At 48.6% G+C, this 251,572-nt stretch overlaps 11 protein-coding genes across 12 annotated transcripts; 6 read left to right on the top strand and 5 right to left on the bottom strand.

Annotated features, from left to right (window-relative positions):
- The first annotated feature begins 2,515 nt into the window (after positions 1 to 2,515).
- On the top strand, positions 2,516 to 44,713 carry MAPKAPK2 (MAPK activated protein kinase 2). The gene is made up of 10 exons (XM_058039747.1): positions 2,516 to 2,767; positions 34,357 to 34,496; positions 37,605 to 37,669; positions 39,300 to 39,379; positions 40,647 to 40,773; positions 41,614 to 41,689; positions 41,807 to 41,931; positions 42,192 to 42,277; positions 42,907 to 42,987; positions 43,674 to 44,713. Exons 1-10 carry the CDS (start codon positions 2,516 to 2,518, stop codon positions 43,815 to 43,817), a joined length of 1,176 nt encoding a protein of 391 aa, XP_057895730.1. The 3' UTR covers positions 43,818 to 44,713.
- Positions 44,714 to 56,680: 11,967 nt separating this feature from the next.
- On the bottom strand, positions 56,681 to 66,431 carry IL10 (interleukin 10). The gene is made up of 7 exons (XM_058040022.1): positions 66,374 to 66,431; positions 64,315 to 64,382; positions 61,568 to 61,651; positions 59,621 to 59,683; positions 58,412 to 58,564; positions 57,464 to 57,529; positions 56,681 to 56,773 (listed from the first exon to the last, which is right to left on the bottom strand). Exons 1-7 carry the CDS (start codon positions 66,429 to 66,431, stop codon positions 56,681 to 56,683), a joined length of 585 nt encoding a protein of 194 aa, XP_057896005.1.
- Positions 66,432 to 77,599: 11,168 nt separating this feature from the next.
- On the top strand, positions 77,600 to 79,444 carry LOC131092979 (interleukin-20-like). The gene is made up of 5 exons (XM_058039983.1): positions 77,600 to 77,794; positions 77,896 to 77,961; positions 78,381 to 78,533; positions 78,909 to 78,983; positions 79,367 to 79,444. The coding sequence occupies exons 1-5, from the start codon at positions 77,636 to 77,638 to the stop codon at positions 79,442 to 79,444; spliced, it is 531 nt and encodes a 176-aa protein (XP_057895966.1). The 5' UTR covers positions 77,600 to 77,635.
- A 3,378-nt stretch (positions 79,445 to 82,822) lies between these two features.
- PIGR (polymeric immunoglobulin receptor) lies at positions 82,823 to 96,593 on the bottom strand. Its single transcript, XM_058039789.1, has 11 exons — positions 96,514 to 96,593; positions 92,784 to 92,879; positions 91,201 to 91,530; positions 90,457 to 90,780; positions 89,540 to 89,866; positions 88,106 to 88,423; positions 85,751 to 85,871; positions 85,143 to 85,261; positions 84,398 to 84,517; positions 84,211 to 84,272; positions 82,823 to 83,413 (listed from the first exon to the last, which is right to left on the bottom strand). Exons 2-11 carry the CDS (start codon positions 92,863 to 92,865, stop codon positions 83,288 to 83,290), a joined length of 1,929 nt encoding a protein of 642 aa, XP_057895772.1. The 5' UTR covers positions 92,866 to 92,879; positions 96,514 to 96,593; the 3' UTR covers positions 82,823 to 83,287.
- A 23,000-nt stretch (positions 96,594 to 119,593) lies between these two features.
- C23H1orf116 (chromosome 23 C1orf116 homolog) lies at positions 119,594 to 124,472 on the bottom strand. Its single transcript, XM_058039908.1, has 3 exons — positions 124,386 to 124,472; positions 121,730 to 121,892; positions 119,594 to 120,681 (listed from the first exon to the last, which is right to left on the bottom strand). Exons 1-3 carry the CDS (start codon positions 124,470 to 124,472, stop codon positions 119,594 to 119,596), a joined length of 1,338 nt encoding a protein of 445 aa, XP_057895891.1.
- A 9,589-nt stretch (positions 124,473 to 134,061) lies between these two features.
- Positions 134,062 to 137,696, bottom strand: YOD1 (YOD1 deubiquitinase). Its single transcript, XM_058039585.1, has 2 exons — positions 137,489 to 137,696; positions 134,062 to 136,915 (listed from the first exon to the last, which is right to left on the bottom strand). The coding sequence occupies exons 1-2, from the start codon at positions 137,694 to 137,696 to the stop codon at positions 136,209 to 136,211; spliced, it is 915 nt and encodes a 304-aa protein (XP_057895568.1). The 3' UTR covers positions 134,062 to 136,208.
- Positions 137,697 to 138,495: 799 nt separating this feature from the next.
- On the top strand, positions 138,496 to 159,490 carry PFKFB2 (6-phosphofructo-2-kinase/fructose-2,6-biphosphatase 2). Of its 2 annotated transcripts, XM_058039583.1 has the most exons (16): positions 138,496 to 138,577; positions 139,154 to 139,279; positions 139,373 to 139,469; positions 139,776 to 139,842; positions 139,967 to 140,041; positions 140,140 to 140,196; positions 140,615 to 140,739; positions 143,281 to 143,488; positions 145,892 to 146,038; positions 147,200 to 147,304; positions 147,956 to 148,085; positions 150,759 to 150,821; positions 151,356 to 151,429; positions 152,734 to 152,952; positions 154,605 to 154,668; positions 156,041 to 159,490. In XM_058039583.1, the coding sequence occupies exons 1-15, from the start codon at positions 138,514 to 138,516 to the stop codon at positions 154,629 to 154,631; spliced, it is 1,584 nt and encodes a 527-aa protein (XP_057895566.1). In that variant the 5' UTR covers positions 138,496 to 138,513; the 3' UTR covers positions 154,632 to 154,668; positions 156,041 to 159,490. The 2 variants fall into 2 exon arrangements, with proteins under 2 accessions (XP_057895566.1, XP_057895567.1); XM_058039584.1 differs by lacking the exons at positions 152,734 to 152,952; positions 154,605 to 154,668.
- Positions 159,491 to 161,859: 2,369 nt separating this feature from the next.
- On the top strand, positions 161,860 to 172,711 carry LOC131093021 (complement component receptor 1-like protein). Its single transcript, XM_058040021.1, has 13 exons — positions 161,860 to 161,947; positions 163,231 to 163,422; positions 165,024 to 165,123; positions 165,624 to 165,709; positions 166,131 to 166,343; positions 167,592 to 167,774; positions 168,057 to 168,245; positions 168,626 to 168,823; positions 169,446 to 169,628; positions 170,071 to 170,259; positions 171,966 to 172,145; positions 172,260 to 172,423; positions 172,556 to 172,711. The coding sequence occupies exons 1-13, from the start codon at positions 161,860 to 161,862 to the stop codon at positions 172,709 to 172,711; spliced, it is 2,121 nt and encodes a 706-aa protein (XP_057896004.1).
- A 1,129-nt stretch (positions 172,712 to 173,840) lies between these two features.
- Positions 173,841 to 182,836, top strand: LOC131093020 (complement receptor type 2-like). Its single transcript, XM_058040019.1, has 8 exons — positions 173,841 to 173,853; positions 176,172 to 176,345; positions 177,726 to 177,905; positions 179,825 to 180,007; positions 180,927 to 181,115; positions 181,348 to 181,527; positions 182,172 to 182,365; positions 182,684 to 182,836. The coding sequence occupies exons 1-8, from the start codon at positions 173,841 to 173,843 to the stop codon at positions 182,834 to 182,836; spliced, it is 1,266 nt and encodes a 421-aa protein (XP_057896002.1).
- A 1,995-nt stretch (positions 182,837 to 184,831) lies between these two features.
- OLFML3 (olfactomedin like 3) lies at positions 184,832 to 188,738 on the top strand. The gene is made up of 3 exons (XM_058039884.1): positions 184,832 to 184,942; positions 186,547 to 186,832; positions 187,768 to 188,738. The coding sequence occupies exons 1-3, from the start codon at positions 184,832 to 184,834 to the stop codon at positions 188,553 to 188,555; spliced, it is 1,185 nt and encodes a 394-aa protein (XP_057895867.1). The 3' UTR covers positions 188,556 to 188,738.
- Positions 188,739 to 205,736: 16,998 nt separating this feature from the next.
- On the bottom strand, positions 205,737 to 242,208 carry SYT6 (synaptotagmin 6). The gene is made up of 7 exons (XM_058039920.1): positions 241,865 to 242,208; positions 223,038 to 223,371; positions 219,416 to 219,974; positions 215,016 to 215,136; positions 213,983 to 214,154; positions 212,490 to 212,640; positions 205,737 to 206,585 (listed from the first exon to the last, which is right to left on the bottom strand). Exons 1-7 carry the CDS (start codon positions 242,016 to 242,018, stop codon positions 206,514 to 206,516), a joined length of 1,563 nt encoding a protein of 520 aa, XP_057895903.1. The 5' UTR covers positions 242,019 to 242,208; the 3' UTR covers positions 205,737 to 206,513.
- Positions 242,209 to 251,572: the final 9,364 nt, after the last annotated feature.

Below are 251,572 nucleotides of genomic sequence, written 5' to 3'. Positions count from 1 at the left end.
AAGGAAAGGAAAGGAAATTTCAAGGAAAGGAAAGGAAAGGAAATTTCAAGGAAAGGAAAGGAAAGGAAATTTCAAGGAAAGGAAAGGAAATTTCAAGGAAATTTCAAGGAAATTTCAAGGAAATTTCAAGGAAATTTCAAGGAAAGGAAAGGAAAGGAAAGGAAAGGAAAGGAAAGGAAAGGAAAGGAAAGGAAAGGAAAGGAAAGGAAAGGAAAGGAAAGGAAAGGAAAGGAAAGGAAAGGAAAGGATAATAAAATCTTGTGACTCCTCACAGCCTTGCCACCGGTGGCTGTCATTGGTCACCAAGTAAAAACAATTTCACATGCTGGGTAAACAATTCTCTAAATCACATTCCAAAGCAGCAAAACATGGAGAAGCTGAAGAAGCTTCTCAGGAGAAAAGATCCTAATGAAAGGATTTTTCATCAAACATATCCGTGACAGGGAAATCTCTCAGCCAACGCTCAGCCAGGAGCGGGGGAAGGCTCTGCCGCTCTCCAGGTTTCTCAGGGAAACTCAGGACTCAGTGAGAGAGGCACAGGGAGCTCGACAAGAGTTTTATTTATAAAGCTGCCAGCGCCTGGTGTAGGTTTACTCACTCTCCCATCTGGTGACTGTCACTGCCACCTCCTGACAGACGCTCAGTCTCTTGCTGCTAATGACGTGCTTTGATTAGCTGGATGTGCTGCTTCACCCAGCTATCGATCAGCCACTGCCTGTGTCACACTGGGAGCAGTTCTGCTGGCTTGATTAAAAAACCTGAGAGGATTTTATTGATCTCAGAAGGTGCTGAGGTGGCAGAGGTGGAGCAGATGGCTCCTGCTGCGGGGTGGCCTTGCCTGTGTGTGGGGACACTCAGAGGCCACTGTGTGCCCTTCCCTGTCCTGCCCTTCACTGTCCTGTCCCTTTTTAGGACCTGGATTCTTCTTTCCTGTGGTGGCAGCTGCTTGTGGAGGACACAGTGTGTCACATGTATGCCGTGATGTTCCTTCATCCCTTCCCCAGGGCACACTCCCTGCCTTTTGTGGGACAGCTGGGCGACAGGGATGGATGTCAAAAAACATGTACGTCAAAAAAACACATTCTTTACTTAGAAAACAGGGATTATCAGTGTGCCTTTTATATCCATAAATGAAATCCCTTGATTTCCTGTGGCACTCTAGCAGAAAGAATGCTCACTGGATTTTAGTGGCTGTCAGGCAGTTCAAGGGCAGGTTGCACCTCGGTGTGGATCTCTTGTCTTTTAGCCTCATCTTTGTTGGATTCTGGGATGAACACGGACATAGCAGTTAATTTGTTATCATCAGGACACGGCTGATGACATCAGACTTTTCTCTTTTTGGACTTGCTCCCCATCCCCTGATGCTCTCTGTGCTGTGGTGTTGGTTACACCTCTTGCCTTCCTGGGCAGAAGCAGTGGCTGTAGATGGAGCGATGGTGGATGAGGGCACCAGCAGTCACCCACCCTCAGAGCAGCCCTTTGTCACCTCAGGATGCTCTTGGGGCAGCGAGGAGAGGCCAGGCACGGGTGGGAAGCTGTTACTGCTCGAATCTTTCAGTCATAGAATGGTTTGGCTTGGAGGGGACATTGAAGATCATCTCATTCCACCCGTGCCATGGGCAGGGACACCTTCCACTGTCCCAGGCTGCTCCAACCTGGCCTGGGACACTTCCAGGGATGGGGCATCCACAGCTTCTCTGGGCACCCTGTGCCAGGGCCTCCCCACGCACACAGGGAAGATTTTTTTCTTTAATATCCAGCGTAAACCTTCCAACCTGACCCCATTCCCCCTTGTCCTGTTCCTCCACGCTTTTCCCAACATCCTTTCCTATTGTCACCGCAGGGTCACCAGGAACACCGCGACCTGTTGCCACCGCACCGCCGGCTCCAGGGCACCGGGGACACCGGGGGTGGCGGGGCCGGGGGTCTCCGGTACCCCTGGGTGACCAACATCCCTCCGGCTCCCCTCGGGGAGCGGCGGGACCGGGGCTCTCCGGTACCCCTGGGTGACCCACCGGGGCTCTCCGGTACCCCTGTGGGACCAGGCCCTTCGGCTCCCCTCAGGCAGCGGCGGGACCGGGGCTCTCCGGTACCCCTGGGTGACCAATCCCCTCCGGTACCCTTGGGGGACCCACCGAGGGTCTCCGGTACCCCTGCGGCACCAAGCCCCCCGGCTCCCCTCAGGCAGCGGCTGGGCCGGTCCGGCGGGCGCAGGCTCAGCCCCGGGGCCGCCCCGCCCCGTCCCTCCCCCGGCGGCGGCCGGGGCGCTGACATCAGAGCCGGCCCGGCGGGAGGAGGAGGACGAGGAGGAGGAGCCGCCGCCGCACCGGAGCCATCGCTCTTGTCGGGGCCGGGGCGCACCGGCGGGGGGCGGCGGCGGCGGCGCTGCTGCTTCACCCCCCGCACCCCCGGCCCATCCCGCACGGCCCGCGGGGCTCCTCCGCCTTCCCTCCCGCTCGGTGGAGCCTTCCCGGAGCCCTCGCCGAGCCCGCCCGGAGCCCGCTCGGTGCTCGCCATGCTCTCCGGGGCGCCGCCGCCGCCCGCCGGCTTCCCCAGCCCGGCCCCGCCGCCTCAGCCGCCGCCGCCGCCGCCGCCCGCCGCTCCCCCTCACGGGCCGCCGCCGTTCCCGGGCAAGGGCGGCCTGCAGATCCGGAAGAATGCCATCACGGACGACTACAAGGTCACCACGCAAGTGCTGGGGCTCGGCATCAACGGGAAAGTTTTGGAGATCTTCAGTAAGAAGAGCGGCGAGAAGTTCGCGCTCAAGGTGCGCGGGGAGCGGGCACCGGGAGCGGCGCCGGGGGGGACGCGGGGCCGGCGCGGGCGCTCGGCCGGGAGGGGCCGGGCAGGGCAGCGGCGCTGTGACAGTGATGGAAGGTGGCTGCTGCCGGGCCAAGGGGGTCCCGCCGGGGCCATGGGCGGCAGCGGGGCCGCCCGGACAATGAGCTGCCGCCCGCCCCTCCGGCCGCGCTTTAATCTCGGGTTTTTTGCCCCCTCTTTACGAGCAGCGAGACGCGGCTTTGCTGCTTTGTAGCTGGAAATGACATCTTGGTAGCCCGAAGGGGGGTAGGAATGGAGAGGAGACGTAGCCTGGCTGGGATCCCCCCAAGGGGATGCGCATCTTGGGGTGCATCCCCGAGGTAGGGGACACCGAGGAACGTGGGGTTCCCTCCGTGCTGTGTGCTGTGAGCACCCCACACTCGCTGTCCCCGTTCCGTGTCCCCTCCCGGCTCTAACACCGAGCTGCTGCCGTGCCCCGCTTCCCACCGGCGATATTTCAGCGTTACGATGTTACCCCTTGTCCCTAACTTGCTTCTCTTTGGCAGGCGTGGATAAACAGCGGCTACAAGGTGTGTTAGAGCCCGCTCGAGGTGATGGGGACCTTCTCCTTGTTTTAAAACGAGGTTTTTGGGCAAGGAGGGGAGCGTGTCCCCCTGCCAGGCAGGCTTGGGGAAGTTTGGATGGCTCCTGGCACGCCGGGTGAGGCAGGAGCAAGGCTGGCTGCTGGTGGGAGCGCCGTGTTCTCCAGCATCCGTGCAATTTGCGCCCACACATGAGCTGTTCCAATCCTTGGCGTTACCCCGAGAGCTGGGAAGGCTGAAAACACCCCACCTAAACCCATAACCCTCTCTTAAATCTCTAACTCCCACCTAAATCCATAACCCCACTTCTTTTGTGTTTAGAGTTGCCCATTTGTTGGTGTTTGGGGATTCTAACATGAGTGGGGGAACAAAGGTGGAGCTTTGGGGGTACAAGTTGTGCTGCAGAGGTTGTGGGGTGGGCAAGGTACAGTGCTGAATATCTGTGGTTAAGGAATTAGGGTCAGTTAGGTGATAGAAGTTTGGATTTTCCTTCAGAAATGCCAGAGACATTGCTCACGAGCTGCCCCTGTGTTGTACTCCGGGGTGACATTGTGTTGTCATCTCACTGGGTTGAAAATTAGCGAAATCCTCTCCTGTTTTGACAGACGGGCTCCTCCTTGCCTCTGAAGTTGAGTCACATACTTAAAGCACAGATCCCAGCACTTCCCTCTCACAGCCCTGAAAGAGGAAGGATGGAGGAGGAGGCCGAGGCCGGAGCTTCCTCTGCCCTCCCTGCCTGGGGCACGGGACTGGTGCTGTCACCCTGCCCGTGCCACAGCGAGGGTTCAGGGTTGGTGGCACGTGTCACATGGGTCCCTTGGCTTGTTGAGAACCTCCTGGAGTGCAGGGCTGGGCTGTAGGAGGGTGACACAGTGTGGCTCATGCAGGGTGAGGAACATTCGACACTCAATCTCCTGTAGGAAAAGGGATTGTCTTGCCTGTCCCCTGTCCTGGCCTCTCCTGGCGTCCCTGACGGGGAGGGACAAGTTCAGCTGAGTGGTTGGACGTGTCCCTGGCTTCTCAAAGAGCACAGCTGCTACTGTAAGTGATTCCCTCCAGCACCTTCCAGACTGCTGCGCTGGAGTTTGGGCTCTGGGATGGACCCAGGGGTGCTCATCCTGCCCTCATGATGTGAGCTACCCTGGTTTGCTCCATTTGGGCATTTGGGCTGAGCTGCAGAGCCCAAACCTGGCTTGTTCCATTGGGATATTTGGGCTGAGCTGCAGAGCCCAAACCTGGCTTGTTCTGTTTGGATATTTGGGCTGAGCTGCAGAGCCCAAACCTGGCTTGCTCTCTTTGGATATTTGGGCTGAGCTGCAGAGCCCAGACCTGGCTTAGTCCATTGGGGTATTTGGGCTGAGCTGCAGAGCCCAAACCTGGCTTGCTCTCTTTGGATATTTGGGCTGAGCTGCAGAGCCCAAACCTGGCTTGTTCCATTTGGATATTTGGGCTGAGCTGCAGAGCCCAAACCTGGCTTGTTCCATTGGGATATTTGGGCTGAGCTGCAGAGCCCAAACCTGGCTTGTTCCATTGGGACATTTGGGCTGTGCTGCAGAGCCCAAACCTGGCTTGTTCCATTTGGATGTTTGGGCTGAGCTGCAGAGCCCAAACCTGGCTTGCTCTCTTTGGATGTTTGGGCTGAGCTGCAGAGCCCAAACTTGGTGTGGGTGACTGCCCCAGACATGATGTGTGCTGACTTCATCCCCTCCTCAGTACACAGCCGGGCTGACGTCTCTGCTAGAGACCTGTGGGGAGGTATTTGGGTCCAAATTACTCATGGGCTGCAGCAGAGTGGAAAGATGACCTAAAGCAGGATCCACAGAAGTGATTGCATCGAGTTGTCATGTTTCAGATGATGCTTAAAAGAATCCTGATGGCCCATGGCCAGGAGCCACAGCTGAAATCTGTCTGCTGCCTGCTTTGGTTGTGCAGTGAACCTTTCCATTTGGAGTGTCATTCTTTAGGTTTCCTGTTCCAAAATCTTGTATAACAATGCAATCCTTCACTGGAGGATGAGACAGTTGTGTCCCTCCTTGGTGTTTTCTGGTCATGTTGTGCTTCCTCTTGGGTCACCAGCCACTGTTGAGTTGTTGAAGCTCTTCCTCCCAAACCAAGAGCTGGTTTTGGTAAGGGTTTTGCTGAGAATCACTTTGCTGAAGAGAACTTTTCAGTGCTCCAGGAGAGTTTGAGCTTGGGGAAAGTGTTCTAGCAGCAGTGAAAACATAAGGGCCAATTTTCTTCTCCTTGCAGAGCAACAGTCCATGGCAGAGACACATCATTAAATAAAACGCTGCTGTGTGAGAGTTAATGCATGGTAGTTCTGCTTGCTGTGTATCACCTGGGTGAAAACAAGAGATTCCTCTGCTTTTCTTACAGATTTTTGTTCATGTTTTTGTTTTCCACCCCCAATTTTGTTGTATTTTTTGGTACCTGAAGCGTGGCATCCCTGAATTACCTGGTGTGGAGCAGCCAGGGATGGTCCCAGTGCCCTGCCCCTGTTTGAAGCAGGATGATCTGCTGCAGGCTGGGAACAGAGAGATGATGAATGGAGTGAAAACAAGAGATTTCTCTACTTTTCTTACAGATTCTTGTTCCTCTTTCTGTTTCCCACCTCCAATTTTATTGTGTTTTTTGGTACCTGAAGCGTGGCATCCCTGAATATCCAGTGTGAAGCAGCCAGGGATGGTCCCAGTGCCCTGCCCCTGTTTGAAGCAGGATGATCTGCTGCAGGCTGGGAACAAAAAGCCTGGGCAGAGGTGATGAATGGAGTGAAAACAAGACATTCCTCTACTTTTCCTATAGATTCTTGTCCATCTTTCTGTTTCCCACCCCCAATTTTATTGTGTTTTTTTTTTGGTACATCCCTGAATTACCTGGTGTGGAGCAGCCAGGGATGGTCCCAGTGCCCTGCCCCTGTTTGAAGCAGGATGATCTGCTGCAGGCTGGGAGCAGAAAGCCTGGGGAGAGGTGATGAATGGAGCTGAAATGCTTGGTTCCTTACCCCTTTCTTCCTTGTGCCTTGCTGTGATTTATTAGCAGGCAAAATTAGGCTTGTAATTTCTGTGGAGGCTGCTGTATGTAGGTCACTGCTGGCCTGGCTTGGCAGGGTTGGCTGTGGTCAGGCTGCAGTGGTGGGGCTGGGAGTGAGGGCTCTTTGCCTGCTGCAAATTCCACTTTTAAGACTAATCTTTGGGCTGGCTGCCTTAATTCCAGGAGGAAATGGCAGCTGAGCCAGGCTGGAGAGTGGGGACTGGTGTTTCAGGTGATGAGTTTTTGGAGTTTTTCTCTGTTTGTGGAGCAGCTTTCTTTTAAAATAAATGAACAAACCTCACTGCTGGCTTCACCTTCAAAGCCGGAGATTCTCACCTGGACTCTGGTGAGCTTTGGAAGGGCTGGAGGAGCTCAGGGCTGGTGGATTTTTTTTCTGCAGCATCCTCGGTGCTTTGGGGCGTGTTTGCGAAACTCTGCCTCGCTCTTGGCCTCATCTGATAACCCATGAGTGATGGTTCCCCTGATGGAGAAGGAGGAAGGAGGATGGTGCTTGTGGTTTGCTGTTCTGGGAAGTGCCTGGTGTGGAATTAGGGCAGGCAGCTCGGAGCTGGTGGCTGAGTGAGTGGCTGAGTGAGTTTGTGCAGCCAGAGCACCCCGTGTCCCCCCCAAAAATCCATCAGGGAAAACACCCCTGAAGTGAGGGAGTAATGAGACCCTGGGCTTGTGCTCATGGCAAACAGCTTGCTGTGAGTGCTGTTCTTCTGTCCCTCTCTCAGTGATGTTTTTTTAATTAGCTGTGCCATGTATTTTATATAATCAGAAATGTCTTCGCTGCGGCCTTGTGTGCGAGACGTGGTTGAAAAGCTGTGGAAACTGCAGTGACATCACCGGGACTTTTCCAAAGCTGTGGTTTATTATCTCATTGACCAAAGGAGTCTACTGACTTGGGGTTGGAGTTTGTTTAAACCATTTAGGATTTGCCATAATCTCTGTTAAACACTTCACATGCTCTGGGCAGTCAGAGCTGGGGCTGTGATGGGCTGATAAGGAGCAGGGGTTTTCTCTTTGGTACGTGCTCAGGAAGTGGTGGGGCTCTTCCTCTCATTAATGATCTAATGCCATCAGCCATGGCTCTTGCAAAAGACGTTTCCCATGTTTTCAGGGGCGGGGAACTGAGGTGCAGTGATTTACTGAAGGTCAGAGGCAGCACCAGGCTGAGGAGCTGAGCTGGATGAGAGCACAGCCCCTGCATGTGTGATTTAATAGCCAAACACCACCAGGTAAAACCATGATTTTGCCATTCACACTGAGCCCTGCTGGCCCCTGGCAAGATTAGTGCTGGCTGTGCCATCAGTTCCACACACAGAGCAGGAAAACCTCAGTTACAGGACAGTGCTGGTTTTGGGGCTGTGGAGGTGATGGCTGTGCCTTGAGCAGTGAGTGATGCAGGGCAGAGGCTCTGGAGCAACCAAAACAATGTGTGAATAATAACTGAAATAATACTGAAGTAATACTACATTAATAACAGAAATAACTGAATTAATACTGAAATAATAGTGAAATAATACTGAAATAATTCCGAATTAATACATGAAATAATACAGGAATAATAAATGGAATAATACGTGGAATAATACGTGGAATAATACATGGAATAATACAGGAATAATACATGGAATAATACAGGAATAATACATGGAATAATAAATGGAATAACACGTGGAATAACACGTGGAATAACACGTGGAATAATACATGGAATAATACATGGAATAATACAGGAATAATACAGGAATAATACACGGAATAATACAGGAATAATAAATGGAATAACACGTGGAATTACACGTGGAATAATACATGGAATAATACAGGAATAATACATGGAATAATACAGGAATAATACATGGAATAATACAGGAATAATAAATGGAATAATACAGGAATAACACGTGGAATAATAAATGGAATAATAAATGGAATAATAAATGGAATAATAAATGGAATAATACATGGAATAATACAGGAATAATACAGGAATAATACAGGAATAATACAGGAATAATAAATGGAATAATAAATGGAATAATACAGGAATAGCACGTGGAATAATACATGGAATAATACATGGAATAATACAGGAATAATGCATGGAATGATACAGGAATAATACATGGAATAATACAGGAATAATAAATGGAATAATACAGGAATAATGCAGGAATAATAAATGGAATAATACAGGAATAGCACGTGGAATAATAAATGGAATAATAAATGGAATAATAAATGGAATAATACAGGAATAATAAATGGAATAATACATGGAATAATACAGGAATAATACATGGAATAATACAGGAATAATAACTGGAATAATACAGGAATAATAAATGGAATAATAACTGGAATAATAAATGGAATAATAAGTGAAGTTTGCAGCCTGAGAGCCAGGTCTCCTGGCACATTTGGTGGGCACAGGAGATGAAAACTCCCAGAAGGTTCCAGCTGAGGAAGCCTGAAGGATGCAGTTGGTGACTCCTCTCCTCACAGACAGCTCTGGGGTGTGCTGTGCTGTCTGAGGGGATGGAGGAGCTCTTGCAGGGCTGCAGGGTGCTGCAGGTACGTGGGAGGCACCCAGATGAGTGGCCGTAGGAGCAGCATCTCTCCAGCTTTATGATCTGCCATCTCCTCAGCCTTCCAGCTGGCCTCCTGTGCCCCACACCAGCGTGCTTGGCTCTTTTCAGACCATCCTTTCACTGAAGCTTTGCTGTCTCTGAGGAGCTGAGAGGGAAGAGCCCTGTTCCTTCAGGAAGCTTTGCTGCCTCTCCAGCCTCCCGACCTGCACGGGGCCCTGGCTGCACACCCAGGCTCCTCTCCAAGCACAACTGGCCCCGCTCGTCTGGCCTCAAGTTGCAGCATTCAGGCAGCATGACCTCACCTCCTGGTTTCCAAGAATAACGTGCTGCCTCCCCTGTGCCTCCCCTGTGCCTCCCCTGGCTGTGCTGGGGCTGCCTGCGGGGCCAGGGTGCCTGCCACAGCCTGGCATGGGCCAGCGCCAGGGCTCTGCCTTGTGCCAGCTCTCCCTGTGCCCACCCTGTGCCCACCCCAGGCTGCTCCATGGCTCTGCCTTGTGCGTGGTGTTTCAGGTAGCCCTGTGCCCACTCCATGGCTCTGGTTTGTCCCAGGTAGCCCCGTGCCCACCCCAGGGCTCTGATTTGTGTCAGGTGTCCCAGGTTGCCCCGTGCCCACCCCAGACCAGCTCCATGGCTCTGGCTTGTGCCAGGTGTCCCAGGTAGCCATGTGCCCACTCTGTGCCTGCTCCAGGCTCTGCCTTGTGCCAGGTGTCCCAGGTAATCCCATGCTCACCCCAGACCTGCTCCATGGATCTGAGTGGTGCCAGGTCTCCCAGGTAGCCCTGTTCCCACCCTGTGCCCATTCCATGGCTCTGGCCTGTGCCAGATGTCCCAGATAGCTCTGTGCCCACCCCAGGTCTGCTCCATGGATCTGAGTGGTACCAGGTGTCTCAGATATCCCTGTGCCCACCCCATGGCTCTGGTTTGTGCCAGGTGTCCCAGGGACTCCCCTGCCCACCCTAGGTCATGTCCATGGATCTGCCTTGTGCCAGGTGTAACAGGTGGCTCTGGTTTGTGCCAGGTGTCCCAGGTATCCCTGTGCCCATCCCAGGGCTCTGGCCTGTGCCAGGTGTCCCAGGTAATCCCATGCTCACCCCAGGCCAGCTCCAGGGCTCTGGCTTGTGCCAGGTATCCCAGGTGTCCCTGTGCCCATCCCAGGGCTCTGGCTTGTGCCAGGTGTCCCTGTGCCCATCCCAGGGCTCTGGCTTGTGCCAGGTGTCCCAGGTTGCCCACCCCAGGCTGCCCAGATCCTCTGTGGGCTCCACAGGTGAGGAGCAGCTGGGGAGGCTCTTCAGCACTTGGCTGATCTTTCAGGGCAGTTTTGGAGGAGGCAGAGTTTGAAGCAGGACCACGGTGATCCCTCCACCAGCTGCAGAGGCTGGCATGGCAATGCAGCTTGGCCTCACCACTCCCCAAAAACCAGTTTGGAGCCTGGGCAGCCACACTGAGTCAGCAGCGTGGTCATCTCTGGGGTGACAGTGTGGGATTTAACATCACCCTGGGGTCTGTGTCCTGTGATGGGGTTCACAGGGGTCCCAGGATGAGGGAAGGGAGGAGGAGCTGACTCCATGTTTCAGAAGGCTGATATATTATTTTATAATATATATTACTTTAAAACTATACTAAAAGAATAGAAGAAAGGATTTCATCAGAAGGCTGGCTGAGAATAGAATAGAAAGGAATGATAACAAAGGTTTGTGGCTCGGGCTCTGTGTCCGAGCCAGCTGACTGTGATTGGCCATTAATTAGAAACAACCCCGTGATCCAATCCCAGATGCAGCTGTTGCATCCCACAGCAGCAGATAACCATTGTTTGCATTTTGTTCCTGAGGCGCCTCAGCTTCTCAGGAGGAAAACTCCCAAGAAAAGGATTTTCCATAAAAGATGTCTGTGACAGTGTCCCACTGAAGGTGGGTCCCATCCTCACTGCTGCAAGGTGAAAAGAACCCGCCAGGTTTGGTGGGAGGTGTCCCTGCCCACCTGAGGGGGTTGGAAGGAGATGACCCTCAAGGTCCCTTCCTACCAAACCATTTTGTGGCTCTCTTGCTCTCTGAAAATATGATATATAAAATAACTTTTTCTTTCAGCTCTGGCTAGAACAAGGGCTGTGTGTGTTTCTGGTGCCTTGGGGCTCATTTTGGGGAGAGCTCTTAGCTCTGTGCCCATTCCCCAAAGGAAATGGATGGGGAGCAGAATGCAGGGGCTGGAGCAAGAGCAGGTCTGAATGCAGAGAGCTTTAACAGCCTTTTAAACTGTTCTGCCTTTGTACCCCGTGGCTGAGTCATTTCAAAGATTTCAGCCTTTTAAGATCCTACCAATTTGAGGTGGGGATTATGGAGGCTGGCAGGTTTAATGGCTGCATTAACTCACTGCTCCTCTGTGGCCTGGGGAGGGGACTGAGGCACCCAGTCCCTGAGTGCTGCTCGACCTGAGATGACCTGAAATGAAAAGTTTTGCTGGAGGTGCTGTGAGGCACAAAAATGTCACGCGGAGAGCATCACTGGGAGGGGGACACAGGATCTGCTCTGAGAGCTCCCCTGTGGCTGCATCTTCACTCTGGTGCTGCTGAGGAGGATTAACAGAATTCACAGAATCGCTGGGTTGGAAGAGAACTTCAGGGTCATTGATTCCAACCCAGGTCCAACACCTCAACTCAACCCTGGCACCCAGTGCCACATCCAGGCTTTGTTAAACACCCCCAGGGATGGTGACTCCACCACCTCCCTGGGCAGAACATTCCAGAACTTTATCGCCCTTTCTGTAAAAAGCATTTCCCTGCTCTCCAACCTGAATATCCCTTGAGGCTGTGTGCCCTGGCTGTGTCAGTCCCTGCAGACAGAGCCCAGCCCCAGCTGAGCACGGGCACCTTTCAGGAGCTGCACAGTGATGGGGGCACCCCTGAGCCTCCTTTTCTCCAGGCTGAGCACCCCCAGCTCCCTCAGGGCTTCCTCACAGGGTTTGTGTTCCAAACCCCTCATGATGGGGAGCAGAATCCTGGAGTTTGTTACTCTTGTGGTGTATTCCAATTATTGTTAATATTAATTGCCTCTACCTTACTATATGATTTATCATACAATATATTATATTATATTATATTATATTATATTATATTATATTATATTATATTATATTATATTATATTATATTATATTATATTATATTATATTATATTATATTATATTATATTATATCATATTATATTATATTATATCATATTATATCATATTATATTATATCATATTATATTATATACAGTATACAATATACAATATATAATATATATTATACATAACATACTATATATATCATATAATATATCATATAATATATAATATCATATATTACATTATAGTATATTATATTAATTATATTATATTAATTATATTATATTAATTATGTTATATTCATTATATATATTATATTATATTATATTATATTATATTATATTATATTATATTATATTATATTATATTATATTATATTATATTATATTATATTATATTATATTATATTATATTATATATATTATATTCTATGATATAATATATAATATATATTATGTATTATATAATATTCTATATAATAATCTATATTATATTGTATTATATAATATATTATATTCTATAATATATTATATATTATATAATATTATATTATATTATATTTTATATTATATTACACACACTATTAAACATTACCTATTAATATTATTATATAATATTAATAATGATAATCATGATAATAATGATAATGATAATGATAATGATAATAATAATAATAATAATAGTAATAATAGTAGTAGTAGTAGTAGTAATAATAAATGTCTCCACCTGTAGTGACAGGACGGGATGGTGGCATCTCCTTGTGGCTAAGGGCCTTCCCTCAGTGCAGTGCCAAGGTGCCCTGTGCCATGGGGAGGGCAGGTGAGCTCTGTGGCCCAGGGCTGTGCAGCTGGCACAGCCTGGGCTGTCATGTGTAATGAGATTATTCAGGCGTCAGGGCCGCACGTGGTTCCTGCCCTGCGAGCTGCAGCCTAAACCAGAGATAAAGTCCAAAATCCAAACCCAGATCTGAATGTTCCTGGGGCTCCCAGCCAGGCTGGGGCTTTGCTGCTCTGCTCTTGGTGTCCTTATCCGGTTTGGCCTGGCCTGGGGATCAGGGGAGCCATGGATTCATTTCCTTTGTCACATAATTAAATTTGTTGCTTTGTGCCCTTGGCTGCAGGTGGATGCCTGCTTTGAAGTCAAAAAACTCCAGATCTGCTGGCCCCAGAATTTGGGGGTCAGGCAGGTTTGGGGTCTTTGTGTGCCTCACACTAAACCTGTGTCACAGCAGGCAGAGTAGATCCTGTGTCCCCTTCCCAGTGATGCTTTGGGATTTCTGTGGTTGGGATGACCCCCAGGTATTAGAAAATCTTTTTTTCCCAGCCCTGCGACTGAAGAAGAAGCCGAGATTTGTTGGTTCTGCTTTTCAAGGTTGTTTATTTTTTCTTATCTATGAAATTCTTTCTCTGACCTGCTGAGATCTGTCTGGCAGGTCGTGTTGTGGCACAGTGACCGCCCTTGGAGTGATGTTAACCTTTTATACTAAGATCTATGTGTACTTTATTTACAATAATTTTCCAATACCTATCACTTATGTTAGACAGTCTGTCTCTACTCTAAACCAATCCAAAAGTGTCACCATCACAGCAGAAGATAGAGGACAAGAAGGAGAAGGAGAAAGACAGAACACACCCCGATTCCTCCATTTTGCCTCTTGAACCCCCATTCTAAAAACCCCAAAATTCTGCTTTTTCACCCTGTGATAAATTCACTATCATTCTACTCAAACTCTTGTGACTTGTAACTCCTTACACAGAGTTGGTAATTGTTTCCATGGGTTAAAATCAAAGGCACAGATGTTTTTGACTCTGTGCCAAGGTCTCTGAGCCCCCTGCCAGTGTCTTGAGTCCTCCAGGGCAGCCAGAGGAATGTCCTGGGTTCCAACAGAATCCTGGCTATCTCCATGGGGCTGGGGCTAAAGCAGATGCAATCAGCTCCAAACAAACCCTAAAGTATGTGTGTTATGCTCAGCTTAGTCTAACAAGAGCAGTAAATAAAACCAGGAGCAGGGGAGGTGTGTGGTAGCAGGGATGGTTTTGAATTCCAGCAGCAATGAGCCTGATGGCATCTCCCAGCTCAGTGTTAGGAACACTGGGAATAGAAATTTTCTATTCTATTCTATTCTATTCTATTCTATTCTATTCTATTCTATTCTATTCTATTCTATTCTATTCTATTCTATTCTATTCTATTCTATTCTCCCCCAGGAATGGTGACTCCACCACCTCCCTGGGCAGAACATTCCAGAAGTTTTATCACCCTTTCTGTGAAAAAGTTTTCCCTGCTATCCAGCCTGTATTTCCCTTGGTGCAGCTGGAGGCTGTGTGCTCTGGCTGTGTCAGTTCCTGCAGACAGAGCCCAGCCCCAGCTGAGCACGGGCACCTTTCAGGAGCTGCACAGTGATGGGGGCACCCCTGAGTCTCCTTTTCTCCAGGCTGAGCACCCCCAGCTCCCTCAGGGGTTCCCCACAGGGTTTGTGTTCCAAACCCCTCATGATGTGGAGCAGAAGCCGGGAGTTTGTTACTCTTGTGGTGTATTCCAATTATTCTATTCTATTCTATTCTATTCTATTCTATTCTATTCTATTCTATTCTATTCTATTCTATTCTATTCTATTCTATTCTATCCCATTCCATTCCATTCCATTCCATTCCATTCCATTCCCATCCAGGGACTCCACCACCTCCCTGGGCAGAACATTCCAGAAGTTTTATCACCCTTTCTGTAAAAAACTTTTCCCTGATATCCAACCTAAATATGGATCTCCAGCCTAAACCAATCTCAGACCCTCATGATGGGGAGCAGAAGCCTGGAGTTTGTTACTCCTGTGGTGTATTCCAACTATTCTATTTCTATTTCTATTTCTATTTCTATTTCTATTCTATTCTATCCTATCCTATTCATTCCTATCCTATCCATACCTATCCTATCCATTCCTATTCCTATTCCTATTCCTATTCCTATTCCTATTCCTATTCCTATTCCTATTCCTATTCCTATTCCTATTCCTATTCCTATTCCTATTCCTACTCCTTATTCCTATTCCTATTCCTATTCCTATTCCTATTCCTATTCCTATTCCTATTCCTACTCCTATTCCTATTCCTTATTCCTACTCCTACTCCTACTCCTATTCCTATTCCTATTCCTATTCCTATTCCTATTCCTATTCCTATTCCTATTCCTATTCCTACTCCTATTCCTATTCCTATTCCTATTCCTACTCCTTATTCCTATTCCTATTCCTATTCCTATTCCTATTCCTATTCCTATTCCTATTCCTATTCCTATTCCTATTCCTATTCCTATTCCTATTCCTATTCCTATTCCTATTCCATTTAGTGACCAGACCACTGTGGGTGTCACTGAGGTGTCACCACAGCTCTGTCACTCACTGTGGCTCCCGGAGCCGGGCTGAAGGAGCCTCTGTCACCTGTGGCAGCTCCTGCTGTCCCCTGGGGCTCTGTGTGACTCTCTCTTCCTCCTGGGCCTTTCCCAGCCTCTCTGTGCTGATTCTGGGCAGATTTGCTGCAGGAGCCCCGGGCAGGGCAGGCGGTTCTTGCGCAAGAGGCTCTGGGGAGGGAGGGTTTGCCAGGAAGTTTAAGCTGGGGTTATCTCCTGGAAGGCATCAGAGCTGGGAATTTGGCATTTTGGGCTGGTTCCCTCCCGTGCCTGGGGCAGAGCAGTGCTGGCACGGGGACAGGGCTGTTTGGGGAGCCTGGAGGTGTTCAGCCCTTGCTGGGCATCTTCCCAGGCTCCTGGAGACAACATCTGCCCCTTGCTGGCCCTGGAGCTTGGAGGAGCCTTGGGAAGCCTTTTGTTTTTGTCCTCAGTGTTTGCCCTGCTGCTGGTGTGAGGGGCTGTGCAGCCCCACGCTGACATCTCCTTTCCATCCCATCCCACCCTGCTTGTTCCACCTCAGAGCTCAGACTCAGTCTCTTGTCACAGACATCTTTTATGGAAAATCCTTTCCTTAATATTTTTCCTCGTGAGAAGCTGAGAGGCCTCAGGAACAAAATGTAAACAATGGTTATCTGCTGCTGTGGAATGCAACAGGTGCATCTGGGATTGGCCCATGTTGGTTGTTTCTAATTAATGGCCAATCACAGTCAGCTGGCTCAGACTCTCTGTCCGAGCCACAAGCTTTTGTTATCATTCCTTTCTATTCTATTCTTAGCCAGCCTTCTGATGAAATCCTTTCTTCTATTCTTTTAGTATAGTTTTAAAGTAATATATATCATAAAATAATAAATCAGCCTTCTGAAACGTGGAGTCAGATCCTCGTCCCTTCCCTCATCCTGGGACCCCTGCAAACACCATCACAATCTCTTGTGGTGAGGAGGAGTTGTAAAGAACAGCTCTGCCAGGACCTGAGATGTCCCCTGGGTGCTGGGATTCACTCCCTGGGAGCTTTTGGAAGTGTCCTGGTGGTCCCAGCTGCTTGTTGCTGGAGGAGACAGCCAGTGATGCTGGGCTGATGAAAGCTGGATGAGGAAGATGATGAGGAGGTTCCGAATGGGTTAAAATAGGTTGGGTGCCACTGAGCAGCAGTTTGGGCTGGGTGAGAGCCAGAGCTGCTTTTTCCTGGAAGCTGTGGAGCAGCCCTGAGGTTCTGGCACAGCCAGATTCTGGGAGATGATGTTGGAGTGCCTCAGGGCAGTGCTTTGGGGTGATATTCCCACTTCTGGAGGAGCTGCAGGTCAGGCATGGCCCCAGAGGATTTCGGAAGCTCAGGGATCCCTTTAGCTCAGTTTTGCCAGGCTCTGGCAGCAAGGGCAGCGTGTTCTTAGCAGGTCAGGCACCTCTGGCTTTAACCAAAACGTTCCTTTCAGGTTTCCTTCTCCTCAAAATCTGCCCTGAAACAACCAAATGTCACTGCAGCAGGGCTGGCTGGGCCATGGTGCTGATGCTTGGAGGGTTTTAGTGACTGAACTGCTGACAGCTGGATCTTGTACCCTCATTGAGTGCAGCCATGGAGAAAGAATTCACAGAATCACTGGGATGGAAGAGACCTTCAAGATCATTAAATCCAACCCAGGTCCAGCACCTCAACTCACCCCTGGCACCCAGTGCCACATCCAGGCTGTTTGAAACACATCCAAGCTCAGATAATGCTGGCTGGGGAACACAGAACCACAGAACCACCAGGTTGGAAGAGACCTTTAAGATCAGATCCAACCCAGCCCCAACTCCTCAACTAAACCCTGGCTTGTTTTAAACACACCCAGAGTTGGTGACCCCACCACCTCCCCAGTCCCTGGGAATTCCCAAAATTCCCCCAAATTCACAGAATCACAGAATCACTGGGTTGGAAGAGACCTTCAAGATCATTGAGTCCAACCCAGCCCCAACCCCTCAGCTCACCCCTGGCACCCAGTGCCACATCCAGGCTTTGTTAAACACCCCCAGGGATGGGGACTCCACCACCTCCCCAGGCAGAACATTCCAGAACTTTATTGTCAGATTATGCTCTTTTCTGACCCAGAGATGGGGCAACTGAGAGCCATTTTAAAAACTTTTATTCTATTTTCAGTCTCATGTGAAGGGCGAGACAACGCAGATGTTATAATTCACACCATCACAATCAGAAATTAACTATTTCTTAATTACAATTCATTATAAGTGTTTCTTGGCCTATCAGCTTTTGCCACACCACGCTGTAAATGCCTCATTCTCTACAAATTCATTTCCCACACTGTGTCACTCTTTCAGGAAAAAGCTTTTCCCTGCTATCCAGCCTGTATTTCCCTCGAGGCTGTGTGCTCTGGCTGTGTCGGTGCCTGCAGACAGAGCCCAGCCCCAGCTGAGCACGGGCACCTTGCCCTGTGTGAGAGATGGGGCAGTGCACTGTGGGTGCCCTTCACAGGGGCTCTTCAAGGCTTCATTTCCCTCTGAAATGAGTCTCTGCTGCCTCAGGGTGCTGCTGCAGGCTCTGTGGGGCAGTGCCAGCCCTGTGCCAGCCCTGTGCCAGCCCTGTGCCCCAGGCTCTGCTGCAGGGGCTGCCCAGCCTGGGGTGGGTGGCACAGCCACACAAAGGCTGCCCTGTCTGCTCTTTGGCTTCCCCCAGCCCTGAGCTCTTGTGGTGAATAAGTGGGATTGAAAAAGCTTAAATTCACACAAAGCAGGGCCCAGGAGCCCTGGGCTGACCCCAAGGGAGCAGCTGCCCCCTGCTCACCCTGCCCTGGGGTCCTGGATAACGCTGCCCTGGGATTGAGGCTGGCTGAGGGGAGAGATTTCCTTTTAAAAGCTGGCTATGGGAATGCCCAAGGAGTCCAGGCTGTCTGCCAAGGGAGCAGCAGTAGCTGCAGGAGGAGATTTTTCTGTTGGTTTGTTTAAATATCCGTGCCTTTATCCTTTCATCCCGTCTTCCCTTTTAATCGAGCAGGCAAAACGAGTCCAAACCACTTTGCTGCCTGTGGGATTTGGGAGGAAATCAAGGAGCCTGCTGGTTAAACACTGTCAGGCAGTGGGGTGCTGAGCATCGTGGGAGGATCAGTGACTCTGTCCTGTGAGCTCCCCACACGTGGTTTTGCTGTACATTGAAAAAATAAGAGTACAGAACTGGCTCAGGTTTGATGGGGCTCTGAGCAGCCTGGTCTGGTGGAAGGTGTTTCTGTCCATGGCAGGAGCTGGAATGAGATGGTCTTTGGGGTTCCTTTTAACCCTAACCATGATTCAGTGACTTCTTTTAGGGTTCCTTTTAGGGTTCCTTTTAACCCAAACCACTCCATGCTTCAGTAACTTCTTTTAGGGTTCCTTTTAGCCCAAACCATTCCTTGATTCAGTGACTCCTTTTAGGGTTCCTTTTAGGGTTCCTTTTAGGGTTCCTTTTAACCTGAACCACTCCATAGTTCAGTGACTCCTTTTAGGGTTCCTTTTAACCCAAACCAAGATTCAGTGACTTCTTTCAGGGTTCCTTTTAGGGTTCCTGTTAACCCGAACAACTCCATAGTTCAATGACTCCTTTTAGGGTTCCTTTTAACCCAAACCATGATTCAGTGACTCCTTTTAGAGTTCCTTTTAACCCAAACCATGATTTAGTGATTTCTTTTAGGGTTCCTTTTAACCCAAACCATGATTTAGTGATTTCTTTTAGGGTTCCTTTTAACCCATACCAAGATTCAGTGACTCCTTTTAGAGTTCCTTTTAACCCTAACCACTCCATGATTCAGTGACTCCTTTTAGGGTTCCTTTTAACCCAAACCACTCCATGATTCAGTGACTTCTTTTAGGGTTCCTTTTAACCCAAACCATGATTCAGTGACTCCTTTTAGGGTTCCTTTTAGCCCAAACCATTCCTTGATTCAGTGACTCCTTTTAGGGTTCCTTTTAACCCAAATCAAGATTCAGTGACTCCTTTTAGGGTTCCTTTTAACCCGAACCACTCCATAGTTCAATGACTCCTTTTAGGGTTCCTTTTAACCCAAACCATGATTCAGTGACTCCTTTTAGAGTTCCTTTTAACCCAAACCATGATTTAGTGATTTCTTTTAGGGTTCCTTTTAACCCAAACCATGATTCAGTGACTCCTTTTAGAGTTCCTTTTAACCCAAACCATGATTCAGTGACTTCTTTTAGGGTTCCTTTTAACCCAAACCACTCCATGGTTCACTGACTCCTTTTAGGGTTCCTTTTAGGGTTCCTTTTAACCCAAACCATGATTTACTGACTTCTTTTAGGGTTCCTTTTAACCCAAACCACTCCATGCTTCAGTAACTTCTTTTAGGGTTCCTTTTAGCTCAAGCCATTCCTTGATTCAGTGACTCCTTTTAGGATTTCTTTTAACCCAAACCAATCCAAGATTCAGTGACTTCTTTTAGAGTTCCTTTTAACCCAAACCATGATTTAGTGATTTCTTTTAGAGTTCCTTTTAACCCAAACCATGATTCAGTGACTTCTTTTAGGGTTCCTTTTAGCCCAAACCACTCCATGCTTCAGTGACTCCTTGCTCTGCCTCGCGCCCACTCTTGGTACCACCAACAGGGGGGAAATTCCCCCTCTGGTATTTTTGGAAGTTTGTGCACTCTGTGCAGTGAGTTTTGCACCCTTGTTGGAGGTGTTTGGAGGTGATGGTGCTTTGAGGTGACCCTGCTGCTCCAGGCTCTGCCCCAGCCCCACCAAAGCTCCCCAGCCCTGGGGCCACACGGCTGCTGCTGCTGCCAACAGGTGCTGGGGAGGCTCCTGGGGCTGGAAAAGCCTCAGCAGGGAGCTGAGAATAGCCACTGTGTCCTGAGGGCTTTCATGTGGTGCCAGCAGGATGCACAGAAGGGCTTTTTTTTTAAAAATAGAAACACAACTGTGTGTGTGTTCCTGCTGGCTGGAGGAGTCTCGGGGTGGCTGCTGGGTTGACAGGAGGCTCTCAGGATTTTTGCATTGCTTCAGAGCTCAGGATTTCCCCTAAAATCCTGCCTGCTGCAGAAGTGCACAGCCTTAGGTAGTGCTGGGTCTCGAGTCTGGGGTGTTGCTTGGCCCTTCACCCACGTGGGTTGGTGACAAACGGGGGTTTCCACCAGCTCCTGCTGGCTGCTGAGGCTGCATAAACTCAGTGTGATGGGAGGAGGATGAGGAGGGAGCCCTGTGGGGCAGGGACAGCCTGGACACTGCACCGAGAGCTTTGGGGAGGTGGCAAAGGAGAGCCTGGTGAGGGATCTGTGTCTGGATCGTCCCCTCTTGTCCCTCTGTCCCCTCACTGCCATCCCCTCTCCTGACACACATGGCTGCCCCTCTCCCTGCCTTGGGCATTGGGGCTGGCGGTGACAGAGGTTTGTGAGGGGAGGATGAGGAGGGAGGCTCATCAAAGCTCACTGAGGGCTCTGGGGAGATGCAAAGCAGAGGCTGGTGGGGGCTGTGTGTCCCTGACCAGCTCTGAATTGTCCCATCTTGTCCCTCTGTCCCCTCACTGCCATCCCCTCTCTCCTGCTCCTCTCCCTGCCCTGGGCATCAAGGCTGGTGGTGACAGAGGTTTGTGAGGGGAGGAGGAGGAGGAGGATGAGGAGGGAGGCCTGGAAGACAGCACTGAGAGCTTTGGGGAGGTGGCAAAGGAGAGGCTGGTGGTGGCTGTGTGTCCCTTACCAACTCTGGATTGTCCCTCTGAGTTTTCACTGCCATCCCCTCTCCTGACACACGTGGCTGCTCCTCTCCCTGCTTTGGGCATCAAGGCTGGTGTGACAGAGGTTTGTGAGGGGAGGAGGAGGATGAGGAGGGAGGCCTGGAGATTGCATGAGAGCTTTGGGGAGATGCAAAGGAGAGGCTGCTGGGGGCTGTGTGTCCCTGACCAGCTCTGGATTGTCCCCTGTTGTCCCTCTGCCTTTTCACTGCCATCCCCTCTCCTGACACACTGCCCCTCTCCCTGCCCTGGGCATTGGGTGGTGACAGAGGTTTGTGAGGGGAGGAGGAGGATGAGGAGGAGGAAGAGGAGGAGGAGGAGGGCTGTTGGAGGCCCCTGCCTCTCGGAGCACCTGCACACACGAAGCCCTGTTATGAAACCCCTGGGCTGCTCCTGGCCCTGCCTTTTGCTGCTCCCAGCAGCCTGGCAGCCTCCAGCTGGCACGGGCACGGTGCCTGCTGTGGGCTCAGCGTGGCTCCAGCCCCCCTGGCACTGCTGGGTGCTGCCAGGGCGGGATGCTCTGCTCTGCATCCCTGCTCTGACTGCCCTTATCTCAGCAAGGTGTTTGCCGTGCCCTGGTGCTGACAGAGCCGTGGCGGGGGTGAAGCTGTGTTAAACAAACAGCTGGGGCAGATGGGCTGATGCACAACGGGGCTGTCGTCACCCAGCCTGGCTGGTGCGTCAGTGAAACCCTGCTCAGGCTGGAGGAAACACATCCCAAGGCCATCCTGCTCCCAGTGCCACTTCAGGAGGGGCTGGCCTTGGTGCAGCTTTGTGTTTCAGCTTGGTTTTTTGCCTTTCTTTAAACACACATGTATTTGTTTATGCTGCATGAAGATCTCTCGGGTTGCTGTTGATAATTGCTGCCCCGAGATGTGCAGGATGTCTCTGTTTAACTGAAGAACGAGTCTGGACTCTTCACTTTTCGGTCTTGAGGTTGTTTATTAATTCTTATCTATAAAATTTTCTTTCTGCCCAGGCAAGATCTGCTCAGCAGGGCAGCCAAAGGCACTCTGTGTTGTCCTTTTATACTACAAACGACGTATAACATATTTACACTTAATTCCCAATACCTATCACCTGTGTTAGACAGTGCACTTCTATTGTAAATGTAACATATTTATAATTACTTTCCAATACACATCAGCTGTGTTAGACAGTGAGCTTCTATTCTAAATATACCATATTTACACTTAATTCCCAATACCCATCACCTATGTTAGACAGTGAGCTTCTATTGTAAATGTAACATATTTATAATTACTTTCCAATACCCATCACCCATGTTAGACAGTGCACTTCTACTCTAAACCAGTCCCAAAGTGCCAACATCACTGCAGGAAATGGAGAACAAGAAGAAGAATAAGGAGAAAGGCTGGACACACCCAAGTTCCTCCATCTTGTCCCCATAAACCCCATACCAAAAATACTAAAATCGACATTTTCACCCTGTGATTATTTTATTATTACACCATTCAAACCTCTGTGACTTTCAGGTCCTCATACAAAGCTGGCAACTTGCTCCAGGGGTCACAATCAAACCCCCAAGTGCTCTGGGCTGTGTGCCAGGGTCTCTGAGCCCCCTGGCGGGGTCCTGGGCAGCTCTGGAGACCCAGAGGGATGCACTGAGCTCTGACAAAGATCTCTGTGGAAAGGCCTCAGGCAGGATCCCTGTTCTGGAGGGGTGGGTGGCAGCCTCATTTCTGTCCTGCCCATGGACTGACCCCTGAGAAATTTCATTTTTGGGCAGAGTTCAAGCCCAGGAGCTGCTGGGAAGCTGTGAGAGCTGTGGGGCTGCTGCTGGCAGGGCCTCATGGCTGCTGTGCTTGCAGGCGTGGTGGGTCTGGGCCTCTCCCCAAAATCACTGAAACCTTCAGGGAATGGGTGGACACATCCAAAAATAAAAGCAGTTCTGGGATGTAGGTGTGGAGCATCCAGAGCTGGCCCTGGGTGTTGCAGACATCTTTTACGGAAAATCCTCTCATTAGGATTTTTCCTCCTGAGAAGCTGAGAGGCCTCAGGAACAAAATGTAAACAATGGTTATCTGCTGCTGTGGAATGCAACAGGTGCATCTGGGATTGGTCTCATGTTGAATGTTTGTAATTTATAGCAAATCACAGCCCAGTTGGCACGGACAGAGAGCCGAGCCACAAACCTTTGTTGTCATTCTTTCCTATTCTATTCTTAGCCAGCCTTCTGATGAAATCCTTTCTTCTATTGTTTTAGTACAGTTTCAATGTAATATATATCATAAAATAATAAATCAGCCTTCTGAAACATGGAGTCAGATCCTCATCTCTTCCCTCATCCTAAAACCCCTGTGAACACGGTCACAGCTGGGATCAGAGGCAGCAGGAAGGTCAGGCAGGGTTGTCCCCAGGGTTGGTGGAACCAGAACCCAGAGAGATGCTCTGGGGTCCCTCTGACATGAGGGGAAGCCCTGGCTGTGGGTGCAGGGAGGCAGCACCGTGCAGTGCTGGTGATAAGGGTTTTTTTAGAAGCACAAAGGCCATAGGTCAGCCCTGAGTTAATGGTTTACATCAGTGTTTACTTCAGTGTTAATCACACCTGCAAATATCAACCACTTCCTATCATAAAAGCACATGTGTGCTTTTCCCTTCGTGCTGCTGGCAGCTGTGATAGCAAATCTGGCCAGGAGAGGAGGGGCTGACCCCAGCCCTCAGCCCTGCAGAGGGGGAAGGTGAAGGTGTTGAGTGTGGCTGGGAACATCTCTGCCCTTCCCATGGCTCCTTATTTCCCTTTCACTTTGTGCTGTGTGGATGGAAGGCCCTGGCAGAGGCAGAAGAGCTGTGTGGGATCAGGGGTTTGGTTTGCAGATCCCTGCCCAGAATGGCTCCATCCATTCAGAGCTGGGATCAGGGATTTAATTTGCAGATCTGAGCATCCCTGCCCAGATTGGCTCCATCCATGGCTGGGATCAGGGGTTTAATTTGCAGATCTGAGCCTCCCTGCCCAGAATGGCTCCGTCCATGGTTGGTCTGTGGCTTCTTCTGGCCCCAAGGCAATGGGTCCCTTCCCTGCTCAAGCCCAGTGGTGGCTCCTGGTGGGCAGTGACATCTGGGATGTCTTTAGACAGGGATGGGAAGGTGAAGGTGTTGAGTGTGGCTGGGAACATCTCTGCCCTTCCCATGGCTCCTTATTTCCCTTTCACTTTCTGCTGTGTGGATGGAAGGCTCTGCAGAGCTGAGTGGGATCAGGGGTTTGGTTTGCAGATCTGAGCATCCCTGTCCAGATTGTCTCCATTCAGAGCTGGGATCAGGGGTTTGGTTTGCAGATCCCTGCCCAGATTGGCTCCATCCATGGCTTATCTGTGGCTCCTTCTGGCCCCAAGGCAATGGGTCCCTTCCCTGCTCAAGCCCAGGTGGGCAGTGACATCTGGGATGTCTTTAGACAGGGCTGGAGCATTTTGGCTGTCATGACCCCGTTTGTCCCCGTGGGGCTCCCGGGAGGTCCTGGCAGGGTGGTGGCTCTGTCACTCCAGCCAGATGTGGCACAGCAGGACGTGGCACCTCGTGGCCGTGGCTCGTGCCTGGGCTGCTGCTGCTCCTCACCCAGAGCCTCCTGGGGAGATGAGCCTGGGGTGAGTCAGCCAAACCCAGCCCTGGCTGCTGCTGGGGGCTGGAAGGAAGAGGAGGCTCCCAAAACAAAAACATAGGAACTGAATAGGCCCCTAATTTTGTTTTTCTCAGAGAAATGAAGCCAACACTCTTTATTTGTCTCCTTTAAACACCAGCCCCAGCCTGTTGCTGGCTGTGAGTCAGCGGGGATGCTTCGTGCTGCTGCCTGGCTGCCATTTACCTGCTCTGACTTTTCCCTGGGAGTTTTACAGCCCCTTCCCACCCACCTCCATCTCCTCCAGCCTCATCCCCTCATCCCCATTCAGTGACTCCTTGCTCTGCCTTGAGCCCAGCCTTGGTAACACCAACAGGGGGGAAATTTCCCCTCTGGTGTTTTTGGAAGTTTGTGCACTGCCCCAAAGCCTCCGCCACACTGAGACCCTTCCCTCAGCATCCAGGGTGCTGCTCCTGGATCCCCACTTGGACATTTCATCTCCAGGAACATTTCTGCTGCTGGGAAGTGGGTTCTGCAGCACACGGGGGGCACGGGCCCCTGGCAGGTGGCTCTCATTTAAACCCAGGCCTCTCTTCTGCTGCCCTCCTTTGTGTGCCTCGAGAGGCTTTTGTTGCTGCCTGAAAAGGCTGAATGGCTGCTGCATCTGTCACCGAGGGACAGAAATGCTCAGCAGATGCCCCGGGCAGGGGGGGCTGTGGGGTGGGGGGTCCTGAGCGTCGCCCAGCGGGCAGGAACCCCACAAACAGGGGAGCACAGGGGCTTGTGCAATGCTGGGGGGTGAGAGAGGCTCCTTGTGAAAGCAGCGTGTGTGTAAGAGCTGCTTCTGTGTGTGTGTGTGTGTGTGTGTGTAAGAGCTGCTTCTGTGTGTGTGTAAGCACTGCCTCTGTGTGTGTAAGAGCTGCCTGTGTGTGTGTGTGTGTAAGATCTTCCTCTGTGTGTGTGTAAGCACTGCCTCTGTGTGTGTAAGAGCTGCCTGTGTGTAAGAGCTGCCTCTGTGTGTGTAAGAGCTGTGTGTGTGTGTGTGTATGTAAGAGCTGCCTCTGTGTGTGTGTGTGTAAGAGCTGCCTCTGTGTAAGAGCTGCCTCTGAGTGTGTAAGAGCTGCCTGTGTGTGTGTGTAAGAGCTACCCCTGTGTGTGTAAGAGCTGCCTGTGTGTGTAAGCACTGCCTGTGTGTGTGTGTAAGCACTGCCTGTGTGTGTGTAAGAGCTGTCTCTGTGCGTGTGTGTCTGTGTGTGTGTCTCTGTGTGTGTGTGTGTGTGTGTCTGTGTCTGTGTGTGTGTCTCTGTGTGTGTGTCTCTGTGTCTGTGTGTGTGTGTGTGTGTGTCTGTGTGTGTGTCTGTGTGTGTGTCTGTGTGTCTGTGTGTCTGTGTCTGTGTGTGTCTGTGTGTTTTTGTCAGCTCACCTCTGCTCAGCCTCGCTTGCCTCTCCTGTCTCGCTCTCTTCAATCTAAGCAATTCTCTCTCACTGGGATCCTTTCTCCAGCCTTTCCATTCTCCCCGAGGCGGGAGAACCTGGAGGATGGAGCCGATGGTGAGAGGAGAACCTGGAGGATGGAGCCAGTCGTGCTCCTCTGGGTCGTTTCCTCAGTATCCACCCAGCTCTGGTGGCACTGCCCCATCCCTCTGTGTTGGGGAAGATGAAACAGGAAAGCTTTATAAATATGATTGTCTGGCAAAAGATTTTGAGAATATGGAAAGTATAAGCGAGATTGAAATGAAAGCAAGCTCTGAGATCCCTCAGTTACTGAACAACTGGAAAACAATGGTGTGGCCAGCTGAAGGTGATCCCCTTTTGATGGAACAACACCCTCTGCTTGCAGACAGCTCCAAGGGTCAGAGCAGAGCCTACAGCTTGGCAGAAGGGGCCCAAAGAGGAGTTTTTAGGGTTTAAAATGTAACACAGTGTGGTAATGTAATGATTCTTACAGGCTATATGGAAATGCTGTAGGATTTGTATCTTGGACTAGATTGGTTAGTGAGAATCAGAATATTCAGCACAGAAGAAGATTTATGGTATTGTAAGGGGAACCTCACTCTCTTACCCTCTTATCCTCTCTTTTACTCTCTCATCCTCTTTACCACACTCTTGCCTTCTCTCTCTTTACTTCTCTCAGTCCTGCTCCAGCTGTGGGGGCAGCTCCCAGCAGGGCCCTGAACCCAGGCCCTTTGCAATAATCCCCAAGTTCCAAGCCCAGAAGAAGATTTATTATATTGTAATGGGAACTTTGCTCTCTTACCCTTTTTACCTGGGCTGGCAGGACGGGGCACGCTGTGGGCAGGATGCTGCTGGACCCGTGTGCTCCTCCTCTAGCCACATCACCTCTGCTCTCTGGCTTTCCCCAGGCAAAACAAACGTGAGGATGAGGCTTTCACCTCTTCTCTTGGGGTTCAGACTCTTTCTGTGGCTCTTGGGGCGTGGGCAGAGCAGAAATGAAGCCCAGCTTGGGAAAGTCCCATCACCAGGGCAGCAGGGCAGGTTGTGGTGGGTGGAAGCAGCGGGGATGGGGTTAATGTAAAGATTTATGTAAGAGCCACAGTGATGTGGGGGAGGCTTCCTGAGCTGCACCTTTAATTGTTACTGCCTTGTGGTTTCAACCATGAATTTCCCTCTGTTTGGTAACACAATTCCTCCCGGGGGCTCTGGGGCTCGTGATTTTATTTCTCTTTTGTAGCTCATAAACAGCAAAAGCGGAACCGAGCGTTGCTGCTTCCGTGTCCTTCTGCTGCCCTCTCCCTCCCAGCCCAGTCTGGCAGGGATTGGGGTGGCTTTGGGCTCATTACCTGTGAGTTCCCAAAATATTCTGGCATTACAAGCTCAGCTCAATGCAGGGAGAGGTGGGAACAGCCTGTGCAGAGCTTCCAGCCCTACAAATGTGTGAAGCAGCTGACGCCAGTTGGCAGCGAGTTTGCAGGGGAAGATTAGAAGAGGAAAATCCTTTGAAGAGAAACCCTTTTGCTTTATTAGGAAAAAATGCTCCTTGCCCTGTGCTAGCAGGGTCAGGGGAATCCAAAGGCTGTGTGTGTGTGTGATCCAGGCCGGGGCAAGCTCTGCTTTGCTTCCCTGCTGATAATTTGGGGGATGACAGCCTGCCTGTCTTCGCTGTAGGTTTATTCTTACTGCAACTCAAAAAGAGTTTATTTTAACCCCTGTGCTGCAGACAGGTCCTAAGGGGGGCTCATGGGGGTGGTTTGGGGCTACCCCTGTTGGAGGGGTGGGTGATGTTCTGCTGGGGGCTGAGGAAATCAGGTGGGATCAAAATACACACGGGAATAAAACCACCCTGCCTGCAAGAGCAGCTGGAGAGCCCGGGGTGAGCATGGGGCAGTGCTGGAAAATGGACAGCTCAGCACACACCCCAGTGGGAGCCTGATCCTCACTTTCCATGGAAATCACCCGTGGGAGGTGAGTTTTCCCTCTTGCCCATCTGAGTGTGCTTGGCTCACCGAGGGGCAGCAGCGTTTGGGGCTGGGGTGGCACCGTCAGCGAGGAGGGACCGTGGGACAGTGGGACAGTGGGACAGTGTCCTCAGCGACCTCCTGCCGTGCCTGGGGAGGAGGGAGCTTCCTTTTCCAACCTGTCTGTCGTGACTCATGGAGCATCATCCCAGGAGGGGGCGGCCTGACTGAATCAGTGGTGCCTGAGGACACGCTGGGAGAGGGAACGTGAGCGTGGGCAGCTGCAGCCCCTGCTCTGCTCCAGAGCCTTCCTTCCTTCCTTCCTTCCTTCCTTCCTTCCTTCCTTCCTTCCTTCCTTCCTTCCTTCCTTCCTTCCTTCCTTCCTTCCTTCCTTCCTTCCTTCCTTCCTTCCTTCCTTCCTTCCTTCCTTCCTTCCTTCCTTCCTTCCTTCCTTCCTTCCTTCCTTCCTTCCTTCCTTCCTTCCTTCCTTCCTTCCTTCCTTCCTTCCTTCCTCCCTCCCTCCCTCCCTCCCTCCCTCCCTCCCTCCCTCCCTCCTTCCCTCCCTCCCTCCTTCCCTTCCTTCCCTTCCTTCCCTTCCTTTCCTTTCCTTCCACCTGTGCTGTGCTTGTCCTCAGGTGATGGGGGGGAAATTCTGTTCTGTGTGGTGCTGAGCTCTTCCTTGGAGCTGAAGCTGATTTTTGATGTCTGCAGGACCAGGCTGGAGCCTGGATTTGGGTTTGAGTTTGGGTCTGGGTTTGCTCAGGGAATGCCGTTCCCCTGCAGAAGCCCTGATGAGCTGTTGTGTTTTCAGGAGCTGCTTCCAGGGTTTGTCTTTCCAAGGTGGGAAGAGCCCACAGGTGCTGCTGGAGCTGGTGAGGAGCCTTTGGTCCTGAGCACATCAGGCTGGGCTGTGCCATCCTCTGATGGCAGCACTGTGGGAGCTCTAATGAAGCTAATGAGGTGTTTAGAGGAGCACAGAACTAATTTCTCTGGCAGCATGGAAAGGCTCCTGGGGGAGCAGGGCTGAGCCAAGGCTCAGGATGGCAGCAAACGCTGCCTGCCCAAATCTCAGAGGTGTCAGGCTGCTGGGAGGGGAGCTGGAATGAGGCTGAAAGCTGAATTTCCTCCCGAATTGCCAGCAGCAGGGTGGAGTGGCTCTGTCCCTGCTCTCCCTCCTTTCCTGCAGGGAGGTGCCCCAGTGGGGAGCAGGGATGGGATGGGACAGAGCTCTCCTGGCTGTCCCCTGTCCCCTGCCATGCTGAGGGGACACTGGGATGCTCTGGGATGATGAGCTGGTGTCTGGACATGTGCAGTGTGTTGGGAAGGATGAAAGTTTGACAAGGAAGTCTCACAGATATGTGTGTGCTTGGCAGAAAGGTTTTTAAATGTAGAGTCTGATGAAGGAATAGAGATGGAAGCAAGTTTTGATAGAGAAGAAAAGAATTGCTGAGCCAGTCTTACTGGATAACCAAGGAGGCAAAAGGTGTGATAGTTAGAAGGGGTTTTTATGACTTAGAGCAAAGGATAAACCCACCCAGACAAGAAGATATTTTTACCAAGCACAATGATAGCACAGGCAAACAAGTCAGCAAATGTGGCAAGTAGAAAAAAGGTCTCAGAATTTTCTACTGCAAGAAAACTGAAAACCAACTTCTAGCTTAAACAACTTTTAGTAATGTACTAACTTAGAGTGATTGGAGAATAGCAACATGAATATGGTAATTATAGTAGTTATGATAGGCTAGAGATAAAAGTTAAGGTGTAGATTGTGTGAAAAACGCCAGTCACTTGTTTTTAAAATTTTAAAAGTTTAATTGTAACAAAATGGTTATAAAAATAGCAATATATTTAGAGTAATAATGATTTGGACAATTTGAATTAGGACAATATGAGACAATAGAGACAAAGAGTTACAGACAGTCCGGGTACCAGGACCCATGTTAACAAAGGATTAACCCTTAAAAGCAACAGCCCGTTGCATATTCATACACCTCATCCATGATGCATAAATTCCATTCAAACACAGGATTCTGTTACCAACTTCTTCCTCCAAATCCTGGCAGCACCTTCGAGGAGGGAAGAAGTTCATTTCTCCTGATAATGGGGCAATAAATTCTCTTTCTCTGAAAGATTCAGATGTCCTGTGGCTGCTATCTCAGTGGGAGTCCATTCTTTAGGAAAAAAAGTATCCTCCATAGCACAGTTTCTATTTTGACAATTTTTATAACCTAAAACTATATTTACCACACTACTTAAGAGAATTAACACAGCATCACTTTCTAACACAACACATACAATATTCATTTGAATATTTGCGAAAAGCCAATCATAAAACACATGCATTTTTCACAGGTTGGTTCTACTGTATTGAGATGCTCATCAAAGAAAAGTATAAAATGCATTGTAACCAAAAGAAAAGTATAGAATGCATTGTAACCAAAAAGAAAAGTATAGAATGCATTGTAACCAAAACCAAGAGGTCTCCAGGCCTGCCTGTAGCTGTAGGTGATAGTGGAACCCTGGAAAAAGTTAAAGATAGAACCTAAAATGTTAGGCTTTGTGCTTTCCCGGATCAACTGCACCTGCATAAGCAGTATGATAAATTATATAATTGTTAGATGTGATGATTGTTTAGTAATTAAATGTAATTATTATATAACCATAAGGAGAATAGTGAGAAACTATGTTGGAAATTCAGAGAGGGGCTAAATTTATGCATACAATAGAACAATATAAGTTTAATAATTAACATGAAAGTTATGTAACGATAGAGTATAAAACATGATCATTTCGGATGTATGGTCGGAGTCAGATTTGGGTTGAATATACCCCGATTCCCAGAGCTCTTAATAAAAAGCACCGCATATAATCCCCCGTGATTCTGTGTTTCTGAACGCTAACATAGGCACAGCTCTGTCACCCATGACTCTGGACTGCTGTGACACCTTGGATGGAATAAACTGCATTTTGGAGAGCTGCCTGGAGTCCCACATCCCTTATTCAGGCTCCTGCAGCAGTGGCCGCACATCTGAACACCTGGAGCAGCCAACAAGGGGATGCAGCTCCGATTCCTGCCCGGTTTGCTCAGAGTTGGTGGCAGAGCTTCCCCTGCAGCCAGCGCTGCCCTTGTGCCCTGCCCGGGGACGCTTGTGTAACACAGGGATCCGGTTACTGCCCCGGGCTGCCGAGCCCTCCTCTCCAGCAGGAGCAGGCAGGAAATGCAGCGTTTTCTGTCTGAAATAATGCAGAGTTGGATCTCCGAGGAGCCCTCCTTTGGAAGTGTGAAAAACGCCAATCACTTGTTTGTAAAATTTTACAAGTTTAACAGTAAAAAAAAAAAAAAAAGCAATATATAAATATAAGATAGTAATATATAAATATAACAGTAATACATAAATATAAATATAAACATAAATATAAACATAAATATAAATATAAATATAAATATAAATATAAATATAATATATAATATATAATATATAATATATAAATATATATAAATATAATCTATATAAATATATATAATATATATTTTTATAAATATAATATATTATATTTATATAAATATATAAATATATATTATATATTTATACAATATAAATATAAATATAAATATATATATTATATATCATAAAATATACTGAGAGTTCATTAAAATTATAGAGGAAATATTCCTAATATCATAAAACATACTGAAAGTTCATTGAAATCATAGGCGAAATATTCTTAATATCATAAAATATACTGAGAGTTCATTAAAATTATAGAGGAAATATTCCTAATATCATAAAATATACTGAGAGTTCATTAAAATCACAGAGGAAATATTCTTACAACTTGATAGTTAGGTCCTAAGAGTCAAATATACTTTTCAATCCTTCCTGCAGCAGCAGTGGGGAGTGCATGTGGCCTTCAGCTCTCCCTCACCCTGCTGCCGCCAGGAACATTTCCTAAATTAACCAAACCATTGCCTTAATGAGGCCTAATCTGCTCCTCTGGAGGCCTCTCCATCCTCTGTTCATGCAGAGCCAGCAGGGGATGGAGGGAGCAGCTGGATCACAGCTGGGTGTGCTGAGAGCACCAGGGCAGCTCTTTGCTCCCAGAGCTTGTCTGGGTACAAAAACAAACGTCAGGGCTGTGCTGGGGCAGGTAATGGAGGCTGCTGCTGCCTCCTGCTTCATTAGAAATCCAATTAACCTCCTATAAAAGCACTCAGAGTGACCTCTAAAAATGGGATGTATTTTGCTGTACCTCTGCTGTTTGTCTTGTGCAGAATGATGTTAACTAGCAGCTTCCTGCTGCTCCATTTTCCTGCAGCGTAATTACAAATTGTTTTGTTTTTCTCTTTTCTCTTCGGCTTCCTGGCTCCCCATGCCAAGGCTCTTCAGAGTGGGGCTGCAAAAAATAGCCAGGCTTTTCTCAGTGCCCTCTGCATGGCTCCTCGGGGGCTGGTGTTACTCTTGCTTATGGTTTTGCCTTCTGCAGGATGCAGGTTTTAGGGTAATTAAGCAATAGAGGAGCAAGGAGAGGGTGTCCAACCTCCTGCCCTGTCTTCCTGTGCCCCAAGGCTGTTGGTGTGAGCAACTTCAAGTTGTGCAAAGGTTGGCTTTGCACAGAGCTGGTGGTTTGGTGCCAACGGTTTCCCACAGGTTCCCACAGGTTTCCTCTGCCTGGGGAAGAAGGAGAGGAGGTGGCAGAGGTGTGAGCAGAGGCTGGGATGGTGTTTTGGGTGGGTGGATGAAGGGCACATCCTCTCTGTGCCTTTCCCTGTGGCAAAGGACAACTGCTGCTCTGGGCAGGAATGCAGATCACCAGGGGCAGCACCATCAGTGAGTGTTCCATGCCCACCAAAGCCTGGGATGGTGCTTTGGGTGGCTGGATGAAGGGAGAGGTGTGACCAGAGCCTGGGATGGTGTTTTGGGTGAGTTGCTGAAGGCAGAGGTGTGACCAGAGCCTGGGGTGGTGTTTTGGGTGGCTGGATGAAAGGAGAGGTGTGACCAGAGCCTGGGATGGTGTTTTGGGTGGGTGACTGAAGGGAGAGGTGTGACCAGAGGCTGTGATGGTGTTTTGGGTGGGTGAGTGAAGGGAGAGGTGTGACCAGGGCCAGGGATGGTGCTTTGAGTGGGTGTATGAAGGGCACATCCTCTCTGTGCCTTTCCCCATGGCAGAGGATGCCTGCTGTTCTGAGCAGGGTTACTCTGCCAGGGCAGCACCATCAGTGAGTGTTCCATGTGGAAATGGGCCCTGTGTGGGTTTTGGGAGTTAATCTTTGTTCCTGTGAGATCCCCCTGCCCTGAGAACCACCTGGGTCCTGCAGAGCATCCCAGGGATGATGCTCCTCTGCTCCTGGGGAGAGCTCAGAGGGGTCAGAAGGACTTTTCTGTCTGAATCTTGGTAAAATGGCCAAACCTGCTGTTTCCTGCAGGGTGGGGTGTGTGTGCACATCCCCCTGCCCGCTCTGCTCCAAGGGGCAGAGCTGCTCCAGAGGCTGAGCCCGGCCCCAAAGGCTGCTGGAGACAGGAAGGAAAACGAGCTGGGCTCAAGATAGACACGTTTGTTGTTCTATATTTAGGAACACAATAATTAAGGCTGGCTGTTTGTCCTGACAAACATCATAACTAATAGTCTGTGGCAGACAAACAAATCCTTCCTGCACCTGGGAGCTCTGAGTTGTCTCTGGGAAGGGCAGGGGGTTCATTAAAGAGCTGTAATTTAGGGAACATCTGGATGTTTGCTTTGGCCCTTCCCCAGGCAGGGGTGCTGGTGGGCTCTGAATTTGTGGTGAGGGAGCTTTTGTGGATGGTTGGGAAATGATGGGGGACAGCACAGCAAGGGTGAGGGTGAGGATGCTCGGTGGCACCCAGGGGTGCAGCAATGGAGGTCTCAGGATGCAGAATGGCTCATAAAGGCAGTAGATCTCGCTGGTGGGACACTGGGAGGTGGCAGGCAGCCCGAATAAGCTTTTATGACCCTTGGCAGGAAGGGCAAGCCGAGGGCAAACGGCTTCTCAGAGTTCCCACTAGATGGGGATGGAGGCATTGTCAGAGCGCTCCGTGCGCCCTCAGGGAGCGCCCGGTGCTCGTCCCCGTGTCACACAGCCACCCGGGGGTGATGGCCCTGCTGTCCGGGGGTGTCTCAGGGCTCACAGCGTGTCCCTTCTCCCGCAGATGCTGCAGGACTGCCCCAAGGCCCGCAGGGAGGTGGAGCTGCACTGGCGAGCGTCGCAGTGCGCGCACATCGTGCGCATCATGGACGTCTATGAGAACCTCTACCAGGGGAGGAAGTGTCTGCTCATCGTCATGGAGTGGTGAGAGCCCGGCCCGTGGGCACTGCAGGCTGCTGGGGGGCTGCCAGAGGGGGGTGGGCACCTTCCAGCCCTGGGGATGCCAGGGGCATGGCAGGGTGGTGTTGGAGGGATGGGGACAGCCAGGGCTGCTGGCTCTGAGTCATCCTGAAAAAGCTCAGCTCAAGGCCTGTGCTTCTCACAGGTGGGTCATAACCAAACTGCCTTTGGCCACCAAAACCTGGGGGAGGTTCCTGGCAGGTTCCTGGCAGGCTGTGGTGGGGCAGTGCCCGAGCTGGCAGCGCTGGTGCCGCCCTGGCACCGCCTGCAGCAGCAGCAGCAGCTCTGCTTTGGGTAGGAGCTTGGTATGAACCTGGGGACGAGGAGGAGGGATGAAGGGGAAAGTATCGAAACCACATCCCAACCGCAGCTGTGATTTGATGCAGTTTCCTTGCCAAAACCTCTCCCCTGGCAAGCTGGCAGATCGCCCGGGGGGGGCAGCGGGTGCAGGAGCGGTGCCAGGGCACGTGGCACAGCACCCCCAGAGCAGCTCCTGCGGCGAAACAGGCACTGAGAACCACCCTGGCACTCTGGGCAGCCAGGGATGGGCAAGGGAAGGCAGTGGGGAGAGAAAGAAAGAAAGAATGGCTGAGGGGTAGGAGAGTGCCCGGGACTGTCAGTGTGACTGAGGGGTGCTCTGGGGTAACGTCCATGGCAAGGCAGGATTTGATTTCCAGCAGGAGAAGGGTCTGGATTCCTCCTGACAGGCACTGGATCCCTCCTGACAGGCTCTGGATCCATCTGGATTCATCCTGACTTCTCTCCATCCCTCCTGACTGCTCTGGATCCCTCCTGACAGGCTCTGGATCCCTCCTGACTGACTCTAGATCCATCCTCACAGGCTCTGGGTCAGTCCTAACAGGCTCTGGATCCCTCCTGACAGGCTCTAGATCCATCCTCCCAGGCTCAGGATCCCTCCTGACTGCCCTGAATCCCTCCTGACTGTCTCTGGATCCATCTGGATTCATCCTGACTTCTCTCTGTCCCTCCTGACTGCTCTCCATCCATCCTGACAGGCTCTGGATCCCTCCTGACTGCTCTGGATCCCTCCTGACTGCTCTAGATCCATGTTCTGAGACTCTGGATCCTTCCTGAAAGGTTCTGGATCCATCCTCTCAGGCTCTGGATCCCTCCTGACTGCTCTGGATCCTTTCTGACTACTCTGGATCCCTCCTGACTGACTGGATGCCTCCTACAGGCTCTGGCTCCCTCCTGACTGCTCTGGGTCCCTCCTGACTGCTCTCCATCCCTCCTGACAGGCTCTAGATCCCTCCTCACTGACTCTGGACCCCTCCTGACAGGCTCTGGGTCCCTCCTGACTGATCTGGATCCTCCTTTCAGGCTCTGGATCCCTCCTGACAGGCTCTAGATCTCTCCTCACTGACTCTGGATCCCTCCTGACAGGCTCTGGACTCCTCCTGACTGCTCTGGATCCATCCTGATACGCTCTGGTTCCATCCTAACTGGCTCTGGATCCATCCTCTCAGGCTCTGAATCCTTTCTGACTGGCTCTGGATCCCTCCTGACTGCTCTGGGTTCACCCTGGCAGGCTCTGGATCCCTCCTTCCAGGCTCAGGATCCCTCCTGACTGCTCTGCATCCCTGTGACAGGCTGTGGATCCCTCCTGACTGCTCTGGTTCCCTCCTGACAGGCTCTGAATCCTTTCTGACAGGCTCTGGATCCCTCCTGACTGCTCTGGTTCCCTCCTGACAGGCTCTGGATCCCTCCTGACTGCTCTGGTGCCCTCCTGACAGGCTCTGAATCCTTTCTGACAGGCTCTGGATCCCTCCTGCCAGGCTCTGTGCAGCACAGGGTCCCAGGGGCTGCAGGCTATTGCTGCTGCAGATGTCACTGAATGTCAGGGAGATGCTATCAGCGCTGAGAAAGCCAAACTGTTCCTGCTTCAGGCAGATAAGGCAGGGCCAGGAAGTGCCATTATCCCTGCTCTCAGGGAGAATTCTCCCACACCTCAGTCCTGAGCTCTGTGGGAGCTGCATTTCCCCTGAGGGTACCTGGGGAGGGAACCCACCAGTGGTTCTCCAGCATCTCCCACGGGACCTGGCTGTGCTGCAGGGGTGTCCAGCCTCTGAGCCCCAGCTTGGGGAGCCCTTTGTGACACTGCTGCTGCCTCACCCTGAGCTTCGCTCAGCACTTCTGTGCTGGGTCATGGTGCTGCTGAGGCAGTTGGCTCGTGAGCAAAAGGAGGCCACGTGTGCTGGGAGTGCTCTCACCGATTTCAAGCCACATTTGCTGCCTTTACTGTAAATGTGTTTTTGTGGCTGCTGGGGCGGCCACGCCCGCCCAGCACTGAGCCTCTGCCCTGCTCCTTTCGGGAAGGAGGAGGCTCTGAAACGCCCCAAAACACCACCCAAGGTCTTGGATGGAGAAGGGGAATGATTCCTGCTCAGCAGCAGAGGGTTTGTTGGGATGGAGCCACTGTCATGGATATATTTTGTGAAAAATCCTTTTGCTAGGATTTTTCTCTTGAGAAGCTGAGAGGCCTCAGAAATTAAACGTAAACAATAATTATCTGCTGCTGTGGAATGCAACAGGTGCATCTGTGATTGGTCTCGTGTGGTTGTTTTTAATTAATGGCCAATCACAGTCAGCTGTCTCAGACTCTCTGGTCAGTCACAAGATTTTATCATCATTCTTTTCTATTCTTAGCTGGCCTTCTGATGAAATCCTTTCTTCTATTCTTTTAGTATAGTTTTAATGTAATGTTATATAATATATTATTTTAATATTATATACAATTTTATATAATATATATTTTATATAATAATATATTTATAATTTTAGATAATATATATTTTAATATAATAGATAATTTATATGATATTAAAATATATATTTAAATATATATTAGATAACGATATAATTATATATTATTTTATATATTTTAATATAATATATAATTTTATATAATATGCATTTTTAAATATAATAGATATCATAAAATAATAAATCAGCCTTCTGAAACATGGAGTCAAGATCCTCATCTCTTCCCATGTGGAAGTTGCCTACAAATTCAACAAGCCACGGTGTGTAACAGCATCTCCTCTCTTGCAGCTTGGATGGTGGGGAGCTCTTCAGCCGCATCCAGGACAGGGGAGACCAGGCCTTCACTGAACGGGGTATGAGCCCACACCCTGCTGGCCTTTGAGTCCAGTCCATCCCCTCAGTGTGACACCCTGGCCTTTCATGCCCTCCATCCCCTCAGTGTAGCACCCTGGCCTTTCATCCCCTCCATCCCCTCAGTGTAACACCCTGGCCTTTCATCCCTTCAGTCCCCTCCATCCCCTCAGTGTAACACCCTGGCCTTTGATCCCCTCCATCCCCTCAGTGTAACACCCTGGCCTTTCATCCCCTCTATGTCCTCAGTCCCCTCGATCCCCTCAGTGTAACATCCTGGCCTTTCATCCCCTCCATCCCCTCAGTGTAACGCCCTGGCTTTTCATCCCCTCCATCCCCTCAGTCCCCTCCATCCCCTCAGTGTAATGCCCTGGCCTTTCATCCCCTCCATCCCCTCAGTCCCCTCCATCCCCTCAGTGTAACACCCTGGCCTTTCATCCCCTCCATCCCCTCAGTCCCCTCCATCCCCTCAGTGTAACACCCTGGCCTTTCATCCCCTCCATCCCCTCAGTCCCCTCCATCCCCTCAGTGTAACACCCTGGCCTTTCATCCCCTCCATCCCCTCAGTCCCCTCCATCCCCTCAGTGTAACACCCTGGCCTTTCATCCCCTCCATCCCCTCAGTCCCCTCCATCCCCTCAGTGTAACACCCTGGCCTTTCATCCCCTCCATCCCCTCAGTCCCCTCCATCCCCTCAGTGTAACACCCTGGCCTTTCATCCCCTCCATCCCCTCAGTGTAACTCCCTGCTGGCCTTTCATCCCCTCCATCCCCTCAGTGTAACTCCCTGCTGGCCTTTCATCCCCTCCATCATCCCCTCAGTGTAACTCCCTGCTGGCCCTTCAGTCACCTCCATCTCCTCAGTCCCCTCCATCCCCTCAGTGAACACCATGGTTTTTCAGTCCCCTCCATCCCCTCAGTGTAACACCCTGGTCTTTCATCCCCTCCATCCCCTCAGTCCCCTCCATCCCCTCAGTGTGACACCCTGCTGGCCTTTCAGTCCCCTCCATGCCCTCAGGGACTCTTCTGGATCCCCAGCAGAGTTCTGCACGCAGGGAATGAGGGATGTGGGTGCAAGGGGCCCTGCTTTTCATGTTTGCTTGACAATAGGGTTAGGGGGTATTTTCTCAGCTGCTCCCACACTCCTGTCCATCCCACTCATGTCAGAAACACCCTCCTCCCTCAAAAAGTTAAGTCCATGGGAACTGAGTTAAGACCATGTGGTTCTCATAGATCTCATTGATCTCATTCCCTCTCCTCCTCTGGCCAGGAGAAGCAACCACACACCCCAAACTCTGAGCCCGTTGCCCCCTTGGCTTCCCATCCTAAGGAGAAACCTTTCCCAGCTGCATTCCTTGCTCCTTGGGTGTCCTAAACAGTGCAAGCCCCTCCTTGGTGTTAGGGCCAGGGGCTGGGCTCTGCCCCATCCCTTCCCCTGGAGTTTCTGGGAGCTGCAGGCTCCTTTCCCAGGGATGGGGAGTGGCACAGACTCCATGGACAGGGGGACTGCAAGCACAGCAAACCCCTTTGACCTCAGCCAGATTCTTTGGCTGCTGGTTTGTAGAGCTCCCCAGGGAACAGTGCCCTTTTTAACTTGCTTCTGAAGGCTTCTGATGGTTTCTTTGCTGCTTCAGAGGCTTCGGAGATCATGAAGAGCATTGGGGAAGCCATCCAGTACCTGCACTCGATCAACATCGCGCACCGGGACGTGAAGGTACCACCCTGAGCCCCCCTGGCAGTGCCAGGGCCCAGCCCTGCTGCTCCATGAGGCATTCATGTTCTCTGAACAGAGATAATAATTCTCTCTCCCCGGATTTTTCCTGGGAAAGGCAGTGAGAAGCTCAGAGGAAAACAATTCTTATCTCTGCTTGCTGCTCCTGTTGTTTAGGATGTGTGGAATGTGTTATGGGGATTGTTTAGTGAAGAACATGGTTGTTTAGACTGATTGATTAGAAAAAAGCTGTTTTGTGGCAGTCTGGAGACAGCCACAGGGTTTTTCTGTAGTATTTCTTTAGTGTAGTATCTTTTTCATGTAGTGACTTTTTAGTATAGTGTGAAAAACACCAATCACTTGTTTTTAGAATTTTAAAAGTTTGATAGTAATAAAATGGTTATAAAAATAGTAATATAATTAGAGTAATAAAAAATTGGACAATTAGGATTTAGCTCAATATGAGACAATAAGAACAAAGACTTATGGACAGTCTGGGTACCTCTTTCTTTTACCTTTTCTGTCTAAATCTTGGTAAAATGGCCAAACCTGCTGTTTCCTGCAGGGTGGGGGTGTGTTTCCACATCCCCCTGCTCACTCTGCTCCAAGGGGCAGAGCTGCTCCAGAGGTTTTATCTACCAGCAGCCCCACAGCTTGTTTGTAAAGACAAATCCACTGTTCCTCTCAATCCCATATCCCCGATTTCCTGCTTGTGGCCCAAGGTGGGTCCGAGAGGACCGGTGTCACAGACATCTTTTATCAAAAATCCTTTCCTTAGGACTTTTTCTCCTGAGAAGCTGAGAGGCCTCAGGAACAATATGTAAACAATGGTTATCTGCTGCTGTGGAATGCAACAAGTGGATCTTTGATTAGCCTGTGTTGGTTGTTTCTAATTAATGGCCAATCACAGTGAGCTGAGAAAGTCCGAGACAGAAGCTTTTGTTATCATTCCTTCTTTTGCCATTCTTAGCCAGCCTTCTGATGAAATCCTTTCTTCTATTCTCTTAGTATAGTTTTAATATCATAAAATAATAAATCAAGACTTCTGAAACACAGAGTCATATCCTCATATCTTCCCTCATCCTAAGACCACTGTGAACACGGTCACAGACCGCGTTCAACAGCGGAGCTCAGCACTAAGCTAAGGCACAGCCTAACCCTGTGGAGCAGCATCCTGGATGCCTCAGGAGGAATATTCCCCAGGAAATCTGTGTTGGGTGTTGGGGTCACCCTCCCTGATGGCTCACTCCTTGTCCCTGTGTGTTCCCAGCCAGAGAACCTCCTGTACACCTCCAAGCGGCCCAACGCTGTGCTGAAACTCACCGACTTCGGCTTCGCCAAGGAAACCACCACGCACAACTCGCTGGCCACGCCCTGCTACACACCCTACTACGTGGGTGAGTGGAGGAACATCAGGGGTGGGATGGTTGGGGATGGATGGAGATGAGAGATCTCTGCAGCCAGGGCCTGGAATTTGGGGTTTATTGCAAAGGGTGCCGGGCCCTGCTGGGAGCTGCCAGCCACAGCTGGAGCAGGACTGAGAGAAGTAAAGAGAGAGAAGGCAAGAGTGTGGTAAAGAGGATGAGAGAGTAAAAGAGAGGATAAGAAAGTAAGAGAGCGAGGTTCCCATTACAATACAATAAATCTTCTTCTGTGCTGAATATTCTAATTCTCACTAACCAATCTAGTCCAAGATACAAGTCCTGCAGCATTTCCATACAGCCTATAAGAATCATTACATTACCACACTGCTACATTTTAAACCCTAAAAACTCCTCTTTGGGCCCCTTCTGCCAAGCTGTAGGGTCTGCTCTGACCTTTGGAGCTATCTGCAAGCAGAGAGTGTTGTTCCATCAAAAGGGGATCACCTTCAGCTGGCCACACCATTGTTTTCCAGTTGTTCAGTACCTGAGGTATCTCAAAGCTTGCTTTCATTTAAATCTCGCTTATAGTTTCCATATTCTCAAAATCTTTTGCCAAGCAATCATATTTGTAAGGCTTTCCTGTTTCATTTTCCAGGTAAATGCCTGGGGGCTGGCCCTGGGGTTGGTGTAGGAGTGTGCCCCTGTTAAAAGTGACAAAACCATCTTTTGTCTCCTGCAGCCTGCAGCAGGGAGCTGGGGGCTGCTCCAGGCAGAGCTCTTCCCACAGTGGCTCTTGATGTCTCCATGGGGTGTCAGAGCCCTCTCACCCAGTGCTGACACTCAGATTTAGGATTTTCTTTCTGTTTTTACCAGCTCCAGAAGTGCTGGGCCCAGAGAAGTACGACAAGTCCTGTGACATGTGGTCCCTGGGTGTCATCATGTATATTCTGTAAGTCTGAGGGTTCCTGTCCCTCCTGCAGGGCTCAGCTCCTGCTCCTGCACTGCCTTGTGCCCCTGGGGAGGTTTTTGGGGTGCCACATTGACTCTGTTCCCCCTCCTGGCGCAGGCTGTGTGGGTACCCCCCCTTCTACTCCAACCACGGCCTGGCCATCTCTCCTGGCATGAAGAAGAGGATCCGGATGGGCCAGTACGAGTTCCCCAACCCCGAGTGGTCCGAGGTGTCAGAGGAAGGTAAACGTGGTCCTGTGGGGCCTGTGCCCAGGCTGAGGTCTCCTTTGGAGGGCTGGGAGCAGCTCAGACCCCTGGCTGTGGCACGAGTCACCTCTCAGCATCTTCACCTCTGCTGGAGAGGCTTTTGCTGAAGGGTTTGTGCAGGGTCAGGCGTGTGGCACAGGGGAGGGCACACGGGAGGGCACTCAGGGGTTTTGGGGCTGGGGCTGGAGCCCCCCAGGAGCTGCTGCAGGCCCCTGAGCCTGCCCCAACCCCTGCAGTGAAGCAGCTGATCCGAAACCTGCTGAAGACAGACCCGACCCAGCGCATGACGATAACGGAGTTCATGAACCACCCCTGGATCATGGTGAGATGGGATCATGGGATCATGGAATGGGATGGGATCCATGGGATGGGATGGGATGGGATGGGATGGGATGGGATGGGATGGGATGGGATTGATGGGATGGGATAATGAGATGGGATCCATGGGATGGGATGGGATCCATGGGATGGGATCCATGGGATGGGATGAGATAGTGGGATGGGATCCATGGGATAATGGTGTGGGATCCATGGGATAATGGGATGAGATCCAGAGGATAATGGGATGGGATAACGGGATGGTATGGGGTTGATGGGATGGGATCCATGGGATGGGATGGGATGGGATGGGATGGGATGGGATGGGATGGGATGGGATGGGATGGGATGGGATGGGATGGGATGGGATGGGATGGGATGGGATCGATGGGATGGGATCGATGGGATGGGATGGGATGGGATCGATGGGATGGGATGGGATGGGATGGGATGGGATGGGATGGGATGGGATGGGATGGGATGGGATGGGATGGGATCCATGGGATGGGATGGGATGGGATGGGATCCATGGGATGGGATGGGATGGGATGGGATGGGATGGGATGGGATGGGATGGGTTAATGGGATGCTATGGGATCCATCCCAGCTCACGCTCCTCCCCTCTCCTGGCAGCAATCCATGCAGGTGCCCCAGACCCCGCTGCACACCAGCCGTGTGCTGAAGGAGGAGAAGGACCTGTGGGAGGATGTGAAGGTAAAACCTCTCCTCTGACCCTGCCTGCAAAGCTCTGCACCCCTCTGTCATCTGGGGAATGTCCTCTCCTGGGCACTGCAGACCAGGCACATTCACTGTCCCTGGAAGTGTTCAAAGCTGCATAGATGTGGCACTTGGGACATGATGTAGTGGTGGAGTGGCTGTGTTGGGTTAGCATCTTTTATGAAAAATCCTTTCCTTAGGATTTTTCCTCCTGAGAAGCTGAGAGGCCTCAGGAACAAAATGCAAACATTGATTATCTGCTGCTGTGGAATGCAACAGGTGCATCTGTGATTGGTCTCATGGGGTTGTTTCTAATTAATGGCCAATCACAGTCAGCTGGCTGGGACAGAGAGTCCGAGACAGAGCCTTTGTTACCATTCCTTCTTTTTCCATTCTTAGCTAGCCTTGTGATGAAATCCTTTCTCTATTCCTTTAGTATAGTTTTAATATAATATATATCATAAAATAATAAGTCAGCCTTCTGAAACATGGAGTCAGATCCTCATCTCTTCCCTCATCCAACAACCCCAGTGAGCTCTGTCACACCATCCTGCTCCTTTTATTCCCTCTGAGGTAGCTGAGCTATTTGGGTGTGAAACAGATCCCCAAGAACTTAGAGACCTGGCTTGAGGAGACCATATTTCACCCTGGAGGGCTTTGCTGATGTCTCTGTGTGCCCACAGGAGGAGATGACCAGTGCCCTGGCCACCATGAGAGTGGACTACGAACAAATCAAGATCAAGAAAATCGAGGATTCCTCGAACCCTCTGCTGATGAAGAGGAGGAAGAAAGCCAACCCCCCCGAGCCCACCACGCTGCCCCACTGAGGGCCCTGCCCACCAGCCCTCCAGAAAGCAATAACTATAAATATATATATATATATATTTTTTAAGGAAAAAAAAAGACAAAAAGAAACAGACTGTTCTATCGAGCGCATGGAATTCAGACATTTATACCAGACTAGTTATTTTTAGCTACTCACCTGTGTTTCTGACCTTTCTGGAGCAGGTGGTGAGATCCTCCCCCCTCTCAGATCCACACCTGCAGCCAGGGATTTTTTCGTCCTGTAGGTGAACGCCGCCAATAATTGGATTTTTATTTTTCTTTTGTGAAACAGTTTTGATTTATATATATATATATTTTTTTTTTCTTTTCCTCCTCCTTCCTTCCAAAGACATGGAAACTCCTGTGGTGACCTTTTTAGGGTATAGAACATATAAATATTTTTTAAAAACTACTGTAGAGCTGAAACCCAGACAGAGTGTTCCCTGTGTGGATGCTGGCTAGAAGCAGGCTCCAGGGACAGAGAGCTGTCCTGGGGAGGGAGGGTCCCAAATCAAGCACAGGAGCCAAAAAGCAGCACCCCAGCCCTCCCTGTCTGTCTGTCCGTGTGGGGTGTGTGTCTGTCTGTGGGCCTGCAGCTGCTCTGAAGTCTTTAGTCCATGGATGATGATGATGATGATGATGATTATTATTATTATTATTTTGTCACTTCGTTAAATGTGTTTGAATGGGGAAAAACAATTTTTTAAGGTTTAGTTTTTAGGTGATCTTTTTAGACACTGTACGGAATTTTAATTTGTTTTGAAAAACTGGTTTTTATCCCCCCCCACCCTTTTTTTTTTTTTTTTTTAATTTTTTAAAATTGTTTTTGTCTGTTGGCTTATACTAATCTTCCCAGTCTGCTCTTCAGTCCTTTGGATTAAAGACACTTAAAGAGTCACCCAGTCTCTCCTGTTGCTTGTGTGGCTGTGAAGAACCCACAGTGCTCCAGTTGCTCTCTCTCTCTCTGTGCCCTAAAATTGCTCTTTTTGCCACCAGAAAGGCTGAGCCCCCCCTTGGGTGTTCTCTGGGGACACAACAGCCCTTTGCTTGGGGACAGAGGGACATCCCTGCCCAGCACGTGTCACCCCTGGGCTGGGGCTCTGGGGTGCTGTGGGATGGGGTGGGGGGCTATGGGATTGTGTGGGATGGTGCTGTGGGGTGCTATGGGGTGATGTGGGATGTTTTGGAGGGAATGGGATGATGTGGGGTGCTGTGGGACTGTGTGGGATGATGCTGTGGGATGGTGTGGGGGGCTATGGGATTGTGTGGGATGATGCTGTGGGGTGCTATGGGGTGCTGTGGGATTGTGTGGGATGATGCTGTGGGGTGCTATGGGGTGATGTGGGATGTTTTGGAGGGGATGGGATGATGTGGGGTGCTGTGGGATAGTGTGGAGTGCTCTGGGATTGTATGGCATGATGCTGTGGGATGATGGTGTGGGGTGCTGTGGATGCTGTGGGGTGATGTGGGAGGGCATGGGGTGCTGAGGATGATGGTGTGGGATGCTATGGGGTGATGTGGGATGTTCTGGGAGGGTATGGGGTGCTGTGGATGCTGTGGGGTGATGTGGGATGGGGTGGGCTGCTATGGGGTGATGTGAGACGCTTTGGTAGGATGTGGGGTGATGCAGGGTGATGAGGGGTGCTGTGGGTGCTGTGGGATGCCATGGGGTGCTATGGGATGGTGTGGGGTGCTATGGGATTGTATGGAATGATTCTGTGGGATGATGGTGTGGGGCACTGTGGATGATGCTGTGGATGATGATGTGGGGTGCTGTGGGGTGCTGTGGGTTGATGTAGGATGATGGGGGGTGCTGTGAATGATGTGGATGGTGGTGTGGGGTGCTGTGGGATGCTGTGGGATGCTGTGGGGTGCTGTGGGGTGCTGTGGGGTGCTGTGGGGTGCTGTGGGGTGCTGTGGATCTTGATGCTGTAGATGCTGTGGGGTGCTGTGGATGCTGCGGGTGATGCTGTGGCACACGGGGCCGCGGGTGCCAAGCCCGGGTGCCGGCAGGGCACAGACAGACAGACAGACAGACAGACAGACACTGTGCCTGCCCGGTGTCGGGGCCGCCGGGGCTGTGCTCGGTTCCCGTCACCACCACCGGTGCCGGGGCTGCGGGAGGTGAGGAAGGGGCTCATTGTAAAACATCTGGAAAGAAATGATGCATCCGACCCCGTGATATCAGAAGGCTAATTAATGGATTAATGACTTTATTGTACTGTATTATTCTATACTATATTACACTACATCCACACTGAAACTGCACCAGCACTCTGGGCAAAATAAGCCCGAAAAAGGCCCCACGTTGACAGAGGATTAATCCTTAACAGCAACAGCCTGTGGCACATTCATACACCTCATACATGATGCATGAATTCCATTCAAACACAGGATTCTGCCTGGGCAGTGTCAGCTTCTTCCTCTGAATCCTGACAGAGTCATCCTGCATGAGTGAGGCAGGAAGAGGTTAATTTCTCCTGATAATGGAGCAATAAATTCTCTTTCTCTGAAAGATTCGGGCGTCCTGTGGCTGCTATCTCAGTGTGAGTCCTTTCTTTAGAAAAAGTATCCTACATAGCACAGTTTCTATTTTAACATTTTGTTATAACCTAAACTATATTTAACACACTACTTAAGAGAATTAACACAGCATCACTTTCTAACACAACACATACAATATTCATTTGAATATTTGCAAAAAGCCAATCATAAAATAGGCATTTTTCACATTGGTAAATATTCCAATACTTGTAAATACTCCAATACTACATTTTTCACATTGGTAAATATTCCAATACTGCATTTTTCACATTGGTAAATATTCCAATACCGGTAAATATTTCAATACTGGGAAATATTCCAATATTGCATTTTTCACATTGGTAAATATTCTAATACTGCATTTTTCCCATTGGAAAAATATTTTAATATCTCATTTTCCCATTGGTAAATATTCCAATACCGGTAAATATTCCAATACAGGATTTTTCCCATTGGTAAATATTCCAATACCCATTTTTCACATTGGTAAATATTCCAATACCGGTAAATATTTCAATACTGGGAAATATTCCAATACTGCATTTTTCATATTGGTAAATATTCTAATACTGCATTTTTCACATGGGAAAATATTATAATATCTCATTTTCCCATTGGTAAATATTCCAATACTGCATTTTTCATATTGGTAAATATTCTAATACTGGTAAATATTCCAATACTGGTAAATATTTCAATACAGGAGTTTTCCCATTGGCAAATATTCCAATACTGCATTTTTCATATTGGTAAATATTCTAATACTGGTTAATATTCCAATACTTGTAAATATTCCAATACTGCATTTTTCACATTGGTAAATATTCTAATGCTGCATTTTTCACATCGGAAAATATTCTAATACCTCATTTTCACATTGGCAAATATTCCAGTACTGGTAAATATTCCAATACAGGGTTTTCCCCATTGGTAAATATTCCAATACTGCATTTTTCACATTGGTAAATATTCCAATACCGGTAAATATTCCAATACTGGTAAATATTCCAATACAGGATTTTCCCATTGGTAAATATTCCAATACTGCATTTTTCATATTGGTAAATATTCTAATACTGGTTAATATTCCAATACTTGTAAATACTCCAATACTGCATTTTTCACATTGGTAAATATCCCAATACAGGATTTTTCCCATTGGTAACTATTCCAATACTGGTAAATATCCCAATACAGGATTTTTCCCATTGGTAACTATTCCAATACTGGTAAATATCCCAATACCCGGGGCTGTCCAGCCGGGGCTGGTCCCTGGCACTGCCCAGGCTGTGCTCGGTCCTGCTGCTGCTCCCGTGGCTGCTGCAGCCCCCGGAGGTGTCAGACACAGCACCCAGATGTGTTTTAGGTGTGAAGAACCCGCAGCAGTTTCCATCCCCCGAGGTCTCGCGGCCTTGCGTAGGTTCCACGTTTTGGAAAAAAAACCAAAAAAAACAAAAAAAAAAACCCAAACAAAGATTCTCTAACCAAACGCAAATCCTGGCAGTGAACCCTCAGTTTGCCTCAGGGCGGGGATGAGGTTTGGGTTGCTTTTGTTACAGAGATCCTGTTTTGGAAATTACGGGTGCTCACTGACACAAATCTCAACCCCGGTGGGAAGATGTGTGGCTTGAGATGTTTTCTGGGCGTGTTTGGGGAGGGAAGAGCAGAGCAGGCACCCACGGCTCATTTCCCTCTCCATTTCCCTCAGCTGGGCACTGGATTGAAGCCAGCAGTGGACACCAGGTCTCCAGGGTGGCCCTGGATCTCTCAGGGTGGTCTTGAAGCTTCCCATGGTGGTGCTGGAGCATCTCAGGATGGTCCTGGAGCTTCCAGGATGGTCCTGGAGCTTTCCATGGTGGTCATGAAGTCTCCCATAGTGGTCCTGAAGCTTCCAGGATGGTCCTCGATCTTCCCAGGCTTGCCCTGGAGCTTCCTATGATGGCTCTGAAGCTTCTCAGGATGGTCCTGAAGCTTCCCAGGGTGGTCCTGAAGCTTCCAGGATGGTCTTGGAGCTTCCCAGGGTGATCCTGGAACTTCTCATGGTGGCTCTGAAGCTTCCCAGGGTGGTCCTGGATCTTCCAAGGATGGTCCTGGAGCTTCCCATGATGGCCCTGGAGCTTCCCAGGATGGTTCTGAAGTTTCCCATAGTGGTCTGAAGCTTCCCAGAGTGGTCCTGAAGCTTCCCATAGTGACTCTGGAGTTTCCAGAATGGCCCTGAAGCTTCCCAGGGTGGTCCTGGAGGTTCCAGGATGGTGCTGGAGCTTCCCATGATGGCTCTGAAGCTTTCCAGGGTGGTCCTGAAGCTTCCAGGGTGGCCCTGGAACTTTCCATGGTGGTCTTAAAGTTTCCCACAGTGGTCCTGAAGCTTCCAGGATGGTCCTGGAACTTCCCAGGGTGGTTCTGAAGCTTCCCAGGATGGTGCTGGAGCTCCTAGGGGGCCTTGGATCTTCCCAGGGTGGTCCTGAATCTTCGAAGGATGGTCCTGAATCTTCCCATGGTGGCTCTGAAGTTTCCAGAATGGCCCTGAAGCTTCCCAGGGTGGTCCTGAAGCTTCCCATGGTGGTCCTGAAGCTTCCCATGGTGGTTCTGTATCTTCCAGGATAGTTCTGGAACTTCAGGATGGTCTTGGAGCTTCCCAGGATGATCCTGGAACTTCCCATGGTGGCTCTGAAGCTTCCCAGGGTGGTCCTGGATCTTCCCAGGGTGGTCTTGGAGCTTCCCATGGTGGCTCTGGAGTTTCCAGAATGGCCCTGAAGCTTTCCAGGGTGGTCCTGGAGCTTCCCAGGCCTTTCCTGACCATCCCAGCCCTGGAGAAGAAGGCTGCCCATGGTGTCACCCCCTCCACCCTGCCCTGTCCCTCCCTCCCCAGCAGAATTGTCCCCCTGGTGGGGTTTTGGCCGCAGGCTCTCTCTTTGTGTCACTGCTTTCAGTGCCTGGGTGGGTGAAACCCGGGGCTGTTTCTGTGAAGCTGCTGGTGCTAAAAGGAATAGCTGGGGGCAGTGTGGGTGGGGTGAGAACGGTTTTACTCACCCTGGGCTGTGTTTTGGTGCTTTTAGGTTTGAAACCCGAATTTTGGGGCAGATCTGCTCACAGGGAGCTGTAAATAAATTGGCCGGAGAGGGAAGAGGAGAGGTGCTGGGATTCTGGGGGCTCTGTGCAGGTAAGGATGGGAAAAGCAGCAGGAAGGAATTCAGTTTTGCGCTGGGGAAGGTGGGATGGATTCACACATCACGGCTGGAAGGAGATGAGATTCAAAATCCCTTCCAGAATCATTCTGTGGTTCCATCACCTTTGGGAAAACAACCCAAGGGCAGCCAGCATATCAAATCTTGGACTGAGGACCAAAATCTTGGATTGAGGAGCAAAATCTTGGATTGAGAGCCAAAATCTTGGTCTGGGACCTGAGGGAGGTGATGGCCACAATGATTTGCAGGAGTCAGCTGCATGGAAACCTGGGGGGACCTGAGACCTGCTGACTCCAGGGGAATCAGTGAACAATTCAGTGCAACATTTGAAATTTTTAGAGGTTAGTAGAAAAATAACCCCTCTCTCCTCAGCCCACCTGCTTTATTTTTAGCAGCAAGCTTCCTGCTAAGGAAAAAAAAAATTTAAAAAAAAAATATATTTCTTGCTTTTGAGGTGATTTTGATCAAAAAATCTGGCTGTGCTCCAGGCTGATCACTGGGGAGGGGATGAATCACGAAGATCTCTGTTCTTATCTGTGCTCACCAGAAATTTCTGCTGCTCTTGCAAGGATGGGGGTGAAGCCCCTTCCTCCAGCCGTGGTTTGCTCTGCTCCCATGGTGTTGGTCAACTCTGGACAGCCCCGGGAGCACAAAATGTCCTGTGGCTGGTGTGGATGTGCAGGAGGAAGGAGCGTTGTGCAACGGCAATGAGGAGCCCTCAGCTGATTGCTGTTTCACTCCTGCCCTTTGTTTTGTGATTATTTACTGTTCATTGCCCTGATTTAGCGTTGAGGGTGGCTGTTTTTCCATGAGGGTGGCTGTTTTCCCATGCCTGGGCTCCTTTTGGCCAAGGAAGCTTTGGCTTGGTTGCTTTGGGTTGGTTTGTACCTTGGGAACACCTCCTGGTAAACTGGACAACTCAAAAAGGCAAAAATTCTGTGCAAAATCTGCTGATGGTTGTATTTTTATTAAGGATTGGACCAAGCACATCAGGGGAATGTCAGGATTTAATAATGCAAAGCTTGGCCTGCATATAGCTAAACTGGTTAATGCTCGGAAAATGCTGGATTTCTGAAAATCCATTGGCATCAGCCTTTAAAAGGACAGCTGTGATGGAACTCTGGCTGGAAAAGCAGAAGAAGGAGATGTGATTTTCGCTCAGAGTAGGGTTTTCTTCAGAAATTGCTCCATCAAAGTGTAACAAGCCCACAGGGATCTGCTCCAGGCTTTTCCAACCAGGAAAGGCAAAGCTCTGAAAATCAGCCCCAGCAGGCTGTGGAGATGGTGTGTGAGGCGTGCCAGTCACAGCAGCTGGGCCCAGCGTTGCAAAAGAGCCAGGAAACCGAATTTCAGCTCAGAGAAAAAGTAAATCTGGTGCTGCTGCCAGGAAAGGAACTTTGTAGTCCAGCTCTGGAGCAAAGGAGATGGTTTGGTTGCTTCAGGGTGTGATGAAATGGTGGAGAGACCCTGCCAAGAGGCCGAAGGCAGCAGGTCACGAGGCAGAAAATGAGAATTGCTGGTGTTAAACCTCTAAATCAGCATCCCTGAGCATCTGCACTGCCTCCACCAGCCCCAGGAGGGGCAGTGCCTGTCCCACATCCCACACCCACGTTAATTAATGTCACATGTTAATTAATGTCACACATGGATGCACTGCTGGCTGGGGTGGCGCTCAGAAATGTCACAGGGTGCCAGCTCTGTGCCCTCACCTTGTCCCTGCTGCTCTGTGGGCTTTTGGTACCTAAAGGGGCTTTTGATGAAGGTGGGGATGAACATCTCAGAGGAGCTTGTACAGGGGAGAACGGGTTTTAATTAAAATAGAGTAGGTTTAGACTAGATATAAGGGAGAAACGTTTTAAAAGGAAGGTGGTGAAGCACTGCAATAGGCTGCTGGGAGAGGTGGTGGCTGCCCTGTCCCTGGAAACATTCCAGGCCAGGTTGGATGTGGCCTGGAACAATCTGGGATGATGGAAGGTGCCCCAGCCCATGGCATGAGGTAGGAACAATACGATCAACAAATTCCCTTCCAAAAATCCAAACCATTCTGTGATCAGGAGCCTCCTTGGGGTTTGATTTTGGATCTGAGTCCTGTGCAGAGCCCAGGCTGTGTGAGGATGCAGTGACCGAGCACAAAGGGGACAATCAATGAATGGTGCCTGCTCCTGTGGGTGCTGCTCTCCCAGCCCGCTCAGACTCCTCTTCTCTCAGCCCTGAGTCACTGTGAAACCCCCAGCTCTGGGGCTGCTGTGGCTGCCAGCAGCTCGGCTGTGGCACGGCCGAGTCCCGTCCTGAGAACCTGGTGAGAACCTGCAGGGAACCTGCAGAGAACCTGCTGAGAACCTGGTGCCTTGCTGGGAAACTGGCACCTTGCTGAGAACCTGCTGAGAATCTGCTGAGAACCTGGTGAGAACCTGCTGGGAGCATGTTGTGAACCTGCTGAGAACCTGGCACCTTGCTGAGAACCTGCACAGAACCTGCAGGGAACCTGCTGAGAACCTGGTACCTCACTGGGAACCTGCTGAGAACGTCGCGAGAACTTGGCAGCATCTTGCTGAGACCCTGTGGATAACTTGCTGAGAACCTGCAGGGAATCTGCTGAGAACCTGGTAAGAACCTGGTGAGAACCTGCAGAGAACCTGGTGAGAACCTGATGAGGACCTGCAGAGGAGCTACACCTTACTGAGAACCTGGCACTTTGCTGGGAATCTGCTAGGAACCTGCTAAGGACCTGCTGAGAACCTGCAGGGAAGGTGCCCACCACTCCCACCAGCCCCGCACAGCCCCTGCTCTGCCTGCAAGCCACCTGGAGGATGGTGTGGCTTTCCTTGCCCCATAACCACCATTCACCTGTTCTTTTCCTGCTCTGAACAGGCTCTGGCAGCAGCAGGGATGGGACAAAGCTTCTGCCAGGTCGGTGGGGCAGGATTGAATCCATTTCCTTGTGACCGTGTTCACAGGGGTCTCAGGTTGAGGGAAGAGATGAGAACGTTGACTCCATGTTTTAGAAGGCTTGATTTATTATTTTATGATATATATTACATTAAAACTACACTAAAAGAATAGAAGAAAGGATTCCATCAGAAGGCTGGCTAATAATAGCAAAAGAAATAATGATAACAAAGGTTTGTGTCTCTGGCAGAGACTCCAAGCCAGCTGACTGTGATTGGCTATTAATTAGCAACAACCACATGAGACCAATCACAGATGCACCTGTTGCATTCCACAGCAGCAGATAACCATTGTTTGCATTTTGTTCCTGAGGCCTCTCAGCTTCTCAGGAGAAAAAAATCCTAGTGAAAGGATTTTCCATAGAATGTGTCTGTGACAAGAATAAATGCTGAAACCACATTAGTGCCCATTATTTTGGGTCTTTTTATTATAATAAATGCTGAAACCACTTTAGTAACCATTGTTTTGGGCCTTTTTATTATAATAAATGCTGAAACCACTTTAGTACCAGGAGTGTGGTCCTGTTTTTAGCATCCAGCTCTGGTAATTACTCAGCCTCTCACCGCCTGAGGGAAGGAATTGGCAGCTCTGCAAAGCCAGGGCTGTGCCCTCCATGACCTATGTGCCCAGCCGGGGTTCTCAGCCCTGGTTTTCTTGCTCCCCCGGCCTCTTTCACGGCAAAAACCCCAATTTCAGTCATGTGCTGCCAAAATCTAGGGCACAGAGAGGCAGGAGCTGCGTGGGCCTGAGCGGTGCAACCAGTTCATGTTAAATAACAAATGTTAAAACTACAACCACAACAAAATGAGGAAAGTTCTGAAAGCTTCTGCAGTTCAGATGGAGTTACAGCAGAGTTTGTTTTAATTCTGCCCCTTTTTGTGTTTAAGGTCCCTCACATCACCTCAAGTCTTGTCCCTGGGCTTTGTGGGAGGCTGAAGGCTCATGGTGGAGGTGCTCATCTTCCTTGTGACAAGAGATAAATTTTTTCCTGTCCCAAGAAAGAGGCCAGTGAGGTTTGGTTCCTCAGTTTGTCCGTCTGTCCTGCTGTGTTCAGGACACACTTCCACCCTGGTGTTCAGCTGGGATTTGCCCTTCTCACCTTGGCCAACAGGAGATGATGAAGAAAGTGAATTATTTTCCCTGGCAGCAAGCACAGCACCAGGTGCTCAGGGCTTTGAGGAAAGGTTCTAAAGAGAGAAAAAGCAAAAACAGAAGGAGCAGCTCCCCCCAGGCAGCAGTGGGGATGCAGAATTTGGACTGGTGGAAGCTCAGCCCTGAGACAGAGAGGCTGGGAGGTGATTTAGGCTCTCAGGACTGGGGCTGCTGAGCTGGCAGTGCTCTCAGGGGGAGGATACCCAGCAAGGAAACCCAACTTCTGTGGGATAACAAAACCAGAAACCACCACCTTTGATCTCTACCACGGCTTCGTGCTCTTACTGTAACACCCAGACTGCCACTGAGATTGGCAGGAACCACCTCCGCCCTGCTGGGGCTCACAGCAGAATTTGGGGAGCCAGGAGGAGCAAAAGGCTGGGGTTTATGGTGGATTTTCCCCCCCCAGACACTGTGTCTTGGTTTGAAAAGCTGGGAGTCTGCTAAGGAAGGCAGGAGCCTCCCCTGAAATGGAGAATGTGAACCCTCCCCACCCCTCTGAATTGTTCTAGATTTTAAATTAAGGGGCTCTCAGGCAAAAATATGGGAGCAGGAAATAACAGTTCTTTAATAGGGAATGAAAAAAAAAAAAAGGACAAAATAAATAATGCAGTAAACTAAAAACAACACTGGCAGAGTCAGAACCCAGCCTGACACCCTGTGGGTCAGGGTGTTGGCAGCAGCCCCATTGGAATTGTGGCTCAGCCCTCCTGCAGTGTCAGGGCTGGTTCTGCTGGAGCAGGGATCCTGGAGAAAGGTGCAGTCTCTGCCTCTGAAGATGCAGGGGAAGAAGAGGCAGCTGCTGTTCCTCTGGGCAATCCAGTGCAGAAGCTGTGCTGGTGTTCCAGAATCTCCAGGTTGTATCCAGGTAGGAATGCTTGGCTCCTCCCTCTGGGCTCACATCTCCTAATGGGATGCTGTAGTTCTTATCAGCCATGCAGGAACATTCAATGGCTGTTATCAGCAATGTCCCCCTGGAGGGAGGAGCGATTGTGGTCACTCAGAGAGATAAGGCAAACTGCCCACTTGAACAAAGGTAATCTGCCATACAGATGGTAATTGGAAACATCTTGCATTGCAATCTTCAGCACACTGATATTTTGGGTTTAGCTGATGCTGGGAGCTGAGGGATGTGCAGAGCTGCTGCCCACACCCAGCACAGGTCAGGGTGCAGCCTGGAGGGACACTGGGTGATGCTGGTGCCAGGATTCCAACTGCAATTAGTCAGCCGTGATGGTGCCCTGGATCTCCCAGCTCTCCAAGCTGCCATTTGGGCTTTTTTCCCCTGTTTTTTAAAAGCAGTGCATCCCGTGGACAGAGCTCCAGCACTGGGAAGATGCTGCTGGAGGATCGCACCATTCAAGGGATTGCTCCTCCCATGGTGTTTCCCTACTCCAAGGGATCAATGCCAGGAATCTGGTGAGAAATTTGCTTTTAAATGTGACAGATCTCAGGTTTTGTCACTTCTCTGGTTGTTAACACAAGCAAGGTGTCCCTGGGGGTCCTTCCCACCTGGCTCTGTGCCCTCTCCCAGCCCAGTGACACCAGACACAGCATCCAGGGCTGGAGCTGATTTACAGCTGAGAGCCCACAAGAACAGGACCGAGGCTGCCTTCATTAGAGAGTCTTTATTAGCAAAAATAAAGGATTTCTTGTTATATCATTTCAGATAAATAGGTGGAAGTTCACCCAGTGACAGAAGCTGTGCTGCTGTTGTCCTTGGCTCCAGGGCTGTCCTTGCTTCTCCCATGACATCAAAGGTGTTTGGAGGGAAAGACAAGCTCAGAACTGGCTCAACAGGAGCTTAATGTGCTTTGTAAGAAGCTTAATTTAATTTTACAGTCTTTGGCTGCCCTTGAGCCTGAGCTTTCGGCAGGAGGAGCAACCCATGGAGCAGCATTCCTGCCCTGCTCTGGAACATCCAATTCCTGCAGGAATCCCCTGCTGCCTCCAGAAATAAATCCCATATAAATAACCTTTCATCAGCTGGGAACTTGCACAGCAAACACCAAACTGGCAGTGTTTCATCAGCTGGGGGCTTTTAAACTTCTAAATATTAGAAGTCAAAGCCTCTCTTGGGGTTGTGGCATTTTCCTCTGGCTCAGGGCCCACCAGGTGAGGAGGAAGCTGAGCCCTAAAATCAGCCACTTTGGGGGGCACTGAAGCTGCTCCCACTCATGAGGATCCAAAATCCAATCCCAGCAGTGGTGGGAGCAGCCCCAAGAATTTGAATGCAAATTACCTGAGCCACCTTAAAATGGTGGTTAATTAAACATCCTCTAACTTGTAAAAGAAAATGTACAGCAGTGAAACAGTGAGGAAAACCCAATCAGAGACTGGGAAACAGTAAAGTTAACTTTGGAAAGTGCAGGGTGGCCAACCCAGCAGCTCTGGAAGGCAGACACTGAGCAATATTTAAGAAAGTTCCATTAGAACCAAACATTTCATTCCTATTATTAATTTTTTAAATTTAGTCTGGACTGATCTACAGGCTGAAATCTAAAGTGGAGTCAGCCATGCTGTTGCTGTGGATTTTTCTCCTCCCGAACATAAAACCACCTAATTGCATAAATAAATAAAGATTTAGGACATGAGAAGAAAGTAATTTGCCTAAAATAAAATTTTGTTGAACTCAGAGTTGGCATTGCTCCTAATTCATTTGGGATAAGCTCAGCTCATTGTCTGCCCTCCAGAAAAATGCTGCTTTGGACGTTTTGAAGCTATGAATAAAATAGCACTACAATAAACAATATTAAAATATTAAACAATAAATAGTAATTTACAAGCTCATCACTCCTTTCTTCAAAACATACTGTAAACATCAACACTGAGGTATTGGAAGTAATAAATAATAAATTCAACTATTACAAAATTATTACAAAAATAGCTCTTAAATACAATATTAAGCTGGAAGTTATTGACCTGTAACTCTTAACCTGAACCTTGAGATAACTTAAGTTGAATTCTTGCAGCCTAAAGTGATTTTTAAAGAAGTAACAGGATTTGGTGTGGAAAATGCAGACCCAGAGGTGCTCTCAGTTCCTTCTCTTCATTGTTAAATATCTTTCAATGTAGTTGATGAAGATGTCAAACTCTCCCATGGCCTTGTAGAGTCCATTCTTCTTCATCTGCAGGGGAAAGCCAGGGCTGTCACAGATATGTGATGGACAGTGGCTGGACAAATTCTCCTTCCATGGACACCTCCAGCTTCTCTGCCCAATCCCCAGGGAATTCCAGAATTTCCACCCCTGCTCCAGAATTCCCATCCCTGCTCCAGAATCCCCACCCCTGCTCCAGAATCCCCACCCCTGCTCCAGAATTCCCAACCTTGCTCCAGAATTCCCATCCCTGTTCCAGAATTGCCATCCTTGCTCCAGAATTGCCATCCCTGCTCCAGAATTCCCATCCTTGCTCCAGAGTTCCCATCCCTGCTCCAGAATTCCCATCCCTGCTCCAGAATTCTCACCCTTCCTCCAGAATTCCCATCCCTGATCCAGAATTCCCACCTTTACTCCAGAATTCCCAACCTTGCTCCAGAATTCCCATCCCTGATCCAGAATTCCCACCCTTGCTCCAGAATTCCCACCTTTACTCCAGAATTCCTACCCTCACTCCAGAATTCCCATCCCTGATCCAGAATTCCCACCCTTGCTCCAGAATTCCCACCCTTACTCCAGAATTCCCACCCTTACTCCAGAATTCCCACCAGATTCTCGCTCTCTGCAGCAAGAATTTATGTGATTTGAGACATTTTTGGGTTCTGTTCCCCCCCTGAGCCCCCTGCCCTGCCGTGTCAGGAGGTTCCTCCTGTTCCTTACCCTGCTGTAGGCCTCCTTGACGTGCTCCATGCTCCTGCTCCTCTCCTCACAGGTGAAGAATTTGTGCTGCAAAGGGACACCAGAGCTCGGCCTCAGCCCCAGGATCCCTCCCCAGGGCTCTGATGGTGGCTGTCCCCTCCTCCTGTCCCCTGGCACTGCTGCTCCCCACCTTGCCCTCCCCTGAGTGCAAATTCCAGCAGGTTTGCACTGTGCCCTGCTGAAGGAGCCTGGAGTCACCCCAGCTTGTCCCCAGCCTGTCCCCAGCCCTGTGTCCCTGCTGCCAGTCCCTGGGGACAGGAGATCCCTTTATGGGACAGGGTTTGTCCCATCTGACCCCAGGGATGAGCTCATGGCCACGCCAGGTGTGATTTCAGCAGCTCCAGCACCCAGGTAAGGGACAGATCTCCTCCTGCCCTCCCTTTGTCTGTCCAGCCAGGCTGGAGCAGGGCTGGCTGCACCAAGTGCTCCTGCACCATCATCCTGAGCTGCTGTGGGCACAAACCCCATTCTGGATCCCACAAATGCCATCCTGTGCCCCTGGGTCCCACACACTGAGCCTGGATGGATCCCTGGATCCCACAAGCCCTGTCTGCCTGGACCCCTAGATCCCACAAACCCCACCCTGGAGCCCTGGATCCCACAAACACCATCCTGGGTCCTACAAACTCCATCCTGGATCCCTGGATCCCACAAGCCCTGCCTGCCTGGAGCCCTGGATCCCACAAAAACCATCCTGGGTCCTACAAACTCCATCCTGGAACCCTGAATCCCACAGACCCTGCCTACCTGGACCTCCGAATCCCATAAACCCCATCTTGGACCCTTGGATCCCACAAACCCCATCCTGGACGCCACAACCCCTGCCTGCCTGGACCCCTGGACCCCATCCCACCGCCCAGACCTGCCCTGTCCGCGGGCAGTGTCCCCAGGCTGCTGAGCCCCACTCACACAGCGTCTCATCATGGCTCTGAGGTTCAGCAGGAGGTTGCCCAGGTCGCCCATGCTGTGCTGGTGCTGGCTGCTGCTCCTCATGGCCCTGGGCAGAACCTCCTCCAGGTAGAATTCCATCATCTCCGACACCGACTGGCAGCCCAGGCTCCCCTGGGGACAGGAGGGGGAAACCTCATTGGGGATGGCCAAGAGCACCAGGGGTGGTGTAGCCATGATATTTCCTGAAAAATCCTTTCCTTAGGGTTTTTCCTCCTGAGAAGCAGTGAGGCCTCAGGAACAAAATGTAAACAATGGTTATCTGCTGCTGTGGAATGCAACAGGTGCATCTGGGATTGGTCTCATGGGGTTGTTTCTAATTAATGGCCAATCACAGTCAGCTGGCTTGGACTGTCTCAATCAGTCACAAGCCTTTGTTATCGTTCTTTTTCTATTCTTAGCTAGCCTTCTGATGGAATCCTTTCTTCTATTCTTTTAGTATAGCTTTAACATAATATGTATCATAATATATATATTATACTATTATTTTATTATAGATTATTATATCATTAATATATTAATATATTATAGATTATAATATCACTAATATATTTTAATATATTATTAATATATTCTATTATAGATTATTATATCATATTACACATTACATCATTATACATAGTATATACTATATTATACATTATATAACATATAATTATTATAATATATCATTTATATTATTCTAATATAAATAACAAATATAATAGAAAGAAATAATATAATTGATAATAATAAATATAAATAGTATTATTATAATATTTATATTATATTATATTATATTATATTATATTATATTATATTATATTATATTATATTATATTATATTATATTATATTATATTATATATATAATATAACAAAATAATAAATCAAGCCTTCTGAAACATGGAGTCAACATTCTCGTCTCTTCCCTCATCCTAAGACCCTTGTGAACACCATCACGGGTGGGTTTGGACAAACCAGAGCTGGGCCAGAGTTTGTCCTGACCAGAGCAGGGTGTGGGAGCCACCCTGGCCATGGGGCACCCTCGTGCCAGCCCCAGCACAGCCACACGTGTCCCTGCAGGGTGACAGCAGCACGTGGCCCCGTTTCCAGCTGGCTTCCCTTCTTGTGAAACGCCTGCCCAAGGAGGGGGAAGGAGGAGGAACCAGCAAGGGATTGAGATTCTTACCTTGATTTCCTCCAGCAGGTCGGAGCTGAGCAGTTGGATGCTGAGGTCGTCATCTTTTGATTGCTGGGTGAGAATGGAATTGAAAAATGAATTGAGAAATGAATTGAGAAATGAGCTTTTCACTCTTTCCATTTCCTAATGAATGAATGAATGATGCTTCCCTTGTTTGCATTTAGGGTGTCCCTGCAGCAGAGGCAAAGGGCGCCCAGTGCAGGTGTGACAGAGCACGGTGGCACCAGGCAGAGGGGTCACTCTGCTCCACAGCTGGCAGCACAAGGACTGCTGGGTCAGGCCAGCAGGAAAATGAAATCCAAGCCTTTGGTGCCACTGAACGTGTGTTGGGTCAGGCCAGCAGGAAAATGCAATCACAGCCTTTGGCGCCATTGAGTTTGTCCATGTGAAACCCCTGAGCTGCACAGGGTGCTGTCTGAGGGTGCTGCTGCAGACAGCAAAGCTGCCCAGAGGGGTGGCAGAGCCCTGGCAGCCCTGGCAGCCCCCCCAGCCTCTCTGCCAGGGCAGGAGGGTCAGTGCCCTGGTGTGGTTACCCCTGTATCTCCTGTTGATGGGGAAATGGGAGTTTGTTCTCATGGTGCTTCTGTGGCACCAGTGGGGTGGGCTGGCACCACTCAAAGAATTAAAGCCTTTAAAGCTGTCCTGAGAGGTTCAAAATATTCCTTCCCAGCATTATCTGTGAGATTCACAGCTGAACATCTGAAATCTTGGCTGCGTTCGTTTGGTGACAAACACAAACCATGACATGAACTTGAGATTTGATCTGGAGAATTGTCTCGTTTTATTGCTAGAACACATTGACATGGACTAAAACAGCAACAGGGCTGTGACCAAACACCTCTATCAGCCAGGGCAGATGCTCTGAGGGCATCATGGGCTGTTTGCTCAGCCCTGAGGCTCCTGAGATGCAGGGCAGGGACCTTGCACAGGTACCAGTGCAGGAGTTGTGCTCCTCCCCTTATAAAACACCCTGTGCAGGTTTTTTGGTTCTTTCAAATTAAAAAAAAATCTGCAGCAAAAGGTTTCCCTTTTCACCTGGCACTGACTTCAGCAGGGCTGGACCTTGTTGCCCTGAAGAAAAAATGATTTCCTTCCTATTAATTCAGTGATTTACTTGGTTTGCAATATTTTGGGGGAAGCTTGGCTGGAAAGGTTTGCAGACGTTCATTATGAAACCTCAAGTTCATTGTTAATAAAAAAAATAGGAAGAAGAGCCTGACAGATTTTGTCTCAGTGAGCAACGAAACTGAGCTGCTCTTAACGCAATGCAGCCAAATCATTTCTGCTGGGGAGAAACTCTTCCCCCTCCTCCAGATCCCAGAACTTTGCAAGACAGGTAAAGAAACCAGAAGACAAAATAACAATAATTCTTAATTTCCTCAAATTTGAGCCTGAGCTCTGTCTCTTTGACAGATTTTGTCTCAGTGAGCAACGAAACCGAGCTGCTCTGAACGCAACACAACCAAATCATTTCTGCTGGGAGGAAACTTCCCCCTCCTCCAGATCCAGAAAGGTAAAGAAACCAGAAGATAAAATAACAATTCTTACAAAATAATCCTTAATTTACTCAAATTTGAGCCTGAGCTCTTTGACTCTTTGACAGATTTTCTCTCAGTGAGCAACGAAATTGAGCTGCTCTTAACCAAATCATTTCTGCTGGGAGGAAACTTCCCCCTCCTCCAGATCCCAGAACTTTGCAAGACAGGTAAAGAAACCAGAAGACAAAATAGCAATACTTACAAAATAATCCCTTATTTCCTCAAATTTGAGCCACGGTTCTTTGACAGATTTTCTCTCAGCGAGCAACGAAACTGAGCTGCTCTTAACGCAACACAACCAAATCATTTCTGCAGGGAGGAAACTTCCCCCTCCTCCAGACCCCAGAACTTTGCAAGAAAGATAAAAAAAACGAGAAGATGAAATGCCAATACTTACAAAATAATCCTTAATTTCCTCAAACTTGATCCTGAGCTCCTTGAGCTTGGCGGGCAGCAGCTCGGGGAAGCGCAGGCAGGAGGGCTGGGCGCGGGCAGTGCCCAGCAGCAGCAGCAGCAGCAGCAGGATGGGCACAGCTGTGCCCCTGGAGCAGGTCCTCATCCTGTTCTGCAGATTTCCCCTCTGCTGCAGCTCTCAGCTGGATCCCCCCTGGGAGGGTACAAAGCAGATCTGCAGCTTTCACCTTGATGGAGCCCCTAATTTATACATCACTCCATTTCCTCTCCCCATTTCCTGACGAGCAATATTGGGGTTTTAAGTCAGTATTAAGCCCAAATGTCACTTGGGTTTCCCGTCAACTTGGGTTTCCTGTCCTCTCCTCACACCCCATCAATTTTTTTGTGCTTAGTCTCTGCATTTTTTTTTTTACATTGCTTGTTTCTTGTAAATTTAGCTGTGGCTGAGGAGGAAAGCTGCAGAGACACACAAAGAAGCCAAGGTGCTGTGTGATGTTCATTTATTCTCACAGTTCCATATTTTATTTTTAGATCAGTGTTGTATTGTTAGGGGGGGAAAAAAAAGTGTTGCTACTTTTAAATCTCAGTGTCAAACCTGCAGAGAGCATCACTCAGCAGAATTGCTTTTCATGAACTGTACAAATTCTCTTTCTCTTCCTTTGGTATTCTAATCTGCAAACACACATCACGAAGTGAAATCTTCATTTTTAATTCATTTGGGTGTTTTTTTTCCAGTTAATGCACATGTCAGCTGAAGCAAATATGAATTTTCATTGCTCAGCAAGCTCAGTTTGTGCTCCCAAATATCAGCTGGATTCCAAAGGGATCCCAGGGGAGGATCAGGATTTGTGCCACTTCTTTTATGCCTGGTGCTAAAGTGTGTGAGCAGCTCATAAAAATTCATTTTCCAGGCTTTTGAAATCTTACTTTGTTTCCTAGAAATGGACAGCAGCCCCATCCAAGCAGCAGCGTGTGTCCTGTCTTAGCTGGGACTTATTGTCCCAGCTGTGATAAAATTGTCCCTTTGGAGGCACAGAGAATTCCTGTGACGTCTCCATTTTCCGTTTCCCTCTCTTTTCTCCTTCTCTTTCTGTATCTATTTTAGCCCACACCCCCTGCTTCCTTGGGATAAAGATTTCACTTATTTATTCAGGAATTTGGCATGCAAGAAAGTGAGAGCGGAGATAAATTTGGCTTTTCTGAAATCAGGGGATTTTCCTTGAAATCCATCTTGTTATCTTAAAAGAGTTCATTCTTCCCAGTAGGGAAGCCTTCCTCCATTAGAGAACAAATCCCATAAATTCTCATCTCCTTCATCACACTGATCTTCTTTGAAGTTGAATTTTTGAACCTCTGAGAGGGAATTCATTGCTGGAAAATGCTGGAAAATGCAAAGTATTGTTTGCTTCTGCATACTGAGAGTTTTTCCACTTTATTTTTAGGAGCAGGAGAGAGGAATGGTTGGCATGCACACGTGTAAGAGCAAAGGGGATGAACCACCAGCAAGTGGAGAATCTGAGGCAGGGAAAGTGTGGGATTTTGTGATTTGTTTTCCTTTTTTCTGTTGGTGTTGCCTCTTCCAGAGTTGATGGGGAAGCTGCTCCTGGGCACTCATTGCAGGGACATCAGTGCAGCTGAATCATGGCCTGGGTCATGGTTTTGGTGACCCATTTTTGTTCCCCTGCTCTAAATCAGCTGTGGGGTTTTTCCTCTTGACTGTCAGCAGAATCCATCTGAAAGGAGAAGGGCTGAAAGCTCGGACAAAATTAGTCTTAAATCCCACAGGCAGGATCCCTCCTGCCCCTGGGATCCCACAGGGGATTTTTGCTTCTTTTGCATTAATTTGAACCTGCCAGGGCCCAATAAATCTTCAGTACCAAGACCTGGGTGGCTGCTGAGGCTTCACCAGGGTGTGGAAACTGATGTGTGAGGTTGGTTTATGTACTCCTGGATCCTCAAATCCTGGAGCTAATCCAAATCCCTTCATGGAAGGATGCAGCCTCTGGATCTCCCCTGCACTGGAAAGGCTGCTCAGCCTCAGCTGAGGGTTTAGGAGCTGGGGTTTTTATGGGGTACAGGGAAGAGAAGGGAGGAGAAGAGAAAGAGAAGAGAAAGAGAAGAGAAAGAGAAGAGAAAGAGAAGAGGAAGAGAAGAGGAAGAGAAGAGAAGAGAAGAGAAGAGAAGAGAAGAGAAGAGAAGAGAAGAGAAGAGAAGAGAAGAGAAGAGAAGAGAAGAGAAGAGAAGAGAAGAATGACCAGATTGGAAGACACGTTCAAGGTCATCGAGTTCAACCCAGCCCCAAAACCCCAACTGAACCCTGGCACCCAGTGCCACATCCAGGCTTTGTTAAACACATCCAGGGACGGTGACTCCACCACCTCCCCAGGCAGACCATTCCAGAACTTTATCACTCTTCCAATAAAAAACCTTTTCCTAACAGCCAGCCTAGGCACCAACAGGAGATGGAGCAGCCCCACAGCTTTGGGATCTCCTCCCACCCTGCCCAGCAGCTGAGCACTCATTTCCAACCTCCCCTTGTTTGGAGCCACCCTGCCTCTCCATGAAGTCACATGTGACATCCCCAGTGTGCTTCTGGCTCTTGTGCAATTCCCCTGCAGACCGTGGTGGAAGCCTGGGCCGTGTTTTGGGGCTGGCAGCAGCGTCAGGCAGCCGTGCCCGTTCCGCAGAGGAAACTCTGGCGTGCGCAGGGCGACTCTCTGCTGTGTTTACCTGCGTTTCCTCTGCCTCGTCAGGGATCTTGACGGTGCAGTTTCGCTGTGACTCAGCCCTGCTGAGCGCTGTGGAAAGGCGGTGGCTGCACTACTACAGAGAGCTTCATGAATGAAGAAAACACCTTTTTTCCTAAAGAGTGTCCGGGGGCTGTGGGCGTAGCGCTGAACCTTTAGGAAACGGCTCTCGGCTTTGCCAAGAAAGATCGCTTCAGGAAGGAGAACGTGTGTTCCTCAAAAGCCATTCCTGTGCTTTTACCCCACCTCCCACATGTGGGAACCCAGCACATCCCTCTGGCTGTCCAGAACAGCCAAGACCCCTGCCAGGGGGCTCAGAGACCCTGGCACAGAGCCCAAAGCACCTGTGGGTTTGATTATGACCCAAATTACCAACCTTATATGAAGATCAGCAAGCCACAACAGTTTAAGTAGAGTATTAGTGAAGTTATCATGAGGTGGAAAAGTAGATTTTGGGGGTTTTGGTATGGGGGTTCAGGTGGCAAGATGGAGGAATCTGGGCATGTCCAGCCTTTCTCCTTCTTCTTCTTGGCCTCCATCTTCTGCTCTTCTGCTGTGATGTTGGCAATTTTAGATTGGTTTAGAGTAGAAGCTCACTGTCTAACATAGGTGATAGGTGTTGGAAAGTAATTGTAAATATTGTATATGTAGTTTTTAGTATAAAGACATAACACTGCCCTGGGGGCAGGCAGAATGCCTGGACTGTCTTGCTGAGCTGACCTCATCAGGGCAGGAGAAAATTTTTTGTAGATAAGATACAATAAACAATCTTGAGACGGAGAAATTACGAGCTCCAACTCATTCTTCAAGGGCCAGGCTGGGAAAAGAGACTTTTCAACTTTTCTTGGGGTGACTGTGAGCAGCGAGAGATCCTGACACCCACGAGGTTCTGACAGCAGGGAGTTCACCAGAAACAGCAGGGCAGCAAGTGCTGCTTCTGCACTGAAACAGAGGCCCCTGGGCAAACATGCTCTCCCACAATTTGCCAAGAGGAAAGGTTGGTCCTGGACATGGTCTGGGCAGGGTTTGGGCTTGGATATCCTCAGAGTCCACTACTGGAGCAGGGTGGCACCTCACCCTGATAATTGAAGGGCCTTTTCTTATTTTGGCACAGTTTGCTGTGACAAATTTTTTATGGGATTTTTTGCCTTCTTGGCCTCTGCATTGCTTTTGGACAGAGGGATGTTGAGTAGCACCATCCCTGGATGGGTTTCTGGAAGGGTTTTGCCATCCCTGGAGGTGTTTCACCATCCCTGGAGGGATTTCACCATCCCTGGAAGGGTTTTCACCATCCCTGGAATGGTTTCAGCATCCCTGGAGGGATATCACCATCCCTGGAAGGGTTTCACCATCCCCAGAAGGGTTTCACCATCCCTGGAAGGGTTTCACTGTCCCTGGAGGGGTTTCAGCATCCCTGGAAGGATTTCACCATCCCTGGAGAGTTTTCACCATCCCTGGAATGGTTTCACCATCCCTAGAAGGGTTTTGCTGTCCCTGGAGGGGTTTCACCATCCCTGGAGGGGTTTCACCATCCCTGGAAGGGTTTTCACCATCCCTGGAATGGTTTCAGCATCCCTGGAGGGATATCACCATCCCTGGAAGGGTTTCACCATCTCTTGAGGTGGTCAAGGAATGTTGGACATGGCATTCAGTGCTTTGGTCTGGTGACAAGGCAGGGATCAGTCACAGGCTGGACTGGATGATCTCAGAGGTCTTTTCCAACCTCAGTGGTTTGTGATTCTGTGATTTTCTGCACGATCTATTCTAGGCATAACTTGAAGTATCCCCTCCATTTCCAGGCTGTCACAGTGGTGTTGTTGTTTCTCTCCTTTTTAGAAATTCCCCATTTCTCATCCCTCCAGATCTGGATGATCTCCTGCCAGTGACGCTCATGGGGGAAGTAAGGACTTGGTGGCCTTTCCTTCACCCTGCGTTTGAAGCCATGGCACTGCTCTCTCAGCAGCCCAGTGCTGATGACTAACAGTTCCTCATGAAGCACCAAGTGCTCTGCTTTGTGTTTTTTTCAAGATTTTTTTTCCTACTGGCCAGGCGAGGTGTGACGTCGGAAATTTCAAATGTGGAAACCTGCTCAGAACTCATGGCGTGACTCACGTCGACCTCAAAAGGTAAATCCCAAATTGCTCTTTGGAAATTTAACCAATGTCATCGGTTTATCTTGTCCAGAAATGGGTTATTAATCATGAATTGGAGTCATTGGACTTTGATGTGACTGCTAATGTGACACAGAGATTGCTAATGTTACATAAGAAGTTCTTAGAAGGTCCAGAACTTCCATGTGATCTAAATTAAGCTGGAACTTTCTGGAATTGCCCACATGAAAGAATCAAGTGATGGAGACTTTCTCTCCTCTGCAGATTCAGTTTTGCTGATAAATTTAACTGAGAAGTATTTGCACTTTTCAATGGCACACATAAACCTCCCAGTATTTGCAATTCTGCTGCAGCCTAAGGCAGAGACTGGATAATATCCAAATTTAATATCCTCCCTGGGATTCCAGGGTGCCCTCTGCCAACCTAGAAGAGCAAGCTGTGCTTTATTTCCTATTTTCCATGGTTTTGCCATTTTAAGCCTTTCTCTGAGGTGTGTGAGGAGTCCTGGGTGAGGTCAGCGATGCTGCCACCACCCTCATGGGGCTTTTCCCACTCCACAAAGCAAACAGAGGTGTTGCTCTATTTTTAGCTCTTTGATTTCCCCTGAAATCAGCTGCTGACAGGAATTTTATGATGCTCACAGCACTGTCCTTAGAGAAACCAACATGATCTTGGCACTGGAGTCTCAGGAGTGGGGACTGTGTGCTCCAAGTGAGTTTCTTGGCAGATAACTAAAAGTGTAAAAGTATGCAAAAACCCCTCATAATATAAAATACATTGGCCCAAATATCACTTGCACTGCCTTTTTTTTTTTGTTTTTTGAGCCTTCTACAAAGCAATTTTGAGCAACTCTTGCCCTGAGCAGTTCATTGCACAACTGCTGCTTTGAGGAGTTTCTTTTTTCTAGTTCTGGTATTACTTTGGTGGGATCTTCTGGAGAATATTGACTTTGTCATGATTTATCACCCAAAACTCTGACCTATAACACAAACCCAGCCTATTTATAGTGCTGAGGGATCATAAGACAGAAACTCCTTATCATGGTTTGAGAAATCAGATCAGCCCAAGCTGCTGCTCGGAAGCTCCAGGGTGAACTTCAGAGCCAGCTTCACTCACTTTCCACAGCAGCACCAGGCCCTGCAGCCCCCACCCTGGGGTTTTGGGGTGGTTTTTTTGTGGGGATCATGGAGAGGGTTTGGAAATCCTGGGTTTTCTTTGTCGCCCCACAAAGTGAGGATCAGCCCTGGCTGGGGTGGGGATGGTGGCTCATCCTTGGAGCTCGAGGGATGCTGCAGCATCCCCAGAGCTGCCACGAGATTTTCCACCTGCTCCCACTGTGTCTTTCTGCTCCAAAATCTTTGCTGTGGCTTTTTCATTAAAAAATGATCCACCAGATGAGCTTTTTGAAAGTTTTAGAGGCTTTTAAAAGTGTTTAAAACCCCCTTCTGTTTTCTCTTTTTTTACAGAAGGAACAGGTGATCCAACCTCCTTCTCCTGACAGACATCTTAATATGGAGACCCAAAGAAAACCATGGAATCATAGACAGATATCTTAATATGGAGACCCAAAGAAAACCATGGAATCACAGAGTGCTGTGAGTTGGGAAGGACTGTAAAGACAATTTCTCTCCAAGCCCCTGCTGTGGGAGAAAAAGTTGAGTTATAAAAGCACCAGAGTTCAATTGAAATCCTGCTGCTCCCCACAGGAGCTCTGGTGTCAGCTCCACTCCTGCTCAGAACTGCTCTCCTCAAGGCTCTTCAACAATTTCCCTGGGATTTATCTTTCTGAGGAAGATTTACTTCCTTAGCAGCATCAGGCGTTTATGTCTCTGTTTGGTTCTTGTTCGCCCTGTGACTTTTGAGGACTGTAACTAGGAAGTGGAAGATAAAGTTGAATGGTGGAAAACCCCTCTCACTGTTTAAAAATAAGAAGAAAAAAAAAAAAAAAAGAAGAAAAAAACAAGACCTGAAGCAGACTTCCTCTGCTGTCGGGAAAGGAGGGAACTTCATCCCTGCCCCTCAGCACTGTCTGCTGAAAATAGAAAGTCAAATGAAGAGCCAAAATCCTCACAGTGCCCCTGATTTATGTTGATGGCTAAAAGAGGTTGTGCAGGGAGGAAATGCTCTGGATTTTCCAGGGTTTTCAGTGTCCTCTGAGGTCAGGGGACAGAAGGCCAAGCTGGTGTTCCCCATGTGTGCCAGGACCAGGCAGAGCTATCCAGGGGAACTGGAGAAGGGAATTCCAGGGATTTTCTGGAAAAATCAACCTTTTGGCAGAACTTGATTTTCCAGGAATTTACACCTAGAGGCAAACAAACAGTGACCAATTTTTCTGTTTTTTTTAATCAAATCAGGCAGGAATTGGCGTAGCCCAATGGCTGTGACGTGCCAGCCTCCCCTGCTTGTCCCTGACTGCCCATCTGTGTGCCCTGGGGCCAGAGCTGGAGCAGAACTCCCCAGGCTCACGTGCATCCATCCCGAAACCAGCCCTGGCTCCTCGGGGTTGTGAAATTGAGAGGGGCAATATTAACCCAAAACCGAAACCCGGCACCGCTTGCGTACAGAGCCAACAGCGAATTTACTGAAACACAGCTTTCAGTTTTGGTGAAAGCTGAACCTGGCTGGCTATTGGAGTGATTCATTTGCTCCCTGGATTGTTCAAAAAGGGAGCTGATAGCAGCCAGCTCTCAGTTTCTCCTTTATTAGGTGTCATTTATTCCCTGCACTGTCAGCACATTTCACCCGCGGGGCAAACCCAGGGGTTGTGGGGGACTGTCACATCCATTGGCTGCTCCAGGAGACCAAGGCTGGCTTTCCATCAAAAGACACGTTTGGGAATAAGCTTTAGGGGTGGTTATGGGGTTGATTGATGGACTAGGTGATCTGGAAAGCCTCCTCCAGCCTGGGTGATTCTGTGTTTCTGTCAAGGGCCCTGTGTGACTTCTGCTGTCACAGCAGAATCTCCAGGAATGGGAGGAAGAGGAGTGATGGGTTTGGGGAATGGGAGTGGTGGATTTGGGGAATAGGAGTGATGGGTAATGGGTTTGGGGAATAGGAGTGATGGGTTTCGGGAAGAGGAGTGATGGGTGGTGAGTTTGGAGAACAGGAGAGCTGGATAATGGGTTTGGGGAATAAGAAAGCTGAGTTTGGGGAATAGGAGAGCTGGTGATGGGTTTGGGGAATAGGAGCAATGGGTTTGGGGAACAGGAGTGAGGGGTTTGGGGAGTGGGAGTGATGAGTGATGGGTTTGGGAACAGGAGAACTGGGTAATGGGGAATAGGAATGATGGATTTGGGGAATCGGAGAGCTGGGTTTGGGGAATAGGAGACTTGGTGATGGGTTTGGGGAATAGGAGAGCTGGGTTTGGGGAACTGGAGAGCTGGTGATGGGTTTGGGGAATAGGAGAGCTGGGTTTGGGGAATAGGAGACTTGGTGATGGGTTTGGGGAACAGGAGTGATGGGTTTGGGGAACAGGAGAGCTGGGTTTGGGGAACAGGAGTGATGGGTTTGGGGAACAGGAGTGATGGTGGATGAATTTGGGGAATAGAAGTGATAGGTGATGAGTTTGGGGAATAGGAGTGATGGATCCGGGGCATAGGAGAGCTGCTGATAGGTTTGGGGAATAGGAGAGCTGGGTAGTGAGTTTTGGAACAGGAGAGCTGCTGATGGGTTTGGGAATCCCAGCAGAGCCTGGCCCAGAGCCCAGTGCTGCTCCCAGTGGTGCTGGTGCTGCTGGTGGCATTACTCTTGGAATGTGATGGATGATTCCCTTCCCTTTTTGGGCAGCTCCTGAGCTGTTGCAGTTTTGGGATGAGAATTTCCCAAGGGTAATTTGATTCTCCCAGAGCTGGTCCCTGAACTGGGCAGGGCCTCCCATGGGCTGGTCCTTGGCATCACAGAGAGCATGAACAGCCTGGCTTGGGCACAGGGGCACGTTGGGTGGACTCACATGGACACAGAGGTGGCAGCTGAAACCCAAGTGCTGGATAGCTGAAAAAAAAAAAGCTTTTTAATCTGAATTATTTAACTTTAAAAACCTTAAATATGCATTTCCCTGTGGGGAAGATGCCATTTATGATAACCAAAATAAGAGTTCACGTTCTGCCAGAGCAGGGGAAACAATTATCTAACCTTCCACACCCCCCACCCTGGTGACTAAATGAATTTTCTGCAGAACAGCTGTTGATGCTCGAGATCCTCCACCACGCTTTTCCTCTTCCTCAAAGGTGAATCTTAGAAGATGAGGAGGGGAAAAAAAAAAAGAACATTTCCTTTTGTTTTTTAATTGCTTTTGCAATTTCTTTCCGCTTTCAGGGTGAAATCCTGTCTCAGCAGCATCAGCAGCTGCAGTGCCATCAGTGAGTCACAGGGCAAGTGCCACATCTGTGCTGGGCAGGAGATGGCACAGGTGGTGGCATTGCTGGGACGTGTCCCTGACCTGGCCAAGGACACCCAGCCAGGACAGGGGGAGCCCAGGGTCACCCCCAGCACTGGGGTGATGCTCCTTGGGGGCCGTGGCACTGTCCCCTCCCTGCTGCAGCCTGGGGACACCCTGGGCTGGGCTCTCAGTGTCTGATGATGGCAGGAAGAGCCCCAGAGGGACAACCATGGGTGATGCACTAAATCAGGAGGATTCAGGCATTGTCTTGGGGTGAGGGGCATTCTCCTTGATGAGGGATATTGTTTTGGGGTGAGGGACATTGTTTTGGGGCGAGGGACATTGTTTTGGGATGAGGGACATTGTTTTGGGGTGGGGGACTTTTTCTTGGGGTGAGGGACATTGTTTTGGGGTGAGGAACATTGTCTTGATGAGGGACATGGTCTTGGAGTGAGGGACATTGTCTTGGGGTGAGGAACATTGTTTTGGGATGAGAGACAATGTCTTGGGGTGAGGAACATTGTTTTGGGGTGAGGGACATTGTTCTGGATGAGGGACATTGTTTTGGGATGAGGGACATTGTTCTGGATGAGGGACATTGTTTTGGATGAGGGACATTGTTTTGGATGAGGGACATTGTTTTGGGGTGAGGGACATTGTTTTGGATGAGGGACATTGTTTTGGGGTGAGAGACATTGTTTTGGGATGAGGGACATGGCCTTGGGGTGAGGGACATGGCCTTGGGGTGAGGGACATTGTTCCAGGCTCTCCAAAGGTCCCTGAGCCCCCAGAGCTGGGCAAGGAGCTGCTCTGCCCATCCTAAAGCTGCTGGGAGCCCTGGGCAGTGTGAACCTCTCGGGAAGAACCCTGGAGAGCAGCTGAGCCTTTGCTCTGGGTGTCTCTTGGAGCTCAGCTGAATAAATCTGCATTTCCCTGAGCCCGTTGCTCCCTACAAGGCAGCACCAGTGTTTGATTTTCAGAATTATTCAAGGGGTTGTGGCTCAAAACGTGACTGAGGAGAGGGAACATGATGTACGTCTCTGGCAGCACCTCCTCACTCAGTGTTTTGTGACTCATTTGTCGAGTTTACCGAGAAAAACAATTTTTTTTTTTTTTTTTTTTTTTTTTTTTTACTTCTGTCAGCAGCGCTGCAGAGCTGGGGCTGGGCGAGGGCAGGGCTGGAGCTGGCCCTGGCCAGGCTTTCTGCTCATAACGAGCTGCACTAATTAAGAGAGAGGAGCAGTCTGATCATCAGGGCTGGCTGAAGGGTTTCCATGACAGAGAGTGCCAGGCTCATGGAAATGGTGACACCAGAGGTGGCACCTGTTGGGTGCTGCTGTCCCTGCCTGGTTCAGGAGGGCAGTGCCACATTAGCACTCCTTGTGCTAATGTTTGGCTTTGGATTGGAGGGACAGGGATTTCTTGGCAATTAAATATTGATTTTTAAGGAGCTGAGAGCTGCATTTTACCTTTCCGTTGACACCCAGCTACGAAGAGGGCAGAGCTGGCTCACGAATTACATCACTTCAGGTGTCAAAGAAATTACTCCAGTGCAGCAAAACCACATAAAAACATTTTCTTTTGCTGCTGAAAACAAAATTTGACTGGGGTTTTGGTGAGCTACAGCATTATCAGGGCAAGTGTAACACCCCACAATCATTTTTGTGAGTTGGTTTTTGCAGCTCTTTTCCTGAAGGAGTTCAGGAAGGGTTCCTGAGCCCAGATATTGTTGCTGGATGCTGTTATTAAAGCTCAATTCTTCCTTTATGAAAATTTCTAGGAGCATTTCTCTCACTCACGTTCTCTGGGGACCTGAGAAAAACCATTGTCAGGCTCATATCTGAAACGATGGTTTACCTAAAGCTGCTGTGAAATAGGAGCGATGACAAAGAATGTCAAACCAAAGCTGGGCTGTTGAGTGTTATCAGAACTTCTTAGAGCACAAAAAGCGCCTTGAAAGGCACTATTGAAACTGCCTTATCACCCCCAGACACTTTACTGGAAACCTGGTGTTAAACTGGTCTGGGAGCAGCCCTTGAGAGCGGGGCGCCTGCGGATCACAACAGCTCATTGACAATTTCTTGAAGGATTTTTGTTTTTAGGGTGAAATGAATGATTTGAAATGAATTATTTATTATTGAAATGAGTATTGAAATGAACGAGGAGTGCAGTAACTCCCAGTGACACCAGTGGGATGACTCCCAGTGCACAGGGGATGGAGCAGGGCTGAATTTCCCAATGCAACCAGCCAGGGGTGAGTCAGTGCCTTGTCCCCTCTGAGTGTCTGGTCCTTGTCACCCTCCTGGGCTCTCCAGGACCGTGTCCTGTGTTAGTCACTGCCCCAAGCCCCGTGTCTGCAGCAGCCTGGTGCTTTCTGCCACCATGGAGATGTTTTGTCACCATAGCAGTGATGGTGACAGTGGGCTGAGCATCGTCCCCACTGTGGGTCTGCTGGTAGATAGAACCAGCACTGAGAGATAAACAATGGGAAGGATTCCACTGGTTGACAAATGGGAAAAATATATCTGATTTTACAAATAAACTTCAGGTTTGCTGATAAATGAAATTGGATAATGAAAGATGAAAGAAACAACGGGGGAAAGCACTAAATTCCATAAGAATTAAAAATGAAAAGGGAGGGTTGTGCATTAGAGGGAAGGCTCTGGTATCAGGTGTTTTGGGAAGTCTGAACCTCTCAAGTACCTCAGAAATGGGGAAAGAGAGAAAGGAAATGTGTTTGGGAAATTGGGATAAAAAGGAGGCTGCATCCTCCAAAAATCTGAGACACCCCAGGGGAATGCCCCATGGCCTCTCCTCTTACTGGAATAAAGTAAAATGACTCCTCTGTCTCCTTTTTGGACATAAACCTCTGATGTTTGTGGATTAATTCTCCTGAACACAGCATTATTTTCCAGCTGCTGTGGGGATGCTCCCTCTGATCCCCACTCAGCCCCTTCTGTGCCTGTGAGGTGTGGGATGTGCTGCTCATCACAGGCTTTGCATAAATGATTTCCCCGATGAGTTAATGGCACCCAGGGCTGAGTTTGAATTCCTGAGCACCAGGGCAGCTGGCTCACAGCCCTCTCTGCTGCCTTTGCTTTTTATCTGGGATGTCACTGCCCTGTCACAACGTGCCTGCCATAAAATCCCGAGGGAGGAGCCCTCCCCCGTTAGCTGGAAGTGCTCCTGGGGAGAGGAGAGGAGCCTTCCCTGCCCTATTCCCAGCCCTGAGTGCCCCAGAGTTTAACCATGCCCAGAGTGCCTGAGGGAATCGCTTCCCATTTTACTGAGCTCATCTGCAGCGTCACAGTGAGGAGTTTCAGAAATCCCTGCTCCTTCTTTCCCTCTTCCTTCCTGGAGCTAAAGAGGGATGGTTTGCTGTTTTATTGAGGTGTTTCCATGCTGCTGGAGCTGGAGGGTTGATGACAGACTGGGGAGAGCCACACTGGGGGGATTTGCTGCTGTCTGGGTTTGGTCCAACGTGTGCTGATGGCTTCAAACTGATAGAGGGCAGGGATGGGTGGGATTTTGGGAAGAAATTCTTCCCTGTGAGTGTGAGGAGGTGCTGGCACAAGGTGCCCAGAGCAGCTGGGGCTGCCCCTGAATCCCTGGAAGTGTCCAAGGCCAGGCTGGACAGGGCTTGGAGCAGCCTGGGACAGTGGGTATTGTCACCCATGGGATATGAGATGGTCTCTGAGGTCCCTCCCAACCAGAACCATTCTGGGAACCCTGCTGGTTCCACCCCCTCTGCTCTGAAATGAGAGGCTTTGGGGCATCCCCCACGTCCAGCACTTGGGCTGCTCCGTGACCGCCATTTCACACCCAGCAAAACCCCAAAATGAAAATCTCTCTGGGCTGTTCCCCACCCCGGTGGGGTTTTCCTCATCCTTGCCCTTGTGCTGAGGGTCCTGCTGTTTCTTTTGCTTTGCAGAAGGTCGGTGACAGGATAGAGAGGCTGAGGGACACATGCAGAGACCTGTAGGAGGCCCTGGACCTCGATAATCCAACATTTCCCTGCTGTTCCTGTATCGTCCCAGCATCTCTCCTCCTCCTCCCCCACGTCTCCTCCTTGCCTTCTGGCACTTGGCTGACCCAGCCTGGGCGTCAGTTCAGTTCCCAAAAGGAAAAAAAAACCCAAAAAGAAAGAAATGCTTTCATGTTCATCTGCCATTTACATAATGAAGTAAGAACTCACTGCCTCCTCCATTGTTTCCTCACCCGGGCTGGGTGTGCTCCTGGGAATGCTGCCACTTCCTCTGCTTCCAGCAAAACTTTTGCTGCAATTCCAGGCAGCAGCTGGGATCTGGGGGAGGATTAAGAGCCCAGATCCCTCCAACACCTCAGCCAGGGCAAATCCAACCTGCTGCAGCCTGGGCCCTGCCCTCTGGCTGATTTCCAGCGGTGGGCACACCTGGGGCACTTCCAGCAACCCTGTGTGCAACAGCCTGACTAGCCTGGGCAGAAAATCCATTTGCCTAGTGACAGATCTCTGCTCAAGACTGAGCTTGGCCATCAATAAATTAATTAGTCACCGATCCTGCAGATCCATGCAGGACAGCCCTGGCCCACAGGCACAAGGTACATTGCAACAGGGACATGCTGGGGCTGCTGCTCCCTGCAGGAGCCTGCTCCAGAGGCTGCCTCTGGCATTAGAGGGGTGACTTTGCCACCCCAGTGCCCTCCAAGCCCAGCTGGCCATCCCTCCTGGTCCCAGAAACTGCAGGGAGTTTATTTTGCTGCATGTTTTTGTTTGTGGACTGAATGAAGCTCTCTCCGAGGGCTGTAGGAACGTCTAAACCAACCTCAGAGCCAACAGCACAAGGGCCTGGGGTTTGCACCAGCACTGCCACATCTGTGTGACAATGAGCCTCAGCCGACAAATCCTGGTTCCCTGGAGACAGCCTGGGGCAGAAATGCTGGTGGAGAACGTGTCTGCTCCTTTTGCTCAGCAGGGAGAGTCGGGGTGAGGTGGTCACAGATGTCACTGTGCCACTGGGCTGGGGGCTTGGGAAGGTGACATTGGAATTTCTGTCCTTCTGCGGGGTGACAGATTTTGACTGAAATCCTCTCTGAGCCTGGAAACCATTTCTTCTGCCAGCAGGGTGGGAGCTGCATCCTCCAAACTCCCAACCTTGTGTTTCTGTGTGTCTCCAACACCATGAACACAGGATGGAGAAGCGTCCAGGAACTGAGGAAATTCGGAACAGCATTCCCTGAACCTGCTTGTTGGATTCCTTAAACTTGGGACCAGGATTCCCTGAAAATGGCAGAGGAAGGCCAGGACAATGATGGAGAAAACCCTGGACTGGAGTTTCACCAGTTCCACCAAGTCCATTGCTGTGGTGGTGTTCACAGGGGTCCCAGGATCAGGGAAGAGATGAGAATCTTGACTCCATGTTTCAGAAGGCTGATTTATTATTTTATTATATATATTATATTCAAAGAAAATTATATACTAAAACTATACTAAAAGAATAGAAGAAAGGATTTCATCAGAAGGCTAGAAAAGGAAAGGGATGGAATGATAAAATCTTGTGACTGACCAGAGTCCTGATCCAGCTGGACCTTTGATGGGCCATTAATTAAAAACAATCACATGAGACCAATCAAAGATGCACCTGTTGCATTCCACAGCAGCAGGTAATTATTGTTTTTCTTTTCCTCTCAGGCTTCTCAGGAGAAAAATCCTAGCAAAAGTATTTTTCATAAAATATGTCCGTGACACATTGCCAGAAGTCCTGGAGTGCTGGGACCACTGGCATCTTGTGGGGTGATGCCCCTGAGCTTCCAACATCCCAACTGTGGGCAGCTGGAGGGGATTGCCAGCATTGCTCCATCTTGGACATTTTAGGGATGTGACCCCAAGGATGGTCCCTAATTTTGGGATTTCACATCCCTCTTCCCAAAAGGAAACCCATGCAGTGATGCCAGAGTTCCCGCCTCCGTAGGTGAGGGAAACACCTGTGGGAGAGAGAGCTGGTCCCTTGCACGAGCTCATTAATTCAGCAAATTACAAAGGGAAATACGTGCTGGGAAAAGCAAGAAAAATCCCAAAAGTTAATCCAAGAGTTATTTCCTCCTGGTACCGGGATAAAAACGCCTCCTTTGGAGCTCTCCAGGCCAGACGTAGGTGAGAGGTGAGCCCACAACGAAGAGCAAGGTAAGATACTGAATTTATCCCTTTGTTCTGTGTCCTTTTGGGTATTTCCTTGTGTTCCTATCTCTTAAATATTTTTTTCATTAATAACCTTAATTTTCAGTGCTAACAAAACTTGTGCTTGACTTATGCTATTCCAGAGGGAAACTGGTTTCTTTTGGGATAAGACCTTGGGATCTGTTACTTTCAGTCAGTTCCCTCCTGTTGCTGCTGTGTCATTAGACTTAAAAATTTAATTTCACTGTATTTTTTTTCTGATAAGATCTTTTCAGAATAACTAATGTTATTAGTTATTACAGTGTAATGTTTATTTAGATACATATTTAACAGATATTATATTTATTTTTCCTTTTCTTCTTGAGCTCTTCAGTTAATTATTTGATTTTAATGTTTATTTAGATGCATTTTTAACTGATATTTTATTTATTTTTCAATTTCTTTTTGAACTCTTCAGTTAAATAAATATTTGGGTTTTTTTTCTCTTGCTCATGGGGAGCAAAGAAGAAATGGGTAGGAGATAGTAATGAGTACAGGGTTTTTAATACAGGTATACAAGTTTGAAATAAAATGTATGTATTTTTATATGGATCACAGTTGTGTTATTTAGGAAATAAGGAGGAATATTCTCTTCTTGGGGCAGGTCTCCCAGGCAGCTGGCATGAGAGGATCCCCCCTGTTCCTCTGCTTTTTCTCCGTGTCCTGCTGGGTGAATTTGATGCCAACAGCTGGGGACAGAATCTTCCACTTTGGGGCCTGCAGGGTTTCCATGAGCATGACAGAGATCAGGGCTGGCTTCACAGCAATTAAAGCCAACATTGTGAGTATTTCCCAGGCTTTGGGGGGCTGGGGGAGCCCCTGGCAGCTCCTGGAGCCCCTCTGGAGCCTGCAGCTCCATGCCCATCTCCATCCTCTCCGCAGCAATCCAGAGACCCCATCCGGACCCTGAGCATCCTGTCCCACCCTCACTCCCTGCACAAGGTTAAGGTAGGTGGTCCTGACTGGGGAGCCCTCACAGGATCCCAAAGCAGGTGAAAGTGACCTTGAGAAGTGCAATCTAGCATAAATCATAAAAATCTATCATAAATTTTCAGCTTTCTCACACCCCAAAGCCCTGGGCAGGAGCCGCTGGCAGGGTCTCAGCCTCTGATACCCAGCTGCAGAATCAGCTGGTTTCACTTTGTGAGACTTGCTGAGGATGGATCTCCTGGAAAATCAGCCTAAAATGATTTCCCATCTATTTTATCAGCTTCAATCAAGTACCACTGAAGAAGCTTTCTCTGAATCAAACTGTCCTGCTGTGCTCAGCTACCACGAGCTTCCTGTCAGAGATGCTTTATCCTAGAGAGCAGCTGCAGCTCACACCCCTTTGGAAGAACTTTTAATCATTAAATTAATTTTCTAAGTCTTCAGACAGGTGCTGCATCACTTATCAGCTCTTCACCTTCTACGTGGACAAGGTTTTCAAGCACTGCAGGACCGAGGACTCGTTTGTGAACAGGAAAATCAGCAGCATTGCCAACTCCTTCCTCAGCACGAGGAGGAAGCTCGGGCAGTGTGTAAGTCCTGCCTTCTGCCCCAGTGTGCATCCCTTAATATTTCATCTATAAACCAACCTGGGAGATTTATAAAGCTGCAAAGTCTCTGTTTATAGAAATATTTTTAAATGAGAATACAAAGCAGAGTGGTGTGAAGAGTGTTTTCTGTCCACTGGGACATTTTTATATTTGCTTACTCACCATCAAACTCCCCTGTTGGTCCTAAAGGCCAAAATTTATCCTGTCCTTGTGTCTGTCAAGTGAGTTAAACCCTGATTTAGGGACCTGCAGCCTTTCCCACAGTTCCACAGTGTCTCAACTATGATGCCCAGCAAAATCAGAAACTGAAATCTTATTTTAAAAAATAAGACTAATAAATTAATCTTGTTTTTCCAGCATGAGCAGAATAATTGCATGTGTGGGGAGGAATCCACAGAGAAATTGAAGCAAATACTTGCAAACTATGAAGGGGTGAGTTGGTGACTGAGCCTGGTCACACACACAACATGAATATAATATATAATATATAATATATAATATATAATATATAATATATAATATATAATATATAATATATAATATATAATATATAATATATAATATATAATATGTTATATACAATATATAATATATAATATATAATATGTTATATATAATATATAATATATTATATATTATATATTATATATTATATATTATATATTATATATTATATATTATATATTATATATTATATATTATATATTATATATTATATATTATATATTATATTAACACAGATATTTAAATTCTCTTTATGTTGGGTTGTACTGGTGGTATCTGCTTACAGCCCATTTCTTTATATATAATTTCAGCTGAATGTCACATCTGCAGCCATGAAATCCCTGGGGGAGCTGGACATCCTCCTGGACTGGATGGAGAAATCTCGTTAGCGGGCAGTGTTAATTACCCATGGGCTGGTGCTGAGGAGCTGCAGGGGCTTTGCAGAGATGAGAGGGACAATAAATCACTGTATCAGTGAAGCTGATTCAGGCAAACATGGGGAGCTTTGCCAGCCAGGGCCATCAGCAGAGTCTTCATTAAGACAGAAATAACAAGTTTGATTAAATCATCATCGCCCTCACTGCTACCAAAGGATGCTCCCAGGGAAAACCCACAAGGGTTTCTCTTGCTGGCAGATATAAGCTGTGATCATGTCATAAAAATATTGTTTAAATTACAGATATTTTGCCTAGGGAATGTGGGGCATGAGTGCTGAGGGCTGGCTGGTACAGCTGATGTTGCATAAACGTGGGCTCGTTCTCAGGGCTGCCTCCACTGATGGATCTGGCTGAAATGAGAAGTGCAGTGTGGGAAATGCTTCCAAGAATAGGTCCTAGCAGGTATGTCAGGCCCTAGAAATCTGTGTTTCCTTTTGAGATGATATTTTCTGCCTTATCAGTAAAAAAGTTTCTGTGCAAGATATGTGGTTGCTGAATAGAAAAAGGTTTTTGGGTGTATTGAGCAATTTACTGACACTCAGTAGTGAGTTTTGTGGAAATTGGTGGTGATGACCATAAATAAACCCAATTTGAAACTGTGCTGAGTCTGTTTGTCAAAATTCTGAGGAATTATATGATTCTTGCTGGTGAAACTTTTCTGAATTCTCTGTGGCGTCCTCTTATAGCTGATGCTGTCACTCCAGCATGCCAGGGATGATGCATCCTTCCGGACACGCCAGAAACACCAAACTCAGACCTCAGTGCCGCTAAACCCCCTGGGTTTGTCCCCAAAACTGGGCATTATTTACAGCTCTGGTCTGTTCTCTCCCATTTTGGGTGTTGCTGGTCCCCAGTGTGTGCCCTAAATCCCAGATGGGGGACAGCACCAGCATTTCCCTGTGAGTGTCAGGCTGGTGACATTTGGTTATTCCCTTTCAAAGGAAAGATCTCTGAGTGCTCACTGTCCTCCCTCAGATATTTGCCGATGCCAAAGGAAAGCTTCTCAGGGCTTTGATTTTGTTAATTCATGTTCCCATGGGTTTCATTAGTCCAGGTGTCAGGGCATGAACGGTGAACACATCTTGCTCTGCCCTGGCAGTGCTCAGGAGAGCTGATTGTTCAGCTCCATCACTCTTTTAGGAGTCTGGGACATTCCATGGCTCTCTGTTGAAGAACATCCCTGGGAATGATGCTGGGATGCAGCTGGGATGCTGGGATGAGGTGCCACAGCTCGTCCCTGACCCCAGGAAATCAGCTGGCACCTGCCAAAGGAGCAGGGGCTGCTTGGTGAGTTCCTCAGGGATTCTTGTGGGGTCTGGGTCACAGCTTGAGGGTTTTACTCCACACCTTCTGCTTCACAATCATTACAGATCATCCACCAATCTCACCCTGTGTGCTGAACCCCTCAGCCCATGCCTGCCTCAGTGCTTTCACCTAAACCAGGGATTTTACGTTTCTGTCCCCATTGTAGGGCACGGCAGCAGCCCAGGGCCATCACCCACTTGAGATGGGTAAATATCAGATACCCAGGGCTCTATTCTTTGCTTCCAACAATATCCTTCCCCTCAAAGCCACTTCAATTCCAAAATACTCCTCCAAAGCTGAGACTAAGCCCCTTGCTGTTGGTGTCAGCCTCTCCTGCTCCTTCCTGGGTTCATGTTTATTCAGATAAGTTTATGAAGATATGAAGTATGGAGCAAGATCTCTGAACTTGATCAGTTCTTCACCTCAAAGGTGCCAGATGTTGCCTAAACTAAATGATGCCACACATTGTAATAAGAACAATTAATTGAGTGCCAGCAGTGGGAAGGGGCAGGGGGCACAGCAGGCAGCTGAGGGCTGCAGGATGCTCAGCCCAGCCCTGCTCCTCTGCCAGAGCTCAGCTCATCCCAGCTGCTCCCAGGGCAGCGAGGGAGGAGCGGAGCTGGCCAAAGATGCCATGGGGCAGGCTGAGGAGGAAGAGCATTTACAAAGGGAGAGCAAAAGGGGTTTTCTGCTCTCAGAAATTTCCAAACCCGAGCGTTCTCCTGCCCTGCTGCCCGCCGGGGATGCTTTCCAGGCTCACGCCTTTCCTGCTGCACCTGAGTCAGGCATTCCCTCCTTCCCGGCTCCGGGCGGGCGCGGGCCTGTCCCGGTCAGACATGTCCCGACCCCTTTCAGGAACCTGTCCCAGTCCCAGCATGGACCTGTCCCAGTTCCATTTCATGAATCTTTCCCGGGCCCTTTCATAGATGTGTCCCGGTCCTTCATGGACCATTCCTGGTCCCAGCACAGACCTGTCCTGGCCCCTTTCATTGATCTTTCCCAGCCCCTTAGAGACATGTCCTGGTCCCTCACAGACCTGTCCCGGTTCCTTTCACAGACCTGTCCCAGTCCCTCATGGACCTGTCCTGGTCCCAGCATGGACCTATCCTGGCCCCTTTCATGGACCTGTCACGGCCCTTTCACGGACTTATCCCGGTCCCAGCACGGACCTGTGCAAGTCCCTTTCTCAGACCTGTCCCAGTCCCTCACAGACCTGTCCCGACCCCTTTCACGGACCTGTCCCAGTCCCCCTCACGGACCTGTCCTGGTCCCCCTCACAGACCTGTCCCAGTTCCCTTTCTCAGGCCTATCCCAGCCTTTTCACGGACCTGTCCTGGTTCCCTTTTTCAGGCCTATCCTGGCCCTTGCACGGACCTGTCCCGGTCCCCCTCACGGACCTGTCCCGGTTCCCTTTTTCAGGCCTATCCTGGCCCTTTCACGGACCTGTCCTGGCCCCCTCTTGGACTTGTCCCAGTTCCCTCACAGACCTGTCCCCGTTCCCTCACGGACCTGTCCTGGTCCCTTCATAGACCTGTCCCGGCCCCCTCACGGACTTGTCTCTGTCCCTTTCAGGACCTGTCCTGGTTCCTTCATGGACCTGTCCCGGTCCCTCACAAACCCGTCCCAACCCCTCCACGCCCTTCCCGAGACCCAAAACCCTTCCCATGGCACTGCTGAGGGGATGCAGCCCTGGGGGTGTGGCAGGTGAGGCCTGACCTCCCTTTGAGGGCAGGCAGGAAGGTGCAATGTGGATGGAGGGAGATGCTGCCCTGCTCATCCCAGCACTGAAAATCCATGTTTCAGGAATCATATGTTTCATCCTCAGTGAAATTCTGGAATCAACAATTCAGGAGTAATTTGTGTTTATCCTCAGTGAAGTTCCGTGTGGGCCAGATAACCCAGCCTGCCATTGTCACCTCTTCCTGCACTGCTTTATCTGTGGAATATTCAGCCTTTTCCCACCCTTTCTGTGCCTCTCTGGGTGGGCTCCCCTGTGATAACCCACAGACGCTGAGTTCCCCATTCTGCTGAAAGCCACTGGATTCTTTATTGCTCACACACAAACACTCCAGGCGTGTCTGCCCTGCAGGTGTTGCTCTCAGGTCGGGAAAGCTCAGAGGAATCAAAAGCATCAGATGTTGTTCTAAAAGGTTTCAGATGCTGTTCTAAAAGGTTTCCCAGCTGCCTTTAAAAGAAAATGTTTTTTTTTTTTTTTTTTCACAATGCTCCTTCTGGCCTCTGAGAGCCCAGTGTAGGAACTGGGGCTGCTGGTGGGATGAGTTCCTGCTATTTCCCAGCCCAACCTCCTCACTCAGACCTGCACTTCCAGCCCCCCTTGCCATCAAACCACTCCTCCTAAATCACCACTCAAAGCTGAATTGAAGCAAAAAACAAGTCAAGCTATAGCAAATTGTGGGAGAAATGAACAGTGTTGTTTGCTGATGTTGTGATCCTCAAGGCAGAGCCAGTCCCAGGCGTTGCCACCTCCCCTCAGGCCTGGTCCTGGGGTGGGGACACGTCCAGGACAGCGCTGTCACCCCCAGAGCTGGCCTGGGCGATGTTGCTGGAGGTGACCAGGAAGGAGGAGTAGGCGAGGTCAGCTTCCTCCTTGGAGCTCTGGGAAGGACAGGAGGAACACAGTCAGGGCATGGGGATGGGCAGCACTTTGTGGATATCTCAGGATAACACGGGGACACTGCAGGAGTGGGACAATCCAGCAGCTCACACTGGTGCTGATGTGAGCATCAACCCCAAAAGCTTTTAGGTTTGGGATTCCTTGGCAAGCCTGTCCTTGGCTGTTGGCATCCAGCTCCCTTGTCCCAAAGCTCCTGGGCTTTGGTGTCCTGACAGTTCCCTTGATTGCTCCAGTTCAGCTCCTGGCACTTACACCACCCACACCTGGGTGTTGATAGAGACTTTGAAAAGCACAGGCTTGAATGTGGCACCTGCAGCCACTGCCAAATGGGGCCACTGCACCATGATCTTGCCCAAGGGAAGACACAGAAAATTGGGGAAAGGCAGAGATCACAGCTAATCTCAGCCCTTGCAATGGCAGAGCCCTCCCTGCTCCCTGTGCCACTGAGAAGTGGGATGTGATGGTTTCCAGCCATCTGCTCATCCCAGTGATTCATATTTCTGGTAACAAACCCAACCTTCCTGATGCTGCCTGGGGCTGCCTTGGTTTATTTCTTGAAGCAAAGTGGCTGCTGTTAATGTCTCTGCTAAAACAGGGAGTGAGGACAGGGGTGAGACCCCCCCCCCCACCCTGGTCTGCAGTGGGGGCTGGATCTGGGTAAAATGGAGAGCACCTGGGTATAAATAAAGCCCCTGGGAGGTGACAGTCCCCCTGGGACAGACTGCAGGGCTGTGGCTACATCTCCCAGCTCAGTGGCCTCTCTCCTGCCTCCCCTTACCCTTTTTGCCTTCGTTGTGTTGGCAGCACTGTCCGGAGTGTCCGTGGTAGTGGTGATGAATTCTGCAGGCAGAGAAAGGAAGGTGTTGGGGAGGGGGAGTGGCTGGCAGGTGTTTCTGTGGCTTTTGTGGGGTGTTTCAGCAAGGAAGGGCTGCCCCTGACCCCGGGGCTGGGCTGGGGTCACTCACCATCCCCTCCCATGGAGGTCTCGTGGGTCTCCTTCGCGCTGTTGCTGGCACTGAAGTCCCTCACGCTCTCAAAGTCTGACATGCTGATGTTGGTCCTGTAGCTCCCCACAGACACCAGATCTGGTGGGAGAGAAGAGGAAAATCCCTCAGGTCTCGCTCAGAGTGGGAGGGAGCACGTTAAGAGCCAAACCCTCTGTGCCAGGTGATGCTGTGGCACAATGGGCAAAGCACAGGGAGGGCTGGGCTCTGTCTCAGCCTGGACACTGAGAGCTGGAGCTCTCTGGATGGGTCACAGGAGGAGCAGGGGCTTGGAGCTCTCTGGATGGGTCAGAGCAGGGAGTTGGAGCTCTCTGGATGGGTCACAGAAGGAGCAGGAGGTTGGAGTTCTCTGGATGGGGTCAGTTGGAGCTCTCTGGATGGGTTAATGTGAGGAGCAGGGGCTTGGAGCTCTGTGGATGGGCCAGTTGAGGAGCAGGGGTTTGGAGCTCTCTGGATGGGGTCAGTTTGAGTTCTCTGGATAGGTCAGTGTGAGGAGCAGGGGGTTGGAGCTCTCTGGATGGGTCAGTTGGAGCTCTCTGGATAGGTCAGGGTGAGGAGCAGGGGATTGGAGCTCTCTGGATGGGTCACAGGAGGAGCAGAGACCTCCCTGCCCATCCTGGTGTGGTACCAGGAGAGCAGAAAAGCCCAGCACCTTTAACTCAATGCTGCTGCTGTTTCTTGAGAGCCCAGAGAGGCAGGGACTCACCAGATCTCTTCAGCTGCCGGTACTTGACAATGGCAAAAGCTGTCACAGCAATCAGGATCAGGCCAGCAAGAGGGCCCAGCACCAAGGCCAGAGTGCTGGAGCCTTGACTTTCATCAGAGCTGGAACAGAGAGAGAGAGAGAGAGAAATCTCACTGAGAATGATGCATGTGAAAATACAGCAGGCTAAATTTGGGTGGGATGGTAATTCTGAGTGAGCATGGTGCAATTCAATCAATGAACTGGATTCTAGCACACAGAATAAAACAAAACCCAAATAAAAATATAGGCTTGAGGTCAGGCTGAAACAACTCATCAGCAGCTGGGTTATAAATACGTGAAGGAAAATTCTCTAATATTAACACAAGTACTTTGTACCTGGAATATCTAATAATTTCCTTCTGACACTATTTTCTTGAACTGGAGATTAATTGTGAGTCATCTTGCCCTTTGCTGTCACTTTTAATCTTCTCTGACATTTAGAGCAAAGTTCTTTGGGGACAAGATTTTTTGTGTGTGTTGCTAAACAACACACACAGGGTGTACAAACACAAGGGGTTTTATTTAAACTCCACAAAAATGATAAATGGCAGGGGATGGAGAGAACCAACCTTTCTGGGGCAGCTCCTTTCCGCACCTCAGCGTCACTGTGGGCTCCTCCTGGGGGAAGAGCTGCAGAATCATGGCTGGAATCAACATCCAGGAACTCTGGGCTGAGCTTGGCATCTTCCCCTGTGTGTGCCAGGGATGAGAGGGGTTAGAGAGCAGCAGCAGGAGAGCTGGACACAAAAACTGCTGGGATGTGTTTGGTGGACTGGGAGTTGCTGTTGGGGGTTTTGGCTTTCCATGAGACGCTCTTCAAAATGGGGGTTTGAAGCCTGAAATGCCCTCACTCACCACCAAAAAATTTACTGTGAAAATCTCAAGTAGGATCTCCCTGTTTATGAACTTTTGAAAAAGTCTTGTGTTTATAAATTCTGCATCTAATATGTCCAGGTCAAATTTTACCTCCTTGCTTTGCTTTTTAGTCCTGGCTCTTTGCCCACCAAAAGCAATGAAATGGGGCTGTTTCACCCTGTTTTCACTTTGGCCATCACCCACTCAGGATGGGTAAATATCGGATACGCAGGGCTCTATTCTTTCTCTGCTTTTAACAATATTCCTCCTCCCAAAACCATTTCAATTCCAAAATACTCCTCCAAAGCTGAGACTAAGCCCCTTGCTCTTGGTGTCAGCCTCTCCTGCTCCTTCCTGGTTTCCTGATTATTAAGATAAGAAGTTCCCTGGAGCAAGAGCTCTGAACTTAATCAGTTCTTCACCTCAAAGGTGCTAGATGTTGCCTAAACTAAATTAATATGCTATAAAATAAATAAAATATTATTACAAATTATTATAATATTATATATTACATTGTTATGAAATAATAATAACAATAATAATTATTAAATAATAACATAATAATACTTGCATAGAATTAAATATAAAACTAAATAAATATATTCTAAAGTAAATAAAATGTTGTAAAATATTGATATTATATTATTATAAAATAATAATTATATTATTATAAAAGAATAATAGCAATAATTATTGAATAATACATAATACTTACATATATTTAAATATAAAACTAAATAAAAATATTCTGAAATAAATATTACATTATATTATATTATATTATATTATATTATATTATATTATATTATATTATATTATATTATATTATATTATATTATATTATATTATATTATATTATATTATATGTTATTACATAATAATAATTATTAAATAATAACATAATACATTTATAATTATGAAAATATTATTATAGATTATTTATTGTAATTAATTCCATATTACTATAACTGTAATTAATATAACGATATAATAAATAATTTTATATCTAATAATATTACTATATTATATCGAAACAATATTAATACATTATTGTATATTATAATATAGTTATTATAATATTATTATATAGAATATTATAATAACTATATAGTTATTATAATATTATTATATATAATACGATATTATTATATATAATAATATAGTAATATTATTTATTAAAAATTTAAAATATTATAAAATAAAATATTGCTTTGTAGTAAGAACGATTAATCAGCACTAGGTTAAAAGTAAAATTGATATAGAAATAGGTGAGTTTTGGACTGAAAGAGGTTTTTTACGATTGGGAAGTCAAAACTGAGAGACAAGAGCCCTGAAGGCAAACTGTGTAAAGCCGGGAGGCTGCGGGGTGCCAGCGCTTGTGCTTTGAGCTGCTGCAGCCTAGCGGTGATGGAGAGCACAGGGACCAGCAGGGACAGCCACCTGAGAGCCTTCCTGGGCACAGGGACCAGCAGGGACAGCCACCTGAGAGCCCTCCTCGGCACAGGGACCAACAGGGACAGCCACCTGAGAGCCCTCCTCGGCACGGGGACCAGCAGGGACAGCCACCTGAGAGCCTTCCTGGGCACAGGGATCAACAGGGACAGCCACCTGAGAGCCCTCCTCGGCACAGGGACAGCCAGCTGAGAGCCCTCCTCGGCACAGGGACCAGCAGGGACAGCCAGCTGAGAGCCCTCCTGGGCACAGGGACCAGCAGGGACAGCCAGCTGAGAGCCCTCCTCGGCACAGGGACAGCCAGCTGAGAGCCCTCCTGGGCACAGGGACCAGCAGGGACAGCCAGCCGAGAGCCCTCCTCGGCACAGGGACAGCCAGCTGAGAGCCCTCCTCGGCACAGGGACAGCCAGCCGAGAGCCCTCCGGGGCACAGGGACGAGCAGGGCCAGCCACCTGAGAGCCCTCCTCGGCACAGGGACAAGCAGGGACAGCCGCCTGAGAGCCCTCCTCGGCACAGGGACAGCCAGCCGAGAGCCCTCCTCGGTACAGGGACCCGCAGGGACAGCCGGCCGAGAGCCCTCCTCGGCACAGGGACAGCCAGCCCTGCCCGGAGCTCACCTGTGCTCACTTGCAGCTCCACGGCCATGGTTTCCCCGAAGACCCCGTTGTGCTTCACCCCGCACCAGTACCAGCCTTCATCTTCCTTGGCCACCGGGTCCAGGCTCAGCACCACTGTCCTGGCGTTTGGTTTACAGGCATCCCCTGGCTGTGGCAGCCCCTGCTGCTGCTGCACGGGCAGCATGGCACAGCTCGTGTTGCTCCACCTGCACCAGTATTTCTCGAAGGAGTAATACTTGCAGGGGTAGCAGCAGGTTAAATTCACCCGCGAGCCCGCCTGGGCCTTCACCACCTTCTTTCCCGTCAGTGAAGGTTCTCCTGTGAAGGCAAACAGGACATCAGGGCTGGGGGAGAGGTTTCAGGGGTGGGAGAGGCTCTCAGCTGGTGGTGGTGCTGCTGGGGATAAATAAAACCCCTGGGAGGAGACAGCCTTGGGACCCTTGCTCCTTGAGACAGCCTTGGGACAGAGTGCAGGGCTGTGGTCACATCTCCCAGGTCAGTGGCCTCTCTCCTGCCTCCTCTGACCCTTCTTGCCTTCATTGTGTTGGCAGCACTTTCCTGCTTGGAAAGAAAGCGCTCCTTGTGTTGCTAAATTAACATTAAAGGTGCTGTTTATGGTTCTCTTTGTAATAGATGGTGTGTATAAATTCATGCTCAGGCTACAGTAATCTCACCTGATGAAAATCCTGATTACCTACAGTAATCTCACCTGATGAAATTACCAAAGGAGGGTTCTGGGAAATTTCCTCTCATGAGATTACAGTGATATGCACCAAGATCCTAGCCTGAATATTCATCTCCAGAAATGTTGATTCCAGAGGATTATTTGTCTGACCAAACCCCAGCAATATGCATTCAATATTGATAAGATAAATATGTGTCTCCTAGAATGTATATTGCAGGAGATTTTCCTCTAACAGTTTGGGAAACTCTCAGCAAGAGCAACAGCAAAAAAGGAAAAACTACATTAATATGCTAAAAGGATAAAATCAACAATAAGAAAGCAAGAAACCCTTCCCAGCAACCCTTGAAGCTTAGAAATGTATAAAAAGACTTTGTGAGAGTTGTGTCTTTGTGATGTACAGAGGACAGGAGACAGAATGCCCTCCCTGTCTCACCCAACCTGGTTCAGCACCAATCTGATCTTTGCTTGTGGCCTTTTTACAATTGTATTTTAATTATGGAATAAATTCTCCTTATTAATCAAATTGGCGAATTAATTTATAATGTCTTCTTGTAAGGCTTAGAAAATATTTCCTGAGACTTTTCTGTGAATGCCTTCGTATAAAACTGAACATTTCTGTCTCAGTTTTAAAGCTGCTGGGGTGAGTTCAGGCTTGGAGCTCACATCCCTTCCCAAAAAGCCAGATTGCTCACGTGGGGTGGTTCTGTAGCTCCTGAGCAGGCAGAGAACTGCCAGTGCACAGCCCTTACCTGGTATTACTGTCAGTTCTGTTGATGATTGCTGCTCCCTCAGTTGATTTGACATGCACCAGTAAGTGCCTTTGTCCTTCTCCTGCAGCTGGTTCAGGATGATGGTGAGAGTTTTGTTTTCGGGGTTCTGGAACACGGTCACTCTTCCCTCATAGGAGTCCTCCACACGGCCAGTGTTGTCTATGATTGTGGTACCACATTGCCTGCCTCTCTGCTTGCACCAGAACCTCGAGGAGGCATTTAGCAGAGGGTCATAGAGGCACTCGAAGCTTGCTGAACCTCCAACTTTTCCAGTTATGTTGGTCTTGAAGTGAGGGAAATTTTTGTCTGTTGGTAAGAATGAAATGAGCAGTTATAAGAATCTCACTTGTGTCCATGGGGCACCCTCCCAAGGAAATCAACATTATCAGATCAAACAAAGCTGCTATGGGAAAGACCAGGGGTGCAAACATCAGGAGATTGCCCTGGCACTGGTGGGAATTCATCCTAAAAGGTCAGTCAGGCCTTGCTTTTTCCCAAATTCACGGAGCGTTGTTGGCTTTGTGGACAGATATTCCAAAGCTTTGTTCCCTTTGCTAGAGGGACTATCTACATCTGTCAGTTTGAGATTTCAGGAGCTGGGGGCTTGAAGAGACAGCTTGCTTGCCTCAGACTGGGAGGGTGGAATTTGTTTCCTGCCGTTTTGGGTTGGGGAACAGAGCTACCCATGTCTGGGAAGGTGAAGTCTGGCTACAAGCTTCATTTAGTGATGGTTTAGTACATCATAGGTGGTTAAATGAATAGAAATAAGTATATGGATGAGAGAATAGGGTAATAGCAAAGAGAAATTCAAGTTCCTGCTAAATCAAGTGACACTGCTGCTGATGCTTCTGAAAAGCAGAAGAGAGGAAGGGGAAAACACTCTGGGAACAGCTCACCCTCGTAGATAAACACATCCAGCTCCTTCTTTGGGTCATCCTTCTCATAGTCACCGGCCCCACAGTAGTACACCCCTGCATCTTCCCAGTCCATCTGAGTCATGGTGACACGGAACGAGCCTGGAGGGTCCTCAAAAACCAGCTGAAGTCCCCCTGGGACATCTTTGTCCTGATAGCTGTTGATGATGTTCCTGCAGCCATCCTTCTCCTTCTTGCACAGGTATTTCTTCATCTCGGCCGTCTCCTTCCCAAAGCCGCAGGTCACAGTCCAGGTGCTGCGCAGCTTCACGTAGAAGAGCTCAGCATCCTCAGGAACAGGTGGGGCTGTGCACAGAGACACTCAGAGGATGAAATGAACCCTCCCTGAAAGCTCCTGCAGCCCTCTCACACCAGGCAGGCCAGAGGTGGAGCCTTCGTTAAGAGGGAGAGGGGGAAAACTCAAAGAAAATGGTGTTTTAGGGAGTAAAATATTGGTAAAATACCAAGAAAATAGTATTTGAGGGAGTCCCAAGGGTGTAATTACTTAAGAGGGAGAGGGGGAAAACTCAAAGAAAATGGTGTTTTAGGGAGTCCTAATATTGGTAAAATACCAATTGGTAAATTACCAATGAAAATGGTGTTTTAGGGAGTCCTAATATTGGTAAAAATTACCAATATTACCAAGAAAATTGTATTTGAGAGAGTCCTAGTATTGGTAAAATCCCAAGAAAATGGTATTTGAGGGAGCCCCAAGGTTGTAATTACCTTCAGCAACGCTGAGGGTGACTCTGAAGGAGAGGCCCCTGCCATTGATGCCCACGCCACACTGGAAGGTGCCGGCATCGCTCATCTCCAGCGCTGAGATGTTGACCAGGAAATGGTTCTCCTGGGGGTGGTCAGTGAGGGTCACCCTGCCCTGGTAGGCAGCAGCCACGAAGTTGGAGGACACCAAGGTGAGGCAGCTGGAGCCCTTCTGCCTGCACCAGTATTTCCTGTCGTGCTTGTTCGTCGGTGTCGGGGGGTAGAAGCATTTCACGGTGACCGAGCCACCCTTCACGCCGTGCACCTCCCTGGGGCCGAACACGGGGCTGGAGACTGCAGGAGAACAGGCTGGGGTCAGTGTCCTGTGTGCCCTGGGGCTGTGTGTGCCACCTTGTGTGCCCCCAGGGCTGTGCGTGCCACCCTGCGTGCCCTGTGTGCCACCAGGTCCATGTCCTGTGTGCCACCAGGGTTGTGTGTGCCACCTTGTCACTGCCCTGTGTGTCCCAGGGCTGTGTGCGCCCCCAGGGCTGTGTGTGCCACCACATCAGTGCCCTGTGTCCCCCCAGGCTGTGTGTGCCACCCTCTGAGCCCCCAGGGCCCTGTCTGCCACCAGGGCTGTGTGTGCCACCAAGGCCCATGAGGTCCTGTGGCAGTGAGGGACACCTGTGAGGTAAAGGTGCTCCCCATGATGCCTTCAGATTTTAGGTTTTGTATTTTTCAGGTCCGTCACTGCACTGGTGTAGAACTCTGAGCTGCATTGAGAGTGTCAGAAGCTCTCTTCACATTTTGATCAGATTAAACAATCCTTCCAGGCCTACAACTCAAGGACACCTTCTGCCTCAGGCCTCAAATATAAACAAAACTGAATTTTGGGGAGCCATCTGGGGGTATCTGCCTTCATTACCTGAAATTGGAATTGGAGAATTAACCCCTGATGTGCAAACAAACCAAACTTATTTCAATCTGAGAAACTCATTACCATTGCCCATTTTGGGTGTAGCCTCATAGGAGGCTTTGCCTGCCCTCAATGTACCTGAAGACCCTTCATGAAATACATCCACTTTTATCCTTTTTATCTGGCCTCTGTTTTGAGAAGGTCTAAAAACTGTTTTTGAGAAACATTGTCCATTTTGGGTGTAGCCTTGTGGGAGGCTTCGTGTGCCCTCAACGCACCTGAAGGCCCTTAATGAAATACATCCACTTTTATAGTTTTTACTTTTTTTTTGGCCTCTGTTTCAAGAAACTTGTGACCATCATCCATTTTGGGTGTAGCCTCATAGGAGGCTTCATCTGCCCTCAAAGTACCTGAAGGCCCTTCATGAAATATATCCACTTTTATCTTAATTTTTTGTCTGGCCTGTCTTTTGACAAACTCATGACCATCATCCATTTTGGGTGTAGCTTCATAGGAGGCTTCATCTGCCCTCAAAGTACCTGAAGGCCCTTCATGAAATAGATCCACTTTTATCTTTTTAACGTTATATTTTTCTCTTTTTAAGCACCATCCAGACCCTCGTCCTCCCTTCCCAGTGCCACCCCTGGTCCTTGGCCACCCCAAACCTGTTCCCCATGCAGGTGACACTCACTGGCTGCCTTGGGGGGGTGTCTGCTCCTTAGACACCCAGCTGGGACCAAGGTGAGCAGGAAGAGGAACGCCAGTAAAGTCATTTTTCTTGCATTCCCTGGAAAAAAAAAAGTGGAAGATATTGAATAATCATATTTGCAAAATGTTAATCATCTAATAATCTTCGTGCTTGGAGGATCTGAGGGTTGTGGCTATGTGAAGTAGAGAGAAATTTGGTTTTTAATTGCTCCTTTTGAGGAATTGGATGGGAAAAAGGGAGTTAATAATAATTCTGTTCTTGCCTGGGCTGCTGCCTGTGGATCTCATCCCAGCACCCCAATATTCCCTCTGTCACAGAATTCCTGACTGGAGCCTCTATTTAGTGACTCTTTGTTTCCCTGGTCTCTCCAAGGACTCACAAAAGAGAATAAGTATGATATTTTCACCTCTACTTTTCAATTCTTTCCTCATCTGCTGAGGAATTGAGTGAGCTGTAGAGATTTACCTCCAAAAATCAGATTTTATATGGATTTCCTGAGCACACCTCTTGATCCACCTGCCTGTTCCAACTTCATAGAAGGCACCCACAGGAGCTGATGAGAGGTGCCAAGGAAAACCCTTGTAAACAACCAGAGCAATTTGATTTCAGGGCATCAAGTGACACAATTTTATTGAGGGTAATTCCCAGCAGAAGAAAAAAAAAATATTTCCCTGTTAAGATGAAAGGTGTTCTGTTGTGCCTCTTCCTTGTATTGTGATTTCTCCTTGCTCAATGGCCACTTGTCCATGGCTAATAATTAACTCACTGAGCATGAAAAATTCTCTTTCAAACACATCCCAGAAGTGGCCAGCAAGGCAAACATAACAAATTCTGCACAAAGCAAACAGGGTGGCACAAAGAGAACCTTGATGTTTGCCCCTGGCTGACAGCAGCTCCTCTGCCTGATGGTCACCTCTCCAGCCTGTGGTGCAAGCAGGACCCAGCTCAGCCTTGCCCAGCTGGGCAAAGTTGAAATAATGTCTTTTTCTGATTTCTTCTAAAAGTTCAGCTGGTTTTGGGGGTACAGCCCACGTTGTTCTGTCAGGTCTGGAAGGGTTACCAAGATCTGTGCCCACCCAAACCAGAGGTTCCTGTGCTCTTGCACCACCAACACTGACAGCTCTGAGCTGTCCCCAGCCCTGTTTTCTCTGATGCTGTTAAAATGTAAATGGAAAATTACAACATAATGGCCTTTCCTCTTGCTTTCCAATTCAGGACAGTTGTTGTTGTTGACTTCATGTAGTCCTGAGAAGGAATAACACTGTTATTTATCTGTTTGGATTTACTGCTGGGCTGTAAACCTCGCTGCAGCTGCACTGGGTGACAAGGACATTTTACACATTTTGTGTGTAAAGCCCTGGGGAGGGCAGACCCCCCCTCATTTCTAGAGATGCGTTTTTAGTGTCTTTACCCTTAAAACTGGCTGATGGTCATTTCCAGGACACTTCTCTGGATGTGGGTTGGGACCATCATCTTCCTCTCCAGTGCTGTTTTATGCCTAAATTTTGGTATTTTCCAGGTTTCCAGCAGCAGTGTTCTCTGGCCAGGCTGGCTCTTCCAAATCTCCTCCATAACAAGATTTCCCCCATATTTCTGTTGTGCTTTTGGGATTCTGTCAGTTCTGGAGAGAACTATCTTCAGATTTATGGCGATTTGGGAGAGACCAGGACCTGGCCCCCAAGTTGTGCAAACCTGAGCCTGCAGCTGCTCTGTCTGGGTATGGAATATCAGAGTCCAACTCCCAAATTCTGCTGAATTCCTGCTGCAGGGATTGCCCAGTCCAGCCCATTACATATTAACTATTGCCCCTGACAATGACCAGTGTCAAGGCCATGCCATGGCATTGACAAAACACGAAGGTTTAATTGTGACATTTGTCACTCCAGCCTGGGATCCCTTCTGGCTTTTTGTGGAATATTTGCTGCTATTCCAATAGTTGAGAAATAATAACATAGATGTTATATATTGAATATATTCTATATATTTTATATATAGGTAACATTTTGCCCCTCAAATCCTTTTGACCCATGGGGATACTGTGCAGATACAAGTTGTTGTGGAGAGAGTTGTGCTGTTAGGAGGTGCTGGAAGCTTTTGTGCCCAGAAAAAGTGCACAGCAACAAATTTCATCCTGGATTATTCACATCTTCAACTGCCCATCAAGGCCACTCCTGATCTTGCCTTACCTTGGGTTTTATTCACTGCAGTGGAATGGGGAAAAGCCACCAATCCACCCCATTTCCACAGGGTTAAGAATGAGAATGAGCTTCCAGATAAAAGATCAAGCTGACCTAACATGTGCAGATATAATAAATAAACTTTTCCAGTTCCAAGCAGATACCTCCTTTACAATATTGAGAGACTAAATAAAGAGGGGTTCGTTTGGTAATGCACTGAGCAGAAACAGTTGGGTAGAACTTGCTGAAGATTATCAGGGTTTACCAAGAAATCAGCAGTTTTTAGGAATGCTTGGGACCCTCTGAACTAAGATTTTTTGTGTCAGTTAAACATATGAGCAACTTATTTCAGAAAAGAAATAGAATAGAATAGAATAGAATAGAATAGAATAGAATAGAATAGAATAGAATAGAATAGAATAGAATAGAATAGAATAGAATAAGCAGGCAGCTCTTGTGGCAGTGGAATGGGGAAAAGCCACCAATCCATCCCATTTCCATGGGGTTAAGAATGAGCAATCAACTTCCAGATAAAAGATCAAGCTGAGGTTGTGCTGCTGGCTCAATTTTATGTTCCTTTCAGCTGTTGGATCCACTCTACACTAACCTGAGACCTGATTTTATGTCCCTTTCAGATCCTCCATGCACCCACTTGTTGCTTTTCAAATCAGACCTTCATGGTTCATTTGTGTCTTGGGCCGGAAAGTGAAACCAACTTCAGCACTATTAAATTATTTTAGTTTAATTCTCCTCTGCCTGTGAGGAGCAGCAACAACCCATGGCCCAAGAGCACAGGTTCACCTCAGTCTGGAGGAATGGATGATGCTACTGTGGATTCATTAACAATTGCAATTAGGTGATGTTTATTTGTAATTCAGAAATGTATTCCCTCTATAGGAATGTTCCCTTTGCAGAGTGGGGATTCAGGTGTGTAGGACCCACACCTTCACGGGTCTGAGTGGGACAGGGCTCTGCCAGGCTCCTCTGATTTCACTTTTAGGACACCCCATCCAGTCCATTCATTTAAGCTTCAGGTTCTACTTATCCTCCTGTAACCGTACAAACTTCTCAGGGAGCTTCCAAAGCAGCTCCTTCAGGACACAGCTGCACCAATTATCTTCTAAAATCTCAAAATGTGTCTATTGGGGTCCAAAAGCCAGTAATGACCTCAGGCTGAGTCGCAAAATTTAGATTCCTACAGTAATAATTACTGACTTTTCTTTCCTATGTTAAAACTTAATGCAAATATTGTAATGATAATTTATGTTGGGTTTTTTTTTTCCCCAGAAATTAAATATTAAAAATCTGCTGCAGAGAAGAAACCATAACTGCCACAAGCCTGTTCCTATGGTTCTTTCAGAAGAAATCAGCCTCCCACCAGGGAGCTCTGAACATGAAATGGCTCCAAATCGCTGCTTCCCTCCTGTGTGAGGAAGGTTCCTCAAAAACGGCTCAAGACTCATGTTCTTCTCCTTCCCCATCCCAGCACAGCCCTACAAATTGGCATTCCCAGATGCCAAAGCAGCATTACTTACACTCCAGGCTCCTCCTGGCACTTCTGTCTTCCCCTCTCAGGCTGACCCTGGGAGCTCTGTGAATGTCCAGTGTCCTGTGTCCCCGTGGGGCTGTGGCAGTGCCAGCCTGCTTTAAATACTCCCTGCACCTTCAGCCCTGCCTTTCCACCTGTTGGGCCTTAAAGGAACAACATCCAGCAGCGCTGCCAGGTGAGCTCTGCCCACGTGGGGCTGGGAGCCAGAGCCCAGCCAGAGCCCAGACTGCCCAGACACTGCCCAGCCATTGTCCAGCCAATGCCCAGCCAGAGCCCAGACACTGCCCAGCCCATGCCCAGACACTGCCCAGACGCTGCCCAGCCAGAGCCCAGACACTGCCCAGATACTGCCCAGACACTGCCCAACCCATGCCCAGACACTGCCCAGACAGTGCCCAGCCCATGCCCAAACACTGCCCAGACACTGCCCAACCCATGCCCAGACACTGCCCAGACACTGCCCAGCCCATGCCCAAACACTGCCCAGACACGGCCCAGATACTGTCCAGACACTGCCCAGACACTGCCCAGATACTGTCCAGACACTGCCCAGCCATTGTCCAGCCAATGCCCAGCCAGAGCCCAGACACTGCCCAGACACTGCCCAGACACTGCCCAGCCAGAGCCCAGACACTGTCCAGCCCATGCCCAGACACTGCCCAGCCAATGCCCAGACACTGTCCAGACACTGCCCAGATAGTGCCCAGACACTGTCCAGACACTGTCCAGCCCATGCCCAGACACTGCCCAGCCAATGCCCAGACACTGCCCAGACACTGCCCAGATACTGCCCAGCCAATGCCCAGACACTGCCCAGCCAATGCCCAGACACTGCCCAGCCAGAGCCCAGACACTGCCCAGCCAATGCCCAGACACTGCCCAGCCAAAACCCAGCCAAAGTCCAGCCAATGCCCAGATGCTGCCCAGACAATGCCCAGACACTGCCCAGCCAATGCCCAGCCAATGCCCAGATACTGTCCAGACAATGCCCAGCCAAAGCCTGGCCAATGCCCAGCCAATGCCTGGTCAAAACCCAGCCACTGCCCAGCCAAAGCCCGGCCAATGCCCAGCCCATGCCCAGCTCATGCCCAGGTCATGCCCAGTCAATGTCCAGACCATGCCCAGTCACTGTCCAGCCCATGCCCAATCCATGCCCAACCAATGCCCAGCCATTGTCCAGCCAAAGCCTGGCCCATGCCCAGAACTGGGATCTTCAACAGATTTATCAGATCCTAAAGCCAGCCTTGGAAGAACCTTTCATTTAGCTGAGGGTGTTGAGCTCCGTTTTTTCTATGAATGTGTAGCTCTTGGGGTGAGAAATGATCTTTTGGGGTGAGGAAGGCGCTCTTGGGGCAAGGAGGGATCTTTTGAGGTGAGAAAGGAGCTCTCGGAGCAAGGAAGGATCTTTTGGAGTGAGGAAGGAGCTCTTGGGGTGAGAAAGGAGCTCCTGGGGTAAGGAAGGAGCTCTTGGGGCGAGGAAGGAGATCTTGGGGTGAAAAAGGATCTTTTGGGGTAAGGAAGGAGATCTTGGGGTGAGAAAGGAGATCTTGGGGCAAGAAAAGAGCTCTTGGGGTCAGGAATGATCTTTTGGGGTGAGGAAGGATCTCTTGGGATGAGGAAGGAGCTTTTTGGGTGAGGAAGGATCTCCTGGCTGTGTCTGTGCTTGGTGGGGATCTTGGACTGAGGGACCAGCCTCCACCACCTCTCCTGGAAGGGAACAAATCCTGGTCCCCTCCAAGCCTCCCACCAGAGCTGCTTCCCTGGGCATTCCAAACATTCCCCAGGTCATGCTGGCAGGACTTTTTTGGTCTCGTGGCCACCACTTGTGCTGGCTGGGCCATGGTGGCCACAGCTGTGTTTGCTCTCCTGGAGCTCCCACTCTGCCAGGCACGGATCCCAAGGGATCAGCTTCCCTGCTGGACCCTGCAGAGGGATGGAAATGTGCTTTTAACACCTTGCAGAGGAAGGCAGCATGGCCTTGAGCAGAACTAAACCTACAGAAATATTGGAACTTCTACCTGCTGGTGAATCTCAGGGAGTAAAATTAATCCAAGGTGAATGAAGAGTTTTTTTAAAACCAAACCCCCCTTTTCACCCTCAAGGTTTCCAGTAAAACCAACCCCTTGCCTCATGCAAATATATTTGAAATGTATTTCCTTGCTTTAGCACACGAGGAAGCGTTTCCCTGCCAAGTCCCAGGTTCCAAAGCATTTTGGCATCTCCAGAAAACAAACAACCTTCGGATTGCTTTTATTTGGGGAGTGCAGATTGCAGCACGAGCCCTGGTCTGAGCGTGGAACCAACGCTGCTGCTCAGGGCTGGGCTGAATTTCAGCTGCTTCTGAGGCTGTGGAGGTCCCTGCAGCAGAGGGGAAGGAAAATCAGCACTTTGGGAACGAGGGTGTCTGAGAAACTGAAATGAGACGTGGTTTATGTGCTGGAAAATGACTCCATGGATCAGGATTTTTTAAAAAACCCAGAAAATTCTTATTTTTTGAGCAGCCTGATCCTTTCAATTCTGTGATTCTCTGATATAAGCAACCCTGAAGCCAGGAGAGGTGAAGGAAAAATATCATTTTGGGAATATGGGTGTCTGAGCAACTGAAATGAGACGTGGTTTATGTGACTCCATGGATCAGGATTTTTAAACAAACACAAAAATCCTCATTTTTTGAGCAGCCTGATCCTTTTCAACTCTGTGATTCTCTGATATGAGCAACCCTGAAGCCAGGAGAAATGAAGGAAAAATATCACTTTGGGAATGTGGGTGTCTGAGAAACTGAAATGAGATGTGGTTTATGTGCTGGAAAATTACTCCAATGGATCAGGATTGAAAAAAAAATGCAGAAAATCCTTATTTTTTGATCAACCTGATCCTTTCCAATTCTATAATTCTCTGATATGAGCAACCCTGAAGCCAGGAGAGGTGAAGGAAAAATATCACTTTGGGAACTTGGGTGTCTGAGCAACTGAAATGAGACGTGGTTTATGTGACTCCATGGATCAGGATTTTTAAACAAACACAAAAATCCTCATTTTTTGAGCAGCCTAGTCCTTTTCAACTCTGTGATTCTCTGATATGAGCAACCCTGAAGCCAGGAGAGGTAAAGGAAAAATATCACTTTGGGGACATGGGTATCTGAGAAACTGAAATGAGACGTGGTTTATGTGTTGGAAAATGACTCCATGGATCAGGATTTTAAAAAATCTGCAGAAAATCCTTATTTTTTGATCAGGATTTAAAAACCCCACAGAAAATCCTTATTTTTTGATCCTTTCCAATTCTGTGATTCTCTGATATGAGCAACCCTGAAGCCACAAAACTCCTTCCTTCCCCACCCTTCCCCAGTTTTACCTTTCCCTCAGAGAAACAACCCACAGATAGTTGGTTTCAGGGCATTATTTTATTCTCTCTTCTGCAAAACAGGGAGCAATTTGGGCAGAGTGGGGGTCCAGCTCTCAGCAAAGGGGATTTGGGTTCTGAGGAGTGCAGGGGCAGGTGTTGGGAGCTTGGCTTCCCACAGAGAAAATTCCCAGCTCAGGTGCCCAGGGGCTTTCACAGAAGGTTCTGGCTCAAGTCTTCATCAGGCACCTTGAAAAGTAATTTTTCCCCATAAGGTAACTGTAAAGTAATGAAACAGAAGAGAAGCTGTGATCTGGCATTGGTATTTCTGGGTTTATGCCAAACTTGGTATTTAAAATGATATTTTAAGGAGTTTTGAGAACAGAAAGGTGGAAAAACCCCAGGTCAGAGGGGACTTCTGGAGTCACGCTCCTGCTGGGTTTGGAGAATTACCCCAGGTTTTACCCCAACACAGACATCTGGGAAGAAATGGTACAAATAATTTCTGGGTTCCATTCCCCCTTTTAGGAGTTCTTAATTGAATGCTGATTTAGTTGATGCTCAAGGGGAAATGTAATTTTTCCTTTTGTTATTTATATTTAGGAGCCCTGAGTGCATTGGAGTGAGAACATGAAATAATCAAATTTCTGAGCCATTATGCCACTAATTTTTTTCAGTGGAGTCCTTCTCACTGGTACAAATTCCTCCAGATTAGAAACATTTAAATTCTAATATTTGATATTTAAAGTATTTTCTGAGATGATTTTTACAGGGGCTTTTCTCTAAAAAGCATCAACAATCTGAGACTCTTACATAGAAGCTGGTCATCCTGATATTTCCAAGGACAGCAGAGATTGTCCTGCACAACAGAACAAAAGAGAATGACATGGTTGCAACACTGTGAACAATAATTACTTTTGTGTAATGCTGAGAAAGGAGATAAGAAATAAGAATTTACTGAAAGAGGCAGGAAGTCAGATAACAGCTTTACTGCTTGCAAACAAAAATTATAATCAACCCTACAATAAATATATAAACTTGATGTAGGATTGAATCCAAGTCTTGTGAAATCCACACCTTAAGGATTCTTGGGAAGTAGTAAAGGCAGGAGTTTGGCAGCAGAATGTGATTCTTGGGCCGTGGCTTGTGATTCCTGGACTGCAAACCTGATTTTCCTCTCTAAGCCACAAATCCCCTGCTGGGATTTAAAAATGTCACTTTATTCTCTTTTATCAGGGGAGATGACACCTGCAGTGCCAGTTTCAGCAAGCACCCACCTACATTTGCCAGAGCCCATCCTGAATTCCTGCTCCTCCCCTGGGCTTGGGCTCTCCTCCATCCTTTCCTCCTTTCCAGCACAGGCCAAAGCTGGTTCCAGGCTCCCTGTGCTGCTTCTTCCTCCTCCTGTAAAACAAAAAACACGGATGCACTGCAGGGAAAACCCCCACTAGCACCTCTTGAAGTGTTCCAGCATATCAGACACCAAATTAGGCCATTATTGGGCCATTATTTCACAGTTTCCTTCTTGTGTTTCCCGTCACTGCTGTCATCTCCTAAGTTTCTCTGTCCCTAAATTTATTTCTATGGATATAACACGGTCTGGATTGAGGTAGATGCACTTATCTTTGCAAATCAGTTCTTAGAAGGGTTTTTTTTTGGGCCTGTCTTTGTCAGCTTTGCACAGAATGAGTTGGATTTATTTCTATGGATAAAACAAAGTCTGGATTGAGATAGATGCACCTAACTTTGCAAATCATTTCTTCGAAGGGATTTTTTTGGCCTGTCTTTGTCAGCTTTGCACAGAATGAGTTGGATTTATTTTTCTGGATATCACACAGTCTGGATTGAGATAGATGCACCTAACTTTGCAAATCAGTTCTTAGAAGGGATTTTTTTGGCCTGTCTTTGTCAGCTTTGCACAGAATGAGCTGGATTTGGCCCAGAAGCTGCCCAGGGCGAAGCCACACAGGTCCCTCCCTCCAGGGTTTTCCATCACCCACGGAGCCACAAATCCTCCACGCACAAACCCCCAGATTTCCATTTCCTTCATTTGCTTTGCTTTCCAACACGTTTCCAACAAAACCAAACAACTTCTCAAGGACTTTGCTTGCAGGTCCAGTCACGTTCTGTGGCTCCAGGACAGACACGTGTCTGGGAGATGGAAATATTCCATGGGTCAGATTCCAGCCCTTGGAAATCACAAGCAAAATCCTTGCAAAACAACCACTGCAGCCCCAAAAATTAGTTGCCTGGCCAATTTACCTGTCTGCTTTTGAAGCTTGATTTTGGCCAGGCTGAGGATGACGATGGTGATGCAAATTAGCAAAAGCAGAGCTGATAACACGACTGGGAGCAGCTGTGGTTCACCTGAGGAGCTGGGAAGATGAAAAACCAGGATTAAATGAGGTTTGGAGTCACCTTTGTGGTTCATACAGGTAGTTGTTTTCACACTAAAGAGTACCAAGGAACTATAAACTCTGAATCAAAGCAAAGTCAACAGAGTGAAGGAGAGTTGCAATCATTTGATCTGGAGTTTGGCTTATGAGGAAGTGATTTCTACAGCTGCTCTGTGGGGTTTGTGCTGCCAGCTGAATTGGCCCCTCCAAAGGGAGAACGAGCTGTTTACGCAACACAAATTCACAAGCACAATGGGAATTCACAAGAAATCCATCCTTGTGGTAGGTTGTTACAACCCTCACACTTCTGGAAGCCGTTTTCCCTCTTTCTGCCAGGATGTTGTGGCTCGGGGGAAGCTGGGGATGGGGAGGACGGGGTGGAAGAGGATCCCAGGTGCCCACCTTGGTACTTGGATCAGGATCCCAGGCGCCCACCTTGGTACTTGGACGAGGATCCCAGGTGCCCATCTCGGTACTGAAGGGGATTGGGGACTTTGCCCGGCTGGGTTCTGGCTGTCCCTGCAATTCCTGGAGCAGCTGCAGGATCCCTCCAGCAGGGCTGGCTGGTGGCCACAGCTGGGGGAGAAGTTGGAGCTGCTCACAGGAGGGAAATCCACTGGGAACAGCTTGCACTGGGGTGAGACACAGGAACTGGTGTGGAGAATGACCAGGGAATAATTCCTGCCCAAAACCTGCCAGCCTTTGGATGAACCTTAAAGCCCAAAGCTCAGTCCTGGTTCAACAGTGAGCTCCCAGCACTGCCCATGGGCTCCTGCTGTGGTATTCACATTCTCTGAACGGAAAGAGAATCATTCTCTCTCCCAGGATTTTCCCAGGAAGCTGTGAAAGTCTGTGAGAAAGCTCAGAGAAAGAAGAAAATAATTCTTACCTCTATTTGCTACTCCTGTTGTTTAGCACACGTGGAATGTGTTACAGAAATAGTTTACCAAAGAGTGATTTCTTAATTGGCCACTAGCGGTAGTTGTTTTAGATTGATTGACTAATTAAGTCAAAGCTGTGTTGTGACTGTCTAAAAGGAGGGTTTTTAATATATAGTTTTAGTATAGCGTAATATAATATAATGATTTATTAAGCACTTTGTATAGCTTAATAAAGCATTCATATATATTATAATATTATGAATATAATATAGTATAATATAGTATAATATAGTATAATATAGTATAATATAATATAATAAAATATAATATAATATAATATAATATAATATAATATAATATAATATAATATAATATACTTAGGACTTTGTTAAGCCCTAAGTATAGCTTAATAAAGCATTGATATATAATATAATATAATATAATATAGCATAATAAAATATAATATAAGCCTATTATAATATAATATTTAATATTAATATAATATTATTTATAATATAATATATGTGTATTAAGCTCTTCGTATAGCTTAATTAAGCATTTCTTCAACCTTCTGAAATCATAGAGTCATTACACATCATTCCCTAAGAGTCCCCCTGCTGCTCCAACACTCCTGGCTCCTGCAGGGCTCAGAGGGCTGCCCTGGGCTGTGCTGCAGCCCCACATTCACCAGGGCTATTGCTCAAACCCCAGCAACATCCCCAAGGTCCTGGCAGTGCCCTGGGCACAGGGAAACAGGCAGGGACACAGCTGTTGACTCTGGCATCTGCTCCAAGGCAGCAGCCAGCACCAGCAGGGTCACAGACAACCTCAAAGCATGCACGGACATGAGTTGGCCTCGTGTGGCATTCACATTCCCTGGAAAAATCCCTGTGCTCAGGATTTTACTCCTGGGAAGCTGAGAAGCTTCAGAGAAAAGGGAAACAATTTTTATCTCATTTGCTTCTCCTGTGTTTTGCTCCTTTGGAATGTGTTTGGAGATTGTTTACCCACAGGTGATTGTTTCATTGGTTTCTGTGGTAAATTGTTTTGATTTCTTGGCCAATCAGAGCCAAGCTGTGTCAAGATTCTGGAGAGAGTCATGAGTTTTCTTTATTATCTTTTTAACCTTCTGTCTGTATCCTTTCTGTATGCTTTAGTATAGTTTAGTATAGCATTTTAATGTAACATAGTATAATAAAATAATCAATTAGCCTTCTGAGAACATGGAGTCAGAGTCATCATTCCTTCCTTCATTGGGGCACCCCACAAATGCAATAACCTCACTGCCTTCTGTCCCTTCTGGTGTCCCTGGACGTGTTTTAGCTGTGCACAACTTCCACAGGGCCCTGGCATGGGGCAGACAGGCTGGAAAACAGCAAGGATGTGGCTGCGGACTCACCTGTCCTGAAAGGCGTCACCTGGGGAGGCGGCAGAGGTGCCAGGGGTGGCAGTGGGCAGCAGGGAGATGGTGCCATGGGTGACAGTGCCCATTGTGGTGTCCCTGGGAGCAGTGCCCATGGAGGTGTCCTGGGTGGCAGCGGTCATGGTGGTGCCATAGGTGACAGTGCCCATGGTGGTGCCATAGGTGACAGTGCCAATTCTGGCGTCCTGGGTGACAGTGCCCATGGAGGTGACCTTGGTGACAGTGCCCACCCCGTGGGTCCTGCTGCTGTGCCTGGCTGTGCTGTGGGCAGCAGGAGGTGGTGCTGTGGCTCTCTCAGGAGTGGCTGTTCCTGGGTCCCATGAGGAGCAGGTTTCTACAGAGAAAGGCTTTATTATTGACTTATTATTTATTTATTTATGTTTATCATTATTTATTAATTATTTATTTGTAATTTAGTTATCATTTATTTATAATTATTTATTTATTATTAATAAATAAATTAATTATTAATTTTTTATTTTTTATTTTTATGCTTTAGTACCCAGCCTTTGGCAGGGGCAGTGCGTTTGTTAGATTTACCACAGATTGACACATTTCACCCGGCATCTCATGTGAAAAACCACCAGACTCAGGCATTCCTGGGAGTGCTGTAAAAGCACTGATGAACACCTGGGTACCTGGTAAACATTCCTGCTTTAACCCCGCTGGTTGTGCCTTTGCCAGAGGAGCAGTTCCATGGATATGTCTATTTACCCTCTGCAGTTTCTCAAACTGCCAAATAACCTTCAGCTCCTCTCCAGAGCCAAACACCTCCCTGTGCTGCCCTTGCCAGGACCATCCTGGGGGTTTGCATCATAACCAATCAATAAAATCACCCAAACGATTCCATTTCTTTGGAAAGCTCAGCTCTCCCACCCCTGAAAACCTTCACCATCACTTCAGCTGCTTGCTAATAATGAAAGGAAAATGTAGAATGGTTTAGGGACTGTTGTATTTGTGGGGTGCCTCGTGGCAGGAGGGAATGATGAATCTGACTTCGTGTTCTTAGAAGGCTAATTTATTATTTTATGATACTATATTTTATTAAAGAATGCTAAACTAAACTGTACTAAAGAATACAGAAAGGATATTTACAGAAGGCTAAAAAATAATGAAAACTCCTGACTCTGGAAAGAGTCCTGGCACAGCTTGGCACTGACTGGCCAATGAGACAAAACAATCCACATGAAACTGATGCAATGAAAATGAAACAATCTCCAAACACATTCCAAAGGAGCAAAACACAGGAGAAGCAAATCAGATAATTATTGCTTTCCTTTACTCTGAAGCTTCTCAGCTTCCCAGCAGCAAAATCCTGGGCAAAGGGATTTTTCCAGAAAACATGAATGCCATGGGGGACCACCCAGGCCATGCCACCCACCATGCCACCTACCCTTGAGGATGAGCAGCTTCAGGGGGGCTGTGAGCTCCGTGTGCCCACTCCTGGCCCCACACCAGTACCAGCCTGCATCCTCCTCCTTCAGCTGCCCCAGCATCACCGTGGAGCTGCTGGACATGTGTGCCCGTCCTCGGTGGGACCCTAGCACGAAGCCCTCGGTGTCCAGCAGCACCTGGCATCTCCCTGCCCTCCACCTGCACAGGTACGTCCTCTCGTAGGCGCCCTGGGGGTCGTGGTGGCACTGGAAGGACACTGAGCCCCCGACTGTGCCCTTGAGAAGTTTGGGTCTCCTGGGAAGGGTGGAGGCTGCAGAAGAGGGCACAGAGTTAGAATTTCATATCCTTCACCTAGAACTGAGCCCACCGTGTGTTGGAATCCATAAAATCAGAGGGTTTGAGAAAGCTGTGAAAGGACTCAGAGACAGCAGGACTGGGATTTGAGCTGAGCAGCAGCCATGAGATTGTCAGCAGAAAAATTATGTAAGAAGTAGAGAATAAGGACAAATAGAGCAGTGGTCTGTGTATTAATGCTTGTCTAGAATAACTCCCTAAGCTGCAGACAAGTATATCTAGTGAGATACACTATTAATGTAATGTAATGTAATGTAATGTAATGTAATGTAATGTAATGTAATGTAATGTAATATATAACTAGGGAGTTCTAAGCTTAATAATGGAGCTCTGTGCATTGTGTTTTAAGGCTTACAAGCAAATATTGTATTTTAAATAAGCAAGCATTGTTTTAACCCAAGGTACCTGTGCTTATAGTGGTTGGATAGAGCTACCGTCAACATAGAATATATATACAGATACAAATACTGTCAATGTGCTTTTGCTTTGTGTAATTGGTAAAAAAAAATTTAAAGTCAGTTGTAACATTGACTTCTTGGTGTTCTGCCTGGAATGTGAGCTGCTGGCATCTTCCCATTGTCATAACCATGTAATGAGAGTGGTGCTGGAAAATAAAACAGCTCAAGGCAGTTCCACAGCAGTCCCATCCCGTTTGTCATTGTACAGAGTGACAGTGAGGCCCCAACTGTGCCCCTGAGGAATTTGAGTCTCCTGGGAAGGGTGGAGGCTGCAGGAGTGGGCATAGAGTTAGAATTTCACACCCCTCACCCAGCACTGAGCCCCCCATGCCCTGTCCTACCTGTGTCCACCTGCAGAAGCACCTCCTGTGGGCTGTCCTGACCCTTCAATCCTTTTGTCCCACACAGATACAGCCCCGAGTCCTCCTCCTTTAAGTCGTTGATCAGGACTTTGAAAGCTCCAGAGCTGTCCTGGGGGGTGATGACGATGCGTCCTTGGTACCTCCTGCTCACAAAGCCGTCAGAGCTGGCGATGGGAGTGCAGCCGCTTCTGCCCACCTTGCACCAGAACCTCTTCTGGTCACCGTGGCTGTGCCCAGAGTGGCACAGGACTGTGACAGAGCCGTGGAGCTGCCCTTGGATGAGCTGGGTTGGCTTTGGCACCGTGGCATCTGTAGGGAGAGAGCAGGACAGGGACTGTCAGAGCCCCCAGACCTGCCCCATCCTTTTGGCTCTACAACTTATCTCAGGCCGTGCTGCTGAGCTCTGCTCTAGGATAATAAATATTCATCTCTTTAGCTTAAAATATCTCAAAAAAAAATATATCCACACATATAGTTCACTCCCTGCAACTCCAGCAGTTATTTCCTTTACCTCTCCAAAACCCATTCACTCAGACATTTCCCCTGTGCCCTTCCCCAGAACCTCCAAACCTTTGTTTCCAACAGGCAGCAGAAGGAGAATCCTTTCACATTTCTGAACAGCTGATTTGGCCAAACCTGCGTGCTCTTACACCCCAAAATTATAAAGTTATAGAATAACTTTATATAAAAATAAAACTCTGTTATCTGGCTTGTGACCGTCATATTTTGTGGAAAAATCCCTTCAGCCAGGATTTTTCTCCTGGGAAGCTGAGAAGCCTCAGAGAAAAAGGAAAATAATAATTATCTGATTTGCTTCTCCTGTGTTTTCCTGCTTTGGATTGTGTTTGGAGATTGTTTGCCAACAGGTGTTTGTTTCATTGGGTTTCTGCTGTGAATTATTTTGTTTTATTGGCCAATCAGGAGCCAAGCTGTGTTGGACTCTGGAAAGAGTCCTGAGTTTTTCATTACTATATTTTTAGCCTTCTGTCTGCATCCTTTCTGAATTCTTTAGTATAGTTTAGTTTGGTATTCTTTAATATAATATAGTGTCATGGACATATTTTCTGAAAAATACTTTTGCTAAGATTTTTTTCTTGAGAAGCTGAAAGGCCTCAGGAACAAAATGTAAACAATGGTTATCTGCTGCTGTGGAATGCAACAGGTGCATCTGGGATTGGTCTCATGTGGTTGTTTCTAATTAATGGCCAATCACAGTCCGGCTGTCTCAGACTCTCTGGTCAGTCACAAGATTTTATTATCATTCTATTCTTTTCTTTTGCTAGCCTTCTGATGAAATCTTTTTTCTTTCTTCAGTGTAATTTTAATGTATAATTTTCTTTTAATATAATATATATCACAAAATAATAAATGAGCCTTCTGAAACATGGAGTCAAGATTCTCATCTCTTCCCTCATCCTGGGACCCCTGTGAACACCACCACAATATAGATAATTAAAAAAATAAATTAACCTACTGAGAACATGGAGTCAGATTCATCATTCCTTTGTCTGAGAACCCCATAAATACCAGACTGGCTAACAGCTAAACCTGAGGCTGACCCCAAAGCTCTCCCAGGAGCCCAGACAAACCCTTACCTGCCAAAACAGCCAGGGTGAGGCTGGCATGGAGCCCTCGGTTGGTGCTGCCGATGCCACACCTGTAGGTGCCCGAGTCGCTGCTCCTCAGCCCTGTCATTGTCACCGTGATGGTGCCATTCTGGGGGATATCCCTCAGGGCCACCCTGCCCTGGTGCTGGCTGGAGGTGAAGCTGCTGGAGATGATGGTGGAGCAGAGCCCGTTTTCTGTTATTTTGCACCAATACTTCCGCTGGTGTTGGTTGGCTGGGCTGGGGGTGTAGAAGCACTGGTGGGTGATGGAGCCCCCAAGGGTTCCTGCCAAAAACCTGGAGCTGTGCAGGCTGCTGGCCACGGGCCCTGGGGGACGGACAGACAGACAGACATTATATTATATTAAATAATACTAAACTAAACTATACTAAAGAATTCAGAAAGGATACAGACAGATGGCTAAAAGATACTAATGAAAATCTCGGGACTCCTTCCAGAGCCTCAACATAGCTTGGCCACTGATTGGCCAAAATAAATCAAAATAATTCACAGCAGAAACCCAATGAAACAATCACCTTTGGATAAACAATCTCCAAACACATTCCAAAGCAGCAAAACAAAGGAGAAGCAAATGAGATAATGTTGTTTTCCTTTTCTCTGAGGCTTCTCAGCTTCCCAGGAGCAAAATCCTGGGTGAAGGGATTTTTCCAGAAAATATGACGGTGACAAGGCAGATAACAGAGTTTTAGAATATATTTTTATACAAAGTTGTTATATAACTTTATAATTTTGGGGTGTAAAAGCACGCAGGTTTGGCCAAATCAGCTGTTCTGCCAGCCAGCAGAGCCCAGCACGGCTTCTTCCAGGCAGAGCTGGGGTTCTGAGGGGCACCAGGGCACTCAGGGCACAGGAAATCTATTCTGGATGAGGTGTTTCCTATCCCTAAGTGCCCCTGGTGTCACAAAAAAATCTATTTTGGATGTGGTATTTCCCCCATGAGTGCCCCTGGTCTTACAGTCTCACAACTATGAGTTCTGCAGCTTTTCATTAGTGAGGCACAAAATGGCCAACAAGTTATTGTTACAAGGTCTTTTAAGACTAAACCAATTAAGAAATTATATGTAAATTATTTCCCCTTTTAACCCAATAACTGATCCCTCAAAGCCCAAACTGCAGACTTTTCTATCTAATTGCAAAACATCACTCAAACTTATGAAGAAGAAGGAAGAAGAAGATAAAAAAGAAGGAAGAAGAAGGTAAAGAAGAACAACTTGCTTCTACCCTAAACCCTCTACCTTGCTTCATATTTATTTCTATATTCTAAAACCCCAAACTTTAAGTTTTCCACCCTGTGACATTACACACTTCTAACCAACTCCACACTCATAATCCCAGTGCTATTAATCAATTTTGGGAAGCTTTCTTTACAGCCTCTGACCAAATGTAGTGTTCTCTGGTGAGTCTGTGCCAATAATAATAATAATAATAATAATAATAATAATTTCAAAATTTAAAATTGTGAACATCCAGGGCTCCAACCCAGGTGGAAGCGTCGGGTGTCCAGGGGAGGATCCAGCCTGGTGCCCAGGTCCAGCTTGACTCTTACCTGGCAGCAGAGCTGCTAGAAGGAGGAGAAGCACCATGTCCAGCCCTCCTGAGTGTCCCCTGGGCAATCCTCACCGTGGGGAGGGGATTTTGCTGATTTCTGTGTTATCAAGGAGAAAAGAGAGATTGTGGCAACCTCTGCAATGCTCTGGTGGCCACTCAGGGCAGGGCTCTGCCTCCCTGTTAAACCGAGGCTCTGACTTGTCCTGGGCCAAAAATAAGGGAATTTTAAAAGGAAAAAAAGGTGCTTATAGTGCTCTGCAGATCTCACACTCCTGCTCTGAGTTTGTGCTGGTTTTGGGGCACAGGGCACAGCTGGAGTCCCCCAGTTTGTGCTGGTTTGGGGCACAGCTCCAGTGTTCCCAGTTTGTGCTGGTTTGTGTTTGGGGCACAGCTGGAGTCCCCAGTTTGTGCTGGTTTGGGGCACAGCTCCAGTGTTCCCAGTTTGTGCTGGTTTGTGTTTGGGGCACAGCTCCAGTTCCTCCAGTTTGTGCTGGTTTGGGGCACAGCTCCAGTGCCCCTAACTCTCCTCACTCAGGGCAGACCCTCAGCAATTCCCTCACTGCAGCCAACAGACACAGAATATGTTAAAAACTGGGATTTTCACTCAAAGCCACAATTCCCACCAGACTGGAGGACTTGAAGCAATGAGAACTAACAAAAATGCCCTGTAAAGAGCTGAATGTTTGGGATTTTTTCACCAAAAAATCAGCAAAAATGCAATTCCTATGCTTATTTAATCTTTTCTGATGTCCACCAGTGCAATCCCTCTTTTCCTTATTTCTGCTCTGCAGGGCAGAACCCTCCACTCCACTTTAATCTCATTTAATGTTAGTTTTTAGGCAAGGAATTATTTTTTACTGCCAACCCACAAACAGGCATTTAATATACAGCAGAAAGAGACAAGAGCTAGAGAAATCCCAGGAGTAAACCATGTATGGTTGGGGTTTTCTTGTCTTTATTTCAGTTTTATCTTGTGAAAATGTTTTTAGGATCCATTTTTCGCACCATCCAGAACTGAGGTGCATTTTACCCCATCCATTTTTTGGTTGTTCTTGGCCAAAAAGGGCAGTAATTCAATTTATAGCTTTAAAAGGAAAAAAAATAAGGGCACAGTGGGGAGAAAAATCATCATAAGTCGCTACCTTTATTTTTATAGAAATAATTATGTTGAATTCCAGAACTATTACATCCTGTAGGTGAAATTTTTCTCCTATAATCACTCTACAACAGCACTGTTTTCCAAAAAAACAGTATTTTAAAGGCAAATTGAGACTCATGTACCTTAAATGGTGATGCTTCTGCTGTTGGAAATTTTCTCTTCCACCTCCAGCTCGGATTTTGTTTAATCAAGTTGTTTTTGCAGCTTGCAGCTTGGTTAGTCTTTGCTTTTTTTTTCATATATTGATGTGTAGATCTTCAAATGGATGCACTAAAAATCTTCTGAGGTCTTGGATTGCTGAGCAAAGTGGAGATGGACAAAATGCTCAGAGGAGTGGCAGAGATGTCATCAAAAAGACCCAAAAATGGACTTTTTTAGCTCTCTAGGGATGTGATGACACCATGGGAGGGGGAAAAAACGGGTGAAGAGGCCAGGAGCAGAAATTTCAGAGTTTGAGAGGAAATTCCCCTGCTCTGCAGACAAAATGCTTTAATATAAAATATGCAGATTGTCATAAAATGGTGTTTGCTGTGAGCCACTTCCAGGCAGAACTTCCCACCAAGAACTTTGTGAAAGGTTCCTCAGCCCCCTGTGGTTTGACTGGCCCTTCCCTGAGCTCATGTCTGTGTTTTGATCCTGTTTTGGGGTCAAAAAGCTGATTTCTGCTTCCATTTTTGCCCTAAACCAGCCCCTGAAATGTGACCAGGGCGGGTTCAGACCGTGGGGTGTGAAGAACAAACCCAGGGCAGTTTGCTCCATAAAAACAATTCCTCTTTTCCACCAAGCAAAGATTGAGAGGGGTTTATTTGTTATTTATTTATTTATTGAGAGACTGCTCCAAGGCCACAGAGGCATTTCAGTTATTGCCAGGGACTTGGGGCTGCTTTGCTTTCTGCTGTAAATGATGGATTAAAAATTGAAAATTCCCACCTGTGGCACCTCTGAGAGGGCCTGGGCTCTCCTGAGCTCTCAGAGGAACACATCCCACCTGAGATAGCTCTAATATTTCAAAAATACTGCTCCAAATGGCATAAAATCAACAGGATGGCTTCTGAAGTAGTGTTAGAAATATAAAAAGGTCTCATAAAATGTAAAATAACAAAGCTTTTATAGAGAAAAACTGAGCTAGGGGTAAGAGGTTCTTGCTGCTGCTAAAACGCCCCACAGAATTATTTTCTTTGTTATTATTTCCTTTATTCTCTCCTTTTTCTGGTGGATTACCCAGGCTGGACCTCTTGGCCTCTGTCCAGTGGGCAGCCCCAGGTCTGAGGTGAAGTCCCAAAGGTTCTCTGAGGTGTCTTTGAAACAAATTAAGGAGAGTAACCTCTGGACTTTGTCACAGACATCTTTTATGAAAAATCATTTTCTCCTGAGAAGCTGAAAGGCCTCAGGAACAAAATGTAAACAATGGTTATCTGCTGCTGTGGAATGCAACAGGTGCATCTGGGATTGGTCTCATGTGGTTGTTTTTAATTAAAAATGTTTTTAATTAATGGCCAATCGTGGTCCAGCTGTCTCAGACTTTCTGATCAGTCGCAAGATTTTATTATCATTCCATTCTATTCCTTTCAAGCCTTCTGATGAAATCCTTCCTTATATTCTTTTAGTATAGTTTTAGTATATAATTTTCTTTTAATATATCATAAAATAATAAAATCAGCCTTCTGAAACATGGAGTCAAGATTCCCATCTTTTCCCTCATCCTGGGACCCCTGTGAACACCACCACAGGGCTTTTTATCTTTCTAAGCAGACAAAAAAATTAATTTGGTCGCTCCATCAGCAGGGAGCACATTCCTACACCTGGGTGAGGAGCAGGAAGGGCTCAGAGGGAGATTTAGAGATTTTCTCAGTCCTGTGGGCTCCAGGACCTTGATCTTCCCCTCTGTTTTCTGTGTGAGACAATCCCTGAAGCACTTTGGAATCTCCCTGGCTGGGGATAAATTTCCAGTGAACAGTTTTGTGCCATTAATGGTCATATGAATAATCTCGGATTGCAGTAATTGTTGTGTTTTGTACCAAACCTGGGCCATAAATTCCCCACTCTTGGCTGGGCTCCAGCAGAACTGAGGGCATTTATTGCCCTGAGAGCAGCAAAGCACCAGGATTGGCTTTGTGGGAGCAATAAAATGGGATAAAAGTGCTGGTGGGAACCCCCTGGGAATAATCAGAGTTATTCCAGAGAACCATAAAATAATGGAATTCCAGGAGACCCTCCTGGGGCAGTACCACTGCCTTGCACCTTCCACTGCTAAAGGAGAGTCAAATTCAATTATATTTAAGTTTTAACAGTCTATAAGTTATATTTAATTTAAAAATTTATCTACTTAATAAAAATTTATATATTTATTTCTATATATAGTTATATATTTCTTTTATTTAGATTATATTTATTTTTATTATATATATTATATTATATTATATTATATTATATTATATTATATTATATTATATTATATTATATTATATTATATTATATTTTAATTTATTTATATTTATATAAATATATATTTATTTTTATATTTCTTTTTATTTATGTATATATAAAATTATTTAATTCAAAATAATGAATTTTTAAAAAACGACATCTTAACTAAAAAAAAATTTAAATCTTAATTTTAAACTCAATTTTAAGTTTAAATTGAAAGTTAAAATTAATTCAGGTAATTAAAGGAGAGTTAAATTCTTCTGGGCTGTGCTTGTAAAGGAAATTCCTCTTCCTTCCTCTGACAAAGGTGCTGGAGGGGGAATCTCCTCCCTGGAGCAGTACCAGGACAGGGAGAGGCTCCATCCCTGTGCAGATGTGGAGGTCACTGCCACCACCTCAGCCCAGCCTGTTTGTGCTTAGAGCTGTAATTAATAAATTAATTAATTAGAACAACCCCTGGCTGCTCCTCAGTGCCCAGTTAATGATTAAACCCCTGCTTGGGGCCAGCCAGGGCTGGTTTTGTGCACACAAACCCCTCTGCAAGGAACAACACTGCCCCTGTCTGTCTCCTCCTGGACTTCCAAACCCAGGGGTGTTGGGAAGAAAAGAGCTGAGACCTTGGGGAGGTGGAGACCTGCAGTGATCCCAAACCCAGCAGGATTTAACAGCAGGAACTCCAGGTCCGGCTCTGCTTTAAGATATTATCAGCTAAATTTGCATCACTGGCAAACAGAGGGAAGCAAACCCCAAACCAATAAAATCTGGTGGCTCTGACACAGCAGTGAGAGGCTGCAATGGCCCTGGTGGGTGTTGGTTCTGTTGGTTGGCAGGGTGTTGGTCCTGTGGAGCCAAGCACGGCTTGGGTGGGAGCTGCAGTGACGAGGTTGGGCCTTTTTTCATTTACAGGTCCATTAGGAACAAAGAACAGAGGCAAAAAGAGAGAAAAAAATGATAATGGATGCTGCTGGACCAAGGTGGGGAGCACCAAACCTGGGCTCCAGGGTCCAGCTGGGATCACTGCAGGATTGAGCTGGGATCACCCCAGGACCCATCTGGGCTCTCCAGGATCCAGCTGGGATCTCCAGGACTGATCTGGGCTCTCTCCATCCCTGTGGGAGATGCTGGAGGTGTTTGAGGTTTTTAACCCCATTCCAGCACGGTTTGGTCAATAACCAGGAGCTGCCCTTTCACAAGAAGACAAGGATCCTCTCCAACCCCACCGTGCTTCTCTCTATTATCATTTTTTTTCTCTTTTTGCCTCTGTTCTTTGTTCCTAATGGAGCTGTAAATGAAAAAAGGCCCAACCTCGTCACTGCAGCTCCCCCCCAAGCCGTGCTTGGCCCCACAGAACCAACACCCACCAGGGCCATTGCAGCCTCTCACTGCTGTGTCAGAGCCACCAGATTTTATTGGTTTGGGGTTTACTTCCCTCTATTTGCCAGTGATGCAAATTTACCTGATAATATCTTAAAGCAGAGCGGGACCTGGAGTTCCTGCTGTTAAATCCTGCTGGGTTTGGGGTCACCCTGCAGGGCAGGGTGAGGGTCTGCACCTCACTGTCAGCCCCAAGGCTGCCCCGATGCAGCCCTGGAGGGGCTGTAATTAACTGTAATTAACACAAATTATTTCTGTGTGCAGCTGCTGCTCCCTGGCACTGCCAGAGTCCCACCAGCCACTGCTCCTGAGTTTGATCTTTGTAATGAGAGATGTGCACAAGGATGTTTTTAACTGGGACAGGAGGTCTTGACAGGCTCATGTAGACATGGAAATGACAGGTCTGAGCCAGGGTGGGACAGCTGGGTAGGAATTAGATGAATATTCACTGCAAAATGCAAAGCTGGGTGTTTTCTTTGTTGTTTCTAACATTGTTAACACATAAACTCAGTCTGGATAATCAGCCTGAAGACACTGAGGGTACATTTACCAACCCTTCTGAGACTTGTTCCTCCTGCAAGGCTGTGATCTCTCTTCCTGGCTGTTTTGTGTCTGGGCCCTGCTGGGATTTTGCCTTCCAGGCACAAATCAAGTTAAATATGCCCAGAATTAGATTCCCAGAATCACAGAAGGGTTTGGGTTGGAAGGGACATTAAAGCTCATCTCATTCCACCCCCTGCCACAGTGTGAAGCCTGATTTTGATTTCAGGGGTACCAAACAAGACCCCAGGGGTTCTGCTGGGCTCTGCCTGGATCTGGGGTAGATTTTGTTTGTGTTGCCCCCACCCAGCCTTGGAACAAGCTGGGATAGTGAAAGGGGATGGAACTGGAGGAGCTTTAAGGTCCCTTCCAACCCAAACCATTCCATCATTTTATGATGATGACAAGGAAGAGCCTCTGTTCCTTACAGGCAATTTACTTTCCAAACTAATGCAGGCTTTCTTTAGAGAGAGAGGCTGACCCGTGGAGGTAATCACACTGAACAATTAACTGATGTTAATGAACTGCTTGCAGCACAAAGCTGGAGTCAGTCCTTGCCATCCCTGACCTTGCAGCAGCAGCAGCAGCAGCACATTCCCAGGACAGGCTGGGAATACCAAACAGGCTCAGGCTGGCACAGTCCACAGCCAGGCTTTAAATCCCTCTCCAAACATCCCTGGAGCTGCAGAGCATCCTCCTCAAGACCTGCATCACCCCAGAGGTGTGCACAGGGTGCTGACCCTCAGAATCCAAGGCATTGAGGCAGGGAAAGGAGCAGGGAAATGCTGGTTTGTAGCTGAGCAATGAATTGAATTCTTCTGGTGTCGCAGACATCTTTTATGAAAAAGCCTTTCCTTAGGATTTTTCCTCCTGAGAAGCTGAGAGGCCTCAGGAACAAAATGTAAACAATGGTTATCTGCTGCTGTGGAATGCAACAGGTGCATCTGGGATTGGTCTCATGTGGTTGTTTGTTAATTAATAGCCAATCACAGTCAGCTGGCTCGGACTCTCTGTCCCAGACACAAGCTTTTGTTATCATTCCTTCCTATTGCATTCTTAGCCAGCCTTCTGATGAAATCCTTTCTTTTATTCTTTCAGTGTAGTTTTAATGTAAAATATATTATAAAATAATAAATCAGCCTTCTGAAACATGGAGTCAGATCCTCATCTCTTCCCTCATCCTGGGACCCCTGTGAACACGGTCACATTCTGGGGCTGGCACAATCCAGAGCCAGGCTTTGAATCCCTCTGCAAACATCCCTGGGGCTGCTCCGCATGGAGAGAAGGGCAGGACATTCTCCTCAAGAGCTGCATCACCCCAAAGGTGTGCACAGGGTGGTCACCCTCAGAAAGAGTCCAAGGGATGTGAGGCACTAAGGCAGGGAAAGGAGTAGGGTTTGTAGGTGAGCCATGAATTCAGTTATTGTGGGGCTGGCCAGCCTGGTGCCAACCCCTGCAGCAGCAGGAGAAAGCTCCCCAGCAGCAGCAGTGGGCACAGGGAGCAGCAGGAAGGCACCTGCAGCTGCTCCAGGTGGAGCTGAGGTGGCCTCGATGCCTACAGGAGCACGAGTAGGAGTAGGAGCAGGAGTAGGGCAGGAGTAGGAGTGCAGGAGAAGGAGAAGGAGTAGAAGCAGGGGCAGGAGCAGGATCAGGATCCCTCTGTAAGGAGAAGGAGAAAGAAGGAGAAGGAGAAGGAGGAGAAGGAGAAGGAGAAGGAGAAGGAGAAGGAGAAGGAGAAGGAGAAGGAGAAGGAGAAGGAGAAGGAGAAGGAGAAGGAGAAGGAGAAGGAGAAGGAGAAGGAGAAGGAGAAGGAGAAGGAGAAGGATCTCTCTGCCAGGAGCAGGGCAGGGGCAGGAACAGGAGCAGAGGAAAGAGCAAGACAAGGGGCAGGAGTAGGATCAGGGGCAGAAGCAGGGACAAGAGGAGGAGCAGAAGGAGCAGGAGAAGAAGAAGGAGCAGGAACAGGAGCAGGATCCCTGTGCCAGGAGCAGGAGCAGGAGCAGAAGGAGCAGGGGCAGGAGAAGGAACAGGACCAGGAGCAGGATCCCTGTGCCAGGAGCAGGAACAGGAGTAGGATTAAGAGCAGGAGAAGAAGCAGGAGCAGGATCCCTGTGCCAGGAACAGGAATAGGAGTAGAATTAAGAGTAGGAGCAGAAGCAGGAGTGGGAGTAAGGGCAGGAGCAGGATCCCTGTGCCAGCAGCAGGGCTGGGCTCTGGGTGGCACCAGGCACAGTCGTGGGCTGCTCTTGCATCAGGCCTGGCCCTGGGGCACAAACAGCTCCGTTTCTAAGGGCCACAAACACATCCAGCAGGTAAAATTCCATATTCCCCTGGCAGGATTAAACAGCTGGTGGAATGGGGCTTGCCTGTGGTGAGTGATTCAGCCCAGAGCATCTGGCAGCTCCAGGAAAGGCACAGAAATGTGGAGTTCATGCCCAGAGGAATGACCCTGCTGCTCCCTGGCTGTTGTTTTAATTTGTTCCCATTTCATCCCAGCTCCTGTTTGTGAGCATCACCACGTCACAGAGTGATAAGGGATCTTTGGGAGTGAGGTTTCTCCTTGGAAATCTGAACAAAACTCAGCCCTCATGACACCAGCACACAATGGCTCTGACTAAAGCCAAGGATTAGGAGACAAGCCTTTTGTTTCCAAAACAATCTGGTTTTAAGAAATGTTTAGGTTCTGTTTCAGGGCAAAAATGTTATGAGAGAGTCCTTAATGCTCTCCTCCTTTCTCATTAGATGAACAAGGTGAGATTTCCCTTGGGACTTGCACCATGCAAGTGCTGAGCAGTCAGAGCAGAAAAAAGAATGGTCAAAGGGGAGGAGCACAGGGATGAAAACACAGCTTTAACTGATCAGCTCTGCTGATCAAATAATTCCATTTTCTAGGTGGTGCAGACCCGACCTGGCTCATCCTTTCTCTCAGAACTCTTTGTTTCAAACCCCTTTTGTTTTTTGTTCTTAAATATTTAGAGCGCATTTATTATTTACCTGACTGTGACATAAATCTGTACCACATGGCACTTTGTGGTCACACACAGGTTTATTTAGGGACATCAGCCACCTCTGTTCCCCAGGGTGAGCAGCAAGGTGTTGGCAGCATCAGAGGGGCCAGGACAGCTCAGAAGGGATGAGCTGGAGCTGTCCCAGCCTTGCATCTGCCCCATTTTGGGCAGCACTTCTGGATCTGACACCAACACAGCTTCTGGCCTCCTCAGCAGTGTTTTCCTGCAGTTCAAGCCTCTTCCAGGGGCTGGATGCAGGTGGTCAGGGCTGGGTGGGAGAGCAGAGTGTGCCAGGGAGGCAGGGATGGTTTTGCAAGGCACTTTGCAGTCTGGGCAGCCCTCCAGCCCACCCAGCAGGCAGTGATGGTTTTGCAAGGCACTTTCACATGGCAGGTGAGTGCTTAGCTCTCAGAGGCTGTGATAAAATTAATAAAAAAAACCCCAAAAAAGTCCGAAAAGAGCAGCAAAGTCCAGCAGTTCTTCCCAGAGATGCTTTTATCCACAGGCAACCCCTTTGAAAACAAGCCAAACCCCAAATTCCACAGCCTCCTTTTTTTGATGGATCCCCAAAAGCACTAAAGCCCTTGCAGGAGAACACACCCCATCCACGCTGAGAGCTGCTTTGTATAAATATCCCACGTACACCTGCTATATACAAAATATTCTGTACACGCCGCCTTCCTTTATGAAGCTCCCAGCACCTCTGGCAGCAGATGCTGTGCAGGCCACTGGATTTGGGGTGAAAACCCCCTTTTCCACCAGCCCCACCAGCTACTCCTTGAGCAGCCCCAACTTCTTGAGCGCCTCGCGCCGGTTCTCGTCGGCCGCGCCTTTGGGCGAGATCTTCACGCTGACAGCGGAGCGCGGCGGCCTGGGGAAGCTGGGCAGAGGGTGGGACCTCCTCTTGCTGCTCTTGTCCTTCTCCTCCTGCTCCTTGGGGCCCCCAAAGTCCTTCCCAGCCCCGAGGGAGGCGGGCCGGGGCCGGCTGCGGAGGAAGCTGGGCGCCAGGCGCTCGATGAAGGACATCTTGCCCAGGGAGCTGCTGCTGCCGCGCCCGTTCTGCTCCTTGGGGCCGCCCATGGAGCTGCCCAGCCCCACCCCAGAGCGCTCCAGCGTGTTGGATTTGAAGGGGATCTGGCGGATCCCTGTGCCAGGCTGTGGTGCCTCCCTGGGCTGGGGATGGAGGTGGGCGCTGGGCTCCCGCCTGTCCTGGGACAGTCCCAGCTTCTCCAGGGCCTCCCTTCGGGCTTTCTCCTTCTCCTTGGGGTCGAGGTGGCCTGGATTGCCCTTCTCAGCAGTGCTGTCGCTGGCAGGGCTGGCCTGGCAGGTGGCTGAGGGTGGAGGTGCTGTTTTTACCTTCTGGTTATGCTCCGGCACGGGGCTGCTCCTGCTGGTTTTCAGGATGATGTTTGGTGGCAATTTCCGCGGTTTGGGGGCGGTCGGAGGCCCACGTTTGGCATCGGGGTCCTGAGGGGCCTCCTCCAGTGTGGATTTCTCCAGGTGGCCCCATGAAGTCCAAGTCTTGGTCTCCTTGGGTGCCTCCCCCTTGGCATCTGAGCGCTGGCTGCGTGACCACTCCAGCTCATCCTGGAAGGGGTCTGGAGGTTGGATAATCACGGACTTGGTGTGGCTTCCTAGGTCCAGCCTGCCCTCCTTGAGCACCTCCTGGGCTGGTTTTCCTGCTGGCACCGTGGGGACACCTCCTTGTCTGCCAGAAGCTCCATTTGCTGCAGGGATGTTCCTTGGGCCTGGAGCAGCTGCTGGGGCTGAGCTGGAAGGGGCAGGGATGATTTTGCCACTCCTCTGTTCAGCCCCATGCTGCTGGGCTCTGCTTGCAGGGGGAGTCTTGTTCCCCAAATCTGGGAAGAGAAGGAGTTGGAGTCATGCTCTGGACACAGAACATCCCTCACCCTTTCTGGGCCAGCAGAAGCGCCCAGGAATCCCCCAGCTCCTCTGATGTGGAAACCCAGAGCACACAGGGAATATTTCTCTGTCTGTTCTGGGGTGTCCTGACCTCAGGGGAGCACTGACTTTGACCCTCAACCATGGAGAAAGTTTCCTAAACTTCAAATTAAACTAGAATCCACAAAAGTGTGAAATAGATTATGGAGAGTAGTGTAGGTGTGTCACTTGGTAAGAATCTTTCCTAAAGACTTTAAGATAGACCGGAATCCACAAAAGTGTGAAATAGATTATACAGAGTAGTGTAGGTGTATTGTTTAGGTGGGTAATTGAGGTTTTGGGATTTTTAGTATGTTGTGGATGGAAGCAAGATGGAGGGCACAGGGTGTCATCCTGGGTTTCTTCTTTATGCTTCTTCTTCATGGGTTTGGGTGGCATTTTGTAATTGGGTGGAAAAATCCGCCTTGTGAGTTCTTTGGGATCAGTTATTGGGTTAAAAGGGAAAATAATCTAGGTGTCAGTTCTTAATTGGATAGTTTAGTCTTAAAAGACCTTGTACCAAGAGATTGTTGGCCATTTTGTGCCTTCTAATGAAAAGCTGCCCCACTCACAGTAGTGAGACTGTTCTACTGATAAAAAATAATGAATATCTGAGTCCAAACATGAACTATCATCTCAAGTGCCTTCAATCCACACCCAGAGAAACCCAGAACTGGTACCCCCACACTCTGATCCATCACTGCTGGGGAAATTGGATCCTTTGGGCCTGACAGAGCCCCGTTAATTACTGCGATTACTGACACTAAGCAAGATCCCTGCAAGGTATTTATATATTGTAGAATTTCAAAGCCATTGAGTTGTGGCATCAAAAAATTCTGTGAAATATTAATGTCTAGACAGGACGTGTGTTGTACAAATCTGTACATGAGAATAAGGCCTGTATGAAATAAATGGATTTTTATATTTTATACTAAAATCTTATCTGCAGAAGGGTTTCCAGCTCACCCCGGGGCACAGGGCCTCTCCTGGGCTTGGAGGGCTCCCCGTAGTCGGTGTCATCCGTGGACACCCCACTGTCCCCCTCTGCATCCAGAGAGCCAATGGTTTCCTCCAGGAACATCAAACACTCCTTCTCTTCCACAGATAAATAGTCATAGCTGTTGTCACTCTGGGAAAAAAAAAAAAAAAAAGCAGAGCAGGTAAAAAAAGATGTTTACTTTATACTACATATATATAGTGTGTATATATAGTATATAGAAATATAAACATATAAGTATATATTTATTATATATACATATAAAATATATAAATATACATGCATATATTTATAATATATATGTGTGTATAAATATATATAAATATATATAAGAAAGAATGTTTACTTTATACTACATATATATAAAAATGTATATAAATATGTATGTGGTGTGCATTTATAGTATAAAGAAATACAAATATATATGTATATATTTATTATATATACATATAAAATATATATGTTATATATGTATATATTTATAAGATATATATGTATATATTTATCATATATGTGTATATAAATATATAAAGATATATATAAGAAAGAGAGGTTTACTTTATACTACATATTTACGTACATATGAAAATATATGCAGTATATATAGAAAGTATAAATATATATCTATTTATTATATATATATAAATATATTTATTTTATTCTACATATATATAATATATACATATATAAATATATATTAATATATATGTAGTATATATAAATATATATTAGTATATATGAATATATATTTATAAGATATATATGTATATAAATATATATATAAGAAAGAGGTTTACTTTATACTATATATATGAGAGGTTTATGTTATACTACACACATATATAACTTTATATCTATAACTTTTATATATATTAATACTGTATATATTTTAATATATTATATATTATTTTAATATTTTATATATTTTAATATTTAATGTCCAGGTAGTTTAGAGAGCCTGTGACAGCTGCTTGGCCAGTGGCTGTTCAATGATGAGTATTTACAGCTCCAGAAAACTTGCCAACCTCCTCTAAAAATAAGAAATATATATATATATATATATATACTAAAAATCTTTTTTATATTACCCTCCTCTGTGGGTCAGAAGGTGGATTATTCTGAACTTGGGAACTTGGTCCCTAACTTTCAGTTTTTTAAATTGAAATGTGAGCAGATGGGTAACAAATCTGCAGGTACAGACACCTGTAGTGCTCAGCAATGCTGAACCTTAGAAAACACCACCAACACTGAAGGGTTCTGTGCAGGTGATGAACTCTCCTTGTTCTCCCATTCATTCCTGAGCCAGAATTGTTTAGTTTTATTTGTATTTTGAGCACCAGGAGTTGTTATTGCAGTATCAGATATCAAGGTGATTCCTGCAACCTGTCATGAACAAAATGAGGCTTGGGACAGGATGGAATGTGCATCAGATCAACAAGCACAGGGCAGGAATTATTATCCCAGGTGGAGTTGTTTTGCAGAGACACCTTATCCAAATCTTTTACCAGGCAGTATCACAACCAGTTCTTCCATCCCCATTAAACTCAGAGGGTTTGGTTCTGGTTTGCAATACATCAAATGGAAAAGCTGCCAGCACTGAGCTGCTCTCACACATATCAATTATGCTCCAAGCCAGGCAGGATGTAATTAGCCCATCAATCTTGGGATCAGTGTTGGGAGACAAACAACCTTTAATGCACAGATAGTGAAAAATTACACATCTGCACCCATGGTCCCAACTCATCCCTGCCTTAACTGGGAATTCATCTGGTGCCAGGCAGGAGGAGCTCAGCTCGCTGTCTGCTGCAGGTGTTTGTCACTGCTCGGAGCCAGCGTGACCCAGTTACACAGCTGCTGTGATCCCTGCACCCCTGGCAGCACAGGAGCCTCTCCAGGGACAGGATCCCTTCTCCACAGATCCTAGCTCCAGAGAGAGGATCCCCTTTCCAGGGAGAGGATCTCCTTTCTAGGTCTCCCCTCTCCAGAAACAGGATCTCCTCTCCGAGGATCCCCTCTCCAATGACAGGATCCCCTCTCCAGGCTTCACCTCTCCAGGGACAGGATTCCCTCTCCAAGGACCCCTGCTCCAGGGATCCCCTCTCCAAGGACAGGAATCCCACTCCAGGGACAGGATCCCCTCTCCAGGTCTCCCCTCTCCAGGGACAGGATCTCCTCTCCAGGACAGGATCATCTCTCCAGGAATGGGATCCCCTCTCCAGGAACAGGATTCCCTCTCCAGAGACAGCATCCCCTCTCCAGGGGCATGAGTCCCTCTCCAGGGCTCTCCTCTCCAGGGCTTTCCTCTGCACAGATCCCCTCTCCAGGGACAGAATCCCTTCTCCAGGGCTCTCTTCTCCAGGGACAGGATCTCCCGTCCAGGTCTCCCCTCTCCAGGGAATTCCTGCCCCAGAGCAGCCCCTGCAGCACCGAGGGCTCCCCACACAGGATGGAAAGGCTGGGAGTGCTCTGGGGCAGGAATTCAGCAATCCACCTGGTCCTGCTGCTGCTCAGGGCCTCCAGCTGCCCCCAAAGCACTGACAGAGAGCAGATTTGGGCTGAGATCTGCCCAAAATCCTTCTCCAGCCCAGAGGGTTGAGCTGGGCTGGGCACCCCGGGGTTACTCACCCGCTGGGAGTGGTTGGAGGTGGTGCTGACCATGCTGTCACAGCTGCCAGAGTTGCAGCCAGCCATCCCCAGCTCCTTCCTGGGCATAGCCTGGGCTGCCCTGGAGGCTGGCACGGCAGGAATGTCCTGGCTGGAGCAGGAAAAAGGAGAAAAATTCAGTTGTGAGGTTCCCCCAGGGGTGACTCAAGCATGCTGAGAGGGAGACAGGCAGGCTCTGCTGGATGGAGGAATTGTGCTCCACCTTCAGCTGCTGGATGGAGAATTGTGCTCCATCTCCAGCTGCTGGATGGAGGAATTGTGCTCCACCTTCAGCTGCTGTCTCCAGGAGAAGGCACAGCTGGGCTTTTAAAAATCATCCTTGAAGTTTTCCTCAAAACAATTGGGAATGGGGAAATCTCCGCACAGCCAGCTCGTGTTGGCGGCTCTCTGCTCACCTCACAGGGGTGGATAAGGCACGAGAAAAGCTGCAAGCCCGGCTCAGAAATCCCAGCACAGCCCCATGGGATCTCTTTCCTCTGCCACACCCTGTGCCAGCCCTGCAGCTTGAACTTGTGAACGCGCTGGCCCAAAAATGCTGCTGCTTACTCACATCCTTGCTCTGTCAGGAGCTTCCTCCTGGCCAGGAGCTGCCTCTGCCACCCTTCCTCGGGGGCCCTGGGGAGGTGTCCCCAGCGAGGTGGCCCCAGGGAGGTGGCCCTGGGCCTTTGGGGCACGCCTGGGTGTGTTTGGGCACGGGGCTGGGGAACAGGGCAGGCCACGGGGGGGTTCAAGCAGCACCCCAATGTCCCCTGTGCTCACAGCAGTGACCTCCCATCACCAGTGGGACCCCAGGGTGGCAGCAGCAGGGTGACAAACAGCCTGGATTTGGGTTTCCCAGGGGGCAGAGGGCACAGAGGGCACAGTTATCCCTGCCCTCAGCTCTGCTGAGCACCCACAGAAGGTCCCATTGCCATTACTGATGGGTGCCAAGCACCGAGCTTCCAAAATTTCCTGGAGTCTCCTCCACGTGCACCACCCTGTTCTTGGGGAGGGATTTGGGTTTCCCCCCAGCCAGGGGGCAGAGGGGACAATTATCCCTGCCCAGAGCTCTGCTGAGCACCCACAGAAGGTGCCATTACAGAGGGATGCAAAGCTTCCAAAATTTCCTGACGCCACCAATGGCACCACCGACGGTGCCATCACTGACGGGTGCAAAACACTGAGCTTCCAAAATTTCCTGGCATTACCAATGAGTCTCCTCCACCTGCACCACCCTGTTCTTGGGGAGGGAACTGGGCTGTGGGGGTGAAAAGGAGCAGGAAAATAAACACCAACAGCCCCTGCACGACACACGGACCCACGCGAGAGGATTTGCTGCTCGGCAGACACAGGAGCCCTTTGTGCTGTAACCTGCAGGCAGGAACACACTGCTGCTTTTTTTTTTTTTTCTTCCTTCTAGCAGGATCAGGGAATTAGATCCAGAGATAAAGTGAGCAGAACTGGCTGCTTGTTCAGAGTGTTAGACCCTGAAAGAATTCCTTTGTAATTGGAATACGCCGCAAAAATCAGATTTCGACACCCACGCCCTGACAGGTCTAATCCTTCCACGCAGGAGGAGTTTAATATTTCAGGCTCAGCTTTGCATTATTTACTGCTTAAGTGACGTTGGGGTAAGTGGTGGCTTTGGAACAGCAATTCCCTGGATTCTTTGAATTCAGATCTCTTCACAGCCGGGGGTTTGAGCTGTGAGCAAGCAGAGCTGAGCTTGGGGGGCTTCAGGCCTCTGCAGGGTTTTGCTGTGCACTGGAGCATCCACAAGGTGAAATTTAGATTTATATCAAAACTATTCTAGATTTACATCGCCTCATCAGTAGCAGGAGGCTTGGCCATGGTTGTTGTGCTGCTCCTGGCTGCCTCCCTCCCAAATTTCAGACAGCAAAACCCTCCTGGGGAAGTGAAAGCCTTGCTGGAGCTCGAGCGTGCAGCTGCTTGGGGCCAGCAGGGAGGCATTTTCTCCGGGAGGATCCCCCTCACCACTAAAGAAATCATTTTCTCTCATTCAAAACCAGCATTTCAGGGACCTCAAGCAGCTGCCAAGGCTTTGGCACCCACGGAGCCCCAGCTCATGGGAGGCAAAGTCCAGCCCGAGCTCTCCGGGCACTGCAGAGGATCTGCACCGAAACAAGAAGTTCCTTTTCCTCCCTCTGATGTGATTACAGCTCCAGCACACTCATCCAGCTCGGGAAAGGGGAAAAAAATCAGTGTTGAAACCCTCAGTTTTAATGATTCAGAAGGATTTTAGTTCCTTCTTTGCCACAACAGTAACAGCCACAAACTAAAAACGTGACTGAGCGTTTGATTTAGAAGACACAGGACTCAAAAAACTGCTTTATAGCTGGGTTTCAGTGGTGTAGCTCTCTTCCCCAACTAAAAACATCTTTAGAAGAGGCTATTTTTTATCAAAATCCAAAGGCCAGGTCCCTCAGCTCGTGTGGCCGTTGCCATAACTGTCCTTTAAGAGCCATCAAAGAGGTGCCGGGTAGCAATTAATGCTAATTGCTTTAGAGAAGAGGCTACTTTCTTTCAGCCAGCACCACTCCACGCTCTTCATCCCAGCTTAGAACACCTCGGTTTTGCTGTCTGGGGTACAACAACCAGACCCCTCCTGCCTGGGAAAGGCTTTGTGCTGGCAGCCCCAAACACAACCCAAAGCAAACCCTGCTTTGCAGGCACTGTCCCAACTCTGGGCAGCACAGGGGGATGGATCCCAGTTCTGGGTATCCCAGGGGATGGATCCCAGCCCAGGGGATGGATCCTAGCTCAGGGGATGGATCCCAGCCCAGGGAATGGATCCCAGCCCAGGGAATGGATCCCAGCTCATTTTCAGCTCTGAGCAGCCCAGGGGATGGATCCCAGCCCAGGGAATGGATCCCAGCTCAGTTCCAGCTCTGAGCAGCCCAGGGGATGGATCCCAGCCCCGGGAATGGATCCCAGCCCAGGGGCAAAGGGGTCAAGGGCAGATCTGAATTTCCTCCTATCTCAACAGGTAAATGAAGCAGCCCAGCAGCTGCCTGAGCTGTTTGCTGTCCCCAGCACAGCTTTCCCCAGCTTTCCTCCCACCTTCATCCCACCTGGTCCAGCTTTGCTGTTGAATCCCCCACCACATTTCACCCTTGCAAAGCGAAGTACCCAGAGCCCCCCAGCCCATCCAGCAGGAAAAGCACAGGAAGCAAAGCACAAGCAGGAGCAGAAACGATAATTAATCCATTTTGCAGTTTTACCGGGCTGTCCGTCGTTCCGCGCTGGCAAATTCCTCGTCCCGGCCGTGCCTATCCCAGGACTTCTTTACTTTTCTGGGCTAACCAAACACGGCCGGGTTACACATTAACCGCGCTCCGCCGCAGATAAGGCGGAGTGCTGGGCAGGTCCGTCCTGCCAGGCGATCCCTGGCCCCTCACCTGCGCCCAGCCCGGGTGCAGCTCATCCTGCAGCCCTGCCAGGCGCTTTTCCTGCTGCCCCAGCGCTGCTGAACCCCCAAACCCGGAGCGCTGGGCGTGAGCTGGGCCGGCTCTGCCGGTGCCACCCAGCTCCTTCCCTTCGCTGCTGTCCCCTGCTGTCCCGGGCACGGCTCGGCCGATAGGAGATCCTTAATCCGACAGCCTGTTCTGCAGCATAGCTGCTGGCTGACAGCGGAGCCCCGAGCCCGGCCTTGCCCTCGGTAATTGCCGGTTCTGCTCTCCGCAGCTCAGCTCTGCCGACAGGTCGCTGCTTGCACTGCGCCGCAGCTTCCCAGAGGCCGAAAGTTTTGCTTTGCTTGCGAAGGAAGGAGGTTGTAAAGGCAGGCAGAAGGTGTTTTGGGGAGGGAAGGTTCGGCACGGATTGATTTACGTGCCCGGGTCTGCGCAGCTCCCCGGCTCCTGTGCCTGTCCCGACCCGCAGCTGCTTTTGCCCCAGTTGGCACCGTGCCCTGTGGGCACCAAAAAAACCCTCTGCAAGCTCCTGCCCCGTGCTGGGGACTCCTTCCACAGGCGGCTCCTGCAGCTCTGGTGAAAGGTGAAGCCCCCCCGGATGCCCACCAGGCTCATCCTCACACTGACACCCTCTCAGAACCTCTGAAGCCCCCCAAGATGCCCATCAGGCTCATCTTCACCTTCTCAGAACCTCTGCTGGTGAAAGCTGAAGCCCCCCAAGATGCTCATCAGGCTTGTCCTCACACTGACACCCTCTCAGAACCTCTGCTGGGGCATTTCTCCAGCAGCATCTCCTGCCCTGAGCCCCTGGTGCCACCTCCAAAGAGGGGCCCAGATGTCCCCACCCTGTGCAGGGTGACACTGACCCCCAGGAGCAGCCGAGCCTCCTTCTTGCCCTGACTTTGGGCTCTGGTTGTTAAAATTGGAGCTTTTCCTGCTGATTAACAATGCTTTGGCCATCCCCCACACACAGCATGGACTTGTACCTGCTTGACAAGGTGCTGCTCACTGCAAATCCACAAACACCCTGCAGGAAATTTCCAGGGCTGACACAGCTGCTGGATTCATTCACATTTCCACGCTCCAATGATTTTTTTGGGTTTTTTTTGTTTGTTTTTTTTTTTTTTTTTAATTGGTATTTTTAGCAAAAGGATTTGTTAGCACACATGTTCCCTGCTCCACAGAACAGGGAAGTGGAAACATCAGCTAATTAAAGCCAGGGGAAGACGGAGGGAGAGCAGATGAGGCAGAGGCTCCCACTGGCAATGCTGAGCCCAGCCAAGTGCTGCTCCAGAAGGGAACATGTGCTGGAGAGCAAATCCACAAAGGTGAGAGCCCCAGCCCTTCCTGCTGGCCTGGTGAGGGATGGGGATGCAGCCAGAGCTGCTGGGGCATCGTGACAACCAGGGACTGAGGGCAGGATTGGTGCCCTCAGGGTGTCACAGACATCTTTCATGGAAAATCCTCTCCTTAGGATTTTTCCTCCTGAGGAGCTGAGAGGCCTCAGGAACAAAATGTAAACAATGATTATCTGCTGCTGTGGAATGCAACAGGTGCATCTGGGATTGGTCTCATGTGGTTGTTTCTGATTAATGGCCAATCACAGTCAGCTGGGTCAGACAGAGAGCCCTAGCCACAAACCTTTGTTATCATTTCTTCTTTTTCTATTCTTAGCTAACCTTCTGATGAAATCCTTTCTTCTATTCTTTTAGTATAGTTTTAATGTAATATATATCATAAAATAATAAATCAAACCTTCTGAAACATGGAGTCAGATCCTCATCTCTTCCCTCATCCCAGAACCCCTGTGAGCACGGTCACACCAGGGCTTCAGGAGCTGTGAGCTTAAACATGGTATTAATTAATTAAATAATGAAGTGGGTTTGGTTGATGCACCCCAGCAGCTGCCTGAGCTGTTTGCTGTCCCAAGCACAGCATTCCCCAGCTTTTAATGAATTAATTTTAAGTGGAAGCTTTAGAGCTGTGTGGGATTTGTTGCGTTGTGCCCAGTGCTGAGGCTGCTCTGAGAAGGGAGGAAAGTGATGGGTGATTTTGGGGTGATTTTGTTTTGCAGTGCCAGCAGGGTGTGAATGAGCAGCAGCACTGGCAGGGGTGTCTGACACCCACAGGGCTCCAGTCTGGGCAGCCCAACAGGCAGAGCTGGCAGGAAAGTGTCAGCATCCATTAGGGGAAATCTGGAGCTCCTCTGAATCAGGAACCCAAAAAAGAACCTGTTCTTTTTCCACATACCTTTCCCTGCTATAAATATAAATATAAATATAAATATAAATATAAATATAAATATAAATATAAATATAAATATAAATATAAATATAAATATAAATATAAATTATAAATAGCTGCAACCCAAAATTTCAATGAATTCATTTTAATTTGAAGTGGAAGCTTTAGAGCTGAGTGGGTTTTGTCGAGTTGTGCCCAGTGCTGAGGCTGCTCTGAGAAGGGAGGAAAGTGATGGGTGATTTTGGGGTGATTTTGTTCTTGCAGTGCCAGGGTGTGAATGAGCAGCAGCAGGGCTCCAGTCTGGGCAGCCCAACAGGCAGAGCTGGCAGGAAAGTGTCAGCATCCATTAGGGGAAATCTGGAGCTCGTCTGAATCAGGAACCCAGAAAGAACCTGTTCTTTTTCCACATTCCTCTCCCTTCAACAAACATAAATAGCTGCAACCCAAAATAAGGTGTGATTTCACACAGGTGGCATGAAGGATATGCCAGGAGTCAAATGATGCAGAGAAAACTTCCCTGAAGTGCCCTGGAAGGACTTTGGCAGCTTCACAGCCCTGCTGAGCCTCACCCTGTTCCTAAACACCAGGGCACGAGTGACTCAGGGCTGGCCCTGCAGGAAAAGCATCCACAGGCGTCACTGATAAGATTCCTGTCAGGGTAAGGAGGTTTTGGTGACTCTGTGGGACTCCTGGGCACTTTCCTGCAGCCAAACTGCAGGCACAGCCCGTGTGCTGACAAATCAGGTATGGAAAATTGCACACAGTTAATGGCTCCTGTTGCACTGCACTCATCAAACCTTCCGATGGCCAAGGAAGGTTCTATTTATTTATTAAATAAATTTCTATTTAATATATAATCATTATTTATATATTTATTTTCTGTTTCACAAAAAGGAGCTGGAGAATGTAGTTAGTGCCTCCTGTTGCACAGCACTTATTAAACCTTCCTATGGTGAAAGAAGGTTGTATTTATTTATTAAATTCTTTATTATTTATTTATTCATTCATATTATTTATTTACTATAACCTTATTAAAGGTTTTATTCATTTTTAAAATTATTTATTATTATTTATTATATAATCATTTATATAATATTTATTTTCTCTGTTTCACAAAAAGGAGCTGGAGAATGTAGTTAATGCCTCTTGTTGCACAGCACTCATTAAACCTTCCTATGGCCAAATAAGGTTCTATTTATTTATTAAATTAATATTTATTTATTATATAAATATGATTTGTATAATATTTATTTTCTCTGTTTCACAAAAAGGAGCTGGAGAATGTAGGTAATGCCTCCTGCTGCACAGCACTCATCAAACCCTCCTATGGCCAAAGGTTTTATTTATTAATTAAATTATTATTATTTATATTATTTATTTATTAAAACCTTATTAAAGGTTTTTTTAAATTATTTATTATTATTTATTATATAATCATTTATATAATATTTATTTTCTGTTTCACAAAAAGGAGCTGGAGAATGTAGGTAACGCCTCCTGTTGCACAGTACTCATCAAACCTTCCTATGGCCAAAGAAGATTTTATTTATTAAATTATTATTATTATTATTTATTAAATGTTTTATTTATTTTTTAAATTATTTATTATACAATCATTTCTATAATATTTATTTTCTCTGTTTCACAAAAAGGAGCTGGAGAATGTAGTTAATGCCTCCTGTCGCACAGCACTCATTAAACCTTCCTATGGCCAAAGAAGGTTTTATTTATTAAATTATTATTATTTATTATTTATATTATTTTATTAAAACCTTATTAAAGGTTTTATTTATTTTTAAAATTATTTATTATTATTTATTATATAGTCATTTATATAATATTTATTTTCTCTGTTTCAGAAAAAGGAGCTGGAGAATGTAGTTAATGCCTCCTGTTGCACAGCATTTATCAAACATTCCTATGGCCAGGAAAGGTTTTATTTATTAAATAAATATTTATTATGTAAATATTATTATATAGTATTTATTTATTATCTCTGTTTCACAGAAAGGAGCTGGAGAAGGGAGCTGAAGTGTTCCCATTGCTTGCTTACCTTTAACACCAGAAGTGAGAATGCAGCTCTCAAGCTTTAACAGTTCCCCAACATTTTCCTCAAGACCTTAAATTAAAAATAATAAACAAGAATAATAAACAAGGGCACTGTGGTCTTGGACAACCTGATTTTGTTAACTCCTCTGTTTTATTCCTGTTTTAGAGGGAGTTGGTGCTCAGACAGCTGAAACAGCAGGAGTGATTCCACCAATCTGAAGGAATTTTATTTGGAACAAACCTGACAGCAGTTTTACAGCTGGACGCAAAGTCTGATTTAAAATGCAGGCAGACATTTAATTGCACGGCAGCTGCAATTTTGCAAACAGCAAGCTGACAACTTCTAGTTCCTCTTGTGGAGTTTCCTTGGCAGGGAGAGGCTGCAGGGCTGGCCCATGGGTGGGTTGTGCAGTGAAATCAGGCACACGCAGATGATTCAGCACCCAGCCTGTGGCAGTCTGATTGCTCAGAACCTCCTGCAGCAGCACAGAGTTTCTGCTCTCCTCATTCAGCCCCTCCCCAGAGGAGAACAAACACAACACTGCAGGGGCAGACAGGTTCCAGCTGCCCCAGAGCTGGGATATTCTCCAGGAGAGCAGGATGGGCACAGGACACTGTCCCCAAACTGTCACAATGGCCCCCTGTGACTGTGCCCAGGGAAAGGTGCTGATTTGAGATGTGCCACGGAACAGGATGTTCCTTCTCTCAGTGCTCTTTTCATAGGAGTTTGCTCAGAACTTCAGAATTGGGTTTGTCCTTCAGAAATTCCAGTTATTACTGATTTTCTCCCCAAACTCCTCTTTCAGTCTGTTGCACCCATGGTGTAGATCTGTGTAATACTGGACACAAATATTTCTGAAGTTGGTTTAATAATTTGTATACAAGATTCTGGAGGGATGTAAAACTCTCTTTACAGCTGAGTCCTGATATCCCAGCTACCACATTTCATGGAATCCCAGAGTGGTTTGGTGTGGAAAGGATCTTGAAGCTCATCTCATCCCATTCTGATATTCAGAGTTCATCCCACCACTAGAAGAATGCCATTTTTGGGATAATTCCCTGACTGTGTCATTAAGAGCAGGAAAATCCTAGTTAAAACATATTAAAAAACACTCTAGTACAAATTTTTAAAAAGGAGTTGTACTTTAAATCTATGCAGTTGTGACTTGGAGATACTTTTTGTTTGGGAAAGTTTAGGAGAAATTTTTCTTGCAGTCAAGGTAAGTTTAGGAGAGTAAGGAGAAATTTTTCTTGCAGTCAAGGACTTGTTCTTTGTCAGCCTGTAACAATATCAACTTTTACCACCACAAATTACAGGTATATCTTTTTTTAACCAAAGAGATTTTATTTTTCTAGGCAACAAAAGAGAACATCCAAGCAGTGATAGTGACACGTTCTCCCTCCAAGGGAATTGATTCTCTGGTAGCAGATTCCCAATGCAAACATGATCTAGCAAAGCTCAACACTCTGGATTAAATAAAGCTCATTTTTCAAATACTGCAACTGAGAAATACCAGGAAAAAAAAAAAAAAAAGTTTCACACACTTAAGAGAAATCCATCCAGGACACAAAGCTAAAATCTAAGGGTTGCTCCCCAAAGTCAAGGCAGACAATAAATATGGATCTTCCACTTGTGTTTCAAAGACACCTGGTGCACCTCTCTGAGGTAGGTATTGTGTCCATGTGGCAGATGGCAAAGGGGAGGATCAGCTCCTTGTCCCAGGGTGTCCCTGCCCCCCTGGGACAGTCAGAGCACACCTGGGGCTTGCCAGTCCCTTGGTCTCGTTCCTAGCCAATATTTCAGCTCCAGTAGTTCTAACACAGTGTCATCTTCAAGTTCCTTTGAACTGTCAGGTATTTCTGGAGGTTTGTAAGCATCAGCTTCTACAGGGCTGGGTTTAATGTTGGGTTCTTTTCCTAATGACAGGCTAAAAGCAGAGTGGGGTTTAACACTGGAAGCTAAGTGGCTTTCTATAGGGAACTCCCACCAGTGCTAATGTGTGTTTTAATACTGAATTAAAAACAAACCCAGTCCACAGTGCTCTGGGTGATCCTAGAGCTGTTGAATTATTCATGCCTTAATTCAGCAAAGCACTTAAGTAATTATGTTCTTTCTTCTGTAAAACCCTCCTGTACTTCAAGATCTCTGCTGAGAACCAGAAATGGGATTTTAGCAGAAAAGGTGATGTGGCTGCACCAGTTTGATCAGGTGCCTGAGGGAACAGAGCCCTTTCAAACTGGGTTTTAGGTTAAACCCACGTGGGGTTTATTTCTGCCTCAGTCTGAGGATGCTCCTTCTTGTTCCCCAGTCTAAAAGTGCAAGGAAGGTCACTCAAAACAGTAACAGAAGAATGGCAGGCAAAGGATATTTTAAAATTCAAGAAATAAGGATGTGTTGCAGGCATTTCAAATTAAAAAAAAAAAAACAAAACATAAATCCCCTTCAGTAATATGCACCTTTACAGCACCTTTTAAAAGCCCTCAAAAGCACTTGCTGTTAAGCTTCACAACCCCACTGTGAGGTAAAATAATTCCAATTAAACCTTAAATTTCACCTTCCCTGATTCTGAACAGTCCAAGGAGTGGGGAACTTTCCCCAGCTTATTTTCATCTGAATATTCAGCTGTGACATTTCATTATCACAATGAAAGTCTTGCTACTCCACAGTCAGTGGTGACAAATCAAACACATTAAGGCAGAAAGCAGATGGAATTTCAAGCCTCCCTTCTGGCTCTGGCCTTCAGAGGGCAAAACTTTTTACCAGCAAAGAGTGAGAACTCAACCTTAAAGTGCTCATTCACAGTATTTGGAAACTGGAACAGCTTAGTAAAACACCATGGCCTTAATTGGCTCTACTCAAGTAAAATATTCAATGTAGTCATTTAACAGATGCAAATTAAGTCACATCCCTAACTAGTCACTTCCCTCTTGCAGGAATTCCCAATGCTATTATGAAGAAGAATCCCAAGTATTCCAGGCAACATGCTTATGCTCTGATGCAGTGTAAACACCAGGGGGTTCAGAATTATTTTTCAAGCAACTAAAAACTACCTACGGAGGATTAATAAGTTTTATTCAACACTTATCCATCTACTCATTAATTTAAAGGCTACCTTAAAGCTTAGAGGCCATTGCTTTCCCTAAAGTTCCCAGCACACAAACTACACAGGCTATTCCTGATGGTATAGGGCAGCTCAGAGATCCTTTTTCCATTGTAAATTGTATTTTTGATATTGTACTTGGTATTTCCATTATAAATCATGCACCACACGAGCAGTTTCCCCTCTGAGAGCTGCTCATACGTGCAGAGCCCAATTCTCAGTGTGAGTGGTGCTGATATGTGTGTTTGCCAAAGCCTCAGATTAACTGAATTCCCCTGAAAAATGTACAATCAGCACCTCAGAGGTGGATTTTACAGCAGTGTTGGTGTAAAATCCTTGCTGAGGATTTTACAGCAGTGTTGGTAAGCCTGGCTATGTCTGTCTGCTCAGACCACACATTCAGCACCTCAGAGGTGGATTTTCCATCAGTATTGGTGTAAAATCCTGGCTGAGGATTCTACAGCAGTGTTGGTAAGCCTGGCTGTGCCTGTTTGCTCAGATCACACATTCAGCACCTCAGAGGTGAATTTTACAGCAGTGTTGGTGTAAAATCCTGGCTGAGGATTTTACAGCAGTGCTGGACAAGCCTGGCTGTGCCTGTTTGCTCAGATCACACACTCAGCACCTCAGAGGTGGATTTTACAGCAGTATTGGTGTAAAATCCTGGCTGAGGATTTTACAGCAGTGCTGGACAAGCCTGGCTACGTCTCTCTGCTCACACACACACACACAGAAGATGATGAAATCAAGGTGTGGCTGCCACTGTCCACCACCAGCCCAAGTGCCATCCCTACTCCCAATCCCCTACTCCCAAACCTGCGCGTTGACCACCATGAAGTTAATTTAGTTAATTAGTTAATAAGCTTTTCAAGCTCTGTGAACGGAATTTTATGATTACAAACAGCTTATCTGGGACTCCAGAATCTGATTCCAGAGCGCTGAGGTAGTCGATGGCACCCTCCTCGTGCTGCTGAGAGAGCTCACACCTCCCCAAAGTTGGTGTGTCCGGTCTCCCTGGCGTGCTCCCTGGCCTCCAGCTGCCCCGTCAGTCCCTTCTGGCACACCATGCAGCGCAGGGCGAAGCGATTCACATCCGTGAACTGCCTCTTCCTGCGGGCTTCATCCGCCAGCTCCAGAGCCTGGGCCAGCACCACGTCATCGCTGCTGGGGAAGATGGTCTGGGGAGGAAGGTCCGAGGAGGGCAGGCGGCGCTCCAGCGGGTCGTAGTGGATGCCGTCGTAGATGAGCAGCACGCGCTTGCTGTAGCCGGCGTCCTCGCCGAAGCGGTCGATGCGCACGGTCTGCGTGTCCACCACGCAGATCTCGCACTGGTAGAACTTGGAGAGGATGGAGACCTCGATGGCTCCTCCCCAGGTCTCCTCCCTGCGGATCCAGTCACAGTACTCCCGGTTGGTTTTGCCCAGCACGGCCTCGCAGTACGACTCGGGGTCGCTGGCCACGATCTGCGCGATGAGGTTGCGCATCTCCGGCGCGCAGCCGGGGTCGTACACGCCGCCCTCCACCACGTAGAACACGCTGGTGAACAGGCAGGAATTGTCTGCTGGCACCACCCTCCTGACCAGCACGGGCACGGCTTCCCTCACGGGCTGGGACATGGCTTTTTTGGCCACCACCGGCGAGCCGGGCTCGGGTTTGGATGTGTCCTCTTCCACGATCAGAGTGTCACCTGCCACACAGGAGGAGGGACATAAAGGGGGGGACTTAAAGCTGGTGCTGCTCCTCCGACACAACAACACGGCCGTGCTGGCATTACTGAGTCACAGAAGGGAATCACAGAATGTTTTGGGATATTAAACATCACCCAGTCCCACCCCTGGCAGGAGCAGGGACGCTTTCCACCAGCCCAGGCTGCTCCAAGCCCTGTCCAGCCCGACCTCGCACACCTCGCCCGTTTCCCCCAGCTCGGTATCCCGCCGGGAAACAGCGTCGCCCAACAGCCGCCGGCACCACAACGGTCCCCGCGGGACTCACCTGGCCTGGCCCGGACCCCGTCCCCTCCAGCCCCGCCGCTTCTCCCTCCGGACCCCCGGGACGCAGCCAAAGCACCGGCGGCGAGCAGGAAGCGCTGCCGAGCCGGGCGCTGACGCCTCCCCCGGCAGCAGGAACCGGCCCGACCGCCGGTTGATGAGGGGCGTGTGTGCCACGGCCTCTTTAATTAACGTAATTACAGCCGGCGGGGCGGCAGAGCCCTCAGAGCGCCGCCCGCCTCCCTTCTCCCTCCGCCCCGCGGGGCCCTCACCCGAGTGGATGCCGAGCTCGCCCAGCCGCCGCTCGCCGTCGCTGAGGTCGAGGCTGCGCGGCGGGAAGCCGAGCAGGAGGCGCTGCGCGGGCGCGGGCACTCCGGTGAGCGCGGCGAGCGCGGCCTGCATGTCGCGGAGGCGGGAGTGCGGCGACAGCCCCGGCAGCGCGTGCGAGCCGCTCCGGGCCTTGCAGCGCAGCCGCAGCATCCTCGGGGCCGCCGCCGCACCGGCCGCCGCCGCTTCCGCTTCCGGCCCGTGCCCGCCCCGCTCTCGCGAGAGCACGCCGAGCCCCACCCTCCCCCCTCCGCAGCCGCAGCAAGCGGCCAATCAGAGCGCGCGCGGCGCCCGGTCATTTGCATAGCGCCCTTTTTTTTGCATAGCGCGCGGCTCATTTGCATAGAGCCCTTGTCATCGGTACGGCACGCCGGGCTTGTGATTTGCATACAGCAGGTGACACCGCCCACTTAATTTGCATGTAGCCGGACACCTCCTTGCCATCCCATTTGCGTCGCCGTGATTTGCTGTCCCCTCCCTTCCGCGACGATTACCTCCCATTTGATTTGCATAGCCCGCCTGGATTTGCATAAAGGAGCGAGCTTCGCTCCCCTTTCATCACCGCCCATCTCATTTGCATGGCGCGCGTGCTCCGCTTCCCCTCCCGCCCCGCCCACCGCCCTTTCCGTCTCATTTGCATACAGCGCACGGTTGCCCCGCCCTCCAGATCTTATTTGCATACAGCGCGCGGCTCTCCCTCCCTCCCGGTCTTATTTGCATGCAGCCAACGGTTGTCCCGCCCTCCCGGTCTCATTTGCATACAGCGAACAGTTGCCCCGCCCTCCCGGTCTCATTTGCATCCAGCGCGCGCCCCCGCGCGCGTGACGCGGGCCGCTTTTTCCCGCCCCGCCGCGCCCCTTTTCCCGCGTGTTCGGTGCCCGGTTTCCGTTCGCCGCCGCTCCGCCGTGCGCGCGAGCCCCGCCGCTCATTTGCATGCGATTTGCATGCGGCGGGGCGGCGGAGCGGAGCCATGTCGGCGGCGCTGCGGGGCGGCGGCGGGGCCCCGCGGGGCAGGGCCGGCGAGAAGCAGTGCTGTGAGTAACCGCGGGGCCGGGAAGGAACGGAACCGGCACCGGGAGGGGGGGATAGGGCTGCGCGTTCGCCCCGAGCCTCGCGTCCCTGTCCTGGCTGTCTCCTCCCGCGCGGATCCCGTCCTGTCCCCTGCCCTGCTGTCCCCTCCCGCGTTTCCCTGTCCCCATCCTCCCGGATGCTGCATCCATCCCCATCCCGAGCTTTTCGCCCCAAATCCGCCTCTCCGCGGGCGCTTTGGGAGCCGGCTCGGGCTGTTCCCCGAGGGAACGTGACCGTTTTGTTAAAAACATCTTTGGTTCGCCCTTGACGGTGCTGCCCGGGCGGGAAATGCTGTTAACGCTGAAAGCCCCATTAGGCAGCGGTGCTGCCTCGTTAACAAACACCTGGAGACCACAGAGCGGTCACAGCAGCTCATTAATGACAAGGACACAAAGCCAGCCCGTCCTGGGATGCTCGTAGGTGTTTATCCACCAGGAGATGGGATAACGCCGTGCTGAGTCTCACTTTATGCTCTCCAGCGCCCCTGATGCCGTTTTGGGGTTGTTTGGGGTTTTTTTGGTTTTTTTTTGTTTTTGCAGCATGGGCTTCCTACATGACCAACTCCCCGACGCTGATCGTGATGATCGGGCTGCCTGCCAGGGGCAAGACCTACATGTCCAAAAAGCTCACCCGCTACCTCAACTGGATCGGGGTGCCCACCAGAGGTAGGTGGCTGTGTGTGGGGACACAACCCTGTCCCGTGCTGGCACATCCCTGCCAGAGGAATGTCCTCACCCTCCCCTCTCCCGTGTGTGAAGTGTTTAATTTAGGGGTGTATCGGCGTGAGGCAGTGAAGTCCTACAAGTCCTACGACTTCTTCAGGCACGACAACAAAGAGGCCATGGAAATCCGCAAGTGAGTCCCTGGCAGGGCTGGGGGCACTGGAGTTTTGGCAGGCTGTGGGTGTGAGGAGCAGAAAATAACCCAGAGTCCCTGGGGAAGGGAAAAGGAACAGCACAGGCTGTGCAGGGATCCTGCCAGGGATGGACGTGGGAGTTTGGGGTGGCACAAAGCTCAGATCTTGGTGCCCCAAGATTTTTGGGGCCCTTAGGACGGTGCAGGGCTGTGAGGGAGGTGCTTGAACCCCTCCCTGCTGGCTCAGAAGCTTTGCTGTGGGAATGCTTTCCATCAGCTGTGACCATCCCTATTTCTGTCCCGCAGACGCTGTGCCCTGGTGGCTCTGGAAGATGTGAAGTCTTATCTCTTGGAGGAGTGTGGGCAAATAGCTGTAAGATCCTCTGCACTAAAAATAGCTTGACATCAGGGCAGTTCAGATCTGGGGTGTTCAGGCACCTGATTTGGGGTTTAAAAGGCTTAAGATGCTCAGTGCTCCTTCCTCGTTTTCTGCCAAGGTGTTCGATGCGACCAACACGACTCGGGAGCGCCGGGACCTGATCTTGAACTTTGCTAAGGAAAATGCTTTCAAGGTAGTGCTTTAGCTGTGTGTGTGGTTTAATTTGCAGTCTCTGTGGCTCCCTGGCACAGGAGTTCTGGCTCTGAATGTGCTCCCTTGCCTTTTCCCCAGGTGTTTTTCGTGGAGTCTGTCTGTGATGATCCAGAGGTCATCGCTGCCAACATCCTGGTGGGTGCTGCCCCCTTCCCAGGCTGGGCTGCTGTGGGAGTTTGGGTGCTGCTCAGTGCAAGGTCACAGGCTCAGGGAGCTCCCTCTTGCCTTTCACCTGCCCAATAAGCAGCTGGGATTTGCAGGTTTATTAAAAGCCAGAGATGCCGTTATGTGAGAATGTGGGAATCGAGCGGAGCCGGGAATGGGTGACCTTGAAGCTGTGCTGGCCAGGGAGGGAGGGCAGAGCTCTGAGCCAGGGTGTCTGTCAGGGCCAACCACTTCAGTGCCTTAAGAGTCGCCCTTTGTTTCCTCTCCAGGAGCAGGTTTTTCCTCGGGGCAGCGTTAAACAATGTGGATTTGTTTCAAAAGGGGGGGAATGTTATTCATCTTTTGTTCTCTCTTGAGTTTGCTTAACTCACAGCTGTCTGTTGGGCAGGAGGTGAAAGTTTCCAGCCCTGACTACCCAGAGAGGCACAGGGAGAATGTGATGGACGATTTCCTGAAGAGGATTGAGTGCTACAAGGTCACCTACCAGCCCCTGGACCCGGATGCTTATGACAAGTAAGCAAATCCCTTGGCACATCCCTTAGAGCAACATGAGCTGCTTTGCTGTCAGGGTGCTCCAACACCTCTGCCCTCTCCAGGTGTGGCTGTGTGCAGGTGGATCACAGGTCCCCAGTGAGATTTGAAGGGATTTTTCTCTGTGTGCAGGTGAATCACAGGTCCCCAGTGAGATTTGAAGGGATTTTTCTCTGTGTGCTGCAGAATCACAGGTCCCCAGTGAGATTTGAAGGGATTTTTCTCTGTTTGCAGGTGAATCACAGGTCCCCAGTGAGATTTGAAGGGATTTTTCTCTGTGTGCAGGTGGATCACAGGTCCCCAGTGAGATTTGAAGGGATTTTTCTCTGTGTGCAGGTGGATCACAGGTCCCCAGTGAGATTTGAAGGGATTTTTCTCTGTGTGCTGCAGAATCACAGGTCCCCAGTGAGATTTGAAGGGATTTTTCTCTGTGTGCAGGTGAATCACAGGTCCCCAGTGAGATTTGAAGGGATTTTTCTCTGTGTGCTGCAGAATCACAGGTCCCCAGTGAGATTTGAAGGGATTTTTCTCTGTGTGCAGGTGGATCACAGGTCCCCAGTGAGATTTGAAGGGATTTTTCTCTGTGTGCAGGTGGATCACAGGTCCCCAGTGAGATCTGAAGGGATTTTTCTCTGTGTGCAGGTGGATCACAGGTCCCCAGTGAGATTTGAAGGGATTTTTATCTGTGTGCAGGTGGATCACAGGTCCCCAGTGAGATTTGAAGGGATTTTTCTCTGTGTGCAGGTGAATCACAGGTCCCCAGTGAGATTTGAAGGGATTTTTCTCTGTGTGCAGGTGGATCACAGGTCCCCAGTGAGATTTGAAGGGATTTTTGTCTGTGTGCAGGTGGATCACAGGTCCCCAGTGAGATCTGAAGGGATTTTTCTCTGTGTGCAGGTGGATCACAGGTCCCCAGTGAGATTTGAAGGGATTTTTCTCTGTGTGCTGCAGAATCACAGGTCCCCAGTGAGATTTGAAGGGATTTTTCTCTGTGTGCAGGTGGATCACAGGTCCCCAGTGAGATTTGAAGGGATTTTTCTCTGTGTGCTGCAGAATCACAGGTCCCCAGTGAGATTTGAAGGGATTTTTCTCTGTGTGCAGGTGGATCACAGGTCCCCAGTGAGATTTGAAGGGATTTTTCTCTGTGTGCAGGTGGATCACAGGTCCCCAGTGAGATCTGAAGGGATTTTTCTCTGTGTGCAGGTGGATCACAGGTCCCCAGTGAGATTTGAAGGGATTTTTCTCTGTGTGCAGGTGAATCACAGGTCCCCAGTGAGATTTGAAGGGATTTTTCTCTGTGTGCAGGTGGATCACAGGTCCCCAGTGAGATTTGAAGGGATTTTTCTCTGTGTGCAGGTGGATCACAGGTCCCCAGTGAGATTTGAAGGGATTTTTCTCTGTGTGCAGGTGGATCACAGGTCCCCAGTGAGATTTGAAGGGATTTTTCTCTGTGTGCAGGTGAATCACAGGTCCCCAGTGAGATTTGAAGGGATTTTTCTCTGTGTGCTGCAGAATCACAGGTCCCCAGTGAGATTTGAAGGGATTTTTCAATGTGTGCTGCAGAATCACAGGATGGTTTGGGTTGGATGGGATCTCCAAGCCCATCTCTAAGAACCATGGGCAGGGACACCTCCCACTATCCCAGGCTGCTCCAAACCCTGTCCAGCCTGGTTTTGGTCACTCCCAGGGATCCAGAGGTGCCCATTCAGGGCAGGATTTTTATGCCCAGCAGTTCAGAGCCTGTCCTACCCTTCCTAGAGGAGCAGTAGCTGGGTGACACCAGGTGCTCCTGCCTCATTTTTCAAACCACCCATGTGGGTGTTTTTATTTTATATGCACTGCAGAGATCTCTCCTCATTAAAGTGGTTAACGTGGGTCTGGTGAACTGAGTGCAGGATTACATCCAGTATAAAATTGTCTATTACTTCAAACAAGCCACCCATGTTTGGTGGTTTTATTTTATTTTATGTCCACTCCAGAGATCTCTCCTTCATTAAAGTGATCAACATAGGGCAGCGGTTCCTGGTGAGCCGAGTGCAGCACCGTCACAGACGTGTTTTATGAAAAATCCTTTCCTTAGGATTTTTTCCTCCTGAGAAGCTGAGAGGAAAAAATCCTAAGATTTTTAGGAGCAAAATGTAAACAATGGTTATCTGCTGCTGTGGAATGCAACAGGTGCATCTGTGATTGGTCTCATGGGATTGTTTCTAATTAATGGCCAATCACGGTCAGCTGGCTCAGACGCTCTGTCTGAGACAGAAGCTTTGTTATCATTCTTTCTTATTCTATTCTTAGCCAGCCTTCTGATGAAATCCTTTCTTCTATTCTTTTAGTATAGTTTTAATATAATACATATCATAAAATAATAAATCAGCCTTCTGAAACGTGGAGTCAGATCCTCGTCTCTTCCCTCATCCTTGGACCCCTGTGAACACGGTCACACAGGGCTACATCCAGAGTAAAATTGTCAATTACTTCAAACAAACCACCCATGTGGCTGTTTTTATTTTATATCCACTGCAGAGATCTCTCCTTCATTAAAGTGATCAACGTGGGCCAGAGGTTCCTGGTGAACCGAGTGCAGGATTACATCCAGAGCAAAATTGTCTATTACCTGATGAACATCCACGTGCAGCCGCGCACCATCTACCTGTGCCGCCACGGCGAGAGCGAGTACAACCTCCTGGGCAGGATTGGAGGGGACTCTGGGCTGTCACCCCGGGGCAAGCAGGTATGTGGGAGCCAGGGCTGATGCCTTGGAGTGGTTACCCCTTCAGTTTTAGCTTTTGGGTTTCTCAGACTCTGTGCTGGCTCAGTGTGGGGCTCTGAGCTTTGTATGAGGTGTTGGCACAGATGTGTTTTGTGAAAAATCCTTTCCTTAGGATTTTTTTTCTCCTGAGAAGCTGAGAGGCCTCAGGAACAAAATGTGAACAATGGTTATCTGCTGCTGTGGAATGCAACAGGTGCATCTGTGATTGGTCTCATGTGGTTGTTTCTAATTAATGGCCAATCACCATCAGCTGGCTCAGACTCTCTGGTCAGTCACAAGATTTTATTATCATTCTTTTCCTTTCCTTGCTAGCCTTCTGATGAAATCCTTTCTTCTATTCTTTTAGTATAGTTTTAATATAATATATACCATAAAATAATAAATCAGCCTTCTGAAACATGGAGTCGACATTCTCATCTCTTCCCTCATCCTGGGACCCCTGTGAACAGCACCATAAAGTGTTAGTAAATTCTCTTCACAGAATCACCAGGTTGGAAGAGATCTTTAAGATCATTGAGTCCAACCCAGCCCTAACCATGGCACCCAGTGCCACATCCAGTCTTTTTTTAAACACATAGGGAATGGTGACTCCACTACCTCCCCAGGCAGCCATTCCAGAACTTTATCACTCCTTCAGTAAAAAACTTTTTCCTGATATCCGACCTAAATTTCCCTTGGTGCAGCTTGAAACGGTGTCCTCTTGTTCTATCGGTGCTGCCTGACACATTCAATACCTTTACAATTCCTGACCTTTTCTCAACACTTTTATCATCTATCATTTTCTCTCTACAGCAGCATCTCCTTCATATTCTGTCCTAATCACTGCAGAATCATCTGCTTTGGCTTTCACTACATATGCATCACCTTTTCAGTCTTTACAAATTATTGCAGCAAATTCCTCTTCCTGGGCCAGGCTGATCCCCCAACATCCCTTTCTGAAGCCTTACATAACTTAGACTTTCAAAATAAGACTCAACTGAAAAATACAGTTTAATAGAATCAGAAAATGCTCCTAAGTACAGTTGAAAAAGCAAAACAGAAATGTTGGAAATAATAACATTAGAATATAAGTAATATCTTATTGAAAATATATTCTGATATAAACTGTATCTGGTTTTCAAACAGGGTAGTTAGACTAAAGAATCCTCTTCCAGCTGGGGAATCAAAAAGCATAAACAAGAGTGAATTGAGGGGAGCAGAGCAGGGGGTTGGGACTTCATTACCTGAAGCTGTAATTGGACAATTAACCCCAACATGGAAATGGACCAAAACTTATAAAAGTGTAAAAACTCATGACTGGGACCCATCCTGGGTGTAGCCCTGTCCAGGCTCTTGTATCCTTTAAAGGCTTTTCAATAAATACCTGTTTTATTGCCTTTCAATAAATACCTGATTTATTCTTTTTACTCTGTTCCAGATCAGTCTGGGGCTGGACAAGACTAAGAAAATAAGAGTAGATATTTATTAAAGGCCTAAATAGTTACACCTTGGGCAGTCAGAAGCTGCACCCAAGATGAAATGATGGTCATGAGTTTTTCAGACTGAAATAAGTTTGGTCCATTTGCATATCAGGGGTTAATTCTGCAATTACAGCTCCAGGTAATGAAGTCAGATACCCCCAGTTCACTTTTGTTCACCCTTTTCTCCTTGAATTCCAAGCCCAGAGGGATTGTTTTGCCTGAAAATGTGAAGATGGTAGTTAACCCTTTATATGGAGTTTAGAGTTGGGCACAAATGCAGTACAGGATTTGAAAATTATAAAGGTTAAAGTAAATTAGAAAGGTTAAAATCTGAAGGCATCAGGCTCCACATCCCCAAGTATGCTCTGAGCAGCTGCAGCTCCCCTGCCCCCTCAATGCCTTAGGATTTTAGCTTTTTTTGCATTTAATATATTTGTAATCCTGCAGTTCTTTATTGCATAACTGCAAACTCCATATTCACTGTGAGCTGCTGCTTTCCCGTTTTGGGCAGACACAGCAATTCCTCTCCAGGCCTGGAAATCAGGGACACCTCACTGCCTCAGGCCCCAGAAATGGAAACAAAAGTGAGTTGTGGGCAGCAAACTGAGAATAAATTACTTCATTATCTGAGGATAAATGATTTCATTACCTGAAGCTGTAATTGGAGGATTAACGCCCAACATGCAAATAGACCCAATTTATAAAAGAGTGAAAACCTGTGACCTATAGACCATTTTTGGGTGTAGTCCCCTTGTGGGGCTTTTCCTGCCCTAAATACACCTGAATATTTATATTCAATAAATATACCTGCTTTTTATTCCCTTAATTTTGTCCGACCTGTGTTTTTAGGGAGCCCAAAAAGGCATCACCCTCCCCCTAACCTCCCTGGGGCTTTTCTCCCCAGTTTTCCCATGCTCTGAAGAAGTTCATTGAGGAGCAGGAGATCGTGGACCTGAAGGTGTGGACGAGCCAGCTGAAGAGGACAATCCAGACAGCAGAGTGCCTGGGGGTGCTCTATGAGCAGTGGAAGATCCTCAACGAGATTGATGCTGTGAGTGAGAGGCTGCTTAAAAAAACTCAGCTTTTCTAGGCGGGGAGTGATGTTTAAAGCCAAATTAATCACCACAAACCCAGCTGATTTGTGTTGGAGCCCTGGATGGTGAGAATTTTCAACTTTCTGTGCAGAGCACTGCATTGGACCCAAGGCTGTGGAGAAAAATTGATGAATAGCACTGGGATTACAGGTGTGGAGATGGTTAGAAGTGTGTAATGTCACAGAGTAGAAAACTTAAAGTTTAGAGGGTTAGAATATAGTAATAAATATGAAGCAAGATGGAGATTTGAGGGTGGAGACAGGTTGTTGTTGTTCACCTCCTCCTTTTCCTCCTCCTTTTCCTCCTCCTTTTCTTCTCCATGGGTTTGGGTGGTATTTTATAATTAAACAGGAAAGTCCAAACTATGGGCTTCAAGAGATCAGTTATTGGGTTAAAAAGGGAAAATAATCTAGGTATCATTTCTTAATTAAGTAGTTTAGCCTTAAAAAGCTTATAACAAAAAATAGTTTACCATTCTATACCTTACTAATAAAAGATTACAGGACTCATTGCTGTGAGGCTGTAGCACTAATAAGAAGCAATAAACACCAAAGTCTAAACATCTCAAGTGCCTTCAATCTTAACCCCAACAAAAGCAGAGAAAAAAACAAACAAAACCCCACAATTTCTGTTGATTTATAGCCATGTTTTTGTATTAATGGAGCTCAGCCTTCCAGTATGGGGTTTGGGGTGGTTTTTAGAGGGCTGAGAGTGCTCAGAGCTGCCAGGGGATATATTCCAGGTGGTGTGGAGGAGGAAAAGAGCACTGAACATCCCAGACATCTGTCACACCCTCCTGCCTGGCCAAAGGTTGCTGCTCCCACTCTGATTCCCTCAGGAAATTGCAGGCTGGTTGCTGGGGAGGTGAGGGCTCATTTGTCATCCCTGGCAAACACCAGGGATGTAATCTTTTTTTTGGTTTTGAGATAAAAACCAAAGCCCAGCCTCTTCAAACCAGCCTGGCACCCACGCCAGGGGCAGGGCTGGGTCACTTGCAACACCTAAAATTTCCATGCCAAAAAGGGATCTTGGCCTCAGCCTCTGCTTTTCGTGCCCTCCCTGCCGGCCCTCTGATGAAATGAGGTTTGTTTGTGGTAAGCAGTTTTTCCTTCCCTCAGGGGGTCTGTGAAGAAATGACCTATGCAGAAATTGAAGCCAAGTATCCAGAGGAGTTTGCCATGAGGGATCAGGAGAAATATCTTTATCGTTACCCTGGAGGGGAGGTGAGGACCCTAAAAAGCAACAACACACAGTGCAGTGGAACAAACATTTATGTGGGAGTTGGACTTAAAACTGATTCCATTGGAAGTTATTCTGCCAATATTTCTATGCAAAATTGCAAATTTTCATCCTAATGAAAACTATTAAGGATCCCAATTGTCTTTTGGGGGAAATGTTTCTTGATTTCCCCCATTGGGGTGTGCAGATCCATTTTCAGTCCATTCATTTGGCCACTTGCTGGGTGCTGCCCTCAGACACCATCAAGGGGTTTCTGCATCCCAGAATTGTCACTGAGAAAGCACCTGGGAAACAAAATTATCCTGGGTGTGGCCTGGAGTAATTTCTGGCTTTGCTTCACAACCTGTTTAAATGAATCATTTACTATTTTATTTGGTTTTTTCCCTGACTGCACTCATTGAGTTCCCAGTAATCCGAGCCCTCCCACAGTCTGAGGCTTCTGACGCCGAATTTCACTTTCTGCTGTTGCCTTTTTTTGGCTTTTTTTTGTACTATTTTTACCCCACCACCCATAACCTCCTTGAACTTTCTGCTGCTTTGACAGATATTTCCCTGAATGTGACTGTGTTAATTGCCACCTCTGTTTAACCCTGTGTTTACACAACCCCTTGACCAGTTCCTGTTTGGTTTTCCAGTCCTACCAGGACTTGGTGCAGCGCCTGGAGCCAGTAATTATGGAGCTGGAAAGGCAAGGAAATGTCCTGGTTATCTCCCACCAGGCAGTTATGAGGTGCCTCCTGGCTTATTTTCTTGACAAGAGTGCAGGTACAAAAATAAAGGGATGGCTCCTGTCCCTGCTTCCCCTCATGGGGTTTTTGGGAGGGTGGTTTGCAATGACTGGGTGGATTCTTTAATTTTATTTTATTTTTATTCTATTTATTTTAATTTTTTTTTTATTTTTATTTTTTTAACTAGGTGGGGGTTTCTTAACAAGCTGTTTAAAAAAGGAGGAAAAGAAATGTTTCAGCAGTGGTTTAACCTCATGGGGTTTTGAGAGGGTGCTTTGGAATGACTGGGTGGATTTTTATTTTATTTTTATTTTATTTTATTTTTTTAATTTTTATTTTATTTTATTTTTATTCTATTTTTTATTTTGTTTTTATTTTATTTTTATTTTTTTAACCAGGTGGGGGTTTCTTAACAAGCTATTTAAAAAAGGAGGAAAGGAAACGTTTTAGCAGTGGTTTAACCTCATGGGGTTTTTGGGAGGGTGGTTTGGAATGACTGGGTGGATTTATTTTATTTTTATTTTATTTTTATTTTTATTTTATTTTTATTTTATTTTTATTTTATTTTTATTTTATTTTTATTTTATTTTTATTTTATTTTTGTATTTTATTTGTATCTTATTTTATTTGTATTTTATTTTTATTTTATTTTATTTTTATTTTAACAAGGTGGGTTTTTTTTTTTAACAAGCTGTTTAAAAAAGGAGGAAAGGAAATTTTTCAGCAGTGGTTTAACCCTTGAATTGCAGCAGTGCAAGGAGCTCCCCAGGGATGTGCTGCTGTTTTGCTGCCCAGATGTTGTTTCTGGAGCTGTTTTCAGCAGAATGTGTAGAGGATTGGTTTTTAATGGAAAGGAAAATAAAAATTCATCATTTTCTGATGAATTTAAGAGCCTCAGTGGCCTGGAAGGGGTGGCAGGAGTGCTCCACCCCAGGGAAATGCTGATTTCTTGCACAGCACACACACCTGGAATGTTCCAGTGTCCTGCAAGCTCCAGTGAGTGGCACTAGAGCTTCATAAAACTTTTAATGACATTAATAAACTTCTAAAAAAACTTCATAAACTTTCAAATACAGCTCTGAATAAATCTCCTGTGGGCGGCTGTTGCTGAGGTGCTTTCCCAGCCCTGTGCCATTGAAGAGGTTTCCTCTGGCTGGCCCTGGGCACTGCAAGTGGAATTATGGAGTTATTTGGGTTGGAAAAGCCCTTTTAGAGGGTGGGATCCAACCCCTGACCCAGCACTGCCCGGTGTTGGAGAGCCCTGAGCCAGCCTGGCCTCCTCTCTCATTCCCAGCTCCTGTATTTTGATTTTCTGTGTCTCCCTGCTGTCCTGAGTGACTCTCTGGGTGCCATCCACAGGCTCTCACTCCCAGGACAGTTCCCATTCAATCCTGGAATAGTTTGGGGTAAAAGGACCCTTAAAATGGTTTAATCTGGGTGCCATCCATAGGCTGTTATCCCCAGCACAATTCCCATTCAATCCCAGAATAGTTTGGGTTAAAAACACCCTTAAAAGGGTTTAATCTGGGTGCCATCCACAGGCTCATCCCCAGCACAATTCCCATTCAGTCCTGGAATGGTTTGGGTTAAAAAGACCCTTAAAAGGGTTTAGTCATTCCCAGCTCCTGTATTTTGATTTTCTGTGCCTCACTGCTGTCCTGAGTGACTCTCTGGGTGCCATCCACAGGCTCTCAATCCCAGGACAGTTCCCATTCAATCCTAGAATGGTTTGGGTTAAAAACACCCTTAAAAGGGATTAATCTAGGTGTCATCCACAGGTTCTCATTCCCAGGACAATTCCCATTCAATCCTGGAATAGTTTGGGTTAAAAGAACCCTTAAAATGGTTTAATCTGGGTGTCATCCACAGGTTCCCAGCACAATTCCCATTTAATCCTGGAATAGTTTGGGGTAAAAGAACCCTTAAAATGGTTTAATCTTGAGTGCCTGAGTGCCATCCACAGGCTCCCATTCCCAGCAGAATTCCCATTCAATCCTGGAATTACTGGGTTAAAAAGACCCTTAAAAGGGTTTAATCTGAGAGCCTGAGTGCCATCCACAGACCCTCACTCCCAGGACAATTCCCATTCAATCCTGGAATAGTTTGGGTTTAGAAGACCCTTAAAATGGTTTAATCTGGGTGCCATTCACAGGTTCTCATCCCCAGGACAGTTCCCATTCAATCCTAGAATGGTTTGGGTTAAAAACACCCTTAAAATGGATTAATCTAGGTGTCATCCACAGGCTCTCATTCCCAGGACAATTCCCATTCAATCCTGGAACAGTTTGGGTTAAAAGAACCCTAAAAATGGTTTAATTTGGGTGTCATCCACAGGTTCCCAGCACAATTCCCATTTAATCCTGGAGTAGTTTGGGGTAAAAGAACCCTTAAAATGGTTTAATCTTGAGTGCCTGAGTGCCATCCACAGGCTCCCATTCCCAGCACAATTCCCATTCAATCCTGGAATTATTTGGGTTAAAAAGACCCTTAAAAGGGTTTAATCTGAGAGCCTGAGTGCCATCCACAGACCCTCACTCCCAGGACAATTCCCATTCAATCCCAGAATGATTTGGGTTAAAAAGACCCTTAAAAGGGTTTAGTTTGACCCTCTGTGGTGGGCAGGGACATCCCAGTGCTGCTGTGGGGCTGGGGTGGGGACAGGGGGGTTGTGGCATCCCAGGTGACCCCAAAACACCTTTTTGTGCCCTAGATGAGCTGCCCTACCTGCGCTGCCCCCTCCACACCATTTTCAAGCTCACACCTGTTGCCTATGGTAAATAACTGCTTTATTTTCATTTTTAATTTGAATTCTGCTCCTGGTTTGTGTGGGGGGAAGTTGTGGGAGGTTTGGGTCCATGTGTGGCAGCACCTGGCCACGCTCTAGAAGCTTTGGTAGTACATCAAGAGGTTATTTTCTGGTTAATATACAATAAATTAACAAGGAAAAGGCTTCTGGGGGGGTAGGGAGCAGATGTGGAGGTGCAGGGTCTTCTCCCCTGACCTCTCTTTTAAACAATTGGATTTTCCCAATTTTTCCCAATTTTTTTCCCAATTTTTGTGGGTCAGCAAGGCTGTGCCTCCAAACTTGGGGTGCAGTCAGTTAAAATTGGCTTTTCTGTGCAGCCCAAACAACTCAGGGCTGTGCTCTCACACTTAAAAACCACCAAGTGTAAAATTCTGTTTGCGGGGTGAACTGTGGATTTATGATCTGTGTTATTTTTATAAATAGGAGATTCATTCCTGTGCATTTTCCCTGCTGTTTTGTTAATAAATTACTCATATAAATTTCTCTTTCTCTGGGGTGAAGGCTGCAAAGTGGAGACAATTTCCATGGGTGTGGAGGCAGTGAACACCCACCGGGAAAAGCCCTCCCTGAACTCAGTAAGTTTTGCTGCACCCCTCTGGCCCCACCTTTTCCAAAACAAGCCACAAAACACTTAAAACACTTGCTAGAACTGCCTGGTGCCTTTCAGTGAGCAGAAGGATTCTCTATTTTGGGAGAAATAACCCCCAAAAATCAGAATTAATTTTAAGGTGCCTCCCAGGCCAGTGGGGATATTTTTCAGAGCTGTTGTAGGGAACAGAAATGGGCAAGTTTAGGGTATAAGATTATAAACTCCAGGTTTTGCTCTCAGTTTTCAGTGCAGTGTTTGTTGCTGATGCTTATTGGTAATTTCAAAAAGTAATTTGGCAAAAGGGTTAAAGTGGATTTTTCTCCTTGTCTTGATGAGTTTTCTCTTTCTGAAATCCTCTCTCTGCCATTGTTTAAATGACTGTTGCCATTGTTTAAATTGCTATTTAACCTTGTAACCACCTCAAAAGTCTGGGGGAGATCTCTGAGGGCCTTGACTTTGCAAAAACCCTGTTTTCCAAAGGGACTGTAAGGAAAACCTCAGTGATTGCCTCTAATTAATTCCCCCAATTAGAGAGCACAAACCAGCTCTGCTGGCTCACAGGAACTCTGAATGCATCTGATTTTAGGTTTTATCCATTCAGGCTTTTTGTTGTAGTTTATGAAGATCCCTTGGGCTGGGATCTGGTTATTCCTTTGTGCTGAGGGAATGGGGATATTGGGAACCTGCAGCTGTGCCTGGAGGCTCTGTCAGATGCCAAACTGAGGACATTTGGCATGATTTGTGTGGATCCTTGTGGTTTCCAGCTCACAGGGAGTTGGATTAGGTGATGCTTAAAGGTTCTTCCAACCCCAACCACTCTGGGATTTATCACTTTTCCAACTTCTCTGTGACCCCTGCATGGAAATCATTGCTGCCCACTTGGTGGCTGCTTCTGTTCTTTGCTTTGCTTGGGTTACACAGCTGTTTTGGGGCAGAAGAAGCAGGAAGAAGGGAGTGTTTTCTATTTGCTTATTTTTTTTTCACTTAAATTCCTTAAATTCTTCGTGCAGAGAGAAAGAAAAACAAACAAAAAAATAAAAAAAAAACCCACCACCCAAACAGAGCCACCTAAGCAAAACAAAAGTCCCAAAGGGAAGTAAAACTGCTGAAAAATCACTTTGCAGTTGTCTCCAAGCTGGATGAAGTTGTTTCCAAGCTGGTGCAGAGCTGGGGAAGGCCCAGCCCGGTGTGGGGTCGCTCAGGGAGGGCTGCTGGAGGTGTGTGACGTTCGTGCCTTTAAACTCTGGTTCCCCCTTTTCATTCCTGGTGATTCCCTCTGTGTGGGATCAGCACGACCTCCCCAGCAGGCAGAGCCCTGTGAGGATGAGGAGGAACAGCTTTACCCCGCGGGCCAGCGCCGACACCGTAAAGCGCCCGCGGCACCACAGCCTGGGCAGCAAACCCCTCCACCTGCTGGGGCCTCTCCCATCCCTGGATGCTCGAGGGCCTCTCCCATCCCTGGAAGCTGGAGAAGGGGCTGAGCAGCCACAGCTGGAAGTCTCTGTCCAGGTGGTACCATCCCTTTGCTCTTCCTCCCCACCATTGCCCGAAATCCAGGCCCTGCCCAGGAGCTTGAGCAGGGTCTCCGCTTCTGCATGGGAATTATCCAGCCTGGGTTGGATTAATTGAAAAAGCCCTTCAAAACCAACTCCAAAACATCCAAATTCCCCAATCCAGCTGAAATTGTGGTGCCAGTCTTTCAGAGTCAGGCTCCACACAGGCAGGTTTCCATCAGTACCACGGGGTTTTGGCATCCCTGGAAGCTCGAGGGCCTCTCCCACCACTGGAAGGTCAAGAAGGGGCTGAGCAGCCACAGCTGGAAGTCACTGTCCAGGTGGTGCCGTCCCTCTGCTCCCCCTCCCCACCATCGCCCAGGGTCCTCCCCAAAATCCAGACCCAGGATCTTGAGCAGGGTCTCTGTTTCTGCATGGAAATTATCCAGCCTGGGTTGGATTAAGGACAAAAAACAACTGAAAAACCCCTTCAAAACCAACCCCAAAACATCCAAATTCCCCAATCCAGCTGGAATTCTGGTGCCAGTTTTTCAGAGTCAGGCTCTACGCAGGCAGATTTCCATCAGTGCCACAGGGTTTTGACAGGGGCCTTTCCCATCCCTGGAAGGTCAAAAAGGGGCTGAGCAGCCACAGCTGGAAGTCACTGTCCAGGTGGTGCCATCCCTCTGCTCCCCCTCCCCACCATTGCTCAGGGTCCTCTGTTGAATTTGCAGGCAACCCCAACAAGGGAAGAGATGAGAATCTTGACTCCTTGTTTCAGAAGGCTGATTTATTATATTATTTTCTATAATATATAAGTATATATTATATTATTTTATATTATATATATTATATTATTTTATTTATAATATCTATTTTATATATATTATATTAAAAGAAAATTATATATTAAAACTACACTAAAGAATAGAAGAAAGGATTTAATCAGAAGGCTAGCTAAGAATAGAAAAAGAATGATAATAAAATCTTGTGACTGACCAGAGAGTCTGAGCCAGCTGATGGTGACTGGCTATTAATTAGAAACAACCACATGAGACCAATCACAGATGCACCTGTTGCATTCCACAGCAGCAGATAACCATTGTTTACATTTTGTTCTTGAGGCCTCTCAGCTTCTCAGTAGAAAAGTTCCTAGCAAAAGGATTTTTCATAAAATATGTTCGTGACAGTTGTCTCCGAAATCCAGACCCTGCCCAGGATTGTGAGCAGTGTGTCTTTTTCTGCATGGAAATTATCCAGCCTGGGTTGGATTAAGAAAAAAAACCAACTGAAAAACCCCTTCAAAACCAACCCCAAAACATCCAAATCCCCCTATCTAACTGGAATTGTGGTGCCAGTTTTTCGCAGTCAGGCTCCACACAGGCAGGTTTCCATCAGTGCCACAGGGTTTTATTCTGGATAGGGTTTTGCTTCTGGGCCAAAACCTAATTGGAAAAGTTATCAATACCCTCTTTGTCCCAATTTTTTACTGCAGCCCAGTGCTGTCCCTGCCTTCTATCACCTCATGCTGCATCACAACCCTGCCCTGGGCTCACAGGAAATTTTGGGGCTGCTTCACTCCTCCCTCATTTGCTTTGCTGCTTTTCCTATTTCAGTCTCTGTAAGATGCACTTTGAGCCCTGCTGTGCTTCTCTGTTTCCTTTGCAGCCTCCAGAGGGAAATGCTTGCCTCTGAGCACCACTGCAAGCAGCTTGGGTGTGCTCTCTTTGGGGTTAGTAAGTTGGATTTCTCTTGATTCCTGTTGCATGGAAACCACCCTGGGCAAAGACAAACCCATGGAGCAGAAGGAATCTTGTGCTGGATAAAACCTGAGGTTTTGGGGGACCTCAGTGGGGGCTGAGCCTGCTGATCCAGGGGCTCCAACTGGGCTTGGCTGCTGGAAATTGTGGTTTTAGCCCAGCTTGCTCCATGCCTGGAGCAGGACATGGGATGGATCATGGTGCTGAGCAGGGCAGGATCCCAGCTGAGTGTCCCAGGACAGGGTGTGGTGACATTGCTGCTCTCAGGGATTTTGTAGGAGTCACTGGATTGTGGATTTGTCGTTGATTTTCACTGTCTGAGTGTGTTCCTGGTGTCTGTTGGGCCCTGAGTGAGGCAGAGGAAGGAGTTTAATCAAAGCTCTCTATTTGTTGTGGTTAATTTACAAGGTGGTCGCTGTGACGGTTCTTGGGTGGTTCTGGCAGTGGGATTCCCCATGGAGAAGGGAAATAAAAGTGAGAAACCCTGAGTAACCAACCTGCCTGCCTATTCCTGAGCTTCTCCACCTCTCTGAGCTTGTGTGGGCTCAGGCTGAGATGGGAAAACCCTTCAGGGTTTGGCAGGAGGCTGAAGTGTCACTACAGGACACAAAACAACACAAGTGCACACTGCTGCTCTCAAGGTGAAGAAGAAAAGGGAAAGTTTATTTTCTGACTCCAACATTTATAAAAGTGACCCTGGATTGGAGGGTGACAGTGCCCCCTCTCCAATGACACTGGGCAAACCAACAGTCCATCAAATTTCTCTTCCTCCATAAAAGAATGCAAAACAATGAGTTATTTATACAGAAAGTGTGTGAGAAAGTTTGCTACAAGAATATAAACATCAGAAGGCTTAGAAAATCTTAAAAAATCACTGAAGGGTGATGTAAAGAATGAAACAGGTCTTTGTGTGTCAGACAATACCTTTTCCTGACCTAGAGATGGGGCAACTGAGAGGTGTTTAAAAACTTTTATTCCATTTTCAGTCTTATTTGAAGGGTGAGACAAGACAGATATTATAATTCACACTATCACAACCAGAAGCCAATTATTCCCTAATTACAATACACTATAAGCATTTCTTGGCCTATCAGCTTTTTGCCATGCCATGCTGTAGATGTCTTAAAGCCAAAAATGTAAAACTACCCTTTGTGGGTGTCACTACACACATTTCCCATATTTTTGTGCTTGGATGGAAGGGATGGAGCAAATCCTAAGGTGGTTCCTGCCCTGGGCAGCAGCTCCATGGAGCTGGCCTCACCTCTCCATGAGCTGAGCTGCCTCCTGCTTTACCCCCTCCTGCCTTCCTTGCTGTGACCTCTCCTGTTTCTCTCTTCCCTGCAGAAAATGGCCACTTTGGGCGTGTAGGAGTTCCTGCTTTCCCCTTGGATCCAGCTGGGAATTCCAGCACCAGGAGGAGCCGGGGCTGGAGCATCCCTGGGGCACCGTGAGCCACCCTGGCCAGCACTTGCCTTGAACTGTGATTCTAGAGCCTGTCTGTGTCTTTTTTTCTTTCCAAATGCTGCAGTGTCTGTCCATGGGGCTGGAGATGATTTCCTGTGGAGATTTTTCCAAGCTGCTTTTAGTGCTCCCAAGCCAGCGCATCCCCGGGTGTTGAAATCGTGTCCCACGCCTTTCCTCCTGGCCAGGAGCCCAAATTAACCACAGTGGGAGGACAAAATAATCATGTTTTCACTCGCTGAGGCAGCTTTTCTTTGGAAAAGGCATTTCCAGGCCAAATCCCCCGGGTTTTATTTCTCCATTTCCAAGTTATTTCCAAGTTCAAACTCAGTTTTTTTTTCTGGTTTTCAGCCATCCAGGGAGCTCCTGGTAGGGTTTGACTTTCCCTCCTTGAGTGCTGCTGTGAATCCCCCAATCTGAGCCAGTTCCTTTTGGCTTGGATGTTTGTTCCAGGCTTTTTCTTGGATCTGACACCCAGAAATCCATCCCATGGACTGCCTCCTGTGAGGGACAGATGGGAATGAACCCTCCTGCCCCTCTCTGGGATCAGCACAGCTCCCAGTGCTTTAAATCCCACCTCAACCCCTATTTTAGCTTCTCCTCCCTACCAAAACTCCATCCTCTCACTCATTTTTCCTGCATTTTTGGGGTGTTTTTATCCATTTACCCCCAAAAATGGGAGCGTGGCTGGGACCAGCAGGGCTCCTGGGCAGGGTTTGCAGGAAGCACAAGGGTTTTTACCAGTTTTCTTTATTTTACACCAAATTTGTAGGCCCAACAACAAGCTTTTAACTTGCCTCTGAATAAGCTGTGAATGTTCCCAATGCTGCCTTTCATAGTTTTAAGCTGTTGTAGAGTTTGCAGCTCTGTGTGGCCGTGTCTTAACTTAAATCCTTCCCTTAAATCCCCACCAAACCCCAATTTTCAGTTCTCTCCCACAAGTCTTGACTTGCATTTTGCCAAACTCCATTTTACCCCACTCCAGCTGTTCTTGCAATAAGGGCAGGACCCTCAGGTTGGGTGAAAAAAGGAACATTTGGGTCCAGAACAAAAAGCTGTTCTGGACCTGCTGTTCCCAAATGACTCCAGGATTTATCTGAGCAATTCTGGGCCCCAGAAGTTGCTTATTTTAAATGTGTAAATAAATGTTGGATATACCCACAGCAGGGAAAATATGCCCTGGTTGTGGAGGAGCTCAGCAACCCCAGAGCTTGAGGCTTAACCTGGGCATTTTGAGCTCAAACTTGGTTGTTTTAAACACTCCCAGAGTTGTAATTTGATAAAACTGAGATAGAGAGGACCAAGGCACAAATCTGGACCCCTCAGGATTTCTGAGGAGTGGAAAAATGTGTTGATCTAAAGCAGTTGTGCCACAAAAGGGTGAAATTTGCTGGTGAAAAATTGAGTTTCTATTTGTTTTTCTCCTCAGGGTTTTTCCCCCCCCAGGTCTGGTTTTGGATTTTAAATGTTTTTATGTTTAGAAATAAACCAGAAAAAATAAAAAAAAAGTTGAAGGAAGAGATTTAGAGCCTGTCCATGGCAGTCCTGACTGTCACACTCCAAAGTGCTCTGAACGCACAAACCCGTCCTTGTCAGGCTGGCTGCTCTGACCAAACCCCTCCTGCTCTGGAAAAAGGAGTGGAAAATGTACTGTAGGATGTTTACACACAAAAATGCTGGGATAACTTGCTGAAGAGTTCAAGATGTTCATATCACTGAGCAGTAAATGATTGTAAGGAGACAAAAAAAAAAAAAAATCTATATTTTTACCTGCTGGGATTTGTGAATGTCGCTGTTGATTTGTTGTTGGTGGTCGTGACTTTTGTTTTTTAATCACTGCTGAAAATCTGGTGTTTTGCAGTTTGGCTCCTTTTGGGGGCTGTGGGGTGGAATTCCATCTTTCTCTGCAGTGTTTGTGCCTCAGTGCTTTAATTAAAGCTTTTTCCTCCTGCATTTTTAGCCTTGAGAAATGGTTTAAAGCAAACATACCTGGAGCAGAGCAGCAAATCTGGGAGCAGATCATTGCCCTGAGGGGCTGCAGGGCTGGGGTGATGCCAGTGGGCACCTCCTGGCAGCTCCCTGTGCCAGGGATTTCCTTGAAACCACCTGATTTCCCTTGGCACTGGGCCTGCAAACACCCCAGAACAAACAGGCCTTGCACAACGAGGGTTTTTAGAGATGTTTTTTGGTGGAACAGCTCGCGCTGTCAGTGGCGTCAGTGCCGCGGCCTGGTGGATTTGGGGGTGTGAATGTGAGCCTGGCACCTTCCTGAGCATTTCCCCGGGACTTGGGGAGGGTTTTGTGAGCCCCTGAATTTCTGTGCCTCTGTTTCAAGCAGCACAGGTGGAGCTGGCTGCTGTCACCTTCAGTGGGGCCTGCCTGCCCCTGTGTGTGTGTCACTGCAGAGAAAAAGGAGTACTTGGGCTAAAAGCTGCTCTTAAATCTGGGAAAAACTGCAAAATGGGGGAAAAGAGTTCAAGCCAGCCTGGCTGGCTGCTCTGTGTACACTGCTGTGACCTCAGAGCTGTCACCTGTGCCAGGTGTCCCCTTCCCAGCAGCTCGGGTGGGTGACACTGAAACCCAGCCCGTCCTGGCTGCCAAGGTAGTAGGAGAGCTGGGAATGTTATTGAGATTAGGATTAGTGGGATTCCTAGCAAGGATGGGCTTGAAAATTGGTCAGAGGAGCTTCAGTTCATGGTCAGGTTCAGGGGGTGGTGCTTGGAGCAATGGGTGGTTTGTTAGAGGGGGGATTTGTTGATACCAATGACAGAAGTTTGGGCCGGATGATTAAAGAGAAAGTGTGTCATGATAAAAAATGAGAGGTTGGGGTTTAGCTGAGGCATATCATTAAGGAGGCCCCTCTTTATTTTAAAAGGCTACTGCTGGTTCATAGCTCCTTAATGATTAGGGTGATATCAGAGAGGATCAGCTCTCCAAACTGGCCAGGGGAGTGGGTTCTACTACCATTGGTATCACAGCTGAGGGAGGAGAGGCACCAGCACCAGCCTGGCCAGGGCCACCTGCCCTGGGGGTGTCCCCAAGGCTCACCCTGTGCCCCTCTGAGGGCGAGCAGTGCCAATGCCACCCCTGCTGCTGTCCCCCTGCTGTCCCCCTGCTTCGTTTGCACTGCAGCTCTGCCTGCATTGTTTGGCCAGATGGATCTCACCCAGCTGCTTGTGAACTTTCCTGTTCTGCTGCCTTCTCTAAGTGGTTTATTTTTTTTTTTAGGTTTAAAAGCTGCAGTGTCTGTTCGTGCTGTGCGTTGTGTGCTCTGTGCACTTGAGCATAAATATCTGTCAGTGTTTATTTGCAATAAAGAGACTTAAAAAAACACAGATAATGCCCTCTGTTCTTTTCCATTGTTTGCTCTGACTCTCCACTGGGTGCTGGTTTTCTGAGGGGCTCAGGGAGTCTCTGGGATGTGTTTGCAGGGCTGGGCAGGTGTCCTCTGGTTTGGGAATCTGAGTTGAAAATGGGGGCTCTTAAACCCTACTGCTGTTCCCCTGCTCTCCTCACTTTTAAGGGTGTTTTCCCTGGAGGTCAGGATCTCAGGTTTTCCATGGAACTGAGCTTTAAGGTCCTTTCCAAGCAAACCATTCTGGAATTCTCTGCATGTTCAGCTCCGAGCGATGCTCCTGGTGCCCTCCTGGGCTGCTGAGCTCCAGCTGGAGCTACTCCCATGGAGAAATCCCATTTGGAATGCTCTAAAACCCCATTTGGAATGCTTTGAAACCCCTTTGGAATGCTTTCTCAAACCCCTTTTAGAATGCTCTCTGAAAGCCCTTTTGGCCATGGTTTCCTGAGATCAGAGGGTGTCAGAACAGGACATTCCTCTGACTGCCCTGGAGGGCTCGAGACACTGGGAAGGTGCTCAGAGTCCTTGGCACGGAGTAAAAACACCTGTGCCTTTGATTTTAAACCATGGAAACAATTCCCAACTTTGTGTGAGGAGTTACATGCCACAAGGGTTTGAGTAGAATAATAGTTCATTTGTCACAGGGTGGAAAAGTAGAATTTTGGGGCTTTTAGAATGGGGGTTCAAGAGGCAAGATGGAGGAATCTGTGTTCTATCTTTCTCCTTCTTCTTCTTCTTGTCCTCCATTTTCTGGGTGATGTTGGCATTTTTGGATTGGTTCAGAGTAGAGACAGACTGTCTAACATAGGTGATAGGTATTGGAAAATTATTGTAAATAAATGAAGTACATGTAGTTTTTAGTATAAAAAGCCAACCCCACCCCAAGGATGGTTAGTGTGCCATGAACCAGCCTGCCAGACAGATCTCAGAATGGAATAGATAAAAGAAGATAAACAACCTTGAAAACCAAAGCAGAGGAATCTCGACTTCTTCAGTCTTGGGGCTGGGAAAAAAAGACTTTTTAATACCTCAGGAGCCATTCCAGCAACGCAAAACCTGAGTGGAGGGGATGAACTCAGGGTGGCCTTGCCCTGGCGTGAAGCAGCTCCGCTGACACCCCTCAGTGCACCCGAGGTCCCAGTGGAGCAGCTCAGCAAGGATTATTTCAAAGACTTGGCACCTCCACACATAAAAACCAAACAATTTCAACATCTGCTTGGGTTGCTTTCAGTTTTTTGTAGGGTTTTGCTGTGGGGGTGGAATAAACTCTTTCCTTCTTGCTCGGCAGGAGTTAATGATTTATGGGTCAGCGGGCCAGCTCTGATTTCTGCGGAATTGAAGTTTCTCTCTGTGGGGCCAGATCTGAGCGTGTGGGCACTATAAAACCCCTCCTTTGCCTGGGGAGACCTGGAGGAGAGCAGTCCCTGTTCCATCCTGTGAGTGCTGAACACGCCAGGGCTCTCCATCTCCTGCCTCCACTGCCCCAGGTAAGACAAATCTAAGGGCTGCTCCTGGGAGCTCCTGAGCAGCTCCAGCAGGCACCCAGGCCAGGAAATTAAATCAGATTAAACCAAAAGGGGTGCCAAGGGCTGGAAGAAAGGCAGAGGAGTGAAGCAGGGAAATGTTGGGTTTAAGGCAGGGAGCACCCAGGTCAGGAAATTAAATCAGATTAAAGCAGGAGGTGTGAGAAGGGCTGAAAGAAAAGCAGAGGAGTGAAGCAGGTATGGAGGTGTTGGGTTTAAGGCAGGGAACAGTGAGCGGGACCCTCATTCCCAGGAGGGAGGCAGGCACTGGGAGATTCTGGAACTTTGGGAGGGCTCAGGCTCATGAGTGACCCTGGATAACACAGAGAGGGCTCTTCCAGCTCCCTAGGAGGGGTGCCAGGTGAGTGCAAATTGCACTTAAATTCCACTTTGTAATGCAGTTTGGTTTGATTGACCTGTGACCCTTGCAGCATGAAATATTCCCTTTACTCAGGGAATATTTGCACAGACTGATGGAACGTTTTGCTTGGATACTTCTCTCTCTCCCTGAGGTTGATTCATTGTTAGGGAGCTCTTCTGGTGACCCCAGCAGGATTTCTCCTGGCTAAGAATTTATTTGCTTCCAAAGAGATTTATTACTACAAATATAAAGTGTTTTACTCCTAAATTTCCAGAAAATAAATTCAGCTCCTGTTCCTTCTGCTCCTCTCCTGTGACTGTAGGAGCTGCTCAGGGGTGCAGAAATCAGACCTGTGCATGTAGCTGGGTATAAACACCCCCAAATACCCCTCTGCTCTCTTCACAGGTACTGTCCCAGAAGGGGAATGTGGTGACATCTGTGGGACCTGCAGGCAGGAATAACCATGCCAGCTTTGGAGCTGGGGAGGCAGAGGAGCTGTGCCGCCGTGCTTGGGTCCCTCCTCACTGCTGCTCTCATTGTCACTGTCCACAGTAAGTGAACGAGTCCACCAGGATGGAATGAGACCCCTGGAGGAAAACCTTCTCCTGGGCTTTACAAGACTTGAATCCTTCTCTTTTCCTCATTGCCTGTGCACTTCAAGGGCTCTGTAAATCTTTGTGATCAGCACTTCCTTTGCCTTTTTTTTCTCTTTCTGTGGGAAGCAGGTACAAAACTACTGTAGCTGAAAAAGTGCAATAATTTCAGCTAAGTTGGGAGAAGAAATGCTTAATCTGGGCTTTGTGTCCAGCCTTTGAATCTATTCTATTCTATTCTATTCTATTCTATTCTATTCTATTCTATTCTATTCTATTCTATTCTATTCTATTCTATCTATACTAAAGAAAAAGGATGCATCAGAAGGCTTCACAAGAATGATAATGAAAGCTCATGACACTCCTGAGAGTCTGACACAGCTGGCTGTGATTGGTCATTAATTAAAAACAATTCACACGGAACCAATCGAACATTCACCTTGTGAAAAACGCCAATCACTTGTTTTTAAAATTTTAAAAGTTTAATAGTAATAAAATGGTTAGAAAAATAGCGATATAATTAGAGTAATAAAAATTTGGACAATTTGGATTAGGACAATATGAGACAATAAAAACAAAGAATTATGGACAGTCCAGAAACCTTTTTCTGGGCAAAATAAGCCCAAAAAGGACCCACATTAACAGAGGATTAACCCTTAAAAACAATAACCTGTTGCATATTCATACACCTCATGCATGATGCATAAATTCCATTCAAACACAGGATTCTGTCTGCTCAGTGTCAACTTCTTCCTCTGAATCCTAATGGCATCTTCAGGGCTGAGGAGACAGGAAGAAGTTCATTTCTCCTGATAATGGGGCAATAAATTCCCTTTTTCTGAAAGATTTAAGTTCCCGTGGCTGCTATCTGGTGCAAGCACCTCATTCTTTTCTTAAAAAAACACCTCACGTACATGATTTCTATTTTAACATTATGTTATAACCTAAAACTATATTTAACACACTACTTAAAAAAATTAATACAGCATAACTTTCTAACACAACACATATAATATTCACTTAAATATTTACGAAAAGCCAATAATAAAATACGCACTTTTCACACACCTGTTGGTAACCAATGTCCAAGCCACATTCCAAAGCAGCAAAACACAGGAGCAGCATTTAGATAATTATTGTTTTCATTTTTCTCTGAGGCTTCTCATCTTCCCAGGAGAAAATCCTGGGCAAAGTGGATTTTCCTGAAGGTGCCATATGGTGACAGGGCTCTGTGTCCCCAGGTCGCTGTCCCCCTCCAGCACGATCTCCATCAGCAGAGCCCAAGCGGCGGCTGGAGGGCATCGAGCACTTCCACTATGGCTACAGGGTTGAGTTTGTCTGCAGGCCAGGCTATGTGAGAAACGCTCGCGTTTCAAACGTCCTCACCTGCGGAGTGAACGGGCTGTGGCGTGGACCCAGTGACATCTGCATACGTGAGTGTGTCTGGGGGGGTCCCTGCCCTTGGGTGTGGTGGTTTTGGGGTCCCCAGATGGAGGAGGAAGGAATGAATCTGACCCCATGTTCTCAGAAGGTTGATTTATTATTTTATGATATTATATGGTATTAAAGAATACTATACTGAAACTGTACTAAAAGTGTCAGAACCCACAAAATTCCTCTGGCTGCCCTGGAGGGCTCGAGCCCCTGCCTGGGGGGCTCAGAGACCCTGGCACAGAGCCCAAGACCCCTGTGCCTTTGATTTAGCCCTTGGAAAAAACAATTACCAACCTTTATATGAAGAATTACAAGCCACGAAAGTTTAAGTAGAATAATAGTTAGCTTGTCACAGGGTGAAAAATAGATTTTTTGGGGTTTTTAGAATGGGAGTTCAGGGGTCAAGATGGAGGAATGTGGGTGTGTCCAGCCTTTATCCTTCTTGTTCTTGGCCTCCATCTTCTGCTGTGATGGTGGCATTTTTAGATTGGTTTAGAGTTGAAGCTCACTGTCTAACATAGGTGATAGGTATTGGGAAGCTACTGTAAATATTGTACATGTAATTTTTAGTATAAAAAGACAACACCACCTCTGAGGCGGGCAGTGTGCCTCAACCCAACCTGCCAGACAGATCTCAACAGGTCAGAGAAAGAATTTTATAGATAAGAAACAATAAACAACATTTGAAACGAGAACAGAAGAATTCTGACTCCTCCTTAGACTGCCAGGCTGGGAAAAGAGGCTTTTACGTATCTCAGAAAGATTCTGAGATAAAAGAATACTAAAAATAGAGAAAAGACACAGACAGAAGGCTGGAAAGAATGATAATGAAAATCTGTGACTCTCCCTTCAGAGTCTAACACAGCTTGACCATAATTGGCCAATAAGCAAAAACAATTCACATGCAGCCAATGAAACAAGCACCTGTGGGTAAACAATGTCCAAACCATATTCCAAAGCAGCAAAACACAGGAGAAGCAAATCAGATAATTATTGTTTTCCTTTTTCTCTGAGGCTTCTCAGCTTCCCAGGAGAAGAATTCTGGGCAAAGAGGATTTTCCAGAAAATATGACAGTGACACTTGGGTTGGTACAAGATCATCTCTAGGGTCCCTCCCAACCCTGACCATTCTGGGATTCTGTAGCTTTTGGTTTTGATTCTTTCTGTTGGAGCAGAACCCCAAGTGAGCCCTGGGGATGGTGGCAATGAGTGACCTGAAGGGAAGCACTGGGTTTGTTCCTCTGGTTGCTGACAGTGATGGCAGGAGCTGAAATCACCTCTGGTGCTGGCTGTGCTTCACTGCTGACTCAAAGGATGTCCTTCTGCTCAAGCATTTTGAGCCCCTGTGTCTAAAAAAGCATTGGAGCTGCAGAGGGAGGGTCCTTTAGCTGGGCAGAGATGGTGCCATGGGTCTCTGCAAACCCCAGAGGCAGCAGCTCACGAGGCAGATCTGGCCAGCACTGGGAATCACAGAATAACCTTAGGTTGGAGAGGACATCTCGAGATCTCTGCTCCATCCCCTGGCTCAGAACTGGGCAACTCTTTGGCTTTCCTGCCAAGAAACTGAGCTGGGAGCTGACTGGAGCCCTGTTGTCCCCAGCCAGGGCGTGCAGCTACCCCGGGGAGCTGGCCAATGGCAGACTGGTCGTGCCTGAAGCGTTCACCTTTGGTTCCAAAGTGACATTCACCTGCAACGCTGGGTAAGCCACGAGCACCTGGGCCACCGGGCTTCTCCCTCTCCAGCCAGTTTTCCAAAGTTTTTTCCCCCCTTTGCAGTCAGAGCCTCCCCCATGTAGGTAATTGCAGACCCTGACTGAAATACCTTTTAAGCTTTAAGACTGACTGTGAGTGTCTCAATCTCCTTCTTTGAGGCAGTTCTTCCCAAACTCAGGCTCACCCTCCTGGCTCTTTTCAAACCATTCCCAATGTTTCAGGGTCCTTTTGAAGGAAAGAGGTGAATACTGAGCTCAGAGCTGTAAGTAGTTGATAAAGATTATGCATTTCCTTAGAAACGGGTCATTTTTTAAATTAAAAAAATGTTTTTGTCAAAAGCCAGTGTGTCCTTGAGGAAGTGACACTTTCTGACCAATTTCTGATCTCTGGAATTCTGACAAAGGAGCCCAAATGTTGCTGGTGATGATGTGGGTAACACATCCGGACTGAGTCTGTGGGATAATTCCCTCTCCCCTGTCTCACACAGGTACAGACTGATTGGAGACACTGAGACTGAATGTGTGATCAGAAATGAGGTTCTTACCTGGGACAGAGATTTTCCCACTTGTCAGGGTAAGCAGAGTTCCTTAATTATCTATTCTTTAATTATCGGGGATGTGGCTGGGGCTGGATAAGGAGGCTGTTGTGTTGCTCTGCTGAGGATTTTGGTATCTCAGTGGCATCTGCTCAGGATTTTGGCATGGTGGAGCCTAGAAATACATTTTTAATCTGTGTTTCCCTTCCTGCAGAAATGTTCATTCACTCTCTGGGAGTGATGCAACTGCATTTGAGTCCGGGATATCCCAAACCCCCTCAGTGCCCAGCCAGAGCTCAGGGCTGGTGCAGCTCCTCAAGACCTGCCTTTGATTTCTGACCCTTCTGCTACCTCCTGTTCCCACCTTTTTCTGGCCAGATCCTTGGTTTAAAACTTATTAAATTCTTTTTTTTTGCCTCTTCTTCTCATTCCCATGATGATCTTCCCCTCCTTCCACAGCAATTCCCTGTGCACCCCCTCCAGAAATAGAGAATGGGCAGCACAGTGGGATGGACAAGGACCATTTTCAGTATGGGGACTCTGTCACCTACCAGTGCCACAGGCCCAGGAGGGGAGAGAGACCTTTCTCCTTGGTGGGAGAGGCCTCCATTTTCTGCACAAGCAAGGACAACCTGAACGGTGTGTGGAGCAGCCCAGCTCCAGAATGCAAAGGTGAGATGCTCCCACATCCCAGCACCAGCCCGTGCACTGCTGCCTGCTCCTGCTCTGCTGTTTCCTCCCTTGGAAACTCCTCTCCCCTCCATCCTGCTGGAATGGAATCACCTCTGAGTGTGGCAGCTGTGACAGGAATTGGGGTCTCCCCTCACGGTCACGATGTCAGCAGGGAGGTGGGAGTGGGATTTCACTGTGCTCACAGGGCAGTGGATCCCTCTCACCTGCTGTGAACCAGAACAGCTGCAAAGAATTCCCAAACCTGCTCCCCTGGGTTCTCATTATGCCTTGCCTTAAAAACCTCTGCTGTAACATGGGGCAAGATGTACAAAACCAGCACGTCACCGTGCTGCTGTTTTCAGCCCTTCTGAAAAAGGTGATGGGGGCTTTTTCAAAACCCTCATATTCCATATATCTGTCTCGGTTTGGAAAGCCAGGTGTCTGCTAAGGAAGGCAGGAGCCTCCCCTGAAATGGAAAATGTAAACCCCCTCCCTCTGCTATAAATTTGAAATTAAGGGGCTTTCAGGCAAAAATTTGGGAGTAGGAATAACAGTTCTTTAATAAGGAAGAAAATAAAAAGATAAAATAAACAATGCAGTACACTAAACCAACACTGCCAGAGTCAGAACCCAGTCTAACACCCTGTGGGTCAGGGTGTTGGCAGCAGTCCCATTGGAATTGTGGCTCAGCCCTCCTGCAGTGTCAGGGCTGGTTCTGCTGGAGCAGGGATCCTGGAGAAAGGTGCAGTCTCTGCCTCTGAAGATCCAGGGGAAGAAGAGGCAGCTGCTGTTCCTCTGGGCAATCCAGTGCAGAAGCTGTGCTGGTGTTCCAGAATCTCCAGATTATATCTGGGTAGGAATGTGTGAAATCTCCAGATTGTGTCCAGGTAGGAATGTTTGAAATCTCCAGATTATATCCAGGTAGGAATGTTTGAAATCTCCAGATTGTATCCAGGTAGGAATGCTTGGCTCCTCCCTCTGGGCTCACATCTCCCAATGGGATGCTGTAGTTCTTATCAGCCCTGCACTGACATCCAATAGCTGTTATCAGCAGATGTCTCCCTGGAGGGAGGATCGGTTGTGGAAGAGATAAAGAAAAACTGCCTAATTAACAGAAGATAACTGCCACACCTCTAACAGATGGCAAATAGAATACACCTTGCCTTGCAATCTGGGACAATATCATAACCCTCACATCTCCCATCTGGAGCCTAACTGCTGCTTCCCTGTGTGCTTCCCCTGGCACAGTGGTGACCTGCAAGCAGCCAAGAGTGGAGAATGGGAAGCTGCTGAGTGTGTCCCAGCCTGACTACAGCTTTGGGGACACGGTGGCGTTCGACTGCGACCTGCACTACAGCCTGAGCGGCAGCGACGCCTCCACCTGCAGGGACAACGGCCTCTGGGAGCCCCCCGTGCCCCTCTGCCAGCGCAGTGAGTCTGCAGGGACAGTGCTGTACTGCACTAAATAGTTTATTTAGTTGTTGCTTTGCACTGGGTGATTGGAGATTTGCACTGAGTCGTCTTTATATTGCACTGAATGGTTTATATCACATGGTTTGTTCTTCCCCTCTCTTATCACACGTTTTTTCCCTCACATACCCCTCTCCCCAGTACCCGCTGGTGGTGGTCTCTCCTCTGTGGTTTTCACCCAAATTCCCTCCATGCCAGGCCCTGTGATGCAGCACTGTCCCTAAACTGCTGTCTCACCCCCAGGCAGCTGTGATGACCCCCCAGATGTGAGGAATGCTGTGAAAGCCAGGCTGGCTGGCAACCTGTTCCCTGTGGACACCGTGGTCACCTACGAGTGCCAGCAGGGCCACCAGTTCAGTCCAGGGCAAACCACCTGGAACATCAGCTGCCTGCAGGACTTTGTGTGGAGTGAAACCCCACCTCCATGTGAAAGTGAGTGCCTGAGGCTTTTGTGACTGCCAGAGTGTGTGAAGGAGCTGCACATGGGGTGGGGACAGCCTGGGGGACAGGGGGATGCACCAGGGCCCAGAGTGGTCTTTGCTGACTCTGGAATTCCTTTGATTTATTCCCCAGTTCCAGAGTTGGTTTTGCTTTATTTGCCAGCTCCTCGAACCTCTGGAAAACACCCATTGTGCTCTTGAGGGTGCACCACCAACATTCCACACCCCAGGAAAGCCCAGGGATGCTTTTGAGGCAGATTTAATGTCATGAGGTGTCTTTCCATCCATCCATCCTTGTCTTCACAAAAAATTTCCTGTCACCCACTTGGCTTTGCCGTGGTTTCACCCTCGCTGATGTTTGGCATTTCCCAGGAAATCCTTGCCCAGATCCACACATCCCAAATGGAAGGCCCTTGCACCCATGGCAAGTGAAAGAGGTTTATGAGAGCGGGGACAGGCTGGAGGTGGCGTGCAGTGACGGATTTGCTTTCAAAGGCCGTGGCAGCAGCATCACCCTCCTCTGTGGCAGCGATGGTGAATGGGATCCAGCAGTGCCAGAGTGCATTCCAGGTGGGACAGAGTGGTGAGATGAGCATGGCAGAAGCCATGGAGAGTTTTACCCCACTCCAGGTGGCCCCAGGTCTACTTCTCCTGGGTTAATGTGGAATATACAGGCAGCAAAAGGTCCAGATGGCTACGTGGAAAAAGGGCAGGGTTTTGGCAGCGCTGAGCTGGTGTCTGGAGGGTGGAAGGGTGGTGGGTTGGAAGCTTCTAGGGGCTTGGGAGGTTCCTGAGGAACCCAGGGAGACATTTACCCAGCTGCAAGGGGATGTGGTTTGTGTTTGGGGCTGCTTTGCTGACATGAGGGTGGGGAGCAGAAGATGTTCCCAAGGCATTTCCCCTGTCAGGAGAAAATGAGTAAATAACTGACACAGCAGCTGTAACCCCAAAAACTCAACAAAACCTTGCCAGAAGGGAAAAACTTGCTCCACCTCCCAGGGCAGGCAGATTAGAGCATGGAGAATTATCTGTACTGACCCTTCAGGGTTATAGAGGCAGCCTGAGACCTGCACCTGGGGGATGGTCACTTTTCTGCCGTGGTTCAGATTTGTTGGTAGCTCTTCTCCATAGAAAACATGACTGGAGTTCTTTTTGGAGACACACAACATCCTTTCTTTCCCATTATTTCCAGAACCACATTGCCCAAAGCCAGACATCCCTCATGGAAAGGAGGTTTATAAAGGCAGAAGTGACTACTCAGTGGGGACCCAGGTGAGGCTGGCCTGTGAGGAGGGCTTTGTCCTCAGGGGCTCTGAGTCCATCACCTGTGGGGCTGATCAGAGCTGGGAGCCCGAGGTGCCCTTCTGTGACAAAGGTAAGTGTGACACGCAGGGGACAAGAGATCTCCTGCCCCCAGTGGGTGATCTCCTGCCACCAGTGGGTGATCTGCCTCCAGCTCCTGCTCCTGGGGACACCACCTGAGCCAGGTGTCCCCTCCCCAGAGCTGGAATTAGAATCATTAAGGTTGGAAAATACCTCCAACATCATCAGGTCCAGGCTTTGAGTGAATCCCCCAGTGCCACATCCACGTGTTTCTTGAACACTTCAGGAGTGGGGAGGCCACCACTGGGAATATCCTGATATTTCTGGGGTGCTGTAAGAGGCCAGAATCCAGGCAGCAGCTCCCTGTGAATTTGCCTCACACCAACCACAAAATGAACTTTGTGCTGATTTCACAGAAACGCTTTTGGCTCTCACCTGAAGGTGCTTACTGCGCTGCACGTGTCTTTCTTTCTCAATTCCCTTTTCTTCCACAGCCTGTGGGCCCCCTCCCCAGATTGCCTTTGGGCAGCACTCTGGCAGGGGTGGCAGGGAGTTCTCTTATGGCTCCAAGGTGACCTACAGCTGTGCAGAGGGGCTGTCCCTGGTGGGGGACGAGTCCCTCTACTGCACCTCAGACGATGGCAAGAGCCTGGCGTGGAGTGGACCTGCCCCGGAGTGCAGGGGTGAGTGGTTTTCGTAGTAAAAGATTTTAAAATCATAGAAAATTCAGGGGGTTAGAAAAAGTTAGGCTTAGTAGGTCCTGGGAAAATGTTAAAGGTAGGCTCTGGGAAATAATTAATGTGGAGGAGACACAAACAAGACTTTGTATTTGCTAGAATATGTTAGGCCTTGTATTTGCCAGAATATGTGAAACTGCGCCTGTGTAGTCAGTATATGATAAATGATAGAATTGTTAGATGTGATTGGATATAATTATTGTTTAAAGAATCATGAGAAACTGTGGTAGAGGTTTGAGGGGAATCATGAAAAATCCATCCATGCTTGGATGAAATTAATGTATACAATAGAACAATGTAAGTTTGATAATTAATATATAAGTTATATAATGATAGACTATAAAAATGCATATAATATAAAATATAAAATATAAATACAAATTATAAAATATAAAATTATAAATAAAATAGAAATATATGATTTATAAATATATAATTATATAAATATGTAAACATATATATAAAATATATATAAATATATAAATGCAGTAAGTATATAAAATATATATACTTAATATATATAAATATATAAATATATAAATATATAAATATATAAATATATAAATATATAAATATATAAATATATAAATATATAAATATATAAATATAGAATATGTTCAGCTTGAAACCATGTTGGGTCAGATTTGGGTCTGTGCACTCAGAGACACCCAGAGCTCTTCAATAAAAGCACCTGCATGCAATCATTCTGTGATTCTGTGTTCCTGAGCACTGACAGTTTGGGGTCACTGTGGGATCAGGGCATGGCTGTGCCAACACTCAGAACAATGGGGTTAAAGCGAGCAGGGCTGCCTGCAGATGCTGCTTCCTCCACAGGATGGGGAGATGATCCCTCTGGAAGTGACAGACTGTAAAAACTGAAATGAGGGGTGTGGGACTCCAGGCAGCTCTCCAAAATGCAGTTTATTTCATCCAAGAGGTCACAGCAGTCCAGGGTCGTGGGTGACAGAGCTGTGCCTACAGCTGTCAGCTCCAGCTGCAGGCAGGCCTGGAGACCCCTTGGTTTTGGTTACAATGCATTCTAGACTTTTCTTTTGGTTACAATGCATTCTATACTTTTCTTTGCTGAGCATCTTCATACAGAAGAACCAATCTATACCTTAACTTTTATCTATAGCCCATCATAAATACTGTAATTACCATATTCATGTTACGGTTCTCCAATCACTCAAAGTTAGTACATTACAGTTTAAGCTAGAAGTTGTTTTTCAGTTTTCTTGCAGTAGAAAATTCTGAGACCTTTTTTCTACTTGCCACATTTGCTGCCTTGTTTGCCTGTGCTCTCTTTCTGCTTGGTAAAAACCTTCTTGTTTGGGGTGGGTTTATCCTTTGCTCTAAGTCATAAAAACCCCTTCTAACTAACATATTTTTGCCTCCTTAAGTTGTCCAGTGAGACTGGCTCAACAATTCTTTCCTTCTATATCAAAACTTGCTTCCATCTCTATTCCTTCTTCATATCCTACATTCAAAACTGTTTCTGCTAAACATACATATCTGTGAGACTTCCTTGTCAAACTTTCCTCCTTCCCAACATCAGACCCTGGTTCTCCTCACCATCAGGGGGTTGGGAGGAGCAGCCCTGCCCGGGTTCTGCTGTGCCCAGAGCCCGGTGCCAGCTCTGCTCTGTCCCACAGCGGTTCGGTGCCCCAAGCCCGTGGTGGAGAAGGGAAGGATGACCCCACAGATGTTCACCTTTCCCTATGGGCTGCTCCTGAATTTCTCCTGCGAGGAAGGCTTCAGGCTGCGTGGTGCTGCCCAGAGCCAGTGCCAGGCTGATGGCACCTGGCACCCGCCCGTGCCCACCTGCCAGCCAGGTGAGTGCCAGCCCTGCCCTGCACGGCCCGGGGGCTGCTCTGCTGGGTCACAGGGAGAGTTTTCTCCTCCATCTCCTCCCGTTATTGGGTTTTTTGTGTGTGTTTCCCCCTCAGTTCAGTGCCCCAGGCTCCCCAGACAGGATGATGTGGTGATTTCCTTCAACAAGATGTGGTATGAGGTGAATGAAACTGTGACCTTCTACTGTGATATGCGCTTAGTGGCACCTTCCAAAACCACCTGCTCAGCTGATGGCACCTGGACACCACCACCCAAGTGTGTAAGTCCCACCAGCTGCCCCGTTTTTCCTGTTTCTTGCCCCATTTGTAGCTTTGGTCCAGCTTCGTGAGGGTGGTTGCTTTGTCACCCCACACTGGAGTCTCACTCTGCCTTTATTTTGGTTCTTTTTAAGAGGAAAAATGAGGTGTGTGAGAGGGTGCTTCAAACCAAAGCAGCTTTTCAGTGTGGAATGCCTCTGTCAGAACTGAAAACCTGGCTGGAAGTCCAAAAGCTCTCCCTGGAGATCCAGAAACTTGAAAAGGAGCTAAGACTCACCACCTACGGCTGACTGGTGGCACTGGGATTGTAAGAACCATCCTCTGTGTGTTGGATCATGATGCTGACTGAGGATTTCTATGACTTTGAAGTAGCCAGGACAAAATCTAACAATTGGCCATGGATTTGGTCACATGAGGAGCCAATGACTTGTGAGTCAGTGACTTGTGAGTCAATTTTTAGAGCTCACCAGGTTCAGTTTGTAGATCACTTTATGCCTTTCAAAGCTTCACATTTAGGTCTGTTTGCTACACTGGCAGTGCACAGTTAGGAAGGAATGGAGTGGAAAGCGAATTTTGGTGGTAGAAAGAGGCATGAACGTGGTGAGAGCCACTCACCTCTCCAGTCTATCCCAGTGCTGCCCAGTTCACACACACTGCACTCATTAGTGGGAACAACCCCTTCACTGCCTAATTACTTTTCTCAGCACCACGAAAACCTCAAAGCCTCTGTCCTAGCAAAGCAAAAATGCCAGGTATTCTTCCCAAGCGGGATGGAAGTGTGTGCCCCAAGGACAAATAACAGTGTACAGAAAGAAATGAATGGTTCTGATTTATTTTTTCTGCACCATCCAGTGAAGGGGAAGCACTGTGTGGGCCACGTGTCTTGTGATGGGATTAAAATAAACCTGAAATTGTAAAAACAGCTCTGTCTGGGTTTTCATAATCTCTAATACATATGAAGTACATATGAAGTACTACTCCTATCTCTAGTAAAGGGAAGTATTTCTGTAATAAGTATGAAGTACAGATAATATATAAAGTGTATATAACAAATAGGTTTATTTAAAGTGTATCCAAATAAACAGCTCAGTTAGGTGCTGTTCCATGAGTGCAGGGATTTGAGGGGTGTTTCCACAGCAGCCTGACACCCCACCCCACCTGCCCAAACCTGCTCCAGACACGAGGCCAGGCTGCTGCAGAGCACTCTGAGCTGTGAACCCAGAGCAGCCTCCCCTGCCTTGCACATCCCAGGGCTGGGGGTGGTGTCAGTGGCGTCTTTGGCCCGTCCCCAGCTTCCCACTGCTGCTTCCCCTTCCCTGGCAGGCTCTCAGGGCAGAGGAGCTCTCCTTGCCAGGGCAGCTCCCACCCCTCACCATGCCAGGGCAGCTCCTGGCAGTGCTGCTTCTGCTGCTGCAGCCCATGGGGACTCAGGGTGAGTGTCCTGCCCATCCTTCTTGGGGTCTGGGCTTCTGGGGCTCTGCTTTCCTTCCACAGGGGCTTTGGGAAGAGCCTTGCAGTGCCTGAAGGGGCTCCATGAAAGCTGGAGAGGGGCTCTGCACCAGGAATGGCCTGGCAGGGAAAGGGGAATGGGTTCAGGGTGAATAAGGGCAGGGTTGGATTGGGTGTTAGGAAGGAATTGTTCTCTGGCAGGGTGGGCAGGCCCTGGCACAGGGTGCCCAGAGCAGCTGAGGCTGTCCCTGGATCCCTGGCAGTGCCCAAGGACAGGTTGGATGGGGTTTGGAGCAACTTGGGATAGTGGGAGGTGTCTCTGCCCAGGATGGGGTTTAATGTCCCTTCCATTCCAACTTTGATGTCCCTTGCATTCCGAATTTTATGTCCCTTCCATAACGTCCCTTCCCTGATTCTCTGACTGATTCTGTGATGCCTCAGCCCTGGGGCAGACCCCAGGCTGACCTCAGAACTGCAGAAGTGCAAATCTGCTGAGTGCTGAATGTCCCTGGGAAGGGGAATAAGCAGCAGTTTCTGTCTGGAAGTTGGGGGTTCAGTTAAACCCAAACCTTTCCAGAAACTTCTCCAGAGTGCACAGCCCTGCACCAGCACTGCCTGTTGCTTTTATTGCTAATATTTATTGCTTTCACTTCCTAATGCTTCTCAGCCCATTTCCCAAAGCCAAACATTGCTAATGAGGTGCCAATAATTAATGTGGAGGTGACACAAACAAGATATTTTCCAAGATATTTTCCACGGAGATGGCACCAAAGGCAGCATGGGTGGCACTGCCCTGGCACGGTGCAGGTGGGAGATGCTGCAGCACCTGTTGGAGTTTTGTTTTCTCTGTTATTTGTGATAAGCCCCCAAATATTTCTCATGGGAGGAATGGAAAGAGGAGTTTTTTGTTGGGACATCAGGGATGTGCAGGTGGGACTGAGGTCATGCAGTTGTTGTAGAACCTCTTTTTTTTTTTGTCAGGCTGGAGGGAGCTGCTGCACCTGAGCCTGAGCAAGGGCTCTAAGGGAAGGCCAGGGAAGGTTTTGATTATGTAGAAAAGAAATCCTACAGGTTTGGGGTCCTGCTGATGGCTGCTCAGGATGTTTATTAACCCCCAAACCCCTGCCCCAGTCACTGCAGTCATTACACAGCTTTGTCTCTATGGACATTGGCAGTTTGGTCAGATAAACTTCCCCAGGAATTGTTCTGGGGAGTTTTGAGAAGGCTGAGAGAAAGAACTAAAACAATCTTGCAGCTGGTGTTTTGAACAGTTGTTTTCTCATAAGGTGTTTACCAAAGGGGATTTCCTTAATTAGCCAGTGGTGAAGGGGTGTTGATTAAATGACCAATCAGGGTCATCTGTATCAGAACAGTGTATGAAAGGAATGGGTTTCTAATAAAGAGATAATATATAAAGTGTGTGTGTATATATATATATATATATATACAAACACATATATATGTATGTATGTATATATATTTGTTTGTTTATTATATATTATTTTATATAATTAATATATAATATAGATATTATTATATTATATTATATTATATTATATTATATTATATTATATTATATTATATTATATTATATTATATTATATTATATTATATTATATTATAATATATTATATGTAAATGAACCTATAAATAGGTTAATTTATAGCATATGCAAATAAACACCTCAATTAGGTGCTGCTCCATGAGTGCAGGGATGTGGGGGATGTTTCCACAGCAGCTGAAGAGTTATTGTTATTAGCCTGCTGAAGAGAGTTTGTGTCACCTTCCCTTCTGTTCCTGACCCAACAGTGCCACATCTCCTCTCCCCCCAGCCAGAGCTGCTGTGACATTTGGCCACTGTGGTGCCATTATGCAAGAACACCCCTAAAAACTGTGACCGTGTTCACAGGGGTCTGAGGATGAGGGAAGAGACGAGGATCTGACTCCGTGTTTCACAAGGCTTGATTTATTATTTTATGATATATATTATATTAAAACTGTACTAAAAGAATAGAAGAAAGGATTTCATCAGAAGGCTGGCTAAGAATAGAATAGGAAAGAATGAGAACAAAGGTTTGTGTCTCAGACAGAGTCTGAGCCAGCTCACTGTGATTGGCCATTAATTAGAAACAACCAATCACAGATGCACCTGTTGCATTCCACAGCAGCAGATAACCATTGGTTACATTTTGTTCCTGAGGTCTCTCAGCTTCTCAGGAGAAAAAAATCCTAAGGAAAGGATTTTTCATAAAAGATGTCTGTGACAAAAAGCCTTTTTTTTTTTTTTTTGGTGCTCCACAGAGGCTCAATGTCCCATCCCTACCATCGCCCACGGGCACCTGAGCTCTGCAGAGAACTTCACCTTCGGCAGCACAGCCACGCTGCAGTGTGACCCCGGCTTCGTGGGCACTGCCAGCACTGCACGCTGCACACCCACGGGCAGGTGGTACCCACGGGTGCCCTCCTGCATCCCAGGTGAGTTCACACCCTCTGCTGGCCTCTGCCCGCTGCAATCGGCTGCTCCCGTTTCCCCAAAAGCACTTGGAGGGTGGGCATCACCAGGAGCACTGCTGGCTGGTGGGATTCAAGCTGCACCAAGGGAAATTCAGGTTGGAGATCAGGAAAAGGTTTTTTACAGAAAGGGTGATAAAGTTCTGAAATGGCTGCTCGGGGAGGTGGTGGAGTCACCATCCCTGGGGGTGTTTAACAAAGCCTGCATGTGGCACTGGGTGCCAGGGTTGAGTTGAGGTGTTGGGGCTGGGTTGGACTTGATGATCTTAAAGGTCTCTTCCAATCTGGTCATTTTGTGATTCTGTGAATTCCCTCTGGGATCACCCTGAGGAGCATAGCAGGGCTGTCCCTTCCTGCAGGGGACACCCACAAGGTACCAAAGCACACAAGAATAAAGATTCTCTCTCAGTTCACATTCTTTGGTGAATTTTCCCCACTGGTTTTCCCTTTCTCTTCACCCCACAGCCAGGCTCAGTGGTGCTGCTGTCCCTCACATATTGTCGGGGTTTTCCACCAAGGAAAAGCTCCCAGTGCTGAGGCTCTGTGCTGTCCCTTCTCTGTCCCCAGAGCTGAATCTCTGTGTTGTCCCCTCCTCTGTCCCCAGGGCAGTGCTGAGGCTCTGTGCTGTCCCTACTGTCCCCAGGGCAATACTAAGGCTCTGTGCTGTCCCTTCTCTGTCCCCAGAGCTGAGTCTCTGTGCTGTCCCCTCCTGTCCCCATGGCAATGCTGAGGCTCTGTGGTGTCACCTGCTCTGTTCTGAGGCTCTGTGCTGTCCCTGCTGTCCCCAGGACAGTGCTGAGGCTCTGTCCTTGCTGTCCCCCTGCTCTGTCTGACCCCAAGGCAGTGCTGGGGCTCTGTGCTGTCCCTGCTCCGTGTCCCCTGCTCTGGCCCCATGGCAGTGCTGAGTCTCTGTGCTATCATTGCTGTCCCCAGAGCTGAGTCTCTGTATTGTCCCCTGCTCTGTCCTGAGGCTCTGTGCTGTCCCTGCTCTGTGTCCCAGCTGTCCCCAGGGCAGTGCTGAGGCTCTGTCCCTGCTGTCCCCAGGGCAGTGCTGAGGCTCTGTGCTGTCCCTTCTCTGTCCCCAGGGCAGTGCTGAGGCTCTGTGCTGTCCCAGCTGTCCCCAGGGCAGTGATAAGGCTCTGTTCTGTCCCTGCTGTCCCCAGGGCAGTGCTGAGGCTCTGTGCTGTCCCTTCTCTGTCCCCAGGGCAGTGCTGAGGCTCTGTGCTGTCCCAGCTGTCCCCAGGGCAGTGCTGAGGCTCTGTGCTGTCCCTGCTGTCCCCAGGGCAGCGCTGAGGCTCTGTCCCTGCTGTCCCCAGGGCAGTGATGTTTCTGTGCTGTCCCCAGGGCAGTGTCGCCACCCTCCCTCTGTGGAGTTCGCCGATTCCCAGCCCCGGCGGGAGTTCCCTGTTGGCACCACGCTGTCCTACTCGTGCAGAAGCGGCTTCTCCCCCATCCCCGGGGTGTCCCCAACCATCACCTGTCTCCAGAACTTCTCGTGGTCCGCGGTGCCCCGGCTGTGCCAGAGTGAGTACATCAGTGGTGTACTCTGTCATATTTTCTGAAAAATCCCTTCACTGGGATTTCTTCTCCTGGGAAGCTGGGAAGCTTCAGCTTCTCCATGTTTTGCTCCTCTGGAATGTGATTTGGAGAATTGTTTACCCAGCACGTGAATTGTTTTAACTTAATGACCAACCCCAGCCCAGCGGTGTTGGGCTGTCTGAGTCTGTCACGGGTTTTCATTATTCATTCTTTTCTGGCCTTCTGATGTCTCCTTTCTTTTTCTTTGGTGTAGTTTTAGTATATGATTTTCTGTATATAATATAATATAATATAATATAATATAATATAATATAATATAATATAATATAATATAATATAATATAATATAATATAATATAATATAATATAATATAATATAATATAATATAATATAATATAATATAATATAATGTAATATAATGTAATATAATGTAATATAATGTAATATAATATAATATAATATAATATAATATAATATAATATAATATAATATAATATAATATAATATAATATACATTAGCATATAAGAATAGAATATATATTATATAAATAATATAATATATAATATATATTAGAATATAGATAATATATAATATTATTCATATCATATCATATCATATCATATCATATCATATCATATCATATCATATCATATATTCAGGATAAAAGGATCAGTTTCTGCCATCATGTTCTGCCAGCACATCACCCATGGGGTGACACGGCTGTCACACCCCATGCTGGCTTCCCGCAGCATCCTCGGCTCTCCCCGGCAGTAATTTCGCTGCTCAAAAGGTGGCGTGCCTGGATAGGAAAAGCTGCAGCTCCCCCTGGTTATTTAGAGGCTCCAACAAGGATTCAGGGATGCAGCCAGTGAGGAGCCATCCCCCAGCGCGATTTCCAGCTGATCACAGGCTCTCACATGGAGCCCCACATTTCTCTTCGCACAGAAAAGCGAGGCACAATTCTTCCCAAGAATATTCTTATCTCAATTGCTGTGCCCGTGTTTGTACAAAAGCACAAAATGTAACATGGAGATTGATTACCCAAAGTGATGGTGTTTTGTTCTCTTGGCCTGTCAGGGCCAGGTGTGTGTGTGTGTGTGTGTCAGGACTGAGGGTGACAATCACGAGATGAGTGCAGTTGTGTGCAGGGTTGACTGCTTGGCAAATTCAGTTTAGATGTAATGTAATATCGTGTCATATAATATAGAATAATATAGTATAATAATATACTATACAGCAATATATTATATTATTATATTTATTATTATAATTATATCATTAATATATTACTAACAATAATGTATAATATTTAATAATATATAATACTAATATTATATGATTAATATATTAATTATATATTCTAGAATATTTATATATTATTTATATTATTATAGTTAATAATATATAATATATAGTATTTAATAAGATATGATTATTATAATTATGTATTATTAATGTATTTATTATACTATTATAGTATTGTTATAATATATTATTTTATTATTATACTATAATATATTATTTTATTATTATACTATACTTTATTATTATTATACTATTGTTATTATGTTATACTATTATTATACTATTATATTTTATATTATAATACACTATTATACTGTATTATATATACAATATTATATATTATTATATTGTTATATTATTAATATAATATAGTAATTAATTCGCCTTCTGATATCAAGAGACTTCTCCTTATCATTCTCTCCCCTCGTTGGGGTTGCCTGTGAATACAATACTCACATCTTTCTGCCTTCCAAGAGCAGCTCTTGTTACCCTGTAATTGCCATCCCTGAGCCCACCAGCCCAGCTTAGAGGTGCCTGGCAGCTTGGCTGGCAATGGCTCTGTGCCAACCTCTCCTCTCTGCTGCTGCCGTCCCCCAGAGGTGCAGTGTCCCCGCCCGGCCATCCCCCACGGGACAGAGACCAGCCCCAGCAGAGCTGAGTACACCTTTGGGCAGCAGGTGGAGTTCCAGTGTGACCATGGCTTCATGCTCCGGGGCAATGACAGGGTGCAGTGCTCCTCTGATGGCATTTGGAGACCCCCTGTGCCCCACTGTGACAGAGGTGAGTGGGGACAGGGCTGGGGATGCCATCTGTGGGGAGGTGTCACTGTCGTATTTTCTGGAAAATCTCTTTGCCCAGGATTTTGCTCTTGGGATGTTGAGAAGCCTCAGAGAAAAAGGAAAACAATAATTATCTCTTTTGCTTCTCCTGTGTTTTGCTCCTTTGGAATGTGTTTGGAGATTGTTTACCCACAGGTGATTGTGTCATTGGGTTTCTGTGAGTTATTTTGACTCTTTGGCCAATCAGTGCCAAGCTGTGTCAGGACTCTGGAAGGAGTCAGGAGTTTTCATTATTATCTTTTAGCCTTCTCTAAATATCCTTTCTGTATTCTTTAGTGTAGTTTAGTTTAGAATTCTTTAATATAATATAGTATCATAAAATAATAAATTAGCCTTCTGAGAACATGGAGTTAGATTCATCATTCCTGCCTGCCATGGAGCACCCCACAAATACAATAGGGAGAAAACCATGTGAGGTGTGAGGAGAAGGTGCCCAAGCCACAGCAGTGAAGGGCTTTGGCATTTCCATCTTCTCCCAGAACTGTGATTGGTGAAATGTGCTGGTTAATGGGATTTCCAGCCATTTCTGAAAGGATTCTTCAAGGGATTTGTGATGTTTACCATTCCCTGACCTTGCTTAGGAGCAGGATGGAAAAGAGAGAGGATGAGGAAGGAGAAGGGGCTGAAGGGGAGGGGACAGGTGCTGCAGTGCTGGGGCTGTGCTGAGGGTGGGTTCCTCTGCTGGGTCAGCCTGGGAGCACTGGCACAGCCATGGCCAAAGCTGGCCAGGGGCAGGGAGAACTGTGAGAAGAGCAACACATGCCATGAACACAGAGAACCAGCCTCTCCTCTTACCTCCCTGCGTTCTGCCTCCCTAATGGGATGAGGAAAACCTGACTTTTCCCTTTACTCTCACCCAGTCTGTGGTCCCCCTCCCAAAATCACCAACGGGCAGCACTCGGGCATGGGGTTCACCCGGTTCACCTACGGCTCTGAAGTGAAGTACAGCTGTGCAGAGGGGCTGTCCCTCATCGGGCACAAATCCCTCTACTGCACCTCCGAGGATGGGGAGAACCTGACCTGGAGCGGGCCTGCCCCCGAGTGCAGGGGTGAGTGGCTTGGGGTCACTGTGGCATCGGGGCATGGCACCAGCCTGATGCCAGCGCTCAGAACAAACCGGGCAGGGCTGCCTGCAGATGCTGCTTCCTCCACAGGAGGGGGGATGATCCCTCTGCAAGTGGCAGACCCTGGTTCTCCTCACCATCAGGGGGTTGGGAGGAGCAGCCCTGCCCGGGTTCTGCTGTGCCCAGAGCCCGGTGCCAGCTCTGCTCTGTCCCACAGTGGTTCGGTGCCCCAAGCCCGTGGTGGAGAGGGGAAGGATGACCCCACAGATGTTCACCTTTCCCTATGGGCTGCTCCTGCACTTCTCCTGTGAGGAAGGCTTTGGTCTGCGTGGTGCTGCCCAGACTCAGTGCCAGGCTGATGGCACCTGGGACCCCCCTGTGCCCACCTGCCAGCCAGGTGAGTGAGCATTTTCTCCTCCACCGCCTGTTCCTGGATTTTTAATGTGCATTTTCCTTTCAGTTCGGTGTCCCAAACCCCCACAGCAGGAGGGTGTAGTGATTCACTAACAGGCTGTGGTATGAGGTGAATGAAACTGTGCCCTTCTACTGCATTTAGGGGTGCTTCCAAAATCTGCTGCTCAGCTGTGGCCCCTGGGATAGAGCAGAGGGCTTGGGGTGCAGCATTGCCTGGCTCTGTCTGTCCTTGGGGCTTCCTGAGTCCTTCTCCTCTTTGCAGAAGAAACAACCTTCCCAAAGCTGGTGTTTTCCAGGTAATAGTTGAGGTTTTATTGACAGCTGTGTGTAAAGGAGGTCTAAGACAGGTCAGGAGGTCTAAGACAGGTCAGGAGCTCACTGACTTTCCCTTCCCTTGTTTCCAAATGTCCACCCCCACCGTGGGAATGCCTGGATTGAGACCCTGCCAGAAACAGCAAATCCATGAAGAATTCACAGCCCCTCGCAGGGGCTGCTCTGACCTTCACCCTCTTCTTGAAGAGAAGTATTTTTGATTTCACAGCTCCACAATTTTAAGTTCCTCTGCACTTCCCAAACTCCTTTCTGACCTCTGGCTGAGCTGCCTTCTGCCCTGGGTTTTCCTTTCAGTCCTGTGTCCAGAACCACGAGTGCCCTTTGCAAAGGTGAAAAGCCCTTTGGGTGAGCAAAGGTGGTACCAGACCAACGAGACTGTCACCTTGGAGTGCCTTCCTGGCTACCAGTTCCCAGACAATGGAATGATGGAAAATGCCTGCACAGCCACGTGCTTGCCTGATGGCAGCTGGACACCACTGCCCAAGTGTGTGAGTACCACAAAATTACAGAATGGTTGGGTTGGGGGGAGCCTGAAAGATCATCCACTTCCACGCCTGCCATGGTGGAACTTTCCCAAGTGCTCAGAGCCTCAGGTTGCTGAGCCTGGCTGAGTCTCTGGGTGGGTGCTGCCTGATTTCTAGCATGAAAACTGCTTAAACTTCTCAAAAGCTTTTCATTTTTGGTTCTGAGGATGATGCAGCCCCTGCTGGGACACGGCAGCCTCGCAGCTGAGGAGTGGGTGGCTCTGCCTCTGCTGCAGCCCATCCTCACAGGCTTTTCTGGGCTTTGTTTTCCTGTTTTAACAGATGAAAGAAGGTGATGCTGATGTGTGTCAAGAGGTTCATTACATTAAATCGGCCTTTGAATGTGGTGTGCCTGTGGAAAAAGTGAAAAGTCTGCTGGAAATCCAGAAACTGTTCCTGGAGATTAAAAAATTACAGATGGAACTAGAGAACTGAAATGAAATTGGGCCCTTGTAATGCTCACCTTTCCTTTGGTGAACTCATGGTTTGTGCAGTCCCAGCATCTCTAAAAAGGTTCTGGGTGATTTTGTGGTTTATGTTTGCATGCCTGGAGCCAGAAAAATAATCAGCAGTGCACAGGAGGCTGCTTTTGCTGTGCTGGATGCCAGAGCAGGGAGTGGGTTTTGCTCTAACCTACAAGCTTGATTTGCTCTATAACTAATAAGTTGTTTCATGTTTCATATTAGGAAGAATAGAAAGAAATTAAATTTAGCTTTTTAAAATCACTGTATTAACTGTGGTAAGCTGAGGCAATGGGGAGTGAAGTCCAGAAAAGCTGAGATGAGTCCAGAGGTGGCTCTGAAGGTTCTGCTGCTGCCATGGTTTGGGTACATTTGGGTTCATGGTTTCTGCTGCTGAGGTTTGGGTACGTTTGCACCCTGCTGGAAGCAGTGGTGGCAAGAAGTGTTAAACCTGATTTCTGTCCATCCAGCTCCTGATTTCTGTTTGTCTGGGTAAGGGCAGCTCACAAGAAGTGGATTGTAAAGGCTGCCTCGCCTCATCCCTGGGTTCAAGCAGGTTCCTGGCCATGCCAAATATCTGAGCCGGTGTCATCTTCCACATCCCAACTTTTGGTGGGCAAATGCTAAGAATAATTGTTGGTCAGTGCTCACTGCCAGCCTCAGCACAAAATAAGAGCAAAGCAACACAAATAACACCTGCCTGGATCCCAGCTGGCTGCTCTGGGGCTGGGCTGGGGGATGCCACAGATCCAGCCCTGGCTGGTGCCTTCCTGCACGGGAGTTCTGGGCCATCCAAGCACCCTCCTGGGGCAGGGAAGGGGCCAGAGAAGGGGTTCCTCACCTGAGGTGTTCTCCTGCTGCAGGTGACTGTGGGCCCCCTCCTGCCATGATCCACTGCAGGCCCTCCAGCAGCTCCAGCAGCTTCCCAGTGGGATCCAGGGTGACGCAGGATCCCAGGGCTGCTGGACACCAAGGGGACAACCCCGCTGGGCTGGCAGTGTCCCTGTCCAGGGGATAAATCCTCTGTGCTGGCAGTGTCTCTGTCCCCAGGGACAAACCCTCTGGGCGGGCACCATCCCTGTCCCCAGAGGACAAACCCTCTGTGCTCGCACTGTCCCTGCCCAGGGGACAAACCCGCTGTGCTGGCAGCATCCCTGTACAGGGGACAAATGCACTGGGCTGGCAGTGCCCTTGTCCCAGGGGACAACCCCGCTGGGCTGGCACTGGTTTGGCAGGGACAAACGTGCAGCGCTGGCACCATCCCTGTCCCAAGGGACAAATCTTCTGGGCTGGCCGTGTCCCTGTCCAGGGGACAACCCCACTGGGCTGGCACTGTCCCTCTCCCAAGGGACAAACGTGCTGAGCTGGCACCGTCCCTGTCCCAGGGGACAACCCCACTGGGCTGGCAGTGTCCCTGTCCAGGGGACAAACCCTCTGTACTGGCACCATCCCTGTCCCAGGGGACAAACCTGCTGCACTACCATTTTCCCTATCCCAGGGGAGAAACCTGCTGTGCTGGCACTGTCCCTGCCCAGGGGACAAGCCCGCTGTGCTGGCACCATCCCTGAGGACAACCCCGCTGTGCTGGCACCCTCCCTGTCCCCAGGGACATCCCTGTCCCTAGACCTGGACGTGGCTCAGGTTGGCCGCTGGCTTTGGGCACCTCTGCGGACAAGGAGCCAGTGCTGTCCCCTCGCTGTCCCCAAAGTACGGCTCATGAGGACGTGTCCTCTCGCTCGGGGTTCCTGCGGCTGTCCCCACACCCCAAACTCCTGCCCCCAGCCCGTCCCCAGTCTCCTGCCCCATCCCCAGCGCGCTGGCTGGGGCACGAAGGGGTTAAAGCGCCCGGGGCTGGCCTGCGGGGAAGGAGCAGCCTCCCCTCCCTCCCTGAGCACATCTGGATGCAATAAGGGCCGGGGAGGCCGGAGCATTCCTGAGCACTGAGCTGGAGGCTGCAGCGCTGCCGGCCATGGGGCCCTGGCGCTGCCTGCTGCTGCTGCTGCCGCTGCTCGCCCCGGCCCTGCGCGCCCAGCAGCAGCAGTTCATGGAGTACGTGGAGCGCCGCATCACCCTCCTGGAGGTACAGCCCTGCACCCCGAATCGCCCCGCAATGGGAGCCCAACCCTTCCCCAGAGAGGCCATGGGGCTGGGAGCGGGGCTGGTGAGGAGGAGCTGGGCTGGGGATGGAGCAGGGGGTGGGGATGGAGCCCTGGCAGATCCTGCCGGGGTCCTGCACAGCCCAGCTGGGATACACCGGGGCAAGATGGGTGTGGGAGCACTGGGGGATGGGGGGATCATGGGGGCAGGGGCACTGGGGGTCTGGGAGAGCCGTGGGGACATCATGGGAATGGGAACATCACAGGCATGGGGACATCATGGGAATGGGAACATCAGAACCATTGGGACATCGCAGGAATGGGAACATCACGGGAGAGCAAGGACATTGTGGGTCTGGAGGAACCATGGGGACATCACAGGAATGGAAACATCACAGGAGAAGGGGCATTGTGGGTCTGGAGGAGCCATGGGGACATCACAGGAATGGAAACATCACAGGAGAAGGGGCATTGTGGGTCTGGGAGAGCCGTGGGGACATCATGGGAATGGGAACATCAGAACTATGGGGACATCACAGGAATGGGAACATTACAGGAGAAAGGGGCATTGCAGGTCTGAGAAACATGGGGACATCATGGGAAAGCAGGGCATTGTGGGTCTGGGAGAACCATGGGGACATCAGGGGAATGGGAACATCAGAACCATGGGGACATCACAGGAGCAGGGGAACATCTCAGGAAAAAGGGGCATTGTGGGTCTGGAAGAGCCATGGGGACATCACAGGAATGGAAATATTACAGCAGAAAGGGGCATTGCAGGTCTGAGAAACATGGGGACATCACAGGAATGGGAACATCTCAGGACAAGGGGCATTGCAGGTTCAGGAGAGCCATGGGGACATCACAGGAATGGGAACGTCATGGGAAAGCAGGAGCATTGTGGGTCTGGAAGAGTCATGGAGACATCAGGAATGAGAGCACCACAGGAGAAGGGGCATTGTAGGTCTGGGAGAACCATGGGGACATCACGGGAATGGGAACATTACAGGAGAAGGGGCATTGGGGGTCTAGAAGAGCCATGGGGACATCACAGGAATGGGAACATCTCAGGAGAAAGGGGCATTGCAGGTCTGAGAAACATGGGGACATCACAGGAATGGGAACATCACAGGTCTGGGAACATCATGGGAAAGCAGGGACATTGCAGGTCTGGGAGCTTCACAGGGTCATTACAGCAATGAGGGCATCAAGGATCTGGGAGCAGTGTGGGAGACTGGGGAGCACTGTGAGCTCAGGAACATCATGCGGGCATCCTGGGGGTGTCACAGGAGAGCAGGGCCTTGTGGGTCTGGGGGTGACACGGGAATGGGGTATTGTGGGTCTGGGAACATCATGGGAGCATTGCAGGAATGGGCATCATGGGTCTGGGAACATTGCAGAAGGAACGTGGGAGCTTTGTGCGATTGGGAGCACCACAGGAGCAGAAGCAGGGTGGGATGGGACCAGGGTGGGATGGGACCCAGAGCCCCGTGTGACTCCAGGAGCTCCCCCAGGCTGGGCAGGCCGGGACAGCTGCCATGGTGGGCTGTGAGCTTTGGAGACCTCAGTGTCCCCTTGGCCACGCCAGGAGAGGATCTCCCAGTGGCACGACCAGAGCAGCCGCTACTCCACGGAGCTGCGGGACTTCAAGAACCAGGTGCTGGGGATGCTGGAGGCGGCCGAGAAGGAGCGGGAGGCGCTGCGGGCGGAGGCCGAGGGCGCGGCCGTGCGCGTGGACCGGCTGGAGAGGGAGGTGGACTACCTGGAGACACAGAACCCCGCCCCGCCCTGCGTGGAGGTGGATGAGACGCTGATGGACAAGCAGGTGGCCACAGCCAAGCAGAGGAAGAATGAGAAGTACACCAAGCTCACAGGTGAGGGGCTGCCGTGGCTCCCTGGGGGGTTGGATGTTATGCAAATCCCTGATAATTCAAATTAAATTTGTATCTGGTGTTGTAGAATGGAGTTTAAATGTTAACCAAGCTCTTAGGCAAAGGTTTGGAGGCACCATAGGAAGAGCTAATATTTCCCACAAAGCTGGAATTGCCAAAAGCTGTGTCAGGGTGACTCGGATATGAATTGGATACTGCCCTTGATGGCTGGGTTCAGGGAGACCCAGGAGCTCAAACTCCCAAGGTGCTCAGCAACCTGCAATCCCCTGCACAGCAGATGAAATTCCAGGTGTTGGAATGACTGCTGTCTGAGGGTTACTCTGACCCTTCCCAGCCCACCCCAGTCCAGGTGTCCCCCAGCCATGGGCCAGGGCATTGTGTCACAGCAGGGCATCTCAGATGTCTCTGGCACAAGCCCCTGCATCCCCCCCGGCCTGGAAGCTGCATCCAAGCCCCAGGCTGGAGACCTGTATGTCCCCAAAGCCTCCAGGGCAGGGCTGGGGTGAGGGTGGCTCCTCTCTGTGTCATGGATGCACTAGAGGACTTCCCAATGCCACCAGGGATGCTCCTAAACCCCTTCAGTGAATTTCCAAGGGGTTTGGGTGGGACAGGTCCAGGCCATAATTCAGTGGTTACCTGAGAGAGTAAAGGTTGTTCCTAGGAGTAGGCTAGTGATGAAAATTAGATTTGCTTGGGGGTTTATTAGCAGGGGAAGGAGTTGAACCATCATTTTTGGGGTATGGGCTCGATAGCTTGTTTAGCTGACCCTACTAGAAAGTAATATAAAGGAAGTATGGAGGGTTTTGATTCCTCTAGTGTAGGTTTGATTCCTGCTTTTCAAAGCTCCAGCATGGAGCAGCTGCAGTGCTGCAGGGCCAGGCTGATCCCAGGCTCTCACAGCCACCCCTCTCTCACAGATTGCAGTGACACCATCGCCAGTGTCAGGGCCATGAAGATCCTGAAGCGTTTCGGCAGCTCCTCGGGGCTCTGGACCAAGGACGCTGCAGGGAGCTCGGAGAAGATCTACGTGTTTGATGGCACCGCCAACGACACGGTTTACGTCTTCCCCCGCATGCGGGAGTTCACCCTCTTCTCTGCCACCCGCAAGGCCGCCCGCATCAAGCTGCCCTACCCCTGGGTGGGTACCGGGCACCTCGTCTACGATGGCCACCTCTTCTACATCCGCCAGCAGGGCCAGTCCTTCCAGGTGATCAAGTTCAACCTGGCCAACAAGACGGTGGTGGACAGCTCGGTGTTCCCGGCTGAGGAGCAGATCCCCGTCTTCGGCCTCTCCCCCTCCACCTACATCGAGGTGTCAGCGGATGAGGAAGGCCTCTGGGCCATCTACGCCACCAAGGAGGACGAGAAGAACATGTGCCTGGCCAAGCTGGACCCCGCCTCGCTGGACATCGAGCAGATGTGGGACACGCCGTGCCCGCGGGAGAACGCCGAGGGCGCCTTCGTGGTGTGTGGGGCGCTGCACGTGGTGTACAACACGCGCCTGCCCAGCCGCGCCCGCGTCCAGTGCGTCTTCGACGTCAGCGGCACGCTGGCCCCTGAGGACGCCTCCCTGGTCTATTTCCCCAAGCGCTACGGCTCCCACGCCAGCCTCAAGTACAGCCCCAGGGAGAGGCAGATCTACGCCTGGGATGATGGCTACCAGATCATTTACCGCATGGAGATGAAGAAGAAGCTGGAGGTCTGAGGGTGCGGCCTAACCCGGCCCGGCCCAGCCCAGCCCAGCCCTTCTCCCATCACTGTGAAATGAGGAAATGCTGGATCCCCACCCCAGCCACCCCCTGTCACTGGTGTCCCCACCTGAGAGCAGCCAGCAGAGTCCTGGACTAATTTAACGAGGTTTTCTTTTCTGTTATAATGAATAAATAGTACGCAGCCAAGTGCGGCCGCCTGCCTGCGGGAGTGTGGGGTGCTGGGCAGGGCTGTCAGAGCCCTGAGCTCCACCTTGCCCCTGAGACACCCCAAAAATCACTTCCCAAGGGTGGGGTGTCCTTGCAGGGCTCGGAGCAGCGAGCACTGACAGACCTTGGGTGGGTGCCTGGGCAGGGGTTTATGTTTGGTGAGGGTTTTGGAAGGGCTTAGGGCAGAGATGGAACACGAGGCTTTGGGCAGGCTGCTACAAAACTGTGAGCAAACAGCAAAATCCTTTAATCTGGGAGGACAACAGGAGATTTCCCTCCCCTGCTGGGGCGGTGCTCCAGCCAGCAGGCCCCAGATGTTGCTGATTTTCTGAGTTTGTCTCTAATGAAGCACAGGCCACCTCCCCCTGCAGCCACAGATTCTCCATCTTATATAAGGCCCTGGGTTGCCCCCTTCCCTTCCCTCTTCCTCTAGCACAGAGCAGCCCCAGAGGGGATGGGGCAGGACAGGGCAGGTGCTGGGAGCCCCTCAGGGGCTGGGGACAGCCCCAGTTGTCCCCATGCCATGTCTGTCCTTCCTGCCCCAGCAGAGACTGTGCCCCGTGCTCTTCCTCACCCCACACCCCTGCAGGGTGCAGGATTTGCCCCATTTCTGTCCCTAGAAACCCAGGATTGCTGTGGTTTGTTCCCATCACAGCATCCTGAGAGCACAGAGGATGGATTAGGAGGTGTTTCAGTGCCATGAGTGTCGCTTTTTTCCCAGTTCTGGGGACAAGCAGAGAAGCCATAGGCCAGGCTGGCTGGGTGACGGTTGCATCCTGCTGGTGCCAGTGCCACGTTGCTTTTTGGACGCCCCAGGGAGGTGCCAGCCCTGTGGGGAGCACCTGAGGGGGGCCACCTGCTCTCCCAGGGCTGTAGAGTGGCCATGCCACCCCCCTGCCACCCTAAATGCCATCCAGCTGTGCTCAGCTCAAGCCAAACTGTTCTGTGACATGGTATTTGCCTCAAGTTCTTTGGTATTATAATCAAATTTGTTGCATAAGAAAAATCTTCAAATACCCACTTTGAATGACTGTAATTGGCTGGTGCTGAAAGTTCAACACACAGTGCAAGTCAAGCAGAGAAATTATTCAAGTGTGAAGGACTCTGTGAACTGTCAAGTTAATTTATGGCCCTTTTCAAGATCAATAAGGGCAGTAAGAGAAATATAATTTTCAGAAATCTCACAGTAGTAAATAATTACACCCATGATTTCTCCAGCCTGAATTAAAATTGATGGGGCAGTAATGATTGTGCACCAGAAACATCTTGTAGCCTGGAACATGTCCTGCACTTCCCTGTGACACCTGGAGCCTTCTCTGCTCCAGGTGAGCACCCCCAGCTCTCCCAGTGTAGGATAGATGGGGGCAGCACGGGTGGGATGGATGGAGATGAGAGATCTCTGCAGCCAGGGCTGGGAAATTGAGGCTTATTGCAAAGGGCCTGGGTGCAGGGCCCTGCTGGGAGCTGCCAGCCACAGCTGGGGCAGGGCTGAGAGAAGAGAGGGGCAGAGAGTAAAAGCATAAGAGAGTAAAAGGGGTAAGAGCATAGAAAAGTAAGAGCTGAGAAGCAAGAGGTAAGAGTTAAGACAGCAAAGTTCCCATTACAATACCATAAATCTTCTTCTGTGTTGAATATTCTGATTCTCACTAACCAATATAGTACAAGATACAAATCCTATAGCATTTATATACAGCCTATAAGAATCATTACATTACCACACTGTGTTACATTTTAAACCCTAAAAACTCCTCTTTGGGCCCTTCTGCCAAGCTGCAGGGTCTGCTCTGACCCTTGGGCCTGTCTGCAAGCAGAGGGTGTTGTTCCATCAAAAGGGGATCACCTTCAGCTGGCCACACCATTGTTTTCCAGTTGTTCAGTACCTGAGGGATCTCAAAGCTTGCTTTCATTTCAGTCTCCCTTATAGTTTCCATATTCTCAAAATCTTTTGCCAGGCGATCATATTTATAAGGCTTTCCTGTTTCATCTTCCCCAACATCCCAGCCTGGCTCTAGAGAGACTCCATGGCTCCTCTGGGATCTCTGCAGCCTCCTCCCTGTGCTGAGCACATGGGCAGAGGTGCCACTCACTAATCCAGGTCAGCCAGAGCCCCACCAGCTCCTGTGGGATTTGTTTTTGTACAAACTCCTTGGGAATGAGGAGGAAAAGGAACAAAATTACTGCAGCACCCGATGGGCTCCTAGAGCACAGCACTTATCTCACACTCCACATCTTCAAAGTACTTCAGGAAACGTCAACTAATTAATCCTTGGAATAACTCCCGTCAAGCAGAGCAGCCTGGTCTCCATCTGCTGGCAAACAAGAGACACACCCCACGTGTCTGATCAGCATGGGTGGCTCAGCTCTGAGCTGGGGGCTCGTTGTGACACCGGGTGGGGACCAGGGCCCTCCAAGCTCTGAATGCTCCCAGCTCCTGGAATCAGGAGTGTCCTGAGCTGAAAGGGACCCACAAGGATCCAAATCCAGCCCCTGCCCTGCACAGGAACCCCCAAATCCCACCCTGGGCATCCCTGGCAGTGCTGTCCAAACTCTCCTGGAGCTCTGCAGCTGTGCCCATTCCCTGAGCAGCCTGGGCAGTGCCCAGCACCCTCTGGGGGAAGAAAATTCCCTGAGATCCAACCTAAACCTGCCCTGACACAGCTCTAGCCCTTCCTTGGGTGCTGTCACTGTCACTGTCACAGAGAGCAGAGATTGTCCCCATGCTGCCTCCAGGGTGGGGTCATCATCCTCATTCCACCAGACCTGAGTCCCTGCCATCCTCCAGTGCCATGGGAGAGCGTGAGGGACCTCAGAGACATCAGAGAGACCTGTGTGGGTGACTCTGCTGGGGTGACTCGTGGGAGAGAGGAGCAGCAGGGCCACAGGATCCTGCTTGCCATGGCATGGACACCCCCAGCCCCATGGAGCTCTGCAAGTGCCAGAATTCATCTCCTGCTGGGGTCATCAATTCCTTTTTTTACTCGTTTAAGTATTTATTGGCCCCATAAGAAGAAAGCAAAGGTTGTGCCACGGCAGAGGGAGTTGCTGTCAGAGCCCTTGGTGCCCTCAGGGATGTGGATTGTCCCCACCAGCCACCCTGGCACTGCCCAAGCACAACCAGGAGCCCCAGTGGGAGCAGCAGCACCTCCATGGGACCCAGGGATCCCTGATGGGATGCAGGGACCCCAGAAAGATGCAGGGACTTCCAGCAGGTTCCAGGGACCCCAGAAAAATGCAGGGACTTCCAGCAGGTTCCAGGGACCCCGGTGGGATGCAGCAGGTTCCAGGAGCCCTGGTGGGATGCAGGGATCCAAATGGGATGCAGGGGCCCTGGCAGGGCTGCCTCAGCTCCCTCTGTCCTGTGTGCAAATGGATTTTTGTGGCTGCTCCAGCTGCCTCTGCAGCCATTCCTGCTGCACTGAGAGATTCTCAGGAAAACTCAGCCTTGACTCAGGGTCTCCAGTGGCAGAGACTGCCTGGTCCTGTGCAGATAACCTGGGGCTGGCATGGGCAGCCTCTTCCCCACAGAAGGCTGTAGAAAACCTTCATTCCTTCATTCCTTCATTCCTTCATTCCTTCATTCCTTCATTCCCTCATCCCTTCATTCCTTCATTCCCTCATTCCCTCATTTCCTCATCCCTTCATTCCTTCATCCCTTCATTCCCTCATTCCCTCATTCCCTCATCCCTTCATTCCCTCATTCCTTTATTCCTTCATTCCTTCATCCCTTCATTCCTTCATTCCTTCATTCCCTCATTCTTTCATTCCTTCATTCCCTCATTCCTTCATTCCCTCATTCCCTCATTCTTTCATTCCTTCATTCCCTCATCCCTTCATCCCGTCATTCCTTCATTCCTTCATTCCTTCATTCCTTCATCCCGTCATTCCTTCATTCCTTCATTCCTTCATTCCTTCATCCCGTCATTCCTTCATTCCTTCATTCCTTCATTCCTGCATCCCTTCATTCCTTCATTCCTTCATCCCTTCATTCCTTCATTCCCTCATTTCCTCATCCCTTCATTCCTTCATTCCCTCATTCCCTCATTCCCTCATTCCCTCATCCCTTCATTCCCTCATTCCTTTATTCCTTCATTCCTTCATCCCTTCATCCCTTCATTCCTTCATTCCCTCATTCCTTTATTCCTTCATTCCTTCATCCCTTCATTCCCTCATTCCCTCATTCCCTCATCCCTTCATTCCCTCATTCCTTCATTCCTTCATTCCTTCATCCCTTCATTCCCTCATTCCCTCATCCCTTCATTCCCTCATTCCTTTATTCCTTCATTCCTTCATCCCTTCATTCCCTCATCCCTTCATTCCCTCATTCCTTCATTCCCTCATTCCTTCATTCCCTCATCCCTTCATTCCCTCATCCCTTCATCCCCTCATTCCCTCATCCCTTCATTCCCTCATTCCCTCATTCCCTCATTCCCTCATTCCCTCATTCCTTCATTCCCCTGCCCCTGGCCCTCTCCAGCCCCAAATGGGGGCAGCTCTGGGGCCAGCATTGCTCCTGTCCCCCGTCCTGGGCAGCAGCAGGAGTGGCCCCACAGCCAGCCCAGGGGCACTGGGATCATCCTTTCCCAAAGGATGGTCAGTGGGAAAGATGCTAATGGGGCTGCTCCAGCCTTCCCCCGAGCCTGCAGCTCCCTGGGCTTTAATTGCCAAATAATTTATCTCTTTAGAGAAGAGCTTCTGTTAGTGATAATCCCTTTCATCTCTGCTCCTCTTGAAAAATGCTCCTCTTTGCAAGGCAATCTGGGCAAGTAAATTGAGAAGTTGTGTTATCAGTGGGAAAGAGAAACTCAGATCTTTGGGCTAATTTTTTCTCCTTTGTCTCATTCTCAAGGATATTGACTTTATTCCCCTCCCTGACTCTTTTCCAGCTATTGATAAAGTGAAATGGCTCAGTGTGTCCTGTTGGAAACGGGGGAACTAAAATTAAAACCAGGCAACTTAAACAAGTGCATTATGAAGCTCCCATTGTATTGAAACAGGAAGAGGGGGATAATTCTCCATTTAATACTTCCTTAATGGCTGGTTGGCAACGCTAATCACTGGCTTTTAACTTCAAATAAGTTCTCCTGCCCACGGAACATCTGGCTGAGGTGTAACCCATCCCACACCAGCAGCAAAGGGAGGCAGAAAATCTCCCCTCAGGGGCTGGGAAGACACCAGGGCTTGGGGACATGCCAGGAGGGACATGGAGAGGCAGCCAGTCCTAATGGAAGTGCAGAGGAAGCAAAACCAGATTCACCCAAAACAGTTCCTGCCATGGGCATCGTCCCTCTGGCAGGGGGATCTGTGGTGGGGCACAGGGGTCTGGGGTGTGTGCTCCAGCCCAGCTCTGATATTTCTCATTTTGGCACTGTCAGTGAGGCCAGCGACCTGCAGAGCACTTTGTGGGGCACTTTGTGTCCCTCCTTTGGGGACAGGAGGGCCCTGGGGCTGCTGTGGGTGCAGGGACAGGACTGTGGGGTGCCAGGGGACGTGTGCCCCTCACCTGGGCCAGGGACAGAGCCCTGGGCCCCTCACCCACAGCTGGTGGAGATCCTGGTGCTCTGTTGAGCTCTGAGGATGGGCACATTGTGCCCCTGCCACCCTGATTTTTTAAGATTTTTCTAAGCCTTCTGATGTTGACATTCTTGTAGCGAACTTTCTCACACACTTTCTGTAAATAACTGATTGTTTGGCATTCTTTTATGAAAGAGAAGAAATGTAATAAACTGTTGGTTTGCCCAGTGTCATTGGAGAGGCGGCACTTTCACCCTCCAATTTGTCTCTTTTAGAAAACTATAAATGTTGGGAGTCAGAAAATAAACTTCCCTTTCCTTCACCTTGAGAACAGCAGTGTGTGTGCTCGTGTTGTTTTGTGTCCTATAGCAACATGGCCATCCCCACCTCCCCCTGCCCCATTTCTCCTCCTCGGACCCCAAACCAGCTCCTGCAAATCCTCCATGGCAGGATTGACCCCTTCAATACCAACATCAGTGTCAGCTGCCACCTCCTCCCATTCCTGACCTGGCCTTGCCTGGGAAATGGAAATGTTCAGCTTGTTAGAGAATAAATGAAGAATGAAATATAATTTAATCAAGAGACATCAGTAAAATAAATCCCATTAAACAAAAAAAGGGGAAGTTTATTTTCTGACTCCAACATTTATAGTTTTCTAAAACTGACAGTGGATTGGAGGGTGGCAGTGCCACCTCTCCAATGACACTGGACAAACCAACAGTCCATCAACTCTCTCCTCTTCCATAAAAGAATGCAAAACACTGAGTTATTTACAGAAAGTGTGTGAGAAAGTTCACTACAAGAATGTCAACATCAGAAAGCTTAGAAAATCTTAAAAAACCAGGGTGACACCAAAGGAAGGGACACAACTAAAATTTCCTTTTTAAAGATGAATTTTGCACAATGACAGGGGCCCTGCAAATCTGGATCTCCCTGTCCCAGCCAGCCTGGGGATGCCCAGGCTCCTCTCATTCATCCTTCCCAGTGTTGTCTGCTCCTTCCTTCCCTCTGGAAAGGAGGAATAAAAATAAACTCTTCAAAGAAGGAGCTCACAGCCCTGTCAGAGGAGCACTGGCTTGTGACACACCAAGTTTCAAGATTTTCTGGACAGTTTCATTTACTAAAAGATTTTTCTGCTATTTTGGCTCTTTGATCAAGATGGATTATTCTCCCTGAGCTGCCCCCATTGGTGGTAATGTGTCTCCATCCCCTCCAGGAAGGATTTTGCTGACACAAGGGAGACCCACACCCCATCCCAGGGATTTCACACATCCTGCAGGCTCTACATGATTTCACCAGGATTTTCTTTGGGGTGTTATTATTACTAATGCTGTTACATCAAAGTTGTTTCCTGAGGACAGAAAAATACCAGCTCAGCTATTCAGCTAAGCAGTTCTTTAATTTCTTGCCTCTCAAAATCAGCTCCCCAGTGCCTTTTTTGGAATGGATCTGAATTTTCTGCTTTAATCCCTCTTCCTGAGGCAAAAGTGCTGAGGGGTGAAGTGACTCTCCCTGGGAAAGGAGGGTTGGGGTCTCTTTCCCACTGCTGCAGCTCAGGGAGCGTGAGTGAGCTCCAAGAAATGTCAGTAGAGATTTTTTATCTCTTTGCCCCTGAATCCCTCATCCCCAGCAGCAAATCTGGGGTTCCCAGCCCTCCTGACTTCCCATCTGCTGGTTGGGGAAGGGGGAATGGTGCAGGCAGGACAAGGGAGGCTGGAGTGGCACAGGGGTGCAGAATTTGGGGGGGCTGGAGCAGTTTCCCCCCAGCACAGCAGCCCTGGCTCTGCCCGTGCTGCTGTGTCCTCCTGCTGCAGGTGGCCAAGGTCCTGGAGGGAGATATAACAAGATATAACCATGGTAACTGGGATTATCCTGGAAAATTGCTGCCGTTGCTGCAGAGGTAGGGTCAAAACAAACAGAAATTATCAATTTTTCCTTTTCTAATAAAATGCAGAAGTGTGTTATTGACTCGCTAATTGCTCAGCTAAACGATTTCTCCTCAATTACCTCCTAACCCTTGTAAATGAAAATGGTGCAAAGATTAGCACTTCCATGGATCTGCTCAGGGGAGGAAAAATGAAAGGTCTGATTCTGTGCCCATGGCAGGGGGCTGGAACTGGATAATCTTTGCAGCCCCTTCCAGCCCAAACCATTCCATGATTCTATGATTCCCTTTTAACCTAAAATTGCTCCAAGCTTTGCAGCCTGGGGCATTCTTGGCACCACACAGGCCACACTGGGCTTTGTGAGCAGCTCCTGCAGGAGATTGCAGCTCTCAGCTTCAGCTCTGAATTGTCAATCCTCCCCTGAGTGCAGGTTTTCAGGAAATCAGAGGCTTAAATGAGAAGCGTTCCTCTCCAACTGAGCCCCCTCCAATATCAGTGTCAGCTGCCACCTCCTCCCATTCCTGACCTGGGAAATGGAAATGTTCAGCTTGTTAGAGAATAAATGAAGAAAGAAGTATAATTTAATCAAGAGACATCAGTCCCAATAAATGGCATGAAATTTTGCACAGCTGGGGTGTAGTGCCATCATCCCCTGGGATGCTCAGCTGTGTGCAGGCAGCTCTGAGCCCTCCATTCCCCTCTCCACTGCAAGAGCCACTTCCAGAGGCTTGCAGGGCCGTGCAGGTTTAGGAAATAATTATTTTAATTGCATCATCAGCTCCGTTCCTGCTACCAGGAACTTTTGTTTGCATCCAAGAGAAGCCCAGGGCAGCACAGCCCTCATTGTCCTGGAATTGTCCTGGAGGGATGAGCTTGGGAAGGTCCTGAGCCACGGCAGCACCACCTCTTTAGCCTGGAGAATAAATGATCTGTGATCCCAATGAGCAGCCAGAGGAGGAGAATCCCCCACATCCCTGTGGGATCCTGGGGAAGGAGGGGAGAATTCCCACAGCACTCAGGAGCAGGTGGAGCATCCCTGCAGAGGCAGCAGCTCCCTGGGGGCCAGCAGAGCAGCAATGAGAGGTCATTGGGCAAAGCCCAGGTCATGCAGCAGGCAGGAAGGTGCTCCTGCAACCATCACATCCCAGAAAAACCCCATTAAATCATCTCTGGGAGGTGGGAGCTGCTCCCTGTGCAGCTGCCTTTGGAGCAGAGGTGCTCAGGGGGGGTTTCACCTCTCAGGATTTCTGCTGGTCACAGTGACCTCGAGATACATAACATTCTCTTTTCCCAGCCTGGCAGTTGAAGAAGGAGTCAGGATCCCTCTGCTCTTGTTCTCAAGGTTGTTTATTATTTCTTATCTTTAACATTTTTTATCTGGCCTGCCAAGATCTGTTCAGCAGGTCAGAGGCACACTGACCATCCTCTGAGGTGGTGTTGTCTTTTATACTAAAAACTACGTGTACAATATTTACAATTACTTTCCAATATCTATCACCTATGATAGACAGTGAGCTTCTACCTTAAACCAATTTAAAAGTGCCAACATCACCCCGAAGATGGAGGCCAAGAAGAAGAAAGAAGGACAGGGAAGCCCAAATTTCTCCATCTTGGGACCCCAAACCCCCATTCCAAAATCCCAATATTTTACTTTTCATCCCGTGACAAGCTAACTATTATTCTACTTAAACTCCCTTGACTTGAAATTCCTCATATAAAGGTGTTAATTTGCTCCATGGATCCAAATCAAAGTCACAGGTGTCTTGGGCTCTGTGCCAAGGTCTCTGAGCCCCCTGGCAGGGGTTTGAGCAGAGAAATGTCCTGGCTTCCAACATCACCCTGACCAGGACTGGAATTTTGGCACCAGGGTCCCCTTGGGCTGGTGCAGAGCAGAACCAGGACAGGGACACTTGGTGGGGCATCCCCGGAGGGGTGGGTAGGGGGCTCTCCAAGGAATCAGCAGCAAAATCCTCCCTCTGTTCTCTCAGACATCCGAGAGGAGCACAGGCAAAACGGCTTAATTAAAAAATTACCGAAATTACCGCTCCTCCACTCGGTCCCTGCCGACAGCCACAAAGCCTCAAGCACGGCAATTTGAAATGGAGAGGGATGTGCAGCTGCTAATGGGAGATTAGGAGAAATCTTCCACTTCGGAAGCAATTAACGAGCCAGAAGAAGTGTTTGCATGTGTGAATTGCACGGCTGGGCCGCACTCCCATCCTCTGCCTGGCTCTGGGGTGGTTTCCCTGCTGATGCCCGGTGCCCAAATCCCTTCCAGGCTGCCCCAAGCCCTGTCCAGCCTGGCCTTGGACACTTCCAGGGCCTCCCCACCCTCCCAGGCAGGAATTCCTTCCCAATACCCAGCCAGGCTGATATTCTCCACTGCTGCCTTCCCACTGATCACATCATTGTGTGATCAGGTTCCTCTCATACATCAGCAGCACGTTTGTTTGGCAAAGAGAAGAATCTTGTCATAACAATTTATATTTAGCCTCCAAACGTGGCCTTTAATTGCTAATTACAGAATGCTGCTCACAGGTTGGCAAATCACACACACCAAAAAGAAAAAGAAAAAACAGTTAGGAAGAAAATAATTGGGGGTTTAAAAGGGTTTAAGAAAGAAACAAATGTGTATTGGTGATATTTTTCCCTGATGTCCAGGAAGAATGATGAGGACTCCAGGGATACCAGAAGGCGAATTAATTATTATATTATATTATATTATATTATATTATATTATATTATATTATATTATATTATATTATATTATATTATATTATATTATATTAATAATGTATAATGTATAATGTATAATATATAATATATAATATATTATATATTATATATTATATATTATATATTATATATTATATATTATATATAAAGTATATTATATATTATATACTATATACTATATACTATATATTATATATTATATATTATATATTACATATTACATATTACATATTATATATATATTATATATATTATATATATATAATTATCCATACTATATTCCACTACATTACATTACATCTAAACTGAACCTGCACAAGCTCCCAACTGCACTTCCAGAATCTCCCACTCCCAACTGCCCAGAATCTCATGTCTGTCAGCCCACAGTCCCAACTCACACACCTGGATTCAACTGGCCAGTAAATCAAAACCAGAAACCAGTTACCAATTCCCATCAGGTAAACAATCTTCCACAATGCATTCCACTTGTTCCAAAACACAGGAGCAGTAAATGAGATAAGAACTGGTTTTTCTTTCCCTGAGGTTCAGAGAATGTGAATCGCAGAAATATTCTTGGGAAGTTGTGCCTTGCTTTTCTCACAACTTGCTTCTCTACAAACGTGGTCTTTAATTATCTTAGGGGGAAAAATAGCAGCTGAGAAATAAATGTAACTCCAATATTGATGTTGCGTTCCCGTGGAGCTCCAGCACTGGGATGGCCACTCCACCACTCCTGACAGCTCCTCCAGCCCTGGGAGATGGGATCTAGCCCAGATGTGCCACATCTGGCACAGCAGCCAGGAAAAGACCACTGGGGTTGGGATTTTGGCTGGTTCTGTCCCTCAATCACATTTTCAGCCAGGAAAAGGCCCCTGGGATTGGGGTTGGGGCTGGTTCTCTGTCAGAACCCAGGACATTGCTCTGGCTGCCCTGGGGGACTCGAGACCCTGGCAGGGGGCTCAGAGACCTTGGCACAGAGTCAAAAACATCTGTGCCTTTGATTTTAATCCATGGAAACAATTACCAACTCTGTGTAAGGAGTTACAAGTCACAAGAGTTTGAGTAGAATGATAGTGAATTTATCACAGGGTGAAAAAGTAGAATTTTGGGGTTTTTAGAATGGGGGTTCAGGAGGCAAGACAGAAGAATCTGAGTGTGTTCTGTCCTTCTCCTTCTTCTTGTCCTCCATCTTCTGCTGGCATGGTGACACTTTTGGATTGGTTTAGGGTAGAGATAGACTGTCTAACATAGGTGATAGGTATTGGAAAATTGTTGTAAATAAAGTACAGGTAGTTCTTGGTATAAAAAGATAACACTGCCCTGAGGGTGGTCAGTGTGCCACAACTTGACCTGCTGGACAGATCTGAGCAGGTCAGAGAAAGAATGGAAAAGATAAGGAAAAATAAACAACCTTGAGAACCAGAGCTGAGGAATCTCGACTTCTTCTTTGAGCACAGGGCTGGGAAAAAATTTTAATACCTTGGGAGCCATTTCAGCAACTCAGAGCCTGAGAGTTGTGTCCCCAGTCACATTTGCAGCCAGGAAAAGGCTGCTGGGGCTGGGGTTGGGGCTGGTTCTGTCCCCAGTCACATTTTCCCCGGTATTTCGGGTGCTCTAGGCTGTTCCCACGGCAACAGAGCAGGCTCTGTTTGTCCTGGCCCGTCCAGGTACTTCATTAGCTTTAACCAACTGCATTTTTAATAGAAGCCTATAGTGGGTTTTTGAGATGTACGTGCTTTAAATACCATGTTTTTAATTAAAATTACACAGGAACGTAAAATATATAATTATATTTGCATGACTAACGCACTGTCTTTTATATATATATATATATATAAAACTGTAAAATATAATTACAAATTATCTTTGGGAAAAGTCCAGGAAAAAAAAAGACATTTCTTGTACATTTAAGTAGCACTGCTGATGAAAGCTGCAGGGTCTGAGAGCCAGGCTGGGCTCCTGGGATGCCTCTGGCTCTTGGACAGAAATCCAGAATATCCAAGCCTGTGCATCTGCAAAGAGGAGACAAATTCCACTTCTCCCAGGCTTACCTGCAGCTCTGGCTTCTTGTCAAAGTGGAATTTGGAGTGATGCTCACCCCAGCAAAGGAGCAAACTGCATCACTTCTCGTTGCCAAATGAATCACAGAATCACAGGATGGTTTGGGCTGGAAGGGGCCTTAAAGCTCATCCAGTTTCAACCCTGACACTTTCCACTGTCCCAGGGTGCTCCAAGCTCCATCCAGCCTGGCCTTGGGCACTGCCAGGGGCAGCCACAGCTGCTCTGGGCACCTGTGCCAGGGCCTGCCCACTCTCCCAGCCAGGAATTCCTTCCCACTATCTAAACTAAATCCCCTCTCATTTAGTTTAAAACCATTCCCCTTTGTCCTAATCTCTTTGGTTGGCTGCTGATGTTCTCTGCCCCGAGATGTGCAGGATGTCTCTGTTTTGGCCAGTGCGTCCAAAGAACGAGTCTGGACTCTTCACTTTTTGGTCTTGAGGTTGTTGACTAATTCTTATCTATAAAATTTTCCTTCTGCCCAGCCGAGATCTGCTCAGCAGGGCAGCCACAGGCACTCTGTGTTGTCCTTTTATACTATAAACTACATATAACATATTTACACTTAATTCCCAATATTTATCACCTGTGTTAGACAGTGAGCTTCTACTGTAAACCAATCCCAAAGTGCCACCATCACTGCAGAAGGAGGAGAAGGAGAAGGAGAAGGAGAAGGAGAAGGAGAAGGAGAAGGAGAAGGAGAAGGAGAAGGAGAAGGAGAAGGAGAAGGAGAAGGAGAAGGAGAAGGAGAAGGAGAAAGGCTGGACACGCCCTGGTTCCTTCATCTTGTCCCCATAACCCCCATACCAAAAATCCTAAAATCTACATTTTCACCCTGTCAATATATTATTGTTACACCATTCAAACCTGTGTGACTTTCACATCCTCATACAAAGCTGGCATTTCGCTGCAAGGATCAAAATCAAGGCATCAGGTGTTCTGGGCAGCATGCCAGGGTCTCTGAGCCCCCTGACAGGGTTCTCAGCAACTCTGGACATCCAAAAGGATGTGCTGAGTTCCCACACTAATGCAGCTGGCATCTCCTGCGCCGTGCAGAGACAGCCCAGCTCTCCTGGGATATCCAGAGCAGGGAGGAGCATCCCACCCCCTGTGCCCCCTGGGTTTGTTCAGGCAGGAGCTGAGACTGCCTGGAAATGGCAGCCAGGGTTTGCAGGCCCAGGGAGAACGTCCCGGAGTGAGGAACTCACAGCAGAGATGAGATCCTGACCTGGCATTTAAATAAGTGCACAACTGTACTGATGGGTAATCTTAATGGCAGGAAGAACAATGAGGCCCCTGGGGGAGAAAACCTCTGGCAAAATGAGATTGAGGAGTCTGGGGTTGCCTAATTACAGACACAATTAGGAGGGCAAATAACAGAGGTAGTAAAAGTGAAGAACAAACAGAGGCCTGAGATCAGGATCTCGAGGATCAGGGCTGTAATTTTCTCCAATGAGCTATATATAATTTTCTGTCTAATTTATTATCTTGCAAGCAAAGATAAAATTATCTGGACTGACATTGCTTGAACTGAAGACTGAAGGAGGACAGGGATGTGTTTGGGACTGAGCCCATTGACTGAATGCTCTTTGCAGGCTAATCAAGAATCGTGTGTAAATAAAAGGTTTGTGAAGAAATAAAATAAAATAGAAATCAAAGCACACAAAGCTGCTCCTGCCAGAGAGCTGGGCCTAGAGAGATGCCCACAAAGATGTGCCTGTCCCCCTGGGTCACACTTGGGGGCGGTGAGATCCAGGAATGTCCCAAGTGTCCCTGCACTGCCCTCTCTGCTGCCCCCAGCATCCCAAATCTGGGTTTGAGTTTGTGACCCAGAGTCCCAGAGCCCCCATCTGTCAGTCCCTGTCTGCAGCTCCTGCCATCCAGGTGGGCTTTGCCACCCTTGTTCCCAAAAATTTCCTGCAGAATTCGTGATTCCCAGCCCTGGGACAGCCTTGCTGTGGCAGCTGTGACACAACCCCCCCCTTCAACATCAATATTGGAATTACATTTATTTCTCAGCTGCTATTTTTAACCCTAAGATAATTAAAGACCCCATTTGTTTCTTTCTTAAGCCCTTATAAACCCCCAATTGTTTTCTTCCTCACTGGCTTTTCCTTCTTGGTGTGTGTGATTTGCCAACCTGTGAGCAGCATTCTGTAATTAGCAATTAAAGGCCACATTTGGAGACTAAATATAAATTGTTATGACAAGATTCTTCTCTTTGCCAAACAAATGTGCTGCTGATGTATGAGAGGAACCTCATCACACAATGATGTGATCAGTGGGAAGGCAGCAGTGGAGAATATCAGCCTGGCTGGGGATTGGGAAGGAATTCCTGCCTGGGAGGGTGGGGAGGCCCTGGCTGTGGCTGTAGCTGCCCCTGGATCCTTGGAAATGTCCAAGGCCAGGCTGGACAGGGCCTGGGTCACCCTGGGATAGTGGAAAGTGTCCCTACCATGGCAGGGGTGGAATGAGATGGATTTTAATGCCCCTTCCAACCCAAACCAGTCTGGAATTCCATGTCTGGAACTCACTTCCCACTGGATGTTTTCCACCGTTTTTTTCTCAGATACAACTTGTTTTGTTGTCCAGCTGGTGAGAAGAAGCAAGGCTGGGACAGTTCCCAGCCCTCTGAGCCCTTGTAATGAGCTGGACCCGTGGGATTTCCCTTGTCCCTGAGTCCCCCCATGAAACCAACCCTGGCCACCCTCCCTGCAGTGTCCCCTCCCCTCCCTGCAGCCTGTCGTTGATGAAAATGGAGACTGGGAGACTAAAACTGAAGAGAAAAGAGGGAAAAAAAAGAAAGGAAGGTCTGGGAATGCTCCAGTGTTTATTTTGCTTGCGCTACTCAATAAAACAGACTATTCATTTGTGGCTGCTTGCAGCAGCATCCTCCCCTTTGCAGGGACTTTGAAAGGAGCCCCAGCATGGCCAAGCCTCCTGTGGGATGTGGCCCTGGGGTGACCCTCCTTATTTTGCTTGGAAATAATTGAAATGTCTCCATGAGCTGCTATTACAGGGTCAAGAGCAGCAAGTGAGGAGCAAGAAAACAACTCAACAAATCTTGGCATGGCACTTGTGCTGGGCTCAGCTCCTTCCCATGGCTCTGACTCCCCCCTGGATGGAAGGGAAGTGTTTGCTGTGGTGCGTGGAGCTGGTCCCCATGAGTGTGACCAATCCCCGCCAGTGACAAACACACAATGGGCTGATTATCCCCTGGCTGAGGGATGTGGCAAAATCTCAGCACTTAAACTATAAATGAAGGGGGGGTTGAGCCAAGCAGGCGTGGGTGTTATTCACTAACGTGAGATCCAGTTTTCCAGCAATGCAAGTGACAGCCAGTATTGAGTGGAAATTGATTATCTGTGTGAAGCGGGGATTAAAAATAGCAGCTTTGTGTCAAACCCCACGTATGTTTTGACTAAATCCTCGATAACAAGGAGAATGGATAAAAGATGGAGATTATACAGAGAAAGCCAAAACCCAAAAAGCCTGGATTAGAGAAGAAAAGGATTTGAGTGGGTTGCTGCAATTAATGATTGTCAAGTGCCACCAGCTGGGACTGCTGTGGCTTCTTCTGGGGACGTCTTGTCCTTTGGTTTGCCAACTTGCCAGAGGCACTGCCAGCTCATTGCCCTGCTCCCCCGAGGCTCCTCCAGCTCAGGCAGAGGTCCAGGGGCTCGTGGGCAGTGTTTGACCCACCCAGTCAATCAGCTTTAATGGCCAGAAACTCATCCCTTAATTAAACACAGGCAGGATGATGGTCTCAGGAAGGTTGTCCTCGCCTTGCTCCCCAGCAGAAGCTCTCAGAACACTCTGTGCTGGGAAACCAATGCACTTTCACCACTTTTTTTGTGGCAGTGTGCTTGGAATGCACTTTTTGCTGCTGCAGGCGCTGTCCCTGGGATGGTGTGGCTGTCCCAGGCCAGGCAGGAGCTGCAGAGCCAAGGTCTGCTCCAAATGCCACCGTGTGCCCCTGCCCAGCCCCACACCGTGCCAGGCTCTGCCATTGTCACATTTGGGTGATCACTGCACCCATCCAAACCCACACGACCCACAATTCCTGCTCCCACAGGAGGAAATATTCCACCAGACAGGGCAGCACTTACAAATCAAATAATTTTATTGAGTTTCTGCTCCTACAGCGTGTGGCACATAAAGAGAATTAAGACACAAGGTGTGATGAGGAATGATGCATTTACCCTTCACTGAACAAAGGATTCATCTCACCCAGGAGCAATGCAAGCAGCCCTCTGTGCCAGCCCTGATGTGCAGCCAGGGGTGACGTGGTGACATTTGGGAAAATGGGAACTGAAGTTGACCTGAGGATTGGGGCTGATGAGCACAGTCCTGCTAACATGAGGCTGCCTCGCTCGCAAATTCTACCTCCAAACTAAAATATTTGCTTTTGCCTGATTTAATTAGGGTGGAATAAACAGCACTAGCACGCTTCTTAACTCAGAGAAAAAATCCAGGATGAGAAAGTGTCCAAAATCCACAGCTGGCTGATAAAGATCAGCTGATTTAGCTGTAAAGCCAGTGCCTGGGATATTCTAAATTCATTCTTGGCTTCTGCAACCAAGGAACCAGCAAAGCTTTGGGTTTGTTTTTTTTTTTCCCAGAACCTGACCTTCCTTCAGGGCTTGGGCTGAGAAACTTTATTCCTTAAGAAAGTGCTGACAGTCTTTAGGAAAAAAGTTTGGAAGCTTTTTTTAGCATCAGTCATGTTTCTGTAATTCCCTTTGCCCCTTTGGGTCACCCTTTATTACTTGGAGACCCAGTGGTCATGCAGGGCTGTCACCCATTTCTGTAACATTTTCCCCCTTTTATTTCTGAATCCCACCTGTGGCCACTCCAGATAACGTGGGGATGTCCTGGGGGATGAGCAGCAGCTACAAAGGGGGGGGCTGAAGAAACTGTTCATGCAAATAGCTCTGGGGAGATTTCAGATACAGGGGAAAAAAACCCAGGGTTCCCCTCCTGAGGAATCACCAGCATTTTTTAAATATATGACAAAAGGAATCATGGGGTACACACTGCACAAACTTCTAAGAGCTCATGGACACCTCTACATGAACAGGAAACCCAGGGATACTCTGCAGGGCTGGGGCTGACCATGAGGATGCACCTGCTGGTGGCTCGGAAGAGTCTCTCCCATCTTCTGCCACAGCTTTCCAGTGGCCACTGTCCCCTGTCCCCTGTCCTGGCCACCTCTGCTCTCTGCAGACACCTCCTGGCCCCTTTCCAGCCTTTTCACACACTAAAAACTATTTTACACATTATTTTACAGACCAAACTCCCAGCACATGTCTCAGTCCACCTTCTCCCTCTCGAAACAGACCCGTACAGCAAAAGCCACAAAAATAACATCACCTTGGGAGACATATTAGACAAAAACATATTTGACCACAAAACGGGTTTCTACCTTTACTTACGCAGGAACAACTACCCGGAAAGTCCCGCTGCTGCCACCGCCCCTCAGCAACCACTGAGACTGAAGGCCAAGTGCAAAAATTACTTGGTTTAGTCCCATTTTGCTGTCCCTGCTGCAGATCATGGTGTGGGGGGTGGTTTGGGGGAGGGACAGGAGCCCTGGCTGTCGAAGCTCGCTGCCCGGCCGTGCCACTGGGAAAGAGGAGAAATCGAGTTAATCAAACAGGAGAGGTTGGCTGGGATTATTCCCAATCCTGCATTGTGCTGTCCATCTCCTCTTCCTCAGGATTCCCATCCATTCTATCCCATCCCATGGATCCCATCCCATCCCATCCCATCCCATCCCATCCCATCCCATCCCATCCCATGGATCTCCCATCCCATCCCATGGATCCCATCCCATCTGCAGATTCCAGCCCATGGATCCCATCCCATGGATCCCATCCCATGGATTCCATCCCATCCCATCCCATCCCATCCCATCCCATCTGCAGATCCCATCCCATGGATCCCATCTCATGGATCCCATCCCATCCCATGGATCCCATCCCATCTGCACATCCCATCCCATGGATCCCATCCCATGGATCCCATCCCATGGATCTCCCATCCCATCCCATGGATCCCATCCCATCTGCAGATTCCAGCCCATGGATCCCATCCCATGGATTCCATTCCATGGATCCCATCCCATCTGCAGATCCCATTCCATCCCATCTGCAGATCCCATCCCATGGATCCCATCTCATGGATCCCATCCCATCCCATGGATCTCATCCCATCTGCAGATCCCATCTGCAGATCCCATCCCATCCCATCCCATCCCATCCCATCCCATCCCATCCCATCCCATCCCATCCCAATTCATCCCATCCCATCCCATCCCATCCCATCCCATCCCACCCCATCCCATCCCTGCTGTGCCTCTCTTCTGCTCTACAAGTTCCATTTTATGCAATGCCCGTGTTTAACCACTCAGGAGGAATTGCTGAGCAATTTTCTTTATTGCTTTGTAAATCAATTCTCAATTGTGAGGATTCCTCACCAAAAAAAAAAAAAAAAAAAAACAAAAAGGAAGATAAACAGTGTCTATGTGTGCTGTGAAGACAAAGTGCTCTCAGCTTTTCCCTGCTTTATTGCTGTTGTCTTTTTGGTTTAAAAATACTGTCTAAGCTCAGGAGTACTTGAGTCTTTCCAGTCTGGTAATTTTTACTCTACAGCAGCTCTGTCCACAGCACCAGAGACATTTCTCAAAGGGAAAATCAGATCAGAGACTCGGTGGATGGAGCAAATTTTTTTTTTTGCCATACTTAAGGGATCATAAATTATTTGTCATCTGCCTTGGGGGCTATTATCATAATTCAAACCCATTATTCCTGAAGCATTTGAGCACTTGCCCATCTCACCATCTTGTTATATTAAATTCCAGTGACAAATGATAGACATCTCCCAGAGACAACGGGAGGCAGGATTTCCACTGCCTGAATCAATTCAATTCCCTCCCCTCCCACATCAGCAGAAACTCTTTGCTGGCTGATATTAATGTTTAAGCATGTATGAATTTCATTTCTCTGGGTGAAAATCCACTTGGGGAACCAGACCTCACCCTTGTCTTGGCAAAACCATCTTGAACGAAAACAAGAGAACAGCAGACTGGTGCTCAGAGGGAGGCTGAGCAGGGCAAGCAGGCTCTGCAGATGCTCCATGGGTTTGGAGTGGTCAAAAATTTGGCCAATTTCCTTCCCCAAAGAGACCAGTCAGTGTAAAGCAACTCACTGCACAGGTTTGCATTGAACAGCCTCTATTTCATCAGGGCTGAGCAGAAATTAATGAATGAAGAAGATGAGAAGCTCATTCTGCCAAACAGCTGCCTTAAGGTAAGGAAACACTTTCCTCTATGTTTCTCATGTCAAAAGCATTGTCTAAAATCCCTGAGGAATTGATAATACTGGTACAACCTCCCCATGAGAATTGCCAGGGAACAGATTGCAGAAATTACAACAGAAATGGGTTTTTGGCAGAGCCTTCCCCATGCTCTTTGCCTCGTGCTGTCTGCATGACAATGACAGCGTTGTTACTCCAAAAACATGATGAAAACTCTTCCAAGGACAGGTCCAAATAACCAGAGAGGAACCTGGAGATACTTTTCCTTCATTTAATTAGGAAAGGTGGGCTCTGCATTGTGTAGCCAACAGTCAGAAACCAGGACCAGTTCAATCAAAATCAAACAGACCCAGAAGTCTAGAAGGGTTTATCTTTAAAGACAATGATTCTTCGTTGTGGGCATGACTTGGCCCTCAGGAGAGTTAGCAGTTTTTATCTGGAGCAATGTTTTAAACAAATAAATGTTGAAAGTCTGAGGCACTTGGCAGCATCAAAGACGCATTTTGCTTTGCGCTGATGACGCGACCCCGCGATTCCAGGGTTTGTTTTTCACAGATCACAGGGAAAATCCCCATTTTCAGAATTCCCTTCAAATCCTGAGAAGAACGAGCTGTAATTTCTATTTCCCTTTGTGCACACAGCCCTGAACATGGCTGATGGGTGGAGGAATGCAGGAGGAGCAGGGGTGGGGAGGCTGAAGGACCAGGGAGGGAGCAGCTGCCAGCAGGGCCTTGGGGATGAACACTGGGAACAGCTTGTGCTGAGGGGAAGAATTGATTGTCAGAACAACCCCACAAAGAGGGATTCTCCCTTTCTGCCCAGAAACTCGCCTTCTGAACATCTGTGTGAGGAGGATAGCGCTTAAAAGCCTGTAATTAATGATTCATTTGCACATGTTCTCCATGTTCCCTCTTTAATGATGATGGTCATTAGAGAAGTGCAGTCATTATGGTTTGTTATTCATACTGTTGATAAATATGGAGCAACCAAAGACATGATGTGCATCCAAAGTGTTTCCCTTTTCACTGGAGCCTTTTCCAGCAGTGAAAGCAAAGAGGGAGCAGCACCAGCTCATGGAGGAAGGGCCCAATTGCTGTTGGCACAGAAATGAGGGCTTGGGCCATGTTAGCCCAGCACTGGGGGTGCTGGGACAGGCTGGAGCTGCCCAGGTCCTCATGGTGGACAAAGAATCATGGCTCAACAAAGGAGGAGGCTGTTGGTCCAACACCATGGACACAACCAACCATCCATCCATCCATCCATCCATCCATCCATCCATCCATCCATCCATCCATCCATCCCTCCCTGCTGTGGCAGGGTAAGGGGGTCAGGGCTGAGCCACCCTCTTGAAGCAGCACAGCTCTGGGGACATTTTCCTGGTAAATTCACCAGAAATTGTGACTCTGAGCTGTACTCAAAACACGGTGGGAGCTCCTTCTCCTGGCCAAAGCTTTTCCAAGGCGCACCAGGCAGGGTGTTGGTTAGCAAAGAAATTCCATATTCCCACATTTTTCTCCTCCCTGAGGGGTGGGGAGGGAGTGAGACCCCAACCACAGCAAGGGGAGATGGCAGTGCCTGGAGCAGCTCCAGTCACCATCTCTCCATTTAGACATCAAAGGCACAATTCAATCTCAGCTCCCTCGCCTTGGTTTGAGGTCAAGCACTCAATCAGGGAAGATCTGGATGGAGCCAGAGGCTGTTTCTGATGGTCAGAGCACACAGAGACCATCACGAGGACCAACTGGGACAAAAATGCTCCATTTGCTGCTGCCCAGCAAAAACACACTCAAAGAGGATGGAGACAAAGAGGAAGAGGAAGAAGAAGAAGACAAAGAGGAAGATGGAAACGATGGCTCAGGATGCCAGCACAGCCCGAGGTCACCCCCACAAAGGTGAGGAAGGCGTGAAGGGCCAGCAGCTCTCCCCCAGCATGCTCAGGACAGATGGACAGACAGACAGGAGCCCACAGAGCCTCGAAGGATGGAGCAGCTGCACAGAGATCCAGAGCTGGGATTACAGGACCAAAATCCCAAATTTCTTTTCAAAGATACCCAAACACAACATGGAAAAGGTGATACAATGTCTTGTAACCAACAAATACCATTTCCCATTAATTTCTCCCCAGGAGCCTGTGCCTTTTCTGTTTGGTTTTTCTTTTAGGCTGCTCTGGGGATTTGCAGACAGCAGTGCTAAAAACCTAAAAGGGCAAATAAACACAGGGACCATTTGCTTGCTGGCTCTCTGCACCAGTTTGTGGCAGAAATACCAGAGCAGATGATCAGAGGGCTTTTTCTTTCCTTTTAAGCAGAGCTCCTGACCTGTGCATTGAGGGGTGAAATGATTCACTCAGTTTTTTTCCAGAGTCTTGGGGGCTCAGCCATGGTTTTCAAAGTGTGTTTTAGAAGGTGAGTCATCTTCCATGTCTTCCTTGGTTTCTCTGTGTTTCATCATAACAATAATGCCTTTTTTTACTTTTTTTCTTAGTGATTTTCAAAAACTTTACAGGAATTTTTCTTTCAAAAAAACCCCATCTGCATCTGAAAAATAGTGCAATAAAGCCATAAAAATTGCAACCTGGAGAAAGAACTCCTGTCCCTGGGTCAGCCCATGGCTGTTGGTGTCACACTGTGACTGCTACAGCTGCCAAGAGATCAAATGAGAGATCAGTTCCATTATTGGTGAAACCTTGTGGCTGCTGGTCCCCAGCTCCCTGTGGCAGTGGGAGGTGACACTCAGAGCCTGCCCAGATGTGGCTCCTGCCCAGGGCCAGCAGGGGAAGGGGAACGGAGCCCTGGGGCTGCTCAGGGCCCAAAGGCAGAGCTGGCACTGCACACAAAGTGCACAAGGGTTTAATTCTGCTCTGACTCGCCCCAGCCCTGCACAGCTGAGCCCTGTGCTGATTCAAGGTGAGCTCACAGATCACCTCAAACGAGGGAGGGCGAATTTTCAGGTGTCCATTGTATCATATATCCACCTCCACTGTGTCTTAAGCTAAAGTATCAGCAGCCAGGTTTTCCTTTGTGTGTAACCAACCTGGGCTGGGACAGAGGGCACTGAGCACAAACTGGCTTGTTAATCATGCAATGGTTTGGGTGGGAAGGAACTTCAATCATGTTCCAACCCCCTGGATCATCCAGCTCCCACCCCCTGCCATGGGCAGGGGCATCTTCCACTATCCCAGGTTGCCCCAAGCCCTGTCCAGCCTGGCCTTGGACACTTCCAGGGATCCAGAGGCAGCCACAGCTGCTCTGGGCACCCTGTGCCAGGGCCTGCCCACCCCTTCTTGTTGGAGGAAAGAGCAGATTTCAAGGAAAGACAGGGTTTATACATTAATTCACAATACTGTGGAGTCTCAGCAAGCCCAGTGTCTGCCTTTCAGCACAGCTCAGCACTCAGCTTCAAGGGGAAAATGAGATGATTTTTGTTAAGCACTTATTCTGTGGCTTTGAGGGAAAATACCTCCTCAGCCCCAGATACAGTGGGAGGCTTTATTGCCTTTATTATCGTATCACTGGCCTCAAATGCTGGTGCTTTGTTCTCATACTTGAAGTGTCAAAGGCGTGTGTGCCCTTTTCCACATCTCTGTCCTCCAGAAATTATGACCTAAATCAGGCAAAGCCAAAGAGCTCCACAGAAGCGTGAGAAATTGGAGTGCAAAGGGGAAGAAAATGCCAGAGATGGTCGAAATGGTACCCAGGCATTTCAGCCCTATTTTATCATCTGGGGCTGCATCAAGTCAATCTCTTTCTCTGGAAATGCTTAGAGCAATTACATTTGTTCTATTTATTCCCCCTCAAAGGCTTGGAGATGAGTCAACAGAAAAATCTTTTAGGATGAAAAATTGAAACTTGAAATAGGCAATATCCCTGGACAATTTGTTCTGCAATCAGAGCAGCATTCTCTTTCCTTACTGCTCTCAATTTCTAATTTAAAAAGGAAAAGTAAAAAAAAAAAAAGAAACAGAAAAAGAAAAGAAAAAACCCAAAATGTAACAGTCACATCTGTAAATACAGTTCTCAGTCTTGCTTGCGAGCTCAAGGAGCTATTTCGAGGCAATACAGAAGTGCTTGTTTTCTAGAGTTCATTTCTGGTGAGAAAATTCCCTCAGCTCTGCTCAGAAATTCCCAGGCGAGAGCAGGAGCTCTCTGAAAGCCTGGAGTCAGCCCAGTCCCGCCCAGCCCAGGCACTGGGACGGAAGGACACCCCCCTCACCTCTTTGAAGGATTTCTTCACCTCCACCAGCGGGTGCCAGTGGGCGATGGGCTTGCGGGGGTAGGCCAGCATCTCGTTCCAGTGGTCCCTGCCCAGCCCCTCGGCGTTGACCCCCACGCGGCAAACCCCGATGATCTCGTTGTGGCCCACCCTGAGGAACGGCACAGAAGGGGCACCATCATCATCCATCCATCCCCCATACCCCATCCACCATCTGTCCATCCATCCATCATCCATCCATCATCCATCCATCCATCCATCCATCCATCCATCCATCCATCCATCTATCCATCATCCATCCATCCATCCATCCATCCATCCATCCATCATCCATCCATCATCCATCCATCCATCCATCCATCCATCCATCCATCATCCATCCATCCATCCATCCATCTATCCATCATCCATCCATCCATCCATCCATCCATCCATCCATCCATCTATCCATCATCCATCCATCCATCCATCCATCCATCCATCCATCCATCCATCCATCCATCCATCATCCATCCATCCATCCATCCATCCATCCATCCATCCATCCATCATCCATCCATTGTCCATTCCTTCCTTCCTTCCTTCCTTCCTTCCTTCCTTCCTTCCTTCCTTCCTTCCTTCCTTCCTTCCTTCCTTCCTTCCTTCCTTCCTTCCTTCCTTCCTTCCTTCCTTCCTTCCTTCCTTCCTTCCTTCCTTCCTTCCTTCCTTCCCCCATCCATCTGTCCACCCAATGAAAGGGTGCAGGGATGCACCTACCTATTCCTGATATCCGTCCATCCGTTCATCCATCCATCCATCCATCATCCATCCATCCATCCATCCATCCATCCATCCATCCATCCATCCATCCATCCATCCATCATCCATCCATCCATCATCCATCATCCATCCATCCATCCATCCATCCATCCATCCATCCATCCATCATCCATCATCCATCCATCCATCCATCCATCCATCCATCCATCCATCCATCCATCCATCCATCCCTCCCTCTGGCTGCCCACACCTGGACCCTGCTGCTGGTGATCCTGGGCTGTGCTGTCTGCCCCAGCCCTGCCACCACCACAGGTAATTACAGCAGCTTTTAAATTATTTCTGCAGGTCAGTCCAGCCACAGAGGTGTGAGCAGTGCTCTACAGCAAGAATAACCCCAGCTTCATTAATACATCATTCATACACCCAGAGCTGCTCGGGCTCACATTATTTGCTTTCTAAAATGGGTTGCAGGACAATAAATAACCAAGGGGAAAGTGGCACTAGCTCAAGGAAATGCCATAAAGCAAGGAGCAGCCTTGCCAAACTCGTTATTTTTCCATAACCACAAATATCAATGTCACTGTAGCAATATATCATCAGAGACAGGTGGATACCACTGAGCCCTGCCATGAGGAAAACACTGTGGAAAACACTGTGGAAAATTGCATTTGAGCTGGAAAATCTGCACCCAATGGGATGCTCTCCCCTCCAGCTCTCCAGAGCCTCCCACCTACCGATCATAATCCATGACAGAGATAAGGAGGCTGACTTGATCCATGTTCTCGGGGGGAATGTCAAAGATTATTGCTTCATTGTAGGTGGGATTAAGTGTGTTTTTCTTTATGGTGGTTTTCTTCTTTTTCAGTCTTCGCCCGTCACAGAGCAAAGACACTTTGACATATGGATCTAGGGAGGAAGAGATAGAAGACCTTTTGTTGATGAAAATGTGTTTTGTTACTTTTGCAATATAGAAACGGCTTTATCCGAGGATGGGCTGTGAGTTCCCATGAGCCAGAGGTGCTCTTCAAATGGACTTTTAGAAAAAAAAGTTCATTTGCAGACCAGTAAAATCCTCCATTTCTCATAATGGTGTGGGTGGTGACCTGAACTTCAGGCACCAGAGAACGAGCACTGCATGATTATTATTGCAGAAAGGCTGAGCTGGCTTCACCTGAACTCTCAATTCTCAGACATTTCATATGGCATTAAGCTCCAGCTGAGCAGAAACATTTTTTGCAAAGGTCTCTGTTGTTACTGCTTTTTGTACAATGAAATTCAAATACTCTGAAGTGGGTGTCTGGAAAAGAAATTGGATTTTATGATGAAAACCAGAATTTGTGCATGCTAAATTTGCAAGTCAGCTCTTTGAAACTGCAAATGCAAACACTCTATAGATGTCCTGTGATCATCAGATTTTACTACTGGGCACTGCACAGGGGAATGCACATTCCAGTGGGATTTATCCAGGTGAGCCATGATCCTTTCCTGATTTAGGGTGAAAGAGTTGAGTCTGGCTATAAAGGGTTCCAAGAGATCTAAGTGTCCAAGCCAAAAGATGGATCAGTGCTCTGACCCTTCAAACCCTCGAGTGGGATGGGAAAAAAATAGCAAATTGTCTACTTTAAAAATTTTGTTTGCAGTTAAAACACAGAGAAATCTTTCTCAGGTATTCCTGTGATAGTTCCCCCACCATCTACTGAGGGTACAATGAGGGAAGAGGAGGAGATGTGGCTGCAAGGGGATCCTCCTCAGCCACCAAACACCCACCTGAGTAACCAGTGATGTCCATAGCTTTGAGATTCCTGCATTTGATGACTGTTAAGGTGAGGCGACCTGCAGTTGGCAAATAACAAAGGGAAAACATGATCTCGCCCAGGTCCACGCTTTCCTTCAATAAAGCAGAGAACAGATTTTATTGGAAACGTGCAGAACCAGCCAGGTGCCTCCTCCTCCACCCCAGCATTTCCTCTGCTCTGCCATTTGTAGCAAAGGGTATTTTAATTTATTCAAGTGCACCCCAACACGATTTGGCTAAAAATGAATGCAGAGAATGGGAAAAATAGGTTACACCTCCACATTTTAGTTAAGGACAATCTTCCTCTGCCTCAGTGGAGTCTGGGCTGCCTATTGCACCCTCCCAGCTGTGCACAGCTAATGCACAGCACTCCTGCTCCACTGCTCACACAGAGGAGAGGGGATATCTCACACCAAATCAATGCAGTGAGGAAATCAAATTAGTATCAAGTCTTGTTGGAATGTACTGTACATGTCTCTGGTGCCTGGTTGCTCCAGGAATGTGACAAACACAGTGAGGTGACAGAAAGATGAGCTCCTGACACGCAGTGGCGCCGTGTTCTCCAGCTGTGCACTGCAGAAATCTCCTCAGAAACTTTCTGTGACAGCCAGTGCCATCAGTTCATAACATCACAGACTGGTTTGGGTTGGAAGAGACCTTGAATATATTCTAGTTTCAACCCCCTGCCGTGGGTGGGGATGAATTCAGTCTTGAAGGTTTGTGACTGACAGTGCCCAACATTTCTGCATAAAATGAAAATGTCTTTCAGTAACACAGTGGTTTTCTCTGAAGGTGAGCATGAGTTTTTGGGCAGTTATCAACTGAGGGGTAAAACTTTAGGCCAGAAGACAGCCAAGAAAGGTCTGTTGAGCTTTTAGTTTGTGATGTGTCCACATTTGGACCACCAAGCCCTTTGAGATGCCTTCAAGGCGCAGGCACAGCGTGGGGCTGTGTGTTTGTGAGTATAAATGGGGAATTAACCAGCAGATGGCACTCAGAAATGTCTGGTACTTTAGCATTACACAGAAGCCAACACAATTCACTCTTTTAGTGCCCCATCAAATAACTTTTATCCATGGCTCTTAGCACTTCTTGTACCTGCAGCTTCATCGACTACACCTCCTAAAAGCCCTTTCCATCATTGCCTTGCCCATGGGAAGTCAGGGAAAAATAAACAAACCAAATGTCTGATTTAAACTAGAAAGCATCATCATCTGAAGTCAGCAGAAAGATTTCCAAACACCTTCTAAAAATGGATTTTTAAAAAAATCTTATTTCTCTACATACAGATCCCACATCTGTAGAGCAAACAAGCAGTTTATTTTGGGAAACAGTGTGTTTGATTCCTTTCAATGTGATATAATGATCTGCTGAAGAGAAATTGTGGCTGTTAGGAGTAGAGTGATGGAACTAGAAAGACAAGTAAATGCACTTAAAGCTTTGCTAAGTGTTAGGGGAATAGATCTTGTTGATGGATGAGGTTTTTGCCAAATTATTTCCTGCTCATTCTCAGGTAAGGCAAAGATTAAATCTTTATTCCACTTAGATGTGCAGAATACTAATGAATATTATATAAAATTTTGATTGGGTCTGTTCTTTCATGCATTCTTTGTTCTCAGTTGGTGTGGGAGGGACGAGGGCAGGAGACCTTGGACAAGATGTCAGCAGAGAGCAGCCCTGTGTGAGATGGTGAGAGCACCCGCTGGACACCATCTCATCTGCTATTCCTCTCCTTGCACTGAGAGGACCCGTTCAGGGTATAAAATGAACATAATTTATTCTTTGACCTCATTGGATCAGGTCAAGAGATTTTTCTTTGCAACCATAAATACAAGAGAGCAAAGCGTGTCCTGTGGGTACATTATTTTCTTGCAGATTATAGACATTGCGACATTTCCAAAATTCATATCAGTACCTTTTAGGAAATAATGGAAGCTCTGAATCAATAGACTTGAAACCAAAGATGTTTCCCTGATTCACAAGCTGTACAGTCATTAATTAAGCAGCTGAGTGCTGGCTCCTTGACCAGATCAGTTCTTAAGTGTGTTCCTACCCTCTTACCCACACCATTGATCTCATGCATTATTAGGCACCCAGAGCTTTCTTGGGGGTTTTGTGCAAAGTGTATTTACCCTTCTCAATTTTGATTAAACAGAAATGTCCTTGGGTGTGCTACAGCTGGCTGAGATGTTCCAGGAGCAGCACATTCCTTAAGAATGGCACAGAGAGGGTGAGGGGATGGAGCCAAACGTGGTGCTGGATGTTTCTGTGACAGCTCTGCCGTGCTCTTGCTCAACACACCTTGGCCATGGGGTTGGCTCTGCTCCTCTCACACCTTCTCTGGAGGCTTTTTCCTCAACAGCCCTTCTGCTTCTGTGAGGTTTTCCCCCATTAAATGAGATTCTTCTCTTGGGGATCCTCCCTCAACAGCCCTTCTGCTGGTGTATCTCCACCTCCTTCTGTGGGTTTTTCCCCCATTAAATGAGATTTTTCTCTGGAAGCTTTTCCCTCAACAGCCCTTCTGCTGGTGTGTCTCCACCTGCTTTTGTGGGGTTTCCCCCCATTAAATGAGATTATTTAGCCAGGAAAGCATCCACTATTGCTTGCAGAACCAACAGGCAGGTTCCTCCAGGAGGCACCAGCACATCAGGTGCACTTTGCTGCCCTTCCAGCAGCCCCTGTCGGGGTGAAGGATGTGCCTGGTGCCTGCTTGCCTCTCTGCCAGCATTTCTGCTTTCATTACCACCCATCAATCACAACAGCCGTGGCTGTTTGCAGGTTGGAAGCCAAGAGCTGTGAGCACCCTGCTAACTCAAACTGTTGCTTTCCTCATGGCTGATCCTGCGCCTCCTTCCCGCAGCTCTCCCAGGCAAGATGCTCAAAAGGCAGCACAGCAGCAGCTCCCAGCACACTGCCATCACTGCCCCAGGGTTCTTGGCAGGCACCACCTCCATCCCTGTGTCCAAAGCTCTCTGTGCCCTCCCAGACCAGCCCCTGAGCTCTTTCCAGGGTGGGTGATGTGCTGTGTGACCCCTGAGTGCCCTGGGACCCCGTTGGGCACAGGACACAGGGCTGTGCACACCTGCTGGGCTTCACAGAGCTGTCAGAAGGTTCTGGACACCCTGCAGCAGGAGAATGAGCACTGGTGGAAGTCACCAAGAGGTTCAGCTGGTGGGGAACACACTGCTGAGAAAAAGTTACAAAGCAAATGTCTTGTGGCACTGCTGGCCACAGTAAATATTTGTGTTTGACAGTTCCCTCCTCGGCACAGAGAGCAGGGGAGCAAAAGGTATGAGATGAGCTATGAGGGAAGCTGCAGGACAGATTTTTGCAAGTTGTGGCATTCTGCCAGTCACCAGGAAAGATGTGACAGGGCCCACGCTTGCAGCCACAGGGGTGGGGATGTCTCATCTTTCAGTCTCAGGAATAACAATGTGACATGACAATGACAATGGCTGATTTAGTGTCCAGCTGCAAGCAGTTCAATCGTTCACTCGCCCCGAGGACCAGCCAGATCCTCCTGGGAGGGCAGTGGAGGAGCAGACAGCTATTATGGAGAGGTTAATGTCACTGCTCTGCACTCAGTGATCAATGTGAGCACTTGGCTTCTCCTGCCAGCTCCGTGTGACACGGAAAGGGCTGGGACTTTTCCTCTCTGAGGCTTGGTTTCTCTTCCAGAGGGAATTCAACAGAACTATTAAGAGACCCAAATCAGCTCTGGAAGAGTTGCCAGCAGCACATCCAGCACCTCTCAGCACCAAAGGGCTGGTACTGGGTCTGCAGAGCTCTTCCTTACTGTGATCATGTGGTGCCTTAAATTTTTAGCTTTTAAATTTTTCAGATCCTGTACTGCACTAGTGTAGAACTCTGAACTCTATATAGAGTGTCAGTAAGCTTTCTTCACATTTTTGTCAGACAAAACAATCCTTCCAGGCCTGAGAACCAAGGTCACCCTCTGCCTTGGGTGACCAAGTATTAAAGTATAAACAGAAATGAATGGAGGGGTGGAAGCAAACCAGAGGAATATGACTTCATCACCTGAAGCTATATTGGACAATTAACCCCTGATGTGCAAATAGACCAAACTTTTATCTGTCTGAGAAACTCGTGACCATTGTTCATCTTGGGTGTAGTCTCTGCCAGGCTTCTTTTGACTGCCCAAGGTGCATCTATTGAAGGCCTTTAATAAAAACCCACTTTATTCTCTTTAATCTGTCTAGCCCCCAGTCTAGGTAGCCCTCCAAGGCATCCCATGTGCACATGGCAGAGAGCTGGGCCATGGCTGCAGGTCCTGGGCTAACAGGAGGTGAGGAACCATCAGCTGGGAGCCATAAAGGGTTGATTTACCCCACCCTGCCCAGCAGATACTCACCGTCGTGGCGTACTGAATGTCCCTCCAGATGGAAGTCTCCCGCGAGAGGTCCGAGTCCTCGAACAGGTTCTCCAAGATGACTTCTCCAATCATGTCGTGCCTGGAGAACCTGTCAAAGTCAAAGACGCTCAGGTGGAGCTTCCTGCTCGCCAGCTCCTCGTGGGGCACGGGGAAGTGGAAGGACTCGTCGAAGGTGGGGTTCAGAGTCTTCCTGTGCACGCGCGTCTGGAACTTGCGCTTGCGGTCGGGCAGGAGGTAGATCTTCACGTAGGGATCCGAGCTGCCGCAGAAGTCTTTGGCTGGCAAGTCAAAAGCCCTGAGAATCCGGACAGTCAGCGTCTCGTTCTCGTAGTCGTACTTGAGAGTGAAGTTGATTTTCCCACAGGTTTTCTCTGCCTCTTTCTTGGGGTCCTCGGTGTCCACGGTCTTCTGTTTGTAGAGCTCGGGTTTGATGCGGCCGATGCTGGTGGGCTGCTCGGCCACGGCCGGCGCCTCCAGCCCGTAGTCCATGCTGGACACGTGCATCTGCCGGGGCAGGTGCCTCTTGAAGGAGATGTGCCTGCAGGAGGGACAGAAAAACAGCTCTGTGGGTTTCCCAGGACATGGCTTTCATGTCCTTTTTCGTCCCTGGACTCAAAAATCTGCACAGAACCAGCTCCATAGGTGCTCCTGAGCTCTGCACTGAAAATGGGTGTGTCATGGAGGGTGCACCTCCAAAAACCTGCAAGGATCCAATCCAGCAAATTTCTTAAATTCCAGAGCATTTTAAATTCCAGCACAAGCTGTGTTTTCTCACCTGTGGCACAAGTGACAGCCCACAACTGGACAGATGGGTCCCAACAACTCCCTACCCAAACCACAGACAGCACCACATGGAGACTTTTCCCACCTCAGTCCTTACACTTCCAAGATACTTCTCCAAATCCCTACGATACTTTAACCCTTTAATCCACCGCCTAAGCATAACAAATTTCCTCAACAGAGGACAAAACATTGCCTCCCACCTAATCGACCTCTCCTGATACAAAATAATAGGCCTAGAAGGACTAGTCAACCTACAACTAATAGCAACCAAAGCTGCCACCACCCTTCACTCTGGCCTGATCAAAGCCTACTTAGGATCATTCGCCCTAAGCTCTCCCAGCCAAAAAAACCCTTTTTTTTTCCTTTTTTCTTTTTGTGAGGGATCCATCACCAGTTCAGAAGGTGAGGCTTTCTTCATAGAACCACAGAATGATTTGGGTTCAGTGTTTTAAAGCTCATCCCCTGCCACAGGCAGGGACGCCTTCCCCCAGATCAGTTTGCTTCAAGCCTTGCTCAGCCTGGATTTGCTGGGTATTGCTGCTTCCAGACTTTTCCAACAGACTCATCAGAAACTGATAGATAATTGTTGACAGGGAGGGAGGCACAGCCTCATCAGGAAGAGTCTCTTGCCTTGAGCTCTCCTCCAGCACAAGCTGTATGTAAGCACAGCTTTATGTGAACAAAGCATAAAAGCTTTCTGTGGACTGAGGGCATTATTTCAGATTATCTGGTGTTTACAAGAGCAGTTTATAGAGTTATTTAACCAAACTAAAAACTCTACACCCAGAGCATTAGCCTTCAGTGATGCCTGGAGACCTTGGCAGGCTCCTCAGAGGTATTTTGGACAGGGTTAGGCTGGGCTGTAAATCAGAGGAACCTGCCAAGGAGAAAGTGTGTTTGAAACCTGCCCACGTACAGCTAAGTCCCACTTTGTTTGTCCTAATTCAGACTGGCTGAGGGTTTTTTCCTCCTCTGTTGGAAAGGTGTAATAAAAGCAGAAGGAGAGTGTGCATGCAGAGAGGGAATCAGCTGCCCAAAAAGCAGTGTGGATAAATAGAAGAGTGTGGCTCACAAACGCAGGTGGCACCGTGCTGATCTAACTCAGCTCCTTCAAACAGGGGTCTGCCATCAGTGCCTCACTAATCCTGCAAAAGTGCAGCCAATTTTCTGAGCAGTGCCTGATTTCCCTGTCACACTCCTGTGCACATCCCAGGCACGGCCAGCGAGGCAAACAGAAGTGCTGGGGCACAGCCAAGACCCTGTGATCCCTCTTTCCTGTCCCTGTTTCACCTCCTTCTGTGTCAAGGAGAGATGCTGCATTTCACAGAACGGTTTGTGTTGGAAAAGAGCATCAAAGCTCAGCTCATTCCCCCCCCTGCCATGGGCAGGGGCACTTTCCACTATCCCAGGTTGCTCCAGCCTGGCCTAGGGACATTTCCAGGGATGGGGCAGCCACAGCTGCTCTGGGCACCCTGTGCCAGGGCCTCACCCCACTCTGAGTAAAGATCCCCTTTCTAACATCTAATCTAAATCTCTCTCAGTGTCCAAGCTGAGAGGGAGGTTGACACAGCCTTTTCCTGACTTCCTGAGGATGATGTTGATGTCTCTGTCCCCATCTGAGCACAAGCACCGAGCACAGCTGGTTCAGGGCTTGTGCAGCGAGCAATCCATCAATTGTGCTGATCTGATTGTTTCTGCCAGGAGCCACAACAGAGAGAGAGAGCCAAAAGGTCTAATTCTGTCTGACAGGGTACATCATTGATACTTCAGCCTGCCTCTCATATTGGAACAAAATTAAAGTGGCCAAAGCTTGTGGGTGACTTGACACAATGAGGTCAAGTCGCTGTAACAGGGCTTGAATCCCTGATTTTTTAAAAGAGCCACAGTCTTAACACATTCATTGGTTAATGGCCAAGCTTTGGACAGTAATCTGCTGTGTAGGTGCTCTCTTTAGTCTCCCTGATGGTCTCTGAACCTGTGGCTCCATCCAGCAATCCTCCCACCTCTCCAGCTGCTCACAGAGCAGTGTCCCTGCTGAGCACCTCAGCCCCAGCCACCAGAATCATGGAATATCCTGAGCTGGAGGGGACCCACAGGGATCATCAAGTCCAGCTCTTATCCCTGCACAGGCACCCCAACAATCCCCCCAGGGCATCCCTGGGAGTGCTGTCCAAAGGCTCCTGGAGCTCAGGCAGCCTCAGGGCTGCGCCCATTCCCTGGGGAGCCTGGGCAGTGCCAGCACCCTCTGGGGGAAGAACCTTTCCCTGATATCCACCCTATACACCCCTGACCCATCTCCAGCCATTCCCTGGGTCCTGTCACTGTCACAGAGATCAGAGCTGCCCGTCAGGAGGAGCTGCAGCTCCCATCTGCAAGATCCCATCCCACCCCATCCCATGGAACTCATCTCATGGATCCCAGACCATCCCATCTCATGTGTCCCATCTCATGGATCCCATCTCATGGATCCCATTCCATCCTATCCCATGGATCCCATCCCATCCCATCCCATCCCATCCCATCCCATCCCATCCCATCCCATCCCATCCCATCCCATCCCATCCCATCCCATCCCATCCCATCCCATCCCATTCCATGGAACCCATCCCATGGATCCCATGGATCCCATGTCATGGATCCCATTGATCCCATGGAACCCATATCATGGATCCCATCCCATGGATCCTATGGATCCCACCCCATCCCATCCCACCCCATCCCATGGATCCTATGGATCACATCCCATCCCACCACATGGATCCCATGGATCACATGGATCCCACCCCATGGATCCCATGGATCCCACCCCATCCCTCACCTGGTGGAAGAGGCTGGCTCCGTGGTTTGCCTCTGGATCCGCGTGCGCCTCATGATGTGATCCTTCATGGACATCTGGACCTCTGCAGGGATGTCCGGGGAGGTGTGGCTGATCTTCACGGCTGCCTCCAGGAAGCTGATGGCCCCCGTGTCCTTGAGCTTGTCTGCCATGCTGTCCTTGTGGCCTGCCTCGCTCCTCAGCACGGCCAGGTGGGAGGAAAGGGCCTTGTTCCTCCAGGGAACCCAGCACAGCTTCCAAAAGAGAAACACAAACACTGCCACCAGGGCCAGGCCACACACAATGACTATCACTGCAAGGAGGCTGACGGAGAGCTCTGAGGGAGACAAGGACAGCGACAGGGAGGGATGGGAAAGGAGAGAAGAAGAGACAGATGGTGAGAAGATCGTAAGTAAAAGGAAGAAATGGTCCAAACTGACTTAAATCACAACTAATGGAGAGCTCTCAGCTCGGAGCCAAGGCCAAGTGAGCACCCCCTGACAGGCTCGGGACACACCTGGGGAGAAAATGGGTGTCTCCATATGGACAGAGCTGTGAAGTTTTACACCCTGATGCTTAAACTGGCTATAAAACACCATCCTTGGTTTGTTCTGCAGCATCAGCAAACTGCTGAGCCTGAAATCAAGAAGATCTGTACAATTCCCTGATAGGAACAAGCTCGGTGCTGTGTGCCTTTTTGCTTCGTGTCACAGCTGCTCAGGCACAGGACTGAAAAAATCCATCTCCCAGGGTCCTGGGAGTGCATTGTTATTGTACTGTCAGCACCCACATCTTGTCCAGATGTGCCCATAGGGAATGCAAAATAAATACCAACAGCAAGGAAAAAATAATCACAAGCTGCTGATGCAGAGAAACCAAACATAGCGGGAGTTTGTACAGAAAGTGCTACACAACTCTGAGCAGCACAGGAGCTCTGTGTGTGTGCTCTGATGCTCAGAGACACTTTTACCTCATGTGTGCTGAATTTCAGTCTTTTTCTGGAAAGAGCTTCCATACGTGAGGCTGACGAATCAGGAAAAATGGAAAATGAAGATATATATATGTGTGTGTATGTGTATAAATATATATATGTATATAAATGTATATATATATATATATACACACACATCATCTAGGCTGTGAAATGATTCACAGCACTGCACAAAGAGAAAACACTGGTTATTTTTGCTTCCTTTCCTACAGTGTATTAATTCCCAGATCCTCATGCAGACCAAAACTTTGAGAGCTCAGGATTCCAAGGAATACCAGTCCCTGATGGTGGAGGCAGGATTTGTGCTGGAGGCAAGTCTGCAGCATCAGGACTGTGGAGAATTCCATCATGGAATGGAGCTCGTGGACACTTCCTTGATGGCTGTGTTATTTGTAGTGCCCACTAAAGCCACACTTCTTAAACTACCCAAGTGCAAGTCAGGACAGAAGGACAAACAAAAATATCACCAAAACCGGCAAAGGTTTATATGGAACAAGCATTACCTCTTATCCATTTTATTTCTGCTTATCCCTGGACCATAAATGTTTTGTGTGAGTTTGAATTCTCCACCTGAGCCCCAAGCAATGGGGTGGGTGCCCTGAGCATTTCTGAGCTGGGGAACTCCCCCCTGGGCTGCATCACAGCTGCTCCAAGTGTGAATCCTGATGTGCTTTACCTTAAACAGGAGCCATAAAACACCTCCTGTTCCCTTTGATCATGCAGTTTAGTTTGTAAAGCTGTAATAAGACATTTAATCATAGAATCACAGGATGGTTTGGGTTGGAAGGAAGTTTGTAAATCATCTCATTCCACCCCCTGCCATGGGCAGGGACACCTTCCACCAGACCAGGTTGCCCAGACCCCCATCTAATCTTGCCTTGATGTTAAGGCTGAGAAAAATCTGTGAAATATGAGGAAAGACTTGGTTTTTAATCTTGAATAAATTGCTGAATGTAAAAATTATGGAAAAAAACCCCCATAATCACAACAAAACAACAAACCCACCACCCACCACTGGTGAACCATGACAGCAAAGTGCTCAGGAGCACATTTGTACCATCAAATTTTGCTCAGGTCCCTCAGGGAGTGCAGCAGCCCCTGCAAATTTGGGATAAATGAAATCTCCAGGCAGCACCAGACACAAAATGTGACATCCACACCCCGAAGAAGCCAGCCCTGCACAGTGCCTGGGAGCCATCTGTTGTTCCTGATATCCTGGAGGATTTTGTTTTTCCACAAAATTACCGAGCCCAGCAAATCCAGCATTAGCTCCAGGCAAAGCTCCCTGGCTGCCTGTGGGTTTTTGACTCCAAGGGAAGGGCTGGAAGGGATGGGATGGGAAGGATAAACATCACCCAGAGGTTTTTGCAACTTCTCTTTCCCTTCCCAGCCTCCTGTACAGGTCATTTATTTTCTGTTGTAGCTCTGAGGTGGAAACACAAATCGCTGCTGGGGGGAATAAACAGATCCCATCTTACTCAATAATAAATAAGGTTGTACCAGCAGCAGAGCTTCCTCAGAGATTTGCCTAAATGTATTCTCACCAAAGCTGAGAGCACAGAGGTTCCACTTCACTATCCTTTGAGTTAAATCTTGGAATTGTGCCCAGGAAACTCAGTGTCAAACATTCATAAGAAAACTCAAGAATCTGGACTTTGCAAATACCTCTGTGTTGGTACAAAGGAAATCATTGCAATGCAGAATCTCTCACTGCTGGGAATTGCTGCGTGACAGGGAAGATTTTTTAAAGATATTTCCACCCATTCCAAGGAGTTTTATAGGCTGCATGTCTCTGCCAGCACACCGGGCTCATTAATGGGAACCATCAGAAATAATCAATTATCCTTTCAGAAAACCTGTTGCCAGCTTGAGAAAGATCCTGGCTCCTGTCACTCCTTGCAGGGCTGGCATTCATAATGCATCTGACAGGATTCACAGATACTTTTATGCATGACCTCCTACTCCTTCCTCTGACAGCTGACACCGAGCACGAGTGGAAGGGATCAGGATTTTACAGACAGTTTTTAAGCATCTGCCTGCTTAGAATATTGGGTCGTTTGAAGATGACACTGAATTCTTCAAGACTTTTTTGTGACTTATTGAACTTAAATATCAATTGGACAGAGTTGACCTTCATTGAGTTAATGAGCTTTCTCTGATGAATTTGAAAATACCTGTTACTTTCTCAAAAATACCTGGTATTGAAAATGCTATGCTTTAAATGTCCTTTAACTTACAAGAAACTGTAAAAACATAATTCTTCACCTAACAGAAAACGCTCTGGGGCCAGAGGCTGCTTTGGTTTTCCTGGAATAAGTGGAGGTAAGGCCAGTTCCCCCAAAAGGACACCTGAGCACAGGGGAAGAACGAGCTCCTTGGTTGATATTATCCCCCTTTTTTCAAGGTTTGGATCCAAGATTTGGGGAAGAGAGGGAAAATGTGCCTGCATCCAGCAGTGAGGAAGGGCTCTGTCTAATGCAGGAACAGCTCAGATCCCAACTGCTCACAAGGGAGACTCACATCATCATTCTGAGCAATGTCCCACCTGGGGAAAAACGCGACAAGAAATATGGTTTTGTTCTGTTTCCCTCTTAAAAATTCACAGTTATTTGCCACTTTGTTATCAGGTAAGGGCTGTGGTACAAGCGCAGAGCAGCTCCAGCCATTCCTCACCCCAGTCCTGTGGAACTCAGTGCTGCTCCCTCATCCTCACCCAGTTCCCATGGGAGACATGGGAGAAACTGGAAAATTGGCATTATTACAGCTTGTAATTGAAAAGATAAAGCTTAAAAGAAGGAGGTTACAAACACAAATTAACATGGCTGTTTTCCAGCCTGGCTCCCTCTGGGAGCAAGCGCTGCTTCCCCGAGGAACCTTCGGCTGGAAAATGCTTTTGGCTGCAGGGCAGCAGTGACAGAGCTCCCTCAGAGCAATGAGGAGCAGGGAAGGGATGGACATGGACACTGACAGGATTCACCCCTGGAAGCGCTCAAAGCCAGGCCAAGACTTTGAGCAACGTGGTCTGGCACGAGGTGTCCCTACCCATGGCAGGGATTAGGGGCCAGATGATCTTTAAGGTTCATTCCAACCCCTCAATGTTCCATGATTCTGTGATTCTGTGATCTACCTGCTTGAGCTGATATGTTTAGGATAAGCCATTGAGCTTATATATTTATTATATACATATTTTATATCCCACTAGTTACCACCACCACAGAAAAGTTCTGCAGCTGACAGCAATGGGGACACCAAGAGCACAAACAAGACTGGCTTCCCTCAATGTCACCCAAAACTGACCCCATTTCTCCTTTGACTTGATCTCTTGTTTTTACTGGTTTTGTAACATCCAAACCCCTTGCTACTGAACCACACCAAAAAGCTCAAACCTGCAACATTTCCAAGGTCACTACTTCTTACTGCCTTTAAATCAAACACAAACGGCCCAGGGCAGGACAAAGAATCAATGGTTTACAGTTTAAAACTGTGATGCTAAAAGCAAACTGAGGAAAGGGCAAACACTCCTTGGTTAATCCAACCCTTCCCACCATGGATCACAGAGCAGCTCCTCAGCAGAACCCCCGTTTTGTTTCCCTCTGGATGGGAGCTAATGAAGAGATATGGTCCAACAGCCTTTCAGCTTGATGTCCCTGCTCACCTCCTAATGCCTAAACTGAGTTACCAAAGGGGATAATTAGCAAAAGTCCAACCCAAAAGCGATTAATAATATGACAAAGTCATGATTAGAGCAGTCTATTAACTGCAAGACAATAGTGGTCTAATTGTGGCAACATTGACTTTTACTGCTGTGAAGTAGCTTGTGCTGTCATTAAAGAGATTCATGGATAACTCCGAGTTTAATGTGCAGAGTTATATTTAATATCCCAAGATGTAATTTAGCTTTCCTTCCACCCACTCCCCACAGAGAAAACACAACATGTTTGATGGCTCTCTCAGCACTCCAGCAGCCATTACTCATTCCAGCTACCTGTTGCATTTAAACAAAGTTGCAATGGCACAAGTGGAAGTTGGAGAGGCTGGAAATTCTCTGTGAGGTGCAGTGTGGGACCGGGGTGATGCCACCAGCCCCCAGGACTTGGCTATCCCCTTCCTCTCTTGTCACCTGTGAGGGCACAGATATTTCCTCAGGCTCTGGACCCTCTCACCAAGGCAGTGGGGACATTGACCTGACCTTCTGCCACCTTCTGCCAGACACAGCCACCAGCCTGACCCTGCCAAGAGCCCAGGGACATCTTCCTTGTCACAGGTTGTTCCTCCTAAGCTCTCTGGTGGTTCATGGAAAATCTGGGCATCAGGGAGAGTTTGGGATCACTTCAGCTGTAAGAGCAGCTCCTGGCTGTTCTGAGCTGCAGCCTGGGGCATGGAACATCCTCCCACAGCCAATGCCCCTGGAAGAGCAGCTCCAGGAGGTGGCAGAGCCCAGAGCAGGGTGATGGTGATCACCTCACTCTCACTGGCTGGATTACTGCCTCCCCACACAGCAAACATCACTCACAGCAGCCCAGCAGATACTTGCAGGCTTCTCTGTCCATTTTCTGCTCGTTTTTTCTCTTGCAGGAGTGTTTGTGAGGATATATTGTTCTGTTTCTGCAGGGCTTTGCAGGGAGCACGCTCTCAAGTGATGGATTGGTACAAGAGGTGCTGCTGGAGGAGAGCAGCAGCTCTGGGGCTACAAGAGACCACGTGAGGCTCCCACCAACTGCTGATCTCATTTTCTCTCGATTGAGGAGCATCAGAAATGTAAGCCTGATTAGCTGAGGGCTGGAAATTGGGCACGGGGGGCTGTGGTGGGTCTCAGAGGTGAGGGCAGGGGGGAGCACTGGGCAGCAGCTGCAGAGGAGGAGGAAGGGTTCCATTAAACCCCAGCCACTGAGATGTTTATTTAGCAAAGCTGCTCAGCTTTGGAGGAAGGAACGGGGACTGGATGGAACAGAAATCAAATATTAGAACCTCACAGCAGCACCACAAGAGGGAATGTCCCCTTTGGGGACAGAGCACGGAGCAAACCCTGAGGGGCAGCAGCAAGCAGAGCCCTTTGCAACAGGGATTCTGGAAAGGCAGCTGGCTGCCTGATAAATCCTGGGATGCTGCACTGGGGAAGAGGTGAGCTGCAGTGCAGCAGTCCTCAGCCAGCTCCTCATCCCCCTCCAAGCCTGCCATGGCCTCAGGAATGGTGGCAGAGCCAATGGTACAGATCAGACTGTCCCTGTCACCCCCACAGCAGCAGGCTCTGTGTCCCCAGAGCTCACAGGGGGAGCACAGGGCAGGGCAGTGACAGGGAAGCACTGCAAGCCCACTCAGATTGTCCCTCTTTGCTGGGGTTGTGTCCAGTGTTTCAGTCCCCTACTGATGGCTTTGTTGCCACATTTCAGGCCCCCTCGCCGCCATTTGGCCGCCATTTGAAACTTCATCAAGTTCTTGATTTGCTGGTGGTGTTCTCCAGGCAGGCAGGCAGGCAAGCAGGAGCTACAGGAATATGCCCTGAAATATTCCTGAGCTAGACGAGTCATTAGGAGCTGTCACTTCAAAGTCTGGCTGCCGTCAATTGGCTCTTCACAGGCAGCCTGGCAGCAGGAGCTGCTGCTCCAGCAGCAGAGCTGGGTCCTGGAGAGGGGGAAATATTCCATCAGCCTCTCAGCAGATGTTAAAGGGCCAGGTCAGGACACAATTCTGCGTGGGGCAGAGCTCCTGCTGCCCCTCAGATGTTGTCTCATGCTGTGGGAGGTGGGGAGGGCTGCACACTGAGCCCGTGGATCACTGTGGGTCCCAGGGTCACTAACAGGGCCCCTGGATCACTGTGGGTCCCAGGGTCACTAACATGGCTTTTTAGGCCCTCACAGCTTCTGCTGGCAGCAGCAGGAGCAGGTGGCAGCTGTGGAGACCCTGCTCAGAGCAGCCAGAGCTGTCACACCCCACTCAGAGCAGGCAAAGCTGCTCAGGCTCCCTCAGGGCCCAGGGCCAAGCTGAGGGCAGTGCAGCACCCCAGAGTCTGGGAGAGGGAAAGGAAATCACAGCAGTGCTTGGCACTGTGACCCATCCAGAACAAAGCACAGAATCACAGAATTACAGAATTACAGAATTACAGAATTTCAGAATTACAGAATTACAGAATTAAGAATATCCTGAGCTGCAAGGGAACCATAGACATCATCCAGTCCAACTCCTGCCCTGCACAGACACTCCAAATCCCACCCTGGGCATCTCTGGAGTGCTGTTCAAACTCTCCTGGAGCTCTGGCAGCCTCAGGGCTGTGCCCATTCCCTGGGCAGCCTGGGCAGTGCCCAGCACCCTCTGGGGAAGAACCTTTCCCTGATTTCCACCCCTGGCACAGCTCCAGCCCTTCCCTCAGGTCATGTCCCTGCTCACAAACCAGGTTGTTTTATTCTCTTGGTAGTTAAAGTATGAAACCACAGATTGTTCCTCCCATTTGGCACAACGGTATGAAACAACCAGGGAGACCTTGACAGACCCTCCCAGCACAATCCCAGCACCACAGGACAGGTTTCTCCAGGTGAAGGCAGCCAGTCCCAGCTGCTCTGGACATGGCCAAGCCTTGTTTTGCTTTTCCATGCCAGCCACAAGTAATTCCACAGAAGACAGCACAGGGAATGGGATTGAAAACAAGTTCTCACAGTTTGCTGAGCACTTGGTCACTCAGCTCATCACACAAAGCTCAGTGGCAAAGGCTTCTCTCAAAGCAGAGGGCTGGGAATGCTCAGGAGGGGGATGTTCTGAGAGGAGACATTCATAAAATCATGGAATCATGGAATGGTTTGGGTTGGAAGGCACTTTAAAGCTCATCTCCTTCCCCCTCCTGCCATGGGCAGGGACACCTTCCACCTTCCATGTTGCTCCAAGCCCCATCCAGCCAGAGTCTCCCTGGCAGCTAAAATGAGATTTTTCCTGTTGCTGTGCTTCCCCAGTGCTTGGACACTGAGTCCTGCACTATCAGCTCCCACCAGCTTCCTCCTGCCAGCACAGGCTCTCCAGGAACCCTGAGAGAGAGAGAACCTCCTCATCTCCTGCACACACCCAGCCATGAAATGGATCCTGGAAAGGTCAGGACAGGAATGCTCCAAGTGGCTGTGCCAAAGTTTCAGTCAGACAGCAAGAAAACTTCTTAAAAATTAATTTGCTGCTACCACAGGGTTCCTGCCATGCAAGAGCTTATCAGAATGCAAACTATAAGCTTCAAAGGGGAGGATGAATCATAAGCTATTTTGAGAGTAATTATATAAGACTATAAAACTCAAACCATCTCATTATTGCACGTTGAGGACGGAGACAACCCTTCATATGGAGACCTCGCAGGGATCCAAGGGTTTCCAGTGGCTGATCCATGGCCAGGAGCAAAGAGCAGCCTCATCCCTCCCAGCCAGGCAGAACTTGCTTCACTGAGCAAGGCCAGGGCTTTCCTCAGCATTGGCTGTGATTCTTGTGGGGATTTGATTCTGCAGCTGGGAAATGAGCTGGAACAGGAGGCAACTTCATCCAAAGTGTTTTACTTCAACTGATGCATAATTTAGAATATCCTGAGTTGGAAGGGACCCACAAGGATCATTCAGTCCATCTCCTGCCCTGCAGAGACACCCTAAAATCCCATCCTGGGCATCCCTGGAGTGATGGCCAAACTCTCCTGGAGCGCTGGCAGCCTCAGGGCTGTGCCCATTCCCTTCACCCTCTGGGGGAGAACTTTTCCTGAAATCCAACCTAAACTCCCTGGAACAGCTCCACCCTTCCCTTGGGTGCTGTCAGTGGTCACAGAGAGCAGAGATTTCTCTGAAAATTCTCTGTCCTGGATAGCAGCTCCCAGCTCGTTAGTGCAAATACTTGCAAATTCCCCAATTTTATAAACTCCAAGTTATAATGAAGGAGAAAATGCTCAAACCATAAATCTGCACATGGAATAAAGTTCTATTCCAGCATCCCCAGCTACAGCCTGAGGCTTTCCCATGTCAGCCTGGAGCCTGGGGCACCTCAGGCTGGTTGAGGATGAGCTCTTGGGACATCCCTGAGCTGTCACCTGCACTGTGCAAGCAGAAAAGAGAGTTGTTTTTATCCTTGTCTACATATCCAGGCTGCAGCTGAAGCTCCTGCTGTGTGTTATAGATACATATTACAATATTGGCTTTTTTGCAAATATTAGAATGGATTTTATATGTGTGATGTTAAAGTAACTTTGTTATAAAGATGTAGTTTTTATTTCTGTTGTTAATTAAGCTTAGTGGAATAGCTGAGGTAAGTGTGCTTGTGTTAAAATGACTCTTGGATGGGATAACACCCAATGCACACAGGATGAGGACACATGTACAGATCTGTCAACTATGTCTGAAGGCAGTGAGGACCAAGGCCCAAAAACTGGAGGTGATAAGAATGGACTAAAACCACAACCAAAAAAATACACATGCTCTGAAAAGGCAGAACCAAAGAAGAGATATGCTGAACAATTCTTGGAGCATGTAAATTAGTTTGGGGAAAAGTTTACTATGCATAAGAGTCTATGAATATGCAACAGGCTGATGTAAGAGTAAAGGTATTTAAGGGGTGTCCTCAAAGATAACGGGGTGCCAACCCTAATAACCTTTGCTCTATGGTCCTCATCTCCCATTGTCCTTTATCAAACTTTTTACATTTTCACAGGAGAGTGAGGGTGTTTTTCATGTGTGTCTTGGCCCAGAGGAGGCAGCACAGAGATGTGAGTGATGCCAGTGCTGTCCCCATCCCCTCTGCACCCCATCCCTGGTTGGGGACTGTCACACCTCATGGGCTGATTAAAGGAGTGCATTAAACAGAGAAAAGACACTGTCCCACCCTTTGTCCCCTGGTGCTCTTCAGTTCATGGTTTGGTCCTTCCTTCACCAGGGAACAGACAGCAAATGCTCTCAGACATGGAGTGGGAGTTTAAAAAACAGAGGGAAATCTGAACGGAATAATTCAGAGGGACACATCAAAGGTGATTTTCAAATGCAGAGTCAACTGTGAGGACTTCATGTCCCTATGTGAATATGTAACAAAACAAAAGAAAAAAACATCAACACTTACAAATCACAGAATCCCTAAGGCTGGAAAATGCCTCTAAGATCATTGAGTCCAACCAAATGGAAGTGCAGAATACACCAAAGAAAGAGATGTGAGGTCAGATGAGAGTTTATTGGCCTGGAGCTTGTGCTTTTCCCACTGAAACAGAATGGACAAAGAGTTAATTGCCCTAAAAAAAGGCAAAAACCCTGAATAGCTGACGAGCACTGCGTGGCTCTCCGGGCAGGAGGAGCCTCCAGCATGGCAGAGGCTATGAAACCCCAGAGAAGCTGCATGTCTGCAGGGCTGCAGCTCCAAACCTGAGTATCCAACAGCCCAGATTCCCTCCTAGGCCCTGACTCTGCCCATGGACAGCCCTCGGCCCATCCTCATCCTCAGCTTCATCTCCCCAGATGGACCTGGAGACAAAACTCCCCTCTCCCACCATCACGAGCCACAAACCCCACTGGTGACTGTGGTGCTGAGAGACACCAGGGACAAGAACTGACCCCCAGAGAAGTGGCTGGGCTGGAGGAGACCCCTCACAGGCTCCTGAGGACAAAAAATGTTGGTTTTCAGCCATTATTGACCGATTTGGGCTTTCCCTCCAGGCTGCAGATTTGTCACTGAAACTTCTGCTGGCATGTGCAACCCAAAGGGGAACTTTGTGCTGTCAGAAACGCAGCGTTTCTGTTATCAAAAGTGACAAAAAAAGAGGAAAAAAAACTTTTCCAAGCCGAAGGAAACATTCCCTGGTGATTTATGTCACTTTGTGACTTAATCAGCTGCTCTCTAGAGCATTATAAATGTGATAGGAAGAGTTGTCATTGCTTTCTGCCTAACTGATGACAAGCTAATGAACTATTATAAGCCACAGTGAATGCAATTATGGCACAAGGCTGTGTGCTAATCCCATGACATTTTATCACAATATGCTGTAGCAACATCTGTAAACAACCCAGTGGTGCTGAACACACACAGTGGCCAGGGCTGGGGTTAAATCCCTGCTGAGCATCCTCATCCCCTGGGCTGTGACCCTGTGTGCCAGGGCAGCCTGGCAGAGGCTGCTCAGCACAGGGAAAGCCTCTGATCCAGAGCTGGAGCTGAGCAGAGCCAGGCAGAGAGGAAACCACGGGAATCCAGACACTTCTGGGATGCAGAAATCCAACTGCGCTTCAGGATGCAAAACGGAACGAGTGAAAGCTTTTCACTCTCTCTCCCTCTCCCTTGAGCAACCAAAAAACCCTAGAACTTGAAATTTCCTTTTAGAAAACTTGATCAAAGCTGTGTCTGCTGTGAGACACCAGGCTCAGTCAGCAGTGCCTCTGTGCCCAGACTCTCCACCCTGGAGCTGCCACCTCGCTGCCCCTCACTGCCTGCAGTGGGATCCAATTTTGGGGAAAAGCTTCCCCTGGTCTCCCTCTCAGACCCCATTTTGGCTCAAAACCCCACTAAAACCAGGCTGCCTTGAAAAGATCTCAGAGTAAAGCTTGGCAGGCAGCAGAACTGGGATCTCTCCTCATCCCAGTGCTGGAAGTCTCTCACATTGGGATCCAGGCTCCACAAGAGGACACAGTCTGGGGACCCCAAAATCCATGACCAGGGTGGGCAGAAGACCCCAAGCATGGGACAAGGCATCCTCAGAGCTTTCCTGAGTGCTCCCTGCCCAGGATACAGAGCCCCCCCAGCACCAGAGGCTCCTTGAGCTCTTGAGACATTCTGGATGCATTTATTGCCTGGACCTGCCCCATGGGACACCCAGAACTGGAGGTGCAGGATTCTTCCAGAACTGCCCAGGTGCTGCACAGGCTGGGTGATGCCCACCCAGCCTGGTGCCCTGGAGCTGCCAACGGGAGCCACCTAAACCCAAGACAGCCCCACAAACCCACAGCAGTCCCTCTTCCTCTGTGCCTCTAAACCAGCAGAGTATGGGCAGAGCAGCACTGGCACACCCAGAGCTGGGCTCAGATGGAGCAGCCAGGAAGGACTGACCTGCCTGGAGCCCCCACAGGGTACAGGGACCCTGCACTGAAGTGCAGAGGTTTGGAACAGAGCATTTCTTTGTTCAAGCTGCCCTGAGTGAGGAGGGCTCTGCTCCTGCCATTAACAGCTGCTGCTTCCATTAGCTTGGAGCAAAGACAGGGATCTTGAACCCCTCCAATGTGCTGCAGTGAGCAGGCTGGGCTGCCTGATCCTACTCATTGATTAAATGGATTCTGAGATGTCCTTTTCCAACAGCTCCAACCACTCCATCCCCTGCAGCTCACAATTCTTTCAGCACAAGCATTTTGACCAGAGCTCAGATTCAGAGCTGGGATCAAACAACTCCAAGTAAACGCTCACCAGCCTCCAGGAGATGAAGTGCTGCATCTGGAGAGAGAAACTGAGGAGTGAATGACACAACTGTATTCATTTCTTTGCAGCAGCTACAAACGCACAGAAAAATCAGATTATTACAACACCAGGGGCTAGAATTCCTGGGCAATCATTGCTCCAAATGGTCCAGGGCAGTGTGCCTCAAGGATGGTTTGGAGAGGGTTGGTGTGAAGGGAGCTCCTGGCATGCTGCCTTCAGGCTTCGCTGCACAGTTTGCTGTGATGTTGCCAAACATGAACCTGCTACAGCACAACAAACTGAACTAAACACAGAGACACCCTCAGTCAGCAGCTGCGGCTCCGCCGCGCGCAGGGCTCCCTGCAGGAGAACTTTCTTCTTTCCCCCAGGCAGGGAAAATGTACATTTAATAGCCAATCACTCCAAAAATCTCCTCCCTGACCCTCCAGGATGCCATTTTGCAAGGTACAAATATAATTAAAGACAATACACGGCACAGGGGCTTAATTGCATCTCTCCCCAACAACTGCCAGGGCGATTGCTCTGTCAGGGAGTCCGCTGGATGGAAACACTCCCAGACAAGATCCCTGATTTTCCACCACGCAGATGGGAAGGGGAAATATAGATTGTTGTCTTTGAAAGAGAAACAGCAAATATTAAAGGTAGAAAAAGCTGCCTAACCAAGATGAGATGGAAACTGGGGGTCCTGAGAAGGAATATTTGATTGTAGCTGGAAATGTGAGCAGGGAGAAGAAACAGTGATGAAAAACAAGGGTAGCTGAGGCTATAGTTAAATAAAACAATTGAATCAGACACCAGCCCCGTTCTGGGTCTGGTTTATCCCTGCACAATGAACACACACATGGGAGAGGATCTGGCTGCCAGGAGCACACACAGCGAGTGCAGCAACTCCAGCACAGCCAGGATGCCAAGCAACAAACACCTGCAAACCCCGAAACACCAAACACCTTCCCGGAGTCATCCCAAAAAACCGCGGGGAAGCTCGGGCTGTGCCCTGGTTTGAACCAGCTCAAAGCACACGAGAATTCTGAGAGCAGGGGGAAAATGTTTCAACAGCAAAGGCGTTTAGCTGAAATTATTTTCATTGAAATTATGAAAACATGCTTTATATCATGATAAGAAAAAAGCAAAGAATGATTAAAGTAAGTTGAGAAATGTGGACTCACCAGAGCGGCGGCAGCTCCTCAGCGCGGTCCCTGCTCGCGCATCAATTAGCGGCGGCAGCGATCCCGCTGCTGTTTCTATGGAGTTGGGGATGCTGAGCCCTGACTATGCATGAGGCTGCTGCAGCTGCATGGGAGCAGCTCCGGGTCCGCACGCATCACAAACAGCAGCAGCCTCCCTGCTCTGCCTCGGGAATGAAGCAAGAAGCAGCAATTAGGCGGCTGCAAAGCTGCGCCTATGCAGAGAGGGGCTCGCGGAACACGCACACTGCACTCAGCTCCAGAGGGGCTTTTTTATTTGCCAGGACCATCACAGAGCATAGCCAGAGGCAGCTGGAGAGCCACGGATCCGCACACAATACACGAGCAGAGACACATGTCTGGAGACAGGCGATTTAATCTGCTTTTTCCTCGATTTACTCGGCCGGTTTCAACCTTATTTCAACACAGTTTTACAAAGCTTCCTCTGGCAGCAAGGTTTGAATCTGATACCTCCAAGATCCCAGCCTGGTTTAGTTGGGCTAAAGAGGAAATTTGCTGCACGTAGCTCTGGCTGGCTCTTTCCTGGGAGGAAAGGCAAGATCCATTTTGCAAGTGCATTACTCTGTGATAAAAAAGATATTTGCCCCAAGGAGCTGCTCCTCACATGCTGGGCCTGTGGAAACTCAGGCTTCAGTGATTAATATTAGCTTTGTCTGGGTGGCTTGGAGCATGTTTGCTGTTATATTGACTTAAAATACACTTGAATGGCGATTCAGAAAAGTGTGTTATTGTGCCTAGTGAGTAAATTCAAGACATGCCCATATTTCACAGGTAGTGGCTGAAGGCATCCCATAACCATGAATGAGGGTGTCATCAGTTCTCCCATTAGTCAAGCTAATCTATCAGGGGATAGGTGTTTTTTTTCCCCCCAGAAAATACTCCAGAACCAATTTCTCAATAAAAAAAAGATCTTTCTGCACCAACGTTCCTGCCATGAAAAATCCTTTATTGCCCAGAAATTCCCCCTTTTCCCTGCCTGCAGCAAGAGCACTTCTGTGCTTGGTTTAACATTTTAATAGTCTTTGCCAAGTGCCAGGAGGGTGTTCAGCGCTGTACAAGCTGTACTGCCTGCACCAGGACCTTCAAAAAGAGCAGTTCACACAAGGGGCAAAGCAGTAAATGTGCTCTGAATTATGGGGGGTTGGACACAGGCGAGCTGACACCGTGTGCTGGGATTTTCAGGAGCTCTCTCTGACCCTGTGCCTTCCCCAGCTGTCCTGTTCCCTCCTCTCACTCCAGCATTCTCCTCCTGCAGCTGGAAAGCACAGGAGCATTTTGCTGGGGTGGATCAGTGCGTGAAGGAGGGTTTGAGGAGGGTTTGAGGAAGGGTCTCACCATGCTGAGGTGAGCAGGGTCTGCTAGGGACAACCTGAAGCCCCTCTGCACATCTGCCTCCTGCCCTGGCTCCACTGGGCAGCAAAGCTTTGTACAAATGGATCACTAAGGCAAAACCAACCCAACTTAGGTTGTTTAAAGAAAACCTCAGCACAGAAGTGCTGAAGGTAGAAATCAAACCCAGAGGCTTTCTCCTGGATGTGCTTTGATCCCAGGATCAATTCCTTCCTGTATCCAGGGCACTGTCCTTTAAATCAACATCACCAGATGCTGGCTCCAGTCCAGAATCATGGAATCTCAGACTGGTTTGGGTGGGAAGGAGCTTGAAGATCATCCAGTGCCACCCCTGCCATGGCAGGGGCACCTTGCACTGTCCCAGGGTGCTCCAAGCCCCATCCAGCCTGGCCTTGGGCACTGCCAGGGATCCAGGGGCAGCCACAGCTGCTCTGTGCAGTGCCAGGGCCTTGCCACCCTTCTCAGAGAGGAATTCTTTCCCAATATCCCATCAAAACCCACTCTCTTCAGTAACTCTCATCAGCCCTGCAGGATCATTTCAGAAGGAGTCAAACTCCCCCTTTCCCCCACAGGATCTCCTGATGGCAGCCTCTGTCCCAGGCAGGCTCTGTGAACCAGGGGGAGCAGGACCCAGCTCAGGGGGGCTCAGAGCAGCCTGTGGGGAACCACAGAACCTCCTGAGCTGGGAGAGACCCAGCAGAACCACTGAAACCCAGCTCCTGGGCCTGCAGAGCACCCTGTGTGGAACAACAGAACCTCCTGAGCTGGGAGAGACCCAGCAGAACCACTGAAACCCAGCTCCTGGGCCTGCACAGCACCCTGTGGGGAACCACAGAACCCCCTGAGCTGGGAGGGACCCAGCAGAACCCCGTTCCTGGGCCTGCACAGCACCCTGTGTCCCAAAGAAGCTGCTGCAGCTCCACTCCCATGGGCAGAGAGGATGGGAAGAGGGGACACATCAGTGTCCCCACAGCCCTGTGGGGTCCTGACTCCCCTGCCCCACAGCCACCACAAACCCTCTCAGCTACACCCAAGAGCTCTCCCTGCCCCTCCAGGGCACAGAAGGGATGAGCCCATCCTCTCAAGGGCCATCACCTGTGGTAAATGCTGTCCCCACAGCCCGGGTGACACTGGCAGCCGAGGCCTGGCAGGGAAGAGAGCGATCAGATGGAGGCAGCTCCGGGGGAGGACGGGAGACAGGCACAACAAAGGGATGCTGCAGCTCGCTCCATCTCGGGCCAGCCAGGAGCTCAGCTCTATTCCTGGCACTGCCACGGGCCCAACTGCAGGGAGAGCTCCCCCTCACAGCCCCCTGACAGCAGCACCAAAACCTTCCCCAGCCAAACTCCTCATTTTTCTGACAGGTTTGGCTGCGGGCGAGGCAGCAGCCTGCAATCCTCCCTCCTCTGTTGGGTGTGCACAGAGAAATGCTGCAGCTCGGCTGCTCTTGTTGGCTGTGAGGAGGAGATTCAGCTGTTACATAACCAGGGAGTAGAGGTGCATCCACTCCATCCACAGCAGCCTTTTCAGCCACTCAGTCCAGAATGGTTGATAAAAAAAAATTAAATCACCGCACAAAAACTTACTCTTACATAAACTCTACAGGAATATTTTTATATTCACAGGTTTTTTCCACTCTTGGGCACAGCTCATGAAGGCTGATGATGCCTGGCTCCACACATTCCCTGAGGATACTGCTCCCCATCCACACATGAAACAGCAGAAAAGACCAAGCTGCCCCTGTGCTGAGCTGTGCAGGAGCAGCCTGGCTCCAGCTTTGGCAGTGCTTCCTTCTACCTGAACTCCAGCAGGATGTTCCACAAGCCAAACTGATCCAGCCAGCAGTTAATAGATTTATCCAGGAGGCAACAAACTGCCTGAGAAGCCAGAGACTCCACGTGAAGATGACAAATAAGGCCAGTTTGACTCCAGCAAATTTGGTGTTTGGCTGCTGGGGCTGTGCTGCCTGCATGGGGACACTCCAGCAGGAGCCAGGGCTCCTCTGCCCTGCTCCTGACACAGCATCTGCCTGGTGCCATCTGCTCACCTCCACACAGCCCCACCTTCCCCTGCCTGCCTTTGTGAGCACAGGTTTGCTGGGTCTGAACTCGGGACCGCAGCCAGCCCAGAGCAAATCTGCTCCACGTGAGACTTGAGGATAAAATGGACAAGGCATCAATGCAGATAATTAGATAAACATCCAGACACTGATGGGGAAGGCATGGTACCTCTGTGACTGTGTTAGTAAACACTTGATGCAAATAGATTTTTCCCCCCTTGCTGGAGCAGCTTTACAGCCAGTAACAGAGAAATATTGGTGCATGTCAGGCCCAAACTGTGTCCTCTGTGCTGTCTAGACATAAAAATGGGCCCAGTCGTGCAGAGCAGAGACAACAGCCCCGGCTGCTCGTGCAGCCAGCCCAGCACAGCTCGCCTGGGGCACAGGGCTGAGCACAGCTCAGAGCACACAGACATCCCCCTGCCAAAGGCAGATGATGATGATGATGTGATCCTGACATGAACACGAGGTCCTGGACAGGCTGCACAAACAAATGCAGATCTGTCATATCAGGGTGGACAGAACAAGAGCAGCGCGGAGTATTTCTGCTGCAGAGTCAGGAAAATGTTAATTCTGGCGCAAGGTAAAGAATTCCAAATGGATGCAATAAGTTTGCAAGCTGTTTGCTCTGTTTGCAATGGCTGCACGGACACAACCAGCCATGGTAAAAGGCCTCCAGAACAGGCAGGTATAAAACAAACTCATTTAAAGAGGAGAATTAAGTTACAGGCAAAGTGGGCTGTGGAAGAAGGGTGTTTGCCTGGAGCTATCAGCAAAGCTGTGCTGGAAGCACCACTGCAAACCAAGGACTGGCAGAACCCTGGTGCCCTGTGCCCTGGGGGTGCCAGCTGCACCCCAGCACGAGATCCTGGCAGAGAGGGGCAGGAGAGAGGGAGGAAAGGTGACACAGAAAGCCTGGGACAGGGATTGATGGGCAGCTGTGCTGCACAGTGTGCTCAGCAGAGGAGGAGAGTTTGCGAAAACTCATGGTGTAAAAAACACTGTGAAATCTATTTGATTTACAGATCATTGACTACAGGAACCTCAGAAGAAGGCCTCCATGAAAATGTTGGAATATGCAAACAACTTTGAGCAGGTTACCAATACTTCTAAAAGCTACAAGATTTTGGGTTCTCCTTCTCAGCAAATGAGCCTGGGTTCCAACTGCCCCTGCCAATGTCTTCTGAAGTGACAGCAGGAGATCTCTGGGGTGAGCAGCTGTGAGAGCAGGTGTAGGGAAAATTCCCCACTTTGCAAACAGAGCTGCCCCTTTGCTCCTGGAGCAGAATTCCTGCTCCTGACTCATCCCTGGCACACCAGAGTCCCTCCCTGGCTCTACAGCCTGACCAGGAGCAACTCAGGCAATTCTCAGGGAAGGTAGAACACACACATGAGAGTATACCAAGATCCATTACTGATGAACAGAAATCCATGCAATCCATGGGATTCCCTCCATTTCTCAAACACCAATCAGTTCCTGCCATCTCAGTGGCTTCAGTAGGTTCTTTACTGCTTTCTGTTGGTTTGGTTTTGTTTCATACAGGACAGGAGTGTGTTTTTGAAAAAGGAACTTTCACAGGAACTTTATCTTGGCAACTTTATCCCAGCTGTCCCCCCATGCTACCATCCCGTTCCACATCAACAGGTGAGGCAGGACTTGACCCAAAACTTCACCATGGAACATGTGGAAAGGGAGGGAACCCTCCCAGAGGGGTTCCAGGACCAATCCCTGGGTCCAACACGGGGCTCCCAAGCATTTTCCTCCCCTGTAGGGGATGGATGTCCCTCCTGCCTTCCACGAGCACCCTCCAGCAGACGGGAGCAGGGGCCGTACCTGGCTCGGAGATAATCAGGCTCTGGTCAGAAGGCAGCAGGAGGAACTCCCTGCAGGTGTCCAGGTCCAAGCTGGGCAGGCTTTTCTTCTGGCACAGCTCGGTGAGGATGCTGATGGCCCTGCGACAGCGGCCATCCTCCCTGGGAGCGCTCATCGCCCCGTCCGCATCCTCCGCTCCCTCTGCTCTCTAGGAAACCCTCAGCAGGAGCACAGGCTGGGCTCGGGGCTCAGCACAGGAGCAGCTTCACTCCACTTCCATCCTCTGCCGGGGCAGCACCTGCTGGGACACGCGGAGCTGCCCCAGGGCCGCTGCTCGGAGCTGGAGCCCGCAGCCCCCGGCGCTCCCGGTGCCTCATCGCCTCTGAGATCACAGCTCTGTTTACTGCCAAGGCTGCTCCAGACAAAGAACCTCCTACCAAACTCAGTTTCGTGCCCTCCACACGAGAGACGCATTAAAGCTGCAGCCCTGATAATTCCTTTTAACCCTTTCGCTGCTGCCCTCTCTCCAGGTGAGGAGTTTGGCGTCCCAACCCAGGATTTTGCAAATAAAAATGAGTGGTGGAACCTCCTGGCTGAGGACAGCACATCACCAAAGTGCTCCCACAAACACTGCACAAACTACTCACAACTGCCAAAGGCAGCAGAAGAAAAGCCGCAGCTTTTATTGATTTGTTTGTGCTGTCCTAACACACCAGGCTGCAGGTGGCAATAGAGATTGAGAACGCCATTCTAGTTCATAATTAGATTTTTTTTTTCCTTTTTACTTTCTGCAGTATTTTTTTATTCCTGTTGCAATTTAGCAGGCAGGTCATGCCACACGACAGAGCATATATTTGACAGGCAATTGTGGAGCAGGCAATTAAAATTATGTACAGCAGGATGACTTCTTGCAGCTTGTACAAACCTAATGAGCATTGTGGAGAGCCAGGGCTGAGGCTGCACGGGTCCCTCAGCCCCACAGCACAGCAGGGCATGCTCAGATGGTGTTTGTGTTTTTGTTAATGACCTGCTGGAGCACTGGGAGCTGTCACAGCAGAGTGTCCCAGGGGTGACAGCAGCGCCCAGGGCGGCACAGAACCAGCTCCACATCCCATTCCCAGGCTGGACAATTCCTCCAGCTCTTGGGCTGGTGTGACACAGAGGGTGTGGGTGGCACTTGAGGAGCACAAAGGCATTGCCCAACACCCCTGGAAAGCTGCATGAGGGCCCTTCTGGCCTCCCTGGTCCCTCCAAGGTTTTTTGGACACGTCACCAGCACATCCCCGCTGTCCCCACGTGGCACCTGTGTCTGGCAGAGCCAAGCTCTGCTTCTCCCAAAAACTTCTGTTGCCAGGACAACGTGAGTGAAACCTTTTATTAACCCAGTAACCGGTCACAAAGAGAGACTTTTAATTAGACACCAGCCTGGCCAGTGCTCCATGAGCTGCTGCTGTGGACAGGCTGAGGCAGAACAGCACCCTGAGAACTCCTCCTGAAGGTGTTTGTCACCTCTCACCTGTCACCTGCAGCCCCAGAGATCTGTGTTTACTGGGGAGGGGTTCAGACACTGGGAGCTAAACCAGAAACTTCCCAGAGATGAAGCTCAGGTAGAGTTTGCTTTACATTTATATGACAAACTCCCTAAAGCCACTCACCCATTAATTTTTTTAAGAAAACTGAGGCTCAAATGATGTCTCAAACCTGGGATTTGGGTCCATACAACATCTGCTTGGCTGGGGAGGGAACAGCTCCTCTTCTCTGCTCCTCCTTTCACTGCCTGCCCTGGGGCATTTGTGTCCCAGAGCCCCAAAACCAAAGGATTTGTACCCAAGGGGATGCAATGAGCCCCAGGCATCACGTCATGTCTCCAGCACAGCAACAGTTTCTGCTGGAGCCACCAACACTGGCACCAAGAAAGGAGTTCCTGGAATATATCAGTCAAGTCTTGCATTTGAAATTTGAATTTATCTTGAAGGGATTTCAACAGACAAAAAAAAACACCGCAGCTAAACTCTTTGAAAAAGGTTAATGCCCAATTGAGAGCTTGTAACACAGAAATCAATAATAAAATTCAATTATTTGGGGGGAAAAAAGGGTAATTTTATTACAAAGGTAATACCAAGAACTTTTACTTTTAAATTTAAAGTCACCTTGGGTCAAATATTCACCTTGATTTACATATCAGAGGATTCCAGGCTCGCTGGATAGCAATAACAGAAGATCCTGCATCCATACTCTCAACAAATATTCCTTCAGAACAAAAACCAGACTTTTTTACACCTTGTACCTTTGAATTAATGTTACACACGCTCTTTATTGTCCAGCACAAAAGGCTGGGAAAGAGCCTGGTGGCAGCTGAAAATCCAAACTCTGTTTTTCCCAAGTAGGAGCTCTGGTTCCCAATACTCCTCTCCCTCATCCACACACATCCAGCAGCTGTGGCACAGATTTTCCTTTCATGTCCTGATGAGAAACTCCCACTTTGCCCCACAGAGCAGCCCTGGAGAAGTCAGATCCCATCCCCAGACCCTGCAGCTCCCTCCACCCCTCAGGGCTGGCCAGAAATTCCTTTTTCCAGCTGCCTCAGACTGAGCTGGCACTTGGAGACCAAACTGTCCCCCAAGCTGTGTTTCCACCTCCCAGTGTGAGAAGGAGAGACAATTCCCCAAATCCCAGGGAGCTGGCAGAGCTGATTCTCTGCAGGGGCTCAGTGGTGTTGTCTCATCCACATCCCCCCTGGCATTTTGGGTTTCCTGTGTCTGGCAGAGCTTTCCCTGCAGCTGCCTGCCCTTGGCAGGAAGGGAAGTGTGGATGCCTCTCCCTCACAGGGCAGAATTTATCTCCCCCCTGCTCCTGTCCTGGTGTCGCACTTGGAGAGGCAGAGCCAGCAGTTAGACACAGCAGCAGCTACCCCAGAAGGGCTGGGAGTGGAGTAAACTTTGGGAGAAAGTGGCTCAACAGACTCGACAAAGAAATGAGTTACAGGCAACACAGCAGCTCTTGAATTACCTCTGAAACAACCCCTGAGGACAGGAGCACAAAATGAATGAAAACTGCAAGGAAAGATGGAAAACTGCAGCTTGTGGCAGCTCGAGGCTGCTCAGTGAGCAAGGCAGGGAGTGGGAAAATTCCTAAAATCTGAGAGGCACGAAAGAGCATCATTTTCCCTGCAGAAAAGCAGAAGCCAGGCACCAGAGACAGCATTGCACAAGCATTTGAGGAACTGGGAGGTTTCATAGCACACTGCAATTGGATTAATGAGGGTGCTGTGCTCCAGACATATCCACTGGAGGGGATTTATTTCAGGGCTGGAAAACCTGGGCTAGGGGGAGGAGTCCCTGCCCATGGCAGGGGCTGGAAGGGGATGAGCTCTGAGATCCAACCCAAACCATTCCATGATTCCATGAATGTGCCATTAAGTTGGAATCCCAGATATATTTCTCCAGCTGAGACAGAACATGCTGTTCATTTAATCCACATTAGGATCTATTTGAAGCTGATATTTTTATTTCTTAATAATAACCAAGTCTGGAGAGGGAGCAGCAGCATTTATTTGTGCCAGCTCTATCTAATAGCATGGCATTGTTTACTTTCCCAGTTAATATAATAATTGGAAACAGCTCACAAAGGATCCAGAGCTTCTTGCCAGGAAAAATGACGTGGATCTGGATCCTTTGGCAACGGCGCCGAGTCATCTGTGGATAAACACAACATTTGGGATTGCTGTGCCCCTCCACACACTGCTCCGGGGTGCTGGAGGTGTGTGAACAGAGAGAAACCCCAAATCTTCACCTCATTCCTGCCTGCACAGAGGAGGAGAGCGCCTTATCCTATGGAGATAGTGAGGGAGATTTAGTTGAAGTCCAATACAATTAGTTTAAAAAACAATTACTTTGTGCTAAGTATCAAATCTGCAGCACAGAGGAACAGCAGAAATATAAAGGAAATATAAAGGAAATATAAAGGAAATATAAAGGAAATATAAAGGAAATATAAAGGAAATATAAAGGAAATATAAAGGTTCCCTCCTTGTGTGTTCTGAGTCTCTCCTGGCTGTTCATTCCCTGTGGAAATTTGGGGGTTGGGAAGAGTTATTTCATTATAGACACTCCTTGAATATCCAGGAAGGAAGGGAGAAAGGGAGGGAAAGAGGGAAGGGGAAAAGGGAGGGAAAGAGGGAAGGAAAGAGGGAGGGAGGAAAAGAGGAAGGAAAAGAGGAAGATAAAGAGGGAGGGGAAAATGGAGGGGGGAAAAGAGGGAGGAGAAAAGGGAGGAAAAGAGGAAGAAAAAGAGGGAGGGAAGGAGGAAGAAAAAGAGGAAGGGGGAAGGAAGGAAGGAAGGAAGGAAGGAAGGAAGGAAGGAAGGAAGGAAGGAAGGAAGGAAGGAAGGAAGGAAGGAAGGAAGGAAGGAAGGAAGGAAGGAAGGAAGGAAGGAAGGAAGGAAGGAAGGAAGGAAGGAAGGAAGGAAGGAAGGAAGGAAGGAAGGAAGGAAGGAAGGAAGGAAGGAAGGAAGGAAGGAAGGAAGGAAGGAAGGAAGGAAGGAAGGAAGGAAGGAAGGAAGGAAGGAAGGAAGGAAGGAAGGAAGGAAGGAAGGAAGGAAGGAAGGAAGGAAGGAAAAGGATCATGCTGAATTTGTAGTCTAAAATGAAAATCCCTGGACTGCAGCACGAGCACTCTCCGAGATGAGTTGTTTAAAGATAAATAACACATTTCCCTCCTGGGCACAGCCTGGGAGGAAACTGCTCAGCCCAAAGGCCACCGTGGCAGGGGGTGGCAGTCCCTGCTGCCAGCTCCTGTCCTGCAGTGCCAGCGAGGCATTCTGGGCAGGGCTGGCTTCATTGCATTCAGGGCAAGGAAATGTGGCTCTGTGTCCTGAAAAGCTCTGATTCCAAGAGGCATCTTGGAATATGCTGTGTTGTACACAAAGCTGCAGCCAGGGCCTGGGGGATTTGGAGCTGTGTGCATCCAGGCAGGAAGAGTTCCAGAGGCAGGACTACCACCAAAAGCTCTTTCCTGGTGGTGAGGCTTCTGAAATACATTTTATTGACCTGGAATCTTTGCATATCCTCAAGGTTAAGAGTCAGAGCCTGACTTGGCAGGGCTGGAGCTCTAAAAAGCCATTTCTGCTCCAGCAGCATCAGATGGCTGATGGTATCAGCTGAGCTGGGCTCAGGAGGCAGAGGATGAGCTGTGCTCAAAACCATTGTCCAGAGAGCTCAGGGAGCTCTGACCTTCCACAGCTGCCTTTAACAGCCTCAATAAAATGAATGAAGTGAAAGGCTGGCCTGGCTGAAGTACCAGGGAGCCAGGGAAGGGCTGGAGCTGTGCCAGGGCAGGTTTAGGTTGGAAATCAGGGAAAGGTTCTTCCCCCAGAGGGTGCTGGCACTGCCCAGGCTCCCCAGGGAATGGGCACAGCCCTGAGGCTGCCAGAGCTCCAGGAGTGTTTGAACAGCACTCCCAGGGAAGTCCAGGGTGAGGTTTTGGGGTGTCTGTGCAGGGCCAGGAGCTGGGCTGGATGGTCCTGGTGTGTCCTTCCAGCTCAGGGTGCTCCATGGTTCCCTGGCTTGGCAGCCTGGTGCCACTCAGGGCTGTCAGCCTCTGTCAGCCTGGCAAGCCAGGCTGATTTAGGACATAAATTTTAGGAAGATTATGACAGCAAATCCCTGGAATGAGCATTAGGCTGGGATTAGACCCTTTTCAGTTCCTCTCCCTGACCCGAACAGTTAATTCTACCTCTCCCAGGTCAGAGTGGCTGCTGTTGGTCCAGGGCTGGCCTTTGCCTAAATGTTAATGATCAATATTAACACGTCCTTTCTCTGAGGGCAGATGAAAAACTGCTGCTTTTAGGGTCTCATTTCAGCCTTCTGTGCCACAGACACCTCTATCAGTAATCACTGTATAATTTATTTTTAAAAGACTGCACTTTCTTTGAAGGCCAATAAAGTGCTGGTGTCAGAACCCAGAAGAGAGATTAAAATTTGTCCTTGGTTATAAAGTGCTAAAGATTCCTGGGAAGCCTTTGCTCTCACATCCTGCTCAGCCACTGCAGCTCAGGGGAGCAGGAGGAGCCCTCTGACATTTAATCCCAGCAGGCTCCAGGTGGCATCCAGGGTTTCCAGAGCAGGACAAGGCTTTGGCCATTGATCCCCAGCTCCAGCAGCCATGAAATGAGGGATTTTTAGGTTTGAAACGTCCCCAGTCCGCACAGCATATGGCTTTATCTCAGCACCATTTCCAGCAGGAAAGAAGAGGGCATTGGATAAAAGGCCCTGGATAAATTCCATGTGTCTGCACAGTCAGAGATTGAACACATCCATCTGCAGCCACCTTCCAGTAACACCTGGCAGGGAGGGCAGGAGGTCCCAAGCCCCACATTCCTTGGAATTAACCCAGGTTTTAAACCATGAGTGTTTTCATGGAAACTAAAAAGCAAAGCAGGATATCCTTAATATCAACCCTCTGGAAGAACCACTCTAAGTTGCTGTCTGTAATGAGAAGTAAGGAGTTATAAGCTGGGGTTTTTTTTCCCCCAGTGTGCTAACAAAGTATTTGCTGTATTCTGGTTATTTTTATCTCTCCCAGTGGAAATACAAGTAATAAAAATAGCAGTATTTTATAACAGGGAAAACAAAACCTATGGTGCACAATTGTGCCTCGGAGAGAAAACGCTGTAATGTTTTTATTTCAGGAGAATATTAACATGTGAAAAGAAACCTGAGAGCTCCTTGATTAACCTGCTCCAGCAGCCTCCAGAGAGGAGCATGGATGTGCAGGAGCTGCTTTTCCTGGACTGATGCTTCCCACCAACACTTTCAAGGAGCCAAGTCTCTGACCAAACCTCCTTACCCCTGTCTCTCCTGCTCTCCCAGGCACCTTGCAGCCCTTGGGTGTGTGGTGTGGGTCACAGCCATTCCCAGCTCATCCCAAACCTCCTTCACAGACCCACAGCCAGCAATCCCAGTGTTTTTTCCTGATCAGAGGCATGTGGATGTGTTCAGAGGAGCTGTTTACACATCCAGCTCACCCTCAGAGCCTCCTCTGCAGGGAGCTCCCCTGGGAGCCCAGAGCAGCATTTGCAATACTCCTATTAATAAAAAGAAAAAAGAGAAAGCCCTTGTCAATCACTTCACTACTTAATAATCTCCTTCCACAGGTGACAACAGACAGAATCCTAAATGACAGATGTGCTGGCAATCATGTCCCCAAGGACCCTCGTGGAGAAATAACCGGGTTCAGCTGAGCCATGCAGCACGTGGGCCTTTCCCAGCTTTGGTTCCTGCTGCAACTGCTTTCCCAGAGCTCCAAATTCCCCAAAAGAGGGGCACCAGTCTGGAATAAGGCTGTCCTTGCCAGCTGCCCACAGGCAGAGCAGGAGAGTTGGGATGGTTTGGGAGGAAAGGGCCCTTAAAGCTCACCCAGTGCTCCCCCTGCCATGGCAGGGACACTTTCCTCTACCCCAGGGTGTCCAAGTCCTGTCCAGCCTGGCCTGGGGCACTCCTAGAAGAAGATTTACAGACTGCCTTCCCAAACACAAAGGTTCTCACCCTGGAGAAAGGCTGGGATGGTGGGCAAGGGGATGGTGCAGGAGAATTCTCTGTGGGGGTGTTGGCTGCTCCTGCCACCATCAGATCCCAGGGCCAAAAGAGTTCACTGGGATTTTTTTTTTAAGTGTCTTTTCTTACTGATAACATTATTTCCTAAGGCCTTAAATGACAAGAGACAAGGGCACCCTGCTGTTAGCTTTGGCAGGGAGTTGTGTGCTGAGTTCATCTGCTGTCTGACAGTCAGACATCCTCCCAGCACTGCCTCAGAGCCCAGCACCAGGGCAGGGCTGCAATGGCATGGACTCTAAGGTCCCTTCAACCCACACCACTCTGTGATTCTGTGGCTCTGAGAACTCAGGAGCAAACAGGGAAGAACACTGTTGAGCCAAAAGGAAGAAGTAACTCATCAGGGAACTGAGGATACAGGTCTTGATTTGGATGAAGCTCTGCCATCTTACAAATATGGCCCAAATAAATCACATTTCAGCCATGATTCTGCAGTCAGAAATCCTTCCTGTGAAGCCACTTGCTGTGCCCATCACCCAGGAAAGGCAAGAAGGAGAGAGATCCTTGGAACCACAGGGCAGGACAGAGTCTCCAGACCCAGCAGCATAACTGAATTACTTTCCACAGAATTCAGTTTTCAACAGCCAGCAGCAAATAAGGTGGCCTGGCACACTGATGTTCTGCTCAGCCACTAGAAGGACCCTGGGTCTGTATCTGCAGGAGAATTAGGCTGATTATAATTGGGCAGGAGATTAAACTGGTTTGACATGTCCACAGTCACCCCTGAACCAGCAGCACTGGATCTCCTGCTGGGAAAGGGAACTGGGAAGTGGAGGAGTTAATAAAGAGCAGGCTGAGGTTTTTCTGGACACCTAACTGGAAAAGAGAACTCCCAGACAGCACAGCAGAGGATTGAATGCTGACTACACACTCTGATTAATCAGGTTTTCCAGAGGGCAGGAGAGCATGGCACAAGGCTGGAAAAGCCAGGAACAAGCTGCAACTTCATCAGGAGACCCAGACCACACGCAGGAACCCACAGCCCCATCAGCTCTGCCAGTGAGTAATGAAGGAAGAGCCAAAATGTCTCAGTTCCCAGCCATTCCCTGGGCCACACTGGGGGATCTCTGGGGTCACTCCACAGGTTCCCTCAGCAGAGCCCTGTGAGGGGGGCAGATGGAGCAGGGCCGAGCTCTTCCCTCTGAGAATTGCCCTTTCCAAATCTCCCTTTCCTTCCCAGCCATTCCCTGGGCCACACTGGAGGATCTCTGAGGTCACCAGCTTATCAGGGCCCTGTGAGGGGGGGGCAGATGAAGCAGGGCCCAGCCATTCCCTTTAAGTGAATCTCTGCTCCAAAACTCTTTCCCAGCCATTCCCTGGGCCACACTGGGGCATCTCTGGGGGTCACCAGCTCAGTAGGGCCCTGTGTGGGGGTACAAATGGAGCAGGGCAGAGCCCTTCACTCTGAGAATCTCCCTTTCCAAAGCTCCCTTTCCTTCCCAGCCATTCCATGGGCCATATTGGGGGATCTCTGGGGTCACCTCACAGGTTCCCTCAGCAGGGCCGAGCTCTTCACTCTGAGTGAATCTCTCTTTCCAAAGCTCCTTCCCAGCCATTCCATGGGCCGCACTAGGGGATCTTTGGGGGTCACCACCTCAGCAGGGCTTTGGGAGGGAGGTCAGATGGTGCAGGGCTGGGCCCTTCACTCTGAGTAAATATCCCTTTCCAAAGCTCCCTTTCCTTCCCAGTCATTCCCTGGGAATGTATCCCTGGGCCACACTGGGGGATCTCTGGAGTCACCCCACAGGTTCCCTCAGAGCCCTGTGAGGGGAGGCAGATGGAGCAGGGGACAGCCCTTCACTCTGAGAATCTCCCTTTCCAAAGCTCCCTTTCCTTCCCAGCCATTCCCTGGGCCATATTGGGAGATCTTTGGGGTCACCTCACATGTTCCCTCAGCAGGCCGGAGCCCTTCACTCCGAGCAAATCTCCCTTTCCAAAGCTCCTTTTCCCTCCCAGCCATTCCCTGGTCGCCCTGGGGGATCTTTGGGGGGTCACCGCCTCAGCAGGGCCCTGTAAGGGGGACAGATGGAGCAGGGGACAGCCCTTCACTCTGAGAATCTCCCTTCCCAAATCTCCCTTTCCTTCCCAGCCATTCCCTGAGCCACACTGGGGGATCTCTG

This window comes from Melospiza georgiana, chromosome 23 (assembly GCF_028018845.1).
Source record: "Melospiza georgiana isolate bMelGeo1 chromosome 23, bMelGeo1.pri, whole genome shotgun sequence".
NCBI lineage: Eukaryota > Metazoa > Chordata > Aves > Passeriformes > Passerellidae > Melospiza > Melospiza georgiana.
Note: the sequence above shows the minus strand (reverse complement) of the source record. Positions and strands in the feature narration are given on the sequence as shown.

Bases quoted from the DNA above. Each gene is read 5' to 3' on its own strand.
- MAPKAPK2 (XM_058039747.1), top strand. From the start codon at position 2,516: ATGCTCTCCGGGGCGCCGCCGCCGCCCGCCGGCTTCCCCAGCCCGGCC. The intron at 37,670-39,299 runs GTATGAGCCCAC...TTGCTGCTTCAG, and splicing joins CCAGGCCTTCACTGAACGGG to AGGCTTCGGAGATCATGAAG. The intron at 41,932-42,191 runs GTAAACGTGGTC...CAACCCCTGCAG, and splicing joins GTCCGAGGTGTCAGAGGAAG to TGAAGCAGCTGATCCGAAAC.
- IL10 (XM_058040022.1), bottom strand. From the start codon at position 66,431: ATGAGTTCTGAGCAGGTTTCCACATTTGAAATTTCCGACGTCACACCT. The intron at 64,383-66,373 runs GTAGGAAAAAAA...GCCTTTCCACAG, and splicing joins CGTCACACCTCGCCTGGCCA to CGCTCAGCAGGGCTGAGTCA. The intron at 58,565-59,620 runs GTAAGAATCTCA...TCCTGTCCCCAG, and splicing joins ACCTGCTGGAGGAAATCAAG to GGGAGCCTGGGCTGCCAGTC.
- LOC131092979 (XM_058039983.1), top strand. From the start codon at position 77,636: ATGAGAGGATCCCCCCTGTTCCTCTGCTTTTTCTCCGTGTCCTGCTGG. The intron at 78,534-78,908 runs GTAAGTCCTGCC...TTGTTTTTCCAG, and splicing joins GGAGGAAGCTCGGGCAGTGT to CATGAGCAGAATAATTGCAT. The intron at 78,984-79,366 runs GTGAGTTGGTGA...ATATAATTTCAG, and splicing joins TACTTGCAAACTATGAAGGG to CTGAATGTCACATCTGCAGC.
- PIGR (XM_058039789.1), bottom strand. From the start codon at position 92,865: ATGACTTTACTGGCGTTCCTCTTCCTGCTCACCTTGGTCCCAGCTGGG. The intron at 89,867-90,456 runs GTGAGCTGTTCC...TCTTACCAACAG, and splicing joins GGATGTGTTTATCTACGAGG to ACAAAAATTTCCCTCACTTC. The intron at 85,262-85,750 runs GTTGGTTCTCTC...TCTCTGTTCCAG, and splicing joins AAAGGAGCTGCCCCAGAAAG to CTCTGATGAAAGTCAAGGCT.
- C23H1orf116 (XM_058039908.1), bottom strand. From the start codon at position 124,472: ATGCCCAGGAAGGAGCTGGGGATGGCTGGCTGCAACTCTGGCAGCTGT. The intron at 121,893-124,385 runs GTGAGTAACCCC...TTTTTTTCCCAG, and splicing joins CCTCCAACCACTCCCAGCGG to AGTGACAACAGCTATGACTA. The intron at 120,682-121,729 runs GTGAGCTGGAAA...TTCTCTTCCCAG, and splicing joins GAGAGGCCCTGTGCCCCGGG to ATTTGGGGAACAAGACTCCC.
- YOD1 (XM_058039585.1), bottom strand. From the start codon at position 137,696: ATGCTGCGGCTGCGCTGCAAGGCCCGGAGCGGCTCGCACGCGCTGCCG. The intron at 136,916-137,488 runs GTGAGGGCCCCG...CCTGTGTGGCAG, and splicing joins CGAGCTCGGCATCCACTCGG to GTGACACTCTGATCGTGGAA.
- PFKFB2 (XM_058039583.1), top strand. From the start codon at position 138,514: ATGTCGGCGGCGCTGCGGGGCGGCGGCGGGGCCCCGCGGGGCAGGGCC. The intron at 139,470-139,775 runs GTGAGTCCCTGG...TCTGTCCCGCAG, and splicing joins GAGGCCATGGAAATCCGCAA to ACGCTGTGCCCTGGTGGCTC. The intron at 140,197-140,614 runs GTGGGTGCTGCC...TCTGTTGGGCAG, and splicing joins TCATCGCTGCCAACATCCTG to GAGGTGAAAGTTTCCAGCCC.
- LOC131093021 (XM_058040021.1), top strand. From the start codon at position 161,860: ATGCCAGCTTTGGAGCTGGGGAGGCAGAGGAGCTGTGCCGCCGTGCTT. The intron at 167,775-168,056 runs GTGAGTCTGCAG...TCTCACCCCCAG, and splicing joins CGTGCCCCTCTGCCAGCGCA to GCAGCTGTGATGACCCCCCA. The intron at 172,424-172,555 runs GTAAGTCCCACC...GTTCTTTTTAAG, and splicing joins GGACACCACCACCCAAGTGT to AGGAAAAATGAGGTGTGTGA.
- LOC131093020 (XM_058040019.1), top strand. The intron at 177,906-179,824 runs GTGAGTACATCA...GCCGTCCCCCAG, and splicing joins GGTGCCCCGGCTGTGCCAGA to AGGTGCAGTGTCCCCGCCCG. The intron at 180,008-180,926 runs GTGAGTGGGGAC...ACTCTCACCCAG, and splicing joins TGTGCCCCACTGTGACAGAG to TCTGTGGTCCCCCTCCCAAA.
- OLFML3 (XM_058039884.1), top strand. From the start codon at position 184,832: ATGGGGCCCTGGCGCTGCCTGCTGCTGCTGCTGCCGCTGCTCGCCCCG. The intron at 184,943-186,546 runs GTACAGCCCTGC...TGGCCACGCCAG, and splicing joins GCCGCATCACCCTCCTGGAG to GAGAGGATCTCCCAGTGGCA. The intron at 186,833-187,767 runs GTGAGGGGCTGC...CCTCTCTCACAG, and splicing joins GAAGTACACCAAGCTCACAG to ATTGCAGTGACACCATCGCC.
- SYT6 (XM_058039920.1), bottom strand. From the start codon at position 242,018: ATGAGCGCTCCCAGGGAGGATGGCCGCTGTCGCAGGGCCATCAGCATC. The intron at 223,372-241,864 runs GTACGGCCCCTG...TGTCTCCCTCAG, and splicing joins CCTGATTATCTCCGAGCCAG to AGCTCTCCGTCAGCCTCCTT. The intron at 212,641-213,982 runs GTAGGTGGGAGG...GCCGTTCCTCAG, and splicing joins TCTGTCATGGATTATGATCG to GGTGGGCCACAACGAGATCA.